This window comes from Oncorhynchus keta, chromosome 14 (assembly GCF_023373465.1).
Source record: "Oncorhynchus keta strain PuntledgeMale-10-30-2019 chromosome 14, Oket_V2, whole genome shotgun sequence".
Lineage (NCBI taxonomy): Eukaryota > Metazoa > Chordata > Actinopteri > Salmoniformes > Salmonidae > Oncorhynchus > Oncorhynchus keta.
Genome location: NC_068434.1, coordinates 21,062,406 through 21,350,763, shown reverse-complemented (window position 1 = coordinate 21,350,763; position 288,358 = coordinate 21,062,406). Strand labels below are relative to the sequence as shown.

The following is a 288,358-nucleotide window of genomic DNA, read 5'->3' as shown; positions in this document are numbered from 1 at the left end:
AACCAACCGTATACGACGCTCAATCGCTACGTTTTTGTAGTGTGTAGCAGGCTTAAGCAAGCCTTGCTCTGCCTGCCCCCTGGGTCTGTCTTACATTCACATTTGAGTCATTTAGCAGACGCTCCAGAGAGACTTACAGTTAATGCATTCATCTGACGGTGGCTAGCAATGCCAACCACATCTCAAGTTAAATAAAGGTTAAATAAAAATGTCCTAGTAACATTTTCCTCAATAAAGTAGCTATCAGCAAAGTCAGTGCTAGCAAGAAAGGGCATTTTTTTTTAAAGGTAAGTACAACGGTAGGGTGTGAGTTGTTTGAGGTTTTTACCTGCCAGTGCTGGCCATACACAAGGATGTGTTTTTTAGCTATGTCTGCTCGGTCCCATGCCAGAGCTGTACTGAGCTGTTCCCCAGGAGACGCCTTGGTGCCTGTCAATCATCACAGCATCTGTGGGTCCAATCTTAACCAGACATCAGCCCTGCATAACTTTTATAGATCATGCATAGATCTATAGGTCATTTGTGTGAAAACTCTGATTTCAAGTTAGGATTCAGCCCAGAGAACACATAGAACAGACAGGACTGGGTCATTCCAGTGACTGACACAGGCATAAAGGCCAGGAGGAGCGATACCTTTCAGTGTGGCCGTCAAAATGGCACAGTCTGCCTCCTGTTGATCCTCAGATTCCGAATCAAAGATTGTGATCTGTGTTTTATAAAGATAGAAATGGGCGAGGATGGGATGGGTTTCCCAGGTTAAAGCCTAGTCCTGGATTAAAAATCATTCTCAAATGAGAATCTCAATTGAGAGTACATTTTAGTCAATGCCCGGGAACCCGGTCCACAGTCACGTTACTCACAGACTGTCTGTAGTCCATACACTCCATCAGAAGGTTGTAGAGCTGGCTGGCGTCTGCTCTCTCCAGACCAAACATGCCCCCTATCCTCAGCAGGAAGTCCTCCTGGATGTCTGTGTCCAGCTGCCTGTAAACAGTACCAACACAGTAAACATATACTGGTACATATACCAGTAAAGTAAGACATAGGCTAACAACCACCTGGGTCCCTTTGGCTCAACCACATGCTAAGATCTGAGCTCTGGTTAGCATGCTGCGTCATACACCTTCATCCACTCTCATTTCTCAATTGGCATGTTTTGGCCCCAAAATACGGCCTGTGTTATGCCTCTGGACACCAACAGTATACCTCAGCCCATTTTTCTGACCAGGGAAAACTCTGAGTCTCCCACTGGGTGAGGGCTCAGCAAACTTGATTTAAAACAGCAACATTTACGCCCCATGGCAAAATGTGCAGAATTGCAGGAAATTAACTAAAAACTTAAAACATATACAGTTGAAGTCGGGAGTGTACATACACGTTAGCCAAAGACATTTAAACTCCGTTTTTCACAATTCCTGACATTTAAACCTAGTAAAAATTCCCTGTCTTAGGTCAGTTAGGATCACCACTTTATTTTAAGCATGTGAAATGTCAGAATAATTGGTAGAGAGAATGATTTATTTCATATTTTATTTCTTTCATCACATTCCCGGTTAGAAGTTCACATACACTCAATTAGTATTTGGTAGCATTGCCTTTACATTGTTTAACTTGCGTACCAACGTATCAGGTAGCCTTCCACAAGCTTCCCACAATAAGTTGGGTGGATTTTGGCTCATTCCTTCTGACTGAGCTGGTGTAACGGAGTCAGGTTTGAAGGCCTTCTTGCTCGCACACGCTTTTGCAGTTCTGCCCACAAATATCTATAGGATAGAGGTCAGGTCTTTGTGATGGCCACTCCAATAACTTGACTTTGTTGTCCTTAAGCCATTTTGCCACAACATTGGAAGTATGCTTAGGGTCATTGTCCATTTGGAAGACCCATTTGTGACCAAGCTTTAACTTCCTGGCTGATGTCTTGAGATGTTGCTTCAATATATCCACATCATTTTCCTCCCGCATGATGCCAGCTATTTTGTGAAGTGCACCAGTCCCTCCTGCAGCAAAGCACCCCCACAACATGATGCTGCCACCCCCGTGCTTCACAGATGGGATGGTGTTCTTCGGCTTGCAAGCCTCCCTCTTTTTCCACCAAACATAATGATGATCATTATGGCCAAACAGTTATATTTTGTTTCATCAGACCAGAGGACATTTCTCCAAAAAGTATGATCTTGGTCCCCATATGCAGTTGCAAACCGTAGTCTGGCTTTTTTATGTCGGTTTTGGAGCAATGGCTTCTTCCTTGCTGAGCGGCCTTTTAGGTTATGCCGATATAGGACTTGTTTTACTGTGGATATACAGTGGGGCAAAAAAGTATTTAGTCAGCCACCAATTGTGCAAGTTCTCCCAATTAAAAAGATGAGAGAGGCCTGTAATTTTCATCATAGGTACACTTCAACTATGACAGACAAAATGAGAAAAAAAATCCAGAAAATCACATTGTAGGATTTTTTATGAATTTATTTGCAAATTATGGTGGAAAATAAGTATTTGGTCACCTACAAAAGTTTATCTCAATACTTTGCTATATACCCTTTGTTGGCAATGACAGAGGTCAAATGTTTTCTGTAAGTCTTCACAAGGTTTTCACACACTGTTGCTGGTATTTTCGCCCATTCCTCCATGCAGATCTCCTCTAGAGCAGTGATGTTTTGGGGCTGTTGCTGGGCAACACAGACTTTCAACTCCCTCCAAAGATTTTCTATGGGGTTGAGATCTGGAGACTGGCTAAGCAACTCCAGGACCTTGAAATGCTTCTTACGAAACCACTCCTTCGTTGCCCGGGCGGTGTGTTTGGGATCATTGTCATGCTGAAAGACCCAGCCACGTTTCATCTTCAATGCCCTTGCTGATGGAAGGAGGTTTTCACTCAAAATCACACGATACATGGCCACATTCATTCTGTCCTTTACACGGATCAGTCGTCCTAGTCCCTTTGCAGAAAAACAGCCCCAAAGCATGATGTTTCCACCCCCATGCTTCACAGTGGGTATGGTGTTCTTTGGATGCAACTCAGCATTCTTTGTCCTCCAAACACGACGAGTTTAATTTTTACCAAAAAGTTATATTTTGGTTTCATCTGACCATATTACATTCTCCCAATCTTCTTCTGGATCATCCAAATGCTCTCTAGCAAACTTCAGACGGGCCTGGACATGTACTGGCTCAAGCAGGAGGAAACGTCTGGCACTGCAGGATTTGAGTCCCTGGCGGCGTAGTGTGTTACTGATGGTAGGCTTTGTTACTTTGGTCCCAGCTCTCTGCAGGTCATTCACTAGGTCCCCCCGTGTGGTTCTGGGATTTTTGCTCACCGTTCTTGTGATCATTTTGACCCCACGGGGTGAGATCTTGTGTGGAGCCCCAGATCGAGGGAGATTATCAGTGGTCTTGTATGTCTTCCATTTCCTAATCATTGCTCCCACAGTTGATTTCTTCAAACCAAGCTGATTACCTATTGCAGATTCAGTCTTCCCAGCCTGGTGCAGGTCTACAATTTTGTTTCTGGTGTCCTTTGACAGATCTTTGGTCTTGGCCATAGTGGAGTTTGGAGTGTGACTGTTTGAGGTTGTGGAAAGGTGTCTTTTAACGAGTAACGAGTGGAGGACAGATGAGCCTCTTGAAGAAGAAGTTACAGGTCTGTGAGAGCCAGATATCTTGCTTGTTTGTAAGTGACCAAATACTTATTTTCCACCATAATTTGCAAATAAATTCATTAAAAATCATACAATTTTTCATTTTGTCTGTCATAGTTGAAGTGTACCCATGATGAAAATTACAGGCCTCTCTCATATTTATAAGTGGGAGAACTTGCACAATTGGTGGCTGACTAAATACTTTTTTGCCACACTGTAGATACTTTAGTACCTGTTTCCTCCAGCATCTTCACAAGGTCCTTTGCTGTTGTTCTGGGATTGATTTGCACTTTTCTCACCAAAGTAAGTTAGCGGTATGACGGCTGCGTGGTCCCATGGTGTTTATACTTGCGTACTATTGTTTGTACAGATAAATGTGGTACCTACAGGCGTTTGGAAATTGCTCCCAAGGATGAACCAGACTTGTGCAGGTCTACAATTTTATTTCTGAGGTCTTGGCTGATTTCTTTTGATTTTCCCAAGCAAAGAGGTACTGAGTTTGAAGGTAGGTTTTGAAATACATCCACAGGTACACCTCCAATTGACTCAAATTGAACACCAAAGACATGAACACCAAAGTCTTAAAGGCGTAAAAGCCATTATATGCATGACTACAGCGGCACTCCACACCTGTCAATAGCAGTCTGTTTGTGTAAGAATGCCAGCAGGTCAGCTGCCCGACCTGATCCCTCGAAGACAAACACAGGCACGGGGGGCACACTGCTCACATACTCCAGCACCATGGACACAATGTCAGGGCCGCCCTCCACCACCACACACACCACTGGCACACCCTGGTTAAACCCTACCAGAAAGGGAAACATCACACAAAGACATATTGTTACACACGTGTATTACAATACTCTCTCTCACACACACACTGCGATGCAATCTCTCTCTCTCTTTCTCACACCCATTCACATACACACACTCTCTCTTTCACACACACACACACACACACACACTCACGAGGGTGGATCTTCTGCAGTTGAATGTGCCTCTCCAGCTTCCTCCTCAGTCCCAGCTGGCAGCCATGTTTTCCCAGAGTTCCATCGTCCACTAACAGGAAGTGGGAGTGCAGGCCGTTCAGACACACCCTCTTACTCAAGGGGTTTCCCAGAGGCTGGTAGGGCCTGAGCACCTGGGTCAGGTATCAGAACACAGGTCAGAGAGCAGGCCAGAGAGAAAGCAGAAGAGGATATGAGATAGGCCAAGCGGGAAAGTGAGAGCACATGGCAGCTCAAGAAACATAAAAGGTGACATTTTCATGGCGCAAATTAGTACAGTTCTGTGCAAAAAAATCCTGCAAACCTTATTATAATGTGACAGCGTGATTTAATTAGAAACTTTCCTTAAAAGCAATGATATCTTTACAGAGAACAACACTCACATCTCTCCCTATAAGGTCACTGTGATTGTCAATTACACCCCAGGGCGTGACCCCTACAGCGTTCCTCTTCCTGAGGTCATGGGTGCCATATGTTTTCACAGCCTCCCCTACGTACCGGGACACACCTAGGAGGGGCAGATTCTCAGTCCACTAACAGTGCCTTTGGAAAGTATTCAGAACCCTTGACTTTTTCCACATTTTTTTACGTTACAGCCTTATTCTAAAATTGATTAAATATTTTTTTCCCTCATCAGTCTACATAAAATACCCCATAATCACAAAGCAAAAGAAGGTTTTTAGATTTTTTTTGCTAATTTATAAAACATAAAAAACTTAAATATCACATTTACATAAGTATTCAGACCCTTTACTCAGTACTTTGTTGAAGCACCTTTGGCAGTGATTGCGGCATTGATTACTCTTGGGTATGACGCTACAAGTAAGTATTCGGGCCCCTTTGAACTTTGCGACCTTTTGCCACATTTCAGGCTTCAAACATAAAGATATAAAACTGTATTTTTTTGTGAAGAATCAACAACAAGTGGGACACAATCATGAAGTGGAACGACATTTATTGGATATTTCAAACTTTTTTAACAAATCAAAAACTGAAAAATTGGGCGTGCAAAATTATTCAGCCCCTTTTACTTTCAGTGCAGCAAACTCTCTCCAGAAGTTCAGTGAGGATCTCTGAATGATCCAATGTTGACCTAAATGACTAATGATGATAAATACAATCCACCTGTGTGTAATCAAGTCTCTGTATAAATGCACCTGCACTGTGATAGTCTCAGAGGCCCGTTAAAAGTGCAGAGAGCATCATGAAGAACAAGGAACACACCAGGCAGGTCCGAGATACTGTTGTGAAGAAGTTTAAAGCCGGATTTGGATACAAAAAGATTTCCCAAGCTTTAAACATCCCAAGGAGCACTGTGCAAGCGATAATATTGAAATGGAAGGAGTATCAGACCACTGCAAATCTACCAAGACCTGGCCGTCCCTCTAAACTTTCAGCTCATACAAGGAGAAGACTGATCAGAGATGCAGCCAAGAGGCCCATGATCACTCTGGATGAACTGCAGAGATCTACAGCTGAGGTGGGAGACTATGTCCAAGGGACAACAATCAGTCGTATATTGCACAAATCTGGCCTTTATGGAAGAGTGGCAAGAGGAAAGCCATTTCTTAAAGATATCCATAAAAAGTGTGGTTTAAAGTTTGCCACAAGCCACCTGGGAGACACACCAAACATGTGGAAGAAGGTGCTCTGGTCAGATGAAACCAAAATTGAACTTTTTGGCAACAATGCAAAACGTTATGTTTGGCGTAAAAGCAACACAGCTCATCACCCTGAACACACCATCCCCACTGTCAAACATGGTGGTGGCAGCATCATGGTTTGGGCCTGCTTTTCTTCAGCCGGGACAGGGAAGATGGTTAAAATTGATGGGAAGATGGATGGAGCCAAATACAGGACCATTCTGGAAGAAAACCTGATGGAGTCTGCAAAAGACCTGAGACTGGGACGGAGATTTGTCTTCCAACAAGACAATGATCCAAAACATAAAGCAAAATCTACAATGGGATGGTTCAAAAATAAACATATCCAGGTGTTAGAATGGCCAAGTCAAAGTCCAGACCTGAATCCAATCGAGAATCTGTGGAAAGAACTGAAAACTGCTGTTCACAAATGCTCTCCATCCAACCTCACTGAGCTCGAGCTGTTTTGCAAGGAGGAATGGGAAAAAATTTCAGTCTCTCGCTGTGCAAAACTTATAGAGACATACCCCAAGCGACTTACAGCTGTAATCACAGCAAAAGGTGGCGCTACAAAGTATTAACTTAAGGGGGCTGAGTAATTTTGCACGCCCAATTTTTCAGTTTTTGATTTGTTAAAAAAGTTTGAAATATCCAATAAATGTCGTTCCACTTCATGATTGTGTCCCACTTGTTGTTGATTCTTCACAAAAAAATACAGTTTTATATCTTTATGTTTGAAGCCTGAAATGTGGCAAAAGGTTGCAAAGTTCAAGGGGGCCGAATACTTTCGCAAGGCACTGTATTTGGGGAGTTCCTCCCATTATTCTCTGCAGATCCTCTTAAGCTCTGTCAGGTTGGATGGGAAGCGTTACTGCTCAGGTATTTTCAGGTCTCTCCAGAGATGTTTGATCAGGTTCAAGTCCGGGCTCTGGCTGGGCCACTCAAGGTCATTCAGAGACTTATCCCGAAGGCCCCCATTTGATGTCTTGGCTGTGTGCTTAGGGTCATGGTCCTGTTGGAAGGTGAACCTTTGACGCTCGGTCTGAGGACCTGAGAGCTGTAGAGCAGGTTTTCATCTAGGATCTCTCTGTACTTTTCTCCGTTCATCTTTGCCTCAATCTTGACTAGTCTCCCAGTCCCTGCCGCTGAAAGATCCCCACAGCATGATGCTGCCACCATCATGCTTCACGGCCAAGAGTTCAATCTTGGTTTCATCAGACCAGAGAATCTTGTTTCTTATGGTCTGAGAGTCTTTAGGTGCCTTTTGGCAAACTCCAAGCGAACTGTCATATGCCTTTTACTGAGGAGTGGCTCCTGTCTGGCCACTCTACCATAAAGGCCTGATTGGTGGAGTGCTGCAGAGAAGGTTGTCCTTATGGAAGTTTCTCCCATCTCCACAGAAGAGCTCTGTCAGAGTGACCATTGGTTTCTTGGTCACCTCTTTGACCAAGGCCCTTCTCCCCCGATTGCTCAGTTTGGCCAGGTGGCCAGGTCTAGGAAGAGTCTTGGTGGTTCCAAACATCTTCCATTTAAGAATGATGGAGGCCACTGTGTTCTTGGGGACCTTCAATGCTGCAGAAATGTTTTGGTACCCTTCCCCAGACCTGTGCCTCGACACAATCCTGTCTCGGAATTCTACGGACAATTCCTTCGACCTCAAGGCTTGATTTTTGCTCTGACATGCACTGTCAAATGTGGGACCTTATATGGACAGATGTGTGCCTTTCCAATCACGTCCAATCAATTGAATTTACCACAGGTGGACTCCAATCCAGTTGAAAACATCTCAAGGATGATCAATGGAAACAGGATGCACCTGACCTCAATTTCGAGTCTCATAGCAAAGCGTCTGAACACTTATGTAAATATATATATTTATATATTTTTTTATTTTCACCAAAATGTTTTCGCTTTGTCATTATGGGGTATTGTGTGTATTGTTTTTTTTTTATTTAATCCATTTTAGAATAAGGCTGTAACATTACAAAATGTGGAACAAGGCATATATTATTATTATTATTATTATTATTATTATTAAGGCGTCTGAATTAGAGGTCGACCGATTAATCAGAATGACCGATTAATTAGGGCCGATTTCAAGTTTTCATAACAATCGAAAATCCTTTATTTATCTTTTATTTAACTAGGCAAGTCAGTTAAGAACATGGTATTATTTTCAATGACGGCCTCGGAATGGTGGGTTAACTGCCTTGTTCAGGGGCAGAACGACAGATTTTTACCTTGTCAGCTCGGGGATTCAATCTTGCAACCTTACAGTTAACAAGTCCAACGCTCTAACCACCTGATTACATTGCACTCCACAGGAGACTGCCTGTTACGCGAATGCAGTAAGAAGCCAAGGTAAGTTGCTAGCTAGCATTAAACTTATTTTATAAAAAACAATCAATCAATCATAATCACTAGTTAACTAAACATGGTTGATTATATTACTAGTTTACCTAGCGTGTTCTGCGTTGCATATAATCGATGCGGTGTGTATTCGCGAAAAAGGACTGTCTTGCTCCAATGTGTACCTAACCATAAACATGCTTATGCTAAAAGAAATCCAGGTTAGCAGGCAATATTAACTTAACATGTTTCATTTTATTTGAGGCTAAATTGATTTTATTGATGTATTATATTAAGTTAAAATAAGTGTTCATTTAGTATTGTTGTAATTGTCATTATTACAAAGACTTTTTTTTTCTTTTTTTTCCCCCGGCCGATTAATCGGTATCGGCTTTTTTGGTCCTCCAATAATCTGTATCGGTGTTGAAAAATCATAATCAGTCAACCACTAGTCTGAATACTTTCCAAAGCCACTGTATATACATACAAACACATATAAACTGATCTACAACACATATAAACAAGTACATGTAATACACACCACACACACAGTATAATACATGTAAAATGAGCCCAAAATCACACACATATGCTGACATCCACACGTGCTTACTGTCTTAATTAAAAGCCAATCGCAAATTCATCAGCATTATTTCACACACATACCTGTGTTGATGCCGTCTGTGAGTATCCAGGCTCCAGTGCTTTGGGCTGCTGTGATCAGGCCTTTGCTGAAGGCCTGTCTAACCCTGAGAGGGAGGGGGAAGTTCTCTGTCCCCCCATGAACCGTCAGCAGTAGTTTAGGCCGTTCCATCTGCCATTCACTCCGCATCAGCTGCAGCAGAGCCTCAGCCTTGGCATCGACCGCAACACGAACATACTGAACGGTCAACACATAAAGCATGGTCAGGTCAAACACATTAATATGAGATAACAGCTTGTCCTAGTTGGCATCCTATTTGGCATTACACTGAACTTGGCATATTGCCCATTCACACAGTTTGACACACAAACACCATGTTTTTGTTACTCTGAGTTTCAGACGTCCAAAACCGTTCCTAACAAGCTTCTAAATGGTAAATACAAGTGGGAAACTCAGGTAGCATCATTGTACCCCTTGTTTCCCAGTTGGATATTTCTGAGTTCCGACTAGCACATGAATGCAGCAATAGCTACAGACCTTGGCATGGCAGTTACGTCCAGCACTGTCCTGGAAGTCAATGGTTCCATAGGCATCAGTGGCACTGGTTTGTGTGTGGCACTCCACTGACCACTCCTCTTGCTGCCCTGTCCCAGGCCCAGGCCAGCTGAACATGGAAGGGCCAGTCTCCAGCAAGGTGTGCTCCCCTACCAGACGTCCACAGCAGCATCTGGGGGTTAGGGGTAGGGAGGCAAAACTCAAACCTTTCTGGTTGTTAAACATTAGCACAAAAATGCATTGTAGTTCCTATAAATGTCGTCATAGTATACACTGAGTATACCAAACATTAAGAACACCTTCCTAATATTGAGTTGCACCCTCTTCCTCAATTTGTCGGGGCATGGACTGTACAAGATGTTGAAAGTATTCCATAAGGATGCTGACCCATGTGGTCTCCAATGCTTCCCACAGTTGTGTCAAGTTGGCTGGATGTCCTTTTGGTGGTGGACCATTGTTGATACACATGAGAAACTGTTGAGCGTGAAAAACCCAACAGCGTTTCAGTTCTTGACACAAACCGGTACGCTTGGCACGTACTACCATACCCAGTTCAATTAAAAATAATTCACCCTCTGAATGGCACACATACACAATCCATGTCTCAATTGTCTCAAAGCTTTACATTATTTTGTTAACCTGTCCTCCCCTTGATCTACAATAATTAACAAGTGACATCAATAAGGGATCATAGCCTTCACCTGGTCAGTCTGTCGTACTCAGTGTATATGGAATTACTTTCTGTAAGTGTACTTTTACACTAAAATGGACAATCTCACTCTAAAAGCACACACACACGGCAAAGTCATACCTTATTAGGTTTTGGCATACTTGACACATTGGAAAACATCTGCAACAAACAGGAAATGATACATCAGCAACATAACCGCTTTTACTAGAAAAGTTAGCATTACCAAAAGTTTGCATTTCTGCCTACCACTGTAAATATCATAATTCCAGCACTACTGTCCATTATCATGAGATTTTGACACTGCTCAGCAAATACCAATTCCAGCTCACCTGTGTAGGTCTCGACATGCTGGGATGAATTTACCACATGCTCTCTTGCAGAAGGTATCTTCAATCCAAGATCTCCGTGACTGGAACACAACACACAACAAATGAACACAATGCTTTCTGAGGGAGGAATACCATGACAGCCATGATACTATTAAAATGTCTAACTAACGTTTTGAGAAGAACTTGTGAGAGACATCAATGCTGTGCTATCAGGCTAACAGAAGCTACCTAATGCTGTATCCGACTATAAGAACAAATCGAACATAACAGTCTGTTCATTTCTGGAGACTGAGAGAAAACCGAGACCAATGTCATTGGACTGTAGCCCAGCTCTCTCCACCACTCAACATCACAGTGAGCCTTCGTCATGTTACTCCACATTCGTCAGAGCCTCGGTCATGTATTTCCTGAAAGGCTCTTGCTCAACATTGGCCCAGCTCAAAATAGAAACATACACGCATCCCTTTCCTGTGATTATCTAACATGATTCAGACCTTGAGTGTTGTTGAGTATTGTGTGCATGTGTATTTTACATCCTCCTCTGTGTACATTGACTTCAATGCAAAACCTAGGAGGCTCATGGTTCTCACCCCCATAGATTTACACAGTAATTCTGACAACTTCCAGAGGACATCCTCCAATCTATCACAGCTCTTGCAGCATGAACTGACATGTCCACCCAATCAAAGGATCAGAGAGTGAATATAGTACTGAAAGCATAAGCTATACCTAGCTGGCACTGCAGTGCATAACATGTGGTGAATAGTTGACTCATAGAGAAAGACAATTGAATAGTTTTCAAACACTTATTTAAAAATGAAGGAGAAGCAAATGAGAGAGCTATATGTCCTTGTATTTTTTTTTTAACTTTCACTTATTTAGCAAATACATCTAGATAGTTTAGCCTACTCAAACACCTGGCTCAGAGAGGGATCCTATGTTAGCTAGCTGGCTATCCAACACTGGAACTATTCCAAGGTAAGCTTTTGGTTTTATTCATTTATTGCCACCGGGGCCCGCCAGTGTAACTGCTAAACTGCTTTCTGACTGTGCACTGTATTGCATGATTGTAGCGGGTTTACTAACCCTTTCTATTAGCTATGTTGACTATGACGTTAGCTAATATGGTGACAACAACGTATGCTGTGTGTAGAGATTAGCAGATATGATATGAAGGTTTGGCTTGGAAAGCTGATGTGTTGTGCAAAAGCGACGGACAAATGTGAAAGGAGAGCGCATAGATGCGAGAAGGAATTATACAACTAGTAAAGTGATCATGCTGTTAGTATGTGTCTGATCAGGGGTGTATTCATTCCACCGAATGAATTCAGATAAACATACGTGAATTCGTCCCGTAGAAACTCTAGTTTTACAATGGTTGGACTGATTACACCCTAGATCAGCTAGATGCAGGCAGGTGTGAAGGCGTTATTGAATGTGTCACTCTGTCTCACCTTGATTACAAAAAAAAGTATCTTGAGCCGTGCACCTACGTTGTAAGCTTTCATTCATAGGCTAGGTTGTAGCAACCTCATGATGGGTATAGAGAAAATTAGAGTATCATGTAGCAGCCTAAACCTATTGATGTTACTTTGAGCTGGGTGAATGATGACAGTCATCTAATATTCTGTAATAGAAATAAGGCCATGCTCATTAAAAAAAATGTAACGCCCTCCATCATCTTAAATGGCACTGACCGCCACTGGTGTGTGTGTGTGTGTGAAAGAGAGAGATTTACCTTCATTTAAACTAGGCAAGTCAGTTTACAATGACGGCCTAGGAACAGTGGGTTAACTGCCTTGTTCAGGGGCAGAACGACAGATTTTTACCTTGTCAGCTCGGGGATTCGATCTGGCAACATTTCGGTTACTGGCCCAACACTCTAACCACTAGGCTACCTGCCGCCCCCCCAAAATATATAAATTCATCCTGGTCATCTCAACAAGCTCGTAATTTACACACCAAACAAGCTTTAGGCTTTTGTTTGCACACCCCACATTTGTGGGTTAGTGACAAATGTTCTCATATGTAAACTTTGATTTCAGGTTTTTCAATAAAAATTAAAAATGCACTCAAAATGTATCTTTTGGGACTATCTTGAAAACTTGATTGCTGACGTGCAACACATTTTAGGACTGTATAAACAGTGGATTAATGAAACAAATACAAAATTTGTCTCAGGTTCTGTGCACTGTACAAACAAATGCAACGTTTGGACACCACATTGACAAGAATAGCAAGGAAGCGAGAACATTGTTTTCTAGAAACACATGGTGACAACGGCAAAAATAGAACAGATTTGAATCACAACTGTGTCACAATAGATATGAGATGCCCACTATAAATTAACTTAGCCTTAGTTCACGCCGACTTGACTTTATTTTAAGTTTATATAAGAAGCACTTGTATTATTATATAATGAAGTGAGACAGATGACTAAAAAAAAGTTAAATATCTTTGCAATCAGTCATTTCAGTTAGGCTACAATTTTTCAATGTCATACCACTAATACTCATAGAAACTTGCTAATGAACTGCCTTCAGTATGAGAAGCCATATAGATAATATAAAGACAACTTATCCAAACTTACCATTGTAGAAGCTGCATTCATATAGGCACACAAATGATCATAACATAGGTCCATACGTATACTTAACACAGGTATCCGATACAGTAATTAAACTCATGGGTCATTCAGCTCCCCTGCTCTCTCATTGGCTGATCATTGTTAGAGACAGGCTTTAACCAGGCCTTGGTCCAAGGGTCAGTCATTCCTTCTCAAAGGCTTTGAAGATCTCATGCTTTCCTCCACCATAAACACACTGGGAGAATCTCAATTGGATTGCTCTATTCCTTGCGTCCTCTCATCGCCTCCTTTTGGAAAAGGTCAAAGTTAGTTGAGTAGAGAAAACATATGTGCTTGTATGAAATGACTCTCCTGTCCCACTAGCATGTCATCAGGAAAGTTACGTTTACAGAGGAAGATCCCCAAAATACATGTGTGTAGTGGTCAAAAGAAATGTAGCTAGTTATGCTACATATTTTATATATAAAAGGATAAGTTGCGTATCGTTTCTAAATGTGGGCATGCTATTATTCTACATGAGAAAATAATGGCTGATTCAAAGGGGATGTGGCAGATTTCAAAACTCTTCGCGGTAGATTTCGCAATTGAAAAAAGACTAAGATTTGGAACTCCTGTTCTCCATTTACCACTTCACTAAGAGTTGGTGCTGCTGCATACAGCTCGTGCTCATCATAACCACCAATCAAATGCTTTTAAATCCCTAATGGGGGGGTGAAAGTGCACTTTGGGACAATGTTATGGCCTCTAGAAAAGCCCAGGGCAACCCTGTTTGGTCAAAGAACATGGCTGTCAGAGTGTAGTAAACATGTGTGCCATCGATCACACTTCACCCAACACCCATGGAATGAGTTGTGGTCTGCTGCACTCCATTCTTTAAGGGAGTGCAGCACCCACCCATTGGTCATTTCAACAATAAACAGTATACATAATAATAGTTTTATTGTACAACGCGATAACTGTAGAGACCAACACAGACCTCAAACTTGCCTTGTGTTACCTACAGTGCCTTCAGAAAGGATTCATACCACTTGACTTAACAAAAACAAATTGTGTTGCAGCCTAAATTCAAAATGGACAAAAAGAAGAAAAATCCCCCTCACCTCTCTACACAAAATACTCTGCAATGACAAAGTGAAAAAATACCTCAAAGAATGTACTGGTACTGTATACAACATGTTGAGCGGCAGTTTACAGACTGAAGAGCAGACTTGTAAACAGAGTAACGACTTCCGTATGTTTGCCTTAACATAGACATTCATTGATTAATACATCAATTCTTTCATCAATAAATCCATCTATTTGGAATGCAATTTAAAGTAAGAATCCAACAGCTAGCTATGACCAACAGCAAGCCCAGCTAGAGGAAAAGCATAGTTTAGGTTTAGTTCAACTAAAATAGTCCATTCACTTTGAAAAACCATCAAAGTAGCCAGGGTGGGTTAATGTACCAACAACTAGCTGCATACAACACACATTTAATCACAATACAATATACTGTAGGGTACATGAAGATTAAAAAAGGAGCACTGAATGCCATTTAATGACGCTATGTCAATGATTTATCTCCTAAAAGTAATAAAACAATTAGTGTTCAGTGTATAAAAGCTCTTACAAATACCGGTCCCCAGGGGCGGACTGGCATTTGACACATCGGCCTATTATCCAAGGCCCCCCCACCAGCCCACTTTTTCCTTGAGGCCCCCATTATAAGCCAAGTAATGATCATTTTGCAAACAAAAAAAAGTAACTAGTTAGACAGGCCCAGTGGACCAAAAATGGACCAACCCATCTGGCATTTGTCTCAAATGCCAGATGGCCAGTTCTCCCCTGCCGGTCCCGACTGGTGGAAATCATTTTACTCTGGTTTCATGCTGTAAGCCATATAGATATAGTTGTATTTCCATGGTAATGACACTGTAGCCCTGGTATGTATAGTGCATTCGTAAAGTATTCAGACCCCTTTACTTTTCCCATTTTGTTACGTTACAGCCTTATTCTAAAATTAACACAATACCTCATAATGACAAAGCGAAAACAGGTTAAGAAATTCTTGCAAATTTAAAAGTCTAACAGAAAAACCTTATTTACATAAGTATTCAGACGCTTTGCTATGAGACTCGAAATTAAGCTCGGGTGCATCCTATTTCATTGATGATCCTTGAGATGTTTCTACAACTTGACTGGAGTCTACCTGTGGTAAATTCAATTGATTCAACATGATTTGGAAAGGCACACCTGTTGGTCCCACAGTTGACAGTGCACGTCAGAGCAAAAACCAAGCCATGAGGTCAAAGGAATTATCCGTAGAGCTCTTAGACAGGATTATGTCGAGGCACAGATCTGGGGACGGTACCAAAAACATTCTGCAGCATTGAAGGTCCCCAAGAACAGTGGAAGACGTTTGAAACCACCAAGACTAATTCCTAGAGCTGGCCACCCGGCCAAACGGAGAGAAGTCCGGGGATAAGGGTCTTGGTCAAGTAGGTGAACAAGAACCCGATGGTCACTCGGACAGAGCTCCTCTGTCGAGATCGGAGAACCTTCCAGAAGGACAACCATATCAGTCAGCAGCACTCCACCAATCAGGCCTTTATGATAGAGTGGCCCAACAGAAGCCACTCTTCAGTAAAAGGCACAACAGCCCGCTTGGTGTATTCAAAAAGGCACCTAAAGGACTCTCAAACCATGAGAAACAAGAATCTCTGCTCTGATGAAACCAATATTGAACTCTTTGTCCTGAATGCCAAGCCTCACATCTGGAGGAAACTTGGCATCATCTCTACAGTGAAGCATGGTGGTGGCAGCATCATGCTGTGGGGATATTTTTAATTGACAGGGAGTCTAGTCAGGATCGAGGGAAAGATTAACAGAGCAAAGTACAAAGATCCTTGATGAAAACCTGCTCCAGAGTGCTCAGGACCTGACTGGGGTGAAGGTTCACCTTCCAACAGGACAATGACCCTAAGTGCACAACCAAGACAACGCAGGAATGGCCTCGGGACAAGTCTCTGAATGTTCTTGAGTGGCCCAGCTAGAGCCCGGACTTGAACCCGATCAACCATCTCCGGAGAGACCTGAAAATAGCCGCTGTGACAATCCCCATCCACCCTGACAGAGCTTAAGAGGATCTGCAGAGAAGAATGGGAGAAACTCCCCAAATACAGGGGTGCCATGATTGTAGTGGCATACTCGAGGCTCTAACCACGGGCAAAGGTGCTTCAAGAAAGTACTGAGTAAGGGGTCTAAATACTTATGTAAATATGATTTCAGTTTATTTATCATAAATTTACAAAAAAAAGTTTTTGCTTTGTTATTATGGGTATTGTGTGTAGATTGAAAAGGGGGGGGGGGTTATTTAATCCATTTTAGAATAAGGCTGTAACATAACAACATTTGGAAAAAACCAAGGGGTCTGAATACCTTCCAAATGCACTGTACATACAGCTTTATCCTTGTGTTCAAAGCAGGTACAATAACCATGTAGCCAGATTTCAGAGTTAGTGTCTCAGGCCAGGTGAAAGAGCGAAAATGTTGCAGTTTTAAAGCTAATTTCCTGCAAATCTACAAATTGTGTCATGGGGCAGAGCTGTTTTGTTGTTGCAGCTTTAAAGATAATATGCTGCAATTTTGCGATGAGCCAGAGGTAATGTTGCGGCTTTAAAGCTTAAATTACAGTGCATTCATGTCAAAACAAAAATTTGGGGGAATAGTATGGAGTTGACAAATTGATTATTTGTGGAGTACTGTGGATACCAATATCCCTGTGAGCCTCCCAGGCCCATGTTGCCCAGGGTTAAGAACATCAATTGTAGATGAATAACATTACACTGTATTACACACTTTAAACTTATTCCACAGATCCTTTGGCTAAAAGCAATTTAATATGGTTTTTGTAATATTAATTTTATAACATTTAAGGTTAAAATTTAATATTCAGTATATATTTTGAGATCTGGCCAGGTGTCCACGTACACGACTTTGAGAACCCCATGGTCTACACAGTATAGATCTAAAGCTATGGCTCTGATGGGCAGTGTGTCTGGTTGGAGGAGCTATAGGACAGGCTCCTTGTAATGGCTGGAATATAATATATGGAATGGTATCAGACACATGTAAAGCACGTTTGACTCCGTTCCATTAATTCTATTCAAGCCATGGGACAAAGACAGTCCTCCTATAGCTTCTCCCACCAGCCTCCACTGGTGGCCACCTCTCATAAGAGTTCCATGGTGGGCAGACCTTCATGAATTGAAATTTATGACTCCATGGCTTCACAGGATAATTCTTTGGCAGGGGGTTCTCCATTTGATCCAGAGAGGTTTCCATTCTGAAGGAGTGAAATGTCCAGCTCGGGTAGAGGGACCCTCCAGTACTGGAATGAGTTGAAAGTGCATAGGTCATTGCCATCATCATCTTTGTGTGTGACCTAGAGGTGAAAGGAAGAGGGAGAGCGTTTAATAAATAACAGAAAATAAACAAGAAACTGTTGTAGTGGTGACTTAAGAACTTAGTGACATGGTTTGAAAGGAAGAATGGGTACTGAAAAAATACAACGTGCAACATCTTGTGGACACCTCAAGTATTGCGCTCAATGGATGTTGATTACAACAATTTAAACCTTGTGCAGTTTGTTCCAGTATACACTTTCTAGGCAGCAGTAAAATATATATACTTACAATCCTTGGAGCATCGTATCTTGTGACAGTGTTATCTCGTGCACGTTTCTTAGAGGTCACCGTTGAGCAACCAGAGTCCGCAGATGCACTCTCTCGGATACTTCCAGAATTATTTACCAGCACACTCGGTGGTGCACTGACCCGATGTTCACTATTTGACAGCTTGCGCGGTTTAAGTGTTTCTTGATGTTCCTCCTGATCTTCGAAATAATACGATCTCTTTTTGCAGCGTCTCCCCAACAAAGCGAGCAGAGATGGCGGACTCACGCACCCGGCTGCAGCCATGCTTTCTAACTGCGTATCAAATTTGTCAAATGGACGAAAACATGATCTTTTAACAGGCGTGTCGTGGAACAAAACGTCTTCAGCTCGCCTTTTCGTCATGAGTACAAGCGTGGAATCTTTCAAGCATCAACAACAGGTAACAATGTTTTGACTGAGCCGCGCACCACTTACTGTGTAAATTACACACACGCGGTCTGGCCAATGAGAGTGGTTGTCACTTGTTTAACACAGTCATAAACCCCGCCTATATCTACAATTTAAAATCTGACTTTAAAACTAACCTTAACCACACTGCTAACTGTATATTAACACAAACGCACGTTTGTTTTCATGAAATGTTACGATACAGACCATTTTGACTTTGTAGCTGTCTTATCTTGTGGAAACCAATGAGAGGATGTATCCTGTTCCCGCCCACCACTATCAACGCTCTTCTCCGCACCAACAGGGTTAGTGCGTTCATACCTTAAACCTTATTTTTAGTATGTGTCCTACTCCCATCAAACGCAACTCTGGACCTCGGAGCCAGTTCCACTGTATTTTTCTCCCTCATTGTTCCCCTCTAATCAGGGACTGGTTTAGACATTGGATGCCAGGTGGGTGAAATTTAGTTATCAGGTAGAACAGAAAACCAGCTGTCTTCACTCGGACCTCTGTAGGGTAACAGTTGAATACCCCTACCCTAAACATTTTACATTTCAATTGGGTAAGGACGTCCCAAGGCATCCAGCTAGAAAATATAGCGCCACCTACCGTTTCAAGTTTGTCACGTGCACAAGTACAGTGAAATGTATTTTTTGCTTGAGCTTTCCCAACAACGCATTAATAAATATCAGTAGGAATATATTTATTTTAAAAAGTCAAGTAGAACCAAAACACACAATAAATATAAATAATATGAACATGAAAGTAAATAAGCTACACAAAGGATCAGTTCCAGGGTCAGTGCCAAGAGCATATTTACAATGTGCAGGGATACTGGAGTGGTAGGTGTATATATAGGGACAAGGTGAGTAGGCATCAGGATATATGATAAACAGAGTAGCAGCAGCATATATGATGATTGTATGTGTAGTCAGTATGAGTGTGTGTGTAAGCAAATGTGATTTCCGGGCCTTCCTTTCACACCACCTGATAGAGGCCCTGTTGCTTGAGAAAGCATTATGGAGATGGCCAAATAAAAATCAAATCAAAATGTATTTGTCACATACACATGGTTAGCAGATGTTAATGCAAGTGTAGCGAAATGCTTGTGCTTCTAGTTCCGACAATGCAGTAATAACCAACAAGTAATCTAACTAACAATTCCAAAACTACTGTCTTATACACAGTGTAAGGGGATAAACAATATGTACATAAGGATATATGAATGGGTGATGGTACAGAGCAGCATAGGCAAGATACAGTAGATGGTATCGAGTACAGTATATACATATGAGATGAGTATGTAAACAAAGTGGCATAGTTAAAGTGGCTAGTGATACATGTATTACATAAGGATGCAGTCGATGATATAGAGTACAGTATATACGTATGCATATGAGATGAATAATGTAGGGTAAGTAACATTATATAAGGTAGCATTGTTTAAAGTGGCTAGTGATATATTTACATAATTTCCCATCAATTCCCATTATTAAAGTGGCTGGAGTTGAGTCAGTGTCAGTGTCAGTGTGTTGGCAGCAGCCACTCAATGTTAGTGGTGGCTGTTTAACAGTCTGATGGCCTTGAGATAGAAGCTGTTTTTCAGTCTCTCGGTCCCAGCTTTGATGCACCTGTACTGACCTCGCCTTCTGGATGATAGCTGGGTGAACAGGCAGTGGCTCGGGTGGTTGATGTCCTTGATGATCTTTATGGCCTTCCTGTAACATCGGGTGGTGTAGGTGTCCTGGAGGGCAGGTAGTTTGCCCCCGGTGATGCGTTGTGCAGACCTCACTACCCTCTGGAGAGCCTTACGGTTGAGGGCGGCGCAGTTGCCGTACCAGGCGGTGATACAGCCCGCCAGGATGCTCTCGATTGTGCATCTGTAGAAGTTTGTGAGTGCTTTTGGTGACAAGCCGAATTTCTTCAGCCTCCTGAGGTTGAAGAGGCGCTACTGCGCCTTCTTCACGATGCTGTCTATGTGAGTGGACCAATTCAGTTTGTCTGTGATGTGTACGCCAAGGAACTTAAAACTTGCCACCCTCTCCACTACTGTTCCATCGATGTGGATAGGGGGGTGTTCCCTCTGCTGTTTCCTGAAGTCCACAATCATAGTTTTTTTGACGTTGAGTGGGAGGTTGTTTTCCTGACACCACACTCCGAGGGCCCTCACCTCCTCCCTGTAGGCCGTCTCGTCGTTGTTGGTAATCAAGCCTACCACTGTTGTGGTAGGAGAGGGCTCAGAACGCACCCTTGTGGGGCCCCAGTGTTGAGGATCAGCGGGGTGGAGATGTTGTTGCCTACCCTCACCACCTGGGGGCCGCCCGTCAGGAAGTCCAGTACCCAGTTGCACAGGGCGGGGTCGAGACCCAGGGTCTCGAGCTTGATGACGAGCTTAGAGGGTACTATGGTGTTGAATGCCGAGCTGTAGTCGATGAACAGCATTCTCACATAGGTATTCCTCTTGTCCAGATGGGTTAGGGCAGTGTGCAGTGTGGTTGAGATTGCATCGTCTGTGGACCTATTTGGGCGGTAAGCAAATTGGAGTGGGTCTAGGGTGTCAGGTAGGGTGGAGGTGATATGGTCCTTGACTAGTCTCTCAAAGCACTTCATGATGACGGAAGTGAGTGCTACGGGGCGGTAGTCGTTTACCTCAGTTACCTTAGCTTTCTTGGGAACAGGAACAATGGTGTCCCTCTTGAAGCATGTGGGAACAGCAGACTGGTATAGGGATTGATTGAATATGTCCGTAAACACACCGGCCAGCTGGTCTGCGCATGCTCTGAGGGTGCGGCTGGGGATGCCGTCTGGGCCTGCAGCCATGCGAGGGTTAACACGTTTAAATGTCTTACTCACCTCGGCTGCAGTGAAGGAGAGACCGCATGTTTTCGTTGCAGGCCGTGTCAGTGGCACTGTATTGTCCTCGAAGCGGGCAAAAAAGTGATTTAGTCTGCCTGGGAGCAAGACATCCTGGTCCGTGACTGGGGTGGATTTCTTCTTGTAGTCCGTGATTGACTGTAGACCCTGCCACATGCCTCTTGTGTCTGAGCCGTTGAATTGAGATTCTACTTTGTCTCTGTACTGACGCTTAGCTTGTTTGATAGCCTTGCGGAGGGAATAGCTGCACTGTGTTCCACTGGATGTCATAAGGTGAATGCACCAATTTGTAAGTCGCTCTGGATAAGAGCGTCTGCTAAATGACTTAAATGTAAATGTTTGTATTCGGTCATGTTACCAGACACCTTGCCCTGATTAAAAGCAGTGGTTCGCGCTTTCAGTTTCACGCGAATGCTGCCATCAATCCACGGTTTCTGGTTAGGGAATGTTTTAATCGTTGCTATGGGAACGACATCTTCAACGCACGTTCTAATGAACTCGCACACCGAATCAGCGTATTCGTCAATATTGTTATCTGACGCAATACGAAACATATCCCAGTCCACGTGATGGAAGCAGTCTTGGAGTGTGGAGTCAGCTTGGTCGGACCAGCGTTGGACAGACCTCAGCGTGGGAGCCTCTTGTTTTAGTTTCTGTCTGTAGGCAGGGATAGGGATAGGGCATTCAATTGATTAGGACAGTCCTTCATATACATGGCCATTGGGACAATCATTGTCAGTGAATAATTCAATGTGTGCACTGACTGGATCTCCCGTTAATTATATACGACTATGGAATCTCCTTTTCATGTACTGTGTACATATTTTATTGATATGATAAAGGATTCACCACTGATGTTTATCTTCTGTAACTTCTCGATCTACCTGGCTGTATAGTCTGCAGACAGTAACTGACAAAGGGGAATTGTTGTAGAATAATTACATTGATCATAGTTGGTCATAATGCTTCAAATTATTTCTGTCTGTAACTGCAAACAGAGGGAATATAGGATATTCATTCTAAATAGATCTCCTTGGTCAAATAAAGTTGAATTGAATCATGAACAATACCATTCAAAATTAGACTAAAATGTAAATTCCATTTTTTTCTTAAAATTGTGTTTTCCTTTATTATTACGTGAGGCAGTAGCTAGATCCAGTTTGTAATGCTGAAATTCAAATCATATAATTAGTTTAAAACAACTTTGTCCGACCCTCAGTATTACCAACTCCAGCAACGGACTTTTCCCAGTGAGGAAAATACTATAAATAGCCAGAGTTGGTCACTGTATTTTACAAAATAAATACATTGGGAAGCTGTAGAGGCGGGTCTAACACGCATGCAACCACATCAGGTCAGCATGGAGACATGACCTTACATCTAACTGAAGACAAACAGTCCAAGGGCTGAATGATTTAGTCATATCAGTCCATTATAGGTTTCCGTCTCAAATCTCAAAGGCTTGGACGTAAGGTGATCGGGGAGTTCCGGCAATGAGATATAGAAAATAAGCACATTTAAAGCAAACCTTTCCATTGTCTTGTGTTTGTCTTCTTACTCTTAAAAAAAAAAAATACTTAAAAAAAAAATGCTCTCGACGGCAGCCAATCGGTTGTTGCGCTGTAATGTCACGTCAGACTGCCACAGATCTCTCGTCGTGGCAACGCTTCCAGTCTGTCATACAGGTACTTCAGCATGGACTGATCATTCTTAGTGTAGGTGGTGGGGACAGACTCTCTCCACCTGCAGTGAAAGACAGTGTTTCTCAATATGCATACTACTGTGCTTCACACTGTCATGCTCCGAGTGCATTCTCCGAAGACGTCCTCTTGAGTACGTTCTTGTGAGGAGTGTGGAGGATTCATAAAACATTACATTTGAGAAGCAATCGCCCCGACTGTATTACCTCACCTCCCCATTCACTGAACCATCTTCCAGCCAGAACAATGCCAACAATAGACAAAACAAGATATACACAAAGCAAATGTTTTATTTCAGAATTATCAGCTAGATATGTTAATCATAATAATCTAGCTAGCCAGCTAGATAAACAGGCAAAAATGACCTAAAACTAAATGTTATGCAAGATAGATGTACATTTTTCGTGGGTAGCTACCAATTCTTTGTGGCTAGCTAGTTATCCCTATTGACTTACCCATTCACTGAACTACCTTCCAGACAGGACAATGGCAATAGAGACGAAACAAGATATACATAATGCAACCAGTTTACTTCATGTAATAATGTAGCTAACCAGGGCCTCCCGAGTGGGTAGTGGTCTAAGGCACTGCATCCCAGTGGCTGTACCGCTAGAGATTCTGAGTTCGAGTCTAGGCTCTGTCGATGCCGGCCACGACCGGGATACCCATTGGGTGGCGCACAATTGGCCCAGCGTCGTCCAGGTTAGTGGAGGGTTTGGCCGGCAGGTGTGTCCTTGTCCCATCGCCCACTAGCGACTCCTGTGGCGGGCTGGGCGCAGTTCACGCTGACATGGTAGCCAGGTGCGCTGTGTTTCCCTTCGACACATTTGTGCAGCTGGCTTCCGGGTTAATTGGGCACTGTGTCAAGAAGCAGTGCGGCTTGGTTGGGTTGTGTTTCAGAGGACGCACGGCTTTTGACCAACGCCTTTCCTGAGTCTCGCGGGAGTTGCCGCGATGAGACAATTGGATATCACGAATACGGGGTAAATATATATATATTTTTTAAATATAGCTAACCAGAGTTTAACAGCAAAATGACCTAAAACTAATATTATGTCAATTATTTGTGGGTAGCTAGTTAACAATTCTTCGTGGCCCTTTCGTTATCCCTTTTGACTTATGGGATTGCAATCTACAGTACGTAGGCAGGTAAACATGCCAAAATGAACACAACATGTATTTATTCATGTATCAAAATAAAATATTGTAGTCAGGCAACATATGATGTGAATAGGCAACATTTTATTCCGAAGTCGGAATGTATTTTCTCTTGCTTCATCTCAAATAATGACCAGCCATTGATTTCAATACATTTTGCGTCATTTTTGACGTGGTTGCGTGTTATTTCTTCGCATACTTTCCGTTGAAGCTTGCATCGGTGCATGCTTCAAAATATATACAAATGGAGTACGCTTTTGAGAACTGCTCTCCGTTCTCCATTTCGTATACTTTGATTTGGACTCATACTCCAACCCTCCTGTGCTCGGAGCACGGTAGTATGCATTTTGAGAAACACCCAGGTGTTTTAGGCCCACGGAGGATTGTCAAAACAACGTTAACTGAATTTTTTTTATTCTTTACTGTAAACTATAGTAGTAGTTCATTGTATTCCTCCGATCTGTACACCTGTGTTATACATTTTTTGTGGTTGCTTTACCTCCAAATGGAATCCATATTTTAAAATGGCCACCCTGACGTCCTCGTAGCTGAGCTCGTTGGCCATGTTCTCAAAGTGGTACAGCAGCGGGCCTAGAGGAAAGGGAGGAATTTCAGCTTTGGTAAAAGTATACACACAGTATACGACTCACTACCAGTAAGTTAAAATGGCAACTGCACCAAAAATGCGTAGAATAAAAGGGAACGTCTTTCACTGGTCAGTAAGGTGGTCTGTTGAACCAATCGTCACTCACCAAGATTGATCCATGCGCCTCCAGATTTGAGAAAGTTCCAGATGGTCTCCACATAGTCGATGACATTGTGCGCCGTGTTGATGAAGAAGCAGGTAGCCACACAGTCCCAGTGTCTGAGAGCGAAGACCACAATGATACTCGTTTCACCACATTCTATCATTGTTAATACAAACCAACACAGGTTATACAAATAATTTATGTGTCTAGTGTAGAGTGCTCACTTTCACCACTGACTACTCCCAATATGTGGACAATTGACATAACCTGAGAGACACAAGGGCCAGGGCCCATATTCACAGGGCCTGTGTCTAAGAGCAGGAGTCCTGATCTAGGCTCAGTTTAGCCTTTTAGATTCTGAATAAAACAGGGGACCTGATCCTAAATCAGCACTCCAACTCTGAGATGCTTTGTGTATAAAGGCCCTGATCACTTAATGCTCTTGTTGATCTTTCAGACAGCCTGTGTGGGGCTCACCACTCACTAGGCTCTGTGAAGACCTCCTGGAAGTCATCGGCCACCATGGAGAAGTCAGAGTTTGGAGGCAGGCTCTGGGGGTTGACGCCAGATGACCTCTTGTTGTTGCTGAACTGGTGGATCCACAGGTACAGGGTCATGGAGTTTACCTTTTCACACCTCAAGAAGGAGGAAGGACAGAACAGAGGAAAGTTAGATAAGCTGAACAACAGTAGTGTGAGAAAATTATCACCAACAATAAATATTTTTTTCCAAAGAGGATTGCATGGGGCTAATTTGATATGCTAGGCAATTGATTTGGCCCAACTCAATCATTAAATGACACATGGTGCAACATATGTAAGGACTGAATTATTGCATTATATGCTAGGCTTAAATGAGGGATGAGGGTGTGTGTTACCTGTTGAGGACAAAGTTGGAGGAGAAGAACATGAAGAAGCTCCATGCGTTATTATATTTGGCAGGCGTAGCCCTTGGCAGGCGGAGCCCAGATGAGCGATTTCCCATGCCAAGTGACCAAGCCCTGCCCCCGGAACCAGCACACTCACCTTAGACACATCACTACAGAAACAACCATGCCATCACTGACAGAATACACACAATTCAGAATACAAAAATCACACAACTGAGTTAGATTTCAAGACTGTGTGACTCACCACTTATTGCTTGGAAAGAGTCTCTGGATCTCTTTGATGAAGGGCAGGTAGCAGGAGTCTCTCAGCCTGGCCCGCCTCACTCCAGTCACGCACAAACTGCTTAATGGTGGATTTGAGCTTGTCTATGTCGAACATGGAGGACGTACGCACCTTCCTCAGGTCATCTTGGGCAGAAAGACAGATTCACTTTAACTCCTCCAATGCATCCAATGATGAAAGGATCATGGCAGAAAATTAATCTAAGATCTATACTAAATATAATTTCCACTAATACAATAATTTGTGAATTTTGTGCTGTGCTTTATAATAGAATAGAAAAACACCTGCAAAATATAAAACGCAACATGTAAAGTGTTGGTCCCATGTTTCATGAGCTGAAATAAAAGATCCAAGAAAGAGCTTATTTCTCTCAACTTGTTTACATCCCTGATAGTGAGCATTTCTCCTTTGCCAAAATAATACATATCCAGAAGCTGAAAAAAACAGCATGATCATTACACAGGTGCACCTTGTGCCGGGGACAATAAAAGGCCTCTCTAAAACGTGCAGTTTTGTCACAACACAATGCAACAGATGTCTCAAGTAGTTGAGGGACCGTGCAATTGTCATGCTGACTGCAGGAATGTCCACCAGAGCTGTTTCCAGAGAATTGAATGCTTATTTCTCTACCATAAGCCATTTAGAGAATTTGGAAGTACGTCTAACCGGCCTCACCACCTCAAATGGGGTGTATGGCGTCGTGTGGGCAAGCGGTTTGCTGATGTCAACGTTGTGAACAGAGTGCCCCATTGAATGAACACAATTGCATTTTATCGATGGCACTTTGAATGCAGACATGGTCCTGAGGCCCATTTTGTTTAAGGTGTCTGTGACCAACAGATGCATAGATTAGGGCCTAATTTATTTATTTCAATTGACTGATTTCCTTATATGAACTGGAATTGTTGAATTTTTCAGTATACTTGTACTATGTTTTTATTGCACTGCACATCAAGATGCAGCCTACTACTTCTCCAACCGCGAGGAAGAGGATGACTAACAGGGTGGTTACACCAGAAGTTACCTTGTAGTAAGGAATCTTTGATATCTTTTGAACAGCATGCAAAACAGCTAACTTGTTGTTTGCCTATCCAGCAGTGTTCAAAGCTAGTAAGTCAGACTCTCCCTCCTCCGATTGAGTCGCACTGATAATTTGCGTAGTTGTAATTTTCTCAACTTTGTCTGCCTTCTAGTTACCAGTGATTAAATCGTTGAATGTCTCCTTATTTCCTCCTTTCATTAAATGATTGCCTTTCAGTAGTTTGATTGCTAGAAGTAGCCTAGTGTCTAATGTAACCAAAGTTAGCAGCCTAGTGTCTAATGTAACTGAGGTGTAGGAGAAGGCATGTGTGACCTTTCTGACCCTTCAGCTTACCTCTTCGCCACACTTCTCAAACATGTGGACACAGTCGAGCATGATGGCATGCAGCGCCTCCTGGTTGTGGTCCACACTGCGCCGGATACGGGCCAGGTTGGGCAGGACCCTGGGCAGCGGCAGCTGATGATGATGCTCCTGAAGACTCCGGAACTGACTCGATTCACCCGTTCCTGAACATGCATCCTGAGATTAAGTGGATAGGAGGGACAGGAGATGGGGATAAAGGGAGTCCAGAAAAGCATAAGGGAAATAGAAATCTAGCCTTTTCATAGCCTTTTTGAATTATGAAAACACTCAATTCAATATGCAGAATTCTTAAAATGACTTGACACAAAGATCCACAAAACACTTTCTTTTCTAAGCATCTTCTACTTGGTGAACGTGGTTGTATAGGTTAGGCATAACCTTGTTTGTAAATAACATGAGCAACCGTATTGAAATGTAAATGTTTGTCTTTCTGTCAGCCAGGAATTTAGCCCATATTGTTTTAGTATCCTCTTTTATCTTTGTTATTTTCTAGAGCTAGCTAGCTCCACTTCCTTTGCTTCTGTGCTAGTTAGCTGCTAGCTAATAGATAAACAGAGGTGGTGGTCAGCTATAGGAGGTAAAAATGGTTTTATATTGGAAATGTGGTTCTTTCGCCAATAGCTATTGAACCAAGCATGCCACGACTATGAAAATTCTATATTCAAAATCGGGTGGATGGACAAAAATTAACTTTTTGTGTGTGCGTGCGCATTTATCTATCTATACAGTGCATTTGGAAAGTATTCAAACCCCTGGACTTTTTCCACATTGTTATTACAGGCTGACCACACCGCAAGCTAACTAGCTAAATTGCCATAAATGTTGAATGCTCTCCGACCTGTCCCCAAATTAATGTAATTGGTTGAGAGTTTGTTTTGATATTTTAATCTGCGTGTCATGATCGCGTTTGGTGTACGGGGACAAAATAAATGTATGCACAATAGCACATGCGCACAACCAGTTTGGGTTCCGTGTTATTCTAAAATTGATTAAATTGTCCCCCCCACCACCAATCTACACACAAAGCCCCACAATAACAAAGCAAAAACAGGTTAGAAATGTTTTCAAATTGACTCAGTACTTTGTTGAACCACCTTTGGCAGTGATTACAGCCTTGAGTCTTCTTGGGTATGACACTAAAAGCCTGGCACACGTGTATTTGGAGAATTTCTCCCATTCTTCTCTGCAGATCCTCTCAAGCTCTGTCAGGTTTAATGGGGAACGTCGCCGCACAGCTATTTTCAGAGATATTTGATCGGGTTCAAGTCCGGGCCCTGACTGGGCCACTCAGAGACTTGTCCCGAAGCAACTCCTGCGTTGTCTTGGCTGTTTGCTTAGGGTCGCTGTCCTGTTGGAAGGTGAACCTTAGCCCCAGTCTGAGGTCCTGAGTGCTCTGGAGCAGGTTTTCATCAAGGATCTCTGTACTTTGCTCCGTTCATCTTTCCCTCAATCCTGACTAGTCGCCCAGGCCCTGCCGCTGAAAAACATTCCTTCGGCATGATGCTGCCACCACCATGCTTCACCGTAGGGATGGTGCCAGGTTTACTCAGGACATGACGCTTGGCATTCAGGACTAAAAGTTCAATCTTGGTTTCATCAGACCAGAGAATCTTTTTTCTCATGCTCAGATTCTTTTAGGTGCCTTTTGGCAAACTCCAAGCAGGCTGTCATGTGCCTTTTACTGAGGAGTGGCCTCCGTCAGGCAACTCTAATATAAAGACCTAATTGGTGGAGTGCTGCAGTGATGGTTGTCCTTATGGAAGGTTCAGAGCGATCACCACGTTCTTGGTCACCTCCTTGACCAAGGCCCTTCTTCCCCGATTGCACACTTTGGCCGGGCAGCCAGCTCTAGGAAGAGTCTTGGTGGTTCCAAACTTCTTCCATTTAAGAATGATGGAGGCCACAGTTTTCTTGGGGACCTTCAATGCTGCAGACATTTTTTGGTACGCTTCCCCAGACCTGTGCCTCAACACAATCCTGTCTCGGAGCTCTACGGACAATTCCTTCAACCTCAAGGCTTGGTTTTTGCTCTGACATGCACTGTCAACTGTGGGACTTTATATAGACAGGTGTGTGCCTTTCCAAATCATGTCCAAACAATTGCATTCACCAAATGTGGACTCCAATCCAGTAGTAAAAACATCTCAAGGATGATCCATGGAAAAAGGATGCACCTGAGCTCAATTTCGACTCTCATAGCAAAGGGTCTGAATATATTTTTAATTTTTAATACATTTGCAAGAATTTCTAAAAAACCTGTTTTCACTTTGTCATTATGGGGTATTGTGTGCAGATTGAGGACTTTAAAAAAATGTATTTAATCAATTTTAGAATAAGGCTGTAACAAAATGTGGAAAATATTAAGGGGTCTGAATACTTTCCAAATGCACCATATATCTCATTGAGTGGAACACGTTCTCTTTCAGTGCCAGTAATATGGGAAGGAAAGGGAGATATTGTTATTAGATTTGGTGTAGTAATGGTGTTGAAAAGCCAAGCTTAAATTAACTGCTGCTAAAATCTTCAGGGGATGTAGTATTTAATTATGTATTTATTTTTCTAGAATTTACACCTTCCCTGTCTCTGGTCCACACTCCTGTACAGTTGGTGGAGGTAATGCACCTTAACGTTTGTTGCAAACCAACATAAAATCCCCAGAAGAAGCTAAATCCATTGATCATTCTTGAAAGTATGCCTAGAATATACCTATAACATATCTACCGAATATTCAATATAAAACACATTTCACCTCGGTTTGGTACCTATAGGAACATTAGCCAAAACAGACCGCAATATAAATACAGGAATCGATTTTAGCTAGCAATGCATCATCATTAGCTAGTCATCTCTTTTCTAAAAACTTCATACAAAACCTTATCAAATACAGTAACGTAGTCTGTGACATTACTCCATTAAACTAGCCAGACACAGTCTGGGTCAAAGGACTTTGTTATGGATTAACTCGCGCGCTAACAACCATACATATAACGTTAGTACTGCTGTTTTGAAGCAGTCCGTACCAGTAGTATCAAAACGCACCAATCCCTTTCCAAAAGTGTTGCCTTTCGAGTATTGTCTACTCTTCTGTTGTACATTTAATCCTTTCTCTCTAAAAAAAAAAATATGCTTCTGCTTGCTCTCCATAAGTAGCCTGCTCCTGCTTCCTTCCGCCATGTCCGTATGTAGCAACCTACTCAGGCCCATCCAATAGAACAATGGAGTGAGCCAGGAAAAGTAATCAACATTTAATCTGGCTGGCAAGCAAATTAAAGTATATTGGTTAAAACTTCTTAGGGATAGCCCCCTTGTTTTCAATTTTCACCTAAATGACATAACCAAATCTAACTGCCTGTAGCTCAGGCCCTGAAGCAAGGATATTTATTATTATTTTTATTCCACCTTTATTTAACCAGGTAGGCCAGTTGAGAACAAGTTCTCATTTACAACTGCGACCTGGCCAAGATAAAGCAAAGCAGTTCGACACATACAACAACACAGAGTTACACATGGAATAAACAAACATACAGTCAATAATACAGAAGGTAAAGTAATAAATAGGCCATGGTGGCGAAGTAATTACAACATACCAATTAAATGCTGAAGTGATAGGTGTGCAGAAAATGAATGCAAGTAGAGATACTGAGGTGCAAAGGAGCAAGATAAATAAATAAATACAGTATGGGGATGACATAGTTGGATGGGCTGTTTACAGATGGGCTATGTACAGGTGCAGTGATCTGTGATCTGCTCTGACAGCTGGTGCTTAAAGCTAGTGAGGGGGATATGAGTCTCGAGCTTCAGTGATTTTTGTAGTTCGTTCCAGTCATTGGCAGCAGAGAACTGGAAGGAAAGGCGGCCAAAGGAGGAATTGGCTTTGAGGTGACCAGTGAGATATACCTGCTGGAGCGCGTGCTACGGGTGGGTGCTGCTATGGTGACCAGTGAGCTGACATAAGGGGGGGCTTTACCTAGCAAAGACTTGTAGATGACCTGGAGCCAGTGGGTTTGGCAACAAATATGAAGCGAGGGCCAGCCAGCGAGAACGTAAAGGTTGCAGTGGTGGGTAGTATATGGGGCTTTGGTGACAAAACTGATGGCACTGTGATAGACTGCATCCAATTTGTTGAGTAGAGTGTTGGAGGCTATTTTGTAGATGACATCGCTGAAGTCGAGGATCGGTAGGATGGTCAGTTTTTTTTTGGTTGTTTTTTTTGTGAATTTTACCCCCTTTTTCTCCCCAATTTCGTGGTATCCAATTGTTAGTAGCTACTATCTTGTCTCGTCGCTACAACTCCCATACGGGCTTGGGAGAGACGAAGGTTGAAAGTCATGCGTCCTCCGATACACAACCCAACCAAGCCAACCAAAACACTGTGCGCGATGAAACAAGGATATCCCTACCGGCCAAACCCTCCCTAACCCGGACAACGCTATGCCAATTGTGCGTTGCCCCTCGGACCTCCCGGTCGCGGCCGGATACGACAGAGCCTGGGCGCGAACCCAGAGTGGCACAGCTGTGCGCTGCTCTGGTGGCACAGCTGGCGCTGCAGTACAGCGCACTTGACCACTGCGCCACCCGGGAGGCCACGATGGTCAGTTTTACGAGGGCATGTTTAGCAGCATGAGTGAAGGATACTTTGTTGCGAAATAGGAAGCCGATTCTAAATTTAATTTTGGATTGGAGATGTTTAATGTGAGTCTGAAAGGAGAGTTTACAGTCTAACCAGACACCTAGGTATTTGTAGTTGTCCACATATTCTAAGTCAGAACCGTCCAGAGTAGTGATGCTGGACAGGCGAGCAGGTGCGGGCAGCGATCGGTTGAAGAGCATGCATTTGGTTTTACTTGCATTTAAGAGCAGTTGGAGGCCACTGAAGGAGAGTTGTATGGCATTGAAGCTCATCTGGAGGTTAGTTAACACAGTGTCCAAAGAAGGGCCAGAAGTATACAGAATGGTGTCGTCTGCGTAGAGGTGGATCAGAGAATCACCAGCAGCAAGAGCGGCATCATTGATGTATACAGAGAAGAGAGTCGGCCCGAGAATTGAACCCTGTGGCACGCCCATAGAGTCTGCCAGATGTCCGGACAACAGGCCCATCCGATTTGACACACTGAACTCTATCATAGAAGTAGTTGGTGAACCAGGCGAGGCAGTCATTTGAGAAACCAAGGCTGTTGAGTCTGCCAATAAGAATGTGGTGATTGACGGAGTCGAAAGCCTTGGCCAGGTTGATGAATACGGCTGCACAGTAATGTCTCTTATCAATGGCAGTTATGATATCGTTTAGGACCTTGAGCGTGGCTGAGGTGCACCCATGACCAGCTCTGAAACCTTCTTCACAACAATTGAACCACTCTCCATGAAGTTATTGATGATCCGATAAATGGTTGATTAGGTGCAATCTTACTGGCAGCAATATCCTTGCCTGTGAAGCCCTTTTTTGTGCAAAGCAATGATGACGGCACGTGTTTTCTTGCAGGTAACCATGGTTGATAGAGGAAGAACAATGATTCCAAGCACCACCCTCCTTTTGAAGCTTCCAGTCTGTTATTCAAACTCAATCAGCATGACAGTGTGATCTCCAGCCTTGTCCTCGTCAACACTCACACCTGTGTTAGCGAGAGAATCACTGACATGATGTCAGTTGGTCCTTTTGTGGCAGGGCTGAAATGTAGTGGAAATGTTTTTGGGGATTCAGTTCATTTGCATGGCAAAGAGGGACTTCACTCTTCATAACATTCTGGAGTATATGCAAATTACCGTCATGCAAACTGGGGCAGCAGACTGTGAAAATTAATATTTGTGTCATTCTCTAAACTTTTGCCCACGACTGTACACCCCTAATGAAATAGTGAAGTATTGTTACCTTCTAGGATCTCTGAGGAATAGATACGAATGTGATTTGACTCACTGAAACAACGTTTAGAGTGAGATTTTCACAGTTTAATTTCTTTGCAAATTGAACAACTGCAAATACAAAATCGATTGTGCATGTTATATGTACTTTTTTAAGACATGAAAAGGGATTTTAGCTAACAAAACGACACTTCATGTTATCTCTGGGACCCTTTGGATGATAAATCAGAGCAAGATTTCAGAATGTAAGTACACATTTCACCTTCAGAGGTGAATTTATCAAACCTATCGCCGTCAAAAACAGTTTTGGTGTTAGGAGCTCTCCTCAAACAATAGTATGGCATTTTTTTGCAGTAATAGCTACTGTAAATTGGACAGTGCAGTTATATTAACAAGAATTTAAGATTTCAGCCGATATAAGACACTTCTACCGACATTTGTTGTTCAAATCTGGGATCTTGACATAACATGCTGAATGATTTACAACTGTCCCGTTGATGGGACGCCAATCCTTAATCCCAACAAACGTTCCTCAGAACTTTAGAGAATGTTCTCTTACGAGTCTAGTTAGGTCATTAACTAACATTTTCATAACAATGTTCCTGTGACGTGCAAGGAATTTTTCCAGAACACAGTTACCATGTTCTCAGAACTTAAGATATTAATGGTCTAGACACATTTCATGGGAACATTTCAAGAAAATGAATGTGTCCAGTTTTCTGTGGGTAACGAGAATATTCCATGAACGTCCCACCAAACATGCACAGAACATGGTTACCATGTTCTCCGAATATATTATATTAATGTTCTAGACACATTTCATGGGAACGTTGCAAGAACATGTATGTGTCCAAATTCTGTAACGTGCTTTATTAGGCATAGAACCAAAAGATAAGAAGACTGGCAGCAAATGGTGATATGTATTTAATAGTTGTACAAATATCCAGCAAAGTGAATACAGAGGATTTATACACTTGTTAGCTTTGGGTTCCCAGGCTAGATTGACCCAGAAGAGTTTGGATGGGTTTGCTTACTGGTTTCCTAACAGCAGCACTTAGATTTCAATTTGCGATAATAGACCACATGTTTTCTGCAGCACAGGTTTTACATAGCACCGGTTTTATTTGTTGGCTGGGTTGATAATCTTGCCCATGAAGAGAATATTCTTGGTCTCCCGGTCCATGACAAAGACCATGAATGGATGGTCGAACTTCAAGACATGGGTGTGTCGGGAGGAGAGGGGCATAAGGACCACACCTGTGGCAGCTGCTGTGGTTGCTCCAGCCTCATCCACGTCCAAGGAGGCTTGTTGCACCACCTGAAAACAACCACACAATGCAGTCTGATGTACAGTACATAGGCCTCACATGGTTCACATATAATATGTTCTAGGGCAGTGATTCTCCCAGGACACCCTGGGAAGCCAGATAGAGCTTTCAGGGGTTCCTTGAAAAAGCAGGGATAAAACTACCAATTGAAAGTGACCACAACATTAAGGCTGTCATTACATGGTTGTGCTTGAGAGGTTAGTGCATTGCTGTTACTGTATTGCTGTTGTTTCCCTGTATATTTATGTCTTTATGAATCACTGAGAGTGAATGAGTTCCCCACCTCTGAGACAGCCACCTTCAGTTCCTCTGATATTCCACTGAAGTCAGCTCGATCACTGAATATGTCCGGCATTCCGATTCCACTCAGAATGTCCTTGAGGGAGTATGTTGTGGTGATGGACAACTTGGGAACATATACATGATATTCCCTAAAGACAAACATGGACAGGAAGAAGGTTTTACTTGCAATGATTGTGATACGTAGTTATTTTACCCACCCACCGTTTATTAGTTCTATGAGAGTGGTGCTTAATGATTGAGACAGGTCATACCTGGCTTTCTTCCACCTGTGCCACTTGGTGATGTGGTTGAGGCATATGACCTCGTCCAGACTAGCGAGTCCCTTCTCGGGTAGCACCAACATCATGGACACTGAGTCGTTGTAGGGGAGATGCAGGATACTGGTGGAGATCTCCTGGTCGTAGTAGACGGAGAACCTCTTCATCATACTCATCATCTGGACCGGAACAGTGGTGTTTTCATCCACATGAAATGTGTCCTCCTTTGTGTCTGCAGGGTTAAATGGAATCTCCCATTTTCCTTGAGAATTAGAAAATCGTAAAACATTTCAGTGTGTCATGTGATGAGTAAAAGTTACCAGACCAAAAGTGGTTTTCTGAGGGGGAGACCCAGCAAGAGATACAGCCAAAAGGTACAATGGTATCAATAACACCAACAATATCCAGAGACAAAAAAGGAATTGATTCCACAAGATCTGTATCCATCAAAGAAGTGAACTCTACTTCATTTCAAGGACCCTATTTCATGTTTGTATTATTGTTTGTCTAAAAGTTTGCAATATCCTCTTACCTTTGAAGTAAATGTAGCTGAGGAGGTACATGACAGTGGTTGGGTCCAGATCTTTGACTAACTTATCTATCTTGCCTTTAGTCTTGTCCCCCACGTATGTATTGATTGTATCGATGGCCTTAGCAGTGTTGGTGAAGTCCACTGTGACACCCTCAGAAAGGTAGAAACGCTTCAAGTCCTCAAGGAACTCGGGGTGTGGTGTAAAGTTGTTTTGCATGAAAAGTGCACTTCCTACGGTCAGGTTCACACCTATTTTCTGGTTGAGCTGTGTGAGGATGGTCTGGAAGGCCTGGTCCACCTGTTCTTGGATCAGTAGGCTACTGTTGAAGCCCAGAACAGTGAAAAGCTGCTGGTGGGTTTGACCCTTGGCCCCCACAGACAGAGCGGCCAGGGCCAGGGACACACTCAGCGGGGAGAAGAACACGTTCTTGCCCTGGTTGTCAGGCTGAGCCACCAGCTGATTATACAGGCTGCAAGCAAACTCCAAGTTTCCTTGGATCACTGGTTTAGTGCTGTTGTCACTGGGCTCATGATGATGATGATGATGATGATGCCCATGGTCGCGCCTGTCACCATGGTCGCGCCTGTCACCATGGTCATGGTTGCGCCCGTGACCGTGGTCGGGCCTGTCACCATGGTCGTGGTCGGGCCTGTCACCATGGTCATGGTCGCGCCCGTGACCACGCCTGTCACCATGTTCGCTGTCACGCCTGTCACTATAGTCATGGTCACCACCATGGTCGCGACTGTGACCGTGGTGGCGGTCACCTCCGTTACCTTTGTGACCTCTGACCTCTCCCGGGCAGAGAACTCCCATAACGATCCACAAACACAGGGCTGTCCTCATCTTAGCAACTATCAAAGTAAAACATGTATCATTAGTCAATCAATTTGGTGTCAATTCCACAATTAATGTCACTATCTGGAAGATGTACCGCTATTCAGAGGTCATTTCAATAATGATATAGGCTAAACCTATTGAATCTGGGAAGACAACTTGGTAAAACTTTCTGGCCAGTGACACATATACACACACACACATGTATAAATGTGTATATATACACACACGTATGTGTATATGTATGTATGTGTGTATAAATACATAGATACATATAAATATACACACACATATATATATATATATACACACATACACATATACACACATACACATACACATATACACACATACACATATATATATATACACACACACACACACACACACACACACACACACACACACACACACACACACACATGTTTATATATTTATACACACATACAGACATACAGACATATACACACACATATGTATATACATAAGTATATGTATGTGTATGTATGTATGTGTGTGTAAATATATAAACATACGTATGTATGTATGTATGTATGTATGTATGTATGTATGTATGTATGTATGTATATAAATATATATATATGTGTGTGTGTGTGTGTGTGTGTGTGTGTGTGTGTGTGTGTGTGTGTGTGTGTGTGTGTGTGTGTGTGTTTGTACAGTTGAAGTCAGAAGTCTACATACACCTTAGCCAAATACATTTTAAACTCAGTTTTTCACAATTCCATTTCACAATTTAATCCTCGTTAAAATTCCCTGTCTAAAGGTCAGTTAGGATCACCACTTTATTTTAATAATGTAAAATGTCAGAATAATAGTAGAGATAATTATTTATTTCAGCTTTTATTTATTTCATCACATTCCCAGTGGGTTAGAAGTTTACATACTAATTGAGTGCATTTAGTAGTATTGCCTTTAAATTGTTTAACTTGGGTCAAACGTATCAGGTAGCGTTCCACAAGCTTCCCACAATAAGTTGGGTGAATTTTGGCCCATTCCTCCTGACAGAGCTGGTGTAACTCAGTCAGGTTTGTTGATCGGATCAAGGCACAGGATGCATAATGTTCCACATGTTTAATAAAGAAACTCACCAAAACAATACAGAACAATAACGAAACGTGAAGTAATGGATTGCTCACAGGCACTACACAAAAACAAACATTATCCCATCACCCACATGTGGAAAAATGCAATTTAAGTATGATCCCCAATTAGAGACAACGATTACCAGCTACCTCTAATTGGGAATCATACACAAACCCCAACATAGAAAATTAAACCTAGAACCCCACATACAAATAATAAACTAGACTAAAACCCATAGTCACGCCCTGATCTACTCTACCATCAAAAATATACCGCAAAACCTGAAACAAAAAGGGAGGGTTAGGGGGTGGGGGGGGTCTAGTGTCGTTGGCAGCTCTGGTGCGGGGTGAAGTACCCGCTCATCCTGCGGATCCAGCCATGGACCCAGGCCTGGACCTAGGCGCAGGGGAAAGCTCCCACCATGGAGCGGGACTGGACGCTGTGCCTGGACTTGGCACCAACGCTGAAGAAGACTCTGGCCTTGGAGCTGAACTGGACGCCGTGCTTAGACTGGGCATCGGACTGGGCATCGGTGCAGGAGAAGGCTCCGGCCATGGAGCTGGAGGTCCCGGACCGTGGACCGTCCCAGGAGGTCCCGGACCGTGGACCGTCCCAGGAGGTCCCGGACCGTGGACCGTCCCAGGAGGTCCCGGACCGTGCCAGGAGGTCCCAGACCGTGGACCGTCCCAGGAGGTCCCGGACCGTGGACCGTCCCAGGAGGTCCCGGACCGTTAAATGTCGCCAGAGGCTCTGGACTGGGAACTGTCGACGGAGGCTCTGGACTGGGAACTCGCCGGAAGCTCTGGACTGGGAACTCGCCGGAAGCTCTGGACTGGGGATCATTGCCGGAAACTCTGGACTGGGGATGGTTGCAGGAGAACCGTCTCAGGAGGTTCCGGACCGTGGACCATCGCAGGAAGCCTGCTGCGTGGGGCCGTCACTGGTGCCTGACTGGGAAAGTGCACTTGAGGGAGAGTGCGAGGAGCAGGCACAGGACATACTGGGCTGTGAAGGCACTGGAGACCTGATGCGTATAGCCGGCATCAGTTGTTCCGGAACTTTAACACACTTCTCAGGACATCAATTGTTCTGGAACTTTAACACACTTCGCACGGCAAGTGCGAGGAGCTGGCACAGGACGCACTGGGCTGTGAAGGCGCACTGGGTTTCTTTGGCCTTCCTCCCTGACTTTGTCGCTGTCCCTCCTTCGCTGCTTCCGCCTGCTTCCATGGCAGGCTCTTGTCTCCTGCAATTATTTCTTCCCAAGTCCAGGATATTCTCTCCCTGATCTCCCCCAAAGACCAGGATGCCATCTCCTCCCGAGCATGCTGCTTGGTCCCGTTGTGATGGGATATTCTGTCACGTTGTTCGTAATAATGATGATCGGACCAAGGCGCAGCGTGCATAGAGTTCCACTCACCAAAACAATACAGAACAATAACAAAACATGAAGTAATGGAGTGCTCACAGGCACTACACAAAAACAAACATTATCCCATCACCCACATGTGGAAAAATGCAACTTAAGTATGATCCCCAATTAGAGACAACGATTACCAGCTACCTCTAATTGGGAATCATACACAAACCCCAACATAGAAAATTAAACCTAGAACCCCACATACAAATAATAAACTAGACTAAAACCCATAGTCACGCCCTGATCTACTCTACCATCAAAAATATACCGCAAAACCTGAAACAAAAAGGGAGGGTTAGGGGGTGGGGGGGGTCTAGTGTCGTTGGCAGCTCTGGTGCGGGGCGAAGTACCTGCTCATCCTGCGGATCCAGCCATGGACCCAGGCCTGGACCTAGACGCAGGGGAAAGCTCCCACCATGGAGCGGGACTGGACGCTGTGCCTGGACTTGGCACCAACGCTGAAGAAGACTCTGGCCTTGGAGCTGAACTGGACGCCGTGCTTAGACTGGGCATCGGACTGGGCATCGGTGCAGGGGAAGGCTCCGGCCATGGAGCTGGAGGTCCCGGACCGTGGACCGTCCCAGGAGGTCCCGGACCGTGGACCGTCCCAGGAGGTCCCGGACCGTGGACCGTCCCAGGAGGTCCCGGACCGTGGACCGTCCCAGGAGGTCCCGGACCGTTAAATGTCGCCAGAGGCTCTGGACTGGGAACTGTCGCCGGAAGCTCTGGACTGGGAACTCGCCGGAAGCTCTGGACTGGGGATCATTGCCGGAAACTCTGGACTGGGGATGGTTGCAGGAGGACCGTCTCAGGAGGTTCCGGACCGTGGACCATCGCAGGAAGCCTGCTGCGTGGGGCCGGCACTGGTGCCTGACTGGGAAAGTGCACTTGAGGGAGAGTGCGAGGAGCAGGCACAGGACATACTGGGCTGTGAAGGCACTGGAGACCTGATGCGTATAGCCGGCATCAGTTGTTCCGGAACTTTAACACACTTCTCAGGACATCAATTGTTCTGGAACTTTAACACACTTCGCACGGCAAGTGCGAGGAGCTGGCACAGGACGCACTGGGTTTCTTTGGCCTTCCTCCCTGACTTTGTCGCTGTCCTTCCTTCGCTGCTTCCGCCTGCTTCCATGGCAGGCTCTTGTCTCCTGCAATTATTTCTTCCCAAGTCCAGGATATTCTCTCCCTGATCTCCCCCAAAGACCAGGATGCCATCTCCTCCCGAGCATGCTGCTTGGTCCCGTTGTGATGGGATATTCTGTCACGTTGTTCGTAATAATGATGATCGGACCAAGGCTCAGCGTGCATAGAGTTCCACTCACCAAAACAATACAGAACAATAACAAAACATGAAGTAATGGAGTGCTCACAGGCACTACACAAAAACAAACATTATCCCATCACCCACATGTGAAAAATGCAACTTAAGTATGATCCCCAATTAGAGACAACGATTACCAGCTGCGTCTCATTGGGAATCATACACAAACCCCAACATAGAAAATTAAACCTAGAACCACACATAGAAATAATAAACTAGACTAAAAACCCCTAGTCACGCCCTGACCTACACTACCATCAAAAATATAGGCTTTCCATTGTCAGGAAGTGACAACCAGACCCTCCTGCAGCAAAGCACCCCCATGCTTCACGGTTGGGATGGTGTTCTTCGGCTTGCAAGCCTCCGCCTTTTCCCTCCAAACATAACAATGATCATTATGGCCAAACGGTTCTATTTTTTCAGCAGACCAGAGGACATTTCTCCAAAAAGTATGAGCTTTGTCCCAATGTGCAGTTGCAAACCGTAGTCTTGCTTTTTTATGGCGGTTTTGGAGGTGGCTTCTTCCTTGCTGAGCGGCCTTTCAGGTTATGTCGATAAAGGACTTGTTTTACTGTGGATATAGATACTTTTGTACCTATTTCCCCCTGCATATTCACAAGGTCCTTTGCTGTTGTTCTGGGATTGATTTGCACTTTTCTCACCAAAGTATGTTAATCTCTCGGAGACAGAACGCGTCTCCTTCCTGATTTGTATGACGGCTGCGTGGTCCCATGGTGTTTATACTTGAGTACTGTTGTTTGAACAGATTAACGTGGTACCTTCAGGTGTTTGGAAATTGCTCCCAAGGATGAACCAGACTTGTGGAGGTTTACAATGGTTTTTCCGAGATCTTGGCTGATTTCTTTTGATTTTGCCATGATGTCAAGAAAAGAGGCACTGAGTTTGAAGGTAGGCCTTGAAATACATCCACAGGTACACCTCCAATTGACTCAAATGATGTCAAGAAGAGATTTAACAATGCTGCTGTGAAGTGTTAAATTATAAATTTAGCCTTAATATGTTTTTGGGAAGGGCCGGTTTCCCGCTAGCGATGGAACTCAATATTACGAGTAGGGTTGCAAAGGGAGGGTATATTACTGGAAGCTTTACCAGTAAACTACCATATTTTTGGTATATTTCAATAATTTTATGTACTGTAATCTATCACAAGACATTTATGGCCCTTTTAGTCCTGCAGGTTATCACAAGTGTATTGAATTATCTCTGGCCTTATCACATGTAAAATATATGAAATAATGAAATATGATGATTTTAAAATAAAAATACATAATGACAAAGCTGTAAACATTATCCTAAACCATAAACTTAGTGAATACCATTGGTGTTTAATGAGGGTATCAGCATGAAATATCCTTTTTTTTATTTTTGTGGGCATGAAACTGGTGACAGTTGTGAAAAGAGTCAATAGTTGGACAAGTTGCAGAGGGAATTTAAAATAATGCCATTATTGATTAAATGCTTTTTTCATTAATTAAGCTATTTTCTCTTGAACCATAAGGTTCAATTCAATAGAATCTATTAGAAACTCATGGACAATACGGACAGAGATATAAAAAATGAATACTAAATATGAATACATTTTTTAAAAGTTATTCAAGTATAATTTAACAAAATTACTGAAGATTCCGGTGACTTTGTTAAATTACCGGTAGCTTTGCAACCCTACTTACGGGTGTTTTACTGATGTATCTTTCCTACAACGGCTGATGATCCCAAAACACCACGCAGCGACAACATTCACCAAGTGCATCATTGGAGCATGTGTCTACAGTGAATTCGGATTTTGTTACATTACAGCCTTATTCTAAAATTGATGAAATTCAATTTCTCCTCATCAATTTACACACAATACCCCATAATGACAAAGTGAAAACAGGTTTTTAGAAATGTTATTACAAATAAAAAAGATACCTTATTTACATAAGTTTTCAGACCCTTTGCTTTGAGACAAAAAGAAAATGGAGCTCCGGTACATCCTGTTTCCATTGATCATCCTTGAGATGTTTCTACAACTTGATAGGAGTCCACCTGGGGTAAATTCAATTGATTGGACATGATTTGGAAAGGCACACACCTGTCTGTATAAGGTCCCACAGTTGACAGTGCATGTCAGAGCAATAACCAAGCCATGAGGTCGAAGGAATTGTCCGTAGAGCTTCAAGACAGGATGGTGTTGAGGCACAGATATGGGGAAAGGTACCAAAACATTTGATGTAGCATTGAAGGTCCCCAAGAACACAGTGGCCCCCATCATTAAATGGAAGAAGTTTGAAACCACCAAGACTCTTCCTAGAGCTGGCCGCCCTTCCAAAGTGAGTAATTGGGGGAGTAGGGCCTTGGTCAGGGAGGTTACCAAGACCCCGATGGTCCCTCTGACAGAGCTCTAGAGTTCCTCTGTGGAGATGGGAGAACCTTCCAGAAGGACAACCATCTCTGCAGCACTCCACCAATCAGGCCTTTATTGTAGAGTGGGCCCTTTATTGTAGAGTGGGCAGACGGAAGTCAGTCCAGTAAAAGGCACATGACAGCCAGCTTGGAGTTTGCCAAAAGGCACCTAAAGGACTCTCAGACCCTGAGAAACAAGATTATCTGGTCTGATGAAACCAAGATTGAACTCTTCTGCCTGAATGCCAAGTGTCGCAATTGGAAAAAACCTGGCACCATCCCTACAGTGAAGCATGGTGGTGGCAGCATCATGCTGTGGGTATGGTTTTCAGAGGCAGGGACTGGGAAACTAGTCAGGATTGAGGGAAAGATGAACGGAGCAAAGTACAGAGATCTTTGATGAAAACCTGCTCCAATTCGCTCAGGACTTCAGAATGGGGCGAAGGTTCACCTTCCAACAGGACAACAACCCTAAGCACACAACCAAGATAATGCAGGAGCGGCTTCGGGTCAAGTCTCTGAATGTCCTTGAGTGGCCAAGCCAGAGCCCAGAGTTGAACCCGTTCGAACATTCCTGGTGACACTCCCCATCCAACCTGACAGAATTTTAGAGAATCTGCAGAGAAGAACGGGAGAAACTCCCCAAATACAGGTTTGCTAAGCTTGTAACATCATACCCAAGAAGACTTGAGGCTGTAATAACTGCCAAAGGTGCTTCAACGAAGTACTGAGTTAAGGTTCTGAATGCTTATGTAAATGTGCTATTTCACTTTTTTATTTGTAATAAATTTGCAAAAATATATAAAACCTGTTTTTTCTTTGTCATTATGGGGTATTGTGTGTAGATTGATGAGGGGAAAAACGATTTAATCAATTTTAAAATAAGGCTGTAACGTAACAAAATGTGGAAAAAGTCAAGGGGTCTGAATACTTTCCAAATACTTTTCTATACTGATAGAATTGAAAGATAATCATCTAAATTATTTGTATCCTTCACTTGTTTGTAACAATTGCGAACATATTGGCTACTTTTGTATTTGTCGTCAACTTCATTCTGAAATCGGCAGTCACAGAGAGACAGATAAGCATTGTGATTCTATATTTAGCGGAGATCTTCTGTGTATAAAGTGACACAGAAGGGCAAAAAAAGCTGTTCTATGAGTGCTCTGAGGCAGGCAGTAAATAACAAGCTTTTTCAGGTGCAACTTTAGTAACGATAGTTTTGGGAAACAGCACGAAGATTTAACAATGCTCCTACAAAGGTTCTAATGATGAGCTTAGCCATAAGATGCTTTTGGGAAACCGGGCCCAGAGCTATAGAGCCAGTTCACATTTCCCAGTGTAGAGATAGATAGCAGTAGAGTAGCCTACTCACCCTTCCAGACAGCAGCTTTGGCTTCTTAATTTGGACCAAATTCCCTTTATATACTGTGTGTGGTTCATTTGGGATTGATCAGGGGTTGAACTTTGACATGTTTGTTTGGTACTGGCAAAGCCCCCATATTTAAAGAATGTAATCATTACCTGCTTAGGGGAGTGCTGAGCACACATTTTTTTCATTTAGGATTGGCACAGGACACGACAACTAAAACTTTAAAAACGATATTGGAAATTTTGGAAATGCAACTATGGACATGGGACATTGTGAAAATACATGTTGGATGATAACAGAGAAAATGATAGAGCTATATGTTGTTGTTCTGTTTAGTTATTTTATAAAACTCTGCAATTGATGTCTATTGTGCATTTGGTGGTCTGCATGGTTAAACGTATGTCTGGTACATTATAATGTGTAACAATGCAATAGTGAGCTCCTACTTCATTGGCACGCCAAACCACACTTGAACAACCATTAATCAATTCATTATCGTGAAGCACCACAGGCTGAAATTACATTTTTTGCATTAACGTACATTTTTATATTTTGGGGTATTTCAGCCCTTTAATATTAGTACTTTCAAAAAGCTAAATAAAAAAAGTAAACCTTAATGTAAATGTTTATCATACTACCGTCATAAAAAAAATACTGAATTTTAACCACATTCAAATGGACATAAATGCATAATTTCTAAACTCACTACATGTAATCATACATAATTTAAAAGCCCATTTCATAGATAATGTTACAAACTATACTATAAGTTGTACCTTTGAAGAGACCGTGATTGGGTCTAAATATGCTAAATTCATTGTACTTCTCTTTAATTGCCATTTCCCGAAAGTCAGACGCTAACTCATTTTTCTCAGATTCAGAAACATCTGCATTCACCACATGGTGTGTGGTTATCCTTAGATATATTCTCCAGACTTTGATTCTAGATGATGTTTTTTTTTTAAATATGCACCAATTCTATCTATTTTACAGATAGAAAGAAGTTTAAAAATATATATCCACAATCTGCTCTATGCAAGTTGGGTACTGGAGTGTTGTAACAAAATTGCCTCATTTACATATTGTATTAAAATATTTCAGAAAAGTTAATATTGGAGTCTATATTCAACTGGTAAAAGAATTGTGAAAATACCATATTAGGGTGTGGTGCCTCGCCTTAATGAACTGCCTTGCACTACTCAGGAACATGCATCATACTGTACTGTCCACAAAATGTTTTAATACTGCAGTATAACAGACAAAAACACAGTATTAGCGGTAGTCAAAAGAGCAGCTTCCAAAATGCACTGTCTGCACTGCTTATAGAGTTTGTGGCCAATTTCACTGCACATTATTAACAGTCAGTGTTACATCACTATGTTTCCCCGAGGTGGACGAGAATATGGCAAGGTTTCTAGAATATTCATTTGAGACAAATGTAAACTAAAAACACATTTTGCCAAGAGTTGGGGCCAGGGTAGCATGCAATACCTTCACAAAAGTAATTATTTTATTAAACATTTATACTTTTTTTACTGTTCATCTCAAACTTGCAATTGAACTTCACTGCATTGTATCTTCCCATATCAGTATTATCATTCTGTTATGTTTGTATTCTGTGGTATCCAGCACGGGTCCAACAGAGCTACTGGCTTTTTAAAGGTCCAATGTTTTTATCTCAATATCAAATAATTTCTGTGTAACAATTAAGTACCTTACTGTGATTATTTTAAATTAAAATGGTAAAAAATAAACTAAATAGTTTCTTAGCAGATAGCAATTTCTCAAGCAAGAATTAAGCTAGGACTGTCTGGGAGTAGTCAGAGTGGGGAGGGGGAAACTGAAAACTAGCTGTTATTGGCAGAGAGGTTTGGAATTCTCTTTCTTATTGGTCTATAAAACTAATTTACTGCTGGGCTTGTAACGCCAGGGTAGTGGGTTCGATTCCCGGGACCACCCATACGTAGAATGTATGCACACATGACTGTAAGTCGCTTTGGATAAAAGCGTCTGCTAAATGGCATATATTATTATTATTATTATATTATCTCACTAGGTAGGCCAAAAATCCATCCCACCAAAATAGGCTGAAATTTAAGGCAGTCTTTTGAAACACCTCTTCCACTAAAAGGGCATTATCATAATTGTCACAATTTCAGTATTATTCCAACCTCATACTGTGAAAATACAGTAGACAGGTAGCTGCCAAAATAAAGGAAACACCAACATAAAAATGTCTTATTAGGGCTTTGGGCCACCACAAGCCAGAACAGATTTAATGCACATTGGCATAGAATCTACTGTGTGGAACACTATTGGAGGGATGTGACACAATTCTTCCACAAGAAATTCCATAATTTGTTTTGTTGATCGCGGTGGCGCCGCTCCAGAATCTCCCATAAGTGTTCAATTGGGTTGAGATCTGGTGACTGAGACGGCCATGGCATGTGGTTTACATCGTTTTCATGCTCACCAAACCATCCAGTGACCACTCGTGACCTGTGGATGGGGGCATTGTCAACCTATGGGGGCATAGACATGGTAACCAAAATAATGGCCTGCCCAGCATTTTTATACATGACACCAAGCATGATGGAATGTTAATTGCTTAATTAACTCAAGAACCACACCTGTGTGGAAGCACCTGCTTTCACACTACATGACCAAAAGTATGTGGACACCTGCTCATCGAACATCTCATTCCAAAATCATGGGCATTAATATGGAGTTGGTCCTCCCTTTGCTGCTATAACATCCTCCACTCTTTTGGGAAGGCATTGCTGCAGGGACTTGCTTTCACTAATGCTCTTGTGGCTGAATGAGGTCAGGCACTGATGTTGGGGGAATAGGCCTGGCTCACAGTCAGCGTTCCAATTAATTCCAAAGTTGTTTGATGAGGTTGAGGTCAGGGCTCTGTGCAGGCCAGTCAAGTTCTTCCCCACTGATCTTGAAAAACCATTTCTGTATGGACCTCGCTATATGCATGGGGGCATTGTCATGCTGAAACAGGAAAGGGCCTTCACCAAACTATTGCCACAAAGTTGGAAGCACAGAATCGTCTAGTGTCATTTCACTTCACTGGAAATAACTACCTAACCCGAACCATGAAAAACATCCCCAGACGATTATTCCTTATCTACCAAACTTTGCAGTTGGCAGATTGTGATCATTACTCCAGAGAGAGTCCAATGGTGGCTAGGTTTACACCGCTCCAGCCAGCACTTGGCATTGCGCATTGTAATCTTAGGCTTGTGTGCGGCTGCTCGGCCGATGGAAACCCAATTTATGAAGCTCCCAATGAACCGTTATTGTGCTGACGTTGCTTCCAGAGACCGTTTGGAACTCGGTAGAAAGTGTTGCAACCGAGGACAGACTATTTTGACACGTTTCAGCACTCAGCAGTCCCATTCTGTGAGCTTTTGTAGCCTACCACTTTGCGGCTGTGTCTTCGTTGCTCCTAGACGTTTCTACTTCACAATAGGAACACTTACCGGGGCAGCTCTAGCTGACTTGTTGGAAAGGTGCCACCCTATGACAGTGCCACATTGAAAATCACTGAGCTGGTCAGTAAGGCCATTCTACTGCCAATGTTTGTCTATGGAGATTGCATGGCTGTATGCTCGATTTTATATACCTGTCAGTAACGGGTGAGGCTGAAATAGCCGAATCCACTAATTTGAAGTGGTGACTGCACTGGGCGTTTAAACTATTATAATGAATGTTTTTCTGGAGTAAATTGTCCCAGGGGCTGAACATGACGTTTGTTTGGTACTGGCAAGCCACCATATTTGAACAGTGTAATCATTAACTGCTAAGGACCACAACATTGTTCATTTAGAATTGACACAAACACAACGAATGTTAAAACTATATTGTAAATGCAACAACCGACATGGGACATTGTTGGATAATAACTCACAGCAAATGATAGAGCAATATTACACAGTAAGTGTTGCAGGTTATATGTTGTTCTGTTTAGTTATTTTATAGAACTGTGTAATTCATGTCCATTGTACATTTGGTGGTCTGCATGGATAAACATATGTCTGGTACATTATAATGTGCAACAATGCAAAAGTGAGCTACTACTTCACTGGCACACTTAAGAGCCAAACCACACTTCAGCAACCTTTTTAGTAAATTAATTAAATGCGATGCACAACTCTGGAACATACATCATATCTTCCACCACATCTTTGAATACTGCAGTGTAACAGACAAATACAACGTATTAGCATTAGTCAAAAGAGCAGATTCCAAAATGCACAGTATGCACTGCTTATAGACCTTGCACTCCAACTATGTACATAACTGTTATAGACTTAACAAAAACATCTGCTGCAGACTGAAGATAAATTCTTGTTAAGGTCAAGGTCCTCAAGTGTAAAAATCAAATGCATTAAAAAAAATGGGTGTTCTGCAGTGCGTGTATATATATACACAGTATATATATAACAGTTTGATTTCACAGAAGTGTGATTGACTTGGAGTTACATTGTGTTGTTTAAGTGTTCCCTTTATTTTTTTGAGCAGTGTATATATATATATATATATATATATATATATATATATATATATATATATATATATATATATATATCCTTTATTTTATTGTTTTAAATAAAGGGAACACTTCTTGCGTCGAGCCATCCCGGATCCGGGATCGTGAATACAGCCTCAAGCTCATTTCCATAACGCAACGTTAACTATTCATGAAAATCGCAAATGAAATGAAATTAATCTATTTGCTCTCAAGCTTAGCCTTTTGTTAACAACACTGTCATCTCAGATTTTCAAAATATGCTTCTCAACCATAGCAAACTAGCATTTAGCATTTAGCGTTAGCATTAGCAGGCAACATTTTCTCAAAAACATTCAATAAATCATTTACCTTTGAAGAACTTCGGATGTTTTCAATGAGGAGACTCTGTTAGATAGCAAATGTTCAGTTTTCCTGAAAGATTAGTTGTGCAGGAGAAATCGGTCCGTTTTCTGCGTCATGTTTGGCTACCAAAAAAAACGAAAATTCATTCATCGAAACGCCAAACTTTCAAATCAAATCAAATTTTATTTGTCACATACACATGGTTAGCAGATGTTAATGCGAGTGTGTAGCGAAATGCTTGTGCTTCTAGTTCCGACAATGCAGTGATAACCAACAAGTAATCTAACTAACAATTCCAAAACTACTGTCTTATACACAGTGTAAGGGGATAAAGAATATGTACATAAGGATATATGAATGAGTGATGGTACAGAGCAGCATACAGTAGATGGTATCGAGTACAGTATATACATATGAGATGAGTATGTAGACAAAGTAAACAAAGTGGCATAGTTAAAGTGGCTAGTGATACATGTATTACATAAGGATGCAGTCGATGATGTAGAGCAGGGGTGTCAAAGTCAAATGGACGGAGGGCCAAATAAAAAATGTAGCTACAAGCCGAGGGCCGGACTGTTCGAATGTTCATTGAAAAATGTTTAAATGACGCATATAGTCTAGTGAACCTAATTGAACCTACTGAAAACCTAACAAATATATTCCAATATGATCAGATAAATAAAGCAATATTTTCTTATGGCTCTGTCAGTAATCTTTAATTTTCAACAGACACAAAAGACAAATTTCCTTTATATAAAAATCCCCATAACATGAACATTAAATGAAAGAAACCGGTATTCAAGGCACCATCAGTAGCCTATATTTTCTATTTTAGCAAAAGTGGGCTAAATTTACTTCAAAGAAAAAAACAATAATAGCAATTTTCTATCATCCACTCAACTGAAATATTTTTAAAATATAATTGGATTGAAATACAATAAAATAAAGTGCAAAAATCTATTAATCAAAAACAACACTTTGTTTAAGGAGAAGTAACATGCAGTGAAAACAAATATTAAACTTTAACTTTTAAACTTGAACTGAGTAAAAACTCTAAATATGTGATTGCACAGTAATGTTCACTTGTTTGAGGTTGAGGGTGATACTTGGTGGTGTCCCATCTTTTCCACAAGTTCATCAATGTTCGGGGTAAGGCTCTGAGCTGAGGAAATCCTCAGAATTGAGTGGAGGTGTTCAGCAGTAAGTCGACTTCTGTGTGATGTTTTGTTCAAGTTCATCAAAGAAAACAGTTGTTCACACAGGTATGTGCTGCCAAACATAGACAACGTTTGAGCAGCCTGGATGCGCAGCTGGGGCATTGTGTCGGGAGGAAACGGGCGAACTCCGCAGCACCCACTGCCGCATATTTTGCCCTCAGTGCATCATTGCATTGGAGGTCAATCAACTCCATTTGGAGGTTTGGTGGTGAGCTTTCCACATCAACAGCAAATGGGTTACCGAGCAGTTCCAACCTGCTTTTTGTGCTTCAAAGTCAGCAAATCGGCGTCGAAAGTCAGCGGCAAGCATACCTATTTTATCAGCCAACTGTGCGCTCGGGAACGCACTGGTAGAGAGCTTCTCTTTCATGGTCTGGCAGCTGGGAAAGTGGCTCAAATTCTCTTTCCGCATCTGCGTCTCCCACAGAGTCAGTTTGGTTTTAAATGCCTTCACTGTACTGTACATATCAGAGATGACACGATCCCGACCCTGCAGCTGCAAGTTCATTGCATTCAGATGACTCGTAATGTCACACAGAAAAGCCATTTCACACAGAAACATTTCGTCTCGGAGTTGTGTTGTGTCTTTCCCTTTGCTGTCCAAGAACAGACAAATCTCCTCACGAAGCTCGAAACATCTTTGAAGCACCTTTCCCTGGCTTAGCCATCGCACCTCTGTGTGATAAGGCAAATCACCATGCTCCGTTTCTAACTCCGTCAGAAATGCCTTGAACTGGCGGTGATTCAAACCTTTGGCTCTGATAAAGTTAACTGTGCGCGTGATGATGCTCATTACATGCTCCATTTTCAAGGCTTTACCGCACAACGCTTCCTGGTGTATGATACAATGATAAGCTGTCAGCTCACCTGTCGCGTTTTCCTCTTGCATCTTTTCCCGTATCTTCGCCACCAGTCCGCTCCTGTGTCCACACATCGCAGGTGCTCCGTCGGTTGTCAAACCCACGAGTTTTTCCCAAGGCAGCTCCATCTCATTTACACATCTTGACACCTCTTCATACAAATCATGCCCCGTAGTTGTGCCATGCATAGGACGTAAAGCCAAAAACTCCTCTGTCACGCTTAGGCTGGAGTCCACTCCGCGGATGAAAATTGACAACTGGGCAATGTCAGAAATGTCGGTGCTCTCATCCACAGCCAAGGAATATGCAATGAAATCTTTTCCCTTTTTCACAAGCTGCTCTTTTAGATTGATGGACAACTGGTCTACTCTCTCGGCAATGGTGTTTCTGCTCAGACTCACATTTAAAAAGAGTTGCCTTTTTTCTGGGCAAACTTCGTCACAAACTTTAATCATGCAGTTTTTGATGAAATCCCCTCCGTAAATGGCCGGGCTGATTTAGCGATCTCTTCTGCCAAAATAAAACTGGCCTTGACAGCAGCCTGGCCTTGTGATTTGGCTTTTTTGAACAGAGCCTGTCGAGATTTGAGGCCTCGTTTTAATTCCTCTGCCTTTTGTAGCCTTTGTTCCATGTCCATATTCTTGTTTTTGTCCGCGTGTTTCGTTTCATAATGTCGTCTCAGATTATACTCTTTCAGTACCGCCACACTTTCTCCACACAGAAGACACACAGGTTTTCCAGCTACCTCCGTGAACAAATACTCCGACTCCCACCTTGTTTGAAACCCCGGTTCTCAGTGTCCACCTTCCGTTTTGCCATTTTTGATGGGTATCTGAAAGTTAATTTTACTGTGATGCTGACAACTGCTGTGCCAATAAATATTGAAATGAAGCAGCCTACTGCTCGGTGCGTCACCGTTGCATTGTGGGAAATGTAGTATTGGTGCGTGTAAAAGATCTGCGGGCTGCCGGCTTGCTGCGGTCTGCGGGCCGGTTCTAATAATAAATCAAGATCATCCCAGGGGCCGTAAAAAACCTTCTCGCGGGCCGGATGTGGCCCGCGGGCCTTGACTCTGACATATGTGATGTAGGGTATGTAACATTATATTAGGTAGCATTGTTTAAAGTGGCTAGTGATATATTTTACATAATTTCCCATCAATTCCCATTATTAAAGTGGCTGGAGTTGGGTCAGTGTCAATGACAGTGTGTTGGCAGCAGCCACTCAATGTTAGTGGTGGCTGTTTAACAGTCTGATGGCCTTACATTTACATTTACATTTAAGTCATTTAGCAGACGCTCTTATCCAGAGCGACTTACAAATTGGTGCATTCACCTTATGACATCCAGTGGAACAGCCACTTTACAATAGTGCATCTAAATCTTTTAAGGGGGGGGGGGGTGAGAAGGATTACTTTATCCTATCCTAGGTATTCCTTAAAGAGGTGGGGTTTCAGGTGTCTCCGGAAGGTGGTGATTGACTCCGCTGTCCTGGCGTCGTGAGGGAGTGTGTTCCACCATTGGGGAGCCAGAGCAGCGAACAGTTTTGACTGGGCTGAGCGGGAACTGTACTTCCTCAGTGGTAGGGAGGCGAGCAGGCCAGAGGTGGATGAACGCAGTGCCCTTGTTTGGGTGTAGGGCCTGATCAGAGCCTGGAGGTACTGAGGTGCCGTTCCCCTCACAGCTCCGTAGGCAAGCACCATGGTCTTGTAGTGGATGCGAGCTTCAACTGGAAGCCAGTGGAGAGAGCGGAGGAGCGGGGTGACGTGAGAGAACTTGGGAAGGTTGAACACCAGACGGGCTGCGGCGTTCTGGATGAGTTGTAGGGGTTTAATGGCACAGGCAGGGAGCCCAGCCAACAGCGAGTTGCAGTAATCCAGACGGAAGATGACAAGTGCCTGGATTAGGACCTGCGCCGCTTCCTGTGTGAGGCAGGGTCGTACTCTGCGGATGTTGTAGAGCATGAACCTACAGGAACGGGCCACCGCCTTGATGTTAGTTGAGAACGACAGGGTGTTGTCCAGGATCACGCCAAGGTTCTTAGCGCTCTGGGAGGAGGACACAATGGAGTTGTCAACCGTGATGGCGAGATCATGGAACGGGCAGTCCTTCCCCGGGAGGAAGAGCAGCTCCGTCTTGCCGAGGTTCAGCTTGAGGTGGTGATCCGTCATCCACACTGATATGTCTGCCAGACATGCAGAGATGCGATTCGCCACCTGGTCATCAGAAGGGGGAAAGGAGAAGATTAATTGTGTGTCGTCTGCATAGCAATGATAGGAGAGACCATGTGAGGTTATGACAGAGCCAAGTGACTTGGTGTATAGCGAGAATAGGAGAGGGCCTAGAACAGAGCCCTGGGGACACCAGTGGTGAGAGCGCGTGGTGAGGAGACAGATTCTCGCCACGCCACCTGGTAGGAGCGACCTGTCAGGTAGGACGCAATCCAAGCGTGGGCCGCGCCAGAGATGCCCAACTCGGAGAGGGTGGAGAGGAGGATCTGATGGTTCACAGTATCGAAGGCAGCCGATAGGTCTAGAAGGATGAGAGCAGAGGAGAGAGAGTTAGCTTTAGCAGTGCGGAGCGCCTCCGTGATACAGAGAAGAGCAGTCTCAGTTGAATGACTAGTCTTGAAACCTGACTGATTTGGATCAAGAAGGTCATTCTGAGAGAGATAGCGGGAGAGCTGGCCAAGGACGGCACGTTCAAGAGTTTTGGAGAGAAAAGAAAGAAGGGATACTGGTCTGTAGTTGTTGACATCGGAGGGATCGAGTGTAGGTTTTTTCAGAAGGGGTGCAACTCTCGCTCTCTTGAAGACGGAAGGGACGTAGCCAGCGGTCAGGGATGAGTTGATGAGCGAGGTGAGGTAAGGGAGAAGGTCTCCGGAAATGGTCTGGAGAAGAGAGGAGGGGATAGGGTCGAGCGGGCAGGTTGTTGGGCGGCCGGCCGTCACAAGACGCGAGATTTCATTTGAGGCGTCCGTCGAAGTGGGCAGGTGTACCAGGCACGATGGTCTTGATGAAGAAGGGCTGCTGTCCGTGGCTCTCCTCGTAGCCACCCACAATGCTGAAACCCCAGCTCTCCTGATTGGTCTTCAGCAACACGATATTACGGCACTTGAGATAGAAGCTGTTTTTCAGTCTCTCGGTCCCAGCTTTGATGCACCTGTACTGACCTCCATAATATCGACTGAAACATGGTAAACATTGTTTAGAATCAATCCTCAAGGTGTTTTTCACATATCTCTTCATGATATATCATTCCTGGAAGTCTCCTCTCTGTCTCAATCACATGGATGAATGCGAACAGCTTGGAGATTACGCAACAATTTCAACAAAGGACACTGGGCGGACCCCTGGTAAATGTAGTCTCTTATGGCCAATCTTCCAATGATATGCCTACAAATACGTCACAATGCTGCAGACAACTTGGAGAAACGATAGAAAGGGCAGGCTAATTCGTGGCGCTTTCACAGCCATATAAGGAGACAATGAAAAACAGAGCCTCAAAAATCCTGCTCATTTCCTGTTTGAAGTTGCATCTTGGTTTCGCCTGTAAGATCAGTTCTGGGGCACCCACAGATAACATCTTTGCAGTTTTGTCCATTTAGGAAGCAACACTGATTGACAATAAATTTCACATGCTGTTGTGCAAATGGAATAGACAACCGGTGGAAATTATAGGCAATTAGCAAGACACCCTCAAGTAACTGAGTCAGGTTTGTAGGCCTCCTTGCTCGCACATGCTTTTTCAGTTCTGCCCGCAAATGTTTTACCTATTTACGACCAAGCTTTAACTTCCTGACTAATGTCTTGAGATGTTGCTTCAATATATCCACATAATTTTCCTCCATCATGATGCCATCTATTTTGTGAAGTGGACCAGTCCCTCCTGCAGCAAAACACCCACGCTTCACTGTTGGGATGGTGTTCTTCAGCTTGCAAGCGTCCCCCCTTTTCCTCCAAACATAACGATGGTCATTATGGCCAAACGGTTCTATTTTTGTTTCATCAGACCAGAGGACATTTCTCCAAAAGGTATGATCTTTGTCCCCATGTGCAGTTGCATACCGTAGTCTGGCTATCTTTATGGCTGTTTGGATCAGTGGCTTCTTCCTTGCTGAGAGGACTTTCAGGTTATGTTGCTATAGGACTTGTTTTACTGTGGATATAGATACTTTTGTACCTGTTTCTTCCAGCATCTTCACAATGTCCTTTGCTGTTGTTCTGGGATTGATTTGCACTTTTCGCACCAAAGTACATTAATCTCTCGGAGACAGAACGCATCTCCTTCCTGAGCAATATGACAGCTGCGTGGTCCCATGATGCTTATACTTGCGTACTATTGTTTGTACAGATGAACGTGGTACCTTCAGGTGTTTGGAAATTGCTCCCAAGGATGAACCAGACTTGTGGAGGTCTGCAATTATTTTTTTCTGAGGTCTTGACTGATTTCCCCATGATGTCAAGCAAAGTTTGAAGGTAGTGAGTTCGAAGGTAGGCCTTGAAATACATCCACAGGTACACCTCCAATTGACTCAAATGATGTCAATTAGCCCATCAGAAGCTTCTAAAGCCATGACAACTGGCTGATGACACTATTATTTTCTTAAGAGACAAAGACCAGGTCGCACATGCCCATAACAACATACAGGAACTCAAGTCCTTTTGTTCACCTGACCTAGAATTCCTTACAATCAAATGCCGACCGCATCATCTACCAAGAGAATTCTCATAATCACAGTCGTGTATATCCCCCCCCCCCCAAGCAGACACATCGACGGCCCTGAAAGAACTTCATATGACTCTATGAAAACTGGAAACCACATATCCTGAGGCTGCATTTATTGGAGCTGGGGATTTTAACAAGGCTCCCTAAATTTTATCAGCATATCGAATGCGTGACCCGGGCTGGCAAAACCCTGCATCATTGTTATTCTAACTTCCACGACGCATGTAAAGCCCTCCCCCGCCCTCCTTTCGGAAAATCTGACTACGACTCCATTTTGTTGCTCCCAGCCTATAGACAGAAACTAAAACAGGAAGCGCCCGCGCTCAGGTCTGTTCAACGCTGGTCCGACCAATCGGATTCCACGCTTCAAGATTGCTTCGATCACGTGGACTGGGATATGTTCCTCATAGCGTCGGGCAATAACATTGATGAATACGCTAATTCGGTGAGCGAGTTTATTAGCAAGTGCATCGGTGATGTTGTACCCACAGTGTCTATTAAAACATTCCCCAACCAGAAACCGTGGATTGATGGCAGCATTCGTGCAAAACTGAAAGTGTGAACCACTGCTTTTAATCAGGGCAAGGTGACCGGATACATGACCGAATACAAACAGTGTAGCTATTCCCTCCGCAAGGGAATCAAACAAGCTAAGCGTTAGTATAGAGGCAAAGTGGAGTATCATTGAACGGCTCAGACACGAGAGGTACGTGGCAGGGTCTTACAATCAATCGGACTACAAAAGGAAAACCCGCCCCGTCGCGGACCACGAAGTCTTGCTCCCAGACAAATTCAACTTCTTTGCTCAGTTTGAGGACAATACAGCATCCCTAGCCGCATCCTCAGAGCATGCTCAGACCAGCTGGCTTGTATGTTTACGGACATATTCAATCATTCCCTATCCCAGTCTGCTGTTTCCACATGCTTCAAGAGGGCCACCATTGTTCCTGTTCCCAAGAAAGCGAAGGTAACGGAGCTAAATTACTATCGCTCTGTAAGCACTCACTTCCGTCATCATGAAGTGCTTTGAGAGACTAGTCAAGGACCATATCACCGAGACCCACTCCAATTTGCTTACCGCCCCAATAGGTCCACAGACGACGCAATCGCAATCACACTGCCCTAACCCATCTGGACAAGAGGAATACCTATTAACAGAATTCTACCAGACAACAGCTCAGCATTTAACACCATAGTACCCTCCAAACTCGTAATTAAGCTCGAGACCCTGGGTCTCGACCCCGCCCTGTGCAACTGGGTCCCGGACTTCCTGAAGGGCTGCCCCCAGGTGGTGGGGGTAGGTACCAACATCTCCACCCTGCTGATCCTCAACACTGGGGCCCCACAAGTGTGCGTTCTCCTGTACTCCCTGTTCACCCATGACTGCGTGGCCATGCACGCCTCCAAATCAATCATCAAGTTCGCAGACGACATTACAGTGGTAGGCTTGATTACCAACAACGACTAGAAGGTCTACAGGGAGGAGGTGAGGGCCATCGGAATGTGATGTCTGGAAAATAACCTCACACTCAATGTCAACAAAACAAAGGAGATGATCGTGGACTTCAGGAAACAGCAGAGGGAGCAGCCACGTCGACGAGACAGTAGTGGAGAAGGTGGAAAGTTAAGTTCCTCGACATACTGTTCACGGACAAACTGAAATGGTCCACCCACACAGACAGCGCGATGAAGAAGGCGGAGCAGCACCTCTTCAACCTCTGAAGAAATTTGGCTTGTCACCAAAAACACTCAAACTTTTACAGATGCACAATCGAGAGCATCCTGTCGGGCTGTATCACCGCCTGGTACAGCAACTGCTCCGACCACAACCGTAAGGCTCTCCAGAGGGTAGTGAGGTCTGCACAATGCATCACCGGTGGCAAACTACCTGCCCTCCCTCCAGGACACCTACACCACCCGATGTCACAGGAAGGCCATAAAGATCATCAAGGACAACAACCACCCGAGCCACTACCTGTTCACCCCGCTATCATCTAGAAGGCGAGGTCAGTACATGTCCATCCAAGCGGGGACAGAGACTGAAAAACAGCTTCTCAAGGCCATCTGACTGTTATTAAACATTCAACATTGAGTGGCTGCTGCCAACATACTGACTTCTCTAACCACTTTAATAATGAAAATAATTTATGTAATAAATGCATCACTAGCCACTTTAAACAATGCCACTTAATATAATGTTTACATACCCTACTCATCTCATATGTATATACTGTACTCTATACCATCTACTGCATCTTGCCTATGCTGTTCGGCCATCGCTCATCCATATATTTTTATGTACATATTCTTATTAATTCCTTTACACTTGTGTGTAAAAGGTAGTTGTGAAATTGTTAGGTTAGATTACTCGTTAGCTATTACTGCATTGTCGGAAACTAGAAGCATAAGCATTTCGCGACACTCGCATTAACATCTGCTAACCATGTGTATGTAACAAATAAAATTGGATTTGAATTGTGATTTGAAGTGGTGATAACATAAATGGCCCAATAACCAAAATAAAAAGGGGTTTCAATAAACAAACATGTCCGTTTCCAAAATAATATTCTATATACAAAATTATTAGATAAACGTTTTTATTGCATAGTTTTGACAGGACAGACAAAGCAGTTAAACAAAAATAAAAATCAATCAACAATGATGAAAACATCTTTATGAAAGACATCAGATCAGGTGACTCATTCACATACACTTGCAATCACATGAATATCTGTAGACAAACTCAATATTTACGGCTTCATTAGGCACTTTGAGACTTATCTTTTAACAATGGCGCAGCGGTCGGTGACGAACAACAACAGAGGAATAGAAAGGAAATTGAGAAAATGCAGTGGCACTTTCCAAATACCCAGGGAAGAGAAGATATATGTTGAAGGAAATGTTTTGAACAGCACACCTAATATTACCATATTCCATGAGTGATGGCATGATTGTTGACAGTAAATGTTCACATTTGACAATGCAGAAAATGCATTGACAGACCATTATTGCATATGCATTACGACTCCATTAAGTTACTTTCAGCATGACGTTAAGTGTAAACAAACAAAGCAGAGGAAAGTATGTCAATAGCCTAATTCCAGTATCGTGCGAGCCATTGTTTACTAGCGCCAGAGATAAATAAACCCAGAGACTCACCACGTGGTCACTTCCTGCCACACCTGCAATGTAAGTTCAGACCACCTTTAATGTGAGAGGCTTATTGGTCTTCAACCTCTCTGATTTAGCAATCACAGACTCACCCGGAGATGCAGCAAGTGGAACCCTCGATCGTCTAAATTATAAAGACAACGTCGGTCTCTCCCTTCTCGACCCCATCGCCTCACCAAGGCCCTAAGGTTTTAAAAATTCCATGTTCCCATCACATTATGAAATATATTACTTTTGTTTACCATTCTATGAACAGATGTTAGGATAAAATGTGTAAACATTGGAATCTATCCCCCCCACCAAGCTATTTATGTCCCACACACTGCAACCCCCAAAACCCATGAGACAGCCCACTCCGAAGATGGCAATCAGTCAGAGTCTTCATCGTCAAGGTACTCATCAGCATTGCTGTGTGTACGTGTGATATCTGTAATAAAACAAAATAGGAAGGAAGAGCTGAGGCCAGTAACACTTCTGGGAGATTCAATTACAGTGCCTTGCGAAAGTATTCGGCCCCCTTGAACTTTGCGACCTTTTGCCACATTTCAGGCTTCAAACATAAAGATATAAAACTGTATTTTTTGTGAAGAATCAACAACAAGTGGGACACAATCATGAAGTGGAACGACATTTATTGGATATTTCAAACTTTTTTAACAAATCAAAAACTGAAAAATTGGGCGTGCAAAATTATTCAGCCCCTTTACTTTCAGTGCAGCAAACTCTCTCCAGAAGTTCAGTGAGGATCTCTGAATGATCCAATGTTGACCTAAATGACTAATGATGATAAATACAATCCACCTGTGTGTAATCAAGTCTCTGTATAAATGCACCTGCACTGTGATAGTCTCAGAGGTCCGTTAAAAGCGCAGAGAGCATCATGAAGAACAAGGAACACACCAGGCAGGTCCGAGATACTGTTGTGAAGAAGTTTAAAGCCGGATTTGGATACAAAAAGATTTCCCAAGCTTTAAACATCCCAAGGAGCACTCTGCAAGCGATAATATTGAAATGGAAGGAGTATCAGACCACTGCAAATCTACCAAGAACTGGCCGTCATTCTAAACTTTCAGCTCATACAAGGATAAGACTGATCAGAGATGCAGCCAAAGGCCCATGATCACTCTGGATGAACTGCAGAGATCTACAGCTGAGGTGGGAGACTCTGTCCATAGGACAACAATCAGTCGTATATTGCACAAATCTGGCCTTTATGGAAGAGTGGCAAGAAAAAAGCAATTTCTTAAAGATATCCATAAAAAGTGTTGTTTAAAGTTTGCCACAAGCCACCTGGGAGACACACCAAACATGTGGAAGAAGGTGCTCTGGTCAGATGAAACCAAAATTGAACTTTTTGGCAACAATGCAAAACGTTATGTTTGGCGTAAAAGCAACACAGCTCATCACCCTGAACATACCATCCCCACTGTCAAACATGGTGGTGGCAGCATCATGGTTTGGGCCTGCTTTTCTTCAGCAGGGACAGGGAAGATGGTTAAAATTGATGGGAAGATGGATGGAGCCAAATACAGGACCATTCTGGAAGAAAACCTGATGGAGTCTGCAAAAGACCTGAGACTGGGACGGAGATTTGTCTTCCAACAAGACAATGATCCAAAACATAAAGCAAAATCTACAATGGAATGGTTCAAAAATAAACATATCCAGGTGTTAGAATGGCCAAGTCAAAGTCCAGACCTGAATCCAATCGAGAATCTGTGGAAAGAACTGAAAACTGCTGTTCACAAATGCTCTCCATCCAACCTCACTGAGCTCGAGCTGTTTTGCAAGGAGGTTTTGGAAAAAAATTCAGTCTCTCGATGTGCAAAACTGATAGAGACATACCCCAAGCGACTTACAGCTGTAATCGCAGCAAAAGGTGGCGCTACAAAGTATTAACTTAAGGGGGCTGAATAATTTTGCACGCCCAATTTTTCAGTTTTTGATTTGTTAAAAAAGTTTGAAATATCCAATAAATGTCGTTCCACTTCATGATTGTGTCCCACTTGTTGTTGATTCTTCACAAAAAAATACAGTTTTATATCTTTATGTTTGAAGCCTGAAATGTGGCAAAAGGTCGCAAAGTTCAAGGGGGCCGAATACTTTCGCAAGGCACTGTACATTTAATGGAATTAAAACATTTCCTCTCATGACCCCAAAGTACAACTATGTTCCAGTGTGGACTGGACAGTTCTTTATTGGGGGTTCCTCGCTTTGGCATCTTGCATTCTTAGTAGTGTTACTGAAATACAGTGCATTTGGAAAGTATTCAGACCCTTTCTCCACATTTTGCTACTGCCTTATTCTAAAATAAAATAAAGCATTTTCCTCATCAATCTACACACAATGCCCCAGCGAAAACAGGTTTAGAAATGTTTGCTAATAAAACAAATACCTTATTTGCATAAGTATTCAGACCATTTGCTATGAGACAATTGAGCTCAGGTGCATCCTGTTTCCATTGATCATCCTTGAGATGTTTCTACAACTTGATTGGAATCCACCTGCAGTAAATTCAATTGATTGGACATGATTTGGAAAGGCAAACACCTGTCTATGTAAGGTCCCACAGTTGACAGTACATGTCAGACCAAAACCCCAAAAACCAAGCCATAAGGTTGAAGGAATTGTCCATACAGCTCAGAGACAGGCTTGTGTCAGGGCACAGTTTTGTGGAAAGAACATGTTTGCAGCATTGAAGGTCCCCAAAAACACAGTGGGCTCAGTCATTATTAAATGAAAAGAAGTTTGGAACCATCAAGATTCTTCCTAGAGATGGCCAAACTGAGCAATCGGGAGAAGGGGCTTGGTCAGAGAGGTGACCAAGAACCCAATGGTCACTCTGACAGAGCTCCAGAGCTCCTCTGTGGAGATCAGAGAACCTTCCAGAAGGACAACCATCTCTGCAGCCCTCCACCAATCAGGCCTTTATGGTAGAGAAGAAGCCAATCCTTAGTAAAAAGGCACATGATAGTCTGCTTGGAGTTTGCATTAGGTGCCTTTTGGCACTCAGACCATGAGAAACAATTCTCTGGTCTAATGAAACCAAGATTGAACTCTTTGGCATGAATGCCAAACGTCACATATGGAGGAAACTTGGCATCATCCCTACGGTGAAGCATGATGGTGTCAGCATCATGGTGTTAGGGTGGTTTTCAGCAGCAGGGACTGGGAGACTAGTCAGGATCGAGAGGAAGATGAACGAAGCAAGGTACAGAGATCCTTGATGAAAACCTACTCCAGTGCTCAGGACTGGGGCAAAGGTTCACCTTCCAACAGGACAACGACCCTAAACACTCAGCCAAGACAACGCGGGAGTGGCTTTGGGACAGGTCTCTGAATTTCCTTCAGTGGCCCAGCCATCTCTGGAGACCTGAAAATAGCTGTGCAGCGACGCTCCCCATCCAACTTGTCAGAGTTTGAGGATCTGCAGAGAATAGGAGAAACTCCAAGCTTGTAGCGTCATACCCAAGAAGACTGTGGGCGGCAGGTAAGCCTAGTGTTGGGCCAGTAACCAAAAGGTTGCTAGATCGAATCCCAGAGCTGACAAGGTAAAAACAAGGCAGTTAACCCACTGTTCATAGGCAGTCATTGTAAATAAGAATTTGTTCTTAAAAGGACTTGCCTAGTTAAATAAAAAGGTAAAATAAAATAAGACTAGAGGCTGTAATTGCTGCCAAAAGTACTTCAACAAAGTACTGAGCAAAGGGTCTGAACACTTATGTAAATGTAAAAACAATGTTTTTGCTTTGTCATTGTGGGGTATGTGTAGATTGAGGGGGGAAAAAAAACATTTTAATCAGTTTTAGAATAAGGCTGTAACTTAATCTGGAAAAGGTCAGGGGGTCTGAATACTTTCCGAATGCATCCTATGTATGTACAGTACCAGTCAAAAGTTTGGACACACCTATTCGTTCAAGGGTTTTTCTTTTTTACATTGTAGAATAATAATGAATTTAATTATGCTCTCTCTAATTCTCTCTTTCTCTCTCTCAGAGGACCTGAGTCCTAGGACCATGCCTCAGGACTACCTGGCATGATGACTCCTTGCTGTCCCCAGTCCACCTGGCCGTGCTGCTGCTCCAGTTTCAACTGTTCTGCCTGCGGCTATGGAATCCTGACCTGTTCACTGAACGTGCTACCTGTCCCAGACCTGCTGTTTTCAACTCTCTAGAGAGACACTCGCTGACATTTACTCCTGAGGTGCTGACTTGCTGCACCCTCGACAACTACTGTGATTATTATTATTTGACCATCCTGGTCATTTATGAACATTTTAACATCTTGGCCATGTCTGTTATAATCTCCACCCGGCACAGCCAGAAGAGGACTGGCGACCCCTCATAGCCTGGTTCCTCTCTAGGTTTCTTCCTAGGTTTTGGCCTTTCTAGGGAGTTTTTCCTAGCCACGTGCTTCTACACCTGCATTGCTTGCTGTTTGGAGTTTTAGGCTGGGTTTCAGTACAGCACTTTATCAGTTATCAGCTGATGTACGAAGGGCTATATAAATACATTTGATTTGATTTAGTGAAGACATCTAAACTATGAAATAATACATATGGAAACATGTGGTAACCAAAAAAGTGTATATTTGAGATTCTTCAAAGTAACCACCCTTTGCCTGGATGATAGCTTTGCACACTCGTGGCATTCTCAACCAGCTTCATGAGGTAGTCACCTGGAATGCATTTCAATTAACAGGTGTGCCGTATATTAAAAGTTAATTTGTGGAATTTCTTTCCTGAATGCATTTGAGCCAATCAGTTGTGTTGTTACAAAGTAGGGGTAGTATACAGAAGATAGCCCTATTTGGTAAAAGACCAAGGATCGGAGTAAAATCCAGACCTTGCCTCGTAACAAGTTATGTCCAGAGAACTTGCCCTAAAAGGTGGAAATGCCCATTTCTGACCAAAGAGTATAAAACATGTGAGTTAAGAATTATGACTAGGTGACCACGAGCTGCAGCCAAGGTCCAATTAGTTGTAACCCCAAAACGCAACACCAGGTTGAAGACAAAGGAACCTTTTAACAATCTATGCTACGGATGAGTAGCTGTGTCTAAGAAGGTGAATTCAAGCAGGACCACCCGGTTATTCTCTCCAAGGAATCGTGTGTCTACACTGCTTTCATTCCCACGCTGGAACCACCTATATGGCTGATTAGCCATCCTCAGAAAACCCCTCTTTCAGAACAAGGGCGAGGAAACGGATCACTAAGACAAAGGACACTGACATCTTGAGGACAGCGTTACACCCGGTAACCAAAGAAGTGCCGTCAGAGGAGAAGGCAAACCTGGTCCACAAAGAGACACCCCATCGGAGACAGACACGTAATTACATCATTATATTCTGACCCATAAGAGCAGCAGTTTGGGGCAAGGTTAGGTTTAAAATAAGCAAAGTTTACAAAATGTACCCAAGTTTGCTTTTCTTTCTCTTTTGAAATCCCCATTTTGTGTAACTCATATTGCGTTGGCCCACTAGGGACCCGTTTCATTGTACTAAGTTCTAATCAATAGTCTAGACTGTATGTGTATCATTTTAGCTTCTAGTAAATTAATAATCATCTCAGTTGGTGTGGTACAAAGTTATTTAGTGGGACTCGGGTTAGTGCAGATTGACAGATTATGTGACGATCAGAATGCGACAGAGGAAATTAATTAGCAACTGTTGTAAAATCGATATTCTGATAGATAATTAGTTAATTTGGGAAATAGAAACTCAAAGCCAAACTATCCCATGATGCCCCAGATTACTGAGTTAATAATTACCCGATTTAATTTAATCACGTAATTATAAACAGTTAATCATTTCATGAAAAGCAGTCGTCACATCAATCAATACAACATCACAACAGTGGTTCCCACCATGAAGAATGGAGGTGGTGTGATGGAGCTTTGCTGGTGACACTGTCTGATTTATTTAGAATTCAAGGCACACTTATCCAGCATGGCTACCACAGCATTCTGCAGCGATACACCATCCCATCTGGTTTGCGCTGAGTGAGACTATCTTTCGTTTTCAACAGGACAATGACCCAACAACTCCAGGCTGTGTAAGGGCTATTTGACCAAGAAGGAGAGTGATGGAGTGCTGGATCAGATGACCTGGCCTCTACAATCACCCAATGATTTTCAGATGATTTGGGATTAGATGGACCACAGAGAGTGAAGGAAAAGTAGCCAACAAATGCTCAGCATATGTGGGAACTCCTTCAAGACTGTTGGAAAAGCATTCCTGGTGAAGCTGGTTGAGAGAATGCCAAGAGTGTGCAAAGCTGTCATCAAGGCAGCTTTGGCTACTTTGAAGCATCTCAAATATATTTAGATTTGTTTAACACTTTTTGGTTACTACATGATTCCATGTGTGTTATTTTATCATTTTGATGTCTTCACTATTATTCAACAACGTGGAAAAAAGTACAAATAAATTAAAACCCTTGAATGAGTAGGTGTGTCAAAACTTTCGACTGGTAGTGTATATACAAATTCTCTAAATGAGAAATGCTTATTAACTTTTTATGGCTGCAGGGGCAGTATTGAGTAGCTTGGATGAAAATGTGCCCATTGTAAACGGCCAGCTCCTCAGTCGCTAATATATGCATATTATTATTAGTATTGGATAGAAAACACTAAAGTTTACAAAACTGTCAAAATATTGTCTGTGAGTATAACAGAACTGATATTGCAGGCGAAACCCTAAGGAAAATCAAAACAGGAAGTGGCTTCTATTTTGAAAACTCCATGTTCCATAGCCTCCCTTTGCTGGATTTAAAGGGATATGAAACAGATTCCTTTTCCTATTGCTTCCTCAAAGTGTCAACAGTCTTCAGACATAGTTTCAGGCTTTTATTTTGAAAAATTAGCCAGAACGATAACATCGCGTCAACTGGTCACATGAGTTTTGCTCGCGCAACAGAGTTTGGATAGGTATTGCTTTTCCCTCTCCTACTGTGAAACAAATTTGCAGTTGATATATTATCAATGAGATATTTTAAAAACAACCTGAGGATTGATTATCAACGTTTGACATGTTTCTGTGGACATTATGGAAACTATTTGGAATTTGTCTGCGTTGTCGTGACCGCTCTTTCCTGTGGATTTCTGAACATATCGCACCAAACAAACAGAGGTATTTTCGATATAAAAATAATCTTTATGGAACAAAAGGAACATTGTTGTGTAACTGGGAGTCTCGTGAGTGAAAACATCCGAAGATCAAAGGTAAACGATTCATTTGATTGCTTTTCTTATATTTGTGACCAAGCAACCTGATGCTAAGTGTACGTAATGTTTTGTAGTGCGATCAATAAACTTACACAAATGCTTGGATTGCTTTCGCTGTGAAGCATAATTTCAAAATCTGACATGACAGGTGGATTAACAAAAGGCTAAGCGGTGTTTTCCTATATTGCACTTGTGATTTCATGAATATAAATATTTTTAGTAATATTTATTGTATGTAACGCTATGCAATTCAGCGGTTGTTGATGACATTTATCCCATTAGTGGGATTGCAGCCAAAACAAGTTTGACAGTCAATGAACTTGATCAGTCGACTGTGAAAATAAGGGTCAGTTTTCCGGAAACAGATTAAGCCTCGTCCTGGACTAAGAAGCATGTGCAATAGAGATTCTCCATTGAAAGTGCTTTTGAGTTATGGGACTAGGGCTTTTGTCTGTGTCCGGGAAACCGACCAAAGATTGCGTAAGGCAATCTTCTGGCCTAAATGACTCACTGCCTCCTTGTTTCCTCTTAATGAGAGAGGCGCACTGGGCATTGGTGGCCATCTCCAGAGCCAGCTTCTTCTCATTGTTCTTAATATCCATCCTGGCATCTGAAACAAAGACAGAAATAAACAAAGATAAAAGATGAGAAACACACAAATAACCAGACATGCTCATACCAGGGTTGTGGTCAATTTGAAATGGAAGTCAGTCAATTCCGGAAGTAAACAAAAAAAAATGCCACAATTATTTGAGTTGTCAATCAATTGAAAAGGTATGAGTGTCATTTTAATTTTTAAAATTCATATCATTTCCTGAATTGACCAACTTCTATGTGAATTTACCCCAACCCTGGCTCATACACACAGAGATAGGAAATTAAACTGGTTAGAGCACAAAAAAAGGTAACTTGAAACAGAAAGATGGACTCACTCTTATTCAGTAACATCTCTACTATGTCCGAGTATCCCTTCCAGGCGGCAGCATGCAATGCAGTGTCTCCCAGTTTATTCTGCAGGAGAACAAAACAGCCCACATGTTAATCAAAGACCATACCCACATCGTAGCATAATTATCATTATATATGGTCATAAAATGATTGCTCAATAGAGAATCTCCATAGAAACACTTTTTTAAAAAGGGGCCTCCTGAGTGGCGCAGTGGCCTAAAGGCACTGCATCGCAGTGCTTGCTGTGCCACCTAGAGATTCTGGGTTCGAGTCCAGGCTCTGTCGCAGCCAGCCTCGACCGGGAGACCCATGGGGCGGTGCACAATTGGCCCAGCGTCTTCCGGGATAGGGGAGGGTTTGGCCGGCAGGGATATCCTTGTCCCAATGCGCACCAGCAACTCCTGTGGCGGGCCGGGCACAGTGCACACTGACGCGGTTGCCAGGTGCACTTTGTTTCCTCCGACACATTGGTGCGGCTGGCTTCTTGGCTAAATGGGCATTGTGTCAAGAAGCAGAGCGGCTTGGTTGGGTTGTGTTTCGAAGGACGCATGGCTCTCGACTTTCGCCTCTCCCAAGTCCGTACAAAATTGGGGAGAAAAAAGCGGTGGAAATACAACAGCAAAAAAAAAAAAACACTTTAAAGTTCAGAACTAAACTTAATCTGGTCCTAGATTTAAATGTGATACTTCATCATGATAATGTTCTTGTCACGAGAGATAAACTAATGCTTTTAAAACAATTACCTGCACTCCAGATCGCCAAATAAGCCAATAGATGTTATCGGCATACTTGTCTAGAACACAGCCATCTGTCCATGTAATCATGACAAAGTATATATTTTGTTCAAATGTCCTCAAAGTGTTCTGTTAGATTAATATCCTTTGTTCTTTCAACTAGCATGGCGCAAAATAGTTTCTCTTCTCTCATCACCCTGCTTGCAGTGCCCTTGCCCGTTGCCATATCAACCAGACTCACACAGCTTTGACCTAGAAATGCGATCTCAACTGGGTTGAACATGGAGTCATTGTAGGCTACCTCCTAAATTGATAGTGCAGTTTGTTTCAGGGCCTTTCCAACTACCTAATTACTTCAAATGCTGATATTGACTTTCGCAGTATAGTGTGTAGCTAAGTTTAACTAGCTACCGAGCTAGCTAGCCAGCCACCTACCTAGCCTTTCTAAAGAGCATTCTATTGTGGGGTTTGTAGTCAACTTGAGCGCCACAGATTTCCACAACAACTTCCTAATTTATTATAACGACAAAATGCAAACATTTTTCACAACATATTGTTCTCACATATTTGCATTATTTAACAATGTAAATCGTAGGAATTTTAGGTTGAGTGGATGATTCCTTTAAGAGCCTAAATAGAGCCTAGCGCGTTTAGACTAAATATGCTATCAATTGCATACAACCAATCAGGCTTTAAAAACACTATCAATGTTGGCCAGCAGGTAGCCAAGCGGATAAGAGCATTGGACCAGAAACTGAAAACGAACTAAACAACTTCTTTGCTCACTTTGAGGACAATACAGTGCCACTGACACGGGCCCGCAGGTTTTGGTAACGGGCCTCCTTCACCGCAGCCAAAGTGAGTAAAACATTTAAACGTGTTAAACCCTCGCAAGGCTGCCGGCCCAGACGGCATCCCTAGCTGCATCCTCAGAGCATGTGCAGACCAGCTGGCTGGTGTGTTTACGGACATAATCAATCCCTATCCCAGTCTGCTGTTCCCACATGCTTCAAGAGAGCCACCATTGTTCTTGTTCTCAAGAAAGCTAAGGTAACGGAGCTAAATGATCGCACTGTAGCACTCACTTCAGTCATCATGAAGTGCTTTGAGAGACTAATCAAGGATCATATCACCTCCACCCTACCTGACACCCTGGGTCTCGATCCCACCCTGTGTAACTGGGTCCTGGACTTCCTGATGGGATGCCCCCAGGTGGTGAGGGTAGGAAACAACATCTCCACCACGCTGATCTTCAACACTGGGGCTCCACAAGGGTGCATTCTCCTGTACTCCCTGTTCACCCATGACTGCGTGGCCATGCACGCCTCCAACTCAATAATGAAGTTTGCAGACGACATTACAGTGGTAGGCTTGATTACCAACAACGACGAGAAGGCCTACAGGGAGGAGGTGAGGGCCCTCGGAGTGTGCCGCCAGGAAAATAACCTCACACTCAAAGTCAACAAAACAAAGGAGATGATCGTGGACTTCAGGAAACAGCAGAGGGAACACCCCCCTATCCACATCGACAGGACAGTAGTGAAGGTAGAAAGTTTTAAGTTCCTCGGCGTACACATCACAGACAAACTGAAATGGTCCACACAGACAGCGTGATGAAGAAGGCACAACAGCGCCTCTTCAACCTCAGGAGGCTGAAGAAATTTGGCTTGTCACCAAAACACTCAAACTTTTACAGATGTACAATCGAGAGCATCACCGCCTGGTATGGCAACTGCTCCACCCACAACCATAAGGCTCTCCAGAGGGTAGTGAGGTCTGCACAACGCATCACCGGGGGCAAACTACCTGCCCTCCAGCACACCTACACCACCCGATGTCACAGGAAGGCCAAAAAGATCATTAAAGACAACAACCACCCGAGCCACTGCCTGTTCACCCCGCTATCATCCAGAATGCGAGGTCAGTACAGGTGCATCAAAGCTGGGACCAAGAGACAGCTTCTATCTCAAGGCCATCAGACTGTTAATCACTAACATCAAGTTGCTGCTGCCAACATACTGACTAAAATCTCTAGCCACTTTAATAATTAAAAATTGGATGTAATAAATGTATCACTAGCCACTTTAAACAATGCCACTTTATAGAATGTTTACATACCCTGCATTACTCATCTCATATGTATATACTGTACTCTATACCATCTACTGCATCTTGCCTATGCCGTTCGGCCATCGCTCAGCAATATATTTATATGTACATATTCTTATTCATTCCTTTACACTTGTGTGTAAAAGGTAGTTGTGAAATTGTTTGATATTACTGCATGGTCAGAACTAGAAGCACAAGCATTTCGCTACACTCGCATTAACATCTGCTAACCATGTGTATGTGACCAATAGAATTTGATTTGAAAAGTTGCTGTTTGGAATACCCGAGCCGACTAGGTGAAGAAAAAACAAGTTGTTATGACATTGAGCTAGGTACGTAACCTGAATTGCTCCTGCGAGTCATTCTGGATAAGAACATCTGCTAAATAACTGAAACCATATTTGTTTGAAACAGCCTTTTACAAAATGTTACTGTTCTTCTCACCTGCTGGTTCAACTCCACGTTAGACTGCCCCAGCAAGATCTCCACCACATCTGTCACAAAAATGACAACACAACATTGACATACATCTCACTGCAGTGTGTATGTGTGTGTGGGCTGACATGCATTTGCCCTGTCATTCAAGAAAAAATCTGAGTGTGTGATTTCGTTGAGGCACGTGTCTGTACATTCTGTATACAGTCAATGAGAGTAGTGGTATGTGTGTCGTAGATGATCTGTTACCTTTGTGTCCTCCATGACATCCCCAGTAGAGGGCAGTATTCCCAGCTTTGTCCAGTCCATTAATTCCCACTTTGTTCTCCAGACACTCCCTCAGCCAACTCAGATTCCCTGCGTCACACAAACAAGCAATAATGCAAACACACACACCCCCCCCCGCTCCCCCCCAAAGCTAGAGTATACCATTCATATTCATACAGGTTACAGAAAGTGTAGAGCAAACAAACAATCAATATGAAGAAAAATGTATAGTTTGTTAGGACAATTCCATAGTTTAAGATGATTGGTGGTGCAGTGCATGGGGAAAGAGTGAGTGACGCAGCAGGCTTCTTTTGGTCCCTCACCTCGTTTAGCTGCTTCATGCATTGGGTTGTCAATGGACTCCGCCTGCTCGGCCACTGTAGGTTGAGGAAGTCAGATCAGAATGGGATTTCAACAGAGCACCATGCTTCTATGGAAGCCGTAAGGAGATGGAGCTATTAAAAGAGAAACTTCACAATTTTTCAACTTCATATTTATCATCTCCAGCACCACCAACATACAGTATGAGAAAATTGTGCATTTCTATGTTTTGTAGTAAAAATTACAGATGAAGATTGGTGTGTGTATCGGGTGATTTTGACCAATATTGAGTAGACATTGCCTTCCAATTGGCTGATGTCATTGGAAACACTTCTTTAACTAAACTCAGCAAAAAAAGAAACGTCCTCACTGTCAACTGCATTTATTTTCAGCAAACTTAACATGTGTAAATAGTTGTATGAACATAAGATTCAACAACAGACAAACTGAACAAGTTCCACAGACATGTAACTAAACAGAAATGGAATAATGCGTCCCTGAACAAAGCGGGGGCCAAAATCAAAAGTAAGTCAGTACCTGGTGTGGCCACCAGCTGCATTAAGTATTGCAGCGCTCTCCTCATCATGGAATGCACCAGATTTGCCAGTTCTTGCTGCGAGATGTTACCCCACTCTTCCACCAAGGCACCTGCAAATTCCCAGACATTTCTGGGGGGGAATGGCCCTAGCCCTCACCCTCAGATCCAACAGGTCCCAGACGTGCTCAATGGGATTGAGATCCGGGCTCTTCGCTGGCCATGGCAGAACACTGACATTCCTGTCATGCCCCTTTGCAGCATCCCTAAGGCACGTTCACGCAGATGAGCAGGGACCCTGGGCATCTTTCTTTTGGTGTTTTTCAGAGTCAGTAGAAAGGCCTCCTTAGTGTCCTAAATTTTCACAACTGTGACCTTAATTGCCTACCATCTGTAAGCTGTTAGTGTCTTAACGACCGTTCCACAGGTGCATGTTCATTACTTGTTTATGGTTCATTGAACAAGTATGGGAAACAATGTTTAAACCCTTTACAATATAGATCTGTGAAGTTATTTTGATTTTTACTAATTATCTTTGAAAGACAGGGTCCTGAAAAAGGGAGGTTTCTTTTTTTTTTGCTGAGTTTAATATATAGAAAAGCGCCATTTTCACATATGTTGATGTTGGAGTGGTGCTGGAGATCATGAATACTTTTTTTGGTTGCCCGAGAGATTAAAGGTTAAAGTAGCACTGGCTATTTTTTACCCACACACACACAGGTATATCTCACTTGCCCTATTGGGAAGCCACAGAACAGGCTCAACTTGCGTGACTGCGCAGGCCACTTACCTCAGGGTAACCCTTAAATGTCAATCCCTGCATGCCACTTGCAATAACATCACATGGAGTGTTATGGTTTAGTTACTCACCATAATTGCTTGGGATGAGGCCATTCCTTCCCCTACAGGTCCCCTTCCACCAATTGCTGTCACTCTAAGGATGATAGACAGGCAGCGAGAGCCAGTGGAAATGAATTATTGCAGCAAGTATCTCTGATGGTGAGAGAAAAGACCGACAGAGAGAAAGAAAAAAAGAACAGGATACAGGAAAGACAAGAGAGAAATTGGGAGATGGATGAAGAGTAAAGAAAACAGAACAAAACAGAGAGAGGGCATCAGAGACAGAAAGAAGAAATTATACTAGGGACTAAAAGAGAGAAAGGGAGAAAAGTGGACAAGAGGAGGGAAAGGGATGTTAACAGTAACTGACCGTATCAGAGATATACAAGATGTCTCCTTCTTCAAAGTAGAGCTCATCTGGCTGAAAAGAAAAAAATCAAAACAAACACAAACTTTAATTTGGATTGATGTGAGGTGGAGTGGAGGGACGAGACCAACCTATAGGACAAGAAACACTCACTGTTCGAGGGTCAAAGGTGAACATGGCTCGGAACACCTTGACCTGGCCTATGAGAGAACAGAGAGGGAAACGGGCATTAGTGTGAATGTATATAACTGTGCAGTGCATCAAACGTTGCCTGTTCATTGTTGGCTATACAGCACAAAATGAACCCTGGGACCAAACTATCACAAACATTCAATCAAATTAAAAAGTTTGTTGCATACACATGTTTGTTTCTACATTGAACAAAAATATAAAAAAAGCAACATGCAACAATTTCAAAGATTTTACAGTTACAATTCATAAGGAAAGTCAATTGAAATAAATGAATTAAAGGGAAAGGGGGATACATAGTCAGTTGTACAACAACGCATTCAACAGTCTTCTGCATTTAACCCCTCTGAATCAGAGGTGTGGAAGGCTGCCTTAAACATTAGGCCCTAATGTATGGATAAGCACATCACTGGGAATACAGATATGCATCGGTTGGTCACAGATACTTGAAAAGAAAAGTAGGGTCGTGGATCAGAAAACCAGTCAGCATCTGGGTGTGACCACCATTTGCCACATGCAGCAAGACATCTCCTTCGCATAGAGTTGATCAGGCTGTTGATTGTGGCCTGTGGAATGTTGTCCCACTCCTCTTAAAAATCTGGATATTGGCATGAACTGGAACACAATGTCTTACACGTTGACCCAGAGCATCCCAAACATGCTCAATGGGTGACATGTCTAGTGAGTATGCAGGCCAAGGAACACCTGTCAGGTGGATGGATTATGTTGGCAAATGATAAATGCTCACTAACAGGGATATAAACTAATTTGGGCACAAAATTAAAGAAATAAGCTTTTTGTGCATAGAACATTTCTTGGTAATTTTATTTCAGCTCATGAAACATGGGACCAACACTTTACATGTAGCGTGTATATGTTTGTTCAATGTAGCTCCAGCAGTGCAGTAAATAACAGTACAACACTAATACACAAATAAATCACCCAAAAAAACAATAAATAAATAAATGAACAAGCAATGTCAGAGTCCAGTATGACATTTTTTTTAAGGTATGGACAGTATTTATATGGATGAGCTATGCCAATAATAGTATTTAAATATAAAGCAAGTAAACAATTAGCTACATTTTCAGATCAAATTTCATCAAAATAATGTTGCAGGAATGCTAATCTTAGCGGTTTCTAACTACAAAAAAATGTCATTATTCAACAACAGATGTTCTATCAGATCCATCCTCAGTGAACAGACATTGGCCCTCGTCCATACACCCAAGGCTACAAGATCGGAGGGCCTCTGAAGAAATACTGTACTGCCTTGTCTCAATCCCAGGGGTTGAATGTGACCAGAGTGGTGTTGAGAGAAAGCTAAACTAGTTGATAGGCACAGAGAAACCAGGGTTGTGTACATTAGGCACAAAACTGGGTGTTACAGGGAGGGGCTCAATACCTGTAGGTCTACTTGTCCAATAAGAAAACAAAAAAAGGCTGTGAATGGGAATCAGTTGGCTACTCGAAAACACTGGGGTATGCAAGCCTTGAGAGATTTCCTCTTTACATACACCCTAACTGAGCCACATACTACTCCAGTGTTCCAGTGAGTCAGTGCAGTTTAGTTAATAGACAAACCCTGCTCTGTTCTGTGACTGTGGTCCTACATGCCCCATCCCCTCTGTGAAAACTCTGGGGCCTGTACTGACTAGCTCACCCGCACCACTCTTAGCTAGAGGTCTTTATGGATCCACCTGTACCCGAATAACCGATCCAGGACCTGAGCGGATCCAGAATTCTAAATCATGTCAAAGATCTCAGTTGGATCTAATATAATTGTCACGGGTATGTGCAATTTTAATTAACTTGTCCAGAAGGTCCCATGGATTTCCCGAACGCAACTGCTACAGTAGAGAAAGAGAGAGAAATTGTATAATTGATGCTGCTGCTCTTGCTTTTCATGAGAGTGTAGCATGCTCTGAATACAATATGTGTAGACCTTATGGTGAAATGCTTACTTACAAGCCCTTAACCAACAGTGCAGTTCAGGAAAGAGTTAAGAAAATATTTACTAAATAAACTAAAAGTAAAAAGTTACAAAAAGTTACAAAATAAAAATAAATGGAATAGCACCATTCTGCACTAACTAATTTTTATTCAGACATTTGGAACACCACAAATTATTAACATTTGAAACTATATAAATATAGAAAATACACAAAAATAACTCAGAAATATCAAAAAGTAGTAACAAAGACTAATAGAAACAGGTTGTAGTATAGATACAAATAAAAAAAGATAATTGAATTATTACACTATTACCCTATTGTTAACAAAAACACACAACTAAATTGCACAAATTGAATAACACTTAAAGAGAACCTGATTATTACACTATTACACTTCAAACAAGAAACTAAATTGCACAAACAATTGCATTACTAATTGCATTAGTACTGTACAAAGTTAGAGGTGCGCTATTTGATTCCCCCGCTCCACCCACCTCCGGCGTCCAGTGGAGTCCTAAGGTCAACCTAGCCCCGCTCCATCTCGTACTTCTAAGAGGGAAACCTTATCAGGCAATAGCCTGCCTAACTCACAAACTAGAATCAGGGCGCCCACTCCAAGGTTAATTGACCCACAGTCCCACACCGTGACATATCATTGACGTGATGTGCAAATGAGCAATAGAAAACCGATCTCGCAATTGTCACCATTCCGATTTTTTTGGGGTGCAGGCACCCAGTTCCTCCCATACACAAATTCACCACTGCTACCAGATTTCACCAGCTACTCGAAATGGGGAAGTCACATTAGTTCGCTTGTAAATTCAGACCATCACGGCCACATACTTGCACATAACGATCGACAACAACCACGATAAGAAGAGTGCAGACACTGACATTTGAAATGGCCAATTATTCAATGAGAACTGGTCCAGCATATTTGCTAGCAAACGTTTGCTGACAAGCTGGGTCGCACACCCTCTGAATGTGCCAGAGCGAAGAATAACTGAGGAATTTACGAATGCTCAACACCCTTCAATGTCAGGTGTAAGTAAACATCGGCGAAAAGGCGTAATTAAATTGTTGCCAGCAGAACAGTTACAGTCACCAATGATCTGGATAACATGAAAACAGCCTAACCAGCTCTGATAGTTAGGACGAGCAAAGTTGTCAGTGAGGTGTTCTCTCATATGTCTGGAAGTAGCAAGCCAACGTTAGCCAGTTAGCTTGCGTGCTTGACTTCCGCTGTGAGGTCAGAACGCTCGGATCAACCTACTCCTCGGCCAGAGCGTCCAGTCAGTGTACGTTCCGCGAGCGAAACGCTCCAAATTTACGAACAGACAATCTGAATATACGAATGCCCAGAGCACACTCCAGATTGAATTTACGAACACACCCTATGTGTTTTAGGTTTCACTTGCTTGATGGGGCGGAAGACTAGTTATCTAATGTTAGTTACTTATCATAAAATACTTACCTGGTTTGGCTGGCTTGGGAGGCGGTTTGGACATCTTCAGACTTTTAAACCGTAGCTACGCCTTCTCTTATTCTGAAAACGTTGCTTATTGTCCAAAAATAAAATAGGCAGTTTCTTACTTCCAATGAGGAAGTACTGACAGAACCAGCTAGGCGGAAAACTAGCAACGCGCATGCCTCCATACTTTGTCCTTCTTCTTCGGAGTTTAACGGCGGTTGGCATCCAAAATGTAGTATTACCGCCCCCAACTGGACTATAATATAAATCCATCATACTTTGAGATACAAAATGGGAAAAATAAAAATAAATAAAACACTTTTCCATCTAACCCTACACTAATTAAAAACCCACTACCCCATTCCCACTACTTTGACCCTGTCTACTCTTGCACCATGCCAACGGCCTGGGAGGACTGGACACCGCCACTCAACACATCCAGTAACTCTTTTGAAGTCAGATCTCGTATACACAAATACTTCTCTGCAGCTGCCACCAGAACATATATTTTCTGTGATTTACGTTCCATTTCTGCGGTACATTTTATAACCATTGCTATTGTAACACACTGCTTCCCTATGTATATAGACATGGAACACTGGTCACTTTATTAATGTTTACATACTGTTTTTCTAATTTCATATGTACATACTGCATTATAGTAAAGGCCATCCTGTTCAACTATTGCTGTATATATACTATTCTATCCTATGTGGTCTACAGATATACAAAATATTCTATCCACGTAACATCTATACATCCCAACACACACGTGTGTGTGTGCGTGCGTGAGTGCGTGTTGTATAGTGCATTTGGGCTGCCGAGTGGCGCAGCGGTCTAAGTTTGCCTCAGTGCAAGAGGTGTCACTTACTGTCCCTGGTTCAAATCCAGGGTGTATCACATTCGGCTGTGATTGGGAGTCCCATAGGGCGCCGCACAATTTGCCAAGCTTTGTCTGGGTTTGGCCGGGATAGGCCGTCATTGTAAATAACATTTTTTTTCTTCACTGACTTGCCTAGTTAAATAACATTTACATTTGGAAAGTATTCAGACCACTTGACATTTTCCACATTTTGTATCATTACAGCCTTATTCTAAAATGTATTAAATAAATAAAACAATTGTCAATCGACACACAATACCCCATAATGACAAATCGAAAACAAGTCTTTAGAAACATTAGCAAATGTAAAAAAAAATAAAAACAGAAATACATAAGTATTCAGACCCTTTGCTATGAGACTCGAAATTAAGCTCAGGTGCATCCTGTTTCCATTGATCATCCTTTAGATGTTTCTACAACTTGATTGGAGTCCACCTGTGGTTAATTGAATTGATTGGACATGATTTGGAAAAGCAAACGCATGTCTATATAAGGACAGTGCATGGCAGAGCAAAAACTAAAGCATGAGGTCAAAGGAATTGTTCATGGAGCTCCGAGACAGGATTGTGTCGAGGTACAGATCTGGGGATGGGTACCAAAACATTTCTGCAGCGTTGAAGGTTCCCAAGAACACAGTGGCCTCTGTCATTCTTAAATGGAAACGGTTTGGAACCACCAATACTCTTCTTAGAGCTGGCCGCCAAACTGAACAATCGGGGGAGAAGTGCCTTGGTCAGGGAGGTGACCAAGAACCCGATGGTCACTCTGACAGCACTCCAGAGTTCCTAGGGAGGTGGGAGAACCTTCCAGAAGGACAACCATCTCTGCAGCCCACCACCAATCAGGCCTTTATGGTAGAGTGGCCATACAGAAGCCACTCCTCAGTAAAAGGCACATGACAGCCCACTTGAAGTTTACCAAAAGGTACCTAAATGACTCTGACCATGAGAAACAAGATTATCTGGTCACATGAAACCAAGACAGAATTATTTGGCCTGAATGCCAAGCGTCACGTCTGGAGGAAACTTGGCACCATCCCTACAGTGAAATGTGGTGGTGGCAGCATGATGATGTGGGGATGATTTTCAGCGGCAGGGACTGGGAGTCTAGTCAGGATCGAGGGAAAGATGAACGGAGCAAAATACACAGAGATCCTTGATGAAAACCTGCTCTAGAGAGAACAGGACCTCAGTCTGGGGAGAAGGTTCAACTTCCAACAGGAAAACAACCCTAAGCACACAGCCAAGACAGCGCATGAGTGGCTTCGGGACAAGTCTCTGAATGTTCTTGAGTGGCCCAACCAGAGCCTGGTCTTGAACCTGGTAGAACATCTCTGGAGAGACCTGGAAATTGCTGAGCAATGACGCTCCCCATTCAACCTGACAGAGCTTGAGAGGATCTGTAGAGTAGAATGGAAGAAACTCCCCAAATATAGGTTTACCAAGCTTGTAGCGTCATACCCAAGATGACTTGAGGCTGTAATTGCTGCCAAAGATGCTAAAACAAAGTACTGAGTGACGGGTCTGTATACTTATGTAAATGTGATATTTCAGTTTTATATATATATATATATATATATATATATATATATACATATATATACAGTATATACACTGCTCAAAAAAATTAAGTGAACACTAAAATAACACATCCTAGATCTGAATGAATGGAATATTCTTATTAAATACTTTTTTCTTTACATAGCTGAATGTGCTGACAACAAAATCACACAAAAATTATCAATGGAAATCAAATTTATCAACCCATGGAGGTCTGGATTTGGAGTCACACTCAAAATTAAAGTGGAAAACCACACTACAGGCTGATCCAACTTTGATGTTATGTCCTTAAAACAAGTCAAAATGAGGCTCAGTAGTGTGTGTGGCCTCCAAGTGCCTGTATGACCTCCCTACAACGCCTGGGCATGCTCCTGATGAGGTGGCGGATGGTCTCCTGAGGGATCTCCCAGACCTGGACTAAAGCATCCGCCAACTCCTGGACAGTCTGTGGTGCAATGTGGCGTTGGTGGATGGAGCGAGACATGATGTCCCAGATGTGCTCAATTGGACTCAGGTCTGGGGAACGGGCGGTCCACAGCATCAATGCCTTCCTCTTGCAGGAACTGCTGACACACTCCAGCCACATGAGGTCTAGCATTGTCTTGCATTAGGAGGAACCCAGGGCCAACCGCACCAGCATATGGTCTCACAAGGGGTCTGAGGATCTCATCTCGGTACCTAATGACAGTCCGGCTACCTCTGGCGAGCACATGGAGGGCTGTGCGGCCCCCCAAAAAATGCCAAACCACACCATGACTGACCCACCGCCAAACCGGTCATGCTGGAGGATGTTGCAGGCAGCAGAACGTTCTCCACGGCGTCTACAGACTCTGTCACGTCTGTCACATGTGCTCAGTGTGAACCTGCTTTCATCTGTGAAGAGCACAGGGTGCCAGTGGCGAATTTGCCAATCTTGGTGTTCTCTGGCAAATGCCAAACGTCCTGCACGGTGTTGGGCTGTAAGCACAACCCCCACCTGTGGACGTCAGGCCCTCATACCACCCTCATGGAGTCTGTTTCTGATCGTTTGGGCAGACACATGCACATTTGTGGCCTGCTGGAGGTCATTTTGCAGGGCTCTGGCAGTGCTCCTCCTGCTCCTCCTTGCACAAAGGCGGAGGTAGCGGTCCTGCTGCTGGGTTGTTGCCCTCCTATGGCCTCCTCCACGTCTCCTGATGTACTGGCCTGTCTCCTGGTAGCGCCTCCATGCTCTGGACACTACCCTGACAGACATGGCAAACCTTTTTGCCACAGTTCGCATTGATGTCCCATCCTGGATGAGCTGCACTACCTGAGCCACTTGTGTGGGTTGTAGACTCCGTCTCATGCTACCACTAGAGTGAAAGCACCACCAGCATTCAGAAGTGACCAAAACATCAGCCAGGAAGCATAGGAACTGAGAAGTGGTCTGTGGTCACCACCTGCAGAACCACTCCTTTATTGGGGGTGTCTTGCTAATTGCCTATAATTTCCACCTGTTGTCTATTCCATTTGCACAACAGCATGTGAAATTTATTGTCAATCAGTGTTGCTTCCTAAGTGGACAGTCTGATTTCACAGAAGTGTGATTGACTTGGAGTTACATTGTGTTGTTTAAGTGTTCCCTTTATGTTTTTGAGCAGTGTATTATACACATTTGCAAAAATATCTAACCGATTTTTGCTTTTTCATTATGGGGTATTGATGAGGGGGGAAAACTACTTAAACCCTTTTAGAATAAGGCTGTAATGTAACAAAATGTGGAAAAAGTCAAGAGGTCTGAATACTTTCCAAATGCACTGTATATACACTATATGCACACTACACTGATACTCACAAAACCCACCACACACACACACACACACACACACACACACACACACACACACACACACACACACACACACTGCTGCTACTCTGTTCATTATTGTTATTGTTATTATCTATTCTGATACCTAGTCACTTTACCCTGCCTTTGTGTACACGTCTACCTCGTACCCCAGGGCATTGATCTGGCATTGGTACTCCCTGTATATACTGTAGCTTCATTCTTGTGTATTTTATTCTTCTTGTGTTACTATTTATATATAATATTTTTTACTGGATCGCTGATTTGATTTCACTTTTGTATAGTTTTTAGCCAGTAGTTCTGAATATAGAGCTCACGAGCCAAAAGTGGTCTCATAAAATTGTGTACTACGTCACATATGTGCAGATATGTGCACCACGTCATTGCTCTCTGTCGCACTCTGCTGTGTGTTCGCATCTTTCTAGCTTTCACTCAAATGGCAAGGGGCTGATGCACATTGGTTGGAACTCGAATTGCTATGGGGCTGGCCCACATGGGAAAATTTTAGAGAAAATGGCGCTGCACAGTTCCATAAAACAGTCGCTTTCAAACTAGGGATTTCGTGGCTAATTGAGGTTAAACAGTAATTCTGCTCATAGATTATGCATGTATGAACTAAATATTGACACATCCAGCCCAAAATGGGAGGTTTAAAAATATATACTAGTTGCCAAAGTTCTGGAGCATGTGTTTAATGACCATAGTAATAAATGCCATGAAGCCAACCTTACTAGCGTTAACGCAAGTCTATGGTAATAGCATGCTAACTGTTACCAAAGACCTCAAGTCATTGCGCTAACGCTAGTTACAGAGATACAAAAATCAATGAGTTCATCTGGCTCTGGGGAACTTCATCTCGAGTTCATCCGGCTCTGGGGAACTTAATCTCGAGTTCATCTGACTCTGGGGAACTTAATCTCAGTTACCCAGAAGAGAAATTCTCACACGTTTGTAACTTCACATGCAGAATCTGACCATGAGAGAGAAGTAAATAAAGCAATTCATTGCCAAACCCCCGAAGTATCCTTTTAAGGCTGCATTAACACAGGCAACCCAATTCTGATATTTTTCCACTAATTTGACTTTTGACCAATCAGATCATGTCTTTTGCCAGTAATTGGTCAAAAGATCAGAATTAGGCTGCCCGTGTAAACAGTCGAAGTAGCAGACATCTATGGATCTGGGGAGATCCTCCAAATAAATACATAAATCACCCAACAAGTCAAATGCTTCCAGTCTCATACTTGAACATCCAAGAAGCAAAGGACTAGATCCTGGAGTTTTTCCTGAACAGGTTTCAGACAGAAATCCTGGTAGTAATTATGTCTCACTTTGGTAAAGTAACAAGCTCACATACCTGTATGTTATGCTTTGCCATGCAATGTTAACACTCTCCAACTGTGCGATCGCAACATTTCTAGATTGTGGTACAATTAAATATTGATAAAGGGTCGTGAGCTAATAACAACTGTATTCCATCCCACAAAATGCACTTGCTTCAGCTGCCTGAAAGTATTTATAGTTTCAAATGTTATGCTAACGTGGAACTCAAGCTGAATGTGTTAAAACAAACAAAAACATTATTACTAAGTAGAACACAGGCCAACAACTGAATCAAGAACTTGGTGAGTAACATCTTTATTCAAAAAGGTGAATGAAATCCAACCCAGCTCCTCAATTACATGACAACTCCATGGTCTCTTCCAGAGCACGTAACTGAACACAAACAGTGGTCGTACCACATCATATGGTCTATACAAAACAGAAAAAGAAAAGAAACACTAAAAACAGGATCTACAGGCCCCCGTACTCTATTTTCAATTGGCAGCATAGGTAATTAAATGTTAAGAGCATCTGGTCAGAGGACCTAAAACTACACACCATTTCACATTGCCCAGGACAGACTTGGGACTGTAGACACACTGACACTACACAGTAAAGACGGTGGAGCTGTCATCATACAGTCCCTGAAAAAAAACAAAAGAACCACAATGGGGATAGGGAGAAGAGGGGGTAGCTATGGTACTGTACAAACTGCCATACTGTCCCTTCACAAAAAGGAATCAAACCAGGTTAAAACAGGAAACGTGTACAAGGAATTAATCCCTCTCATCCATACAAACGTGAAGACAAGCCATTGCCACATTCATTAATTCTACAGTATTCATACACAATGCATGCCATTTACAATTGAGGCAAATCCACAATATATGCAATGGGATACAGAAATCTATGAAAGCCATCATTTGTTTATTCCAAATTGTCACATTCTGATCAACAACAAAAAAGTCTTATTCCCCCACCTTCATATTGCATTTTAAACTTGTTTAATATTTTTTTTGTAAGAACCCAAACAAGAAAGGCACTGAGTGTTGGATGTCTGTCAAATTTCCCAGCGGTTCCTTTAAGCCCTAAAAAATGAAAAGTAAAGTTCGCTGGTCGGCTCACTGTCAGGCTCTCTTTAGTCCTTCATACTGACTGAGGAAATCTGTGGGGAGACAGGAACAATAACAGAATGTTAATGCCAATCCAGACCTTATGCATTCAAATGCAGTGTTTAGGGAGATTAAACAAGTCGTCACCCATAGAGATCTATCCCTCAATGGCCACCTCAGCTGCCATCTGTCCATTCAGCACTGCCTCTGTTGGGATATCCTAAAAGAACAAGAAGAGTTTAGAACAGAGAGTGGTTGATTTGAAATACTTAAAGACTGATCACAATTGGTTGGGAGAGTTCAATACACTATAGGTTCCTACCTTGGGGGCGGCGAGCTGCGTGTGACACTGCAGTTCTGAGATAACAGGGTGGGGGGCAGATAAATCTCCAGAGATGACGTCAAGGACCGTCTTCTCATCTATGGCATCCTTTTTAGCCTCGATTTCCATCTGGGCTCCAATTTCCTCTTTAGCCTGTGAAAGGAAACGCAGACAGTCAATGTTGTTGAGCGCACCACTAAGTTTCAAGTTGTCACGTGCACAAGTACAGTGAAGTGCCTTTCTTGCAAGCTCTTTCCCAACAATGCTTCTTACCCCATGTGAATGCTGGCTTTGTGTATATGTACTGACGTGTAACTGATAGATGCACACACATTACATGTTTTTAAATGTATGTAAATTGTGTTACGTTCCCCAGTTTCTGTGTTGTTGTGGGTTTGTATGTGTCTATGTGTGTATTTCAGGAAATAGCTTCCTGAAGTCCTAAGCAGCTGATTGGTCGGTCCCATCGATAATTGGAGCTCTGACCCCGCCCTCTCGTCAAAGGATACAGCTGTCTTCAATTAGACTCCTTCTGCAGCTTAAAAGCCAGAGTTCCTTTGTTAGGAAGAAAGAGCTTCTGGGTATGCCTCAGTATTGTTTGTTGCTCAGGGAGAGCGTCTTTGATATTCTGTGTTGGTTGTTGCTCAGACACTTGTTGTGAAGTATTTTGTAGCCGGTTCTGCGGAGGCATGTTTATGTCAAAAGGACTGTTTTGACTATTGTAATTGTTTGTATTAATCTGTTTAATTTGTTCCCAAGGGAGAAGGGGAAGGCACCTTGGGAGTGCTTAGGCAAGAGGCCAGCGGGCATACATATACTCGTAGTATGTACTGTCTATGCACACTAGGTAAGACCTGGGCGGATTACCCCCTGTATTTTGGTTAGCATGCCAGGTGGCGTTAAAAATAGATAAGTTGTGGGTAGGAGAGGGGGCTCTAACTTTTACTTTCTTTGCTTTGGTTCAGTCCAGACCCTTTGACCCAGAATTACCGTGTGAAGGAATAAATTCCCTGTTAACGGTGTAATTCTCTGCCTTTGTCATCCTTACCTGCACCTGCAATCCCATACCTCTCTCACTCCATGGAGTTGAGTGTTGCAGGGTGTTGCGTTCCCTCCCAAGAGGCGTGTGTAACAATTGTAAAGTATTTTTTTGTCAAATGTATTTCTCGTTGTCGGACCCCAGTAAGACTAGCTGTCGCTAGTGGGGATCCTAATTAATCAATACCAGAGTAGTAAAAAATAAACCAGTAGTCCCACTACAGTACTTGGCATGCCCAATGCAATGAAACGAGCTGGAGCAGCCCACAACCAAGGGAATGAACAGAATGTAAAAAGGAAGACCACAAGGAGAGAGGCGAGGGAGGATCGATCCACAGATGGCAGAGAGAAACCCATGAGAGAGGAAGAACCCCTGGAATGCCACATTTCAAAATGTGCGAGAGCATTTAAAATGAGAAGTTATGAAAGGATATCCTTCACCCAAGTGTTTGATTATGTTAAGGTTATTATATAGCAAGGTGATTGAGTAAAGAGTTGGTTGAATTCAAAATTAGTGAGTGGATGAGAAGTGTAGGTTATTATGATTCAACTGACCAGCAGGTCCTCCGAGCAGGGCCGGTAATTGGGTGGAAGTACATCGTCTCTCACCCTCATCTCTGTCACCTCTTTCTCCTCACACTCTGGCTCCTGAGACCAATCAGACAACAGGGTTACAGGAGTGTGTTTTGTGTGTCACAAAGCATCTCTGCATAGAGAAATGTAGGAGACTCACGTCAATTACTTTATCAGCTGTGACAGGGGCGGGCTCAGTGACTAGAGTGATGTCGTTCAGCAACTCCGATAGGGCGTCAAGTGAATCCGTTGAGACTGCGGACACCTGAACAGAGATGACATGCAGTCGGACTTGAGGAAGGGGACATCAGCAGGTGGTCATACTGTATGATTAAAGGTGTGCCAAAACAACATGTGACCACATCTGCATGCACACCAATATCCTCTTATTATTCTTGATACTCAATTATTCTGTGTTTTAGTTTACGCATATAAGCAGCATATCCTGTTTACAATAACACGAAAAAGCTTGTATCCCGGTTATGCGAAACCCCGAAAAGAAGCCTGGGATATGTTTCTTTCTGACAGGATACTGTGGCATGTAAACATCTTATCCCTTTTACAGTTTTTCACTGTCTCCGCAGGGACTGTTTCACATATGGATTTTTGTGATGTTTTCATCTGATTGTCAAACAAATCATTTAAAAAGAGTATATTATAGCTGTGTAGTTCGATCCTCCATAACAATTTATTTTGCTGATACAACAGTATAGCCACTGGCTTATGCTACTTTCACCCCTAATTTGGATACTTTTCTGCCTTTAATTTCCAAACTTTGGTAGGCCATTTGTCAACTATAGTTAGATACATGCAGCTTCTCTTCTTGTCATAACTTGTTGCTCAGAAGACTAAAGTAGTGTTCACCAGAATGAATGCACTAGTAATCTACAGTAGTTAACACCAGTAAAGTTGTCTATTTTGTTTAGGTAGCTGAGAAAATGATTAAACACGTTTCTGATAAGACTTCAGTTCGTCTTGGGTGCATATTTTGTGGTTGAAATACTGTCTGCTTGCATAAGTGTCAAAGATAATGCAAATGCACGTGTAACTTGTTTTCTTAGGAGATGCTGAAAGAAATCACATTACTCCACTCCTGTTCCTACAAAAAAAAATGTTTACATTTTACTGTAAGAAATGCTTAATTCTGCAGGAGTTAAAATGATATTACTCTACATGTGAGAGGTTATAGAACTACTGTCAGTGTCCAGATTTCAGTTACTATTCCATTTAACCCATATGAATTTAAAATGAGGAATATTCAGTTTATTCATGGAAACCGGGATATTTGTGAGCGGGATATCAAAGGTGCATGTAAACAGCTTATCCTGAACAAGACTAAGCGGGATACAGTGTCTTATCCTGAACAAGACATTAAGCGGGATACAGTGGCTTATCCTGAACGAGATCTTAAGCGGGATACAGTGGCTTGCTGTATTCACCCCCCTTTGGCGTTCTTCATATTTTGTTCCCTTACAACCTGGAATTAAAAATAGATTTTTTGGGGGGGTTGTATCATTTGATTTACACAACATGCCTACCACTTTGAAGATGCAAAATATTTTGTGAAACAAGAAGACAAAAACAAAACAGAACTTGAGCGTGCATAACTATTCACCCCCCCAAAGTCAATACTTTGTAGAGCCACCTTATGCAGCAATTACAGCTGCAAGTCTCTTGGGGTAGGTCTCTATTAGCTTGGCACATCTAGCCACTGGAACTGTTGGACATTCTTCAAGGCAAAACTGCTCCAGCTCCTTCAAGTTGGATGGGTTCCGCTGGTGTACAGCAATCTTTAAGTCATACCACATATTCTCAATTGGATTGAGGTCTGGGCTTTGACTAGGCCATTCCAAGACATTTAAATGTTTCCCCTTAAACCACGCAAGTGATGCTTTAGCAATATGCTTTGGGTCATTGTCCTGCTAGAAGATGAACCTCCGTCCCAACTTAAATCTCTAGAAGACAAACAGGTTCCCCTCAAGAAATTCCCTGTTTTTAGCGCCATCCATCATTCCTTCAATTCTGACCAGCTTTCCAGTCCCTGCCGGTGGAAAAACATCCCCACAGCATGATGCTTCCACCACCATGCTTCACTGAGGGGATGGTGTTCTGGGGTGATGAGAGGTGTTGGTTTTGTGCCAGACATCACATTTTCCTTGATGGCCAAAAAGCTCAATTTTAGTCTCATCTGACCAGAGTACCTTCTTCCATATGTTTGGGGAGTCTCCCAAATCCCGTTTGATGAACACCAAACATGTTTGCTTATTTCTAACTTTAAGCAATGGATTTTTTCTGGCCATTCTTCCATAAAGCCCAGCTTTGTAGAGTGTACGGCTTAAAATAGTCTTATGGACAGATACTCCAATCTCCGCTGTGGAACTTTGCAGCTCCTTCAGGGTTATCTTTGGTCTATTTGTTGCCTCTCTGATTAATGCCCTCCTTGCCTGGTTTGTGAGTTTTGGTGGGGGGCCCTCTCTTGGCAGGTTTGTTGTGGTGCCATATTCTTTCCATTTTTTAATAATGGATTTAATGGTGCTCTGTGGGACGTTCAACGTTTGGGATATTTTTTTATAACCCAATCCTGATCTGTACTTCTCCACAACTTTGTCCCTGACCTGTTTGGAGAGCTCCTTGGTCTTCATGGTGCCGCTTGCCTGGTGATGCCCCTTGCTTAGTGGTGTTGCAGACTCTGGGGCCCTTCAGAACAGGTGTGTGTGTATATATACTGAGATCATGTGACACTTAGATTGCACACATGTGGACATTATTTAACTAATTATGGAATTTCTGAAGGCAATTGGTTGCACCAGATCTTATTTAGGGGCTTCTTAGCAAAGGGGGTGAATACAAATGCACGCATCGCTTTTCTATTTTTTATCAAGTTTTTTATCACATTTTTTGAAACAAGTAATTTTTTTCATTTCACTTCACCAATTTGGACTATTTTGTATATGTCCATTACATGAAATCCAACAAAAAAATCCATTAAAAATTACAGTTTGTAATGCAACAAAATAAGAAAAACTCCAAGGGGGATGAATACTTATGCAAGGCACTGTATGTGCTACTATCTGGAATAATGTGCACACCTAAATGTGGTCATTGTGTGTATGTGTCAAGAGTGGGTATGATTGGAGCGCGAGTTTCACCTGTTCAGCCATGGCTGCTTCCACAACGGGAACAGATTCTGTGATGGCAAAGTCAGCCATTGTGTTGATGACAGGGTCTACTGAGGCCTGGAGAGAATAGACAGTTATGAGCCCAATGTTCAGATATACAAATTCCAACTTCATTTCCATTTAAACTTTCTTACTTAGAAAAGCGAAAGGACTGAGAATGCCATATCTTGGTCAGTCTTACCTCTACGAGGAGCTCTGCTGGAGCGACCTCGGCTACGGGGGCTTCTTCAATCGGTGCTTCCACGGGCTTCCACAGCTTTTCTGGGATCATTTCTGTCTCCTGGGAGGTGAGAGGTTGGGGCACGTGTCAGTTTAACACCAAAGGAAAAATTAGGTGACAATCTACCATTGCTTCCTGGGTCCTGTTTGTATGAAGCAAACAGAAGTGTGAAGTGCTCCAGCGATCCTTCCTAATAGGAACGATCACTAGCTCAAAAGCCCAGCCTGCGTTGAACTGATACAAAAGCTTTGAAAATTCATCTAGATAATATGTCCCATGCGCTCCCTCTCCGGCCTCTAGGTCAACAGGCTGCTCATTATGGCACACACCTGTCACCTTCACTCGCCTGGACTCCCTCACTTCCTTGATTACCTGCCCTATATATGTCACTCCCTTTGGTTCCATCCGCAGGTGTCATTGTTTCTGTTTCCTGTCTGTGCTTCTTGTTTTGTATTATGTTCCATTTAATTTTTTTACCTTTATTTAACGAGGCAAGTCAGTTAAGAACAAATTCTTATTTTCAATGACAGCCTAGGCACAGTGGGTTAAGTGCCTTGTTCAGGGGCAGAAAGACAGATTTTTACCTTGTCAGCTCGGGGATTCGATCTTGCAACCTTACAGTTAATGCTCACCTTCGATGGCCACTGGCATGCTGGAAAAGTGTGCTCTTCACAGATGAATCCCAGTTTCAACTGTACTGGACAGATCTGTACACAATTCCTGGAAGCTGAAAACGGCTCAGTTCTTCCATGGCCTGCATACTTACCAGACAAGTCACCCATTGAGCATGTGGGATGAACTGGATCGACGTGTACAACAGCGTGTTCCAGTTCCCGCCAATATCCAGCAACATTCCACAGGCCACAATCAACAGCCTGAGCAACTCTATGTGAAGGAGTTGTGTCGTGCTGCATGAGGCAAATTGTGGTCACACCAGATACTGATACTGGTTCTGATCCATGACCCTACCTTTTTTCCAATGTATCTGTGACCAACAGATGCATATCTGTATCCCCAGTCATGTGAAATCCATAGATTAGGGCCTGATGAATTATGAACTGTAACTCAGTAAATTCTTTGAAATTGTTGCATGTTGCGTTTATATTTTTGTTCAATGTAGTGAGAAATTAGCTTACCACTGGAACCTCTTCAGGTGCCTCTGTCATAACAGTCTCATGCTGAAAAGAGGAGAAATTACAAGAAAAAAAATTAAAGAAAAAAAATGATCAGATGCTTTCTGAATGCTGTTGAAGAGAAAAGGGAAGGAACAGAGCAAACCACACACTACATGCACATTCACACAAGACAACATCACGTAACAGAACACAAAGGGCTTGAGTTGAGTTTTCAGAGGCAGAGAGATGTAGCACCTCTTCTACATCAATATCCTCAGGAATGGCTCCAGCTTTGACGATAGGACTGTCTCCGTCTTTGATTCCCGACAGTTCAAGTTCAGCTTCTCCAACTGGGGCAGCTTCGGCCTTGACCATGGGATCGGGCTCTGGTTCTTCCTCTACTACTGCCTCTACTTTCGCTTGGACCTCGTCAACTATTTCAGCCTCCACTTCAGCCTCGAGCCACGGCTCATCATGAGTCTAAACATGCAGTGGAACACCGTCAAACGCCACACCATGCAAGGGCAGTATGGCTGATATACACACAGTAGGCTACTACTGAAACACCTTAGATTCACTGCAGATTCTACCTTGCACCTGAGCCCGGTTTCCCGATAGCGATGGAACTTAGGCTTGCGAGTGTTTTAACGATGCATCTTTCTTATAATGGCTGAAGATGCGTTTCCCAAAACACCCCTCAGAGAGAGCGGTCGCTAAGTGCATCGTTTGAGCATGTGTCAATACTGATAGGAACAAAAGAGAGCGCTGCTCTCAGATCAGCTTTCTCTATTCAAATCTTACCATAACATTATAATTATTTCACACTACAGATGACTGATCACCCCCTAGAACAATATTACCACCTACGGGTGTAAATATTGAGGTGAATAATTCTAATGCTTACCCAATAAAATCCATTATTTCATCATTGCGCACATTAGGCAACACATGAAATATATTGAGAAATTAAAGACAGTAGTCTAGAAGTAGCTAAATAGAACTCAACAGAGATGGATAAACCCTGTGATTGTATGTTTAGTGGAGATCTTCTGTGTAAAGTGACATGGGAGGGGGGGAAAAGCACCCTACGATGCACTTAGCTGTTCTACGAGTGGTCTGAGGCAGGCGTTAAATTACTAACGTTTTCAAGTGCAACATTAATAACGATGGTTTTGGGAAACCGGGCCCAGTATCACTTGGACAAAAATGGCATGCACTATATTATTTTCATATTGCACAGTGACAGACTAGCGACAAAGGTAATATTTTACCTGTGCGATCTCTGTGGTAATGGCTACGGAGTTTGAGACCTGAACATGAACAGGGACAACAAGGAATTAGTATACATATTTATAAAATAAAGAGTATTGTTCATGGTCCAACTTAATGCAGAAGGAGAGGTAGTTGTTTCACTGGTAGTGAAAAGGTGGGAGGAAGTTGTCATACTAGTAGGAACACCTTTTTTAAAATTATATATTTTTTTAAATGGTATTTTAGGGGGTGGATCCGCTTTAATAATGCAAATATATTGTGGCTTCTGTCAATGCAATTGTCTGCCTAATTTACAATCCCCCATATATATTTGTACTTTATTATTTTCCCCTAACCCTACCACCCCTCCCCTAATTGGACTAAGCTAATGGATTCTACTTCCAGCTTTACATACTATATACATTTTACAGACAGTATATTATACATTAGTTATTTTTGTTTGTTTTTAGTCTCATGCTTCAGCTACCCTCAACCCCTCCCATCTATCTCTGAACACCATCCAGTTTACATTTTGTATTTGCCATATACAGTGCATTCGGAAAGTATTCAGACCCCTTGACTTTTTCCACATTTTACGTTACATCTTTATTCTAAAATATATTAAATCAGTCAGTTTTCATCGTCAAGGTACTCATCGGCATTGCTGTGTGTACGTGTGATATCTGTAATAAAACAAAATAGGAAGGAAGAGCTGAGGCCAGTAACACTTCTGGGAGATTCAATTACATTTAATGGAATTAAAACATTTCCTCTCAAAGTACAACTATGTTCCAGTGTGGACTGGACAGTTCTTTATTGGGGGTTCCTCGCTTTGGCATCTTGCATTCTTAGTAGTGTTACTGAAATACAGTGCATTTGGAAAGTATTCAGACCCTTTCTCCACATTTTGTAACTATTCTAAAATAAAATAAAGCATTTTCCTCATCAATCTACACACAATGGCCCATAATGACTAAGCAAAAACAGGTTTAGAAATGTTTGCTAAAGTATTCAGAACCTTTGATATGAGACAAAAAAAATGAGCTCAGGTGCATCCTGTTTCCATTGATCATCCTTGAGATGTTTCTACAACTTGATTGGAGTCCACCTGCAGTTAATTCAATTGACTGAACATGATTTGGAAAGGCACACACCTGTCTATATAAGGTCCCACAGTTGACAGTGCATGTCAGAGCAAAAACCAAGCCATGAGGTCGAAGGAAAGGTCTGTAGAGCTCCGAGACAGGATTGTGTCGAGGCACAGATATGGGGACAGGTACCAAAAAATGTCTGCAGAATTGAAGGTCTCCAAAAACACAGTGGCCTCCATCCTTCTTAAATGGAAGAAGTCTGGAATCACCAAGACTCTTCCTAGAGCTGGCCGCCCGGACAAACTGAGCAATCGGGGGAGAAGAGCCTTGGTCAGGTAGGTGACCAAGAACCCGATGGTCCCTCTGACAGAGCTCCAGAGTTCCTCTGTGGAGATCAGAGAACCTTCCAGAAGGACAACCATCTCTGCAGCACTCCACCAATCAGGCCTTTATGATAGTGTGGGCAGACAGAAGCCACTCCTCAATAAAAGGTACATGACAGCCCACCTTGAGTTTGCCAAAAGGCAACTAAAGACTCTCAGACTATGAGAAACAAGATTCTCTAGTCTGATGAAACGAAGATTGAACTCTTTGTCCTGAATGCCAAGCATCACGTCTGGAGGAAACATGGCACCATCCCTATGGTGAAGCATGGTGGTGGCAGCATGCTGTGGGGATGTTTTTCAGCAGCAGGGACTGGGTGAGTAGTAAAGATGAACAAAGCAACGTACAGAGAGATCCTTGGTGAAAACCTGCTCCAGAGTGCTCAGGACTTCAGACTGGGGCAAAGAGATTAATCTTCCAGCAGGACAACAACCCTAAATACACATCCAAGACAATGCAGGAGTGGCTTCAGGACAAGTCTCTGAATGTTCTTGAGTGGCCCAGCCAGAGCCCGGACTTGAACCTGATTGAACATCTCTGGAGAGACCTGAAAATAGCTGTGTAGCGACGCACCCCATCCAACCTGACAGAGCTTGGGAGGATCTGCAGAGAAGAATGGGAGAAACTCCCCAAATATAGGTTGTCAATCTTATACCCAAGAAGACTCAAGGCTGTAATCGCTGCCAAAGGTGCATCAACAAAGTACTGAGTAAAGGGTCTGAAAACTGATGTAAATGTGGAAAAAGTGAAGTGGCCTAAATACTTTCTGAATTTTTCAACTGTGCTGTGATGTTTCACAAAAGTTATGAACCTTTCTATTCTCATACGGTAGTTTAGAGATTGTCAATTAAAGATAAACCATTTTGCTATGAGTATTATTATATTATTGATCGATTGACTATTACTTTGCAGATCACCTAGCAGTGCTATTTGCAGAATTAACTCCAGGTAAATGTTGCAGTTCTTCAGCAATTCCTGAACCTGCAACCAAAAAACAAGTTACATATGGACCGTACCAAATCAAAAGTATCTATTGATTCTGTGTCTTCGCAGAAAAATCTGCAAAGCTATAACATTGTATTGGTTGCAAGAATTTGGTATAATAATTAACATTTTGCATCTGGCGTCGTTTTGTGTATCAGTTCATAAACCAAGTGTGATGGAATCGGTACATCGAAAATCTCTTCCCAACTATTTTGCGATCTGTATGTCACATCTGTAAATGTTTTGGTCCTTACATAAAACTGGTATACTTATTTTTTTTTATAACAATTTTCTTTATCCAATGTTGGTCTTTAATACAGGGCTAACAGACAAGTTCCTTACTTGCCTCTTCCATTTTTGCGGTAATGCTGCAATAAGCTGGTTGTAATTTTGGATAGAGCTGACATTTCCATGTATTTTTGTTAGCTGCATGTAGGAACACCTCTCTGTAGACAGGCTTGTTCTTTGTTCAGACCCTGCTGCTCAACCAGAGCCATGTTTGAGCAACAGCAGATGACTTGTGGGAGAATTTCGGGGTGCCCGGGGGCTCCATGACTGGTTCAGCGAGTTGAGGAACAGAGTTCAGTGAGTTGATTGGAGGGGGGGTCAGGGGGGGTTACCTTAAATTCAGCAAGAGCTGACACAGGGGCCTCAGGAATGGGTATGGCCTGGAAGAAGTAGAGAGAAAGGAGTCGTTATGAATATACATTTCGCTGACTGCTATAGTCAAATGGATATAAAGTTAAACTGATATTGGAGTGGCAGAGTAGAAGTCATCCGGTTTGGAACATCAAGTTAGGATTAAGCAATTCATATTTAAATTCTGTATTAAATAATTAATACAACTACATGATGGAATTTTATTTTAGAAACAGTGGTGGGTGGGTTGATGGTGCCCAATTGTTATGTTTTTCACCCATGTGTAAAAAATGCAAGGTTTTGCTAAATATACTTTCAGAGATCATAAACCTTTCCTTAGAAAATACACTAGGAGTACACTGCACACACACCTCCCTCAGTGCTGGCTTTGTGTCGACTACATAGGAGTCTGTGTGTGGGGGGGTATGGAACACGAAGTGACGTTAGAGCCAATTACATAATGCCAGAGATCTGCCACGCCCCCCTCCTATGTCCCTCTCTCCATGGCAGGCAGAGAAAAAATAACAAATATCTATTGATAGCTCAAGATGGAGGTTACGAGAAAACCATCTTTGCCCTCACCCCCTCCCCTCCGCCAAGCCTTTGTCTTCTGTGCCACATGGTCCATCTCTCCACCTCGGTGCGTAATTCACAGCATGCACACTTGGTACTGAACACACACTGTGCTATCAGGTGTGTTGACCAATACTGACACTGTCTACAGCACATCATTTGTGCAGAGATTGTAAATAATTTACCATTTCTGGGACTGGAGCATACCATCCTACATAAAGTATATATGCTACTTTACAAATGACACGAACCAGGCCAGAAAAAAGCCTGTCTAAAACGGGTACCCTATTGGAGGGAGATAGATCACACTAATCACACGACCTCCACATTGACGAAACCTCAGAACATGGTCAAACACCGAAATTATACAAACTGCAGATAGAACACCTCTGTTCAAATGGGCAGTTATGTTTTTATTTTATTTAATCTTTATTTAACTAGGCAAGTCACTTAACAACAAATTCTTATTTACAATGACGGGCCTACCAAAAGGCCTCCTGCTGGGACGGGCTGGGATTAAAAAATATATATAGAGTAATATTAATATATATATAAATATAGGACAAAACACACATTACAACGAGACAACACTACATAAAGAGCGACCTAAGATAACAACATAGCATGGCAGCAACACATGACAACACAGAACGGTAGCAGCACAACATGACAACAACATGATAGCAACACAAAACATGATAAAAATATTATTGGGAACAGACAACAGCACAAAGGGCAAGAAGGTAGAGACAACAATACATCACGCAAAGCAGCCACAACTGTCAGTAAGAGTGTCCATGATTGAGTCTATGAATGAAGAGATTGAGATAAAACTGTCCAGTTTGAGTGTTCGTTGCAGCTCGTTCCAGTCGCTAGCTGCAGCGAACTGAAAAGAGGAGCATCCCAGGGATGTGTGTGCTTTGGGGACCTTTAACAGAAAAAGTAATCAGCATTTTTCTAGCACGTTATGTTACTAAGACAAGGGGTCTAAAAGTGATCCGTTGAAGGGACCATAACTATACTGAACAAGCGCGTAGTCTATAGCTCCAGGTAACTAAATATATAGCTCGGGTAGAGCTGTGTAGAGGGATGGAGAGACTGTGGGCTACAGGCCTTCCACTGGCAGCCTATATTCACATAGCCACAGCCGCTACTACCATCCATAGCTGTTGTGGAACACTGTGTACCAAACTAGTCTGATCGCAGCTCTGTCTCGCCAAAATGTACAAAACTGATCCTAGTGCAGCCCTTTCTATCAGACAGACCACAATTTAACCCATTCAGAGCACATTATGGACATAATGTTCCTAGTACACACCCCATTCCTCCTCCTCCTTCCTAGCAGCCAAGTTCCTGTTTTTGCTGTAGAAGCTAGGGAACAATATACCCACAATGTAAAAAATGAACAATGACATTTACTACAGAAATCCTGACAGAGCTAAATGGCACTCCAATTCCAATGGAGGGGAACTTTTAGAGAACAAAATAGAGAAATTATTCAGCACATATAGGAGAGCTAGCCTCGTGTTATATTCTGGAGAAGCTTCCTATATGGTAAATGCTTCCACATGTGGGAGAGAGAGAGATGGGTGAAGTGGATAAAAAAATGGTCACCTTTCATAGCAAATGCCTAGTTTCAGTCAGCCCAGGAAGGCAGGCACTAGAAAGGTGGGGGACATCATGCAGAGGCACTAGGTGACAACAGGTGCCAGACAGAAAGTGCACCTCTATAGGGGCCCCATAAGTGGGCACACAAGAGGGGAAGAGCAGGAAAGAGGAAGAGCCAAGAGAGAAAGCTGCCTGGTACAAAATGTTTGGCCTCAGATGCCCCGTCGTCCCCATCCAGGATCACCTGTGTCTCTACGGTGACGTCCAGTAGGGGTGTGGAGTCTAGGGGCCTTGGCCCCCTCAGCCAGCTGAATATGAGCCCCATCGTGAAGAAACCGCAACCGACTGACTGACCAGAGCCACCAACTGTCAAGCCTTTCTCTACCAGCACCAACGGTTTATGGATTTGGGCAAGTGCAGTGTCTCAGTGCTCCTATGTTTAGAGTACAAGAATGTGCAAATCTTACCAACTAAATAAAACTATCCTGATACCGAGTGTGTATAACACACCCTCTATGTGTGTGCTTGAGTCCAAAGTACTTTTATGAAAGCGTGTGTGTATGTGTGTGTATGTGTGTAAAGGTGAAATATATATATTTTTTAAATGTGTGTGTGTGTGTGTGTCTAAGGCGTTTCTGGCATGTCTACGGTGAGCGCAGCAGCATAGGGCTGAGGAAAAGAGGGCTAGGTGGGCGGGGATCCAAGGGCTGAACACCGCCTGGGCCCTCAGAGCCTGCAAGGGGAGTGAGGGGCTGGTACTTTACTGTGGAGCTCTATCGGCTGACCGTGAGTCCATTATCATATATAACCACCCCCTTATCCCTCGCTACACACTCACATACATGTGAGAGCACATGTCAGCACACACGTCATAGCTACAGCATCGGAGGAACTTTGGAAAATATTGCAACTGAACTAATGCCAGTCATGCGTCGGGGAAAGTGTTAGCTAACCTGGTTCATTAGAAAACCTTAAAACAGCTTTAGAGGAAAGTAATCTCATGTTATTAAGTTACTCTTACCATACATTTTCTGGAAAACACAAGTGAAATCAGTTTTAGAACAGACAAATCCATCCAAGATAAAATACAGTAGACAAGGTTAATGTATAATGACTGCAACAGGGGCCCTGCCCACACTCCTGGACATGTACAGCCTCTGTTAAATAGAACATACTGTTCTCCTACTGCCCCCCCATCTCATTTCCATGGAAAGCAACCAAGGCAACCATTTTGCACAGCAAAGCAACCAGGGAACCATTTTGCACAGCAAAGCAACCAGGGATCCATTTTGCACAGCAAAGCTACCAGGGAACCATTTTGCACAGCAAAGATAGAACTTTACTCAAGTGTTGGGTGCTGGTTTAATGTTAAGTACAGAAACTGTCACTTGTGAAAAGACATTTTAAAAAATCAGTCCATGCCCAACATGTCCGAAACCACCTGAACCCATATCTTCCCCATTCCCAAACAAATTCAAAATAGAAGAGCGGGTCCTTACCTCAGTTACTGGCTCAGTTTCTGGAATTATGCTTTCTTCAACTTCCTGCCCTGCTGCAGTTTCTTCTGTAGGGGGCTCAACAGGAGCTTCTGCTTCTACGACTGGGACTTCTTCTGGGGCCTCGACTGGGACTTCTTCTGGGGCCTCGACTGGGACTTCTTCTGGGGCCTCGACTGGGACTTCTTCTGGGGCCTTGACTGGGACTTCTTCTGGGGCCTCGACTGGGACTTCTTCTGGGGCCTCGACTGGGACTTCTTCTGGGGCCTCGACTGGGACTTCTTCTGGGGCCTCGACTGGGACTTCTTCTGGGGCCTCGACTGGAACTTCTTCTGGGGCCTCGACTGGGACTTCTTCTGGAACTTCTTCTGGGGTCTCGACTTCAACCTCCACTGGAGCTTCGACTGGGGTCTCAACTTCAATCTCAGCTGCTACCACTTCAGGCTCTACCACCGTCACCACAGCCTCAGGTACTTTGACTGGGGCCGGTGGCTGTACGAGTGGGACCTTTACTACTATAGTGGGGGGAATAAGGGGGTGACAATTGGATATTTCAGGGGGCTTTACGACTGGTACCTTTACTACTGGAGGGGGTGAGAGAAGGGGGGGACAATTTAATATTTCAAGGGGGGGTGCCACGGCAGCCACTCCTGGGGTTCCTTTGCCTGCGCCAGTAGAATGCTGCTCCTCAAGGACTCTCCTCTGGGCCTGCTGCTCAACACAAAGACAGAGAGAGAAGTGTGTCTGGTGAACTTTACTATGAATCCCTCTACTTTGATTAAACAGTGAGAGATAGAGAAAAAAATATGAGGAGAGGTTGCTGAAGGTAATCCAGCCAGAGGGCTGTTTGTTATTGAATTACTTGTCTAGTTTGGAGTTAAGGGGAGAGGGTCTATTCTAGTCGATGAAATACCAGGAATACCAAACTAGTACCAACATGTTTTCCCAGAGAGGACAGAGGACTTAACCTTTGGGCTATGGTGCCAATCAATGCGGCGGAGAGGGTGGTGGGGGGGGGGGGCAAAACGGGTTAGATAATGGTGCTAAATTGTCTGACTCCGAGTGATTCTGACACGTCAAGTCAGGCGGGACCGAAACCCGCGAGTCAGCAGGGCTAGGGATGGGGCCCCGCAGGGCAGACTGAACTAATCACATCAATCTTATTATAATCATGTTATAATCACACCCTATGCCTCGTTAGCTGCGAGAGAGGCCCGGCCAGCCAGCAGAGTTTACAGAGACGCCAAGCGCATAAACTCATTGAGTGTACATAAAAAAACAGCTCTGCCTTTTGGTCTGTCAGTCAAAACAACACCTCCCACCCCTTCGCACTGGTACGATTTAGGGTTGAGCCAGTCAATAGGAGTAGTCTTAAAACCATTTACCAGACATCGTCATCCTTTGGAAAGAAACTAGAGAGACTTGTTTGAAGGGGCAGGGGAGCACATGTAAAAAGCACAAGTTAAGAAAAGCACTGAAGCAGAACTGATTGCATTGCAATCAGCAAGAGAGTCCCCTGCTGTCTTGTTTTTGTTTAAAAAGATCTTTATTGAAGTTTCACATTTTAATTTTACTATCAAATCATTCACATAAATACACATCAACAACAATACATTTAATTACATAACATGATACAATTACATAATTACATAACATGATACAGATTACAGTGTGCATGGAAGTTATATATATGTGCACCTCCATAGATATCTTGGGCATGCAAAGGTGATAAGGATTTGGGATATGTTTTTATCTGGGCTTCTGTGACAGGTTTCAAAGATTGTACAGGTTAGGGGGGTGCTTAGGAGAACTCCAATCTCACCATACTGAGAAGTATTTGCAAGGAATCTTAAGTGTAGTGCATGTACAATGTTAACTGACTTACAGCAGACCTATGATAGAGCCTTGGATAACATCTAAATAATTGGTAGAATATACATTGTAATTAATTGATGTTAATAGAAGAACAGACCTTGCTAGATGGTAACACTGGAGAAATGTGTCCCTTTGTTGCATAAGGTGATCTTTGTATAAATGGAGGGGCACATGTTCTAAGATGGAAAACACATTTAACTTCTCTGGCCCTCCCTTCAACACCCCCCCCCCCTCTTTATGAAGGAAAGGCTCTGCCGCCCTCCACCCAAGCCCCAGGTCCAGAGTGTGCAAAGCATCTTGCAAGATATGTGCTTGTGTAAAATAGTAAATTATTGCCATTCCACCTCTGAATATACAATTAAGATGTTTTACTAATAGTTAAATGCTATAACTCCGCTCACGACAATTCAATGAATAGCTGACAGTTTATGCCCAATGACGAACCAAGCAATTGCAACCACAAACTTTGAGCGCAACCACTGCATATGAGCGCAATTTCCGCCGATGTTGCGTGCTTATGATAAACCGTTCATTCAATTGACAAAATATACGAACCAGCATGACCACGTCACTGATTGTTTATAACAATTTATAGATAACCTACTTGGCCGAGAAGCATACCCAGCGAGATCAAACTTTATGCACGGCCCTTATCAAACATTGCCAACAGCGCGCTGTGTTACCGCGCCGCATAGAGGGGAACGGAAAGCCAGCAAGGAGAGGAACCGCGAGCCACATCCAATGGATTGGAAGGGATGCATTGGAAATTATGTTAGGCATGTATGACGGACATATTGGCAGTGGTTTCTTCACATGCATCCACTCGGCTTAAAAATGCATGACTGAAGTAATTTAGGTTTGAAAAACAATTTAGTTAGCGTACAAGGAGGTTTGTTCATCCATGGTACCGATCCTTCATCCATTCCATACACACACATAGTAATCGAAGTGCATTGAACATTTCATCCATTGAAATTGCATATTTTTAATGGATGAAATGTTCAATGGCCTCCAATTACCTGAGTGGATGAAAACATGGAGCGCAAATTAATTCCAAACATCGCAGGTGATCAAAGCCTAATTCAGTGGTTCCCAACCTATTTCGGTTACTGTACCACCAACTGAAGTTTGCCCAGAGTACCCATGAAGGACTCCTCATGTGCATTTTAACAGTTGGCCTAAAGTCCCATGAGTCTTCTCAATTACCCCCCGTTGATAGGCCAAGTACCCCCAGGTCCTAGTACCCCTATTTGGGAACCACTGGCCTCATTAGCTACAACACCGAGAAAATGAACGAGCCCAGGTGGTCCGCACTTACCACCCTTCTCATGCGGCGCTTGTTCTTCTTCCTCTTGCTGGGCATGTTCGGGTTTTGAGTTCACGCAAGAAAGAACTATAAACTTTGATTTCTGTCCTCCCCGGGGATGGAGGAGAATAAAAAATGTGCCGAAAAACAGGAGAATTGACCCGGTTTGATAACCAGATGTTACTGATGGACGGAACAATGTGGATGTTTTTAAAGCCCTTGTTGTTGTTTTTTTTCATCTCTGCCTGGACCTATCGGGGAGGGAGATTGTGGAGGGGGCGTTGACGATAGAGGGGTGTGTGTGCCCCTTGGTTGATTAGCATCGAGGGCTTGCCTTGCCCACAAACTGGCGTTGTTTTCTGAAGTTATGCAACTCCATCGTTTTGGACGGGTTCAGAAAACGTACCCAGCCCCCTTTTCGAGTTCGAATGGATTGATTCTGTTTGAATTTTGAAATTGTGACCAAATGTTGTCTCACTCACGGTTGGCTTAGTCTTCCTCACGTTGTGTCCTATTTATGCGTCTCTGTTTAGAAAATGTGTAAACTACTGCTCATGACAGGATTTTAGCTCCGGAGAAATAGAGTAGGCATATCTTGTGAAGTGTGTTTGTCTCCGAGTTCAGTAATGAAAATCGATTGCAATAATCTGAGCAGCATCATAGATGAGCATGCGTGCGTTATGTTATCCGTGCTCCACCTCCGCGCGCTTCAGTAACCCAGCGCGCTAGAGTGGTTTCGTGGCTGTAGCACATTTAGAGTTCGATTCATACCCAATAATCTAAAACAATTCAGGAATTTAAAACAAATAACACTTTGTTTGTCATAGACGGACAATATTAATATGAGATGAAAGGCGAGTTCCTAATGATTTCAGAAAGCAAAGCTAGAGCTATATGTGAGGTTCACAACGATGGGGGCAGACGTTTTGATCAAGGGAGACCTTTAGAAAATATGCACATTTTCTAACACTAAATATACAAATACGTATTTTACAGTTAAGGAAGGTGAAATCTTATAGTTAGTCGTTTTATAAATAGATATTTAGAAAAAAATATAAGTGATTTCAAGTCTTATTCAGTTTTGTTGAATAGGAAATACATATCAAATATTTCATATTTTTATCATATTTGTACTGTGTACCTGAGCTTGTTTCCTCAAAAGTGACTGCACCTCAGTCATTTATTTTTTTCAATGACCAGAAATGTGAGATTTGAACATTTCTTGGAGTATGCAACATTACTAGTTATTGTTTATGATAAATAATTACTTTATGTAGATTTTGAAAATTACATTTAGTTACATTCAAGAGGTTAAAGAGTGCATGGTGGGTGGAGGAATTGACCAACAAATCTATGGGATATAACAGCCTATAGCCTAATTTTGTCTGTCAAACAGGTAGGCCTACCTCTTATTTCTTAAATAGGCACCAACACAAAGTCCTCTTGTTAGTAAAGTCGAAATTAAAATGAAGACAGTTTAAATTAATTATGCCCACTCAAATGTACTTACTTTCAGCACCATGACCTGTCCATTTCTGATTGATCTGCTTCAAGTTTCAGTACCACAATGCAAGTTACTTGAATCTGGCTTATTGTGAGGTCAATAACTCTGATAAATACATAATGGGCAAGAACCATATTGTTTTGAATCAAATTAATTATAGTAGTAGCAAGCTACTGGTCCTCCTCATCTTAGCGCTCTCCTTCTCAAAGTGAACAGAACATAGGCTATAGGTTAGTCCATGTGTAAGATCAAAAATTATTTTCCGAAGAAGCGTTTGCCTCTCCTCCTGAACTGCCACTATAGGTTTACACAGCACAGCATTGGTTATGCAGCAGCACACAAAAAAGGTTTTGATCAGCAAGAGCGGAGCAGGCCGGGGCCCAGGGTTGGAATAGCCATTGCAGTGTGTAATGCAGTGTAGTTTAATTTACATCATCCCAGCAGATCTCAGAAATATAATATTAAATATAATAACAAAAATAAAGTGTAGCTATTCCCTCCGCAAGGCAATCAAACAAGCTAAGCGTCAGTATAGAGACAAAGTAGAGTAGCAATTCAACGGCTCAGACACGAGGGGCATGCGGCAGGGTCTACAGTCAATCACGGACTACAAAAGGAAAACCAGCCCAGTCGAGGACCACAATGTCTTGCTTCCAGACAAACTAAACAACTTCTTTACTCGCTTTGAGGACAACACCGTGCCACTGACACGGCCCACTACCAAAACCTGCTGGCTCTCCTTCACTGCAGCCAATGTAAGTAAAACATTTAAATGTGTTAAACCTCCCAAGGCTGCCAGTCCAGACGGTCTCCCCAGCCGCGTCCTCAGAGCATGCGCAGACCAACTGGTTGGTGTGTTTACGGACATATTCAATCAATCCCTATCCTAGTCTGCTGTTCCCACATGCCTCAAGAGGGCCACACCATTGTTCCTGTTCCCAAGAACGCAAAGGTAACTGAGCTAAATGACTATTGCCCCGTAGCACTCACTTGCGTCATCATGAAGTGCTTTGAGAGACTAGTCAAGGACCATATCACCTCCACCCTACCTGACACCCTAGACCCACTCCAATTTGCTTACCGCCCCAATAGGTCCACAGACAACGCAATCGCAACCACACTGCACACTGCCCTAACCCATCTGGACAAGAGGAATACCTATGTAAGAATGCTGTTCTACAGCTCAGCATTTAACACCATAGTACCCTCCAAACTCGTCGTTAAGCTCGAGACCCAGCCCTGTGCAACTGGGTCCCGGACTTCCTGACGGGCCGGCCCCTGGTGGTGAGGGTAGGTAACATCTCCACCCTGCTGATCCTCAACACTGGGGCCCCACATGTTCCTTTGCTGTTGTTCTGGGATTGATTTGCACTTTTCACACCAAAGTATGTTCATCTCTAGGAGACAGAATGTGTCTCCTTCCTGAGCGGTATGACGGCTGCGTGGTCTAATGGTGTTTATACTTGCGTACTATTGTTTGTACAGATGAACGTGGTACCTTCAGGCATTTGGAAATTGCTCCCAAGGATGAACCAGACTTGTGGAGGTCTTGGCTGATTTCTTTTGATTTTCCCATGATGTCAAGCAAAGAGGCACTGAGTTTGAAGGTAGGCCTTGAAATACATCCACAGGTACACCTTCAATTGACTCAAATTATGTAAATTAGCCAGAAGCTTCTAAAGCCATGACATAATTTTCTGGAATTTTCCAAGCTGTTTAAAGGCACAGTCAATTTAGTGTATGTAAACTTCTGACCCACTGGAATTGTGATACAGTGAATTATAAAGTGAAATAATCTGTCTGTAAACAATTGTTGGATAAATTACTTGTGTCATGCACAAAGTAGATGTCCTAACCAACTTGCCAAAACCATAGTTTGTTAAGAAATTTGTGGAGTGGTTGAAAAACAAGTTTTAATGACTCCAACCTAAGTGTATGTAAACTTACGACTTCAACTGTAGGTCCTGGATGGCAGGAAGCTTGGCCCCAGTGATGTACTGGGCCATATCCACTGCCCTCTGTTGCGCCTCAGTTGCCATACCAACCGGTGATGCAACCAATCAGGATGCTCTCAATGGTGCAGCTGTGTAACTTTTTGAAGACCTGGGGACCTATGTCAAATCTTTTCAGTCTCGCGAGGGGGAAAGGTGTTGTCGTGCCCTCTTCACAACGGTCTCGGTGTGTTTGATCTGTGGATCTGTTGGGGCGGTTTGCGAATTGGAGTGAGTCTGGGTTGATGGTCTGGAGTGTCAGGGATGATGGTGTTGATATGAGCCTTGACCAGCCTTTTAAAGCATTTCATGGCTACAGATGTGAGTGCTACCGAGCGATAGTCATCTAGACAGGTTACCTTGGTATTCTTGTGCACAGGTACTATGGGGGTCTGCTTGGAACATGTAGGTATTACAGACTGGGTAAGGGAGAGGTTGAAAATGTCAGTGAAGACACTTGCCAGCTGGTCAGCGCATGCTCCGAGTACGCGTCTTTGTAATCCGTCTGGTCCTGCGGCCGTGTGAATGTTAACTTGTTTAAAGGTCTTACTCACATCGGCTATGGAGAGCGTGATCACAGTCTTCCGAAACAGTTGGTGCTCTCATGCAAGGTTCAGGGTTACTTGAGCATAGACCTATTTAGCTCATCTGGTAGGCTCGTGTCACTGGACATCTCGCAGCTGGGTTTCTCTTTGCAATCCATGATAGTTTGCAATCCCTATCACATCCAATGAGTATCAGAACCAGTGTAGTAGGATTCGAGCTTGGTCCTGTATTGACACTTTGCCTGTTTGATGGTTTGTCAGAGGGTGTAGGAGGATTTATTATGAGAGTCCAGATTAGTGTCTCTCTACCTGAAAGTGGCAGCCCTTTAGCTCAGAGCGGATGTTGCCTGTAATCCATGCCTTCTGGTTGGGATATGTACGTACGGTCACTGTGGGGACGAAGTCGTCGATGCACTCGTTAAGGAATCCGGTGACTTATGTGGTAAATTCCTCAATACCATCGGATTAATCGTGTTGGAACATATTCCAGTCTTTGCTAGCGAAACAATCCTGAAGCTTAGCATCTGCTTCATTGGACCTCTTCCGTTTTAAGCGCATCATCGGTACTTCCTGTTTTTGCTTGTAAGCAGGAATCAGGAGGATAGAGTATTGGTCAGATTTGCCAAATGGAGGGCAAGGGTAAGCTTTGTATGCGTCTCTGTGTGTGAAGTAAAGGTGATCTATAGTTTTTTCACCTCTAGTTGCACATGTGACATGCTGGTAGAAATTAGGTAAAGTATTCCAGGTGAAGCTGGTTGAGAGAATGCCAAGAGTGTGCAAAGCTGTCATCAAGGCAAAGGGTGTCTACTTTGAAAAATCTACTACATGATTCCATGTGTTATTTCATAGTTTTGATTTCTTCACTATTATTCTACAATGTAGAAAATAGTGAAAATAAAGATAAACCTTTGAATGAGTAGGTGTGTCCAAACTTTTGACTGGTACTGTATATTTTCCATGTCCTTGTTCAGCCAAGCCTCTGAGAAACATAGGATATTGCAGTTCTTTAGATTACGTTGATAGGATAGTCTCGAGCGGAGCTCATCAAATTTATTCTCCAGTGATTGCACGATCACCAATAGAACAGAGTGTAGGGGCTGTTTATCTACTCTCCGACTAGTCTCTTCAGGGAATCCTACACGCCGGGCTCTATAGCGCCTCCTTCTCTGAGTGTCAGGGATTTCGGCCTGGTCCGGGTTAATCAATATGTCCTTTGCCTCTGACTCATTGAAGTAGAAGTCCTCATCCAAATCAATGTTAGTGATAGCTGTTAAGATCAGTAAAACAAATACACAACATAGCACAATTGGTCAAGAGCCTGTAAAACAGCTGCTATTCCCTCCAGCACAATTTTTGTGAATATGTGGTGTTATGTTCAATAGTGTATCTGTGTAATATGGTAGTTATGAGGTTGTGGTATAACGTGTTGGAATTGTTTGACAGTCAATGCATGGGCAGGAAAATATTCACACTTTCATGATTGAAATCACAAACAGGGGTGAAGTATGTGGTGTACATGGCTGTGTGTGCACAAACTAACCTATACATATCAGTGGAGGCTGGTGGGCGGAGCAATAGGAAGACGGGCTCATTGTAATGGCTGGACTGGAATAGGTGGAATGAAGTGAAACGTGGTTTATGTGTTTGATGCCATTCCATTTATGATATTCCAGCCATTACAATGAGCCCAACCTCCTATAGTTCCTCCCACCAGCCTCCACTGATACATATACAGTAAGTATGTACATGTGTACCACAGGAGGTTGGTGGCACCTTAAATTGGGTAGAATGGGCTTGTGTTAATGACTGGAGTAGAATAAGTGGTATGGTATCAAATACATCAAACACATGGTTTCCAGGTATTTGATGCCATTCCATTATTATGAGCCGTTCTCCCCTCAGCAGCCTACTGAGATGTGTACATACAGGACTAACCTAAATACATATTTACACATATCTAAAACTCGCTCAGTCTTATTTGTACTGTGAATGCATGTACACACAAAGATCCATATCCGGTACATGCAAAAGGACAATTTTAGACCCACATGCAGAAGCATGCATTCTCCCTAAGCCACACTATAAGGAAGTAGATACACACGTGTGCAGCTGCACACAGAATGCCAAAGTGGTTATCATGTTCTCCATTAACCATGTTATCTCCCACAGCCTGTACTCTATCCCAATGTGGGAACAGACTGTTTAAAGCCTCAACCGCCTATAGGCCCAGCAGAGAGAACGAGAACGAGAGAGAGAGAGAGAGAGAAGAGAGAGAGAAAAAATAGATAAAATTTGTGATTGTGAGTGTGTCTCTGCACTAAGGGACATAGCAATTGAGGAATACATCCTGGGTTGGTGTCAGGGTGGTGGACTTCCGACCCAGTAGGGACCTGGGGTGAGATATCAATCTCTACTATTATGTTTTCCTCTCTCTCCCACACACAATCCCTCATACAAGCACATATTTAGTCACACATAGGCATACACAAAATATGCACAATATACTTTACATACACATTTTCCCAACCAAAAGAAAAACTCTGGCTGCCCAAACTTGATCTCCCACACTCTGCCATTGCCCCTATATAGTATCTCCTATAGCTATATTCCCCCACCCCCTAGTCTCCATGCACGTGAGCAGACTCCAATGGGCTGTTAACCAGCCAGTGTGGGATTACATAACAAGTGGAAAAACTGGAAAGTGAAAAGCACTTACACTGCATTCGAGTGACTTCCTCCGCCCCTCGACATTTTCACACACAACAGACTATGGTTCAAATCGTGCTTGTGCTTGAGCCTGCCTGGAGTGCCAGGTGGACAGGGGTTCTATTCATCCACTAAGCCTGACAGCACTAGTTGTGCCTGATTGAGCCTAAGTTTCAAATACTGTTTGAACCCTCAACCCAGGTCTGGCATGGGAAATTCCATGGTAACAGTGATGCTGAAACTCAGATTTTTCACTTTAAAATGTACAGTATAGAGCCCCGAAGTGGATGTGTCATAATACCCATTAAACCTAGCGGTCGAACAGGGAAATGGTTCCAATTGTTTTTCCACCATTCATTTTTCCCATATGGGATTTTAGAAACACTTAAAATAAGGGCTGCGTTTTGTGTAGGCTTACCCTGTTGTTTCATTTTGACAACTATGTAAATCTCTCTCGGACAAGGTGACTTTTATGAATATAATGAATCAATTAATCAATGCCTGAAAGCCAATCAGCTCTTTGTTTATTATTTTCTTTGTAAAAATACCTTTTTTCCTTGTGCGTGTGTGGGGGGAATTAGTGGTTAGGTTTAGGGGTTAGGAGTTAGGTTTAGGGATTAGGTTCGGTGTTAAGGAATATAGGATTTTGAATGGAAATAAATTTGAGGTCCCCGCGAGGATAGAAGAACAAAAACGTGTGTGTGCGCACGCATCTCAGTCTGCATATCTCAACAGTTGCTCCACATAGCAGTAAAACGGGTATGCCAGGTTGTAGCAGAGAGGAACAGAAGAAGTACTAATTCTTATCTAAAGGTACTAGCACAGTCTTCAGGAGAGCAGAAATTCACCACAAATAGCAACTTCTACAAAGCACTCTACTACAGGTGACTATCAAGGCATAACTTGTTAGATATAACCCACTGAGCACAAGATGTTGAAAGGACGTATTAACCAAAATATATATCTTCAACGTCTTGTGCTCAGTGGGTTATGTCTAACAAGTTGTCTTCAACTCATCAGCCTTCAATGTAGTACACAAATAACATTCTCAAACACACATTAAAATAATGGCCATAATTAGCATATAGTCTGTGTGTATGGGGGGTGAATAGAAGAATCTAGGAGATGTTTCCTATGACAAGCTGTGGTCTTTGGTCACCAAATATAGAGTGCGCTCTGGCTAGTCTGTCAGGAATGTCAATGTCTGGTTCCAGTTTTACTGGCCAAAACTACCTATAGGGCCACCATAAGTGGCTCATGGCAGGTTAATTGGGGAGGACGAGCTCATAGTAATGTCTGAAACTAAATAAATGGAATGGTATCAAACACATCAAACACCTGGTTTCCATGTGTTTAATACCATTCCATTCACTCCATTCCATAATTTGTTATTAGCCGTCCTCACCTCACTAGTCTCCTGTGAATTCTACATATGCCATGGACAGTCTCAAAGACTGTGAAATTAAACTGATTACAAGGAGTAACAAGATAGAGGAACACAATGGGGAGCTGACTGCTCAGTAGGACACAGGATGGGTACAGTAAACAGGAGAGGGGGCAGATATGGTCTGTTAGAAGTGCTGTTTAGTATGAAAATACAAGGAGTGAGAAGAGCCTGTGCCATATGTGTGTGATGTGGTTAGTTAGCATGTCTTCTCTATATTCCTGTCCTGACCCAAACCTCTGCTCATATCATCAATACAATCACCGACATACCTGACTCTCTTCACCTCCCTTTCCCTGCCAGGCTACAACCCACTCACCATGAACCTACCACACCAGTGATAATAATCAGAGGTGTCACAGGGGAATGGGCCCCCAACGATTTGTCCTGTAAAAATAAAAACAGATTAATTTATAGATTTTTGTTGTTTCTCTGTAATACTACTTGCCAGCTAGCAATTTTATGAAGTTTGCTTTAGCTAGCCCAGATAGTTTCCCAATCTCCCAACCTCATAACTAGCTACAAAGAAGCCTTTTCAGGTTATCAACCAAGTTAGAGTAGCTAGCTTGTCTAACTATCTTAGCTAGCATGTGTGCTGGCAATGTTGGTATACATTAGAAAAGCAAGCAACTACTAAATGTACTGAATAAGACTCACATTCCTTTCCATCTTTTACACAGATTTTAGCAGAGATTCAAAAAAGAGTATTTAGCAACTTTAAAAAAAATAATAACTACCAGTCAGAAGGATACAGACAGCTCAAGAAGTATGCTTAGATATGCAGAAAAGACAGACTTTTTTAAACATAAGGATTATGGTTCTAGATTGCAGGAAAAAGCTGTTTCGGGTGTTTGAAAGCACAATTCTCCCCCCCAAAAAACAGCCATCCTTGTGGATTTTTTTTGCCCCTTCAGTTTTTTGGGGTGCATGACACCCCCGATAAAAATGCAGCAGTACATCTGTTGGCCTGTCACTCAATCCCCCCCTAAAGGGATCAGCAAATGCTGTGACCAGTGATCAGTCAACAGTAAGCATGAAGACACACATTCACATGTGCTCTCTCTTCCCTCCCTCACCACTTTTTCTGTCTGTCCTTCATTCCTCTTTTTAAGTCAGTCCCCCAGGCATGTTGCTGGAGCTTATTTCCGCCATGCCAAAGTCCCAGATGTGGTGGTCAGATCAACATACCGTAAGCAAGCTGCAGCAGTTTAGTCCCAGGGGCTAGGATTGGGGATGGAGGTGGCGTGAGAGAGCGAGGTGGTAGATGGTGAAAGGAAACAGGAGTTTTTCATTGGAGTGCTTTTGGCCTCAATAGCCTGCCTCCTTGATCTGTGTGCAAATGTGTGCAAACTGCATAAGGAAGACCTTGAAAAAGCCTAACTTGGCAAACTTGTTTAATTAAAATGGTGAATAGCATCATTAGGTATAATGTGAGCTTTCTGTGTTCTATCAACATGAACCTAGAATGCACACTGAGTTCCCTAATCTCTTGGTCAACTGTAAAGTCAAACTATTATGCTTAGCATATTATTTTCTCAGTTGGACTGTAGGGGTGGCAGGTAGCCTAGCGTTTAAGAGCATTGGGCCAGTAACCAGGTTACTGTTTTGAATCCCTGAGCAGTTCTGCCATTGAGCATGGCAGTTAACCCCCAACAATTACACCCTGGAAGCCGTGGACGTTGATTAAGGCTAGAACCCCCCCCCCATACTGAAAATGTAATCTTAAATCAATGATTTACAACCAGATTTAGACAAATACAATGGACATCTGTTGCCCTAAGAGTTGTGCAAAGTTGGTATAATATTATTCAAAATGATTCACAGCTGTAATGGATGCCAAAGGTGATCTCACCAATGCTGAGGTGGGAAGACACACGCAATCAAGAAATTATATACATTTTTCTTTCACTGTGAAAATGTGGATAAGGTTGTGTAGATCTGTAGAATAATAAATAAATAAAATAATGTAGCAAAATGTGAGGACTGTACACTGAGTAGAAATACACAAATGGAGAAGGCTACAGTACGACAGAGTACTGTACTAATTTCAACAGTAAGATCGCTCCCTGGTGCATTGCTTGTGTCATGACACCTAATTCACCATCTAAACTTCACTTACTCACTCATAAAGAAAACTGCATGACAAAAGTAATACATTTCTTCAAAACTTAACTTCCTCTAAATCCTTTCTCGGTAACCTCTATTTAGTACTACTGGCCTCTAGTCCCTCGTCACACACCAGTTGCTATCACACATTCAGACTCTGTCTAAAAGACGAGCACAGGAGAGATGTGTGAACTATATTCTGGGCAATTCTATGACATTTGCTGCCCTTCCTGAGCAAGTGAGATATACTGAGGTGTTCCCCTCAAAGAACTGAAAAACATAGAATCCTTGTATGAAGAGGAAAATAGCCTCTTTCATTATATCATTTTACATGATGGTGAGCCTGCCATGTAGACAATATGGTACCTTATCTTGTCATCTTTTGAATTGTGTGTTGTATTATCAGTCCAATGATAAGTATTATAGACATCCTTTTAGAGTTTAATACACTACAGTAGAAGTTGGGGTTGGACTGGACACTCCTAAGGTTTTCTCATGTTGGTTTGTAAGGGATCAGGGAAAGGAAGAGGTGGAAAGAGGCAGCCACACTGCAATACATGACCCTGACAGCAATGATACATGAAGACTGCCTGTGTCATGATGCCATTTTTCTGGAAGGAAACAGCTGTGGCCTCAGCAGGCCCTGTTTCATCAGTTAATAAAATACCCTCTTGCTTGCTAGAGACACTAAATCAACAGATTATCTGCGTGTGAAAAGCACACCTATTCAATTTGAATGGACAACATACCATGTACAGTGGGGCAAAAAAGTATTTAGTCAGCCACCAATTGTGCAAGTTCTCCCACTTAAAAAGATGAGAGAGGCCTGTAATTTTCATCTTAGGTACACTTCAAATATGACAGACAAAATTCGAAAGAAAATCCAGAAAATCACATTGTAGGATTTTTAATGAATTTATTTGCAAATTGTGGTGGAAAATAAGTATTTGGTCACCTACAAACAAGCAAGATTTCTGGCTCTCACAGACCTGTAACTTCTTCTTTAAGAGGCTCCTCTGTCCTCCACCTGTACAAATGGCACCTGTTTGAACTTGTTATCAGTATAAAAGACACCTGTCCACAACCTCAAACAGTCACACTCCAAACTCCACTATGGCCAAGACCAAAGAGCTGTCAAAGGACACCAGAAACAAAATTGTAGACCTGCACCAGGCTGGGAAGACTGAATCTGCAATAGGTAAGCAGCTTGGTTTGAAGAAATCAACTGTGGGAGCAATTATTATGAAATGGAAGACATACAAGACCCTGATAATCTCCCTCGATCTGGGGCTCCACGCAAGATCTCACCCTGTGGGGTCAAAATGATCACAAGAATGGGGAGCAAAAATCCCAGAACCACACGGGGGGACCTAGTGAATGACCTGCAGAGAGCTGGGACCAAAGTAACAAAGCCTACCATCAGTAACACACTACGCCGCCAGGGACTCAAATCCTGCAGTGCCAGACGTGTCCCCCTGCTTAAGCCAGTACATGTCCAGGCCCGTCTGAAGTGTGCTAGAGAGCATTTGGATGACCCAGAAGAAGATTGGGAGAATGTCATATGGTCAGATGAAACCAAAATATAACTTTTTGGTAAAAACTCAACTCGTCGTGTTTGGAGGACAAAGAGTTGCATCCAGAGAACACCATACCTATTGTGAAGCATGGGGTGGAAACATCATGCTTTGGGGCTGTTTTTCTGCAAAGGGACCGATCCGTGTAAAGGACAGAATGAATGGGGCCATGTATCGTGAGATTTTGAGTGAAAACCTCCTTCCATCAGCAAGGGCATTGAAGATGAAACGTGGCTGGGTCTTTCAGCATGACAATGATCCCAAACACACCGCCCTGGCAACGAAGGAGTGGCTTCGTAAGAAGCATTTCAAGGTCCTGGAGTGGCCAAGCCAGTCTCCAGAACTCAACCCCATAGAAAATCTTTGGAGGGAGTGGAAAGTCCATGTTGCCCAGCAACAGCCCCAAAACGTCACTGCTCTAGAGGAGATCTGCATGGAGGAATGGGCCAAAATACCAGCAACAGTGTGTGAAAACCTTGTGAAGACTTACAGACAACGTTTGACCTCTGTCCTTGCCAACAAAGGGTATATAACAAAGTATTGAGATAAACTTTTGTTATTACATTTACATTACATTTAAGTCATTTAGCAGACGCTCTTATCCAGAGCGACTTACAAATTGGTGCATTCACCTTATGACATCCAGTAGAACAGTCACTTTACAATAGTGCATCTAACTCTTAAAGGGGGGTGAGAAGGATTACTTATCCTATCCTAGGTATTCCTTAAAGAGGTGGGGTTTCAGGTGTCTCCGGAAGGTGGTGATTGACTCCGCTGTCCTGGCGTCGTGAGGGAGTTTGTTCCACCATTGGGGGGCCAGAGCAGCGAACAGTTTTGACTGGGCTGAGCGGGAACTGTACTTCCTCAGTGGTAGGGAGGCGAGCAGGCCAGAGGTGGATGAACGCAGTGCCCTTGTTTGGGTGTAGGGCCTGATCAGAGCCTGGAGGTACTGAGGTGCCATTCCCCTCACAGCTCCGTAGGCAAGCACCATGGTCTTGTAGCGGATGCGAGCTTCAACTGGAAGCCAGTGGAGAGAGCGGAGGAGCGGGGTGACGTGAGAGAACTTGGGAAGGTTGAACACCAGACGGGCTGCGACGTTCTGGATGAGTTGTAGGGGTTTAATGGCACAGGCAGGGAGCCCAGCCAACAGCGAGTTGCAGTAATCCAGACGGGAGATGACAAGTGCCTGGATTAGGACCTGCGCCGCTTCCTGTGTGAGGCAGGGTCGTACTCTGCGGATGTTGTAGAGCATGAACCTACAGGAACGGGCCACCGCCTTGATGTTAGTTGAGAACGACAGGGTGTTGTCCAGGATCACGCCAAGGTTCTTAGCGCTCTGGGAGGAGGACACAATGGAGTTGTCAACCGTGATGGCGAGATCATGGAACGGGCAGTCCTTCCCCGGGAGGAAGAGCAGCTCCGTCTTGCCGAGGTTCAGCTTGAGGTGGTGATCCGTCATCCACACTGATATGTCTGCCAGACATGCAGAGATGCGATTCGCCACCTGGTCATCAGAAGGGGGGAAAGGAGAAGATTAATTGTGTGTCGTCTGCATAGCAATGATAGGAGAGACCATGTGAGGTTATGACAGAGCCAAGTGACTTGGTGTATAGCGAGAATAGGAGAGGGCCTAGAACAGAGCCCTGGGGGACACCAGTGGTGAGAGCGCGTGGTGAGGAGACAAAATACTTATTTTCCACCATAATTTGCAAATAAATTCATTAAAAGTCCTACAATGGATTTTTTTTCTCATTTTGTCTGTTAATAGTTGAAGTGTACTGTACCTATGATGAAAATTACAGGCCTCTCATCTTTTTAAGTGGGAGAACATGCACAATTGGTGGCTGACTAAATACTTTTTTTGCCCCCACTGTATTTGATTACACGTGTTATTGTCTGTGGGTATTTTTACATTTTACTTTCTGCTCCAGAGAGATTTGGGTTAAGTGCCTTGCTCAAGGGCACTGACAGATTTTTCACCTAGTTGGCTCGGGGATTCAAACCAGTGACCTTTCAGTTACTGGCCCAGTGCTCTAAACCACTAAGCTACCTGATACATATAAAGCCATACAGCATTGTCTTTACGACATGGGTTTCCTACTTCTGGTGTGTGAGGAGGCATAAACTGAGAGCATTTCTAAAAACAGCTCACACTAACATTCCAGGTTAACGATGTAGCTACAAGTTAAGGCACAAGAATATATAGGCTCAACTTTAAGTATTGATCTTTGAGGCAATATACGTGATCTGGTCAAATGTCTCTGTGCCACAACCTTTAACAGATCAGTGAAGGTAGTGCACAACACACAAAAAAACGGGTGTGAGATTCAGTGTTGTAGTCTTAAAACCGCTTTTGATAGTCTCTGTCTTGTCTCGGGATCGGACACCGATCAACTCCGTCTTGACTAAATCTCAAAACAATATGTTCATTGATTTATAATCTGTGATTGCAGACTGCGGATGGCCAGAAGACATTTTGACAAAATTGGGGTTGGAAAATAACTTTTTAGAATCCCCAAATATTTATTGGTTTGGAATTTGTCTTGGTCTCGACCCTTCCATTCTTGGTCTAGAATCGTAGTCGAAAAAGGTGGTCTAGACTAGACCTAAACTACACGTAATCCTTTCGTTGGGTAAGGGCAGACTCAACTGCACAACAGTGAAAATGAATAATGATGGCGGGATTATTTATGTTTCTTCAAATTAGTTTTATTACCCAGAACAATTAACACTTTCTTCAACAAAGAATAGGCCTAATGCGCATCTCACCACTTGCATTGATTTTTTTCACGCACCCCATACAATAGAATACAATTTTGTACAACTGATTAGGTGTTTTTTCATACTCAATTCTGTATGGATCTCGTGTACAATTTTGACAGATTGAAATTTGAGCTGACGTGCTTTACGGGAAAATGGGACAATTCTTTCTCACGACAAAGCTTTTCTCATCCCTGTATTGAGATACGATTTCTGAGTCACATTTTGCGCTGGCTCCACAGTGTCCTAATCTAAACAGGAAGCCTGTCCGACCCCAGTGCAGCTGTAAACAACAGTAAAGTTGGAATCTATTCTGGCTATCGTTTCGCCAACTCTCTCTCAATTTCAGTCATAAATATTTACAATCTGTTGGATTACACTATTCATAACGCTGCGGCTCTCTAAATAGCAACATGGCTCAGGAATTCGTTACGGCCAGAATTAAAGGGGACAAAGTAGTCGTGTTTCTAAAACCGTCATGCCCATATTGCGTAATGGCAAAATATGTTTGGATTCAAATCTGGACACTTGGAATTCATCGACATCACTGGACGAGATGATATGAATGAAATCCAGGATTACCTACATTTTGGTTAAGAATTTTGGTTAAGAACATATTCTTATTTTCAATGACGCCCTGGGAACAGTGGGTTAACTGCCTGTTCAGGGGCAGAACGACAGATTTGTACCTTGTCAGCTCGGGGGTTTGAACTCACAACCCTCACAACCTTCCGGTTACCAACGCTCTAACCACTAGGCTACGGCTGCCGCCTAAATAAAATGACAGGTGAACGAACCGTGAGTGAATGCATTTTTGTTTCGCTTTGTTATCCAGCCATTTCTAGACTTTTACTAGTCTGTTTTTAACTCTTGTACCAACCAACAGTCCCCCCTCTCATACTTTAATTTTAGTCTTGCTACTGTCAGTCACAGTGACTCGGCAAATGAGCCATGTTCAGAAAGGCGGGCAGGAGTTGCGCAAACGCGGTTTGAAGCGCGCCTAACGCCGCGTGCACACAGACTGCATCATTACATTGCTGTACGGTAAATGTTAAGTAGTCTTCGCAATTTATGTACTGCATCAGAACAAAAGTAATCATTAGAAACTTATTCGGTGGCTTATCTATTTACGTGTCTGATACCGCACAGAAAAGCAACGCACAAACTGGACGAATCCAAAACACTGTGCTAGTCTGCATACTCTGCCAGGTGAGTTGCAGTGGTGCGGATTGCCTCCCATTGAAATGAATGGGAATCCACCGGAAAGCATACACACGACACAATCGTGTGCACAAACCTTAAATCCATTCATTTCAGTGGGCTACTGTAGCCCCCCACTGATTTCCCATTGAATTGTCAGCAAAACAGTACATTAGGGAAATTAAAACAATCTGATACTTTGCAATGTTGATACCATCATGATCAAATTCCTACATTAATTGAAAAATATATTAATCCTTATAATCCATATGAATGTGTGTGTGTGTGTGTGAAGGTGCCACGGGTGTTCGTCGGTAAGAAGTGTGTTGGTGGGGGCAGTGACGTTAAAGCGCTGGATAAGAGTGGGAAACTGGAGGGAATGCTTAAATCAATCGGATCGCTGCAATGATCTTCAGGTACTGCGATGAACAACATTTCACACTATTCTGTGCAAGGCTTCTTCTTGATACTGTTACTGTGTAGGGTATCAGTGCTAGCTCACCTGTTTTTCCACACAACCTCTCATCTCTCTGTCCTTCTCTGTGCTGGCCACAGACAGCTGTGAATATCTGCACCACCTGGAAAACCCCTTGCCTTCGTTCTGTCTGCTGAACTGAGACCAAACATTGTGTGTCATCTATAGCTCCGATGTTTGTCACCGTCTATCTTCATGACTGTAGGCCTGTCTCGGTTTCTCCAGTAATGTTTACATCCAAACATCTTTAAATCACTTAACCACTATCTTTTGTATAAAATAAAAGACACAAATGTTAACTAGTTCTGCTTTTGTTCTTGAAGACGTTTGCTGTATAGACGCAGACATTACAAGTCAAACAAAACTGAAGAAATATAGGAAGACTGCACCTGTAGAAAAACAGAAAATCTTTAAACACATATTTAAGTGTGTACAAATTTGAAAACTTGGAAAAGATAGAGATTGAGCTCAGTTAGTGCACTGGAGGATACGAAAGGATAACCCAGAGATTACACTTTGAGCTGGTGATAGGGAAGTACTTAGTCCGCTGTGTGCCTGCACCACCCGTTTACTATTCCACGGTGCTAACGAAAGACACATTTAGTATAACTAGGGGTTTCCCCCCAACCAAAATGGCCCAAATCCTTACACTTTCCTGCTCGTCACCTTCTCAAGTAATTTCTTTGTCTTGGGTTGGGCCTTATTTATAGTGGCCCTGTATCTCTCTGTCTGGTAGAAGTCAGAGTCAATGGTGTCCGGCGAGTCATTAAATGTGACATACACATCCCTGTTGACCTCTGTGACCTGGTGAATCCTCTGTTTGACCCCTTTGGAGCGCCAGGTGGGTTTAGGAGGTGTAGCCGAGGGGTTCACCGCCTGGTACAGCCCCTCGCCTTCCGCCAGCGTGATCTTGTACTTGTGCCACGGACACACGATGCACATCCGGCCATCAAAATCCTGGGCACATCAGAGAAACAAACAAACAGAAAAACACAAAAGATTGTTTAGCTATGAGAATGAGCTGTAGGAATGAGAGAGAAGAGTGGGGCTCTTCTCAACTGTCTGTCCTAGCTCCCTTTTCAAAATGCAATGGAGAAGATCCCTCCCGTCTGACACTTTCCTCCACTGCGTTTTGATGAGGCAAGGAATTGAGGAGAGACAATGGAGAAATAACCTGGGATTCCTGGTAAAGCACAGGATTCATGAGGACAGTGTGGAACAAGTAGTAGGTCAAAGAGAAATCAGACGACTGACCTCGATATCTCCCTCCTGCAGTGGTCCACCGGTATCTGGCAAGATAAGACAGTACAACACCACTGGAATTCAGTGTCAGGGATAGATAGTATAGTCTATTCATAGACGCTAACATCTAACAACCTACATCACTATACTGAGAGCATGTCTGTTTCTAAAAGGACGTATTTGGGTGTTTTTGGAGCTTGTTCATGTGTTTTGCGTGCCCTGATACCACACAAAGAGCAATGAAGTGAATAGCGGCCGAGGTAAGTTTCTCAAAAACAAGCCAAATGACAAAAAAGAAAATGTCTTGACCCTTCTTTCTACAATATTCTATTTACATTTTTAAAAATGATTTAATTCAGACATTTTTAATATCACAATAAATAATAATTGAAAAAAAAAAGTTAAAATTACAACACACTTTTATAGGGCTAGGGTTCCCACACCGCCATATTTTCTTGTTACTGCGCTTGTTTACGGAGAACAGAGTCGACTACCTAAACTAATTAGCTATCGCCGAACACCTGTGTGTAGGCTAAATGGAAGACGGACACCACAAACATGTTGTCACAGGAAAATACTGTTGGCTGCAAATGTTAAAACTGTATATTTTGCATTTCTGAAATATTTTTTTTGTGATATGAAAGTAGAGGGTTTTATGTTTCTAGAACCGTACCGCACCGCAATTGAGAATCGATTCATGTTTAAATGGAGTATCTGGCTGTTTTGGCTACCTGAGCCAATTCACCTCTAAACAGAACATGTAAGGTCCTTGGACTATAGTAAGGTCAGGCAGGCTCCTTTACTCAATTATTGGGCGAATCCTAATAATGACTTTATTGTGCTGCTTTTAAAGGTCAACTGATATACTGTCCATCGTAAAACATGGGGAATTTTGGTTTGGAGGAGTGGAATTTTCTAGCCCCAATCTATTCCTTTTCCCAACCAGGGGTGTAGTACTGCCGGAGTGCGGGGGAGCGGCGCTCCCTCACTTTTTTCAATATGAGAATACACACAGCTGGTAAAACTATTTCTGGAAAATGTATTCGGATAAATTCTAAATAATTTCTATTTAATTACCACTAAAATGAAAAACAATAGAAAGACAAACCAAATAAATATGTATAGCAGCCTAGGGGTACATGGTGGTTTCTTCCTTGTCTCCTCTGGCGGTGGTAAGAATGATGAAGAACTATAAGCTACATGTGTGTGTAACCGATGTGAAATGGCTAGCTAGTTAGCAGGGTACGCTCTAATAGCGTTTCAATCAGTGACGTCACTCGCTCTGAGACCTTGAAGTAGTTGTTCCCCTTGCTCGGCAACGGCCGTGGCTTTTGTGGAACGATGGGTAACGATGCTTCGTGGGAGGAAGTTGTTGATGTGTGAGCCCAGGTAAGGGAGAGGAGAGGGACGGAAGCTATACTGTTACATGTGCACTGCAGAGGCCCATTGGAGGCTTGACCACTCTGGCCAATCAGAATGGCCAAAGTGGGCGACACAGTCCTGCCGAGGACACCCAAACCAGAGGGGTCACCATAAAGCCCAAGGTGCCTGACCCTCTCAAGAAGATGCTGTACCCCTGCTTGGGATATTTAGCCTGCATGGGCTATTGGTTGAGACGAGGGTTGCACATTTGAGGGAAAATTCAGAGGTGGAAACTTTCCGTGGGAATATATGGGAATTAATATTAATACAATTTAAATGTAGATGTTGTTTGCATTGGATATATTTACCATATCATATGGAGACAGAAACAAACCTTTTACCTTATCATAAGTAGACAATTACAAATGATTAAATCCTTCCAATAGAAATGAAAAAAAAAAACATGTAGTTATGAATTTAACTTTAATTCAATTAATTGACTCTTCACATGGGATGATTTCGCTGAACAACAAAAGGGAATATTGAATGATCCCCAATAATCCATCGCATCTCCCAAAAACATTTTCAACATACATCTGTAAAATTCTGAAACTAAAGCTTTGTTTGTATCCTCTCAGGCTTCCATGTCTTCTCCCTGGACCTCCTCAATGTCCACCTCTTGAACATCAGACTCTGATGCCTCATCTTCACTGTCACTTTCCAACCTTGTTGAGGATGGCTCATTGTCAGGCTCAAAAAGACTCAAATTTGCCTGGATGGCAACCAATTTTTCAAACCTTGTATTGGTCAGCCTGTTGCGTGCTTTGGTGTGTGTGTTCCCGAACAAGGACCAGATGCGCTCTGAGGCGGCTGATGTTGGTGGAATTTGGAGGACGATGGAGGCAACGGGAAAGAGCCTCAGATCCACAAAGTCCCCTCCACCAGGTGGCTGATGAGATATGTTGGCACGACTGCTATATTGCATCTCCATCCCAAAGCTCTTGCTTGGAAGTGTACTTCGCCAGACTGTCAAGAACCTTGCCCTCATCCAGGCCAAGGTGGCGAGACACGGATGCTCTTGCCAGCATACTTGGGGTCCAACATGTACACTGCGGTGTGTATGGGATTCAAGCAGAAGTCTTCACACTTTTTGATGTATTTCAGAACTGCAGTTTCATCTGCTTGGAGCAACAGTGAAGTGGGCAGGGCAGTATGGATTTCTTCTCTTACATCTGCAAGCAGAGTCTGAACATCAGACAGGATGGCATTGTCTCCCTCAATCCTTGCAATGGCTACTGCTATAGGTTTCAGGAGTTTCAGGCTGCTTACCACGCTCTCCAAAAATACATCATCCAGGAGGATCCTCTTGATGGGGCTGTCCATATCACCAGACTGTGATTGGCCATTTCTTGGAGAGACTCCTACTGTCAAACATGACAACACCACCCCAACGGGTGTTGCTGGGCTTCTTCAATGTGGTGCTATTATTCTTCTCACTTTGTTTGCAGCTATATGACCCACATACCTAATAATTTCCTTGGTTCTCTTGTATCCATTGTTTTCAGTGCCATGATGTCGTTGAGGAGCAGATTCAATGCATGAGCAGCACAGCCAATGGGTGTGACGTGAGGGTAGGACTCCTCCACTTTTGACCAAGCAGCCTTCATGTTCGCAGCATTGTCTGTCACCAGTGCAAATACCTTCTGTGGTCCAAGGTCATTGATGACTGCCTTCAGCTCATCTGCAATGTAGAGACCGGTAGGTCTGTTGTCCCTCGTTTCTGTGCTCTTGTAGAATACTGGTTGAGGGGTGGAGATGATGTAGTTAATTATTCCTTGCCCATGAACATTCGACCAACCATCAGAGATTATTGCAATACAGTCTACTTACTCTATGATTTGCTTGACCTACACGAACTCTGTTGAACTCTGCATCCAGCAAATTAGTAGATAAAGCATGTCTGGTTGGAGGGGTGTATGTTGGGAAAAGAACATTCAGAAATCTCTTCCAATACACATTGCCTGTGAGCATCGGAGGTGAGCTAGTGGCATACACAGCTCGAGCAAGACATTCATCAGCATTTCTCTGACTACGTTCCTCCATTGATTAAAAACAAACTTCTGATTCCAGGAGGACCACGAGCTGTTGTTATCAATAAGGTGTCTGATTCATAATTTCACCTCAAATAGAAGTAGAGGGACTTTTGTCAGAGGTTGCCTGTTGTGAGCGCTGAGGGATCTTTATGCAGAAGTTAGAGCAAAGCTGAATCAATGTTTTGCAAGATCACATAATGAATTGCATAAGAAAACCTAATATACAGTAATACCATAGCATAGTAGGCCTATAACGTTACTGTTACACCTAAAACACCTCATTTCAAACTATATTTTAGGATGGATAGCTGAAGAGTCACATTTTTTTTCTCATGTGCCAAAACTCAACAGAACGCACCACTTGGCAAGATGTATGTTTGTATTATAACAAAATGGAAGAAAGGCTATTAGTTTGTTAACACCATCTGCTCTAGTTTGCTCATGAAACAGTAATTCAAGGAGACCTAAATGCATATTACCATGAAACTAATTGAGAACAATCAAATGATTGGCAGGGAGATGCAGTTTGGATGTTTCACTGGTAAAATATGAAGAATTATCATTCACCATTGACAGTGATGATGGCCTATTTTGAAATGAGGTAGCCTATGCCTAACTTGGTATTTGAGGATATTAAAAATATAACATTTTCTTTAGACAACATGTGTGGGCATAGGCAGATGTTGCAATTGGAGGATGCATTTATGCATATTCTATAATCATAGGCTATTCAATTGGCTACATCTGTTGGTACAAACTTTGACTTAGGAAACTACGACATCATGAAAAAAAACATGTGTCGCTCTCTCACCCAGAAAATAAATACACAACTATCCCCAAAATCCATTTTGCACACACCCATGACCCGATCCTTACGGTAGCAGCGCATGTCCATGGCGTGGAGCTTGCCCTGGTGGCACAGAACCAGCACGTCCCTCCCGCCCACCAGCTTGGTGACACGTTTGGCCTGGACAACGTCTTCTTTCCTCCCGATGAAGTGGGAGGATGGAGGTGGCGATGAAGAGGAGGATGTAGGGGATGTCTGCTCTTCCTCAGAGAACATATTGACAACTTCCAAATGTAGATGCACTCCTGGGAGAGAGAGATAAACATTTAGTAGTTTGTGTGTATGTGTGTATGTTTTAACATCAAGGTTTAAACTAAAGGGGTGGCAGGTATCCTAGTGGTTAGGGCGTTGGACTAGTAACCAAAAGGCTGCAAGATCGAATCCCTGAGCTAAAAATCTGTCATTCTGTCCCTGATCAAGGCAGTTAACCCACTGTTCCTAGGCCATCATTGAAAACAAGAATTGGTTCTTAACTGACTTGCCTAGTTAAATAAAGATTTCAAAAAATATATAAAGATCACTGTAATCTCACATTTTTTAAGCACAACCATGCATCTAATCTCTCATAGACAGATTCACATATAAATGACTAAAGTACAATTTTCGCGAGAATTTTACTTATGGGTAACCGATTAGCATTCATCAAGCACTCTGGCAGGCTCCACAATTTGTGTTGCATGTTAAGCCTTGTTCACGTTACCCATAAGCACATTATGTTCTGGCGGATGGAATGCATTTCAATGACCATGTCAATGCCCCCTTGCGGTTGAAGGCTCCGGATCTCCGAGAGTCTCCTCCATCTTGCATTACAAACACTACACTCAGGTTTGCCAGGGCAAGCTAAAAAAAAATATATCCCAATGGCTTCTCAAAACAGCACACAAGGCTTGAAAACTAGCCCAAAACCTTTTTTTGTAGCAAGAGAACCAATAAACCATTTTCCGCAAAGTTATTGAGTGAATTAAGAAGGAATATCGGCGTACATATTTGCATATCTTGTGACGACTATCTGAATTCCTGGAAAAGAGTATGACATTTTATCTCAGCATGTATACAGATGATCCCTTCTTCCTGTTTTTGTTTGCTGGAAATGTTTATACTGGAAACTTATCAAAACAAACTGTGTAACCTAGCATTTATAGCAGCTAAGAAATGCATTGCAATTAATTGAAAGGTTGATTATCCTGTCAAATGGATGGCGGAAATATCAAGTTATGTATCACTAGATTTAATTTATTACAAGATTATGGGTAAACTGTGCAACTTTTATAAGGTCGGGGTGCCTTATATGGAATACCCTACTGTATGACAAAAGAGGTCTGTACTGACAAACATTACATTTTTTTAGTCGAGCAGTCGCAAATAGTTTTTAAAAAAAATGAATGGCACATAAGACACCTGTATGATTTGCACCTGTCTCAGTGGACTAATCCAATGAAGAGGCTGCAGGGATGTCACAGTCCAAGAATTTGGGGATTGTGGCTTAGATGCAAAACGCATGTCTCTCTCCAGAATGCAGATTCCCTAGGCCGTCATTGAAAATAAGAATTTGTTCATAACAGACTTGCCTAGTTAAATAACGGTAAAATATATATTGGAGTTGTGCACGTTCTCAGAGATAAATAGAAGACGCATCATGCATATTACCCATTTTAGCATGGGCTTCCATCGCTTTAAAATAGTCAACTGGCAATGAAGAAGAACATTTACTACTTTAAAATGGCGTCTATGCCCATGCTGTCATAGACACTAATGGCACACATCTCTATTGCCACGTTCATGTGCTAGTCGGAACTAGGAAACTCTGACTTGCTAACTGGTTGTTGTTATACACATGCCAGGGTTTCCATTAGCCGGTAAAATAAAAGCCTATAAATAAAATCAGCAAAAAAATATATAAAAAGGCTGTAAATGAAAGTGGTGCCAATTGCCCTGGAGAAGGAAAAAAATCCAATAGTGAAAAAATGCTTCTTAGCCTATTCATTGATAGAAATACATTTGACTAGTCATGCTTATCAGTCTATAAGTTAATTTGCATAATTTGGCGTAATTAAATTGGTGCGTGTGTACAGTATATTTGTTATGTATCTGGTCACACACAGGTGTACAGCATACAGAGACTGACTGGAAAATCTGTCACAGTGCAAGAACTGCTCGTGGTGCTTTCAAGACAACTGGGAATTCAGAAAAATGGAGGTCAAATCATGACGTCAGTGATCTTCAGATTCGAAAGTCGGACCTCAAGAAAGAGGCCTGAGTTCCCAAGTTGGAATTCCTAGTTGGATGACAGTTCAAAGCGATTTTTATCAGTCGGAGCTAGTTTTTTCCCCAGGTTCCAGTTGTCTTGAACAGACTGAAGTCGGAAGTCGTAGATTTCCCATTTGTTTTGAATGCGGCATCAAACGGCAACGGGAGGCAGGCTTCATCAACTCGCCCCACACCACTTAGCAATTAGCTGGAGGCAGTATGCGTTTTGAAAACATATAGCCTACTTAATTGTTTGAAACCTGAACGTTTTAATACATATGAGTCACGGCTTACCTTGCTTCAAAGTAGCCTATTCTCGATTTCTAACTGGATATTTTCATCTCTGTCACATGAAACCACTCACATGTGCATGTGCGCTTATCGACTGTGCAGCAAAAGCATGCTCGAGTGGCAGAGTCGATTTCCGCGCTTATAAACCCAGGTTCGTTTACACTACTTCCTCTTTTCGAAGAGCTTGCGACTCTACGTCTTACAGGAACGCGCTCACCGGCCAAGCACACGCACTATCGTGGATGCAAGGTCCGATCACTTCTGACACCAGTGTAATGAAACAGCAGGGATCTGGCCTCAAACCCTCGACCTTCGAGCCCGAGGTCCGGAGCTATCGACTGTCCCGCAAAAGCATGCTCGAGCGGCAGAGTCGATTTCCGCGCTTTTTAACCCAGGGTCGTTACAATACATGTGATTTGTCATTCTGAACACCTTAGGTCGACGCCCTAATCAGGTTAAGCACCCAATGTTTGTGACATTTCTCAAATGTCCGGTAAATTAAATGTTCCCGGTCAAATTGTCTGGCGCCACATTTCATATTGGAAATTCTGACACGTGCCGCGTTCAACCTGTTAGCAAGTTGGATATTTCTGAGTTTCCTAGTTCCAGCTAGCACATAAACGCGGCAGTATGGCCTGTTCACGCGCGTATCTGCCCTATCATTGGCTAGAATGGTCCCACCTGATCTCGTCTCCTATCTTTGAGCGCATGTATTTCCATTGTTAGAGCGGCTACTTGAATATATTGTCAATATTTATTTATAATTTTTTTATTTTACCTTTATTTAACCAGGCAAGTCAGAACACATTCTTATTTTCAATGACGGCCTGGGAACAGTGGGTTAACTGCCTGTTCAGGGGCAGAACGACAGATTTGTACCTTGTCAGCTCGGGGGTTTGAACTCGCAACCTTCCGGTTACTAGTCCGGCTACGCTGCCGCCCCAAAATATAATAGACAATCTTTGTTCTGACTGAGCCGCTGGCGCGTCAATGTTTGGTGTTACATTTAATAGTATCCCAATGGAAACATGTTTTATTATGTTTCATACCGCGCTGTAATTGTATAACCTGAATCAGTCACGTGTTTTTCATATTTCCAAAATGCCATCAATCTAATGGCATTACCACAAATTCCCAGTTCTGTGTTTTTTTTAAGGCTGTCATTGTATTGATAATACAAAAATTAAAATATTTAAATTACGCGATTGACCACGGCTATGTCCCTTTTCTACACAGTCTCTCTCCTGTCCTCCTTTTGTCAAATCTGACCACGACTTCCGGTATGGACTAAAAATTGGTCTACTTTGAAAACCTGCTGATGACGGTCAGGCAGTGAGCAGGTTGTTGCTGAGTGATTGGATGGGGGGGCGGAGGTGTGTGTGTGTTGAGAGAGCGCTACAGCTATTGGCTGAGTCACGTAAGCGAGAGAGCAGCATGCACGCACGTCGTGACAACTTTTTAACCAGTTGTAAGATAGGCTATTTAGGCTGCGTTTCAAATAAAACACACACTCTCGTCCACTTACCCTGCCTTATGTCATTGGGGAATCCTCGCCGGCATATCTGTCTTCGGTCCAAACAAGGGAAGTTTACAACGTAAGCCCCTCAGCCCTAGTTTTAATGGAGTTTGCGAGTATACAATTATGTTCACTTCGGGGCCTGAAACGCCCCATAGTTCAATTCGCGATGATTGTACATCCGCTAAGAAAAGTCAAATCGTAAAACCTCAACGTCAATATGGAGTCAACATACATTTTCTATGTAAAAACGAATGTAAATCAGTTAGAAATTGTGCTACTAATGAACAAACACGTCTCGTAAAAGTAATGATGTTTTATTTTGCGTAATTTTTGGAAATTGTAGAAAGAAACAATGTTTCCTCCAGAAGTTCCAGCTAGGCAGGTTAACGTTAGTTAGCTAATGCAGTTGTTAGCTATCATACAGTAGGTATATAATTATGTAATGACTGAAACAGCAGGGAGCAGGTCTCGAACCCTCGACTTTCGAAGCCCGTGGTCCGGCACGCTATCGACTGTGCCGCAAAGCATGGTCGTGTGGCAGGGTCGTTACACTTATATAGTTAATATAAGTAGACATGCAATCATAATTGACTGTAGCGCATATAAGGCAAGGGCGGTCCATTTAAAAATCATTCCTTCCTCGCCCCTTTAAAAAAAAAATGTATTTTTTATTAACAACAAATCAATACAGGAAGTACATGAGGGAGCACAAGTATATATGGATAATATACAATGGACAATTGAGCTAGCGGGTACAATATCACATTACACAAGGACCTTAAGGGACATACATACACTTATAATTCTAACAGCTTTTTTGTTAGTAGAGTATTTAATTGTCTTAAAATACAGTTCAATTTATTTTTGTAAGGTAAGAAAATGTGTTTCTTTGTTTGTAAATGTACATTTGTGAATATGAAATTTGGCCAAAAGAATAATGAAATTAATTACATAAATGTTTCAGCTTATTTCTATCGTAGGTAAAGAATCCAAGCAGTACATCACTCCACAATAGTGTAAGATCTTCATAAATGTGTTCAATTATAAATCTGCCAATGTCTTGACACAGTTTTCTTACATGAATACAATGCCAAAAAAAGATGCAACACTGTTTCTGGGTGGTCATTACAAAAGGAGCAATTTGAGTTGATGTTTTCCTTAAACTTCTTCATATAGTGGTTGGCAGGAAAATATTTATGAATAATTTCAAAGGAAACTTCCTTAATTTTGTTAACAAGTAGGCATGTGTGTGGCAACATCCAAACTTTTTCCCAACATCCTCCCTCGCCCCTTGCCCTGCAAGTGTATACTCGTCAGACGTCATGATATATCAATACAAGTGTCACTTAATTTTGAGGGCTGAGGGGATTGGGTGTGTCTTTTAAGTGTTTGGAATGCATCCTTAGATTGTTCTTATAGACATGCCTATTTCCAACACTTTTTCCATAAAACATGAATACGCTAGAACTGATGCACATCAAGAAATAATGGAGATAAATAACTGGAAAACTAGTTTGGGTGCACAAGAGCGCATTATATCAATTTGCTAGGAGGTGTTTTGAACTGCATTCTAATGTTGACTTTGCTTAATTAAGAAAACGGTATCAAGCAAAGTGGACATTTGAAATGGAAGTTATGGAACTCCCTTGCGTGGTTCTTTTTATGGGATAAAAGTCCTCGATGAAACTGACATTAAATGTGGAGAATGGTACATTTGCCTCTGTTGGCCATCAAGTAGCCTATTGATTTATATTCCATTGTAGGCTACCATTTGATACAATACATATTGTAATGACCTGGATAGATCATAAATGAACAAATGTCCATACCGAGGATTGAGTTTACGAATTCTCGGTTTATTAACCCAATTCAACACAGGCTACTGTTTGGCCGTAGCTCACGCCAAAAAAAACAAGGATAACAGTATAAAACAACCGTGACCATCTCTTGTTAAGACAAAACGTAAGAGAGAGAGAACAATGGCTAAGCATTGTCTTAAACTTGCGGTGCTCCACCCCCCTGCCAACCCCCTCCCCCTTGCTGTTCCACCCACCACAAGGATGCCCGGCACCGGAACATCCCAGGCATTCCCGTGGTTGGCAGATAGCAGGTTGACTGGCATGTCGGACCCCGCGTACACTAGGTAGTGGTAAATCCAACACAACAAACGAACAGCATAACTCATGACACACAGCTGTCTGTGTGGGTCGGTACACAACCCCCTCACCACAAAGTCCCTCATCCTAGAGGGAACAAACAAAGTCTCTGAAGCGACTCGGATCTATTTTACAATAGTTATATTTTTGTTTGTTTTTAGTCCTTCCTCTATTTCTGATGTCCATCCAGTTTGATTTATATTTGTAACTGTGCTATTTCACAATTTCTGAATCTATATACATTTTACAGACCCCGTACGTTTTACATTGGTAATCTTATTAGTCCCACCATCCACTTTGGATTTCTATTTGCCATATATTTTTCAACTGTGCTGTGATGCTTCACAAAAGTACTGAACCATTCCATTCTCATAGCTTCTACAGATTGTAAAATAAAAATGTTTTTTTGCTAAAATAATTATTATATTATTGATTGGTTGACTATGGCTTTTCAAAACACCCAATTTTGCTATCTGCAGCTCTAGTTCTAGGCAAATGTTGCAATTCTTCAGCCATTCCTGGACCAGTGACCAAAAACAAGCTACATAATGACAAATACCAAAATAAATGATCTAATGACTCTGCCTCTTCACAGCTAAATCTGTAGAGATGGGAAGATTGTATCCCCCATATATATAACATTCTATTGGTTGCAAGAATTTTGTATAGTAATTTAAATAGAAAAATTCGATGTTTTGAATCCGGTGTTTTGCGTATCAATTCATAAACCATAAGGAATGGAGACATCACAAATCTCTTCCCAACTATTTTGCAATTTATATGGCACAACTGTCAGTTTTTTGGTCCTTAAATTAAATTGGTATATGTTTTTATTTATCACACTTTTCTTTAACCATTTATGTTCTTTAATGCAGGGCCAGCACACACGTTCCTTACTTTTTCCCCTTCTGGTTGCCTCTTCCATTTTTGTGGTAATGCTGCAATTAGGTGGTTGTAATTTTGGGTAGAGCAGACATTTCCATGCGTGACATAACTCCACCAGTCCTATTTATGATATCATTCACTAAAATTATACCTTTTTTAAGCATTTCTCGGAAAAAAATGTTTTTTTTAAAAAATCAATTAGTACATTTGAGTTTAACCACAATAATTGTTGTATTATTTGTTCTTTATTTTCAGGTCGATTAAACTGAAATTGCAACCAACTTTCTAAGACTTGTGTAAAAAAAATCATGATATTTTGGAAATTATTTCCTTTTCAACAACCGAAAGTGAGCAGTTGTAATCTGAATAAAGGGAAAAGGGCCGTTCTTGAACATGGGGTGAGACGTTCCTACCAATTTACTAGAGAACCAGTTTGGATTTAAGTACAACTTTTGTATGACTGATGCCTTTAGTGAGAGGTCTAATGCTTTAATATTTAATAACTTCTGCCCTCCGAATTCATATTCGTTATATAAATAGGCCCTTGTAATTTTGTCTGGCTTGCCATTCCAAATCAAATTGAATATTTTTTGTTAATATAATTTCAAAAGCAGGTCACTAAGGTGTAGGCAAAACCATAAGCAAATAGCTAAACTGTGATATGACTAAAGACTTAATCAGGGTGATTTTTCCACAAATAGACAGGTATTTTCCTCTCCATGGTTGCAAGATCTTAATCTATTTTTGCTAACTTTCTATAAACATTTATTGGAGAAAGATAATTTCTTTCTTTTGCGATGTGTATACAGAGTATGTCCACATCTCCATCAGACCATTTAATTGGTAAACTACAGGATAATGTAAAATACGCATTTTTTTTAGAGATCCAATACGTAATATAGTATCAGCATGATGTTTCCACCCCCATGCTTCACAGTAGGTATGGTGTTCTTTGGATGCAACTCAGCATTCTTTGTCCTCCAAACATGATGAGTTGAGTTTTTACCAAAAAGTTATATTTTGGTTTCATCTGACCATATGACATTCTCCAAATCTACTTCTGGATCATCCAAATGCTCTCTAGCAAACTTCAGACGGTCCTGGACATGTACTGGCTTAAGCAGGGGGACACATCTGGCACTGCAAGATTTGAGTCCCTAGTGGCGTAGTGTGTTACTGATGGTAGGCTTTGTTACTTTGGTCCCAGCTCTCTGCAGGTCATTCACTAGGTCCCCCCGTGTGGTTCTGGGATTTTTGCTCACCGTTCTTGTGATCATTTTGACCCCACGGGGTGAGATCTTGCGTGGAGCCCCAGATCGAGGGAGATTATCAGGGTCTTCTTGTATGTCTTCCATTTCATAATAATTGCTCCCACAGTTGATTTCTTCAAACCAAGCTGCTTACCTATTGCAGATTCAGTCTTCCCAGCCTGGTGCAGGTCTACAATTTTGTTTCTGGTGTCCTTTGACAGCTCTTTGGTCTTGGCCATAGTGGAGTTTGGAGTGTGACTGTTTGAGGTTGTGGACAGGTGTCTTTTATACTGATAACAAGTTCAAATGGGCAGAAATGGGGAGATTTTATTGACCATCGTCATGTCCTAGATGATGGAGGTCAAATGTACCCCTTTTCCCTGAAACACCCACAACACGATCCCCCGTATTGACCATATTCCCAAGCATCTCCATGCAGTCAGACTTTTGATAATAATAATATACCCCCTCTCTGAATGTCCGAGTGTGACCCACTCCCCATGGGTTACTGCAGCTAGTGTTGCCAGCACTGCCACTGCCTGGGTGGGGGCACCCCACTGGAATCCCCACCGGCTAGGTACAAGGTCGTCAAGATTCTAATTAGCAGCTTTGAAAATTTCCTTGTATATTATGCTCTCCCTTTAGGGGGCTTTGGCTTTGCAGAACCAACCCTGCCAAGCAGGCTCAGAATCTGGAGGGGGCAGTGCTGCTCTAGGTCTCTGACCGCATTCTGGCTGCATACAGACCGCTTACAGCAGGCCCATAAAACTGTTAGGGACTTCTTAGTATCTGGGTCATTCAGGTGGGTGTCTAGGGTATAGGGTTGTGAACCGTTCCATCAATATAGGATTATAAAGAAATAAATTAGATCATTTATTTAAAAAATGTAGTTTATTTTAAAACACTGTTCCACCATGATAGGACAATAAATAAGATGTATAATTCATTATAAAGAGTATATCCATCATCTGAACAACATTGAAAGCTCTCTCACACCCCCGCTCACAACAATACATTGGTTCTGGGATATGCAACCATTACCTTTCTCACTCAACGCCACACTTTCCCAAACATAAAAAAAGCACACACCACACCATCCACACATACCGTGCCTATTGTTTACTGAGTTTTGATCTTCACCATGTTGAATTAGTGCTTTTGTGTTCCAATTAGTTATATTTCAAGATATATGGAAAAGCTATATTTTTTGTTGTATTATTACAATCCATAACCGGGCTAGAATTGTGTTTCATTATTTTACTCATCTATAATCAAATTTCAAATGTATTTATAAAGCCCTTCTTACATCAACTGATATCTCAAAGTGCTGTACAGAAACCCAGCCTAAAACTCCAAACAGCAAGCAATGCAGGTGTAGAAGCACGTGGCTAGGAAAAACTCCCTAGAAAGGCCAGAACCTAGGAAGAAACCTAGAGAGGAACCAGGCTATGAGGGGTGGCCAGTCCTCTTCTGGCTGTGCCGGGTGGAGATTATAACAGAACATGGCCAAGATGTTCATAGGTGACCAGCAGGGTCAAATAATAATAATCACAGTGGATGTCGAGGGTGCAACAGGTCAGCACCTCAGGAGTAAATGTCAGTTGGCTTTCATAGCCGATCATTCAGAGTATCTCTACCGCTCCTGTTGTCTCTAGAGAGTTGAAAACAGCAGGCCTGGGACAGGTAGCACATCCGGTGAACAGGTCAGGATTCCATAGCCGCAGGCAGAACAGTTGAAATTGGAGCAGCAGCACTGCCAGTTGGACTGGGGACAGCAAGGAGTCATCAGGCCAGATAGTCCTGAGGCATGGTCATAGGGCTCAGGTCCTCTGAGAGAGAGAAAGAAATAAAGAAAGAGAGAGAGAGTTAGAGAAAGCATACTTACATTCACACAGGACACCAGATAAGAAATACTCCAGATATAACAGACTGGTCCTAGCCCCCCGACACATAAACTTCTGCAGCATTAATACTGGAGGCTGAGACAGGAAGAACTTTGTCATTTTTAAAATAGCCATGGAGTAGTCTTTGTCTCTGAACAACTGGTTATCAATATATAGTTTATTGATGACATCCGAAGTGCTGTAAGGAGGAACTCTCTAACTACAGATTCAGGAACTTCTCCTTCTTTCTCTTGGATACCTGTAAGTACCAGATTCTCTCTCATGGATCTAGTCTGTATGTCAAGTAAGGCTTCTCTCCCCTTCTTCCCCGGGTGTGCACGTCATAGTTCCTCTTCTGCCTCACACCTGCATTCACCAGCTGCTCTCTGGCAAAGGCGTGGGATGTCTCAAGGCTGTCCGGGGGAACAGGAGGGCTATCCTGGGGCTGAACAAACGCCATCTCTGCAGGGGTGCGGATCTCTCTCCTCAGCATGAGGAGGGCAGGCATGTAGGTGGTGGAGTCTTGGACAGCGGAGCGTCATGCCATGAGGACTATGGGCAGGTGCTTGTTGCAGTAACGCTGGTGCATTTTTATGGTGAAAATGATCTCCCCCCCAAACTTGAAACTCATGCGCTGCTTATGTATGCCAGTTAGGCTCTACACCCCTTGTAAAGTGGATTTGGCCACTTTAAAAAATACAGACCCATGGGCTAGGCTACATGAGGTTGTGCAACTATGATTTGAAAAAGTCACAACAACAAAAAAGGCGTTGTTTCTTATACTGGGCATCATTTACAAGTGATAATATATAATTCACAAGTGATAGGCTAATATTAGACTATTCTAGATTTAATCTGGTCTTTGGTATTTTTTTTAGGATCCCCATTAGCTGGGGTCCACACAACATGAAACATGACATAATACAGAACATTAATAGACAAGAACAGCTCAAGGAGAGAACTACATCAATTTATAAAAGGAACACGTAGTCTACATATCAATACATACACACAAACTATCTAGGTCAAATAGGAGAGAAGCGTTGTGTCGTGACACCACCCAATGTCACAGGAAGGCCATAAAGATCACCAAGGACAACAACCACCACTGCCTGTTCACGCCGCTATCATCCAGAAGGCGAGGTCAGTACAGGTGCATCAGAGCTGGGACCGAGAGACTGAAAAACAGCTTCTATCTCAAGGTCATCAGACTGTTAAACAGCCACCACTAACATTGAGTGGCTGCTGCCAACATACTGACTCAACTCCAGCCACTTTAATAATGAAATTGCCGTAAAAAATGTATCACTAGTCACCTTCAACAATGCCACTTAATATAATGTTTGCCTACCCTACATTACTCATTTCATATGTATATACTGTACTCGATACCATCTACTGCATCTTGCCTATGCCGTTCTGTACCATCACTCATTCATATATCTTTATGTACATATTCTTTATCCCTTTACACTTGTGTGTATAAGGTAGTAGTTGTGTAATTGTTCGGTTAGTTTACTCGTTGGTTATTTCTGCATTGTCGGAACTAGAAGCACAAGCATTCACTGCCGCTGACTGCATAGCGCTACAGAGGGTGGTACACTCAGCTGAACGTACCATTGGGTGCACACTGCCTACCCTCCATGACACCTACACAACCAGGTTTCACAGGAAGACCAAGAAGATCATCAGTGACCTCAGCCACCCAAGCCACAGCCTGTACACCCCACTTCCATCACTCAGTCCCGGAAGTATAGGAGCATCATGGCAAAAACTGCCATATTGACCAATAGCTTCTACCCCCAGATCATCAGGCTGCTGAATAGCCACCACTAGTCAGCTACCTGCTCCCGCTATAGACAATCCTCCCTCCCTGCACCCCCTATGGACATTTTGGACGTCCCTACTCCATTGAAGTTCACATTTCAAATGTTTAAGTTTATGGTAGGGTTTAGGGTAGAGACGTCCCGAGGATCTCGAATAGCACAGGCTAAACTAGCTCGCTAGCTGAACTATGCTAGTTTTCATCCTCATTGCCAAATTTCATGAATATTGCACCCTAAGCTTCAATATAAACATGAAAAGTATGTATTGTTTTGTTGAATAGTAATTACTAGTTTGATATCTGTCGTAAGATGACAGTGGCGAAGGATATCATTGTTACTTAACGAGGATCCAAGTTCAGTTTTAAGATCCACTAGCGTCATTGGCGTAGGTTTAGCTGGACATTTCTGACTGGTAATGGAACTGTGACAATGGGCAGCCTCTCCCGCTTGGCTTGACGGGATATGTAGTGATTAATCCAACATAGCCAGATACAGTGCATTTGGAAAGTATTCGGCCCCCTTCACTTTTACCACATTTTTTTATGTTACATTTTGTTACGCCTTTATTCGAAAATGGATTCATATGTTTTTTTCTGCCATCAATCTACACGCATAATGAAACAGGTTTTAAGACATTTATTTAAAAAAAAACTGAAATATCACATTTACATAAGTATTCACACCCTTTACTCTGTAATTTGCTGAAGCACCTTTGGCAGTGATTACAGCCAATAGTTATAGTTGAAGTCGGAAGTTTACATACACTTAGGTTGGAGTCATTAAAACTCGTTTTTCAACCACTTCGCCAATTTCTTGTTAACATACTATAGTTTTGGCAAGTCGGTTAGGACATCTACTTTGTGCATGACACAAGTAATTTTTCCAACAATTGTTTACAGACAGATTATTTCACTTTATAATTCACTGTATCACAATTCCAGTGGGTCAGAAGTTTACATACACTAAGTTGACTGTGCCTTTAAACAGCTTGGAAAATTCCAGAAAATTATGTCATGGCTTTAGAATCTTCTGATAGGCTAATTGACGTCATTTAAGTCAATTGGAGGTGTACCTGTGAATGTATTTCAAGGCCTACCTTCAAACTCAGTGCCTCTTTGCTTGACATCATGGGAAAATCAAAAGAAATCAGCCAAGACCACAGATTTGTTTTTGAGACCTCCACAAGTCTGGTTCATCCTTGGGAGCAATTTCCAAACGCCTGAAGGTACCACGTTCTTCCATACAAACAATAATATGCAAGCATAAACACCATGGGACCATGCAGCCATCATACCGCTCAGGAGGAGAAGTGTTCTGTCTCCTAGAGATGAACATTCTTTGGTGTGAGAAGTACAAAATCAATCCCAGAACAACAGCAAAGGACCTTGTGAAGATGCTGGAGGAAATGGGTACAAAAAATCTATATTTCCACAGCAAAACAAGTCCTATATCGACATAACCTGAAAGGCCGCTCAGCAAGGAAGAAGCCACTGCTCCAGAACCGCCGTAAAAAAGCCAGACTACGGTTTGCAACTGCACATGGGGACAAAGATCATACTTTTTGGAGAAATGTCCTCTGGTCTGATGAAACAAAAATAGAACTGTTTGGCCATAATGACCATCGTTATGTTTGGAGGAAAAAGGGGGAGGCATGCAAGCCGAAGAACACCATCCCAACCGTGAAGCACAAGGGTGGCAGCATCATGTTGTGAGGGTGCTTTGCTGCAGGAGGGACTGGTGCACTTCACAAAATAGATGGCATCATGAGGCAAGAAAATTATGTAGACATATTGAAGCATCATCTCCAGACATCAGTCAGGAAGTTAAAGCTTGGTCGCAAATGTGTCTTCCAAATGGACAATGACCCCAAGCACACTTCCAAAGTTGTGGCAAAATGGCTTAAGGACAACAAAGTCAAGATATTGGGGTGGCCATCACAAGCCCTGACCTCAATCAAATAGAAAGTTTGTGGGCAGAACTGAAAAAGCTTGTGCAAGCAAGGAGGCCTACAAACCTGAGTCAGTTACACCAGCTTGGTCAGGAGGAATGGGCCAAAATTCACCCAACTTATTGTGGGAAGCTTGTAGAAGGCTACCTGAAACGTTTGACCCAAGTTAAATAATTTAAAGGCAATTCTACCAAATACTAATTGAGTGTATGTAAACTTCTGACCCACTGGGAATGTGATGAAAGAAATAAAAGCTTAAATAAATCATTCTCTCTACTATTATTCTGACATTTCACATTCTTAAAATAAAGTAGTGATCCTAACTGACCTAAGACAGGGAATTTTTACTTGGATAAATGTCAGGAATTGTGAAAAACTGAGTTTAATGTATTTGGCTAAGGTGTATGTAAACTTCTGACTTCAACTGTATATTTCAGCAATAAGGCCAGAGGGGTGTGGTATATGGCCAGTATACCACGGCTAAGGGCTCTTCTTATGCACGACGCAATGTGGAGTGCCTGTATATACAGCCCTTAGCCATGGTATATATCACAAACCCCCAAGATGCCTTATTGCTATTATAAACTGGTTCAATGTAATTAGAACAGTAAAAAGTATTTTTTTTCCATTCCTGTGGTATACGGTCTGATATACCACGGCTGTCAGCCAATCAGCATTCAGGGCTCAACCCACCCATTTTAAAATTAATTATATTATCTAATTCCCAATCCCTATAACTAATCGTAATCCAAACTATTTAAAATCGTTATATTTACATGAACATCCACCTTGTCAAAGTATCACTGATATGCCTGCCAGTCCTTTTTGAACACACACTTTCAATCAGTGTGCTATTTGGTTCTTGTTTTGTTTTCCCATCTAATACTGTATGCAAAAAAGGGTCATTCATTATAATGTGCTTTTTATTTAATAATTTACACTCCATTTACATTAAGATGGGTGTGCATTTCATTCAGCTTGTTAGGATTTCCACATTTGAATCATGGTCATATGATTTTACTTTTATTTGTTTGATTGATAGCTGACAATTTGTTAATTTAAGAGACTATACATGGACTGCAGTTTGTAGTTTGATTTAAATCTAGCTTGTTTCATTCAAATCTTTCCAACCATCCTAAGTTAGTTCCTGTATATAATAACGATAAAATGTATTTTGCTATAGGGACAGATAGAATTAAAACATTGACACAATGAGTTATAAAGAGATACATTGCACTGACATGCTTTCGCTTGTTCTAATTTACAGCATCAGTCACTAGATGGCTGTGAATTATAAGAAAATAAACATTGTTATCTATAGTTTGACAACTGAAAGTTTTTAGCAGTGGCAGAGCTGATCCCATTCAAATAAGCAAAACAAAGAGACATCCTCGGCTGAAACATATGCAAATCACCTGAAGTGTGTGTGTGCGCTATTAGGCAGTATATCTGTTTAGCGAGGTTACTCCACTCACATACAGGGAACGATTTGAGACACACTTCAGGGAGGTAGACACAATCCATGTGTAAGTTTTTTTCAAATATATTCAATTCAGATGTACAGTTATTTCTAATGTTGACATACCAAACTTTGCAGTTCTATTAGGATATTGCTCATATTTTAATATCGATTCAATATGTGAATAGTAACTGCTCAACTGTATCTAATGTATTGTTTTATGATAATTAATTGTATTGTTATGACATTACGTTATTTATTGAATGAGGCATGCAGTTTCATATTTGGCTCAGAATTTAAATTAATTGTGAACGTGCATGCCATGAAAGATGGCAGAATTCAGATATAATGTCATTGTTTTAGCACTAGCCACTGAGTTGAACTACCTACCGTGTGTGATATGGTTCAATGTGCCAATAAATCATCACAATCTCCTTTTTTTGTTTTATCAATTGCCTAAAAGAGCCCAAAAGATAAAATTGGGATCATGTATCCTCTGCTAATAACTTTTTTTTAAAGAGCCACGGAGAACAATGTACAATACGGCAGACTTAATAAAATAAGATTTATATTTTTTTGCATACATTTTTTTTGTACAATTTTTTTTCTTCTCCAAACAATATAAACACACACAGACAAAATACATCTGACAGACACATACAAACATAAACGACATCATCCCTGCCCAGACCCACGTTCCCACCACCTCCATCTCTAGCTCCTGCAAGATTCTATTCCACATGACTTTATGTCGCTCCCACCCTTTCAGTAATCAAATAATATTGCATTTGATTCTTCCACCGTCCCAACGATGGAGGATCACTTGATTTCAATTTTTTAAGCAAAAGTATTTTTCAAAATAATTGACGATAAAAGTAATATGCAGATAGACAGAATAAAATAAAACATTTCTGACAGCCAACTTTATAACTCCGCCTATAACTTTTGTACTTTATAGCACTCCCAGAAGGTATTAATCATTGAGTCACTGTTAGTTTTACACTTAATAACTTCTTGCGACTCTCAAACCCGGATCCGGGAGCGTAATCATCGCCTGAAACTAATTAGCATAACGCAACGGACATAAATATCCCTAGAAAATATTCCTATTCATGAAAATCACAAATTAAATATATTGAGACACAGCTTAGCCTTTTGTTAATCACACGGTCATCTCAGATTTTCAAAATATGCTTTACTGCCAGCGCTAGACAAGCATTTGTGTAAGTTTATCATAGCCTAGCATAGCATTATGCCGTGCTAGCAGCAGGCAACATTTTCACGAAAATAAGAAAAGCAATCAAATTAAATAATTTACCTTTGAAGAACTTTGGATGTTTTCACTCACGAGACTCCCAGTTAGATAGCAAATGTTCATTTTTTCCAAAAATATTATTTTTGTAGGCGAAATAGCTCTGTTTGTTCTTCACGTTTGGCTGAGAAATCGGCCGGAAAATGCGGTCACTACAACACTGAACTTTTTTCCAAATTAGCTCCATAATATCGACAGAAACATGGCAAACGTTGTTTAGAATCAATCCTCAAGGTGTTTTTCACATTTATTAGATAATATATCCACCGGGACAATTGGTTTCTCATTAGAAGCGATTGGAATAATGGCTACCTCTGTACTTTACGCAAGATTTTCTGCGGGAGCCATCATGTGACCACTTGCTCAATGTGGTCCCTTACGGCTATTCTTCAACATAAATGCGTAAAAATACGTCACAATGCTGTAGACACCTTGGGGAATACGTAGAAAGCGTAAGCTCATTCGTAGCCCATTCACAGCCATTGAAGGAGTCATTGGCATGCAGCGCTTTCAAAATATGGGGCACTTCCTGATTGGATTTTTATCTGGGTTTCGCCTGTAACATCAGTTCTGTTGCACTCACAGACAATATCTTTGCAGTTTTGGAAACGTTAGAGTGTTTTCTATCCAAATCTGTCAATTATATGCATAGTTGAGCATATTTTCGTGACAAAATATCCCTTTTAAAACAGAAACGTTTTTTATCCAAAAATGAAATTATACCGCCCCCAGAGTTTCGACATGACTCTGCCTTTGTGTTGTAAAATTTGTGAATTTTGTCTCTTGTATAATAAATTCTGTACATTAGGTTATACTGGATTAACTGTACATTTTCGTTAACTGTAATTTCATTAGTTATGTTCCAACACTCCCTCCAGCTTGTTCTAATATTAGTTATTTTTAGGTCTTGGTTCCAAAGTTTACATTTCTTTCTAAGATATTCTGTTGGATAGGCCTTCTGCAAGGCTTTGTATATCTTACCAATGATATGAGTATCCTTTTCTGACTCAAATAGAATTCCCTCAACATTGCTCTGATTTGAGACCGCCATCTTTATGCATCTCTGCTATTGCTTCAGTAGAGAACATAAACACACACCCCCATTCACCTCCTCTCTCGTCCACAGACATCCATGGAAGCACTCTTCAAGAAGGGGTATTCCTTCACTCTCCCTCCCAACACCTCTCTCCCCTTCAAGCCCATCTTCGAGTGTTTAGATTCAAGAACTGCAATGGTGCTCTTTTCCGTGATCTCCCTGATCAACTTCCTCCTCATGGTCCCCCTCAACACCTGGGTCATGTGGCTCGGAACCAGGCCGGGAGTTCCCATGACAACACCAACAACAACGAAAACAATCGAGATCTTCACCTGTAACCTGGCTGCAATGGAGATAGGCCACAGCTTCATAATCACTTGCTTCTCTATTAGCTACTACCTGAATGTGGATGCATTGATAATCATCTCCATAATGAGTGATAGCCTTGTCACGTGTGGTAGACCTTTGTTCCATTGCTGTACCTGCCTGGAGCGTTACCTGGCCGTGGTCCACCCTGTGGCCTACCTGAGGCCCAGAGCCCCCCGGTACAGGTGGGCCCTGACTGGGGTTATCTGGCTCGTTTCCCTGGGCTGGGTGAGGGTGATGGTATGGTGTTTTCCATTTTATCCCACCAAACTTTCTTTTTGGCTTGTTCCTACCCCCTTTAATGTTCATGTGTTTCTGTAGCCTGGCCGTTCTTTGGGTTCTGATTCGTCCAGGGCCGGGGGAAGGGGGCGGGGACAAGAAGCAGAGGGAACAATTGAAGCAGAGGGCTTTCAGAACCATCATGGTCATCTTGGCGACGCTGGTGGTCAGTTTCGGGTCGTCTCTTATTGTGTCGGTGGTGAAGGATGTGATCCCCTATGACAATGGGTGCATAGCTCTCGTAGTGACCTTCCTGTTTTTTTCCCCCAGTTCTGCTGTTCAACCTCTTCTTTTCTTACACAAGGTCGGGAAACTGCATTGCCTTTAAAACCCTATGTCTAGCGTAATGTTTCCCAACTCCAGTCGAGTACCCCCAACAGCAAACATTCTTGTTGTAGCATCTGAAAAACCCACCTGATTCAACTCATTGAGGGCTCGATGATTAGTTAAATCAGGAGTTTTTGTTCGGGGCTAAAACACAAATTAGTGCTGTTGGGTGGACTGGAGTTGGGAAACACTCACCTTGGGAATGATATTCTGTACATCGGTGGATTAGCAACCCGTTGGCCTGGCCCTGTAAAGGTTTTGTATAGCACATGCGCAGAGCATTACATGGATATTTAGAAAACAGGCCCCCTGGGGTCAGGGCAAACAGGATGCTAAAGCCTCAGGGCTTGTTTGACATTGCAGCTGACACTGTAGGCAGCTGCCCACTGACTAATATCATGGAAAGTGCTGGTGTTCTTTATGTTTTGCACACTCGGTGTATACCAACAACCACAAAATGTAAATCCACTAAGACGGACTCTAATTGACTTCCTAATGCAGGCATGCATCAAGGGAGGGTGCAAATTGAGAGGAGACAATAGTTTGAATTCTGTTGGAGTTGATGTCTGTCACCAATTGGTAAGAAATTGGCACCTCAGATTCCATCTGGTCCTAGTCATGTCCAACATCACAATGTATTTTTTATGGTCTGTGTGCAGTAGCGCTTTCTGCCCACATGCTTGTTGGTCGTTTTTGGAGGAATGTGATTGTCCCATATTTATTTGTCCTATTTATGTCTTTGCAGAAGCCCATTTCAAACACTTTACTTTCATAAAATAATATACAAACACCATCCTTTGTCACTTGAATGATCTTCCTCTGTAAGGAATGTTTATATCCGATATGATTTTACAATAACACATGTTTAATTTTGGACTGAGCTTTCTTTTTCTTAAATGTTTTATGTACGAAAACAAAAAAAAACATCACACACAGGTGTTAGGCAACCGGTCATCAGGTTATTGTTTCAGTCTCAGGTGTTTGCTTATTTGAATGGGATCAGCTGCTAAAAACGTTCAGTTTACAAACTATATTGTAGATAACAATAGTTTATTTTCTTATCATTCACAGCCATCTAGACTGATGCCGTAAATTAGAACAAGCTAAAGCATGAGTGCAATGTACAGTGCATTCGGAAAGTATTCAGACCCCTTGACTTTTTCCACATTTTGTTATGTTACAGCGTTATTCTAAAATTGATTAAATTAATTTTTGTTCCTCATCAATCTATACACAATAATGACAATGCGAAAACAGGTTTTTAGAAATGTTTGCTAATTTATCAAAATAAAAACATATACCTTATTCACATAAGTATTCAGACCCTTCGCTATGATAATCGAAATTGAGCTCAGGTGAATCCTGTTTCCATTGATCATCCTTGAGCTGTTTCTACAACTTGATTGGAGTCCACCTGTGGTAAATTCAATTGATTGGACATGATTTGGAAAGGCACACACCTGTCTATATAAGGTCCCACAGTTTACAATGCATGTCAGAGCAAAAACCAAGCCATGAGGTTGAAGGAATTGTCCGTAGAGCTCCATGACAGGATTGTGTTGAGGCACAGATCTGGGGAAGGGTACCAAAACATTTCTGCAGCATTGAAGGACCCCAAGAACACAGTGGCCTCATCATTCTTAAATGGAAGAAGTTTGGAACCACCAAGGCTCTTCATAGAGCTGGCTACCTGGCCAAAATGAGCAATCGGGGGAGAAGGGCCTTGGTCAGGGAGGTGACCAAGAACCTGATGGTCACTCTGACAGAGCTTCAGAGTTCCTCTGTAGAGATGGGAGAGTCTTCCAGAAGGACAACCGTCACTGCAGAACTCCACCAATCAGGCCTTTATGGTAGAGTGGCCAGACGGAAGCCACTCAGCAAAAGGCACATGACAGCTCGCTTGGAGTTTGCCAAAAGCCACCCAGACTCTCAGACCATGAGAAACAAGATTATCTGGTCTGATGAAACCAAGATTGAACTCTTTGGCCTGAATGCGAAGCGTGACATCTGGAGGAAACCTGGCACCATCACTACGGTGAAGAATGGTGGTGGCAGCATCATGCTGTGGGGAGGTTTTTCAGGGACTGGGAGACTAGTCAGGATCGAGGGAAAGATGAACGGAGCAAAGTAGAGAGAGATCCTTGATGAAAACCTGCTCCAGAGCACTCAAGACCCCAGACTGGGGGCGAAGGTTCACCTTCCAACAGGACAACGACCCTAAGCACACAGCCAAGACAACGCAGGATTGGCTTCGGGACAAGTATTTGCATTGTCATTATGGGGAATTGTGTATAGATTGATGAGGGGAAAAAACAATTTAATCAATTTTAGAATAAGGCTGTAACGTAACAAAATGTGGAAAAAGTCAAGAGGTCTGAATACTTTCCGAATGCACTGTATCTCTTTATAACTCATTGCATCAATGTTTTAATTGTGTAACAAAATATATTTTATCAGTATTATATACAGAAACTAGTCTGAGGGGTGGAACTCAAACCACACAGTCCAGTCTATAGTTTCTTAAATGAACAAATGGTCAGCTTTCAATCAAACAAATAAAAGTATTATCATATGACTATGATTCAAATCATGAAAAACCCAATAGTTGAATAAAATAGACACCTCTCTTAATGTAATTGGAGTATTAAGTCATTTAAATAAAAAAATATATATAATATTTCATTCAAACAGTCTGTTTTATTTAAATAGTGGGACTTTAGTTTGAAACCTGTCACATCCCTAACCTGTCAATGAACCCTAACCCGCCCAAGTAACGAGATAACAAAACGCTCAAGTTTAAGTCCCACTGTTGAAATGAAACCGGCTGTGCTTGAATGGAAGCTTTAACCATCCACACAGAGAAAATGTTGAACCTATACCATTACCATTTCCATCTTAAAACTATTTTCTTAGAATATACTGTATGTACATACAGTACATTCGCTCAGAGCTTTGCGGAGTTACTTGGCGAGAAGTACCTCTATGCAAATGCTTGTGACAGCTCTCGGCTATGAAAACTGTCATCTGTAACAAAACAAAGGGCACTATGGTAGATGGCATCCAAAGGTTTAAGAGTAGTAGCAGCTGCACCTTGATAAATAATATCACCATAATCCCCTACATCTTTACCAATGAGTGGGAGCTGCTGCGACTCAACACCTCCATTCGTCATCGCTCAAGTATTGGGAGCGATGAATTGTAGCCACATTCAAAGTAGCTGAAAGTGTGCAAGCCTGGATGGCTGTATGGCCCATAGAAATAGAATGCCAGTCCACCCATTGTGCTACCACTGACTCGACTGGACACACCCTTTCTAATCATTCTATTTCTATGGTGTGTCCACCGATGCCGCTAACCTAGTCAAGACAGGTCATTTCCATCTACCTGAAGCTAGTCAGCAGTCATCCCATAGTGGAACATGCCACAGACATGGACGACCCACAGGGCAAGTCCAAGATCATGGATGTAGCTGCAAATTCAATCTCAAAAGCCTCCAACCAACTTCAGGTCCTTGTGGGTGATGTTTTAATCCAAAGTAGCAAGGCCATGTAGTTAATGCTATCAGCCTGAAGCCCTCTACAGATGTGTCCTCTACCAGTGATTGCTTTAGAATCGCATTTGCAGCCAAGCAGAGGGTAAAAGGAAGGGCTACTTCTCATCATTCTGAAGAGATATGCGAGGGGAAAAATAAAAAGCATGTAAGTATAATGCTTATACCTTGTTGCCCTGTTATACAGTTGATACTGTTTATATCTTTCTTTCTATTCAGGCCCATGTGGCATTCAAGAGAGGATGTAAGGCAGAAGGTTAAGAGCCTCACCTCACCCCATAACACACAGGGATATCAGTAGTGGGAGGCTCTCAATGCTGCCAACACTTGTGAGACTAGGTTGCCTCTGCACCCACCAATTTTACCATCAGTAAACTTTGAGGGGCATTTCATTTGAATGCATTTTGTTTTTCTTTGAAACCCCAATTCATATCAAACCAGTGGATTATTAATGGTCAAAAGTAACCTCACTTTGCAATAGCTTTGACAACATTTCCAGTGCCCTCTATTTATTTGTGCAACAAACAACCCAAAGATAAAGCCTTATACTCACAAAAGAAAGCCTCTTATCTATGGTGAACATCCATTACAAGAAAAAATTCATGATACATGTTAAGGCAGACCAAGGAAAACAAAAACAATGAGAATGTTATACTTAAACACTTAATAGCTGAAAGACACCAATGGCCGAATCAAAGCCAACCTGCTTTGGCAATGTTTATGCAATATATTTGTTTACCTAGTATGCTTAGGCCTACATGCTAATGCGTGAATACTGCCCAGTGGGTTTGGTTGAATCGAGCCCCAAGTCTCTACACTATCCTTGAAATTAATTATCTAATAAATTAGCATTAATGGTTATGTAGCACTCCACTTGTTGCCAAACTGAATGCTTTTCTATTTATTGATTACTTATCTGGGGTCAATGGGCCTGTGACTAGAACTGGGGAGAGGATCTCTTTCTCAACAAAACATCATGAATCTCATTGACTCTGGAAGCCCTTATGGACTATCAGACTCAAAATAAAAAAAATCCAAGCCTTTAAGTGACATTCAGTTAACGTTTCCCTCAAAATCTCTTGGTCATCAGACCTGTGTTCAAATACTATTCGAAATCTACAATTAGTTAGCTTTGCCAGTCTGGGATGTCCGGTAGGTGAGGTTTGCACTTTTGTGACATTTGAAATGATTTCAAATAGTATGGGAACCTAGGTCTGTTGCACATACACATGTAGAGGAGGTAGGTGACACAGACACCCCAAACTAAAGCTGTAACAAAGTGTTATGGAATGGCCAACACTTCCTATGGTGATCCAGCATTCATTGCCTGTTTATCTGGGTAAAGTGAGATGTTTTCATCAAACCTTGAATGGGAGATTATAGACTACAGCAAATACAAACAAACAGATCAAATGTTCTTGAAACAGCAGTGATCCCTGCTGTTTTCTGTGCAGAGCATTCTCATGGCTTCACCGCTCTGTGTGTGTGTGTGGGGGTCTGCTTGTCTCATTTATCCCTGGTGTTCAAGTCCCCCAAAGAAAGATAGGGAAGTTACAAATCAGTCTCCACGGAAATTACCAGTCCAGTCTCCATGGAAATTATCCAGCGCTGGTACGGTACCAATACTCGGGAGCATCTTCTGTTTGAGAGCTCAAATGACATCAGGTGTATGAGAGTTTGGAGCAGAGATTGCTTCTCTGCTGTCTCTGGTTGGAGAGATGCATGCTGAGATGCATCCACTCAAAGAGATGCTTGTTGGTAGTGAGTGCCCAACCCTTCCTTTCTGTTAGCGATCTTTGATTGAGTAGATTACTTAGATAAAAATGGGGAACCTACCAAAAATGGCAAAATAAGTGTCCTTTTTGTGTTCAGATTCCTGTCAGGGCAATACAGAAAATTAGTTTATTTTTATTAAAGGGTCTTCATTTTGTTGACTGTGTGAGACAGAGTAAGAGAGGGGTATGTTCATTGAGTGCATCTTACCACTCTTGTTACACAGCTTAAGAACAAATTTGAGTTCATTTAAATTGGTTTTACATCTGAATAGGATTTGGTTTTACACTATATAGTTTAAAAGGAATTAAATTAGTTTGTAAGAGGAATGTGTACGTGAACCCTGGGAGGGATAGAACCCTGGGAGGGATAGAGACCAGTGTTGCCGACTTGAAGTCGCTATATTTAGAGAGCTCAGACCCCCACAGCGACTTTTTTCAAAGAACCTAGCGTCAAACTACTTTTCAGGCTGCCTTTGGGGAGTTTTGATACCATTTAGCGACTTTTCCCACAAACAAGATTGGGAATAGCTGCCTATGCAACAGAAGTCACAGCAGGTGCACACACAGGCAGAGAAGCACAAGGGGAAGGGGTGTGCGGCAGGAAAAGGGGCGAATTTCGGGGACCGCAGCAATGCAAATTGGAGCCGTGAAGTTGTGGCGGCAACTGCAAAATGTAATCTAGCGACAAATAAAGCAGCCAATTGCAATTCTCACAAAATGTTTTTTGCAACACTGGTAGTCAGCATACGTGCCAAATTCGTGTCATCAAAAGGCATGCAATTCTGTTTAATTGTTTAATAAGGACCCATCAAATAGTTGAAAGAGAAACAACCATTTTGGTTTATATCACTTTGTGATATAATTGACCACAAGTAAAGTTGCATAAACTAACCCACTGATTATGCCTCATGAATGTCAATGAGGGAGATAAATTAGAAAAACAAAAAATGCCATCATAAAACAAATAAATCTGATCCCCATACAGATGTTAAAATTATGCATTTGGCCATGTTTGACAGAGATTGAAACAAATCTCAAGGTAAAGTAAGTGCCAAGGAGACGCCTTCAAGAAGGGATGGAGCCAGCAAGAGTGTGTGTGTGCGCACGTGGGAAGGAATCAGAAAGTAAGGACAGAACAGGACAAGGCTGCAGCGGAGTCCTCGGTAGGAAGGGTGTGGGAAGGAGCAAGATAAACAACGAGAGGAGAAGGAAGGTCATGACTCTTCGTTGCCCGAGTCTTCCTCGTCATTGAAGCCACCCTCTCCTGCCATCTGGCCCACTGCCTCTGCATCATCGTCATCGTCGTCCTCCTCCTCGATGTCATCATCGTAGAGGTCATCGTAGAGCAGGTCCGAGCTGCTGTCGTGGGAAGGCACTTTGGTCTGGATGCAGTACTCTGCCAGCGTAGTAGGCACCTTCACGCCGTCCTGCTCCGCCTCCACTTTAGTGGACACGACCTGCTTCCTGAGAGAGATAGACAGCGAGAGAGAAATAGAGAGGGAGAGAGCACAACAGACAGAAGAGTGAAAAGTTCCAGATATAAAAATGAAGTGAATGATTGCACCGAATTTTCACATTTAGGTGCATGTGTATAAACGAGCATGATGTTGTTTGTCATTTTGTGTTTAAAAGAAAGTGAATTCTAAGAACCTGATGATCTCGGCATACTCTTTGTCCTTGCCCTTGCTGTCTCTCCACTTGCGGAACATAACAGAGGCATCGACATTGGCCGGGGAGAAGGTGTTGGGCTCATTCAACAGAGAGATCACACTCAGTAGGATGGTCCTGAACATACAGACAAATACATATACAAATGTCCAGAGAGTTGGGGGTGTGTTCAGTTGATGAAACATTTTGCAATGTTTTAGAACAATATGTCCAGCATCACACCGCACAACTGCCCTCTGAGCCACCATCATTACAATGTTCCTCAACAGGTTGTTCAGAACAGTACCCTGTCTGTTCACTTAAATGTTTGCTAGGTTTACTTCATCCTGAATGCAGCCCAGGTGTTTTACCTGACATTCTGGGTGGGATTCCATCTCTCAGAGGGCAGCTCTCCGCTCCGGGGGTCGTCAACAGGGGGGTGAAGGATGGAGATGCACACGTCCCCATTCTGTAGACAAGCAACATGTTACACTCCACAGCAATTGCAACAACTGGCCATAAATTCATATAATCACACAAAAGCAAGACACACAAACACAGCGGGGGTCAGTGTGCTGCTAACAGCTTAGCTTCCTCCACTGTCCGACTGCCCCATACTGGGCTTGAACCAGTGATCCTCTGTTTCGCAACACACGTTACCGCCCTATTTGACAATGTTCCAACAGGCTGAGCCACCCAAAAGGTACCAAGCTAGTTGTGGAATGAGCTGACGATCCATCCTTAACTCTTACACAAACATACAATGTGGTACACCTCACCTCATATATGTTGGGGTGCCACATCTTCGTGAGGAAACGGAATGTAGGTGGACAATAAGGGTAGTCAACTGGAAACTTAATGTGTGCCTGGAAATGAGAGAAAATCAGTGATGTGTGAGGGCAGGAATACCTTGACATTTCAGAAAGTGTGTTGAAACCCACTGGTGTATTTTGGCCTGGGTGACAGATAACAACTCAGTTGTAACATAACAAACAAAGGAGTATTTTTCGATGGTCATTAAAGTGGTACGCCAAGTTTGTCAAACATTGCTCTCTAGGCCGGGGTATGCTCTCACGCAGCTCAATAATGAAGTAGAGGTGCCTAAACGTTACTTCTTAGTCCAAGGACCTTACATGTTATGTTTAAAGGGTGAATTGGCTCTGGAAGCCAAAGCAACCAACTACTCCCATCTAAATGTGAATTGATTCTCAATTGCGGTGCAGTACGGTTCTAGAAACATAAATCACATAAACATAAAATCACACACTTACTTTACATTGTTTTAACACAGTTGCAACCGACAGTATTTTTCAGTGACAACACATTTGTGTCGTCTGTCTTCCGTTTACACCATAAATTGTGGTTTACACAAAGGTGTTCGGTGACACATATAGCTGATTAGCACAGGTAGTCCACTCTGTCTTCGGTAAACAAGCACTGTAACATGGAAATATGGCTGTGTGAGAACCATAACCCTATAAAAGTTGTGAATCAATTTAACCTTATGTTTTTAGAAAATTATACTGAAAAAAATATAAATATAATAATGTACTTGTAAAAAAAACATTGCACTCAAGCACATCCAGTTCTGCCCTCAATTGTTGTCATTAGAAGACACTGAGTCTGAACTGTAGATGGTAAATTATTTATTGGGAAATCAAACTTGAAGCTGATCCAGCATTTATAGAAATGTTTCATGAGCTGAAATAAAAGATCCCAGAAATGTTCAATATGCACAAAAAGCTTATTTCTCTCAAATGTTGTGCACAAATTTGTTTACATCCCTGTAAGTGAGCATTTCTCATTTGCCAAGACAATCCATCCACCTGACAGGTGTGGCATATCAAGAAGCTGATTAAACAGCATGATCATTACACAGGTGCACCTTGTGCTGGGGACAATAAAAGGCCACTCTAAAAATGTGCAATTGTCATCACACATCATAATGCCACAGATGTCTCAAGTTTTGAGGGAGCATGAAATTGTCATGCTGACTGCAGGAATGTCCACCAGTGTTGTTGCCAGATAATTTAATATTGATTTCTCTACCATGAGCCACCTCCAACTTTGTTTTAGAGAATTTGGCAGAATGTCCAACTGGCCCCACCGCAAACCATGTGTAACCACGCCAGCCCAGGACCTCCATATCTGTCTTCATCACCTGCGGGATCGTCTGAGACCAGTCACCCGGACAGCTGATGACACTGTTGGTTTGCACAACCAAATAATTTCACAAACTGTCAGAAACCGTCACAGGGAATCTCATTTGCATGCTCATCGTCCTCACCAGGGTCTTAACCTGACTGCAGTTTGCGGTCGTAACTGACTTCAGTGGGCAAATGCTCCATTTTGATGGCCACCGGCACGCTGGAGAAGTGTGCTCTTCAGAGAATAATCCCAGTTTCAGATGGTTGACAGCATGTATGGCATTGTGTGGGCGAGCGGTTTCACATTGTGAACAGTGGCCCATGGTGGCAGTGGGGTTATGGTATGAACAGGCATATGCTATGGGCAACGAACACAATTACATTTTATCGATGGCAATTTCAATGCACAGAGATACTGTGACGAGATCCTGAGGGTCCATTGTCGTGCTATTCATTCGCCGTCATCATCTCATGTTTCAGCCTGACAATCCATGGCCCCATGTTGCAAGGCTGCACACAATTCCTGGAAGCTGAAAATGTCCCACTTCTTCCATGGCCTGCAAACTCACCAGACATGTCATCACCCATTGAGCATGCATGTTCCAGTTCCCACCAATATCCAGCAACTTCGTACAGCCATTGAAGAGGAGTGGGACAACAGATGTGTTGCACTGCATTAGGCAAATGGTGGTCACACCAGATACTGACTGGTTGTCTGATCCACACCCCTAATTTTATTTCAGGTACTGTATCTGTGACCAACAGATGCATATCGGTATTCCGATTCATGTGAAATCCATAGATTAAGAGGGCCTAATGAATTTATTTTCCATTGAATAATTCAGTAAAATCTTTAAAATTGTTGCATGTTGCATTTATATTTTTGTTCAGTGTATTTCTCGCCGATATGAAATACAAGGTCCTTATGTTTCCAAAACCGTACTGCAAGCAAGCGTCGCAGCTCTTAGCAAAACTCGCCCCTACAGAAGGAACCTTCCTTCACAGACTCTTATATGTAATGTAATGGTTTGAGTCATGATTAAGGGCTAGCACTCACGGTGGCCAGTCAAACACTGATTGTCTACATATAAATATAACAACAAAAAGTGTGTTGTGTTAGGCTATGCTAAAAGTACTGTTTGGATTCTTGTTGTTTTATGTCTATACTATAAGACTAGAGTTAGCCCGGATCAGGTGAATTGCCCATAGACAAGACAGACTAAATCAGCGATTCTCAGCTGGTGGGTCGTGACCCAAATTTGGGTCAAGGGAGGTTTTGAATGGGTCATAGGTGTCTGAGTAAAAATGAACTATTAATATTTTTTTATAAATTATTTGATGTGAAAAAAATACTTGTCTGAATTTAACATAAACCAGGTAGAAGTGTGAATAAATTATAATGAATGTACAGTTTTAAAATAATTTAATCTCTGAACAATTTTTCTTCAATCACAGTACTTTCAATATAGAGCTATTTGCAGTGCTATTTTGGCTGATTTTGTGGTCTCAAACCAGTGAGTTTATAAACATTCATGTAATTGAAACATTTAATATCAATACAGCATAAAAAATAGTTTTCCTGATTGTATTTTGGCAATTATTTTTCTCGGGTCGCAACTGAGACAACCTGGTTCAATTTGGGTCCTGAGGCAAAACCAGTTGAGACTAAATTATCCCTCACCTTGAAGTATCCCCCCTCGTAAAGTGTGTTGGGGGGTCCAAATATGGCCACCTCCCAGTTGTACAAGTCTGACTCTTCTACTGGGGTGATGCGGAAACCCTCCACTGGTTCCTCTTGGAGAGACTTCAGTTCAAGCATCAGTGCCTTATGAGAGCTTGGCATCTGCTGCTGCGCCATGGTGACACAAGAGTAATGAAGTGTCAAAACCGGACGACCCCGTTTGCTCTCGCTCTTTGGCAGTTTTCTCAATAGCCAGTCAAATAAAACAGGACCAATTCAAATTGCTCGTCCCAACAGCTGGTAGTCATATAAATGTATGCAAGCATTAACCTCCACGTCTTGATGGTAGGTGGCAAGCACGAGCTATCCACCTAACGGTGCAGCCTGCTCTAAACAAGTCGGGAGCATTAACTAGCGACAAAACTTCTGCTGGCAGTGTTGACAGTTCATTGGATAATGAAGAAGCTACTATTGGTAGAGACTAAAATATTTATATACAGTTTTATGACACGCCAAATGTTTTATCGCTGCATATTCCTCGATCTGTGCATCTGTTATTGTTTTATTCTGGGGGTGGTCAGGTTTTACAAATGACCTTCTGTCCCCACCTTCAAAATATAGCTAGCGTCTTTGATATCCAACCATTTATAACTTGTTTCATAATGTTATGAAAAGTACAATTAGATGACAAACGGTGTTTCTGTTTTTCCTGTGTCATTCGTTCGTTCTAAGTCGATCTGTCAAGACTCGGCAGATCCTGCGGGTTGTTTTGACATTTGTTTGTTTGAGAGCTCGCTAGCTGCTCCACGAGTCTCAAACTCTACCAACGTTCATGATTCGTTTTTTGTTGTTGTTGTGTAATCATATGACCAGCAATATCTCTTTACAATAACTACAGCGTTATAAATTAATCCACATTTGTGTAGGAACTTCCTTCTCTCTTAAATTCCAACTTTTGCTTCCTGGAGATTTCACTGCGCTTGCTGCCTCGCGCACTTACGTCGTAGCGTAGGCAACACCTTGCACTTACGTTTTACGTGGAAAAACTACGTAAAAAAATATAGCTAGGGTATTTGGCATCCAACCATTTTAACTTGTTTCATAATGTTATAATGAAAAGTAGAATTAGATGATAAACGGTGTTTATACTGTTTTTCCTGTGTCATTCGTCCGTTCTCTGTAGATCTGTCAAGACTCTTTGCAGGTCCAACGAGTTGTTCTCAGCCTCTTGTTTGTGTTCGGGAGGATAGCTTTTCTCCGAATCCCACGACCCTTACAAAACAAAATCGCCGAGTGCAGTATAATTAAGCAATAATGCCCGAGGGGGTGTGGTATGGACGATATACCACGGCTAAATGATGTTCTTAAGCACTACGCAACGCATGGTGGTAGTAGACCGCCCTTAGTCTGGTATATTGTCCATATATCACAAGCCTTATTCTATTATAATGCTGTCACCACCCAGAAGGCGAGGTCAGTACAGGTGCATCAAAGCTCAGACCAAGAGACTGAAAAACAGCTTCTATCTCAAGGCCATCAGACTGTTAAATAGCCATCACTAGCACAGAGAGGCCACTGCCTACATACAGACTTGAAATCATTGGCTACTTTAATAAATGGAACACTAGTCACTTTAATAATGGCACTTTAATAATCTTTACATATCTTGCATCACTCATCTCATGTATATTCTGTATTCTATACTATTTATTGCATCTTAGCCTATGCGCTCTGACATTGCTCATCCATATATTTATATATTCTTATTCCATCACTTTACTTAGATTTGTGTGTATTAGGTATTTGTTGTGGAATTGTTAGATATTACTTGTTAGATATTGCTGCACTGTTGGAACTAGAAGCACAAACATTTCGCTACACTCGCAATAACATCTGCTAACCATGTGTATGTGACCAATGCATTTGATTTGAACTGATTACCAATGTAATTAGAGCAGTAAAAATAAATGTTTTGTCATACCCATGGTATACATAAGGTCTGATATACCACGGCTTTCAGCAAATCAGCATTCAGGGCTCGAACCACCAAATGTATAACTGTAGTTAGAGTGCATTATAACTGCAGTATGCTGCAAATACTGTGTCCAAAATAAAATGTTTTTACTGCAGTAATTTTGCAGTGTAACTGCATTTACAGTGCAGTATAACTGCAGTTCAACTACAGTATACTGCAGTTATTCTGCAATTACTGCGTCCAAAATACAGCAGTCGGCTGCAGTTACTGCACTTTTACTACAGTTTCAAAAGTGCAATCTTTTTTTGTAAGGGGTTGTGCTCGCTCCGAGTCTCAAACTCTACCAATGTTTATGATTAGTTTTAAAGTTCTCCTATGACCAGCAAAATGTCTTTAAAATAATTATACTGTTATACATTAATCCATATTTGTGTAGGAGCTTCATTTTCTCTCTTTCGTTCCTCACTTTGCTTTGCTTCAGGCAAAAAAGTTTTTTTTTTAAACACTCAATTAGACCATGGCCATTTCAAGCTTATCTTTCTAGAAAATAAAAAGTTATTTCAGAATATTTAGGCATGTTAGCTGGCTAACTCAGTGATCCTGCTGTGTGGTATATCCCTCTGAAAGACTGAGGATTATCCCACTGCTGCCAACCAATATAGTGATAGAAGGGTGGGGCTTGACTGTATCATTGGATCCAGTAGTACATTTGTTTTTTCAAGAAAATCATACATGGGCTGTTCAAAATATATAGCATCACAAAGCCACCTTACATTAAATCTGTGCAGCGTTTAATGTAAACTCGTGGTATCAGGCGGCTTTGCACGGCTACAATACATAGGCCAGTTCTAAAACATAAGTAGATTGTGGGATGACTAGGTGCATACACACACCTTGTGTTGTGACCAATAACACAGTGACCCGATAAGCTCAATCCAAACCAATGGATGTCTTTTGATTCATATTTGTATACCTAGTGGTTACAGCAAAGTGAGTTTAGTAGGCTAGTGTTATTAATCACAGGGAGGCTAAACTTTTCCCCCTCTATCTAGACCATGTGTCAAACTAATTTCACAGAGGGAGGAGTGTCTGTGGGTTATCAAATCAAAGTTTATTTGTCACACGCTGAATACAACAGGTGGACCTTTCAGTGAAATGCTTTACTTACAGGCTCTAACCAATAGTGCAAAAAAAGGTATTAGGTTGTCACGCCCTGACATATCTCTGTTTTCTTTATATTTTGGTTAGGTCAGGGTGTGACTAGGGTGGGTACGCTAGTTTTTGTATTGTCTAGGGGTTTTGTAGGTCTAGGTGATTTGTTTTGTCGATGGTGACCTGATATGGTTCCCAATCAGAGGCAGCTGTTTAGCGTTTTCTCTGATTGGGGATCATATTTAGGTAGCCATTTCCCTTGGGTGTTTGTGGGATCTTGTCTATGTGTAGTTGTTTGTCAGCACTTGTTCGTATAGCGTCACGCTTTGGTCATTCTTTAAATAAGAATGTATGTATACCACGCTGCGCCTTGGTCCGATCCTTATAACGAACATGACATAGGTGAACAATAGGTAAGTAAAGAAATAAAGACAGTGAAAACAGTAGTGAGGCTACATACAGACATCAGTCAGGCTGATTTGAGGTAGTATGTTGATGTGGTTAAAGTGACTATGCATATATGATGAACAGAGTAGTGTAAAGAGGTGTTGGCGGGTGGTGGGACACAATGCAGATAGCCCGGTTAGCAAATGTGCGGGAGCACTGGTTGGTCAGGCCAATTGAGGTAGTATGTACATATGTACATGAATGTATAGTTAAAGTGACTGTATATGATAAACAGAGTAGTGCACAATGCAAATAGTCTGGGTAGCCATTTGATTACCTGTTCAGGAGTCTTGTGGCTTGGGGGTAAAAACTGTTGAGAAGCCTTTTTGTCCTAGACTTGGCACTCTGGTACCACTTGCCATGCAGTAGTAGAGAGAACAGGCTATGGCTGGGGTCTTTGACAATTTTTAGGGCCTTCCTCTGACACCGGCTGGTGTAGAGGTCCTGGATGGCAGGCAGCTTAGCCCCAGTGATGTACTGGGCCGTAAACACTACCTTCTGGAGTGCCTTGCGGTCGGAGGCCAAGCAATTGCCGTACCAGGAAGTGATGCAACCACATGCTCTCAATGTTGTGTGTAAATTACTCCACTCTTGTAATTGATTGAGGAATTAAGATCACTAATTAGTAAGGAACACCTGTTTGTATAGGTCTTAATTGAAAGGGAAAAACTTAAAACTTGCAGACATTCGTCCCTCTGTAGAATGAGTTTGACACTCCTGATCTAGACTCTCTAGATATAGATGATCACTTCCAACACAGGCCGGAGAAACCGTGGGGATTCTCCCACTGCTGCCACCAATGCACTAGCGATTGAAGGGAAATAGTTGTGGAGCTTGAACCTGGGATTCTGCAGTTAAAGGGCAAACACACACTACAAAAAGGGGTAGCAATAACTTTTTTTTAAATCACTGAACATTCCAACATAAAATCATTTAATTCAGTATATTGTTACATATCAAAATTATTGAACTACTTGAATGTAATGTAAAATGCCCATTTTTTTTTTTATGTCAAAATGATTGCCCATGGATTTCACTTGCAAATTCAAGCCCATTTTTTTTTCCCCCTCCTGACGTTCAAGCCCTGGTAGCTCGTATAGTAGTTAGTCCTCTGCGTTGTGGCTGCAGCGTCCCTGGTTCGACGCCGGGTCATGGCATTAAGATACAATGTCACAGCAAAATAGTACTTTTTTTAACCTCTTAACCTCGTGTCTTTGAAATCAACTTTGGCTTCCCAACAAACAAACAAACCTGAGGTAACTGACATCTATAGCCTTTGGCACACCAGCTAACAAGCTACATATGGTAGCATTCATAATTATTGCACGAAGAACAGCAGATAAAACGAAAGGAGCTCAGCCACCAACCATGTGAGTGCGGTGCTGTGTGTACATGGAATGGTTCCATATGGGACTGTAACTGATCTGGATGCTGAATGTATTCTGTACATTCAGTATAGACTCCTTTCCAGTACCGGACACACTGACATAAAGCACAAATGCGCGTTGACTCTTGGCTGCAGTAAGAAAGCCATTGCCATCTGCGCCCATTCAACAGCCTAGATTGACCTTTGTATTACTTCTAAACAAAATATTTTTTTTTTTTTTGGGGGGTTCTGGGGGGTTCTGTCATGTATACATATATTCATACACATAGCTCATAGCTCATATCAAGCACATATACAGTGCCCAGTGCCTATATATATATATATATATATACACACAGTGCCTTGCGAAAGTATTCGGCCCCCTTGAACTTTGCGACCATATATATATATATATATATACACACACACAAACACCATTTTTTTCCTGAATTCAGTACCATTGTGCAAGGCTGTGGAGTAGTTCAATGGACCTTATCCAACCTCATATATATATATATATATATATATATATATATGAGGTTGGATATATTTCCTCTTATAAATTATGAACAACACTGAATGTAATTAAGAATCCTAGCTTACTGAGACATTATAGTTGTTCCTTAATTGTTATCATTGACACTTTGTTCCGTCCGAGGTCAGTGGCACCAACTTCCTGACAGTCTCTCGGGGGTGGTAAGGTAGAGTCTGTGGCAGATCAGGGTGACAGGTTCCAGCTCACAGCTGCAGTCAGACGTCATGAGCTCGTCCTGAAATGAGGACATTCTGTTTCTTAGATTGCATTCCTAAACATTACTTCCTATGTTGGTGAGATGCATTCCTCTTAAGAACTTTTGAAATGACTCCATATTTTTACCATAACAACCGAGTGAACAGGGTTATGGTAAACTAGAAACAATTCAAAGTTATTTTTGCAGGAATACAGTATAGTGTGCACAATACAATGAAATAAGATGACTACAGTATATTAAGTACAGTAGTTTCCATAGAAGCAAAGAGTCAGTTCAGTTTTCATCAACAGTCTTATAGCTTGGAGGAAGAAACTGTCTTTGCTACAATTGATTCTCTGATACAATTTGCAAGATGCTAAAAGAGCCAGATGTCATAGTTTCCAATTTGGATGTAAGGCCTACCTCTAACGTCAACAACTGTCAAGATTGTTGTACTGGCTTTGACAGTCAGGGTCACCTTGTCTCTTCCACTCCCATTGTAGGCCCACCGGGACACATGGGACGAACTTCCCTGACTAAGACAGACATACACAAACTTGTTGTAGAACAGATTTGAAACTACACCATCGGGGGGATATTTCATTGCACAAGTTGTTAGAACTCCAAATCAACTCTGTGCTTGGCATGACAGATTTTGCCACATTTACCTTATCGCTGCAGGGAATTATAACTTTTAAAGAAAGTGAACTGTATGTATTAATCCATGATTTTGTTACTACTTGGTTAGACTACTGCAATGCTCTACTTTCCAGCTACCCGGATAAAGCACTAAATACATTTCAGTTAGTGCTAAATACGGCTGCTAGAATCCTGACTAGAACCAAAAAACGTGATCATATTATTCCAGTGCTAGCCTCCTTACACTGGCTTCCTGTCAAGGCAAGGGCTGATTTCAAGGTTTTACTGCAGACCTACAAAGCATTACATGGGCTTGCTCCTACCCATCTTTCCGATTTAGTCCTGCCGTACATGCCTACACGTACGTTAGTCAAAAGATGCCTCCTAATTGCCTCCTAATTGTCCCTAAAATTTCCAAGCAAACAGCTGGAGGCAGGGCTTTCTCCTATAGAGCTCCATTTTTATGGAATGGTCTGCCTACCCATGTGCGAGACGCAGACTCTGTCTCAACCTTTAAGTCTTTACTGAAGACTCATCTGTTCAGTGGGTCATATGATTGAGTGTAGTCTGCCCCATGAGTGTGAAGGTTAACGGAAAGGCTCTGGAGCAACGAACCACCCTTGATGTCTCTGCCTAGCCGGTTTCCCTCTCTGCCTCTAACCCTATTACAGGGGCTGAGTTACTGGCTTACTGGTGCTCTTCCATCCCGTCCATAGGAGGGGTGCGTCACTTGAGTGGGTTGGGTCATTGATGTGATCATCCTGTCTGGGTTGGCACCCCCCCTTGGGTTGTGCCGTGGCAGATCTTTGTGGGCTATACTCTGCCTTGTCTCAGGATGGTAAGTTGGTGGTTGAAGATATCCCTCTAGTGGTGTGGGGGCTGTGCTTTGGCAAAGTGGGTGGGGTTATATCCTGCCTGTTTGGCCCTGTCCGGGGTATCATCGGATGGGGCCACAGTGTCTCCTGACCCCTCCTGTCTCAGCCTCTAGTATTTATGCTGCAGTAGTTTGTGTCGGGGGGCTTGGGTCAGTCTGTTATATCTGGTGTCCTGTGAATTTAAGTATGCTCTCTCTAATTCTCTCTTTCTTTCTCGGAGGACCTGAGCCCTAGGACCATGCCTCATGACTACCTGGCATGATGACTCCTTGCTGTCCACCTGGCCGTGCAGCTGCTCCAGTTTAAACTGTTCTGCCTGCGGCTATGGAACCCTGACTTGTTCACCGGACGTGCTACCTGTCCCAGACCTGCTGTTTTCAACTCTCTAGAGACAGCAGGAGCGGTAGAGATACTCTTAATGATCGGCTATGAAAAGCCAACTGACATTTACTCCTGAGGTGCTGACTTCTTGCACCCTCGACAACTACTGTGATTATATTATTTGACCATGCTGGTCATTTATGAACATTTGAGTATCTTGGCCATGTTCTGTTATAATCTCCACCCGGCACAGCCAAAAGAGGACTGGCCACCCCTCATGGCCTGGTTCCTCTCTAGGTTTCTTCCTAGATTTTGGCCTTTTCTAGGGAGTTTTACCTAGCCACCGTGCATCTACACCTGCATCGCCTGCTGTTTGGGGTTTTAGGCTGGGTTTCTGTACAGCACTTTGAGATATCAGCTGATGTAAGAAGGGCTATATAAATAAATCTGATTTGATATGTACATGATCAACATTTTGGACTGGGAAGCAATATTTTTAAGCCAGAAGTTGACCGGTTTGTTGACATAACATAAAATGCATGTGTACAGTGTTGGGAGTGCTGTGTGTTCTCACATCACAGGTGGCACAGGAATATTTATCTGAGCCACAATCCCCACAGTGCCATAGCTCCGCCTCAAACTCATATATACACGCATACACGCATACACGCATACACGCATACACGCATACACGCATACACATATATATATATATATACTGCAGATGGTGTTGGGTGGAGGACATTCCAGCTCCACTGCAGGTGTGTTTTTTTTTTTTTCCCCACCTTAATTTAATTTAACCAGGTAAGGTAGTTTAGAATAAGTTCCCATTTACAACTGTGACCTGGCCAAGATAAAGCAAAGCGGTGCGACACACAGTTACACATGGAATAAACAAACATGCAGTCAATAATACAATAAAAAAAGTGTATATATACAGTGTGCAAATTATTTAGGATAAGGGAGTTAAAGGCAATAAATAGGCTGTAGTGGAGAAATATTACAATTTGGCAATTAAGCACTGGAGTGATAAATGTGCAGAAGATGAGTGTGCAAGTTGGGATACTGGGATGCAAAATAAGTTAAATAACAGTATGGGGGATGAGGTAGTTGGATGGGCTATTTACAGGTGCAGTGATCTGAGCTTCTCTGACAGCTGCTGCTTAAAGTGAATGAGGGAGATATGAGTTTCCAGCTTCAGTGGAATTTTTTTATTTTTTTGTGTGTGATTGGTTCCAGTCATTGGCAGCAGAGAACTGGCAAGAAAGGTGGCCAAAGGAGGAATTGGCTTTGGGGTTGACCACTGAAATATACCTGCTGGAGCACGTGCTACTATGGTGACCAGTGAGCTTTACCTAGCAAAGACTTATAGATGACCTGGAGCCAGTGGGTTTGGCGACGAATAAGAAGTGAGGTCCAGCCAACGGGAGCATACAGGTCGCAGTGGTGGGTAGTATATGGGGCTTTGGTGACAAAACGGATGGCACTGTGATAGACTGGATCCAATTTTCTGAATAGAGTGTTGGAGACTATTTTGTAAATGACATCGCTGAGGTCAAGGATTGGTAGGATAGTCAGTTTTATGAGGGTATGTTTGGCAGCATGAGTGAAGGATGCTTTGTTTCGAAATAAGCTGATTCTAGATTTAATTTTGGATTGGAGATTCTTAATGTGAGTCTGGAAGGAGAGTTTACAGTCTAACCAGACACCTAGGTAGTTGTTCACATATTCTAAGTCAGAACCGTCCAGAGTAGTGATGCTGGACAGGTGAGCAGGTGCGGGCAACGATCGGTTGAAGAGCATGCATTTAGTTTTACTTGCATTTAAGAGCAGTTGGAGGCCACGGAAGGAAAGTTGTATGGCATTGAAGCTCGTTTGGAAGTTAGTTAACCAAAGAAGGGCTAGAAGTATACAAAATGGTGTCGTCTGCGTAGAGGTGGATCATAGAATCACCAGCAGCAAGAGCGACATCATTGATGTATACAGAGAAAAGAGTCGGCCCGAGAATTGAGCCCTGTGGCTCCCCCATAGAGACTGCCAGAGGTCCGGACAACAGGCCCTCCAGTTTGACACACTGAACTCTGTCTTAGAAGTAGTTGGTGAACCATGCGAGGCAGTCATTTGAGAAACCAAAGTTGTTGAGTCTGCCGATAAGAATGTGGTGATTGACAGTTGAAAGCCTTGGCCAGGTTGATGAATACAGCTGCACAGTATTGTCTCTTATCGATGGCGGTTATGATAACGTTCAGGACCTTGAGCGTGGCTGAGGTGCAGCCATGACCAGCTCGGAAACCAGATTGCATAGCGGAGAAGGTATGGTGTGATTTCAAATGGTCGGTGATCTGTTTGTTAACTTGGCTTTCGAAGACCTTTAGAAAGGCAGGGTTTGATAAATATAGGTCTGTAGCAGTTTGAGTCTAGAGTGTCTCTCCCTTTGAAGAGGGGGATGACCGCGGCAGGTTTCTAATCTTTGGGGATCTCAGACGATAAGAGAGGTTGAACAGGCTAGTAATAGGGGTTGCAACAATTTTGGCAGATCATTTTAGAAAGACAAGGTCCAGATTGTCTAGCCGGGCTGATTTGTAGTGTGGAGTAGCTCCCTCAACCCCTTCCAGGCCCCAACATCCTCTGCCTTTCTTTTTTTTTATGCTGGTGGAGGAGGTGCATCATTGCAGTTGGGCACAATTTCTGCTGCAGAGGGAACCGGTTTCGTTCTCCGAGTACTCCCTAGACCTAGAGACGAGTGACAATTGTTACTGAGTGAATTATCCTGGCTAAATTAAGTTGAACAGAGCAACTTTCTCACCGATCCAAGTTGATGGCAGGGGTGTGCTGTCAGGTCTCTGTAAACCAGCATGGCTTTTTTGCTTCGAAAAGAAAAACAAGCAATAACAACTAAGTTTGATTTATCCTGAAAAATTATATTTTTTATTTGACCTTTTATTTAACTAGGCAAGTCAGTTAAGAACAAATTCTTATTTTCAATGATGGCCTAGGAACAGTGGGTTAACTGCCTTGTTCAGGGGCAGAACGACAGATCTGTACCTTGTCACATGGGGTGTTTGAACTTGCAACCTTCCAGTTACTAGTACAATGCTCTAACCACTAGGCTAAATGAAGATATATTAATTACATACATCAATACATAATTACATTAATATTATCTGATACATAGGACATGATTATCTACTGTATCATAATGCATGACGAGTGGAGTTACTTTGCTTACATTCAATTATTTTCTTATAGGGAATCTATAGACAGTTATGGGTAGGAAGTTGTGCTTCGAATGGACATTAAGTAGTCTGAAATGCCTCCTGAGACAGGTGATGACACATGCTTCAACAAGCACGGGACAGGAAGATTTTGGGCATCTTGGCTAATGGATGATTATTGCTGGAATTGTTATCATGTACCATCTGATACTTGCCAAGCCCAGTGGTTTTCAACCTTTTTTGATAATTGAAGGCCCAATCACATCGTGCTCTGCCCATAGTGCCCAAAAAGTACCCCCTCATATACATTTTAAATGTAGGCATATCCTATGACATTAGTCTTTCTAAGTACCCACTTTGGATATGTAAGCATTGGCTTGAGAGAGTTTAAATCCATGTGAGAAAGTGTACTAGTGCACATTTATGGAGATTAAAGACAGAGACAGGAGAGGCAGCCTAGCACCGAAACAGGAAATGACACCATGCCATGGTTGCAGGGAAATTTAAGCCGAAATAACTGCAAATGCAAAATTGTAAATCCTTTTAAATGTTTTATATATTCAGATCGAATTGCACTCAAGAACTGTTCTTCGCTACTGTGGGTCATATTAGCGGGCTATCCCGGGTTAAAAACACTTTTTAAAATCCATTACATTGGCTTTGTAAATCAGTTTAAAAAATAATGCGATTATGTACCTTTGACGAAGGGAAAGGATGTCAGAAGATTTTCTAGTTTTAGTTACAGCACAATAAAAATGTTTACCGCCACCAACGTAATACTTACATTTTTTTATTAACCATTATTTAACTAGGCAAGTCAGTCAAGAACAAATTATTATTTATAATGAGGTGCCGCCCTATGGGACTCCCAATCACGGTCGGTTGTGATACAGCCTGTAATCGAACCAGGGTGTCTGCTGTGACGTCTCAAGCACTGAGATACAGTGCCTTAGACCGCTGTGCCACTCAGGAGCAAAATTACTATATGAAACTGACCGATTTGAACCTTCTGACAAACTAGTGGGTCAGGCGGCACCCCACTCACTGTCTGATTCATATCGCGTGATTTCTGATGATTGTTCTCGATTATATCGACTGATTCTGTATGGGGTTAATTCTATCTGACTGCGCGTTCCCGGGGGAGAGGGAGCAAGCACGTACACAAGAGCAGAGTGCGTAAAACCATCTGTTCTGCTAGACGTGTTGTGAGTGGCTGGTTCAGTTATTTAGGGTTGAACAACTGTACAGTGGGTCACGTGACGGCATCTGCTGCTGGCTGAGCGAAGCGTGTTAAGCAGGTAAAGAAATAAAAAGGTTTGTTATGATAACATAAGCGAAAAATACAGTTCGTGCATTTGTTTGATTGACTTAAGTAATACTATTCGCGAAGAGACAGACCGGGCCATCATTTGACGTTACCAGTTAGCCACTTAAGCGACGACGAGGTGCGGATGGAGCTAGGAGATTCTAGCCCTGCGGTAGCAATTGCATTGTGCGAACGTTTTCAAATGCTAGAAAGATTTGCTAGCATGCTATCAGCTAACCCACGGGTCAAGTAGCTAGCTAACTACTGACTAGCGAGCCATGTTCACACGCTTCTTGCTAGCTAATCGTTTCGCGTACGCCACAGTACTTTACAAGTTGTACATAGTAAACGTTAGTACATTTTATTAGCTAATTTAACATAAGAGGACCTGTGTGTCACTAATGTTTCTGCTCCAATGGGAGCGACCAGTAGCTTAACTAGCTACTTAGTAGCTAGCCGGTTACACAAAGAGTTTCGTCCAACATTGTTTATTTTTGTCGAAAGTGATCTGCTATAGCGTCGTAAGCATGCTTATCTATGTGGCGTTATGGGGTTAATACCTAAAACATCTGGATATTTAACGTTCAAGAAATTAGTACATTTGGGCTTTGTCCAGGCTCAATTTGTATATTTGAACAAATACTTACTTTTTCTTGGCAATATTTTAGCTAACTAATGTTAGCAAGTCAACGTTGGTCATCCTCTTTGACGGTTGAATCATCGAATTAAACAAACTCTGAAACTATACTTTTGGGACGCACTGATTGTTGGAAATAGTTAACGTAACGTTAATCCTGCTCAGAAATATTTTAGTAAGATTCATTTTCGTTCAATAACGAGGACGCTCGTCTGAATTGGCTAGCTAACTACCGTAGCCTAATTTACTAGCTAATTTAACAGTAGTTACTATAATCATCTAGTTTGTTCGTGTTCCCACCCGATTAGAGAACGCAGCTGTCACTAACTAATAATGGCATCTGTTTAATGTTAGCGAGACGAGTGCTAACAAGCCAGCTACGCACAATCATTATTACATTAATCAGTTGGTTTTTCAGCTAACTACCGAGGCAATCTACTACAGCCACTTGCCAGTCCGGTAGTGGGGCCTAATTTAGCTAACTAACGTTCATGTTCTAACTTCACGGGCACATGAATCGTTTTTTGCAACCCCAAATGGCTGCCCATGATTGGACTTGGCGCTGTGGTTTGCACAAGGCCCTCGCTAGAACTTTCAAAAATAGTTGACTAAGCTACACTTAGCGTCATTCACAGCCATACCAAACTACTTGGCCATGTCAATACAGAGCAACATAATTGTCCTGTTTTTATAAGTAGTCAATACTCAAAGGTGCCATTTAATAAACTTGAGGTTATGATGTTCTAACCTTAGTCAGATGTATGTGTGACGCTTGTTTGACCTGTACATCGAGCTATGTTTGTGAAACTGTTTTTGACTGTGCATGAGCGATGTAAGCTGACACCAGAACAGCCTCCCCCTGGTTTTGATGTCTAAATTTAAACATGAGGGGTAATGGATGGGGTTAGTCAAACATGGAAAAGTTAACAAAAGCAAGACTCCGTACTGTATACACTACAGAGATCCAAGGCTTGTCTAGCAGGTTGAAATGATTGATGTCCCTTTCACTGATTGATGATGTCCCCCCTCATCTGTTTCAGATTTTTCTATTTTGTACATACATTGTTTTGTATATACTGTATATGATGACTTCAGTGGTCAGCAATCCAGCTCGAGGAACTCGGGACAGAGCGCTGCCCACTACCACACAAACTACACACCCACAGAAACAGATACAAGTGAGTTTCATACATGTACAGGGTGAACCTTTGGTTCTCATGTTATTCCTGCCATTACACAAACCAACAATAGAGTTGACATGTGTGTAACTGCCCTCTTTGAATGCAGGCCACAGCAGAACAGATTCGGCTTGCCCAGATGATCTATGACAAAAATGATGCTGACTTTGAGGATAAGGTCAAACAGGTGAGTACAGTGTGAAACAAGTTGTGAAAATGTGGAGAATTTATGTAGCCTAATATGTGTGATTTAAGTTCAGTACCAATGCACACTAGCCCCATGTGCTTGTGTCAATAAAGCTGAGATGTTGTGCACACGTGCTGATTGTGTTCCCACAGCTGATTGAGGTGACTGGGAAGACCCAAGATGAGTGCATGGTGGCCCTCCATGACTGCAATGAGGATGTCAACAGAGCCATCAATTTCCTGCTGGAAAGCACCTCTGACACAGTGAGGGTCCCCGAACGACGCTCACCTTCACCCTTGCTCTGACTCATCCAGTGTCACTAACTCTCATTAAAGGCGTAATCTGTAGTTCCAACGACAACAGAGCGGCCTCCCAGCTACTGTTTTGGTAAACAGCTGAGTGATGAGGCTGAAGAAATGTAGCCACTATCAAATTCATAGTCTGACTTATGGATTGACCACCCATTAAATAAAAATGATCGTTTTTTAACCATGCTTTGTGGCAAGTGTTTTTACATTTTTACACAAAGGTGTAAAACACTGTTGTATTTTGGCTTCTGGCGGGATGCAAGCTAATGTGGCATTTTAAGTTATATTCTTTAAGAATCCATGAGTATACATCAATTTAAAGAAAAATTGATAATTGATAGCCCCTTCAACCACTTGACTATTCAGTACCAAGTTTACATCAATATATTCTCATAACCAAATCTAGTACCCATTTTCCAAGTTTGCTTATTTAGTGTTGAGTGTCTTCATGTTTGCAATAAGGTATTTTTGTCTGTCAGACCACCTGGGAGACAGTTGGGAAAAAGGTGCGAGGGAAGGAGGGGGGTCCCTTGGAGATGAAGGACAACCGAGAGAAGAGAGGAGATCGCGAGGCAAGCCGGAGCCGCGGAGTCTCCAACAGGAGGGGCCGTGGAGCCAACCGCAGCAGAGAGGGTGAGGGGGAACACACCCAAGGGGGAGATATGATAGGAAGTGTGTTACATAAATCATATCTCTTTGTTTTTGCTAGTGTGTTGATTTATACGTAATTGTTTCTCCCTTTGCCTCTCCTTTTCAGTTCGGCCAGAAGAGAATGTGTTTGAAATGTGTTCTGGGGATAAAGTTGCCGACCGTGGTCGCAGGGGGAGGGGCGTTGCTGGCAGAGGTAAATGCTACTATGAAAATGATGTACACTACATAGCCAAAAGTAGGTGGACACCTGCTCGTCAAACATCTCATTCCAAAATCTTAGCCATTAATATGGAGTTGGTCCCTCTTTGCTGCCATAACAGCCTCCACTCTTCTGGGAAGGCTTTCCACTAGATGTTGGAACATTCCTGCGGGGACTTGCTTCTATTCAGCCATGAGAGCTTGAGTGAGCTCATACACTGATGTTGGGCGACTAGTCCTGGCTCTCAGTCGGAGTTCCAATTCATCCCAAAGGTGTTTGATGGGGTTGAGGTCAGGGCTCTGCAGGCCAGTCAAGTTCTTCCACACTGATCTCAAACCATTTCTGTATACACCTTTCTTTGTGCATGGGGGCATTGTCATGCTGAAACGGGAAAGGGTATTCCCTGAACTGTTGCCACAAAGTTGAAGCCCAGAATCATCTAGAATGTCATTGTATGCTGTGCATTAAGATTTCCCTTCACTGGAACTAAGGGGCCTTTCCCAAACCATTATTCCTCCTCCACCAAACTTTACAGTTGTCCCTATGCGTTGGGGCAGGTAGCTTTCACCTGGCATCCACCAAACCCACATTTTTCCGTTGGACTGTGCGATGGTGAAGCGTGATTTCATCACTCCACAGGATGCTTTTCCACTGCTCCAGAGTCCAATGGTGACAAGCTTTACACCAATCCAGCCAAATGCTGCGCATGGTGATCGTAAGGTTCTGTATGGCTGCTTGGCCATAGAAACCTATTTCATGATGCTCCCGTCAAACGGTTCTTGTGCTGACGTTGCTTCGAGGCAGTTTGGAACTCAGTAGTGAGTGTTGCAACCAAGGACGCAATGTTTACGTGCTTCAGCACTCGGCGGTCCTGTTCCTTTGAGTTTGTGGGACCTATTATTTTCCAGATCAGCTGTTTCTCCTAGATATTTCCACTTAGCAATAACAGCACTTACAGTTGACCGGGGCAGCTCTAGCCGGGCAGAAATTTAACAAACCGACTTGGAAAGGTGGCATCCTATGACGGTCCCAGGCCATTCTACTGCCATTGTGTCTGTGGAGATGGCATGGCTGTGTGCGTCGATTTTACACACCTGTCTGCAACTTGTATGGCTGAAATAGCCGAATCCACTAATTTGAAGGGTGTGTACACATACTTTTGGCCATGTCGTGTATCTGAATTCTATAGCTCTGATATTAAGTGTTGATTATTTGATAAATCCATTGCATCGAGAGTGCTACAGTTTGCAGATACATATTTTTTTCTAAGTGCTCTGTTCTGTCTGCACCTTGTCAAATCTGTTGTTTTTTTGCCCATTATACTACATTACTGGTACTGGCCAACCTGAACTAATGTCCCACTGAGCCTTGTTGTACCTTGCCACACCCTGTCCCACAAGATTCCACTTTTCCATGCTATACAACAGCCTTTACATTACGGTGATCCTCCCCAAAATGGCATATAAAGTGGGTGTCTAGTTGATGGGGGTTGGTTGGCAATGTGTCCATTTGTGTCACCCAGCAATTCTTGTAAGTGCCATTGTATATTTACATTTAAGTCATTTAGCAGACGCTCTTATCCAGAGCGACTTACAAATTGGTGCATTCACCTTATGACATCCAGTAGAATAATCACTTTACAATAGTGCATCTAAATCTTAAAGGGGGGTGAGAAGGATTACTTATCCTGTCCTAGGTATTCCTTAAAGAGGTGGGGTTTCAGGTGTCTCCGGAAGGTGGTGATTGACTCCGCTGTCCTGGCGTCGTGAGGGAGTTTGTTCCACCATTGGGGGGCCAGAGCAGCGAGGTACTGAGGTGCCGTTCCCCTCACAGCTCCGTAGGCAAGCACCATGGTCTTGTAGCGGATGCGAGCTTCAACTGGAAGCCAGTGGAGAGAGCGGAGGAGCGGGGTGACGTGAGAGACCTTGGGAAGGTTGAACACCAGACGGGCTGCGGCGTTCTGGATGAGTTGTAGGGGTTTAATGGCACAGGCCGGGAGCCCAGCCAACAGCGAGTTGCAGTAGTCCAGACGGGAGATGACAAGTGCCTGGATTAGGACCTGCGCCGCTTCCTGTGTGAGGCAGGGTCGTACTCTGCGGATGTTGTAGAGCATGAACCTACAGGAACGGGCCACCGCCTTGATGTTAGTTGAGAACGACAGGGTGTTGTCCAGGATCACGCCAAGGTTCTTAGCGCTCTGGGAGGAGGACACAATGGAGTTGTCAACCGTGATGGCGAGATCATGGAACGGGCAGTCCTTCCCGGGAGGAAGAGCAGCTCCGTCTTGCCGAGGTTCAGCTTGAGGTGGTGATCCGTCATCCACACTGATATGTCTGCCAGACATGCAGAGATGCGATTCGCCACCTGGTCATCAGAAGGGGGAAAGGAGAAGATTACTTGTGTGTCGTCTGCATAGCAATGATAGGAGAGACCATGTGAGGTTATGACAGAGCCAAGTGACTTGGTGTATAGCGAGAATAGGAGAGGGCCTAGAACAGAGCCCTGGGGGACACCAGTGGTGAGAGCGCGTGGTGAGGAGACAGATTCTCGCCACGCCACCTGTAGGAGCGACCTGTCAGGTAGGACGCAATCCAAGCGTGGGCCGCGCCGGAGATGCCCAACTCGGAGAGGGTGGAGAGGAGGATCTGATGGTTCACAGTATCGAAGGCAGCCGATAGGTCTAGAAGGATGAGAGCAGAGGAGAGAGAGTTAGCTTTAGCGGTGCGGAGCGCCTCCGTGATACAGAGAAGAGCCGTCTCAGTTGAATGACTAGTCTTGAAACCTGACTGATTTGGATCAAGAAGGTCATTCAGAGAGAGATAGCGGGAGAGCTGGCCAAGGACGGCACGTTCAAGAGTTTTGGAGAGAAAAGAAAGAAGGGATACTGGTCTGTAGTTGTTGACATCGGAGGGATCGAGTGTAGGTTTTTTCAGAAGGGGTGCAACTCTCGCTCTCTTGAGGACGGAAGGGACGTAGCCAGCGGTCAGGGATGAGTTGATGAGCGGGGTGAGGTAAGGGAGAAGGTCTCAGGAAATGGTCTGGAGAAGAGAGGAGGGGATAGGGTCAAGCGGGCAGGTTGTTGGGCGGCCGGCCGTCACAAGACGCGAGATTTCATCTGGAGAGAGAGGGGAGAAAGAGGTCAGAGCACAGGGTAGGGCAGTGTGAGCAGAACCAGCGGTGCCGTTTGACTTAGCAAACAAGGATCGGATGTCGTCGACCTTCTTTTCAAAATGGTTGACGAAGTCATCTGCAGAGGGGGGGGGGATTCAGGAGTGAGGAGAAGGTGGCAAAGAGCTTCCTAGGGTTAGAGGCAGATGCTTGGAATTAAGAGTGGTAGAAAATGGCTTTAGCAGCAGAGACAGAGGAGGAAAATGTAGAGAGGAGGGACTGAAAGGATGCCAGGTCCGCAGGGAGGCGAGTTTTCCTCCATTTCCGCTCAGCTGCCCGGAGCCCTGTTCTGTGAGCTCGCAATGAGTCGTCGAGCCACGGGGCAGGAGGGGAGGACCGCGCCGGCCTGAAGGATAGGGGACATAGAGAGTCAAAGGATGCAGAAAGGGAGGAGAGGAGGGTTGAGGAGGCAGAATCAGGAGATAGGTTGGAGAAGGTATGAGCAGAGGGAAGAGATGATAGGATGGAAGAGGAGAGAGTAGCGGGGGAGAGAGAGCGAAGTTTGGGACGGCGCGATACCATCCGAGTAGGGGCAGTGTGGGAGGTGTTAGATGAGAGCGAGAGGGAAAAGGATACAAGGTAGTGGTCGGAGACTTGGAGGGAGTTGCAATGAGGTTAGTGGAAGAACAGCATCTAGTAAAGATGAGGTTGAGCGTATTGCCTGCCTTGTGAGTAGGGGGAAGGTGAGAGGGTGAGGTCAAAAGAGGAGAGGAGTGGAAAGAAGGAGGCAGAGAGGAATGAGTCAAAGGTAGACGTGGGGAGGTTAAAGTCGCCCAGCACTGTGAGAGGTGAGCCGTCCTCAGGAAAGGAGCTTATCAAGGTATCAAGCTCATTGATGAACTCTCCGAGGGAACCTGGAGGGCGATAAATGATAAGGATGTTAATCTTGAAAGGGCTGGTAACTGTGACAGCATGGAATTCAAAGGAGGCGATAGACAGATGGGTGAGGGGAGAAAGAGAGAATGACCACTTGGGAGAGATGAGGATCCCGGTGCCACCACACCGCTGACCAGAAGCTCTCGGGGTGTGCGAGAACACGTGGGCGGACGAAGAGAGAGCAGTAGGAGTAGCAGTGTTGTCTGTGGTGATCCATGTTTCAGTCAGTGCCAAGAAGTCGAGGGACTGGAGGGAGGCATAGGCTGAGATGAACTCTGCCTTGTTGGCCGCAGATCGGCAGTTCCAGAGGCTACCGGAGACCTGGAACTCCACGTGGGTCGTGCGCGCTGGGACCACCAGATTAGGGTGGCCGTGGCCACGCGGCGTGGAGCGTTCGTATGGTCTGTGCAGAGAGGAGAGAACAGGGATAGACAGACACATAGTTGACAGGCTACAGAAGAGGCTATGCTAATGCAAAGGAGATTGGAATGACAAGTGGACTACACGTCTCGAACTTTCTCAGAAAGTTAAGCTTACGTAGCAAGAATCTTATTGACTAAAATGATTAAAATGATACAGTACTGCTGAAGTAGGCTAGCTGGCAGTAGCTGCGTTGTTGACACTACACTAATCAAGTCGTTCCGTTGAGTGTAATAGTTTCTGCAGTGCTGCTATTCGGGGGCTAGCTGGCTAGCTAGCAGTGTTGTTTACATTTACATTTAAGTCATTTAGCAGACGCTCTTATCCAGAGCGACTTACAAATTGGTGCATTACCTTATGACATCCAGTGGAACAGCCACTTTACAATAGTGCATCTAAATCTTTTAGGGGGGGGTGAGAAGGATTACTTATCCTATCCTAGGTATTCCTTAAAGAGGTGGGGTTTACGTTACGTTGCGTTAAAAGAACGACAATAGCTGGCTAGCTAACCTAGAAAATCGCTCTAGACTACACAATTATCTTTGATACAAAGACGGCTATGTAGCTAGCTATGTAGCTAGCTACGATCAAACAAATCAAACCGTTGTACTGTAATGAAATGAGATGAAAATGTGATACTACCTGTGAGTGCGACCGGGTTGTTGAGTTCAGTTCAGTAGACGTTGGCTAGCTGTTAGCTGTTAGCTGTTGGCTAGCTAGCAGAGTCTCCTACGTTAAGGACGACAAATAGCTGGCTAGCTAACCTCGGTAAATTAAGATAATCACTCCAAGACTACACACTCTAAACTACACAATTATCTTGGATACAAAGACAGCTATGTAGCTAGCTAACACTAAACTAATCAAGTCGTTGAGTGTAATAGTACTACAGTGCTGCTAATCTGTGGGCGTTTGCTAGCTGGCTAGCTGCTGGGCGAATAGCAGTGAAGGCTACGTTAGGGCGACGAAATACGATAATTATGCAATTATCTCTGATACAAGGACGGCTATGTAGCTAGCTAAGAAGAAATTGCTAAGATTAGACAAATCAACCGTTGTACTATAATGAAATGTAATGAAAAAGTTATACTACCTGCGGAGCGAAGTGCGATGCGACCGCTCGCTCCAACCCGGAAGTTCACACGCTATCTTCAAAGTATTCCTACCCTTTAACTTATTTCACATTTTGTTACAGCCTGAATATAAAATGATATCTAATTTCTCACCCATCTACACACAATACCCCATAATAACAGTGAAAGCATGTTTCTAGAGATGTTAGCTATTTATGCATTTCATTTTCAATAAATTTCCTAATTTACTTAAGTATTCACACTCCTGAGTCAATACTTTATATAAGCACCGTGGGTGGTGATAACAGCATTGAGTTGTGCAGGGCTGATATACATACCAAAGACATCTGGATTTGGGGATTTTTCTCTCATTCTTGCTTGCAGATTTTCTCAAGCGCTGTTAAGTTAGATGGGGAGTGGTGGTGAAAAGCAATCTGCAAGTTTTTCCACAGACTGGCTGGGTCACTCAAGGACTTTCACATTCTTGTTCTGAAGCCATTCCAGCATGGCTTTATGCTTAGGGTCATTTTCCTTTTGGAATGTAAATCTTAGCCTCAGTGTCGTTTGCACTCTGAAGCAGGTTCTCAAGGATTTGACTGTATTTGGCTCCATTCATTGTTCACTTTATGCTTATCAGTCTTCCAATCCCTGCTGCTGAAAAGCATCCCCATGCATGATGCTGCCGCCACCATGCTTCACGGTAGGGATGGTGTTAGACGGGGGATGAGCTGTGCCTGGTTTTCTCCAGACGTAGTACTTTGCGTTCAGGCCAAAGCGTTCAATTTTGGTTTCATCTGACAAACTTTACCCGTATGTCTTTCACATGCCTTTTTTCAAACTTCAGGCATGCTGTAGTGTCACTTTCTCTGGAGTGACTTCCATCTGGCCACTATAGACTGTGTTCCTTCTGGCAGATTCTCCCATCTCAGCCAAGGAACTCTCTAGTTCTGTCAGTGCTTCTTGCCCAGTTGCTCAGTTTAGTTGGACTACCAGCTCTAGGCTGAGTCTGGGTAGCTCCATATTTTTTTCAATTTCTCAAGGATGGAGACTACTTCGCTCTAGGAAATTTTCAACACTATAGAAATGGTTTTATACCCTTCCCCAGATATTTGCCTCATCACAATTCTATCTCTGGGATCTAGAGACGGTTCCTTAGACTTCATGGTATAGTTTCTGCTCTGGCATGCGCTGTCAACTGTGGGACCATTATATAGACGTGCGTTTCTTTCCAAATCATGTCCAAACAATTGATTTGGCCACAGATGGACTCCATGTTGTAGTGACATTGGAAATAAGTTAGATGCACCTGAGCTCAATTTGGGGTGTCATAGCAAAGGGGTTTGAATTAATATGTAAATTATAATTTTATTTTCAATGCATTTACAACATGAACAGGTTTTCACTTTGTCTTTATGTGGTGTGTGTAGATGGGTGAGAAATATATATTAAATCCATTTTGTATTCGGGCTGTAACACAATGTGGAATAAGTCATGAGGTATGAATACTTTCTGAATGCACTACTGTCCTGCAGCTGCTATAGAACGGGGAGGGGGGAGGGTGGACAAGCCAGGGAGGTTGTTTTGTTTGGGGTAAAGTCAGACCGGCATGCAGAGTGAGGGAGTGGAGTCAGGAGTGCCAGTGATGGCAGTTGCTGTCTGTAAATGTATTTATCATATGTCCTAAGCTGTCTAGGCTAAGCCAATCCTCGTATACTGATCCAAGACCTGTCAAATGTTGTCAGCCTGAAATCCAAACCCTGATTTCTGATAAGCAAGTAGTGTCAGGTGTTCAGTCTGTTCAAAATTCTTTACCAGTCTACATGTGTAACTGACTCATAGCAGCATGCCCAACATACTGTACCATGCCCCCTTCTAACCTGTTTTGAAGCAACACATATCAGACATTTGTGCTGAAAACATGTCTGTTTTGAAACACAGGCATTAGGTGTAATTTAATGGACTGGTTTGTGTCTTGCAGCAGAGGTCAGACGTAGTGTTTCTGTGTGTCTTTAGGGTTGGGGGGTCGCGGAAGGGGAAGAGCAGCTGGTGGTAACATGTTCTCCTCTCAGGGGATGGGGTGAGTTGAAGATCCACACTGGAGATCTCCTGCTGTTTGTTTATTCAGCTGTGTGTATCTAATTTATTGGTCACATACACATGGTTAGCAGATGTTAATGCGAGTGTAGTGAAATGCTTGTGCTTCTAGTTCCGACAGTGCAGTAATATCTAACAAGTGTGTGTAGATGTGGCTGTTTCACTGTATCATAGTGTTGCTTAATAATGATTACAAGCACATAGATTAACCCCTAACCCTCTCCCCACCTAAGGATCTTCAACCCCGCCGACTACAACGCTAACTCTAGCGGGTCTCGCCAGGAAACTTGGGAAGCAGAGGGGAATGAAGGTGGAGATGGTATAGGTGAGTAGGGTTGGGCAGTATCTGAATTTTCATACCGTTTCTGTACAACTCCGGGGTATACGGTATTACTGAATGTCTACACGGGGTGCTATTTAAAAATAAGAAACTCAAAACATTTTAGGCTAAAGGGATCTTGATCCTGGAGGGGATTAAATGTCTCCGCTGTAACCAATAAGCTTGATCTTGACATTCTATACAGTCAAATTGGTTTGTCTGAGTTCTGAAATGTAGCCCACTCCTTTTCGAGGTGTAGGTTTTAGAGCTTTAAAGCATGGTTGTAGTAGGATAGTCCTGGACACAGTTGGAGCAGTGCGGTTTGGCCTCAAACAGGACCGTGTTCATTAGGCACCAAAAAGGAAGAAACCCGATTTTAAAACTGGAAACTTTTGTTTTCCTTTGATACATTATAGTGTTTACTCTGTGTGCCCCTAATGAACACAACTCTGATTGTGCTGCTGACTGAGCTCTGTCGGACAGAGGGGTATCCCCCCCAGGCATGAGGACTAACTCACGTACCCCTACTGTCCCCTACCATCATAGGAGGAACATGGAGAGGCAACTTGGAAGACTGGGCTGCAGAAGACTGGAATGAGGATGTGAGTGATGGTTGCCACATTCGACTTTATATTACAGTGGCTACACAAGCACACACGCATAACAAAGGTTCTCTTCCTGATATTCTGTTTTTATCAACAGCTGTCTGAAACCAAAGTGTTCACTGCTTCTGCTCCTGCGAACCACATCACATCTGGACACAAGTATGGGCTCACAGGAACGCACACTTAACCCCATGAAATACTCTCATATCTCTGTCGTCTTTCCCCGAGTCTTACAGCACGAATTCTCACAAATAACTGTAAAATGGCTTTGGGTTTGAATGCGAAGGTTTCATAGTAATGATATGAGTTGTGGGTATATGTAATCATTTCTCTGTATCTGCTTGTAAAATAATGGCGACGATGGTTACGAGCACATAGCTGAACCCGTTGTGTGCAATACCTCAATCTCTGAATCTCCTTTCGTCCAGTTACTTTATTTTTTCCATTGCATTCACTCTGCTCAACTGCTCATGGAGAGAGCAATATATAAATGCGAGGTATTATACATAAATAGAAGTGATATTTCATTTTGGCAAAGAAGCTGTATCAGGGTACAACACTAAACTATCCTTTCAGTGTCCCATCGTAAATGTACTGGTCGTCCTCTTTCCTCTCCAGTGTGGACATGGGCTCGCTGCTGCCCAAGACGGGCGGTGTGGAGGCGGATCTGGGTGGCATGGAGCCCCCTGCCCCTGTGTGCGTGGGGGGCCAGAGTCTGGTGTTCACCAACTCTCACCACAACTGCGCTCGCCCCGCCACACACAGCTATGCCAGTGCTGCCTCTGGCACTAGCTATACCCACGGTGCCCTGGTGAGGCAGCCAGCCACACACACACACTTCCTTTTCATGGTTATACATATCTGTACAGGCTTTCACACAGGCACACTATCAACTGTCTTGCTCTGTCTGTTAGTCCTCAGTCCTTGGCTCTGGATTTGGGGCTCTGAGTGGGCCCAAGCCGAACCTGGGTGAGGTTAGGATACCAGAGCAGCTCAACGGGCCCCAGCTCACCCCGCGGACCCATCAGCAGCTGGTCACCGCGGGCAACAGCAGTGTCGCCAAAGAATCCGGTCCACCTGCAGTTCAAGCCTCCGCCCCCATTTCTGCCAGTGAAACCAAGGCCCCGAGAGTGGAGAAGGGCCCTGTTCTAACCTCTCACTGTAAGACACATATGGGTGCTATCATATGGAAAAGTTTCAGAGAGGTGTGGGTACATGTCATTGTTTGTCTGTATCGACTTGTCGAATAGGAGGAGATAATGATGGTTACAAGCACATAGCTGAATATTCATGTGTGGACTACCTCAATGACTGAATCTCCTTCCATCCTCAAATTGCATTCTTTCCCCAATACATTATCACTCTGTTCAACCTCTCATTCTACCCCCCCCCAAAAGTCAAATATATGGTGACAGTGGGGGGGACGACTCATGGTACATGCAGATTTGAGGAGTCAGATCTGTATTTACTGGACTGCTAATGCCACCATTAACTCTTCTCTCGGTCTTCTCCAGTGGATCTAAAGATGCAGCCGGAGCCGTCCTCTGTCCTCGGCCAGCTGGCCCGGCGGCAGCAGCAGGCCCAGCATAGCTCCCTTCCCCAGGCAGAGCCTCTGTCTCTTCCCCCCCAGGTTCCTACTCCCCCAGGCCACTACGATGCCGGGCCCCTGCCTCCCAGAGACGGACACTCCCTGGACCATCAGGCTCCCATGGCTGAACCCCCACAGAGGCAGATCAAGACCCAGAGACGCAGAGTACCTCCTCCCTCAAAGGTTAGGAAACGTGTGGAAGTAGAGGTTGCCTGCTCACTCAGACGGTACATAACAATTAGTGTTTGTTTTTCAACCATTTGTAAACATATCTAAAAGTACTGTAGGTAAGTGCAACTTTGTACACATTTGGTCTGAAATGTCTTCGAGCCTGTGACTGAGTGTAATTTATGCATTAAACTTTGTAAATAGTTTGTCCCTCTCATCCTCTTTCCTAATCCCTCTTGCTTGGTCTCCTCAGATCCCCTCATCTGCGGTGGAGATGCCAGGCTCAGCAGATGTGTCTGGTCTTAACGTGCAGTTTGGGGCCCTGGACTTTGACTCAGAGCCCAGTGTGAATGATATGGGCCACCAGGCTGAGCCTGCCAGGGAGCTGGCCCCCACAGCTGTACCCCAGCCCCAAAGCAGCTTGTTTTCCAAACCTGGACCAGTCAGGTATTTATTTACTGCATTTTCTTAGTATCACTGTGTTGTATAGGGGTAGAGGCCATGGTGAACTTGCTTTACACTAACTCGTCCCTTTACGTTGTGGTTGCAGTGAGCCCCTTGGCAGCTTGTCATCCATGCAGCCGTCGATATCAGACCCCAGTTTCCCGTCTCTGGGTTTGCCCAGTGCCACACCATCCCCCTCCCTGGGTCTCCCCAGCGCCGCCCCGCCCTCCACCTCAGCTAGCAGAGTGGACAACGGCCCTGTGCAGCGCATGCCCCCCCACCTGGGCTACCCCCAGAGCAAAGACTCCCCCGCCGCCCCTCTCACTGTGAGTCACCAACACTGGATTTGTCAGGTGTGGTCAGACACTCTCTCGATTAAGACTACTCCTCCTGTCTCTCATAAATATGGAGATGATGGTTACAAGCACATGTCTGACTCTTACTATGTGGAATACCTCAATGACTGAATCTCCTATGATCAATGGACACTTAAGACCCTCAGGCATTATTTAAGATTACTGGAGCTCTACTTTATCAGCACTGTATAGTGAAATCAAGATGGCCGACTGAGAATGTCAATGTCTTTCACAGAATGGCTATGGTGGCGTGAGGACACAGGGCCCTGAGGACTGTAAGTACTCAGGACAATTTGTGATTGACGAAAGTGTTATTTCATGGTGAAGTCCAGCATGCTTGCTTATCTGTTTCTTCTCTTTCAGCGATGTCGTTGGCTTCTCGAACCCCTAAGCCCCAATCACCTCCCATGAGCAGTGACAGTGGCCCCGTCCACCATGTTCCCTCCCCAGCCCCCACACCTTCCTACTCTGCCCCTCTGCCATCTGTCAGCAGGTAAGCTCATCACTCCCCTCCCCCCAGTAATTCTCATAATGGAGATGATTGATGGTTACAAGCACATAGATGAATCTTAATATGTGGACTACCTCAATGACTGAATCTCCCATCTACTGTATTGACTGACAAAATAATAAAGTCCTTGTTGTAATGAGTTGGTTTAAACTTAGACTCATCTGATGATTTGGTAACGTTACCTGTTTTCTCTGCCACGGTTTCCCCAGTCATGTGACCAGTACATACTCGTCAGGATCTGCCCTCTCCACTAGCTCCTCCCTTACGGTCAGCACAGTGTCTTCTTTTGGGGTTAATGTAAATCACGTCCAAAACTGATCTAAAATAATCGCTGAAAATGTGAAGAGTAAAAATGCTACCAAAAAACTAAACTGCTTTCTGTCCAACCCTCCCACCCGCCGCCCTACAGATGACCAGTGAGGAGAACAGTAGTCTCCACGCCTTCTCTTCCTCATCTGGCCCTTCCATCAATGCTGCGGTTAGCAGCTCCAATGGCATGATGCATGTCCCCGGAGCACCTGGTCTATCCGCCAATGGCAACACCACCCTCTCAGCTGTCGGACGCACTGCCCAACCCTTGCTGAACACCACATCTGGTGAGCTCAGGAGAACCATGCTGTCACACACAGGTTTTTTTTGTCACTTAACGGTCCTACTCTCTGCTGTCTATTATTTGACTGTAGACCTGTGTAATTTTGACTCCCCGCTCTCTCATTCTTGTTCCACAGGCAAAGCCCCCCCTAACTTGGCCCAAGGACTGCCCCCTCTGCTGGCTAATCAGTACATTATGGGCCCTGGAGGCCTGCTCCCTGCATACCCGGTAACGATGCTAAACCTCTTTTTCTCTTGCATGCTCTTGTTCTTTGTTTCCATGAATTCCCATCCATTTCTCTTTACCAGTCTTGTTTTCCCCAAGTCTTTCTCTCACTGGCCTGCCATCGCACCGTTTCTCTCGCTCTCTTCCCTTTCATACCTTTCGGTTCTTGGTTGAATATGTGTATTATTTCGGTTGACCTGTTTCATTTGGTCATTGTACCTCTCTAAAGCAGATCTATGGATATGAGGACCTACAGATGCTGCAGTCTCGTCTGCCTATGGTGAGTAACTTTTCACACATGTACTACGCCGATGAAGAGCAATGCAGCACACATTTGTTTGCCCAGACAGACTCTTGCACGGTCTCTGGTTTAGATGACCCAAACAAAAATAAATGTTAATGATTAATATTGCATATCTGTGTCCCTGTCATAACATCGAGATGGTTACAAGCACATGGCTGAATCCTAATATGTGGATTACCTCAATGACTGTTGAATCTGTTTGGCTTCTCCTGGTGTCTTTCTCTGTAGGACTACTATGGAGTTGCATTCCCTGGTACAACCGCAACCATGCCTGGCAGAGATGGGCTAGCCAACAATCCATACTCAGGTAATGCTTGTTCCACATTCATTTACAAATTCACTATATTCGGTGGCCTGAACCAGATCTTGGGTGCACACCATAATATGGAGATGATGGTTACAAGCACATAGCTGAATCTTAATTTGTGGACTACCTCAATGACTGAATCTCCATATCCTCTGACTAACAGTATAATTAAAGCTTGATTTACTTCTGGGGGGGGTGGCGGTGGCTGAATTGAAAGGGACTAGCTAATTCAGCTCCTCCCAACTCTCACACAGTGCCTTCAGAAAGTGTTCATACACTTTGGCTTATTCCACATTTTGTTGTTACAGCCTGAATACAAAATGGATTAAGTTTATCGATAATCCATCTACACGCAACACCACGTGATGACAGTGAAAACATGTTTTGCTAATTTATTGAAAATGAAATGCAGAAATATCTTATTGAAATAAGTATTCACACCCCTGAGGTAATAGTTTGTCGAATCACCTTGGACGGCATTTACAGCTTTGAGTTGTCTTGGGTATGTCGATGAGCCTTGCACACCTGGATTTTTTTTTTTTTAAGAGCAATCAAGTCTTTCCACAGATTTTCAATGCGATTCAAGTCTGAGCTTTGGCTGGGTCACTCAAGGACTTTCTTGTTCTGAAGCCATTCCAGCATTGCTTTTGTTCATTGGCCTGTTGGAATGCAAATCTTCACCCCAGTCTAAGGTTGTTTGCACTCTAAAGTGGGTTCTCAACCAAGATTTGCTTGTATTTGGCTCTATTCGTTGTTCCCTCTATCGTTATCAGTCTCCCAGTCCCTGCTACTGAAAAGCATCCCCATAGCATGATGCTGCCGCCACCATGCTTCACGGTAGGGGTGATAAGCTGAGCCTGGTTTTCTCTAGACATAACTCTTTGGCCTGAATGCAAAGTTGGTCATGTGCTCTTTCTCAGGAGTGGCGTCCATCTGGCCATTCGCCCATAAAGACTTACGGTTGTTTCTCATCTCAGCCAAGGAACTTTGTAGTTCTGACAGTGGTCATTGGGTTCTTGGTCACCTCCCTGACCAATGTCCTTTTTGCCCGGGTGCTCAGTTTGGTCGGACGACCAGCTCCAGGCAGTCTGAGTACTTCAATATAATATTTTTTCCAATTTCCTAATATTGGAGATCACTGGGCAATTGGAAACTTTCAACACTAGAAATGGTTTTATACCCGTCTCCAGGTATATGCCTAAATTTGGAGTGTCATAGCAAAGGGGTGTGAGTACTTATGGAAGTTGCATTTCTATATTTAATTTTCAATATATTTGCTAACATTTCTAAAAACATGTTTTCACTGTCATTATGGGGGGATACTTTTGATTTGTTTTGAGTGCACGTTGTAACACAAAATGTTGAGTAAGTCAAGGGGTATAAATACTCTCTCATTCCCTCTCATGCATTTGCCTGTTCTCAGAGGGGGAATTCTGACTGAGGGGGTTAACCTCTCAGGGATATCGGGACGGTAGCACCCCGCCAGTGAAAGAGCAGTGCGCCAAATTCAAAACAATTAAAATCTCATAATTAAAATTCCTCAAGCATTTTAAAGATACAATTCTCGTCAATCCAGCCACAGTGTCTGATTTCAAAAAGGCTTTACAGCGAAAGCACCACACACGATTGTTAGTTCACCAAGTCACAGAAAAACACAGCCATTTTTCCCGCCAAAGAGAGGAGTCACACAAAGTAGAAATATAGATCATATGATCACTGGAGACTAGAGGTCGACCATTTATGATTTTCCAATATTGGAGGACCAAACAAAGCCAATACCGACTAATTGGCCAATTCATATTTATTTGTAATGATGACAATTACAACAATAATGAATGAACACTTACCTTAATAGAATACATCAATAAAATCTATTTAGCCTCAAATAAATAATGAAACATGTTCAAATTGATTTAAATAATGCAAAACAAAGTGTTGGAGAAGAAAGGAAAAGTACAATATGTGTCATGTAAAAAAAACTAACGTTTAAGTTCCTTGCTCAGAACATGAGAACATATGAAAGAAAGCTGGTCGTTCCTTTTAACATGAGTCTTCAATATTCCCAGGTAAGAAGTTGTAGTTGTTATAGGAATTATAGGACGATTTCTCTCTCTACCATTTGTATTTCATTAGCTTTGACTAATGGATGTTCTTATAGGCACAATAGTATTGCCAGTGTAACAGTATAGCTTCCGTTCCTCTCCTCGTTCCTACCTGGGCTCGAACCAGGGTTACATCGAAAACGGCCACCCACGAAGCATCGTTACCCATCGCTCCACAAATGCCGCGGCCCTTGCAGAGCAAGGGGAACAACTACTTCAAGGTCTGAGCGAGTGACGTTTGAAACGCTAACTAGCTAGCCATTTTACATCGTTACACCAGCCTAATCTTGGGAGTTGATAGGCTTGAAGTCATAAAGAACTCGATGCTTGAAGAACAACGAAGAGCTGCTGGCAAATGCACGAAAGTGCTGTTTGAATGACAAGGTAAAAATCTGTTGTTCTGCCCCTGAACAAGGCAGTTAACCCACCGTTCCTAGGCAGTCATTGAAAATAAGAATGTTTTCTTAACTGACTTGCCTAGTTAAATAAAGGTTTTAAAAAATATATATATATTTTTTAATCAGCCACAATCGGTGTCCAAAATACCGATTGTTATGAAAACTTGGAATCGGCAGTAATTAATCGGTCGACCTCTACTGGAGACTGTGAAACCAGTCATATGGCAGCAAACTGAAGCATGCCAACATATCACCTTTTCCACAGTGAAGTTGAAGTGCTGGCCTTGTAACTTGGGATATAATTGAGGTCTAAATTATAGGCTTCTGTAGCCATGCGCAAATAACCGTGTAAAGGCAAACCTACAGAGTCAATTTATTTTTGATTTCTATGTTTTAATTACACTGAACAAAAATATGAATGCAACTTCAAATATTTTACTGATTTACATATGGAAATCAGTCAATTGAAATAAATCAATTAGGAAACTATGGGTTTCACATGACTGGGAGTAAAGATATGCATCTGTTGGGTATTGAATTAAAGCTTTTAAAAAGCTTTTAGGCGAAAGCATGAGAAGCTATTATCTGATAGCATGTAACACCCCAAAAGACTCGCAGGGGACGTAAACAAAATAATTAGCATAGTCGTCGCTACACAAACCGCACAAATAAAATATAAAACATTCATTACCTTTGACCATCTTCTTTGTTGGCACTCCTAGATGTCCCATAATCACTATTGGGTATTTTTTTCTCGATTAAATCGGTCCATATATAGCCTAGATATCGATCTATGAAGACTGTGATAAACGGAAAAAAATAGCGTTTCATAACGTAACGTCATTTTTTAAAATTCAAAAAGTCGATGATAAACTTTCACAAAACACTTCTAAATACTTTTTTAATGCAACTTTAGATATTAGTACACGCTAATAAGCGATAAAATTAATCAGGAGGCGATGTCAATTCTATAGGTGTCCGTCTCGAAAAAATGTCTGGAGAGAGCTCGACCAAAACATCCGGTCGGAGACCGGAGGGAATCGATTCCCTTGATTCGGTTAGACCAAGAATCAAAGCTGAATCAAATGACAAGACTCTAGACAACGTGTGGAAGCTGTAGGCACTGCAACCTCGGCCTCATTTAATTCGGTTCACTTTGAACAATTCCTGGAAGTAGCGCAAGGATATTTATTTCCATTTTCAGTGATCAGATTTTCCTGCACTTTTCGATGAAACGCACGTTCTGTTATAGTCACAGCCGTGATTTAACCAGTTTTATAAACGTCTGAGTGTTTTCTATCCACACATACTAATCATATGCATATACTATATTCCTGGCCTGAGTAGCAGGGCGCTGAAATGTTGCGCGATTTTTAACAGAATGTTCGAAAAAGTAGTGTCGACTTAACAGGTTAAACACATGTACAAATCCCTTTTCAACTCCGTGTGTTGTGGAAAGGCAAACACTAGTCGTTTCACACTAACGTTAGTGAACCAAATATGGGAATTCAGTGGCCTCTAGTGCCAGTAGTTCACTCGCATTTGCTAGTGAAAGAAATTAAATGCAAATACGAAAAAATAACTGGTCGCATTTGTGCGAGTGTGATATCCATTTAATTATGCATCCCATTTAGTTGTATTTTCCACCTAACATTACGAGCATTTCGCAACCCGGTAGACTAACTGTAATTATGATCCATGTCACAAGTGAAGCTACTGTATCTCATTGGGGAAAAGGGCAGATAGGGTCTCACAAATCTGTGTGGGCAGTACAAAATAAAATCTCTCTGAAGTAATTGCAGCATTGGATGCATTTTGTGATTCAAAGAAATTAATCAATTGAGTTTTTTTTTTCATGCGAAGTCGGGGCCAAGATGAGAGTTTAGACATATCTCACTGAATTGAGGACTCTAGTGGCCACCTGCAACTTTGGCGTAATCAGACTCTTATCAGGGACAGGATTGTGTGTGACACGTGTGACACATGTGACCCACACTTAGAGAGCACTTACTCAGAGACGGATCTCAGTTTAGAGAAATGCATACAGATTGGAAGAGCTGCAGAACTGTCCAGACCGAGAGCTCAAGTCATACAAGTGTAGGGCCCTGTAGCAGTGCATGCAGTAACACAGAGAGGGAGAGGAGACCCTACAGAGGGACAGAGCATGATACTGTGGACGGACACATGAGAGAAAAAAGGAAAAATGCCCTGCAAATGGACAAAAATGTAAATCATGTGGAAAAAAACAATCGCTGCTCTACAGTTTGCGAAAGTGCAGGGACCAGCAAGAGAAACAGTCCTGGCAATGGAAAATGCGTCAGCTGACTCGGTGGTGAGGATGTTCTGTGCATCACACTAGGGGCAAAGTCAGAGTGCATCAACGTGGTGCAGGAGAACCATAGACTCCAATGCAGCTCTCTTTGCAACCATGCTGGTCAACAAAAAGTCAGTCAGATTTCAGCTAGATTGTGGTGCTAGGTGTAATGTTATCCCTGCAAACCTCAAAAGCCAGTCACCTATATAACAAGAGTACTCTGAAACCACTGGGGAAGTGCACACTTAAAATGATCAATCCACACATAAAGAAAACATACCGAGTTGAGTTCATCATAGTCAACGAGAATGTGCACAGGCCCATTCTAGGCAGTAAGGCTATCCAGGCAATTTAGTTAATTACTGCACAGCATCACAACATCCTGGCCATCAAGAAAACAGGATCCTGGACTAAAGAGCAAATTAAACAGGAGTACTGTGATGTATTACAGGGAGATGGATGTTTACCTGGCAAACTGAAGCTGGAAGTGGATGAGTGAGTGGAGCCCGTCCAGCTGCCAGTAGCACTATATAAACACTCAGAGGAGCTCAGTGTTCTAGAGAAAAGGATGATAAAAGCAGTTGAAAAAAGCACAGATTGGATTAGCAGCCTGATCGTAGTGAAGAAACCGTCTGGAAAACTAAGTGCATTGATCCGAAACCTCTCAAGGCGTTCGAGGAGCCATTACCCAGACGTACCGCCAGATCTGAATAGAGCACGCGTGTTCTCCGTTTGTGATGTAAAAAATGGATTTTGGCATGTTGAACTGGAAGCTGGATTCCTCCATCTCACCACGTTCTCTACACCCATGGGACGCTACAGGTGGCTGCGCATGCCAATGGAAATCATTCCAGCCCCAGATATCTTTCAGAGGAAGTTGAACCAGGCAATGGAAGGACTTCCAGGAGTCAAAATCATTGCAGATGACATCTTGATTGTGGGAGTAGGAGTGATGAATGATGAAGCGGTGACTCTGGACCATGACAAAAACCTTAAAATGCGCCTGGACAGATGCAGGAAGCTCAATATGAAGCTGCAGCTCCGGCTGAAGGAAGTGCCCTACATTGGCCGCCTGCTAACATCAGAGGGGTTGAAAGTGGACACAGGAGAAGTGACAGCCATCAAACAGATGCCTAGGCCTACAGATGTGCAGGGGGTGCAGCGCTTCCTGGGCATGGTAAACTACCTAGCCAAGTTCTGCAGCCACGCAGCTCTGCGAGCCACTGCGATAGCTAACACATAAGGACTCACTGTGGGAGTGGTCAGAGACATGAGCAGGCTTTCAATAAAATCAGGGATACCATTTACACACACCTGTGCTGAAATACTACAACCCAACAGAGCAGCTTGTACTACAGTGTGATGCTTCAGTGGGTTAGGAGCAGCCTTGATGCAGGGAGAACAACCAATAGCAAACGCCAGCAGAGCCCTGACAGAGACTGAAAAGGGGTATGCACTGATGGAGAAGGAGCTGCTTTCAGTTGTGTTTGGCATGGAGAGGTTCCACCAATTCACATGTGGAAGTGCAGTCAGATCACAAGCCTTGAGCATCATGACAAAGCCTCTCCTCAGCGCACCAAAAAGACTACAAAGTATGCTCATGAGACTCAAACTACGAGGTCAGTCTCCGATACGTTCCGGGAAAATATGTGGTGCTGGCCGACACCCTGAGCAGGGCATACCTCACAGAACAAGACAAGAGGCCCTGTGGAGGTCAAATAGGAACCTTTACATAGGCTTTAAACACTTGACTTTTTTAGCGAACAGCTGTCATTCTCTTTGCGTTAGCCTACTTAAGCTTTGTGTAGCCAATACTCCAATTTGCTGTGCGCTTCTGGTAATCTTAAAAAGTTGGACAGGGTTGTCAGTTCTGCAAACTGCAGTCAGGTCAAGACCCTGGTGAGGACGCAGATGAGCTTCCCCCAACTTGAGACGTCTGTGGCATTATGTTGTGTGACAATTGCACATTTTAGTGGCCTTTTATGGTCTCCAGCACAAAGTGCACCAGTGTAATGATCATACTGTTTAATCAGCTTCTTGATATGCCACACTTGTCAGGTGGATGTATTATCTTGGCAACAGAGAAATGCTCACGAACAGGGATGTCAATAAATTGGTCACAAAATTTTAGAGATGCTTTTTGTGCGTCTCTTATTTCCGCTCATGAAACCAACATGTTGCATTTGTTTTTGTACAGTATACATGCCCAGACTTATCACTTTTTAACATTTGTATTGTGTTAAATATTAGCCACTGTCAGTTATACCCACATTTAACTGTTACTGACGTTAGTGTTAGTTTACCTTTCTTTCCTCTGTCACGTTCGTGTTGTTGTTCCTGAGGATCGCTAGTAATAGTAGATCATATTAGACAAACGTATTACTAGTTATTTGGGACGTGTAGCCTATTTGAATCATTATGGACCGCAGACTATATGTAGCAATTTAAACATGGCACATGACTACTGGACCGTTGTCATCAGTTCCATGAATAATTATTTGTGAAGATTTTTAGGACTATTGTTCAATGTCTTTTGTACGCTCCTCCCCTTCCCGACATTTCATGGTTTGAACAATTGACTATGGCAACTTTCAGGATGAATTAAACCACTATTTTTGATTTACCAATGTATTTAGTGCATAAAGGCTCTCCAAACCTGTTTATTATTCATAAATACTTTCCTAACCCTAAATAATACACTATCAGGTTTTTTATTGACCAATTGGTGCAGAAAGAAACATGGGTATATGTACATGGCCTTCTGTTATTTATGCTTAATATTTTGACCCTAATATTCTGAACTCCATATATTCTATTGAGTCTGAATTCTAATTAAAGGCACACCAAATTTAAAGGGATGGATTTAGATAAATGTACAAACCCTACTGAGTGAACTCGACAAGAGGTCCTATTAGCCAGCAAGTGGGAGTTTTCAGCAATTGAATTATGTATTAAGCAGCGCAGGGGAGCTACACCTGCAAAGCCCGTTACGCACCTTCATAAGGCAAGTCTGAATACCAACTACTGAGAAGTTGGTCGGAAAAGCATTAAAGTATGAATCGGACCCATATTGATCACCATCTCCCCTCTCTTTTAGGTGAAGCGACCAAGTTTGGCAGAGGGGACTCGTCTTCCCCAGCTCCCCCCAACAGCCTGTCTCAAGGCCCCTCTGCTCAGCCCCAGCAGCCCCCCCAGGCTCAGAGCCAAGGTCTGGGACAGAGCCAGGCCCAGCAGAACCAGGCCTTCCTCAATCCACCTCTGCCACCAGGCTACGGCTACACCGGCCTTCCTTACTACGCCGGCATGCCCGGGGTGCCCAGCGCCTTCCAGTACGGCCCCACCGTTTTTGTGCCTCCGGCCTCGGCCAAGCAGCCCAACATGGGCTTGGGGAACCCCTCCAGCCAGTACCACCCACAGCATCAGCCTAGCTACGGCCAGCACGCGTATGGAACAGGTGTGTGTGTGTCAGTGAGTGAGCGAGAGAGTGAACTGAAATCACAGACCGTGTGGCTGAGAGGGAGAGTTCTTGCTTAGCGAGCATGGCCCCACCCCCTTGCCGGATATAGTCGCTGTTCACATGCTATTCTAGCCAGTTGCCTTATTGCTTCTCTCTCGGTTCTTCTTTTCCCCCGTACCCCTTCCTCTGCTGTCCTTTTTACTCTCCCCATCCACTTTACTCGTTCCTCCTGGTCCTCTTCCATTCCTCCTCTCTCAGCTTTTGACGACCTGTCTCAGGGCCACGCGGGGGAGTACAGTAAGGGAGGGTACGGAGGCTCTGCCCAGTCACAGGCCAAATCAGCTGGCAGCGGCCCAGGGAAAGGTACACTCACTGAACTCAGCTGCCCCAGGACGAACCCCCCTTCCCCGCCCCTTTCTCCTCCCCACCCCCTTCACTTGTTATCAGCAGTGAGATATATATATTACACACACACACAGTGGGGCAAAAAAAGTATTGTCAGCCACCAATTGTGCAAGTTCTCCCACTTAAAAATATGAGAGAGGCCTGTAATTTTCATCATAGGTACACTTCAACTATGACCGACAATGAGAAACAAATCCAGAAAATCACATTGTAGGCTTTTTAATGAATTTATTTGCAAATAATGGTGGAAAATAAGTATTTGGTCACCTACAAACAAGCAAGATTTCTGACTCTCACAGACCTGTGACTTCTTTAAGAGGCTCCTCTGTCCTCCACTTGTTACCTGTATTAATGGCACCTGTTTGAACTTGTTATCAGTATAAGACACCTGTCCACAACTTCAAACAGTCGCACTCCAAAATCCACTATGGCCAAGACCAAAGAGCTGTCAAAGGACACCAGAAACAAAATTGTAGACCTGCACCAGGCTGGGAAGACTGAATCTGCAATAGGTAAGCAGCTTGGTTTGAATAAATCAACTGTGGGAGCAATTATTAGGAAATGGAAGACATACAAGACCACTAATCTCCCTCGATCTGGGCTCCACGCAAGATCTCACCCCGTGGGGTCAAAATGATCACAAGAACGGTGAGCGCAAATCCCAGAACCACACGGGGGACCTAGTGAATGACCTGCAGAGAGCTGGGACCAAAGTAACACAGCCTACCATCAGTAACACACTACGCCGGACTGGGACTCAAATCCTGCAGTGCCAGACGTGTCCCCCTGCTTAAGCCAGTACATGTCCAGGCCCGTCTGAAGTTTGCTAGAGAGCATTTGGATGATCCAGAAGAAGGTTGGGAGAATATCATATGGTCAGATGAAACCAAAATATAACTTTTTGGTAAAAACTCAACTCGTTGTGTTTGGAGGACAAAGAATGCTGAGTTGCATCCAAAGAACACCATACCTACTGTGAAGCATGGGGGTGGAAACATCATGCTTTGGGGCTGTTTTTCTGCAAAGGGACCAGGACGACTGATCCGTGTAAAGGAAAGAACGAATGGGGCCATGTATTGTGAGATTTTGCGTGAAAACCTCCCATCAGCAAAGGGCATTGACGATGAAACGTGGCTGGGTCTTTCAGCATGACAATGATCCCAAACACACCGCCCGGCAACGGAGTGGCTTTGTAAGAAGCATTAAGGTCCTTGAGTGGCCTAGCCAGTCTCCAGATCTCAACCCCATAGAAAATCTTTGGAGGGAGTTGAAAGTCCGTGTTGCCCATCAACAGACCCAAAACATCACTGCTCTCGAGGAGATCTGCATGGAGGAATGGGCCAAAATACCAGCAACAGTGTGTGAAAAGACTTACAGAAAACGTTTGACCTCTGTCGTTGCCAACAAAGGGTATATAACAAAGTATTGAGAAACTTTTGTTATTGACCAAATACTTATTTTCCACCATAATTTGCAAATAAATTCATTAAAAATCCTACAATGTGATTTTCTGGATTTTTTTCTTGTTTTGTCTGTCATAGTTGAAGTGTACCTATGATGAAAAATCCAGCCCTCATCTTTTTAATTGGGAGAACTTGCACAATTGGTGGCTGACTAAATACTTTTTTGCCCCACTGTGTGTGTGTGTGTGTGTGTGTGTGTGTATAGCTCCAAAAAATAAAGGGAACACTAAAATAAGACATCCTATATCTGAACCACTAGGCAGCGTAGCCTAGTGGTTAGAGCGTTGGACTAGTAACCGGAAGGTTGCGAGTTCAAACCCCCGAGCTGACAAGGTACAAATCTGTTGTTCTGCCCCTGAACAGGCAGTTAACCCACTGTTCCCAGGCCGTCATTGAAAATAATAATATGTTCTTAACTGACTTGCCTGGTTAAATAAAGGTAAAAATATAAAAATGAATGAAATATTCTTATTAAATACTTTTTTCTTTACATAGTTGAATATGCTGACAAAATCACATGATCAATGGAAATTAAATTTATCAACCCATGGAGGTCTGGATTTGGAGTCACACTCAAAATTAAAGTGGAAAACGACACTACAGGCTGATTCAACTTTGATGTAATGTCCTTAAAACAAGTCAAAATGAGGCTCAGTAGTGTGTGTGGCCTCCACGTGCCTGTATGACCTCCCTACAACGCCTGGGCATGCTCCTGATGAGGTGGTGGATGGTCTCCTGAGAGATCTCCTCCCCGACCTGGACTAAAGCATCCGCCAACTCCTGGACAGTCTGGTGCAACGTGGCGTTGGTGGATGGAGCGAGACATGATGTCCCAGATGTGCTCAATTTTATTCAGGTCAGGGGAACTGGCGGGCCAGTCCATAGCATCAATGCCTTCCTCTTGCAGGAACTGCTGACACACTCCAGCCTCATGAGGTCGAGCATTGTCTTGCATTCGGAGGAACCTAGGGCCAACCACACCAGCAAGGGGGTCTGAGGATCTCATCTCAGTACCTAATGGCAGTCGGGCTACCTCTGGCGAGCACATGGAAATGCCACCCCACACCATGACTGACCCACCGCCAAACCGGTCATGCTGGAGGATGTTGCAGGCAGCAGAACGTTCTCCACAGCGTCTCCAGACTGTCACCTCTGTCACATGTGCTCAGTGTGAACCTGCTTTCATCTGTGAAGAGCACAGGGCGCCAGTGGCGAATTTGCCAATCTTGGTGTTCTCTGGCAAATGCCAAACGTCCTGCACGGTGTTGAGCTGTAAGCACAACCCCCCACCTGTGGACGTCGGACCCTCATACCACCTTCATGGAGTCTGTTTCTGACCGTTTGAGCAGACACATGCACATTTGTGGCCTGCTGGAGGTCATTTTGCAGGGCTTTGGCAGTGCTCCTCCTGCTCCTCCTTGCACAAAGGCAGAGGTAGCAGTCCTGCTGCTGGGTTGTTGCCACCCTACGGCCTCCTCCACGTCTCCTGATGTACTGGCCTGTCTCCTGGTAGCGCCTCCATGCTCTGGACACTATGCTGACAGACACAGCAAACATTCTTGCCACATCTCGCATTGATGTGCCATCCTGGATGAGCTGCACTACCTGAGCCACTTGTGTGGGTTATAGACTCTGTCTCATGCTACCACTAGTGTGAAAGCACCGCCCGCATTCAAAAGTGACCAAAACATCAGCCAGGAAGCATAGGAAGTGGTCTGTGGTCCCCACCTGCAGAACCACTCCGTTATTGGGGGTGTCTTGCTAAATGTCTATAAAATCCACCTGTTGACTTGCATTTGAACAACAGCATGTGAAATTTAGTGTCAAACAATGTGGCTTCCTAAGTGGGTAGTTTGATTTCACAGAAGTGTGATTGACTTGGAGTTGTTGTTTAAGTGTTCCCTTTATTTTTTTGAGCAGTGTATATACTACTGTTCTGAAACACCCCCCTCACTACTAACTAAGAAATACTCCCTCAGTCACTACTAACTCTTGAAATGGTCAACTCACACCGTGCCGCCTCGCGGGGGCAAACTGACATGTTTGTTTCCTCTCGCTCACAGCTCCAGGTTTGTCTAGCTCAGGCAGCAGTGGAGGGGTGCCCGATATTGGTGCTTCAATGTACAGCAAGACACAGGTGAGCTCATTAACATTCTGTGTACTGTGTCCTATGCTGAAGTCAGTCAACACCTGGTTTATAGTTGTTGCTGTTAGTGTTGTCGCGATACCAGGAAGCAAGGGAAACAACATGAAGCAGATTTCATTTCTTGAGGGAAAACTATCCAGATTTTGGGGAAAAAACAGCCTTATGTTGTCACCCAGAGTCACGTGTTTAATTTCCAAGCTATATTTTACAAAAGTAGGTTTTAAAAGATCATAGTTTAGTCTGTTTCATGTTTTCTTTTTTGCCACAGAAAATGGTGTCGGTGTATCGTGACATCACTAGTTGCTGTATAGTTTTAGAGTTTCAGCCAATGATGTGTATACAAATCATTGGTTTCAGTCATGTCTGAGAATAAGCGGCTTTAATTGATACGGCTGGTTGGATTTATTGATGTTAAGGAGCCAGACCACCTCAGTTCCACAGGATTGAAATATGAATGAGGATAAATTCAGGATAGTACCTCTTATGCTCAGATATTACACAATATAATGGTCCTCTCCACACTCTGTTCACTGTCCCCAACCCCAGTCTTTTGATAAGCAGGGCTTCCACGCGGGAACGCCCCCTCCCTTCAGCCTGCCATCTGCGCTGGGGGGCACGGGCCCTCTGAACCCCGGGGGTGCCCCCGGTTACGCCCCGCCACCCTTCCTCCACATTCTGCCTGCCCACCAACAGCCACACTCCCAGTTGCTACACCACCACCTCACCCAAGACGGACAGGTAACAGCCCTTGCAGTTGATCAACACCATACACTTAACATTCTCCTCCTGTTGTTGATCAACACCATACACTTAACATTCTCCTCCTGTTGTTGATCAACACCATACACTTAACATTCTCCTCCTGTTGTTGATCAACACCATACACTTAACATTCTCCTCCTGTTGTTGATCAACACCATACACTTAACATTCTCCTCCTGTTGTTGATCAACACCATACACTTAACATTCTCCTCCTGTTGTTGATCAACACCATACACTTAACATTCTCCTCCTGTTGTTGATCAACACCATAGACATACATGGACTTAGTGTCGGAGCTGAACTGCAGTGGTGAATGACTTCCGCCGGATTGCAAAGGTTTTAATGGTCTGTCAAGATAGGGCTGAGTATATAAATAAAAAGTGGAGATGGGGTTCTGGGATGGGTTCCAATGAGTTTTGACTAGGAAGTGCCGTTTCTGTATATTCCCATTTTGCTCAAACAACTTTTCTACCCTCTAGTAAATACCCCTCTCCCTAGTTTGACTCAATAGCAAATAATTGACTGTAGGGTGTGTGTGTGTGCATTGTCTCTCCCTGTAGGGTGTTCCGGGTCAGCGCAATCAGTCCAGCAGCATGCAGCAGAAGAGCCAGGGCAGTAAGTCCAGTTATGGAAGCCCTTACTGGGCCAACTGAAGGGTACCCCTGGGGAGTCTATCCTGGCCCCCCATACTAAAGGCTGTGTGTGTGTCCCTTCTCCAATTCCCCCATTCATTTCTTTCTCTTTTCCTTTTTCAAAATTGGTTGTACATGTAAGATATTTATGTATGTATTTATATATATATATACTGTATATGTAATAGTAGAACATGAAATGTGGTTGCTGCATTTTATTTTTGAAAGACATTTTTGTTTACTTTTTCAAAGCTGCAGGAAGACATTACAAAAATACATCTGAGAACTCCTATAGAGGAAAATGGAAAAGGAGAGAGCTTTAGCACTGAGCGAAATGAGGACCTCAGATGGGGGGTTTCCACATTAACAAATTTCATTTGTCTCCTTTTTTTTTTTTATACACAACTTTTGAGTTATCCAGCTTATCTCCTCCATTTTCACCTTTTTAAAACTTCAGCCGTAGGTCCTCCCTCCTTTTACTCAGTTTTCTGTTTCTGATTGGGTGGCTCTGGCAAGGGGGGGCTGCCTCTGTGCCTTCCGCTCCATCGATATGCCTCAAAGACCTGCCCATTAAAATTGTATATTTTAATTTCATTTTAACCGTTTCCATCTGAATAAAAGTTCTGAGCAGTAATCATCTTGCCCAAGTTCATTCTTGTCATTTAGTTTGAGGTACTGATTGTGAGGGCAGACTGGACTTAGATGTTGTGATTGAATGTGTGATTTGTTGTTGACCCTGAACTGACCAGGGCTACCGCACACCACCTTCGTACTTGAGCGCCATCCATACCGCTGACCCAGAAAAGCAGAGATGCTTTTCGGCCACTTGTTTAGGTGAGATTCTGGCTAGCGGAGTAGAACACTTGAAAAATAAAAGGATATCCTCACTCTAGGAGCTCAGATGCAATTTAATAAACGCTTCGACAGATTAAGACCGCATGTCTCTAATCGTTGGTTATTAAATTATTCCATCTGCGCTCCCAGAGTGAGAGGCTCTTTTTCTATTGCACAATGGCTAACTTGGCAAGCAATTTTAATTTGGAATTGGTTATTCATTCACAATACTTATCAGAAACCTTAGCAAAATCTCTGGAAATGCTGAAGTTATACCAGTTTCAGCTATCTCAAATTCCTATTGAAAGAATGGCCCAAACTGTATAAGCGAATGTAACTGAACCAAAATATAAATGCATCATGTGAAGTGTTGGTCCCATGTTAAATGAGCTGGGGAGGAAATAACATTTCTAAAATTGTGCACAAATTTGTTAACATCCATGTTAGTTAGCGTTTCTCCTTTGCCAAGACAATACATTCACCTGACAGGTGTGGTATATTAATAAACTGAATAAACAGCATAATCATTACTCAGGTGCACCTTGTGCATGGGACAAAAGGCCACTTGAAATGTGAAGTTTTGTCACAACAGAATGCCATGGATGTCTCAAGTTTTGAGGGAGCGTGCAATTGGCGTGCTGACTGCAAGAATGTCCACCAGCTATTGCCAGAGAATTTAATGTTAATTTCTCTACCATAAGTTGCGTCCAACCGGCCTCAAACTGCAGACCACCCATAACCACATCTGGCTTCTTTACCTGCAGGATCGTAGGGATATTGAGTATGTCTGTAATAAAGCCCCTTTTTTTTTCTCTGATTGGCTGGGACTATGCCCTCCAAGGCCCACCCATGGCTGCACCCCTGCCATCATGTGACTTCCATAGATTAGGGTCTAATGAATTTATTTAAATTGAATGATATCCTTATGAACTGTGACCCAGTAAAATTGTAGAAATTGTTGCATTTTATATTTTTGTTCAGTACGTATATATATTATACACAAAGCCAGTAACATTATAGAACATTAATAATACATTGGATTGTAGGCTGTTATAAATTGTGCAAGCATATGCCTATATATTCTCTCCTGCTGTTGCAGACTCACTAGTTTCTGTCTAGTGGTTTGTTCATGACATATGGCAGCTCAGCATGAGAGCAACGCGCACAGGGCTATTGAGCACCACTCATGATGGGAATACACAGGTGGTGCACTGCATAGGCTTTTAACAGCAGAATCCTCCCCAAAACTCACAGCAACAAATGCCCTCGCCGTTATGTTATTCACCACTGGAGGGCGTACCCAGTCCTGGGGTTAGGACAACCAGTCCAAGGCTTGTGTTCTATAAAATGTGCTCTTGAACACTTCTAGTCAGTAAGCATTTAGATTGGTAAGACTAGAGGAAGTTTACACCTGATAGTCACCATACTCTATTTAAAATTGCTCAACAAAATTCTAATGCTACTGCTAATCTTTTTTTAATGATTCAAATGGAAAAGTGGAGCTTTTATATGATATTACACCTTTGGAGGTAACATTCAAGCCATGTAAGATTGGCTGCTGTTGGATATACCCATTGAATTCACTTAATAATGCCTTACTAAATGTATAACTGTCTTACCCTATACCCTAATTATGTGTAGGCACAGATTGTGTTCTCTGAGCTACGTAATAGACATTTTTGACCCCCAATAATATTGTGTCCCACAGAATAGAGCTCTGTATTCCAACGAAATGAGACCGGACAAGGAGGGTGAGTGGCTTGGTCCATTGTGCTCAACTGCAGAAGTATACACAGCACTTGGGTCAGAGGTCAAAGTGAAGTTGAATAGGTCAAATCTCCCTCTCTGGAAGGCCACCCATGGAAAGAGTGGGGAAGGTGGTGAAAGGAAAAACAAAGGTCCGGCTCGAGAGTTTTAACGTGAGAAGGACAGTTTGAATAGTCCTTAAAAATCCACGACTGGTTATCGCCATCCCTGATTTGACTCTATCATTATGAATTAGTATAACCTTGGCCACTTGTAAATTAACTCATGCTTTTGGTTTCCAGCAGGGTTCTGCTTCTCTATCCTGATCCACAACCAGTGTTGTGGAAGCTACTCTGAAATCTTGGTTTACCCATTACTTTACACTGAAAGAAGTTAAGCTACACTAAAGCTACATTGAAAAAGTAGTTCACTCCTGCACATCCAAGCTACTGACACTCAACGTCAACTAAACTAAGGAGATGATTGTGTACTTCAGGAAACAGCAGAGGGAACACCCCCCTATCCACATCGATGGAACAGTAGTGGAGAGGGTAGTAAGTTTTAAGTTCCTCGGTGTACACATCACAGACAAACTGAATTGGTCCACCCACACAGACAGCATTGTGAAGAAGGCGCAGCAGCACCTCTTCAACCTCAGGAGGCTGAAGAAATTTGGCTTGTCACCAAAAGCACTCACAAACTTCTACAAATGCACAATCGAGAGCATCCTGTCGGGCTGTATCACCGCCTGGTACGGCAACTGCTCCGCCCACAACCGTAAGGCTCTCCAGAGGGTAGTGAGGTCTGCACAACGCATCACCGGGGGCAAACTACCTGCCCTCCAGGACACCTACACCACCCGATGTCACAGAAAGGCCATAAAGATCATCAAGGACAACAACCACCCGAGCCACTGCCTGTTCACCCCGCTATCATCCAGAAGGCGAGGTCAGTACAGGTGCATCAAAGCTGGGACCGAGAGACTGAAAAACAGCTTCTATCTCAAGGCCAGTGGCTGCTGCCAACACACTGACTCAACTCCTGCCACTTTAATAATGGGAAATGATGTAAAATATATCACTAGCCACTTTAAACAATGCTACCTAATATAATGTTTACATACCCTACATTATTCATCTCATATGTATACGTCTATACTGTACTCTATCATCTACTGCATCCTTATGTTATACATGTATCACTAGCCACTTTGTTTACATACTCATCTCATATGTATATACTGCACTCAATACCATCTACTGTATCTTGCCTATGCCGCTCTGTACCATCACTCGTTCATATATCTTTATGTACATATTCTTTATCCCCTTACACTTGTGTCTATAAGGTAGTAGTTTTGGAATTGTTAGCTAGATTACTTGTTGGTTATTACTGCATTGTCGGAACTAGAAGCACAAGCATTTCGCTACACGCGCATTAACATGTGTATGTGACATAAAATTTGATTTGATGCTACTGTACATCTGGAAAAATGATCATATCTGAAATGTCACAGACTACATATTGTAAGAACAGATCACTCTGGAGTCAGGTGTTAATGGCAATTTAGCCTACTAAACACAAAAACAATGTTTCAAATGAGAATTAGGCAGGTCTGATTATGAAAAATAAAAGGAAATTATTGCCTATTTCCCCCAATATTAAAAAATATATATATATTTTTATAAAAAAATGTGTGTAGTTCCCATAGTTAGCTACACCACTACATGGCAAAAAAAAGTGGTTAACAACTGAAAACACTACCTAGATCTGAATTTAGTTCAACTACCACCAAGCAACTACCAAATGTAATTGAATTACTGGTTGAACTACATGTAGTTCACTACTCCACAAACACTGTCCAAGACCATCCTGACTGCTGCACTCTTTTTTTTACTATATCAATCAGTCACTGAATCTGTGTAGCAAAATAGAATCTAAGCTCGCAAGATCAGGATGGTCATAGCAGGCTACTGCTTCTCAGGAATGAATCTCTCTGGTGCTGTATGCTGCTATAGTACGAGGACTAGTGTGTAATGTGTTATGCCATAGATAGTCCCTGTATAGAAGCTACTTTATATAATTGGCCCTCGCCAGAGGCGTCACCCACCTATTTATTTTTGAAGGGGCACTTTTTTTTATCTTCCACCATATCGTCAATATTTTCCACATACAGGTGGATAAAACTGAGGAGGCCTTTTCACTACAGGGAAATCCCCATAATGGGGTCCCACTAAAGACCCCCAAGCCCCATAATGTGCAGATAATATATTTATGTTATATAGGCTGTTATAAGTCTGTTGCCTCATACTTGATGTTTCTATCCAGCTCGTGTTACACAATGGCTCAAAATAGGCTAATAGTGGCTGCGCAATGGTGGATGTCTTAAGCTCGATCTCTAATATTTCAATGAACTCGAGCAGGAATGTACGCAGGAATGCTGATGTTTGTTGTCACTCGTTACTGCTCTTTCAGATGCTTTCGACAAAGATGTTTTGTGGGGGTTCACTTGATTCACTCCCAAATATTGGGGCTGTCACATGGGATTTAGCCCCCCGGCAGTGAGGTCACACAGTGAATGGAGGGCTTGCTTGCTCGTGAGCTGGGTAGTTGATTTCGTTCTCAAATCATTGCCTGTTTTTCCTCCATTCAATGCTTTAAATTACAAGCCTGTCCTTCTGCTGAATGCTTGCAGTCACAGGGTGTTTTGGTTTCTTTCATCTCATTTTGGAGGACCGTGAGATATTATTGTCCCCTGCTTGTTGTTAGATTTGACAGTGGTGTCCATTCACTGAGAAATTGGATGCAATTAAAGAAATTATGCTGATTCGCTACTTGTGTTCGAGGCAGAATAGAGTTTTTGCTGTGTGTGCAGTCAGAGATATGTAGCTTATATAATGATTGGATACTCATGTCTCCGCCCTAACAATATGAGTCGGGAAGGCAAGCGACAAGCTTAGGTCCAAAATAAGACTGTAGAAATACTTTGGGCTTATTTTGGACAGATTTGCTTCTTCCTCTCTGGCACTGTCCCTGGCTTGCTATGGAGTTACTCTGGGCAACTGCTATGAAAACAAAAACCTAGCAATCACAAGGGATTTTCATGTAGCCTTTTAAGCTAAAATAAGCCCAGCCCAGTGCGCAAAATGTTGTTTTCCCTATTTGTGAAACTATAACTAGGTTTCCATATTTAGCGCGTAAAGTAGTCTACATGTCGGATAAAACATGTCAAGACAGGCCTGATTGAAACAGCTAATTTGTTGGTAAACTTTCCAAATGTTGACATAACTAAATATGCTACACAAAGTGGGCACATAAGGAACTCATCATCAAGCTTTGATTATTTGAATCAGCTATGTAGTGCTATGGCAAAAACCAAGCCGCGCACCCAGGGGGGGCCCCAGGACCGAGTTTGGGAAACACTGCCCTAATCTCATCATGTAGGCCATACCGACACTGTTTCTGCAAGCTGTTGGCTGGAGCGCACGTGTCAATACCAGTTGGCACATTCGCTACATAATGCCACATTTACAACATTTATCTTTAGAGTATAAAATGCAATGGAAACCCATTTACAGTGACTTCAGAAAGTATTCACACCCCTTGACTTTTTCCACATTTGGTTGTGTTACAAGTTGGGAGTTAATTGTCATTTCTTTGTCAACGATCTACACAAAATACTCTGGAAAGTCATTGGAACAACAAATCTAACATTTGCAACAACAACAAAAAGATTCATAATAATAAATAAACAAATATATATTGATTACATAAGGTTATTTTCCTGCTGAAAGCTGAATTTGTCTGTTGGAAAGCAGACTAAACCAGGTTTTCCTCTAGGATTTTGCCTGTGCATAGCTCTATTCCATTTCTTGTCATCTTAAAAAAAAACTCCCTACTCATTGCCGATTACAAGCACACACATAACATGATGGTGCCACCACCATACTTGAAAATATGAAGAGTGGCACTCAGTGATGTGTTGTGTTGGATTTTCCCCAAACATAACACTGTATTCAAGACATAAATGTAATTTCTTTGCCACATTTCTTTTGCAGTTTTACTTTTGTGCCTTATTGCAAATAGGTTGTTTTGGAATATGTTTAGTCTGTACAGGCTTCCTTCATTACACTCTGTCATTTAGTAACTACAATGTTGTTGAGTTTTCTCCTATCACATCTATTAAACTCTAACTGTTTTAAAGTCATCATTAGCCTCATGTTGAAAGCCCTGAGCGGTTTCCTGCCTCTCTGGCAGCTGAGCTAGGAAGGACGTCTGCATCTTTGTAGTGACTGGGTGTATTGATAGACCAACCAAAGTGTAATTAATAACTTCACCATGATCAAAGGGATATTCAATGTCTGTTTGTTTTATTTTTACCCATCTACCAATTGATGCCCTACTTTACGAGGCATTGGAGAACCTCCCTGGTCTTTGTGGTTGAATCTGTGTCTGAAATTCAATGCTCGACTCAGGGACCTTACAGCTAATTGTATGTGTGGGGTACGGAGATGAGGTAGTCATAAAAAAATCATGTTACACACAATTATTGGGCGGCAGATGGCCTAGTGGTTAGAGCGTTGGGCCAGTAACCAAAAGGTTGCTGGATCGAATCCCAGAGCTGACAAGGTAAAATGACAAGGTAAAAATCTGTCGTTCTGCCCCTGGACAAGGCAGTTTAACGTCTGTTCCTCAGTAGACCGTCATTGTAAATAAGAATTTGTTTTTAACTGACTTGCCTGGTGTAATATATATATATTTTAAATATTTGTACACAGAGACCATACAACTTACTATGTGACTTGACATTTTTACTCCTGAACTTATTTAGGATTGCCTGACTCAAGACATTTCACCTTTTCATTATTTATTAATTTGTAGAAATGTCTAAAAACATAATTCCACTTTGACATTTTGGGGTATTGTGTATAGACCAGTGACACAACATCTGAATTGAATCCATTTTAAATTTAGGCTGTAACAAACAACACGTGGAACAAGTTAAGGAGTGTGAATACTTTCTGAAGGCACTGTGACTTGTATTTTTCGATTCGGTACATGGGAATTTAACTGCAAAAGTTTGTTCCACGTGCACTGTGTCATCACGCACAGCCTTTTATCTGCAACAAGCCAATTTGATAGAAACACATCTCTGATGTGAAAATGTATTAAGATTTTAGAATCTTCACATAAATCTGTTGCCAATTATATGGAAACCTAGCTACTGTTGCAATAATAACGGAAATAATTTGTAAGAAATGTAAATAAGCCTAGTTAGGCCTATAAAGTAACAAAGTCTGTAACGTTGTTCCAAATCACACTAACCTCGCCTGACACTATTGTGTTATACATTCTTAATAGATAACAATATAGTAGGCCTAATCAAACGGGCTAACACTGTCTCTGTGAGAAATACAGTGCATTCAGGAAGTATTCAGACCCCTTGACTTTTCCCACATTTTGTTACGTTACAGCCTTATTATAAAATGCATTAAATCATTTTTTTCCCCCTCATCAATCTAAACACAATACAATATAATGACAAAACAATAACAGGTTTTTAGAAATGTGTACAAAATAAAATACTTAAATATTACATTTACATAAGTATTCATACCCTTTACTCAGTACTTTGTTGAAGCACCTTTGGCAGCGATTACAGCCTCGAGTCTTAGGTATGACGCTACAAGCTAGACAGACGTGTATTTGAGGAGTTTCTCCCATTCTTCTCTGCCGATCCTCTCAAGCTCTGTCAGGTTGGATTGGGAGCGTCGCTGCACAGCTATTTTTAGGTCTCTCCAGAGATGTTAGATCAGGTTCAAGTCCGGGCTCTGGCTGGGCCACTCAAGGACATTGAGAAGTGTCCATAATTCACTCCTGTGTTGTCTTGGCTGTGTGCTTAGGGTCGTTGTCCTGTTGGAAGGTGAACCTTGGCCCCAGTCTGATGTCATGAGCAGGTTTTCATCAAGGATCTCTCTGTACTTTGCTCCGTTCATCTTTCCCTCAAGCCTGACTCGTCTCCCAGTCCCTGCCGCTGAAAAATATCCCCACAGCATGATGCTGCCACCACCATGCTTCACTGTAGGGATGGTTTCCAGACGTGACGCTTTGCATTCAGGCCAAAGAGCTCAATCTTGGTTTCATCAGACCAGAGAATCTTCTTTCTCATGGTCTGAGAGTCCTTTTGGCAAACTCCAAGTGGCTATCTGTTTTACTGAGGAGTGGCTTCCGTCTGGCCACTCTACCATAAAGGCCTGCTTAGTGGAGTGCTGCAGAGATGGTTGTCCTTCTGGAAGATTATCCCATCTCCACAGAGGAACTCTGAAGCTCTGTCAGCGTGACAATCAGGTTCTTGGTCACCTCCCCGACCAATGACCTTCTCCCCCGATTTCTCAGTTTGGTTGGTCGGCCAGCTCTAGGAAGAGTCTTAGTGGTTCAAAACTTCTTCCATTTAAGAATGATGAGGCCACTGTGTTCTTGGGGTCCTTCAATGCTGCAGAAATATTTTGGTATCCTTCCCCAGATCTGTGCCTCAACACAATCCTGTCTCGGAACTCTACGAACAATTCCTTCAACCTCATGGCTTGGTTTTTGCTCTGACATGCACTGTCAACTCTGGGACCTTATATAGACAGGTGTGTGCCTTTCCAAATCATGTCCAATATATTTAATTTACTGCAGGTGGACTCCAATAAAGTTACAAAAACCTCTCAAGGATGATCAATAGAAACAGGTTGCACCTGAGCTCAATTTCAAGTCGCATACAAAGGGTCTGAATACTTGTGAATACTTATGTAAATAAGGTATTTATGATTTTTTTAAATGAATTTGCAAAAAAAATGTGAAAAGTCAAGGGCTCTGAATATTTTCCGAATGCACTGTATCTGAGACCAGTTTGAGATATTTTGCAGTGTGGCTTTAAGACCCAGCGGAGTGCAGGCAGCCCAGCCGGCGGATTATGCTGCATTGATAATCAACTGGGAAGGTGGTAATTATCATACCCGACTGGGCACAATCTTTTGAACGCCTATCCAACTCGCAATTACAAGTGGGAAACTCGTCTATCATCCCTGAGCTCCCACTTTTCCCACAGTCAGACCTCTGACGTCACCTACAATGGAAATGACCTCGATAACAGCATTTACGGCAGTTAAATGTAGCAACTAAACCTTAGTTATATAGATATATTAACATGGTTTTTTAACACTATAGTTTGTTTAAACGCATAATAGCGACACTTTAGTTCATGGTTGACGCATTTTGTTGGCTATTAGCCAATCGGCGTTTCTCAATGAGTTCAAAGCACGTTAATGCATCCAACTGGTATTTACAACTTCAAATTCGGTATTTACCACCTTCCCACTTTGTTATAAACGCAGCATCAGTTGTTTCTACTACGAATTGTCGCTAGTTATTTGGTGGGAGGCGCTGTAGCCATTTCGCCACTTTAAAGAGAGAAGGAGAACCAACATCCGAGTTCTGGGGAAAATAAATTATCCCAAAGCACTGCATTCAGACGAACTACCCCCACCGCGGCGAAGGAGCACGACTGAACGCAAACTTCGAACTCTCCATGCAGAGCACGCGGAGAGCAGACCAGGACCATCTAACGGGCTTTTGAGACATTTTTCGGTTTCCGTTGTTTCCTTTATTTGCGGTGGATGTTGATCGAACAGTTTATGAGAATCTTGCTTGCTCTGCGGTGAGAAGAGAAGTTTGGCTGTTTTCCTAGTCGGAGGGAGACGCGGGAGGTTCGGGGAAAAAGTGGGGGAAGATGGTTTGGAACGCCGCTTTGAGAAGAGGCTTGATGTGCGTTCTGGCGCTCTGGCTCGGTTTTATGTCTGCCCCTTGCAAAGCTCGGATTTACACTAACCATTGGGCTGTACGGATAAACGGGGGACCTGTGTTCGCTGATCGGATAGCAGACAAATATGGTTATAAAAATATGGGACAGGTATGTTTTAAATTGTTCCTCTTATCTTTTCGTTCCTTTTACATTTTTATACGAAAGAGTTTCACAGTCAAATCCTGCACAGCATTGGTGTTTTTTCTTTGATAAATTAAAAGACTTACTTTGTTTTTGAACGGTGGTGTTTTGTTGTCAGTCCAATTGAAGTTCACACGTCATAGTCACCCGGGCCCACACTGGATAGTCCACATCCCGGGCCAGCCTGAACACGCTACCTCTACTCTAAATAATGTGCCTTGAACCCAGGATAGTCTTTCTGGCGTGTGTGTGGCTGGGATCAGCCTGGCACACACGGGATTGACTATGACATGAACAAAACGAGAGAGAGGGGGCAGGGGTGCAGTGATTAGGCTCCGCACCGGTGGGACAACAGGTGCCCCACAGTTCCGCAGAGCAGTTTTATTGGGCTGTTAGGAGTGGAGAATTTTACCAACAGTTTAATGTCTCGTATTTCATGGCTCAGACCAATATGGGCCTCTTAAACTTAGAATCCTTAGTTGCTGTATACATTTTGGATGTATTAATTATTTACAGTTCCAGTCAAGTTTGGACAGCTACTCATTCAAGGGTTTTTAACGAAATAACACATGGAATCATGTAGTAACCAAATAAATAGTTTAAAAAAAAATCAAAATATATATATTAGAGCCTTCTTTTGCCTTGACAGCTTTGCACACTCTTTGCATTCTCCGAACCAGTTTCACCTGGAATGCTTTTCCAACAGTTTTGAAGGACTTCCCACATATATGTTGAGCATTTGTTGGTTGCTTTTCCTTCACTCTGCAGTCCAACTCGTCCCAAACCATGTCAATTGGGTTGAGGTCTGGTGATTGTGGATGCCAGGTCATCTGATGCAGCGCTCCATCACTCTCCTTGTTGGTCAAATAGCCCATATACAGCCTGGAGGTGTGTTGAGTCATTGTCCTGTTGAAAAACAAATGATAGTCCCACTAAGTGCAAACCATATGGTATGGTGTGTCACTGCAGAATGCTGTGGTATCAATGCTGGTTACGTGTGCCTTGAAATCAAATAAATCACTGACAGTGTCACCAGCAAAACACCATCACACCTCCTCCATGCTTCACTGTGGGACCCACACATGCGGAGATCGTCCATTCACCTACTCTGCATCTCAAAGACACGGCGGTTGGAACCAAAAATCTCGTCACAACACAAATGATTGGCTCGAACACATTAAGAAGGAAAGAAATTCCACAAATGAACCTTTTTGTATTCTTATTTCACCTTTATTTAACCAGCTAGGCCAGTTGAGAACAAGTTCCCGTTTACAACTGCGACCTGGCCAAGATAAAGCAAAGCAGTTTGACAAAAACAACACAGTTACACATAAACAAACAGTCAGTAACACAAAATAAAAATAGAAAAATCTATGTACAGTGTGTGAAAATGTAGGGAGGTAGGCAATAAATAGGCTCTAGAGGTGAAAATAATTACAATTTAGCATTACTACTGGAATGATAGATGTGCAGATGATGATGTGCAAGTAGAGATACTGGGGTGCAAGAGGGTAAGTAATAATATGTGGATGAGGTACTCGGGTGTACTATTTACAGATTGGCTGTGTACAGTGATCGGTAAGCTGCTCTGACCGCTGATGCTTAAAGTTAAAGGGAGATATAAGGCTTCTTAGATTTTTGCAATTCGTTCCAGTCATTGGCAGCAGAGAACTGGAAGGAAAGGCAGCCAAAGGAAGTGTTGGCTTTGGGGATGACCAGTGCAATATACCTGCTGGAGCGTGTGCTACGGGTGGGTGTTGCTATGGTGACCAGTGAGCTGCTAGGTAAAGCACTGCCTTATCTCAAAGACTTATAGATGACCTGGAAACAGTGTGTTTGGCGACGGATATGCAGTGAGGGCCAGCCAACGAGAGCATGCAGGTCGCAGTGGCGGGTAGTATATGGGGCTTTGGTGATAAAACCGATGGCACTGTGATAGACTACATCCAGTTTGCTGAGTAGAGTGTTGGGGGCTATTTTGTAAATGGCATCGCTGAGGTCAAGGATCTGTAGGATAGTCAGGTTTACGAGGGTATGTTTGGCAGCATGGGTGAAGGAGGCTTTGTTGCGAAATAGAAAGCCGATTCTAGATTATTTTTGGATTGGAGATGCTTAATGTGAGTCTGGAAGGAGAGTTTACAGTCTAGCCAGACACCTAGGTATTTGTAGTTGTCCACATATTCTAGAAAATAGTAAAAATAAAGAAAATACCCTTGAATGAGTAGGTGTCAACTTTTGACTGGTGTGTGTGTATATATATATATATATATATCTCTCTCTATCCATTTGTTTACTGAAAAATATAACTTAAAAGCCTCATGAGTTTAGTTAAACTGTTGTACCACATCGGAACCCAACATATATACATTGTTTTCCTCAAATGTTTGTAAATATCAAATGTAAACACATGGTATAGCTTCAAAACATGGTTAATACTAGAGGTCGACCGATTAATCGGAATGGCCGATTTAATTAGGGCCGATTTCAAGTTTTCATAACAATCTGAAATCAATAGTTTTGGACACCGATTTGGCCGGTTTAAAAATATAAAAAATAAAAAAAACATTTTAACACCTTTTATTTAATCTTTATTTTACTAGGCAAGTCAGTTAAGAACACATTCTTATTTTCAATGACGGCCTAGGAACAGTGGGTTAACTGCCTGTTCAGGGGCAGAACGACAGATTTGTACCGTGTCAGCTCGGGGGTTTGAACTTGCAACCTTCCGGTTACTAGTCCAACTCTCTAACCACTAGCCTGCCGCCCCATAAAAAACAATCATAATCACTAGTTATAACTAACTACACATGGTTGATAATATTAAAGTTTATCTAGCTTGTCCTGCATTGCATATAATCGATATGGTGCGTAACGTTGCTCCAATGTGTACCTAACCAAAAACATCAATGCCTTTCTTAAAATCAATACACAGAAGTATATATTTTTAAACCTGCATATTTAGCTAAAAGAAACCAGGTTAGCAGTCAATATTAACCAGGTGAAAATGTGTCACTTCTCTTGCGTTCATTGCACGCAGAGTCAGTGTATATGCAACAGTTTGGGCTGCCTAATTTGCCAGAATTTTACGTAATTATGACATAACATTGAAGGTTGTGCAATGTAACAGGAATATTTAGACTTATGGATGCCACCCGTTAGATGAAATACGGAACGGTTCCGTATTTCACTGAAAGAATAAACGTCTTGTTTTCGAGATGATAGTTTCCGGATTCTACCATATTAATGACCTAAGGCTCGTATTTCTGTGTGTTATCATGTTTTAACTAAGTCTATGATTTAATAGAGCAGTCTGACTGAGTGATGGTAGGCAGCAGCAGGCTCGTAAGCATTCATTCAAACAGCACTTTCGTGCATTTGCCAGCAGCTGTTTATGACTTCAAGCCTATCAACTCCCGAGATTAGGCTGGTTTAACCGATGTGAAATGGCTAGCTAGTTAGCGGGTTGTGCACTAATAGCGTTTCAAATGTCACTCACTCTGAGACTTGGAGTAGTTGTTCCCCTTGCTCTGCATGGGTAACGCTGCTTTGAGGGTGGCTGTTGTCATTGTGTTCCTGGTTCGAGCCCAGGTTGGAGCGAGGAGAGGGATGGAAGCTATACTGTTACACTGGCAATACTAAAGTTCCTATAAGAACATCCAATAGTCAAAGTTAATGAAATACAAATGGTATAGAGAGAAATAGTCCTATAATTCCTATAATAACTACAACCTAAAACATCTTACCTGGGAATATTGAAGACTCATGTTAAAAGGAACCACCAGCTTTCTCATGTTCTGAGCAAGGAACTTAAACTTTAGCTTTCTTACATGGCACATGTTGCACTTTTACTTCTCCAACCCTTTGTTTTTGCATTATTTGAACCAAATTTAACATGTTTCATTATTTATTAAATGGATTTTATTGATGTATTAAGTTAAAATAAGTGTTCATTCAGTATTGTTTGTAATTTGTCATTGTTACAAATAAATAAATTATAAAAATCGTCTGATTAATCGGTATCGGCTTTTTTTGGTCCTCCAATAATCGGTATCGGCATTGAAAAATCATAATCGGTCGACCTCTAGTTAACTATACATTTGATATCCTGCATGGTCAGTCCTTGCATCCATACCGCTGTCTGCATTTGAGTGGTTACATTTCTTCAGCCCAATCCTTAGCTTTTTAGCAAAACGGGCAGGGACAGCACTTTGTTTCAATTAAGGATTCTAGCTTTAACGCATACTTTAACCAAATGAGCTGCAAGATTAATATTTTAATAACCTTATAAAATTACAAGCGGCTGAGATTATAAATGGCCACAGTAAAGGAAGGATGGAAAGCATGCATTGACGTTGCCAAGGGTTTGATAATGTGAATTGCTCTGAAAGTATCAATCCATTCTGCATATCTGTTATGGTGTGTGCCTGTTGATGTCATTCCTAAGTAACGTCTATTGTCACCACCAACCCTCCCCACTCCAATCCATAACTGCTGTCAGGTACAACACTGGAAACCAAATGCAATAGCCAAGAGGAGATATGGGCACACTTGCTGGATTTAATTGTGATGTCATTTTGTTCAACAATTCTCCTTGTAATCAGAGAGGCCCATGCAAGTTCAGAGTAGGCAACATTTGGTTGCTTAGCGACACACATTTAAGAGGGTGGTCTATATGGGAGAAATATCTAGCAATGACAAAACCAGGCAATCCAAAGCGCTCTCTCTCCACAGAGAAGGCAATACTACATATTCTGACAGGTGGAAAATTGCTGTTGTGGACTAGGATAATCACAGGGACATCCTGCCCTCACACCTACCGCACCTCTTCTCCATAATTATATGGTGCCCATATACCAACCAGCCCTCCTTTATAGAACTGAGAGTCTTATACCCCCCCATTCCCCTTTCAATTTTACCGTATGCTTCCCAGTCGAAACAGTTAGTGCATATTTTGTGATGTTTTAGGTGTTAGGCATCGTTTGGGAGGAGTTTTTCGGCACAACATTTTTGTCTTGAGGCAAGCCAAAGTTTGCCCTTTGACCAGTGATTGGTCACCAGTAGGGATTCTTCAAGGAAGTGTTTGTCATTCAACAGGAGACATTGTTTTCATGCACATTTTTGTTTTAACTTGAAATACTGCACTGAACATCTTAGATGTAAAATTAAATGGTTCTTGATTTATCTGAGATGAATTCAGACTCTTGGCTACGGTGTCTCAAGGTGGACAAATGGTACTATTGCAGCTTTTTTCTTGTTTTTCAAGTGAAGGTCTTTTAAAGCTCCAGCCGACCCAAAGTATGTTGATGCCTTAAAGCTCTGAAAGACGCTCCCAGGCGGCAATATTGCACCAGTCTCCTAACCTGAACTTTGACACTAATGCCTTTAAGTGCACTGTCACATTCTCGCTCTCTCACTCATGGGGACCCCACACATTCAGGTCTTGAGAACATTGAGGTACTACTGGCTCTGAATATTAAGATTGCACAAAAAAGGCATACATGTGTATGAAATAAATAAAGTTCTTGACACTCTAAGTTCCCATGATTATAATTTTTCTCAGGATGAAAGTAGGTTGTTTTATTTAGGGACATTCATGCGATAATGAAGTTGAGGAAGACCTTTATTTATCCAGGTAAGACCCATTGAGGTTAAAAACCTATTTTGCGAGGGCGACTTGGCAAAACAGAGAAATGGCTGCGTGTACGTAAATACTGTTGTGGACACATGCAAAGAGATTGTCAGAGAAAAACAACGGTAGGGGAGAAGGGGATGTGAACAGAGTGGGTGACTGAGGAGGACAGTGTCATTCAGTTGACAGGGATAGAGATATGAAAACATACAATGATACAGAAACACACAGATGGATGGAGAGGGAGTAAGGCAGTTGGTAGATAATTTCACTTGCAACGCTAGGGTTGTGGGTTTGATTCCCATGGAATGGTACGAACATTATATTTTAGCTAGATGGTTAAAGCTAGCTAACAAGTGTGTTAGGGTGATTTCCATGTTAAAGGACCCATGAGCACCTACGTGAAGTTCGTAGGAGCACATCAAATTGGGTGTCAAATGACAGCCAAGAGTCTCTTTTTGGGAAATTAAGGCATAGATACATTTTTCAACCATTTTCCATCTTCTAAATTAGGCATAAGTAATGGATTTAACTTCTGGTCAAACAGATGGAAAAGGGATTTTTGAAAACATCTACCAGAAAGCATTTAAAGGGTATTAGAAATAAACAATTTTGACGTAAAGATCCCTGCCAACCAATATCAATGCTTAAATTGAGTTTTGGGGAAATTATTTGCCTATTGTATGTTTAAAGGAACATTGCCTTGTAAATCCGTTACCAAAAACCTACATTTTCTAATGGAGGGTAATTTTAAGTTAATTGAATTAACAAATAAAGGTAGACCTACCAATTAGTTAGTGTTTTTATTGAAGTATATTTTTGTTTATGAATTACTAAGTGATTTAAAACTCAGTAACATATTTACTACTCAGTACCGGACTTACTGCATTGGCTACAATACAAAATAATAGTAGTCACTAACCACAGTTGCTTCACCTGCTTACTGTCCTCCCTTCATGTTCAGCTCATAACTGTTTTCTGTCATTCGGAATTGGGTCAATTCGCCCTGGCCTTGGTTTCAACGTCCACAGACGTCATTTTTTGGGACGGTGTGAACCGGGTCTTGATTTCAGCATACACAGTTTATTAAATAATGTAATTTCTGCAATCTTTCTGCAGGCATCTTTTGTGAAACATTGTTGTGAGTTACCTGAAAGGATATAGGGGCTTGATACAGTCCCTTGGGTAGCTCCTCTAAAGCCCTGGGTCAATGGGAAGGGTATATGACACCTGGCAGCCATTGCTGTTTGATAATCTGCCTCTGAATTATTAAAGTTAATCACACTTCGCCTGCCTCATGTCTGTCTGTCTTTCTTATTTTGAAGGTTTGTGGTTCACAGGTTACATTGTTTAATTCCTCTGTCTGACTGGGTTGACGTTTGAATGCAACCAGTGTTTTTACTGTAGACTGATCGTGGTGTGTTTTTTTTTTTCCGGTAGATTGGCGACCTGAAGGACCATTATCACTTCTTTCACAGCAGGACCATCAAAAGGTCAACTCTCTCCAGTCGCGGTGGCCACAGCTTCCTCTCGATGGAGTCCAAGGTAAGCCTCGCCTCACCGTGCTGGCGGGCCACCCCACCAGGTCATCGACACACGCCTGCATTATTGATGAGTCACAGAACACCACCCTTGGTCTCGCCCTGATGATGCGTACATTACAGGGCACAACTGTAGTTCAGTACACAGATGGAAAGTCTACCAGCCATAGCACTGCTGAACATAGTTGTCATTCAATGAGAGATCTTTGATGAATTATGTATTATATACTGTTGCTGGATATTTTGGCCCTTTTCAACTTTGACTCTGTTTATTACACAAGACTCCCCTTGGGGCAGGAGGCAGTTTGCCATTGATACACCAGTGTTCTTCTCTTTTCCTCTTTCTCCCTTCTTCCCCTGAAGTTTCTCTCCTGTGTGAAGGGTTGACAGGGATGATGTCATCTGGGTCTGGGAGTCTTTCGGCTCCCATCACTATTGTACAGGGATCAGTGTCATATCATTACCATTCTGATGCCAGTATCATTTCACTGCTGTTTTCGGGCTGCTCTTTATCATGGATGCACTGGGGTCAGTCCGTGGAGCCGGTTATAGAAATAATCACGTTGTTATGCTTAGTTGTCTAATGACAGTCATCTGTATGTGTGTGAGTCAGTTGGGTGTAGCGGACACACCTTGTGTGTGTGCGATCTACCTGTTGGCACGCAGGTCTCCATGGTGACAAGGCAGTGATAATGGCTTTATGGCTTGCTGACGCACCGCCTTGCGCATGTGGGACACGGTCGAAGGTCATGGCTGTCAGTAAGTTACCAGCCCAAGGTCGTCGGCTTGGAGAGCGGGTGTGTGACTAACCTCACCCGAGTGAGTGTCTGGAAATGGGGCCAAATGTCAAAGTACACTGAACAAAAATGTGAAATGTAAAGTTTTTTGTTTCATGAGCTGAAATAAAACATCCCAGCAATTTGATTAAACTGACTAAGCAGTATGATCATTACAAAGGTGCACCTTGTGCTGGGGACAATAACAGGCCACTCTAAAATGTGCAGTTTTGTCACACAACACAATGCCACAGATGTCTCAAGTTGAGGGAGAATGCAATTGGCATGCTGACTGCAGGAATTTCCACCAGAGCTGTTGCCAGGTAATTTTATGTTAATTTCTCTACCATATGCTGCCTCCAACGTTTTTAGACAATTTGGCACCATGTCCAAATGGCCTCACAACTGCGGACCACGTGTAACCATACCAGCCCAGGACCTCCACATCTGGCTTCTTCACCTGCGGAATTGTCTGAGACCAGCCACCTGGAGAGCTGATGAAACTGTGGGTTTGCACAACTGAATGATTTCTGCTGAAACTGTCTGAAACCGTCTCTCTGGGAAGCTCATTTGCATGCTCGTTGTCCTCACCAGAATTTTGACCTGACTGCAGTTAAGCGTCATAACTGACTTCAGTGGACAAATGCTCACCCTCGATGGCCACTGGCACATTGGAGAATAGTGTTTTTCATGGAGGAATCTGTTTCAACTAGAGGAACGACTAATCGGCATGGCTGATTTAATCAGGGCCGATTTCAAGTTTTCATAACAATCGGTAATCTGCCTTTTTGGATGCTGATTACATTGCAAACCATAAGGAAACTACGTGGCAGGCTTGACCACTTGTTACGCAAGTGCAGCGTCAAAAGGACTTTGTGGCTGCAATGAGCCAGGGTAAGTTGCTAGCTAGCATTAAACGTATCTTTATAAAAAAACAATCAATCAATCACTAGTTAACTACACATGGTGGTTGATATTACTAGGTTAACTAGCTTGTCCTGCGTTGCATATAATCAATGCGGTGCCTGTTAATTTATCATTGAGTCACAGTCTAATTCAACTTCGTCAAACGGGTGATGATTTGTGGCGGCAGGGTAGCCTAGTGGTTAGAGCGTTGGACTAGTAACCGAAAGGTTGTAAGTTCAAATCCCCGAGCTGACAAGATCTGTCGTTCTGCCCCTGAACAGGCAGTTAACCCACTGTTCCTAGGCCGTCATTGAAAATAAGAATTTGTTCTTCACTGACTTGCCTAGTAAAATAAAGGTAAAATAACAAATTTAACAGAAGCGCATTTGTGAAAAAAGCACGTTCGTTGCCTAACATCAATAACTTTTTTAATCAGTACACAGAAGTTATTTTTTTTTGTTAACCTGCATATTTAGTTAAAAGAAATTCATGTTAGCAAGCAATATTAACTAGGGAAATTGTCACTTCTTCTTTTGCGTTCAGTGCAAGCAGAGTCAGGGTATATGCAACAGTTTGGGCCGCCTGGCTCATAGCGAACTGTGTTTCTTACTAACAAGGACCGTAATTTATTTGACAGAAGTTTACATAATTATGACATAACATTGAAGGTTGTGCATTGTAACAGCAATATTTAGACTGAGGGTTACCACCCGTTCGACAAAATACAGAATGCTTCCGTATTTCACTGAAAGAATAAACGTTTTGTTTTCGAAATGATAGTTTCCGGATTTGACCATATTAATGACCTAATGCTCGTATTTCTGTGTGTTTATTATATGATAAGTCTGATTTGATAGGGCAGTCTGACTGAGCGGTGGTAGCAGCAGCAGGCTTTTGTAAGCATTCATTCAAACAGCACTTTACTGTGTTTGCGAGCAGCTCTTAGCAATGCTTGATGCACAGCACTGTTTGACTTCAAGCCGATCAACTCCCGAGATTAGGCTGGCAATACTAAAGTCCCATAAGAACATACAATAGGCAAAGGTATATGAAATACAAATGATATAAAGAGAAATAGTCAACACGTCATAATTCCTGTAATAACTACAACCTAAAACTTCTTAATTAACTGGGAATATTGAACCACCAGCTTTCATATGTTCTGAGCAAGGAACTTAAACGTTAGCTTTTTTACATGGCACATATTGAACTTGTACTTTCTTCTCCAACACTGTTTTTGCATTATTTAAACCAAATTGAACACGTTTCATTATTTACTTGAGACTAAATAGATTTTATTTCTGTATTATATTAAGTTAAAATAAAAGGGTTCATTCAGAATTACAAATATACAAATATATTACAAATATATTTTTAAAAAGTCTGATTTGTAATTGGTATCGGCTGTTTTTGGTCATCATAATCGGCCGACCTCTAGTTTAAACTGTATTGGGCAGATGACTGTGTGTATGGCGCCATGTGGGCGAGCGGTTTACTGATGTCAACGTTGTGAACAGAGTGCCCCATGGTGGGGTTATGGTATGGGCAGGCATAAACTACCGACAATGAACACAATTGCACAATTGAAATTTGAATGCACAGAGATACCGTGACGATCCTGAGGTCCATTGTCATGCCATTCAACCATCGCCATCATGTTTCAGCATGATAATGCACGGCCCCATGTTGCAAAGATCTGTACTCAATTCCTTAAAACTGATAATGTTCCAGTTCTTCCATGGCCTGCATACTCACCAGACAAGTCACCCACTGAGCTTGTTCGGGATGCTATGGATCAACGTGTACGACAGCGCGTTCCAGTCCCGCCAATATCCAGCAACTTCGCACAGCCATTGAAGAGGAGTGGGACAACATTCCACAGGCCACAATCAACAGCCTGACCAACTCTCTGCGAAGGAGATGTATTGTGCTGCATGAGGCAAATGGTGGTCACATCAGATACTGAGTGTTTTGATGATCCATGCCCCTACCCTTTTTTTGTTTTGAAAGGTATCTGTGACCAACAGATGCATGTCTGTATTTCCAGTCATGTGCAATCCATAGATTAGGGCATAATTTGTTCATTTCAATTCACTAATTTCCTTATATGAACGATAATTTAGTAAAATCTTTGAAAATGTTGCGTCTTTTTGTTCAGTGTAATCACTGATTATAACAGATTTGGATAGGTATAGGCAAGGACGCCCATCACTTTGCTTCTATCTATACGTTCATGTCAGATCAGTGATCCCATCAAGGAAGGAAGCATTTCTAAAGTGCCATTTCAGCTGACTCTTCTAAAGTATAGCTGGATTTTTTTGGGATCCTGGTTGCCCTTGGTTACAGACCAAGTCAGCAAGAGAGAGCCACCTCCAAATCCTTAAGAAGGGGGAATGCAGAAGCAGTTGTATTTCAGGAGTCCAATTCACCATCTGGAGAGGGAGGATCCGTCTTCTCTCCGTCTCAGTGGACTCTCAGGTCAGTGGTGGAACTAATGGAGGACTGGCTGCCGGCGGTCGGACTTCCTGTCTAGGTGACGGTCTGAGGACTGCCGCATTAGGCTTACCGCTTATCATCCGTTACACAAACACACATGGACATTGGGTGGGCAGACAGACAGGGAGCTCTAGACAGACACACACGCGTATAATGATGGCTCTGCTGTTCTGAGCTTAATGAGGTGTGTAAATGGTTGCTTTGAAACTGATGACAGACTTGGTGAAATGAGCAGAGACTTGTCTGCTCTGTCTTCACATGATCATTGCCATCCATCATTGTTACAAATGTTTTATTTTTTGACTTAATTACATTCTGGCTTATGAAATCTTTCTCCCTCAGTCCTCCCCCACCCCTTCTTTCTGCCTGTTTTTCCTCATTCTATCCCCCCTTTTATAACACCCTTTTCTCTCCTCTATCTCTCAATCACACTCTCTCTTTCTTCCAGTGTTTTTTCTGTGTCCATCCCTCATCTCTTTTCCCTCCTCTGCTCTCTGGAGAAACTGACAGATTGTTTTAGTAGGTCGTACTTCACTCTGATAGGATTTTTTTTCTTTCACTCCCTCTTTCTTTTTAGCTTTGTATGAATGTTAAAGTCGATTACCTCCATCTCTGGTTTGTTATTGTTTTACCTGAATGATTTGGCTACCTTGGGTAAAAGTGAAAGGCAGCAGTCGTTACAAAAATAATCCTACCCAACATTCCCAAATTTCTGAGATGAGCATACCAAGGAATTCCTTGAAACGAATCCATTAGGTTTGAGATATTGATTGTGACCTGAGCAATTTGTATGCGTGTTCACATAGTGGGGCAAAAAAAGTATTTAGTCAGCCATCAATTGTGCAAGCACTCCCACTTAAAAAGATGAGGCCTGTAATTTTCATCATAGGTACACTTCAACTATGACAGACAAAACGAGAAAAAAAATCCAGGATTTTTAGGATTTTTTATGAATTTATTTGCAAATTATGGTGGAAAATAAGTATTTGGTCACCTACAAACAAGCAAGATTTCTGGCTCTCACAGACCTGTAACTTCTTCTTTAAGAGGCTCCTCAGTCCTCCACTCGTTACCTGTATTAATGGAACCTTTTTGAACTTGTTATCAGTATAAAAGACACAACCTCAGACACACTCCAAACTCCACTATGGCCAAGACCAAAGAGCTGTCAAAGGACACCAGAAACAAAATTGTAGACCTGCACCAGGCTGGGAAGACTGAATCTGCAATAGGTAAGCAGCTTGGCTTGAGTAAATCAATAATAAAGCAATTATTAGGAAATGGAAGACATACAAGACCCTGATAATCTCCCTCGATCTGGGGCTCCACGCAAGATCTCACCCCGTGGGGTCAAAATGATCACAAGAACGGTGAGCGCAAATCCCAGAACCACACAGGGGGACCTAGTGAATGACCTGCAGAGAGCTGGGACCAAAGTAACAAACACTTACCATCAGTAACACACTACGCCGCCAGGGACTCAAATCCTGCAGTGCCAGATGTGTCCCCCTGCTTAAGCCAGTACATGTCCAGGCCCGTCTGAAGTTTGCTAGAGACCATTTGGATGATCCAGAAGATTGGGAGAATGTCATATGGTCAGATGAAACCAAAATAGAACTTTTGGGTAAAAACTTGACTCGTCGTGTTTGGAGGACAAAGAATGCTGAGTTGCATCCAAATAACACCATACCTACTGTGAAGCATGGGGGTGGAAACATCATGCTTTGGGGCGGTTTTTCTGCAAAGGGACCAGGACGACTGATCCGTGTAAAGGAAAGAATGAATGGGGCCATGTATGGTGAGATTTTGAGTGAACCTCCCATCAGCAAGGGCATTGAAGATGAAATGTGGCTGGGTCTTTCAGCATGACAATGATCCCAAACACACCGCCCGGGCAACGAAGGAGTGGCTTCGTAAGAAGCATTTCAAGGTCCTGGAGTGGCCAAGCCAGTCTCCAGATCTCAACCCCATAGAAAATCTTTGGAGGAAGTTGCCCAGCAACAGCCCCAAAACATCACTGCTCTAGAGGAGATCTGCATGGAGGAATGTGCCAAAATACCAGCAACAGTGTGTGAAAACCTTGTGAACACTTACAGAAAACATTTGACCTCTGTCATTGCCAACAAAGGGTCTATAACAAAGTATGGAGAAACTTTTGTTATTGACCAAATACTTATTTTTTTCACCATAATTTGCAAATTCATTAAATCCTACAATGTGATTTTCAGTATTTTTTTTCTCATTTTGTCTGTCATAGTTGAAGTGTACCTAATGACAATTACAGGCCTCATCTTTTTAATTGTGAGAACTTGCACAATTGGTGGCTGACTAAATACTTTTTTGCCCCACTAAATTTTTTGGGGTCAGTGTTTTATTTTGTGTACTTATCCACAAATATCCCTCCATCTTCCATTGGGCAAGTTAGTTTTGCATGACCTGGTGCCCCGGGTGGGTGGAGATTCCACCGCCTATTTAAAACTAACTCACCCATTGTCCACTCTGAACATGCTTGCCCAACAACCCTGCGTATTCATGTTCAAACATTTGATATGTTTTGATGCTTTTTTTCTTCACTGTGCAATGGTGTGACCTCTGCTATAGGTGGAGTGGATTCAGCAGCAGGTGGTAAAAAGGCGGATCAAGAGGGATTACAAGGCGGCCCCTCCCCTGCTCACCAGCCCCTCTCAGACCAGCCCCGCCCAGTCCATATTCTTCAATGATGCCAAGTGGAGCAGTATGTGGTACATAGTGAGTATGTGGACCACACCCTAGCTCTCAGGGTCAAGGGTCACCAGACCTACTTAATGGAGGTCTCCATATATGGGGCGGGGCAGTGTGTGCATGCACCTTGGTTGTAGTGTGCCTAAGCGTGTCGTGCCTCAAAGGCAAATGTCTCTGACTTTTCAAACATCTTCCTGAGATTTCAAATGACATTGAGAGGAATGTATATCGCTAAATATATAGTGCATAGAATTTAAAAAGATATTGCCGGATATTATTAATTCTAATCAGAAAGCTTTTTTACATGGACGGTACATTGGAGGTAATATAAGACAAATACTGGAAACAAAAACACTATGAAAAATCTGGGAAACCAGGCCTGCTATTCATTGCTGACTTTCAATAGGCTTTTGATAAAGTACGACTGGAGTTTTTATATATAAATGCCTGGAACATTTCAATTTTGAAGAATCTCATAAAACGGGTTAAAGTCATGTATAGTAACCCTAAGTGTAAAATAGTAAATAATGGCTACTTCTCAAAGTATTAAACTGTCAAGAGGATTAAAACAAGGTTGTCCACTATCAGCATATCTATTTATTATGGCCATCTAAATGTTAGCTATTCAAATCAGATCCAACAATAATAACGATAAGGGCTTAAAAAGAAAGGTGTTGTACGCTGATTACTGTTTTCTATTTAAATCCACAATTTGGATCCTTCCACAGCTTCAGAGGATCTAGATACTTTAACTAACCTATCTGGATTACAACCAAATTATAAGTGTACAATATTGGATCACTAAAAAATGAAACTTTTACATTACCATGTAGTTTACCAATAAAATGGTGTGATGTGGATATACTCGGTATACATATCCATAAATAAATAAATGCTCTCCAATAATGTTAATAAAGTTATCAAAAATGGACAAGATTGTGTTACCATGGAAAGGAAAATACCTGTCTATTTGTGGAAAAAAATCACCCTGATTAACTCTTTCGTCATGTCGCAGTTCACCTATTTGCTTATGGATTTGCCTATAGTCGTGGCCAAAAGTTTTGAGAATGACATATTAATTTCCACAAAGTTTGCTGCTTCAGTGTCTTTAGATATTTTTATCAGATGTTACTATGGAATACTGAAGTATAATTACAAGCATTTCATAAGTGTTAAAGGCTTATATTGAAAATTACATGAAGATGATGCAAAGAGTCAACACTTGCAGTTTTGACCCTTCTTTTTCAAGACCTTTGCAATCCGACCTGGCATGCTGTCAATTACCTTCTGGGCCACATCCTGACTGATGGCAGCCCATTCTTGCATAATCAATGCTTGGAGTTTGTCAAATTTGTGGGGTTTTGTTTGTCCACCCGCCTCTTGAGGATTGAGGTTCTAAATGGGATTAAGGTCTGGGGAGTTTCCTGGCCATGGACCCAAAATATCAATATTTTGTTCCCCGAGCCACTTGGGTATCACTTTTGCCGTATGGCAAGGTGCTCCATCATGCTGGAAAAGGCATTGTTCATCACCAAACTGTTCCTGGATGGTTGGGAGGAGTTGCTCTCGGAGAATGTGTTGTATGTAAAGAACATATTCTTTATTCATGGCTGTGTTCTTAGGCAAAATTGTGATTGAGCCCACTCTACCACATGGAAATGGACAAATTCTAATGGTAGCACTCACCTTGTCTTCTCCTGACAAGCGTTTTTCTGGATGCCCCAAACAATCAGAAAGGGGATTCATCAGGGAAAATTACTTTACCCCAGTCCTCAGCAGTCCAATCCCTGTACCTTTAGCAAAATATCAGTCTGTCCCTGATGTTTTTCCTGGAGAGAAGTGGCTTCTTTGCTGCCCTTCTTGACACCAGGCCATCCTCCAAAAGTCATCACCTCACTGTGTGTGCAGATGCACTCACACCTGCCTGCTGCCATTCCTGAGCAAGCTCTGTACTGGTGGTGCCCCGATGCCACAGCTGAATCAACTTTAAGAGACGGTCCTGGCGCTTTCTGGACTTTCTTGGGTGCCCTGAAGCCTTCACAACAATTGAACCGCTCTCCTTGAACTTCTTGATGATCCGATAAATGGTTGATTTAGGTGCAATCTTACTGGCAGCAATATCCTTGCCTGTGAAGCCCTTTTTGTGCAAAGCAATGATGACTGCACGTGTTTCCTTGCAGGTAACCATGGTTGACAGAGGAACAATGATTCCAAGCACCCCCCCCCTTTTTGAAGCTTCCAGTCTGTTATTCGAACTCAATCAGCATGACAGAGTGATCTCCAGCCTTGTCCTCGCCTGTGTAGGCAGAGTAGCAAAGAAAAAGCCATATCTCAGACTAGCCAATAAAATATTAAGATGGGCAAAAGAACACAGACACTGGACAGAGGAACTCTGCCTACAAGGCCAGCATCCAGGAGTCGCCTATTCACTGATGACGTTGAGACTGGTGTTTTGCAGTCTCTACTTAATGAAGCTGCCAGTTGAGGACTTGAGGCATCTGTTTCTCAAACTAGACACTCTAATGTACTTGTCCTCTTGCTCAGTTGTGCACTGGGGCCTCCCAATCCTTTCTATTCTGGTTAGGGCAAGTTTGCTCTGTTCTGTAAAGGGAGTGGTACAGTGTTGTATGAGATCTTCAGTTTTACTGGACAAAAATGTGCTTTTATTTCAAAAACAAGAATTTCTAAGTGACCCCAAGCTTTTGAAATGTAGTGTAGTTTTCTTTGCATATATATCTGCAATATTTAAGCTGATCTGACATTGAGAGGATTTTAAATGCCCACAGCAGTGTCAAATGACTCCGTTCAGACTGCACAAGATATGTAGCTCTACACCGAAAGAATACTACACTCGCTTGTTTGTGGCTGCTAGTCACATCCACGTACAAATCATTACTCCCCTTCCATTTTGTGTGTGAGTGCGCTATTTGTAAGCTCTCTGGTCTTTTGCTCTTCTTCTGGGTTCTGTCAATGGTTAACTTGGCAATGATAACACCAATACTTTGACCTTAGTTCTTATCAGTCCAGTGTTTTTGGACAGAGGATAGAGCTTGGACTTTGTCATAAATATTCAATCATGAGTGTTTACTGTTTTAGGCAGTACTTGTTTAGTACTTTTTGTCCATGTTCCTGTCCATTGGCATTTGTTAACCTGGGCATTAGCCTACAACTGACTTTCTCCTGCCATCTTTGGACCTGCTTGACAGCTGTTAAAATGCTTTGTTTATTTTCTCATTGGGCTATTCACTGATGATCTAGAATGATTTGATAGGTTAAAGCAAGAACCCCACTTCATATCTTTCACCAACCCAGACATGTTAGATCAGTGATTACTTTAAGGAACGGAGGGTAGAAAGCTGCATTTGAAAAGGACTCAAGCAGGGCCTATATATATGTGATCACACTTTTGCCACAACACAGATGTCTCACTGTTCCAGAACTGTAATTACCACTTAAGTGGCTTGCTAGTTTTATTTCAGCGCTATTCCAGTAACGTGTGTGTGTGTGTGTGTGTGTGTGTGTGTGTGTGTGTGTGTGTGTGTGTGTGTGTGTGTGTGTGTGTGTGTGTGTGTGTGTGTGTGTGTGTGTGTGTGTGTGTGTGTGTGTGTGTGTGTGTGTGTGTGTGTGTGTGTGTGTGTGTGTGTGTGTGTGTGCCAGCACTGTAACGATGACATCCATAACTGCCAGTCGGACATGAACATAGTGGGGGCATGGAAGAGGGGCTACACAGGGAAGGACGTGGTGATCACCATCCTAGACGACGGCATCGAGAGGAACCACCCCGACCTCATTCAGAACTACGTGAGTGTGGGTGCGTTTTGGAATGGGGTATGTGTGTTGTAGTAGGAGTGTGTGTGGCGTGTTCAGCCATTGGAGGATTTATGCTGCTCGGCCATAAGACCATGATGGTGAAGGCTTTTCCCTCTGTTTCCAGGACAACCAGGCCAGTTATGATGTCAACGGGAACGACATGGACCCCATGCCCCGTTATGATGCCAGCAACGAGAATAAGTAAGATACCAGGTCACAGCATCACGTGTGTGTGTGTGTGTGTGTGTGTGCGTGTGTGTGTGTGTGTGTGGCTCTTCTCTGCCTGGGAGCCCTGTGTCCTGTGCCAGTTTGGCTGTCAGTGGTTTTGGACGTTCTAGCCCAAATGCCTTGGCAAACGCTCAGTACTCTGTGGTAGTTTGTTTTCTTAAAGAGACAGGAGGTTAACTAGCCCACTGCTTTAGACGGATCATGGTCTGCTCTCTCCCTCGCTCTCTCACTTTGCCCTTCCCTCTCTCTTTTTCTCTCTCTTTCTTTCCACCTCTCCCTCTGAGTGGGGCTCGTTGACAAGTCTGTCACAATAATGGGTACGTTCCAATGTCCATACTAGCATACTGCTTAGAATGCATGGCCCAACTCATTACTTTATTCTAGGTAGTATGCTGCTAGCGAGGCTATTGGAACACAGCCATTGGTGTGTTTTTGCTAGCTACCTAAAGCCTACACACTGCATGCATTTTCAGACAGACTTGTATCTTTCCATCGTCCCAACTTTTCTTGGAGGACATATTCTAAGTGATCATATAAACATTGAGGGAACACCGTTTATGATAGGTTCTATGAAAGCTTCCCCACACTGTTGATACACTTGCTATGTCCCTATTCAATACGTTTGGTTAGAGACACAAGTGTGGTGGTAGGTGATTCAATTTCTCGGCTCTAGCTTTATGACATGGTACTGATTTTAAGCGGGAGGACTTGCCACTTCTGATCCAGACCAAACAAAGACACCAGAATGGTTTGGATACACTCCCCTCTACCGACTCAGTCCCTCTCTCTAAACCAGCAGTTTCTCAGCTGTTCAAAGTAAACAGACAATAACCTTGCATCCACTGTGTTTTTGTTACCTATTCTGGGTGTGTGTGTTTCTAGAGGAGAACAAGCTGTTCTTTCTGCTTATGAGGAACACATCTGCTGGTGAATTTGGCCATTTCCATGTGGTAGAATCTCTGCTGTAATGTAAAACTCCACTTCCATGAGCTAAACAAAGGATTGACCTCCAGGATTGATCCAGACAGTGTGTTATTCACATCGCCCTTTACTCATCGCACAGATGGTCTGGTTCAGACTGACTTGGAGCAGGCATGGCATGAAGATGGGCTGAGAGCAGACAGCAACACACACATATGTAGAGGAGACTCAGGAAGACTATGGCGCTGTGTGAAGCCAAACAGGACTGAAGGATTTGAATGTTGGCTCAACAAACTGTCCATACGGCTGCCATAAGTGTAGAGGTTTCAGCCAGGTGATGGAATACACTACAGTAGAACCTTTAGGCTAGCGAGGGCGTGTGTGTGTTTGAGCATGGAATTCTGTGTGCGCACCCTGCCTGCCAATGTGTAGATGCTGGGTTGCCATGACAGCGGTCAGTGGTGACTCTTGGCCGCTTGTTCCAGATGTTCTCGGCAGGAGGGCTGGTCGTGCCGAGCGCGAGAATGTCTTTTGACTCTTCCTCCTCTCCTAAAACCCACTCTTGTTTGTTTGCGCTCATCACTAACCGGGCCACTTGTTGACGCGGCTACAGTCTGGCAGAATGTTGCCCTTGCTTGTTGAGGGCTCGGAAACATACAAATCATTGTCTCTTTCACATTGTGAAAATATTTGAGGGCTGTATGTATCCCAGTTCAGCTGCTGCTGCCTCTGAATCGAGGGTCACATCATTGGGCACCAAAGGGAAGAAGCCGTTTTAAATTGCGTGGCCTTATGAACAAGACCCAGCCCCTGCTACTGGCAATGTGTCGACCTGTTCCTCCAGCCCATAGCTTGAACTAAGTCGAACTCTACTCGCTTCTCCCCACTTCTTTTTCTTAAATATGCATGTTGTCAGATGGTATACCGACTGTTTGTGCATTCTTCAGTTTTTATTAATTGTTTTTATATTATTTTTTTACCCTTTTTTCTCTCCAATTTTCACGGGATCAAATTGGTAGTTAGTCCTGTCTCATCGCTGCAACTCCCGTACGGACTCAGGAGAGGCGACGGTCAAGAGCCGTGCGTCCTCCGAAACACAACCCAACCAAGCCGCACTGCTTCCTGACACAATTCCCGCTTAACCCGGAAGCCAGCCGCATCAATGTGTTGGAGGAAACACCATGCACCTGGCGACCGTGTCAGCGTGCACTGCAACAGGAGTCTTTAGAGCACAATGAGACAAGGACATTCCTGCTGGACAAACCCTCTCCTAACCCGGACGATGCTGGGCCAACAGTGCACCACCCGATGGGTCTCTTGGTCGCGGCCGGCTGCGACAGAGCCTGGACTCTAACCAGGATCTCTAGTGGCACAGCTGGTACTGAGATGCAGTGCTTTTGACCACTGCGCTACTCGGGAGGCCCCAGTAAATCTGTTTACATATTTGCGAGTTTGTTAATGTGTGAGAGATTTTAAATGTGTGTTTGTGTGTCCCTCCCTCTTTAGGCATGGAACTCGCTGTGCTGGGGAAGTGGCTGCATCTGCTAACAACTCCCATTGCACTGTGGGAATCGCCTACAACGCACGGATAGGGGGTGAGTGTTTCAATGTTATTTTAAATCTTATTCAACAGTGGTGAGTGTGTGAGGGCGTGGGTGTGTGTTCACTCTGTGTGTGTCTCTCAGGGGTGCGGATGCTGGACGGCGACGTGACGGACATGGTTGAGGCCAAGTCTCTGAGTCTGCAGCCGCAGCATATTGACATCTACAGTGCCAGCTGGGGTCCCGATGACGACGGCAAGACGGTGGATGGCCCCGCCTCTCTGGCCAGGCAAGCCTTCGAGAACGGTATCCGCATGGTGCGTCTCGCGCGCACACACTGTACGTTGTGTATACACACTCACACACGCGGCCAGTGTTATCAATGCTTCCTTCAAGACATTTGGATTAAAGAGCTGTGTCTAATTAGCATATTCATGCATGGTATCCATATTCATAAGTATGTTGTGGAGATGGCTCAAAGGAGGAGCTAAGCCTAGGGTTAAGTGGAGGGGAGTGGTGTTCACAAAGTCCACTTGTGGTGATGTCAGAACACCCTCTCCTTACTGATTCAGAAATGCTGCTGACATTTTGATTGTGGAGAAAGTAAAACAATGGTTAGAGTGGTGGGTTACATACATCTCTGTTTGGCATCGAAGCTGCAGAGGTCTATTGGGCTATTATGACGTGTGTGTGTGTGTGTGTGTGTGTGTGTGTGTGTGTGTGTGTGTGTGTGTGTGTGTGTGTGTGTGGGACATATTTTCCTATACTTGTGAGTACCAGAAGTCCTCACAAGAATAGTAAATTCAGAGAAATAAGAATATTTTTGCCAGTCCTCACTTGTCTATTTTCCCTAAAATGAGGACTTTAATGGGAATCACTTGTTGGTCCCCAAAAAGTCCTCAAGTATAGTAAGACATAGCTGTGTGTGACCTGCTTTCTTGGGCAAATGTTCTGTTTTTTTGTTTCTTTCCTGCCTCTCTTTTCTTTAAGAAGTCACCTCCCTTCCTGCGCTCTGTCCCTCTCCTACCTTCATAGCTGGTCCAAGCTGTCCGTCAGCGTTTTCTCCCGTCTGGTCCACTCTTCACTCAGAGGGGCTTCTCTCTCTTATCACTGGCTGACAGAGGCCTTTTGAAGTGCTACCCTTCACCTTTTATCCCCTCTGTGTGTGTGTGTGTGTTTGAGTGATAGTCAGAGCTCAGAGCGGTAGGCTTCCTCCCGTGTCCCTGCCAATCACACAGAGATGTTGACTTTTTTTAGGATCCCCATTAGCTGACGCCAATGGCGACCGCTTGTCTTACTTGCGTAACAAGAAAGACGTTACAGACAAATACTTTTTACATCCATTAACGTGTGTTATCAGTTACAGTTACATTTATCAGTTACACATACATGCCAGTACATAGACACAACAAGTAGGTTACATAAGAGAAACACTCAAAGAAATGGAACACAGCATTTTAGAATTCCCCCTTCACTGCTGCGTTCACTTGCTATTACCATTTCAGCATTCAGGTGGAGGGAGAACTTTATTTGTTGCCGGGTGCAGGAAGTCCCACCTCTGATCTAATTTATATTGATTTGATTTCCTGCCAGGGAAGGAAGGGGCGCGGCTCCATCTTTGTGTGGGCGTCAGGGAATGGCGGGCGGAGCCGGGACCACTGCTCCTGTGATGGCTACACCAACAGCATCTACACCATCTCCATCTCCAGCACCGCTGAGAGCGGACGCAAGCCCTGGTACTTGGAGGAGTGCTCCTCCACCCTCACCACCACCTACAGCAGCGGAGAAAACTATGACCGGAAGATAGTAAGTCTGTCTCTGAGGGGGCGGGATAAAGTGTATGTGGATGTTCCTCCACCCTCACCACTACCTACAGCAGCGGAGAAAACTATGACCGGAAGATAGTAAGTCTGTCTCTGAGGGGGCGGGATAAAGTGTATGTGGATGTTCCTCCACTCTTACCACAACATGCAACAGCAGAGTGAGGACAGAACTAGTGTGTGTGAGCGATAAAGTGCACTAGTGTGCTAATGCCGCTATGTTGTGTTATTTAGGCCGACTTGATGGCATACTGACATGTAACTAATTCCTGAGCTGGCAAAGCCAGAAACAGGCTTTAGTTGTAAAGCCTGTGACCTTTGAACCCAAGGCTGGGTGATAGAGGTCAGCGTGTTGGTCAAGCTGTGTCCTGGGCTGACCCCCCTGCCCAGGGTGCATTGGGACAGACAGTCGGACAGACAGTGACAGTTGGCCCTTTTGTCCCAGCTTGTCTGGCAGTGTCTTGTCACATTCCCCATAGAGGGTCAGAAGACTAAGCAGGGGGAGACTAAGATCCAGCCAGGCCTACGCTGCCATATAGACTCACACAGAACCATGACCCGTACTCAACACGTACAGTCACATGCGCACACACACCAAAACCCATTCAATCCAACCATACCAGGAGGCCCCTCAAGTCCCAGACCCACTCCAGGGCCCGTATTCATTAAGCATCTCAGAGTAGGAGTGCTGATCTAGGATCCGGTCCCCCGCTGTGCATATACCGTGCCTTCAGTAAGTATCCATACCCCTTGACTTATTACACTTTTTGGTTATGGTACAGCCTGAATTCAACATTGATTTAAATTGGATTTTACACACAATACCTCGTAATGATTTTTTTTCTCGCATTTATTGAAAATGAAATTCAGAAATATCTAATTTACATAAATATTCACATCCCTGAGTCAATACTTTGTAGAAGCACTTTTGGCAGCGACTACAGCTGTGAGTCTTTCTGGATAACTCTAGGAGCTTTCCACACCTGGATTGTGCAACATTTACCCATTATTCTTTTCAAAATTCATCAAGCTCAAATTATTTGTTTATCATTGCTAGACAGCCATTTTCAGGTTTTGCCATATATTTTTAAGTAGATTTAAGTCAAAACTATAACTTGGCCACTTGGGAACATTGAATGTTTTCTTGGTTAGCAACTCCAGTGTAGATTTGGCCGTGTGTTTTAGGTTATTGACCTGCTTGAAAGATTAATTAATCGGCCAGTGTTTGGTGGAAAGCAGACTGAACCAGGTTTTCCTCTAGGGTTTTGCCTGGGCTCAGCGCCATGCCATAAAAATAAAATTATCCTGAAAAGCTCTCCAGTCCTTAACGATTACAAGCATACCCATAACTTTATGCAGCCACCACTATGCTTGAAAATATGGAGAGTGTTCATTGGCTTTGCCCCAAACATAACACTTTGTATTTGGGACATAAATGTACTTTATTTTGCCACGTTTTAGAATATTTGTATTCTGTACAGGCTTCCTCCTTTTCACTCTTGTCAATTAGGTTAGTATTGTGGAGTAACTACAATGTTGATCCAATCTCAGTTTTCTATCATAGAGTTTAATGACTAACTGTTAGTCACCGTTGGCCTCATGTTGAAATCCCTGAGTGGTTTCCTTCTTCTCCGGCAACTGAGTTAGGAAGAACGCCTGTGTCTTTGTAATGATTGGGTGTATTGATACACCATCCCAAGTTTAACTTCACCATGCTCAAAGGGATATTCAATATCTTTATTTTATTTTAACCATCTTCCAATAGGTTCCCTTTGCGAGGTCTTGGAAAACTTCCCTGGTCTTTGGTTGAATCTGTGTTTGAAATTCACTGCTCGACCTTATATAATTGAATGTGTGGGGTACCGAGATGATGTAGTCATTCAAATAAATCCATGCAAATCATTATGACTTGATAAGCAGATGTTTACTCTTGAACTTATTTAGGCTTTCCATAACAAAGGTTTTGAATACTTATTGACTGAAAACATTTCAGCTTCTCATTTTTTACAGTTTTGAAAAACATACCCCATAATCCATAATGTCAAAGTGGAATTATTGTTTGTACTAGGCCAGTGACCCAAAAAATCTAAATTTAATCCATTTTGAATTCAGGCTGTAACACAACACAAAGTCAAGGGGTGTAAATACTTTCTGAAGACACTGTATACAACTAACTGCCAAAATAAAGGAAACACTTGAGCAAATGAGCGATACAACGTATATTGAAAGCAGGTGCTTCTACACCGGTGTTGTTCCTGAGTTAATTAAGCAATTATTATGTATAAAAATGCCCAGTTGCCCACAATTGTGGCCTATCCAGCTCTACAGTGACCTGTCAGTCAGCCAGGGATCCCTTTTGGATGATGGCTTTTATTTTGACTGACTGGATTTGGCACACAGCTTTTCTCTCCTGTCATTGAGGAACTAACCGAAGTCCTGCAATGGGAATATATATATTATTGTTTTTTCCCCCATCCCTTTGGTCCGCTTGGTTAGGAAATAATTTCCTAGGTACCTTTGGGAACAGCAGGTTTGTGTGTGCGTGTCAATTCTAGCAGGTTAGAGTATCAAAGATGGAATGTATGCAGTCTCAGGTGTGCCTCAAACTCACCCTGATCCACAGGATTTAACCCCCCTCCTTTCCATCCCTCCCTCCCTCTGTAGATCACTACAGATCTGCGTCAGCGCTGCACCGACAGCCACACAGGGACCTCTGCCTCTGCTCCTATGGCAGCTGGGATCATCGCGCTGGCCCTGGAGGCTAAGTAAGCTCCTTAACCTTAATGCAGGGATTCACACGACTGCAGTTAGTCAGTTTACTCAGCCAGTCAATCACATCGCTTTCCTGCATTATCACAGTCACACTGTTCTCTTTCTCCTGACTGTTTTGCCTTTCTTCACTTTCTCTTTCTGTCCTCTGCTGCCCCCTCCCCTCCCAGCACTGCTGATGGTATCAGTGGTTATCTGGTGAATGAAAGAGTGGAGTTGACTTTGATAAACATACCCGAGAGGAGCTGGGGCTGCCAGCAGGCCTGCTCTGTCATTTGAAATCCAGCTTATCTTTCCTCCCTCCGCCTCAGATTACGCCTGTATGTTTATACCATAATTACACTTCAGTCAGAACACCAGAGGAGACGCTCTGCTCACTGAGGAATTCAGCTGGGTTTGATGTCGGGTCTGTTGGGACCGAACGAGCTGTTGAAACAGTTTGTGTGTGCGCACTCTGGCAGCGTTCAAATGATGTTAGGATGCCTGTGCCATGGCCTAGTTAGGGCACCACGGCAATGATGATGAAACATTTCTAGGACTTGAATTATGGATGGAGTTGTGGAGTTAAACTATTGGTTTTGTTTGTCAATCTGTTTTTATGGATAGGTATTGGAGTTGGGACTCCCCTGCTTTCCCCCTCCAGAAGACCTCTCTCAGTCCTTATGGAATTGACATGGCTAGCTAGTTAGTGGTGCACGCTGGTAGCGTTTCAATTGGTGATGTTACTCGCTCTGAGTAGTTGTATCCCTTGCTCTGCAAGGGCCATGGCTTTTGTGGATCAATGGGTGATGAAGCTTTGAGGGTGACTGTTGTTGATGTGTTCAGAGGGTCCCTGGTTCGAGCCCAGGTTGGGGCAAAGAGTGGGAAGGAAGCAACACTTACACTATTACTGGCGCCCAGGCTTACAACTTCTGGTTTTCACTTGAATTCGTAAAAAAAAAAACAACTTTGAACAGAGTGAGTGTTGGACAGCGAGCGTAATGGCAGATGTCCGGACAGATGACTCCTGGGAAGGGAAACACATCCACATACTGTCCCACTAGTGTTCAAGAGTTTGTTGGCGTTGGGTAGTTGTGAAGGTTTTCCCCATTCCACAAAATATATATCCATGCAGAGTAGTACTTTTCTAGAATGTTCCGGAATGCTGTGCCCAGAGGATCAAGGAGAGATGAGAGACAGAGAAAAAAAAAATTAAGCATCTGGTCGGCATATGAGGGGATTCCTGGGAAACTTGGTGACCCACATATTGATTTTTGTTGTGTGTTTTTACATCAAAGGACACATGGCTACCATCTTGTAATGGTTTTACGTGAGATCAGACAGGGGAGGGAGATAGGTGGACAGGGGAGGGAGATAGGTGGACAGGGGAGGGAGATGGGTGGACATATCTGCTATATTTCGCCCTCTTCTCCCCTCTCGCGTTCTTTTTCTCACACACACATCCATTCACCTTTTAAATGTGTGTACACACACACACTGTGAAGTCCGTATATTTGGTCACCAATGTGTGTCTGTGGTGTTTTGTGATTTATCCCCCAGTCCTCTGTTGTCGTGGAGGGATGTTCAGCACATCATCGTGAAGACATCTCGAGCCGGCCACCTCAATGCCCCTGACTGGAAGACCAATGCCGCTGGATACAACGGTGCTTAACACAGCTTGCCTCCTCTCCTCCCTTCACCTCAGCTACTCCCCCCCCCTCTCTCTTTCTTTCATACCCCTGACTGTCCCAGTCACTCACCATAAAACATCCCACCGCCTGCCAACTACCTGTCAGGCATTCCATGTGGTGTACTTTGTTTCATGCATGTGTTTGTAGTGTGTGTGTGTGTGTATTAGAGGGAGAGAGTGTGTGTACACACATGCTTGAGAGAGTGTGTGCTTGAGGTTTGTGTGTGTTTGTAGTATGTGAATTGAGGGTCAGCCAGGCTGCAGTCCCAGTCTGTCTGGAGTTTTTCCAAATGGCTGTTTCAAAGAGCAATGGGAAATTGAGAGTGAGTGAGAGAAGGGGGGCATGTCACCCAGAGGGAAATGGAGAGGTTTAGAGAAAGGGTGACAGTGTAATGAAAGAGCGAATGAGGAAACAATATTTGATTGGCTGTGTTGATTGGGTTGACATTGATGTGATACTGTTTTTAATTGGTTGTTCTATGACATCAATAACTATAGACTCAGAGCCATATACAGTGACCATAGAACATTGCACAGTTTTAATTTGACATTTTTTCTTTTGTTTCAAATGAGTAAAAAAAAAAAGGTAAAAGTATCCACTCCTGTGTCAACTAGAATCCTATACTCTTTATCCATTCCTCTGGTTGGAATTACTCAAGCTCTGTCATAGGAAAGTCGGTGGATACTTATCGAATGAAAACATTTCAGGCTGTTACACATGTTAACTGTCTAGATTTTTTGGGGGGTGGGATGTTTACATCTGAATTCAATAACAACCCAGGTTGGAAGGCAACACATTTGTGGTAATTGTGGTGGATCCTTCCTACAGACACAGTATAGATATGTATATGGGTCGGTGTATGTATTGACTTGATGTTTTGAACGGTTCGGATTGCCTGATGAGTGGGCGTGTCTTGCAGTCAGCCACCTGTATGGCTTTGGTCTGATGGACGCGGAGGCTATGGTAAAGGAGGCGGAGCGATGGAAGCAGGTCCCCGCCCAGCACATCTGTGTGGAGAGTGCCGACCGCCAGATCAGGTACTACACAACCAATGACTCCCTAGTTTTCCTGTCCTTACCCAATCAACCAACCAATCAAATGTGATCTGTTCAAAGCTATTGACAAATACATTACAACACTATATTCAACAACAACCAAGGGTAGTGTTCATCAGGGCAAAAAGTTGTTTCACTCCATTTTGGAGAATATTTTCCCATTTCGTGCCTACTGACTCTCTCCCGGGGGGTGTGTTTTTGTCCAGAGGTTTTCATGTATGGGATTGTGCAAGCTCCTGCACACTGAGGGAAGCCAGCCAAGCATTCGTTTTGGAGGGTCTAACACACGCACGCGCACGCATACACACATCCCAGATGACTTACAGGCCCTTTCAATTTGATCTGCTTGTTTTTTTTTCTGTGCAGCTGGATGCTTAATCGGGCCCTTGTTGAACACATTGACGAGCCAATCACAGTTTAGTTTACTGGCTTTGAATGGAACCAATTAGCCTCTTGCTAGTTCCCCAGTCGATCTCCCTATCTATCAGCCCCATGATGGCCGGACGATAGGAATCTTATGGGAAGCATATGTTTGTGTTTTGAGGGAGTGTTTGTAGTATGTGAAGTGAGGCAGCACCGGGTGTGTTTTGGCAACACTGTGATTTTGCTCTGGAGCTGTCCTGCGGATGTCATCTTACAGCCGCTGGGCTCTGAGACACCCCTTGGCTGGCCTCTCCATTGCATTTGGTAATGTCTGGGCCTTCTCATCCTTGGAGTATTGGAGAGAACCATGAGATCTGTAGACTGCCAGGGAAGTCGTAATCTGGGTTTGTCTCGTCCTCCCCCGTCCCTGTCCCAAGCACACTTAAATGCAGATCTACACCTCAAACCACACACGTGCTAGCGTGGATTCTGGCATAGTGTTTGGGAGCCAGGCTGTGATATTACTCGTCCTGTCCCCTCTGCTCTCAAAAAAACATGGTTCAGAGTCATCAATAATCCATGATAGCTGGGTAGCACATGGCTTGCCTGTGTCTGTGGGTTCCAATTCCTCTCACACGTCAGATTTAGATTCTGATTGGGTGACTGCTCTGACACTGACACCTGATTTGGTTGCTTCCCTCTGCCTGCAGGACGATCCGCCCGGAGCATGTGGTGCGCTCTGTGTACAAGGCCACCGGCTGCATTGACAACTCCAACCACCATGTCATCTACCTGGAGCATGTGATCGTACGCATCACCATCACACACCCGCGCCGCGGTGACCTGTCAATCAACCTCACGTCCCCCTCGGGAACCAAGTCCCAGCTGCTTGGCAACAGGTGAACCTCCCCTTCAATTCTACTCTACTACGCTCGCTCTTACACTACGCACCAGGGTTTCTTCACTCCTGGAATGAAGGCTTGTGTTCCATCTCTGCACTAACACCCTTGTTTCGATGAATCATGAAGCCGTTAAATAGTTTAAGCAGATGTGTTGGTACTGGACCGGAAATAAGAAGAACCTGCACACCCCTGTGGCTCCCCAGGACCAGGATTGAAGAGCACTGGTCAACATGTTTCTACTACTGAGTCTCTACAGTTTGTGGTCTTGATTGTGGTTGAACCGTGTGCTTTCTCCCACGGTAGGAAATAGAAATGTGGTTGACTTGTGGTCTCCTCTAGGTTGTTTGACCACTCCATGGAGGGCTTTAAGAACTGGGAGTTCATGACCACTCACTGCTGGGGGGAGAAAGCGGCCGGGGACTGGATCCTGGAGATCCATGACTCCCCTTCGCAGCTCCGCAGCCAGAAAGTCCCAGGTACAGTAGACTAGAGAAGCCCTGTCTAAAGAAGCGACGGCTCCAGTGCAAAATATGCTTAAAGTGAACTATCCCCTTAAGGATACTCACCAACCAGAGTTATATTGTGTAGCAGTAAACCAATGATGTGTAATTGTTCACCCTTTCTCTTGTCCGTCTTTGCTGATGCTATGCTGGGCTGCATAACCCCCCAGGTAAGCTGAAGGAGTGGTCTCTGGTGCTATATGGCACCTCCATGCACCCGTACTCCTCCCTGCGCAGCGACAAGCCCCGTTCGGCCGAGCCCCCTGCAGACGAAGAATTCACTGAGGAGTACAATGGTGAGTGAGGAATATGACGGAGGGAGGGGAAGGAGAGACTAAAGAAAGAGGTGGAGGACAGAATACAGGAGTTCTCTCCCTACCACTCTCTGTTCCTTACCTCTCTGTTTGCTACCTTGTTACAGTGCATTTGGAAAGTATTCAGACCCCTTGACTTTATCCACATTTTGTTAATTTACAGCCTTATTCTAAAATTGATTAAAATGTTTTTTCCTCATCAATCTACACACAATACCCCATAATGACAAGCAAAAACAGGTTTTTAGAAATGTTTATAAAAATTATCACATTTACATAAGTATTAATACCCTTTACTCAGTACTTTGTTGAAGCACCTTTGGCAGCAATTATAGCCTCAAGTTGTCTTGGGTATGGTGCTACAATCTTGGCACACCTGTATTTGGGGAGTTTCTCCCATTTTTCTCTACAGATTCTCTCAAGCTCTGTCAGGTTTGATGGGGTGCGTTGCTGCACAGCTATTTTCAGGTCTTTCCAAAGATGTTCGATCGGGTTCAAGTCCTGGGTCTGGCTGGGCCACTCAAGAACATTCAGAGACTTGTCCCGATGCCACTCCTGCGTTGTCTTGGCTGTGTGCTTAGGGTCGTTGTCCTGTTAGAAGGTGAACCTTCGCCCCAGTCTGAAGTCCTGAGCGCTCTGAAGCAGGTTTTCATCGAGGATCTCTCTGTACTTTGTTCTGTTTATCTTTGCCTCAATCCTGACTAGTTTCCCAGTCCCTGCTGCTGAAAAACCTCTCCACAGCATGATGCTGCCACCACCATGCTCCACCGTAAGGATGGTGCCAGGTTTCCTCCAGACGTGATGCTTGGCATTCAGGCCAAAGAGTTCAATCTTGGTTTCATCAGACCAGAGAATCTTGTTTCTCATGGTCTTTAGGTGCCTTTTGGCAAACTCCATGTTGGCTGTCATGTGCCTTTTACCGAGGAGTGGCATTGGTCTGGCCACTACCATAAAGGCCTGATTGGTGGAGTGTTGCAGTGATGGTTGTCCTTCTGGAAGGTTCTCCCATCTCCACAGAGGGGCTCTGTCAGAGTGACCATTGGGTTCTTGGTCACCTCCCTGACCAAGGCCCTTCTCCCCCGATTGCTCAGTTTGGCTGGGCGGCCAGCTCTAGGAAGAGTCTGTGTTCTAGTCAATATCATCCTATTGCTGTACTGTATATATACTATTATGTATTCTACAGATAAAAAAAATTATATCCACATACTTTCCAAAATGTCTATACATCCCATCACATAGATAGATAGAGTTGAAGTCAGAAGTTTACATACACCTCAGCCAAATGCATTTAAACGCTGTTATCACAATTCCTGACATTTAATCCTAGTAAAAATTCCCTGTTTTAGGTCAGTTAGGATCACCACTTTATTTTAAGAATGTGAAATGTCAGAATAATAGTAGAGAAAATTATTTATTTCATCTTTTATTTCTTTCATCACATTCCCAGTGGGTCAGAAGTTTACATGGACTCAATTAGTGTTTGGTAGCATTGTCTGGTGTAACTGGGTCAGGTTTGTAGGCCTCCTTGCTCGCACATGCTTTTTCAGTTCGGCCCACAAATTTTCTATGGGTTTTGTTGTCAGGGCATTTTGATAGCCACTCCAATACCTTGTCTTTGTTGTCCTTAAGCCATTTTGCCACAACTTTGGAAGTATGCTTGGGGTCTTTGTCCATTTGAAAGACCCATTTGAAACCAAGCTTAAACTTCCTTGTCTCGAGATGCTGCTTCAATATATCCACATAATTTTCTTGCCTCATGATGCCATCTATTTTGTGTAGTGGACCAGTCCCTCCTGCAGCAAAGCACCCCCACAACATGATGCTGCCACCCCTGTGCTTCACGGTTGGGATGGTGTTCTTCGGCTTGCAAGCCTCCCCCTTTTTCCTCCAAACATAATGATGGTCATTGTGGCCATAAAGTTATATTTTTGTTTCATCAGACCAGAGGATATTTCTCCAAGAAGTACCATCTTTGTCCCCATGTGCAGTTGCCAACCGTAGTCAGGCTTTTTTATGGCGGTTTTGGAGCAGTGGCTTCTTTCTTGCTGAGCGGCCTTTCAGGTTATGTCGCTATAGAACTTGTTTTGCTGTGGATATAGATATTTTTGTACCCGTTTCCTCCAGTGTTTTCACAAGGTTCTTTGCTGTTGTTCTGGGATTGATTTGCATCAAAGTATGTTCATCTCTAGGAGACAGAACGGGTCTCCTTCCTGAGCCGTATGACGGCTGTGTGGCACCATGGTGTTTATGCTTGCATACTATTGTTTGTACAGATGAACGTGGTACTTTCAGGTGTTTGGAAATAGCTTCCAAGGATGAACCAGACTTGTGGAGGTCTACACTTATTTTTTTTCTTGAGGTCTTGGCTGATTTCTTTTGATTTTCCCATGATGTCAACTGAAGAGGTACGGAGTTTGAAGGTTGGCCTTGAAATACATCCACAGGTACACCTCCAATTGACTCAAATTATGTAAATTAGCCTAAAGCCATGACATACTTTTCTGGAATTTTCCAAGCTGATTAAAGACACAGTCAACTTAGTGTATGTAAACTTCTGACCCACTGGAATTGTGATACAGTGAAATAATTTGTCTAAACAATTGTTGGAAGAATTACTTGTGTCATGCAAAAAGTAGATGACCTAACTGACTTGCCAAAACTATAGTTTGTTAACAAGACATTTGTGTAGTGGTTGAAGAACGAGTTTTAATCACTCCAACCTAAGTGTATGTAAACTTCCGACTTCAACTTTAGACAGATATCTCAAACTTCTTCCATTTAAGAATGATGAATGCCAATGTTCTTGGTACCTTCAATGCTGCAGAATTAGTTTTTTGTTACCCTTCCCCAGATCAGTTTTCTCGCACAATTGCGTAACATATAGAAGTGTTGCGTAATATGGGCTCTCATGACGTGTTTGATTAGATTTTCAAATCACATTTGCATTGATGTCAGAGTGATTAGAGGGACAATGGAGTCTGAAGTACCAGGCAGTTAGCAAGTTTGGTAGGCTACTAATGACCATCAGCAGCATCAGTTTGGAGAAGCCTAATTACCGTGACTAAATGTTTGTAACTGGGACTGAATACTTTCCGATTGTACAGTGCCTCCTATGGTTACGATCTCGCACTACCTTGAACCAGTTTCCTTTTATAGCTCTAGCTCTCTCTGTAACTTCATTATCAGCAAAGTCCGTGCTAGTAGGAAAAGAGAAGTACACATTTTTTCTCTTTTTATTCTCCCCCTTTCTCTACCTCTGTGGGTTCCTCCTGCAGGGTTACAGTGAGCAGGCAGCTGATAGTCATTAGCCAGTGTGATCAGCCACAGCCATAATAGCAGAACATAAACACCCCCAACTTTTTGATGCTTGTTAGACATAACACACTCCTTCCTGCCTTCTGCACAATAGGAACACCTTTCACACACTCACTCACTCAAACAGACCTAGCAATAGGAGATTATTACACAAGACACTGAATACTTTCTACTTCTCTAACAGTAATGTGATTCGCTATAGTACACATCAGACACTGCACCATAACATCACACTACATGGTTGTTTCTTCAAAACTTAGAATTATGGGTTGGAATGCCAGTCAGCTCCCTTTAGTCGCACGCAGTTTTGTCTCATTCATAAAGTCAACTAACCTCCCCACCCCCTGTAGCATGGTGTATTACAGTACCCATAATGCTGTGTATAACATATCCTCTTCACCAGGGCTCTGTAACAGTGAGTGCAACGAGAATGGCTGTGAAGGCCCCGGACCTCACCAGTGCAACAACTGTCTCCACTACTTCCTCAAGTTCAAGAACAACACCAGGTTAGAATGTCAGTGTTCTGGCTGCCTAGTCATAGGCTGTGTTTACACAGGCAGCCCAATTCTGATTTTTTTTCCCCAGTTATTGGCAGAAGATCTGATTGGTCAAAGGACTGCAGTGTCAGGGACATTGCACTTCTCTAGTCTCACTCGTTTGCTCTGCTTGAAGTCGGTGGTGACCCGACCATTGCCACGCGGTGAGAACCATTCTTACGAGGCCATGATCCGTAGAGTAAGGCGTACCATAAACAAACAAATGTGTGTGTGTGTGTGAGAGGGGGTGGTTGACCTGTGTGAATGTGTTCAGTGGCAATCTAAGTCCACTATAATTGCCTATATCTGGTGCACATTACACAGTACACTAATAAACAAGAGGGGTGTGCAGGTGCCTCTGTCTTGTGTTGTAAAACCTTATCATTAGCCATCTTAAGAATACAATGTTTTTCCACTACTTTCAACCCCTGAGTGCTTAATGTAGCTGGAGTGGGGTTTGGGAGGGGTGGATGGGTGGTTGCAAAGGGGGGGTACTGACGCTAATGCTCATAATTATATCCCTATGTTTCTCTTTGATGACCTTGTCTAACGGGTGGGGGTGTGGTTGGAGGGGGAGGGGGCTCTGACATGGGAGAAGTTTTGGAGCACACGGTTTTACATTTCTTAAAAAACAGTGTGAGATCGAAGGGGCAGAGGCGGTTTATGAAGTTTTCTAACAGTTGTGCTTTAAAAGAAGGCACCTGTTCACCATACAGAAACGCACAAACACTCCCACGCTTATGCAGTCACACATCTGATACGCACAGAAACGCATGCTGTGTATAATTTTGGGCCATGAGCTTTGTTCGCTCCCATGGGGGGAGAGGGGTTGTTATTCTAGAATCTAGTGGATTTTGGTTTATCACCATGTTCAAACAGAGTCAGCGGTCAGAGTGCAAAAATGTAGTCTAGCATTCCGTTTCTTTCCTTTAGCCTGTTTCTGTATGCCGATAACATATTTCTGCTCTGTCTCTGTCCCATCCTTCTCCCTCTTTCTCCACGCCGCTGCAGGACGTGCGTGTCGGAGTGCCCATCCGGGTTTTTCCGCGACGACAGGAAACGCTGTAAGAAGTGTTCATCTCTGTGTGAGACTTGTGTTGGTAGCCGTAGTGACCAGTGCTCCACCTGCAGACCGGGCTTCCACCTTAACGAGGGCTCCAACAACTGTGTGGCCAGCTGTGTGGACAGCTTTTATCTGGACCACGGCAAGTCTCACACACACACACACACACACACACAAGGAATATTCTAATATGGGCCTTGATGTGCCTTGAAGGCAATTGGTTGATTTGTCACTGACTGGCTAGAAAACCAACCAATGATCTGGTGTCCCAGGTATGAAACCTTGAGGCATAGATTTGAACCTGCCCTCCCCTCCACCACCCTCAAACTCTGCATCTTTGGCCCCTATCTGACTGGACGTCTTCTTTCGAGTTACAGATTCCAACATGTGCAGAAGATGCAACGAGAACTGCAAGAAGTGCACCACGTCTAATATCTGCACAGAGTGCAAACCAGGGATGAGGTAAGCCAAACCCACCAAGCCAAACACTCTCCCTCTGAACCCGTCACCTCAAGCCCCCCACACACACACACTGCTGGTCTGTAGTAGTAGTTGCATCACTAAACGGTCCAGTGACATTTTCATGTCTCTGGAGTTTGATTATCACCGCCACCAAACACTTTGAAGTGCCTGCTGGAGGTCATTTTGCAGGGCTCTGGCAGTGCTCCTGTTGCTCCTCCTTGCACAAAGGCGGAGGTAGCGGTCCTGCTGCTGGGTTGTTGCCCTCCTACGGCCTCCTCCACGTCTCCTGATGAACTGGCCTGTCTCCTGGTAGCGCCTCCATGCTCTGGACACTACGCTGACAGACACGGCAAACCTTCTTGCCACAGCTCGCATTGATGTGCCATCCTGGATGAGCTGCACTACCTGAGCCACTTGTGTGGGTTGTAGACTCCGTCTCATGCTACCACTAGAGTGAAAGCACTGCCAGCATTCAAAAGTGACCAAAACATCAGCCAGGAAGCATAGGAACTGAGAAGTGGTCTGTGGTCCCCACCTGCAGAACCACTCCTTTATTGGGGGTGTCTTGCTAATTGCCTATAATTTCCACCTGTTGTCTATTTCATTTGCACAACAGCATGTGAAATTTATTGTCAATCAGTGTTGCTTCCTAAGTGGACAGTTTGATTTCACAGAAGTGTGATTGACTTGGAGTTACATTGTGTTGTTTAAGTATTCCCTTTATTTTTTTGAGCAGTGTGTGTATGATATATATAGAGATATAGAGATCTATATATATATATATACATCTATACATACATCTATACATACACACATATATACACATGGAGATGTTGCTATATACAGTGCCTTGCGAAAGTATTGGGCCCCCTTGAACTTTGCGACCTTTTGCCACAGTTCAGGCTTCAAACATAAAGATATAAAACTGTATTTTTTTGTGAAGAATCAACAAGTGGGACACAATCATGAAGTGGAACAACATTTATTGGATATTTCAAACTTTTTTAACAAATCAAAAACTGAAAAATTGGGCGTGCAAAATTATTCAGCCCCCTTAAGTTAATACTTTGTTGCGCCACCTTTTGCTGCGATTACAGCTGTAAGTCGCTTGGGGTATGTCTCTATCAGTTTTGCACATCGAGAGACTGAAACTTTTTCCCATTCCTCCTTGCAAAACAGCTCGAGCTCAGTGAGGTTGGATGGAGAGCATTTGTGAACAGCAGTTTTCAGTTCTTTCCACAGATTCTCGATTGGATTCAGGTCTGGACTTTGACTTGGCCATTCTAACACCTGGATATGTTTATTTTTGAACCATTCCATTGTAGATTTTGCTTTAATATTTTGGATCATTGTCTTGTTGGAAGACAAATCTCCGTCCCAGTCTAAGGTCTTTTGCAGACTCCATCAGGTTTTCTTCCAGAATGGTCCTGTATTTGGCTCCATCCATCTTCCCATCAATTTTAACCATCTTCCCTGTGCCTGCTGAAGAAAAGCAGGCCCAAACCATGACGCTGCCACCACCATGTTTGACAGTGGGGATGGTGTGTTCAGGGTGATGAGCTGTGTTGCTTTTACGCCAAACATAACGTTTTGCATTGTTGCCAAAAAGTTCCATTTTGGTTTAATCTGACCAGAGCACCTTCTTCCACATGTTTGGTGTGTCTCCCAGGTGGCTTGTGGCAAACTTTAAACAACACTTTTTATGGATATCTTTAAGAAATGGCTTTCTTCTTGCCACTCTTCCATAAAGGCCAGATTTGTGCAATATATGACTGATTGTTGTCCTATGGACAGAGTCTCCCACCTCAGCTGTAGATCTCTGCAGTTCATCCAGAGTGATCATGGGCCTCTTGGCTGCATCTCTGATTAGTCTTCTCCTTGTATGAGCTGAAAGTTTAGAGGGAAGGCCAGGTCTTGGTAGATTTGCAGTGGTCTGATACTCCTTCCATTTCAATATTATCGCTTGCACAGTGCTCCTTGGGATGTTTAAAGCTTGGGAAATCTTTTTGTATCCAAATCCTGCTTTAAACTTCTTCACAACAGTATCTCGGACCTGCCTGGTGTGTTCCTTGTTCTTCATGATGCTCTCTGCGCTTTTAACGGACCTCTGAGACTATCACAGTGCAGGTGCATTTATACGGAGACTTGATTACACACAGGTGGATTGTATTTATCATCATTAGTCATTTAGGTCAACATTGGATCATTCAGAGATCCTCACTGAACTTCTGGAGAGAGTTTGCTGCACTGAAAGTAAAGGGGCTGAATAATTTTGCACGCCCAATTTTTCAGTTTATGTTTTGTTAAAAAAAAGTTTGAAATATCCAATAAATGCCTTTCCACTTCATGATTGTGTCCCACTTGTTGTTGATTCTTCACAAAAAAAATACAGTTTTATATCTTTATGTTTGAAGCCTGAAATGTGGCAAAAGGTCGCAAAGTTCAAGGGGGCCGAATACTTTCGCACGGCACTGTATGTATGTATATACAGTGGGGCATAGGTACACTTCAACTATGACAGACAAAATGAGAAAAAAAATCCAGAAAATCACATGGTAGGATTTTTAATGAATTTATTTGCAAATTATGGTGGAAAATAAGTATTTGGTCAATAACAAAAGTTTATCTCAATACTTTGTCATTGCCAACAAAGGTCAAATGTTTTCTGTAAGTCTTCACAAGGTTTTCACACACTGTTGCTGGTATTTTGTCCCATTCCTCCATGCAGATCTCCTTTAGAGCAGTGATGTTTTGGGGCTGTTGCTGGGCAACACAGACTTTCAACTCCCTCCAAAGATTTTCTATGGGGTTGAGATCTGGAGACGAGCTAGGCCACTCCAGGACCTTGAAATGCTTCTTATGCTGATGGTAGGCTTTGTTACTTTGGTCCCAGCTCTCTGCAGGTCATTCATTAGGTCCCCCCGTGTGGTTCTGGGATTTTTGCTCACCGTTCTTGTGATCATTTTGACCACACGAGGTGAGAGCTTGCGTGGAGCCCCAGATCGAGGGTCTTGTATGTCTTCCATTTCCTAATAATTGCTCGCACAGTTGATTTCTTCAAACCAAGCTGCTTACCTATTGCAGATTCAGTCTTCCCAGCCTGGTGCAGGTCTACAATTTGGTCTTTGGTCTTGGCCATAGTGGAGTTTGGAGTGTGACTGGGGTTGTGGATAGGTGTCTTTTATACTGATAACAAGTTCAAACAGGTGCCATTAATACAGGTAACTTCTTAAAGAAGTTGTTACAGGTCTGTGATAGCCAGAAATCTTGCTTGTTTGTAGGTGACCAAATACTTATTTTCCACCATAATTTGCAAATAAATTCATTAAAAATCCTACAATGTGATTTTCTGGATTTTTCTCATTTTGTCTGTCATATTTGAAGTGTACCTATGATGAAAATTACAGGCCTCTCTCATATTTTTAAGTGGGAGAACTTGCACAATTGGTGGCTGACTAAATACTTTTTTTGCCCCACTGTATGCAACACACACACACACACACACACACACACACACACACACACACACACACACACACACACACACACACACACACAGTGCATTCGGAAGTATTCAGACCCCTTGACTTTTCACATTTTGTTACGTTACAGCCTTATTCTACACACTACCCCATAATGACAAAGCAAAAACAGGTTTTTAGAAATGTTTTCAGTTTGTCATTATGGTCTATTGTGTGTAGAATAAGGCTGCACATTTTGTTACATGTGAAAAGTCAAGGAGTCTGAATAGTTTCCTAATGCACTGTATATTCAGTTCCGAGGTGGACCAGATCCAACCCAGAATATGTCAGAGATGAGTGCGAATCGGATCCGAAAGATTAAAATTGCAGCTTTATTGCTGTGCATGCCAGCAGAATTGTTTTGACTTGTCTGGCAAGCAGGGAATTTTAATGTTTCACATGCATTTTCTGATGTTGGCCTATCTAAAATAGAGTTGATCTACACTACAGCTTAATATTTTCATAAATGCATCCCTGATTTTAAAATGTTGACACAAGGTGTGTGGCAAAGACGTTTTCGTTCTCCCACAGATTTGTGCACATTCATTTTGAGTTTTCCCTTTGTTAATCTTTATTTTTGATATATACTGAACAAAAATATGAACGCAACATATTGCAGTTCATAGAAGGAAATCCGTCAATTGAAATAAGTACATTAGGCCTTAATCTATGGATTTACATGACTGGGCTGGGGCGCAGCCATGGGTGTGCGTAGGAAGGCATAGGCCTGTCCCGCAGGTGAAGAAGCCAGATGTGGCGGGAAACTGGGCTGGGGCGCAGCCATGGGTGTGCGTAGGAAGGCATAGGCCTGTCCCGCAGGTGAAGAAGCCAGATGTGGCAGGAAACTGGGCTGGGGCGCAGTCATGGGTGTGCGTAGGAAGGCATAGGCCTGTCCCGCAGGTGAAGAAGCCAGATGTGGCGGGAAACTGGGCTGGGGCGCAGTCATGGGTGTGCGTAGGAAGGCATAGGCCTGTCCCGCCAGATGTGAAGGGAAACTGCCAGATGTGGGCATAGGCCTGTCCCGCAACTGGGCTGGGGTGCAGTCATGGGTGTGCGTAGGAAGGCATAGGCCTGTCCCGCAGGTGAAGAAGCCAGATGTGGCGGGAAACTGGGCTGGGGCGCAGCCATGGGTGTGCGTAGGAAGGCATAGGCCTGTCCCGCAGGTGAAGAAGCCAGATGTGGCGGGAAACTGGGCTGGGGCGCAGGCATGGGTGTGCGTAGGAAGGCATAGGCCTGTCCCGCAGGTGAAGAAGCCAGATGTGGCGGGAAACTGGGCTGGGGCGCAGACATGGGTGTGCGTAGGAAGGCATAGGCCTGTCCCGCAGGTGAAGAAGCCAGATGTGGCGGGAAACTGGGCTGGGGCGCAGCCATGGGTGTGCGTAGGAAGGCATAGGCCTGTCCCGCAGGTGAAGAAGCCAGATGTGGCGGAAAACTGGGCTGTCGTGGTTGTGGGGCCGGTTGGATATACTGCCAAACATTCTAAAATAATGTTGGGGGTTCTTATGGTAGTGAAATGAACATTAAATTACCTGGGGAAAAAACTCTGGTGGACATTCCTGCAGTCATCATGCCAATTGTACATTCGGCTTGAGACATCTTTGGCATTGTTGTGTGACACAACTTCACATTTTGGTGGCCTTTTATTGTCCCCAGCACAAGGTGCACCTGTGTGATATGTCACACCTGTCCGGTGGATGGATTGTCTTGACAAAGGACACAATTCTCACGAACATGGATGTAAAACAAATTTGTGCACAACATTTGAGAGAAGCTTTTTGTGTGTATGGAACATTTCTTGGATCTTTTATTTCAGCTCATGAAACATGGGACCAGCACTTTACATGTTGCGTTTTATATTTTTTGTTCCGTGTATTTTGCTTGAGCACGCATAGAAGTACCTGGCCTGTGCACAAGTGTAGGCCTATTAAAGTTCACATTTGTGGATGTCTAATGATAGTATTTCTGATTGTATTAACTCAACACCACTTATGAGCTGTGGAGCATCTCAAAATAAAATAATTGGCACCACGCACAGAGTATTTTACATTCATTTGCGAGTATTTCTTATTGCATTTGAAAAATCTTTCCAACACTCTCCTTCTCAATATGCTTAAGTAACCTCTTTGCCTCGGTGTGACATAGCAACATGTTGCTGATCCCATATCCCCAGTGGAAACATCATAAAATAGGCTGTCTGTTCCGAGCTCATTGGCACGGGAAACCACGAGGGCCCAGTTGAAACAATGTTGCAAGTTCGCTATAGCAAGAGATGAAGCCAGCGAAGGTGAGAGGCAGACGGGTGGAGGAGAGATTAATGCTTTAGACTGAACAAACTGCCATGTGTAGCACGTGATTTAGAGGTAATTTTTGTATTTTCATCAGGAAATATTATTCTAATATAATTTCGGCTCTGGTCGGTATTTCAGATATTTTCACACCGATTCGAGGTCAGTGAGCCGACATGGGATCCAAGGGTCAATTACAGAATTTTGGATCCGACCTGTTCGGATACCGGGTTGGATCTCGGGTTAGGATATATCCGTGAAGACCTCCTAGTTTAGAACCTTTAGTGCTGTTCTTTAAACATTTTATTTTTTCACACCTCTCCTCTGGGATCCCCAGCCGTTCCAAGTATTTGAACTATTCCACAGCTAGCACACCTGATTCGACTTGTTCACTAAACATCAAGCCCTTAAATTGGTGACTCAAGGTGAGCTAGTTCAGGGTTACAAAAAAATTGGGAAATGTCTGGGGAGGACATCTGAGGAGAGGTTTGAAAACCACTGGACAGTTTATGATTTTAATTTGATGTATGAAAAAAGGGACCGGTTGCCAGTGAAGTGTGTTGTGTACTAACGTGTGCCTTTTGTAATTCGGTGTATTGCTCTCCAGTCTTCAGGGGAATAAATGTCAAATGACCTGTGACCCTGGGACCTACTATAATGGCCACAGGAGGACCTGCGAGCTGTGCCACCGAGCGTGTGCCACCTGTGCAGGTAAAGCTCCCTTCATAAAGTAAAGATGGTCCCTCCCAGTCAGTTGGCCAAAGTAAAAATCGACATTTTGCCCAAAGTGAAGTTTGTGCACTGCTCACAGTCTCCCCCTGTCTGCAGGCACGGGGATGGAGGCGTGTAACAAGTGTGCAGAGGGCTACTTCTTGGAGGAGTGGCGCTGTGTGTCCGCCTGCAGCGTGGGATACTACATGTATGAGCAGACCTCGGACAAGGGCGACATCAACAAGTCCTGCAGGAAGTGAGTCTGCTTGACGCATACAAACTCCACACCTTACACTTCCTCTCTTCTACACCTCCTCCCTACAACCTGGCGTGTTTAGCCTGTCAAACTGCCTCAAACCGGACTATAATCTTCAAAATGGTTCCAACATCAGTCATATACCTACGGTCCCTTAAACCTACCTTTTTCCTCCTCTTTAATCTAACACTACTCGCTATGTAGTCTGGAGGATATCTGTGCGTTAGCCCTCCTGTTTGATGTACCAAAATCATAAAGTTGGAAAAAGGGACAAACACGCTTTGTGGAAAGTCATCCCTCTATCCAACTATGACCTAAACTATAGCTTTAACCCCCACCCCCCACCCCAGGTGTGACCACAGCTGCTATGCCTGCACAGGGCCCGGTGAGACAAACTGCAGCACCTGTGTGAATGGCTATAACCTGGAGGCAGGAGTGTGTGTGGTCAGCACCATCTGTAAAGATGGTGAGTACTAGAAACCCTCTTATATGTATTATAGATTTTTTTAAGGACCTCATTCTAGAAGTGTCTGCTCAGTCACTGCACAGGTAACAGCGGTTTTAAACTTTCTCAGTGCTCTTTCTCTTTTTGTCACCATCTTTGCTCATGCATTCACCCCTAACTAATCTATACCAATCTCTCTTTACATCTTGTCTAAATTACGCATGTTTAAAATTGGGCAACTTCTGTCTGATTCTGCAATGCCTTCCCCATATCTCACACTAGATGGAAGGTTGGTCTTGTGGCCTCATACTGTAACCTAGGATAGAAAATATCCATGCTCTTGATGGTATTCCATTGATATGGCTAACCTTTTCAGTCCTATCCTATAGGGCCCGTTTGTCTGTGAGATATGATGAAGGTTTTTGATGATCTGATTTGTCTTCAAATTGTCATCCCCAGTCTGTCCATGACCCACTGAGACCAATGGCTTTTTATTGACTACAAAACAAATGAATGACTTCTGCTTGTAGAAAATGGACTCTTAGTTTGAGTGCACAGCAAGTTAAAAAAAACATATTTCAAATTGAGGTTATGACAGACTGGCGATCCACTTTTTCTGTGAAAAGTCATCTCTGATGAAAAATGACAATGTTTTGACTTTTGAAATTGACCCTCTTTGAAATTGATTGACGTTTTTTCTCTTTTTCCCCAAATTTCTGTTTTACTTTCCGACATGGATCCAATCATTCCTGCTGGACTACAATCTTTCCCCTCCGATGAACATCACACCTCTGATGGATCAAAACCTAAACTCTTTCTGTCACCTGACCCCTCCTGACCAATCCACTTGGCTTTGTCCGCCTGTCCTGACCAATCCCATGGCTATGTCTGTTGTCCCCCCCCCCACACCCTACTTATCTCTTCTTCCTGGTATGTGGAAAGCAAATGAAGAATCTTGGGCAGAAGGCAGTTTCTGTGTGCTTGTAAAAAAGAACAATCTGTGCCAGAGAAAAGTTCTGCAGCAACTGTGCTGCAGAACATGTTCGCTAAAAGGGTGACGGGAGGTCCCGCAGGGAGCCGGGGGGAGGCACCCCTCTACCCAAGCCCACTCACTCAGTCACATAATTTATAAGAAAATCTGGGCCTCTTAAGGGACTGCGTCAGAGGTGTGAGGACAGAACTACAACAAACCTACCTTTTTTCTGTACTGGGACATGTGGTCAGGGCGACAGTAGCAACTGGGACTTACTACAAAAACAAAAACAAATAATGTGTGGGTATTTTGTGACCAAAGCATCCATGCCAAAATAATTGTACCATTTTCCAGTATAGGATGTGTAGCTTGCAGGAGGGACCTGCCAATCTGTGTTTACTTCAGTTTTTTGCTCCTCCTCAAGAGTAACGATGCGAAGATGAAAGCTGATGAACGTACCAACCCCCGGCTGTGTGTTTGTAAATAAATGTTCACTCAATAATGTGAAAACTGTCTGGGTTGCGTTTGCTATCTGCCAAGTGAGGATACACACACACACACACACACACAGCAGGATTGTGCAAACACTTGAATTGATAGGTGGGGAAAATCATGTCCCCATTCTAAATGCCGCAGGGAATCCATTGTGTGCCACAGGGAATCCTGACTGCTAAACTGTCATCTATTTTTCAGGTTGTGTGTGAGAGAGAAAGTATTACAGGTGCCCTTGACTCACTCATCATTCCACAGGCACTAAGATCAGATCTGTTTATCAAAGACCACATGAGATAAATCAGGGTCGTATCTTTTAGGCACAAAACATAAGAAAACTAACAGACAGGGATGACGACCTAGTCTCGCCCAATAAGAAACACTTATTTTCATTACAAAATGCTTTTAAGTTTTCGTTGCGTGAGACCATGGGGCCATTGCACTGACAAACAGCACTAGCAGGGCTTTATTCCACAACGTGGCATGGTTATGTCATTGCATTCGAGCAGAGGTGGTACTGTATCTTCTTGATCATCAAATAATTTTGATATGGTTGACGTTTTTTGGTGAACTTCATTTAAATGTTATTCTATCCTTGCTAGCTGCCACACATTCAAGACATGTCCATGACACTATAGCAAAGGGCGTGCATTTCATTAAGATTTGTGTTCATTTGGCTCCTCAATGGAAGAAAAGACTGTTACTTATTAATGTATTAAACCATTTTTCTGTTGCTTGCCCTGGTGAACACAACCCAGGTTGTAAGCACATCAGAGACTGAGAATCCAAGACAATGGTTGGTGCTGCAAAATTGGACCACAGTCTGTCTCTCTCTGTAACACGCAGGCCATGGGAGTCAACTTTGTAATGTTTGAATACCCTGTTCATGAAACCCATTATAGAATGAGTACTGAGGTGAATATGACACTGTATTCCAATAAAGAATGTGTCAAATTTAATTCTCAATGTGGGTTTATACCTTTTTGAACAATTACAGTATTACTGTAGTCGTGTTGTACTGTTGATTGTGGTTTAATTGAAATAAAGATTGATTGATCCTTTTGGTTAACAGAAACATATTCTTGGTCATTGTTGAAGATGACTTAGATTTGATTAGTGTCAGTAGTATGTTGATTTATATCATGTCTTGTCAGACCCCCCAACACACATTTTTATTGTAAACCAGTGTCGATGTTATACATATCAATGTTATTACTAATTCAAATGGTTCATCTGTTATTTTTTTTTTTTTTTCCTGATAAGCTCTGTTGGTCATTATGAACATCCTCATTGTCCCACACTGTTTATTTGGGTTGTGTTCATTAGGCAGAACATGGAAAAATAACGGATTGAAACAGGGAGAGACTTCCTGGACTTTTTCAATAAGAAATTCTCATATTTGTTTTCCGTTGCAAAAAGTTATGAAATGTTTTCTGTTGCGAGCCCTAATTAACACAACACTGGTTATGATAAACCTCCCAGTCTATTCCTCACCCAACATTGTTCCTGCAAGAATTTACAGAATGTATATAATAGTATTTGGTCATTTAGCAGATGTTTTTATCCAAAGAGACATACAGTTTGTAGTCTCACATTTAGTAATTCAAAGAATTCAACCCTTTTTGTTTCAATATGAACCCTTTTCTTTTACAGGTTAATATGTTTAAGTCTGGTCTCAGATCTGTGTCACATGTAGCGTGTATGCACGTGCACAACAGGAGGTCTGTGGCATCTTAATTGGGGAGGATGAACTCGTGGTAATATCTGGAGTGGAATTAGTGGAATGGTATCAAATATATTAAACACATGGTTTCCATCTGATGCCATTCCATTTACTCCATGACAGCCATTATGCGCGGTCCTCCCCTCAGCAGCCTCCACTGATGTGCACGCGTACAGTCAAAGTGTGATATTAGCAAGTGAAGGTTGGGAGAGAGAAGGGAGCAGATTTTAAGAATGGTACCAGATGGTATCCCCATTCACCACCACTGATACCTGCATTAAGATTGACAGTTTCTTCCACCACAACTACTAATCATTTTGCTGTTATTATTACTGCCGTTAGATTTGGTGATTGTAAGAAATGCAGTACTAATGGTCTTAATGAATGCAGTACTACTGGTCTTAATGAATGTAGTACCACTGGTCTTAATGAATGTAGTACCACTGGTCTTAATGAATGCAGTACTACTACTGGTCGTAATGAATGTAGTACTACTGGTCTTAATGAATGCAGTACTACTGGTCTTAATGAATGTAGTACTACTGGTCTTAATGAATGCAGTACTACTACTGGTCTTAATGAATGTAGTACTACTGGTCTTAATGAATGCAGTACTACTGGTCTTAATGAATGTAGTACTACTGGTCTTAATGAATGTAGTACTACTGGTCTTAATGAATGCAGTACTACTGGTCTTAATGAATGTAGTACTACTGGTCTTAATGAATGCAGTACTACTGGTCTTAATGAATGGAGTACTACTGGTCTTAATGAATGTAGTACTACTGGTCTTAATGACTGTAGTACTACTGGTCTTAATGAATGTAGTACCACTGGTCTTAATGAATGCAGTACTACTACTGGTCGTAATGAATGTAGTACTACTGGTCTTAATGAATGTAGTACTACTGGTCTTAATGAATGTAGTACTACTGGTCTTAATGACTGTAGTACTACTGGTCTTAATGAATGCAGTACTACTGGTCTTAATTAATGTAGTACTACTGGTCTTAATGAATGCAGTAATGTACAGTATACTTGTAGTGATTATGCATAGTGAACAAATACCATTGTAGCCCCAGTCAATATCCAACAAGTCTGGGTCTTGTTCACAAGCAAAACGTTATTGCGACAGATATCATTTTGTAAATAAAAATCTGTTTCTTATTGGACAAATTCAAGTAGTACTTGCTCGTTTTCAAGACATTTTCTTCATACTGGACTCGACCCTGTGTACAAACAGTTTGTTTTATTTCAAAACACTGATATTTGAATGGGCCTGGTTGACATGGTTCTGTTGCGCAAGGCAAGCTCAATCAAGCACCACTGGTATTTGAAAGAAAATGGATACTATTTGAACCCAGGGTAATGTTAATTAGGCACCAAATGGAAGAAAATGTACTGAAACAGGGAGAGAATACCTGACCACCAGAAACACTAATTTTGTTTTCTATTGCAAAACGTTTTGCTAAGGCATGCACTAATGCAGTATTTCCCAACTCCGGTCCTCGATTACCCCTAACCATACACATTTTTATTGTAGTCCCAGACAAGCACACCTGATTCAACTTGTCAACTGATCATCAAGCCCTCAAGCTGAATCAGGTACATATTGTCAGGGGCTACAACAGACAAATGTATACCGTTGGGAAACACTGCACTAATGAATACCAACCAGGTCTGGTATCCAGGGTCCATATCAGGCAGTGTAAAATGCTTTTCCTGCTGTCAGTTTGTCCTCAAGGTCAGCCAACTCCATCACTGCAACAACTCCGGCTCTCTCCAAGTGACACATTCTTTCCTCACTCTATTCTTTGAGCTGTTCTATTCAGAAGTCGTTTGTCTTTTGTCGAGTTTAGTTTCTCTCCCTGCGTTCTGTGTTTTGGGGAGAGGGGGGCTATTTGAATGGCGGCAGCCCAGGCTCGTCTGAATGGGAGCATCTGCCCGTTGTGTTGATAGCACAAAGAGATGCTTTTGTTTTGCCCGCGAAAACAATTTGGCTTTTCACAGAAAGCCAGAGCCCACAGTCAGCGACCTCGCACTGCTACCCTCGGAGGGCTGTGACACCCCCACCCTCTGTCAGTCATGTCCTAGTACATGTAGGTGGGGTGGGGGGTGTTGATAAAAATTATGGTGAGGGAGGGGGTAGGTAATGTTAATTCCTCAAATCTCTTTTCAATGCTGAAAAAAAACTCACCAGCAGAATCGTTAAGAGTTTTTTTTTAAAATCTGCATGAGAAGTAGTAGTAGTACTAGTAGTGTTGACCTCACCTGACCAAAAGAATGGTATCATTTGATATGCTGTCCTGGTGCCTATGTTGAAGGTGGCTTCAACTATGGTGGATGCATAACCAGGCCAGCGCAGTGCGGCTCGGCTCTGCTCAGCTCAGTAGTATGAAAAGGAAATTTATCAGGCCACTGATGTGGATTATGTGTCAGTTGTGTGAGACCTGAGTCCTAGTAGGGTTGTGTAAGTATATTCTCCCTCTGTTTTCAGGTGAGTACCTGAGCAGGCATGGGAAATGCCACCTGTGTTATGCCACCTGCTATAAGTGCGTAGGTCCTGAGAAGGAGGACTGCATAAGCTGCCCATCCAGTAGGTAAGACAGACATATAAGTGTATTAGAATGGGTTGTATTCAATAGTGCACATCGTCACAAAATGGCAACTAAAACAGAAAAAGGGTCTTGTATTGGACATGTTTAGACAGTCCCTCTACGTTTCAGTTTTCTTCTGTTAGGTGCCTTGTGAATACGACCCTGGAGCACCGTTTGATCCACTGAATGTCAGTGAGATTATATTTATCATCACAATGTTCTTTGATTAAACTTTGCTTTGGAAGTTCAGCCATGACTAATCTATCGTGGACAGGTTCGCATGTAAATGGGAAGTGACAATTTTCGCAATTATTTTACTTCTGGGTAACCGAGATTAAGCCACGACAAAACTAAATGAAATAAACATATTAATGAATGATGATCATGCCTTGTAGATACAAAATACTTTCCATGTCAATATTATTGAAATTCTATTCAAGGTAACCATTTACGGTAACTGTGTATATGATTTTAATCAAAAAATCTGATTTTATTTGTCAACATGCTTCATAAACAACAGGTGTGGACTAATAGTGTAATTCTTAGTTACGGGCACTTCCCAGCAATCCAGAGAGGAAGAAAATGGATAAATAATAGAAAAGTAAAACACGTAATAATAGATACACAATGAGTAACGATAACTATTATGCAGCATATATCACAATCTATAACCTCATCATAAATGTTATAGAGTGTTATTACAACCAGAATTATTCAAGCTTATTATGAATGAATGAAGAGATCGGATCACAGCTGTTAGAAAACATTAATTGGATGTATAACCTTTGCTGACTTTATGCCATTGCCTTATCAAGTCCAACTAACTCTTCCACTCTGGTTCTCCTTCAATCAAAACACTCCAAGTATTTATGGAACACCTTCATACTATTTATTACAATGAATACATTCATTAACCCTTTATAATGCTCTATGTAGCAGTAATGCCCTGTTTGCAGTGGTCTCGTAGATAATGTGTGTATATTGTCTATAGTGTACATTAATTATACATTAAATGTTAATTCTTAACATGCATTATGTTATACTGATGTAATAAAGTCATGAAAACCAGTGCACAAGCGATGTGTGTTCTCAACCATAAACCCCCCCAGGTATTTTGAAGATGGGCAGTGTGTAATCCGGTGCCAGGGGGGGCGCTATGCCATGGAGAGGCAGTGCCACCTGTGCCACCACACCTGCCAGGAGTGTGATGATGGAGGACCTGACAACTGCACAAGCTGTGACAAAGGTACAATCATCAGTTCTTAGTCATAATACAGCACCCACAACATCAATGGAGAACATGATATCGATGGTAATAGCTCTGTTTTTACAGTGTGTGACAGAAAGTATTATCTCTGTCAACACTGTAATACTGACTCTAGCCACACAAAGGGCTGACTGAAAGACACACATGCCAGACTGCATAGAGAGCAGATGAACACCAGATTTCTATGCAGCTGGCACCCTATTAATACGTGCACACAGACACATTCAATTAGTTAGAAATGTGCTTCCGTTTAAAACCAGTCTGTCTGGAATTTGAGGAGACAAAACAATAACTCCATGGCCCAGTGTCTATTTCATGTGCTTTCCAAAGATGTTCTCTTATATTCATAGTACCTCAGAACAGGGGTTCCCAAACTTTTTCACTCTTAGAGGAGGGGAGCTTCCGGCATTGGGGAACATCCGGAGCCCCCACTGCGCATGCGCCACAACTGTTTCTACAGGCACAAGCACTGTTCATGACACAAACTGTTTACACCCCTCTTGTTGGTGGAGAGAATTTAGCAGATTTAGAGCTTATTTTCTGCAATTCAACACGTCATTGGGTGCAAAGAAAATGTTCCGGTTTTAAAGGAGGTTTTCTTGCACTTCTATACATTTTGCCACGTTTATTCATGTGATATTTGAGTGACAAAAAAAATACAGCAATATATATGGGCTAAAAAAACAAAGAAATGGGCTATAAAAAATGTTAGCTGTCATGGGTTAGTTGATCTGGACATTTCTAGTTGGTAGAGCATAGCGCTTGTAACGCCAGGGTAGTGGGTTCGATTCAGGGTAGTGGGTTCGATTGTAACGCCAGGGTAGTGGGGTGCATAAAGGAAGTGGGATAAATCTTAGAAAGAGAAATGCTGAAGTAATTGAGAAAGATCCTTAATTTTCAACCTACTGCTGATTGGAATATATTAAAATCACTGTATTGGTCAATTGCACACAAGGTCCAACCAAAATTTCACTGCCGCTTTTAACCCTACATGTCCCGAGACCCCAGCAAAAATGAATTGATGTGAATGCTGTAAGTACAGAAATAGTTTTCTCACTGGGAAATATATATCTAACTAGTCAGTGACAACTGTGTGGAGTTTGTAAAAGCAACTATGAGAGTTTTTTATTATTTTTTTATTTTAAATGTTATATATACAGTACCAGTCAAAAGTTTGGACACACCTACTCAACCCTTGAATAAGTAGGTGTTTATATATTTGTTTACCCTCTTTTCCTCCCCAATTTTGATCTTGTCTCATCGCTGAAACTCCCCAACAGGCTCGAGTCATGTGTCCTACGAAACATGACCCGCTAAACCGTGCTTCTTAACAACCACCCACTTTACACGGAAGCCAGCCGCACCAATGTGCCGGAGGAAACACACTGCAGGCGCCCTGCCCGCCACAAGGAGTCGCTAGAGTGTGAGGAGCTAAGTGAAGTCCTCCGACCAAACCCTCCCCTAACCCGACGACGCTGGGCCAATTCTGTGCCGCCCCATGGGACTCCCGCTCAAGGCTGGTTGTGATACAGCCCGGGATCGAACCCAGGTCTGTAGTGACACCTCTAGCACTGCGATGCAGTGCCTTAAACTGCTGTTCCACTCGGGAGGCCTATGTGAGTTTATTACAGTGTTACATACACTATGTCCAGGGATGTACTATGATCTTCTATGTCGAAGAACCCCTTACATTATAATGACTGTTGTGTAGATTGTGAGTGTCGTAGAGCAAAACATGTCACATGAGCGTCTTCGTGAGAGTCTCAGCTTTAATAGTTTGTTACTCGAACCATTAGCACTCTAGAGATATTTTTGTTAAAAGACCGGGCCCGGGCTCCTTCAGGATTCGCACTTGTTTCACAAACACTGCTCTACTTCAGCCCCCATCCATGATACACAGACTAATGGTTGGTTTCTATGGATGCAGAATATATAGACAAATTCAATGGTGCAACCCAGGAGTCTGTAGCTCACAATGTTTAAAAGGGATTAGAAGTCCAAAACGCGCCGGCGTTACAAAAGACACATACATACAGTATAGAGGTTTTAGAGAGTTGCAGGGGGGTGCCACACTAGGCGCCCAGGGAGCTGTTTTAGGATGTACTGCTACGAAGCTGTGTATTTCCTGTCTGAATCATTTGAAGATAAAGGAAATGACAAGTTCAATGCAGCAACATTACGATCTTAGTAGGTCTTTGTCTGTTTCATCCATTGACTCACTGTCTGTGTGTTTGTACTGGTGTTTTTGCCAATGAAACTGACTGTGTCTGTCTCTCTGCCTGGCCAAGACAAGTTCCAGACAGACAGGTACCACTATAGAGGGGAGTGTCGTGACGTGTGTCCAGAGGGCTTCTTCCATTCCTGGCGGAAGCGGTGTGAAGTGTGCTCCGTCAACTGCACTGTGTGCACCGACGTCGACCGCTGCCTCCACTGCAGCCCCTCCCACTACCTCCGAGACGGACTGTGTGTCCCACTGGAGTGTGGCGAAGGTGAGACACCCCACCAAGTACACACAACTTGTTCTCTTCTCCCCCCCCCCCTTCCCATCTCCTTTTGTCCTCTGTGCTCTACCACACTACCATTTAAAAAAAAAAAAAATTAAGATTGAGTCTGAGACAGAGAATGTTTGAGAGGGAGACATGATTGAAAACTGCTAAAACGAGAGAGAGGGGAGGATGAAAATAAAGTTTTATCATATGTGTCAGACATGTCCAAACTGATCCCCTGCATGGCCCTGCAGCCTGCCACAGCTCACGCCTCAGAACACTTTGCATTTAACACCTTCCCCTCTCAGTGCTGCTGTAAAGCCGCCACACCCCAATCTCACCTCTGTCTCCCATCCAGCGATGGTAATAGATAGCATTGGTATGAATGTAACTGTGTCTGATAGTCCAATGAGTGTGTATGACTCCAATATCCAGACTAGCAAAGTTTAAAGCAATGTATTGAATGGCTGCTGTGGTGCCAGTGTTGATAGATCCATTAGTCTTTAATGTGTGTGATGTATGCATGATGTACCTATCCTACAGGTGAGGTGGAGGACCCAGAGTATGAGGATTGTCTGCCCTGTGAGGAGGGCTGTAAGAAATGTCTACAGAGTAAGTATACACTTGTCACGAAAAGTCCAAGACAATCTACTTTCGAACCCCACTACAGACTCCACTAGACTGCCTCAGATCCCCCCCAAGTCCTTCGACTAATACTTAGAAGTTTTACATTAATACTGATCATCTTAGATCCTTTCAGACTGCCAAAACCTTCTTATGGGAACCTGCTCATGTTCATTTCCTGTACCCTAACTGAACACCAGGTATGCATCATCAGCATTATTCTGTTTTGTTCAGTCAAATCTTAACAGGCCCACGCAAGATGTTATTCATCGTGGGCGGAATGTCTTTCCTCACCATCCCGCCTCCCCACTTCTGGTAATTATATTCCTCAGAATTAAAAGACAAGCAGCAGACTTTGAGATTATTGTTCCGGGAACGCGATGCCATCGGCTAAAATGTTGGAGATTAAGTGAGCAATCAGTGTGGCGCTAAAAACCAAGTGCATGTAGACCCCTTCAAGACCCCTTACAGCCTGACCAAGCATGATAAGACCCCTTACAGCCTGACAGAGCATGATAAGATCCCTTATAGCCTGACTGAACATGATAAGACCCCTTACAGCCTGACTGAACATGATAAGACCCCTTACAGCCTGACAGAGCATGATAAGACCCCTTATAGGCTGACAGAGCATGATAAGATCCCTTACAGCCTGACAGAGCATGATAAGACCCCTTATAGCCTGACAGAGCATGATAAGATCCCTTACAGCCTGACAGAGCATGATAAGATCCCTTACAGCCTGACAGAGCATGATAAGATCCCTTACAGCCTGACAGAGCATGATAAGATCCCTTACAGCCTGACAGAGCATGATAAGATCCCTTACAGCCTGACAGAGCATGATAAGATCCCTTACAGCCTGACAGAGCATGATAAGATCCCTTACAGCCTGACAGAGCATGATAAGACCCTTACAGCCTGACAGAGCATGATAAGATCCCTTACAGCCTGACAGAGCATGATAAGATCCCTTACAGCCTGACAGAGCATGATAAGACCCCTTATAGCCTGACAGAGCATGATAAGATCCCTTACAGCCTGACAGAGCATGATAAGATCCCTTACAGCCTGACAGAGCATGATAAGATCCCTTACAGCCTGACAGAGCATGATAAGATCCCTTACAGCCTGACAGAGCATGATAAGATCCCTTACAGCCTGACAGAGCATGATAAGATCCCTTACAGCCTGACAGAGCATGATAAGACCCCTTACAGCCTGACAGAGCATGATAAGACCCCTTACAGCCTGACAGAGCATGATAAGATCCCTTACAGCCTGACAGAGCATGATAAGATCCCTTACAGCCTGACAGATCATGATAAGATCCCTTACAGCCTGACAGAGCATGATAAGACCCCTTACAGCCTGACAGAGCATGATAAGACCCCTTATAGCCTGACAGAGCATGATAAGATCCCTTACAGCCTGACAGAGCATGATAAGATCCCTTACAGCCTGACAGAGCATGATAAGATCCCTTATAGCCTGACAGAGCATGATAAGATCCCTTACAGCCTGACAGAGCATGATAATATCCCTTACAGCCTGACAGAGCATGATAAGGTCCTGTATAGCTTGACAGGGCATGATAAGAGATAGCAGCAGCAGCCCCCTCCAAACTGTACGGATGCTGAGAGTAGGAGGGGGAGTGAAAGATCACCTCTCACGCTCTCTCTCTCTCTCTGTACTTAAATCTCCACACAATTTCTCTCCCCGATGTCTGTCACTAACTCCTTCCCTCAGGCCACAGTTGTCTTCATGACTTAAAAAACACTCCATACACCTCGTAGAGCAGAGCGCACAGTACTGTAGTCTATTTCTGTATTCTATTCCCAGCCCGCTCTGTAAGGGGCGATAGCACCTGAAACGGGAGTCACATAATGAAGTCTTTTGGGTCTCTTGTAAACTTCATCTCCCTTGTTCCCCAGAGGGATCGACTAACCAACCCCACAGAGACTTTGATTATGTAGCTTGTGTTTGTGTGACTTTTACTGAATGTGCCATATCACGTGTGTGTGGATGTGTGTCTGTGTGTATGCGTGTGTAATGTTTTGAAAAGCTGTGGAAGTTTTCATCTTGGCATGCCCCATGAATATTTATATGAGGTGTTTTTTCCCCTGATGTGAAATAGACAGGGCCTGAAGGCCTGATTTCCGGCTCTTTGCTCTCCTGTCTTTCTCTCTCTGTCTCTCCCCTCCGCTCTTTCTCTTAGTAATTGTTCTCGCAGGTAGAGGCTTGTGGGTGCTGGGAGGCCTAGGCTGGTCTAGCCTAGCCATGTAACTGCGTGGTGCTGCGCTGGGGGAAGAGTCTCCCAGGAATGCCCCATGGGGCACAGCTGAAGAATGAGCTTTTGTTGCTCCTGTCTTTCCCCCTGGGATGTTTTGGCTGCTGAGAGCTGAGGGGATGACAGGGATAGGCGTTTCCTGGACAACTCTGATGGTTTGGAGGGGAATTAGGTTGGATGGTTTTGGTTAGTGGTTGTCATTAATAGTCTTGATTAGGGTCAGTAAATATGACTGTACGCCCTGTTCTTACATTTCCCCATCTAGTCCTTTAAATTGCAACAGTCCTGAGACAGATGAACTCATAAAGGGGTCTCTGCTTTTATTGTGATATCTGTGGGTTGAGCTGGTTGTGATTGGTTTGACCTTGGTGAACTCCGCATATGAAATGTGGAAAGAATAGTTTGGATTGGATTAGGCTGCATTGATATGTTCAAGTGGATCCCATTCATCCCCACAGTGGGCAGATAGGTGTAGGAGTGGCGACAGCCTGGTCTGATGCTAGGCTGCCATCTGCTGGCATGAAAAGGGAACCTTTCAAATGATAGCTGTTGGTTATGTCTTAATCGTATGGAGTGGCTTCCTCTCTTCGTCTTCTTGCCTTCACATTCACTGATGTGAAAAACTGGACAGGTGAGAGCAAATTCACAGGAAGTTTCTTATCCACCATATTGCCTTTACCCGGCCTAATGTTTTTGGCTCAGTGCAGATTATGAAGAGAAGACTGATAGTGGAATCCACCACATTATTGAGATGCACCCAGTAACTGCCAGGGTGAGGAATGAGATGGACAGTGAACCTGACTTTTGGATGAATGATTGACACCAATCCTTTCCTCCATACAGAAAACCCCAAGCAATGTGTCACCTGTGCAAAGGAGTACTATCAGTAAGTTAATTTCTTGTTGAGTCATCTTTCTTACAGTTCCACTGCAGCCTGTAGAGATATTGTGCTCTCTGTCTTTGTGGAGGTTCGGGCCTGATTGCCACATGAGCTGCCCAGACAGGACCTACAGTGTTATTGATACCATGACATGTGCCAAGTGTGAAGACAGCCACTGTGCCAACTGTGATCAGTCCCAGTGCTACTGGTGTGAGGAGGGCTTCTATGTTTCAGGTAGGACCTTTCATTCAGTTGATATTTCAACTCTGGGTTGTGCCACTGAGTCAGTTGGTAAAACACACACTTTATGTCGTTGATTATTAAACGAGTGTGTGTGTCTCCAGACGGAGAGTGTGTGGAGCAGTGTAAGGAGCGTTTCTTTGTCGACGAGGAGAGTCAGGAATGCGAACCATGTCATCGTATGTGTCGGACGTGCGGAGGGCCCAACTATGATGACTGTGACTCATGTGAGGATGACTTCACTCTGAAGGACGGAGAGTGTGTGGACAACCACTCCGCTTCCTGCCCTGACAAACATTTCCTCAACAGTAAGGCCTCATCTGACCTTCATACTTACTTAACTAACATTTCATATAAGTTCAGGTGTGTGCAACTGGTGGGCCAAATCTGGTCCCTGCCAAGGTTGTCTAGTGCAATATAGTCTCACTATTTGAATAAATATTTGCTCAGGTCAGGGGGAATGTGAGCAGTGCCACTCCAGCTGTAAGACATGCGCAGGCTCTGGGAGGGAACAGTGTAACACCTGTGACACAGGTAAGAGTTGAGTACATGGTATTTAGTATCTGAGTGCTGTGTTCTCCTCTATCCTCGGCCTGGGGTAGTTGCCAGAGTTTGCTTGTGTAATTGATCTGCTTTCACCTGTTTTAGTCATTCTTAAGTCATCTTTACTGTAGTTTTATGGTGTGCTTCCATTGTGAAGGTGAAGCGTGACACTTTCCATTTAGAAAATACTAGACTTTATTGAAGAATAATCCAACCGTGGTGTATGGTGACACCTGCATGCTTGTCTGGCTCTGTAGAGCGCTTTCTGATGGCCCGCCAGGCGTGTGTGGCAAAGTGCCCGTCTGGTACTTTCGGCAATTCCACGTCGGGCCACTGTGACGACTGTCTGCCAGGCTGTGTTCTGTGTCGGGATGCCCATCAGTGCCAGAGGTGCCGGACTGGACACACACACCTCTACCTGCAGGGCGACCAGTGTGTTCCCGAGTGCCAGAGGTCAAATCTACTCATCAATCTTTCTCCATTTTTCCATCCCTTCCCCCTGAAACTGATCTGTGACTTTCACATATGCATATACACACACAGAACACTCTTACACACACGCTCCAACTAGAATGCTGTAGGTGTCTTTTTTGTTGTTGTAATCATGTCATCAGAATAGTTTTCTCCCCACTTGCAGTCATGTTCAGTTCCGTAAAACCCCCTTCACCTCTCCCCTCCTGTCCTATGTGCAGGGGTTACCCTAAGGGGGGCGAGTGCCAGCCCTGTGCACCAGAGTGTGCCTCCTGCCTGGGGAACGCCACCCACTGCCTGAGCTGTGAGACCCAGTACTTGCTCCTGGAGCACTCTTGCAGAGGGCACTGTCCCGAAGGGCACTACCCCAATGAGCGAGAGTGTCTACGCTGTCCACCCGACTGCATAGAGTGTAGCCAGGATGGCCTGTGTAAGGGTAAGGCTGCTGCACGGGGAGCAGAGGTGGAGGGGTCAGGGTAAAAGGGGGTGGCGGGGATGTCAGCCACAGTACGAAAATATCAACTTTCTTTCTAATCTCCTCTATTCAGCCATAAAAAATCATGACATTCAATATGGCGGCCATATTAAGTGTACCAATAGGAGTAATTTTATATCTGTGTTTAGCATTCTCTCTCTTCCTGTGTCTCTGCACCAGAGTGTGAGGAGTACTACTTCCTACATAAGGACCAGTGTGTAGATGACTGCCCAGAGGGCTTCTTCCCCAGCGAGGAGCAGAAGGAGTGTGTGCGTTGTCACACCGACTGCGCGTCGTGTGACGGGCCTGACTCAGACGACTGTGATATGTGCAGGCACCCCGCGGCCGTGCGCTACAACGGGGAGTGCCTGTCCCAGTGTCCCTCAGACACTTACCACAACGTAGCCACCTTCGAGTGCCAGGGTACTGGGATTATACACACAACTCATTTTACCATAATTGGATCGTCTCATGACCTACCATAGGAGGCATTTATTTTGTGAAGTGATAGTGCTGTGTCTAACAGATAGGCTGTGTCTAACGGATAGGCTGTGTCTAACGGATAGGCTGTGTCTAACGGATAGGCTGTGTCTAACGGATAGGCTGTGTCTAACGGATAGGCTGTGTCTAACGGATAGGCTGTGTCTAACGGATAGGCTGTGTCTAACGGATAGGCTGTGTCTAACGGATAGGCTGTGTCTAACGGATAGGCTGTGTCTAACAGATGTGACGTCTGTCTCTCAGACTGCGACAGGTCGTGTCACACCTGCTCAGGTCCCGAGCCCTCGTCCTGCCTCAGCTGTGGGCCCAACATGCGAAAGGACTCCAGTGGCCACTGTGTCTTCTATAGCCAGTGCTCACTGCGCTCCTACAAAGATGAGGAGGGTGACTGCCAGACCTGCCACCCCCTCTGCCACCGCTGCTCAGGGCCCACCAAGGAGCACTGTCTCAGCTGCAACCCGCAGACCTTCCTGCTCAGTGAGTCACCCGTCAGCACTGACTTCCAATTAATGAAAATGTCCAAGTAGTCTCTCCCTGTTTCTGTCTGTTTTCTTATGGTTTTGTTCGTAATGAACATGACTCAGTTGTTCTGTGATGATATGATGTGTGTTCTTCCTCTAACCGTGTTGCTTTTTCTGTGCTCGTCAGACAACACCTGTGTGAATGAGTGTCCGGTGGGTTTCTATGGTGATGGGGACGAGCGTGTGTGCGAGCGATGTCACTTCAGCTGTGTGTCGTGTGTGGGACGCCACAGTGTCCAGTGTGCAGCGTGTAAACCCAGCCTGTTCAAACATGGACGCAGCTGTGTCGAGACCTGTGGTGACAGGTAGGAGACGCACACACATTAGTGAAGTCTGAAGAGCCAATCATCACTTATAAGTTACAGCCAAGTTTAACCCTGGGTGCCAGTCTGTTTCTGATTTTTTTTGTGGGAAAAGGAGTTGGCAGGTGAGCAGAAACAGGCATCTTCACCGTTTGTGATGAACCGTCACAAGTTCTTTACGTCTCTCCCTTTCTGTAAGTCACTTCGGTAATACCATCACCTGGACTTGCGACCGGTGTGACCCGTCGTGTAGCAAGTGCAGGGGTAGGGGCAGTGGGGACTGCCTGAACTGCCGTGATGGGTACTTCTACCTGAAGCAGTCGGGCCAATGCCTCCAGACGTGCCCCACAAACTACTTCCCTGACACCAGAGCCAAAATCTGCCGCAAGTGCCACCCCACCTGCAAGACCTGCGAAGGTAAAGGCCAAATGGAACTCGCGCTCAACCTGCAATAAGGGAGAGACACAACCTAGAGACACAAGTAGCAAAGATCAACTCACTTTACTTGCATCACCTGAATAGCAATATCAACTGCTGCACTGGTTTGCATGGATATCACTTAAATCTAGTAAAAGCTCAGACTTGAAAGTTACTAGGATGTAGTGATGGTAATGTGAGCCAAGCAGCATTGACTTTGTTGAGTAGGAAGGTCATTTGATCGTCCAGAAAAGGTGGTGAGTATGTTGAATTTGTGGCACAGAATTCCTGTTTTTCACTAAATGTAGCATTACAAACGGTGTGCCATATTGAATGCTGTACTACTGACTTCTTAGTAAGTATGACAATGTTGAGTTCCTTCCTCTGTTCTCTGTTTGCAGATGAGGGAGCCCTGTTCTGTAAGTCGTGCTTCGAGGGCTTCAGGTTTTTTGGAGGGATATGTGACTCTCCCTGTCTTGTAGGACTTTACGCTGCTTCAGCTATTTGGGTAACTCCCTCTACGGCCTCCTTCTCCAGTTCTGGTGCTAAAAATTAGTAATTATCCCAATAACTGGGAATATTCAACATCCCAGTCTGATCATCTGTGCATGTATGTGTGTTTCTAGGGCTTGGATCCACAGTGTGAGAAGTGTGACCCGTCCTGTCTGGACTGTAAGGGTCCTGGTCAGTGGAACTGCACTGTGTGTCCAGCCAGCCAGCTCCTAGCTGACGACGGCCGCTGTCTGTCCTGTTGCGGCAACGAGACCAGACACGACGGCAGCCCCCTCCCCCGAGAGTGTTGTGACTGCCGGGCATCACAAAGTAAGCAAAGCCCCGCCCCTTTGCACTTTCCCATGGTTTATTTGACCATGTGAAAGCGAGCTACTGGTTAAATACCACAATGCAGGTTTGATTGAATTGGACTCTAGGTCTAAGCCATGCTGTATTGTGTGGTTGTATAACAAATGTGCTCTTGGCAAAAAAAATATATATTGCAAGTTACAACATAAATATCAAAGCACTATACTTTCTGTGGTGACTATTCACTGACCCCTAACCTTGACCCTTTACCTCCCACTGTGTCATCCCCAGTGGAGTGCGTCTTTGGGGTGAACTTTGTGTTCCTGGGCATCGAGGAGCTGCCAGAGGGGCATCTCAAGGTCTTCATTCTGGCCATCGTGCTCCTGGTGTCGGTCCTGGGTGCCACTGTCTTCCTGTTCCTCCACTTGCGCTCCAAAGCGGGTGCTGGTTTACCCCAGACGAAGGCCAATGGCTACAAGAAGCTGGGCGCCAATGGGGGCTGGGCTGGGTCAGACTTAGACCCCGCTTCCTCCATTGGCGACTACAGTGACCGCATCGTTGAGGATGACGAGGAGGAAGAAGATGACGATGATGAAGATATTGTGTATATGGGTCCGGATGGTACAGTGTATCGGAAGTTTAAGTATGGACTCCTGGAGGAAGACGAGGACATTGAGATGGATTATGACGACGAGAGCTATTCCTTCAGATAAAGAGGAATGTAAACACAACCAGAAACCCTCAGGCGTGCCCACTACTTTTATACAATATTTATTACCTTCTGTAGTAGTGACATATCCCAAGATGTTTACACACAAACACCTCTAAAATGTTTCCTGACCTCGATAGTGAAGATCTAAATATTTGGCACAGTAGTAGGGCTTAATATGAGGGTCTTTGAGGGAATTTCTTAAATAGTGCATTGTATTTTAGACTTACAGGTTGGTTTGACATTTTTGAGTTTTTATTTGGACTTCTAAGGGTTACTTTGTCATTTTAGTTCACTATTGAAGTCCAAGCACTTTGTAATCAATATTGCGAGACGAATGAGACAGAGGCTGATCGCATCACTGAGAGATTCATCCAGTTTCACTCATGCACTGCTAAAGGGACAGTAAGATAGAGGTGAAAATATTTTTATGTCACTTATTTTGATTATAGAATTGGAGCTCGTAAAAATACTTAATCTCCCTGAGTTTTTGGATCCCATGCATGTGAAAGAGTAGTGTTGATTTATAATAATCAGAAAGATAAATGTTCTCTTTGTTGAGGTGAATCAATGTTTACTTGAATAAAGTTGGAGTTACTGTGAGAATGTTTTCTGGAATTCTGCTGAGTCATTGTCATGAATGATTAACACACACAAAAATGTACTGAGGTATTTCAGTTGGGTCACTTCAACATAACACATGGGCTGTGGCTGAAAACTTTACTAGCTGTTAGAACCTTGCTTCATTCTCAGTAGTTGGTATTCAGACTTACCTTACGGGTAGGTATAACAGGCTTGGTTGCGTGTTGTATAAATGTCGTTCAACCACTGAAAACCCTCCCACTTGCTGGCCAACATATTTTCCTGTGAAGTTATTCAATAGGGTTTTCAATACATTTGTCTTAAAACATCCCTTTAAATACGGTGTAACTTAAATTAGAATTTTGTCCACAGACTAGAATCAATCAAGAAAGGGTTCAGTCAATAAAAGACACATTTTAACACCAACTGGTAGATTTAAAAAATGTATCTGATTTTGTAGATTATTTTGGCAAATTTTAGGGTTAGGAAAGTATGTATGAATCATAAAAAAAATAGTTTGGAGAGTCTTCCCATATGAAATATATTGATGAATTCTGAAAATTGCCACATTCAGTTCTTTAACCCATTGTAATGTTGGAAGATTAGTGTACATAGAATTATAATAGGGAGAATAGTGTACATTAGTAGGCTATACCCTTGTCTGTTACCTGCACTAACTATGGAACTGGGTGATGACACAGCCAAGCATTGTGCCATGTGTCAAGTTCAAACTGTTACGCCTTGGTCTGAGCTCCACTCCATAACCTCTTCTTAAAAATATTATCAACTGTTACTAATGATCCTCAGCAACAACAACATACTTGCCGTGACAACGTTTACAGAGGAAGAAAAGTAAGGTAAACGAAACAATGTAATTAAATAGAATGATAATGTAGGCTATTCCATTGTTGTCCATTTGTTTACTCCAATTAGGGAAGGGGTGGTAGGGTTAGGGGAAAATAATAAAATATACAAATGTAGACTATATACCAACTGAAGGGAACTTACAGTAAATTGGCAGTTGAATATGTTATTTGGCCTACTAACAGTCAATACTGATTGGGGTATTTAACATGATAGAAATAGGAAACAGAGAAAGTTGGGGTTACCTATAATTAAGACATTTGAGAGTGCCCACGCCTGCAAGTTAAAAGGCAGTACAATTGTTATTCTGCATAATGGCACAGCATATATACTTTAACGTGTGAAATATGGGAAAGTTGATATGCTAAATTGGTTGTCATGACTGGATTCACGTTTCCAGCGATTATAAGGTAAAATATATCTTAAACACGTGTCATTTATATTTACAATTCCTTTATCCAGACGGATTACTCATTTATCTAGCTCTTATCAATAGCACCTATCAATTTGTAAATTACAGTGCATGGAGAATGCTGTTATTTCTATCGAAAAAATGTATTCAATCTCCACCCACAACAATAAGCAGGTGAATAGCATGATTTTCTCATGCTGAAGTTCAAGGTCAGAATACACAGAGAGAAAAGTGCATAAAAGGGATTAACATTCCATTTATGCACACTTAACTCGGGTTGGAATCGGGCCAAAGTGCATTGGATGAGAAAATCCAGCCTCTCCCTGAGACCTCCTCCAAAGCGCTTTCAGAGGAATTGAGGAGACGAGGACTAAGAAAACAAGGATTTGATGGATAATAACAGACACAGCTTTGATACTTCTTGTCCCTTGTTATTGACAGAGTAGGCTATCCCAAACATACAGTGTGTTGTCTCATGGCCCTCTGAGGCCACATATGTAACCAGACATTTACTTGTGTTGTGATATTTTATGCATTTGAGGGAACCATATTCAATAACATTGTATGTAGTGTAATTCCTGGAAAGAAACTACTTGCAACAACCCAATTTCCAATGAAGCAGAAATGTCCTACCCCACCATAAAATATACAATAGCACTGAAAGCTGATTGAATGTGAACAATGAGAGGGTGAGACGAGACATGCATCTTTGTACGTTTAATAAGAAAAAGGGCTCTATTCCAGCCGCATCGCTTCAGATTTATAGATTGAATAGAGCCATACAACTTCAAGCAGGATCATACAGCAAGGTTCTGAAAATGAGCCCAACACACACAATGGGTCCCTGAACACAGACCCATGGTTAACTGTGATGACAAATATACACAGTTTCGCTTTCTCATATTTTTTTAATTCAAAACTATAACTCAGGACATGTTACTTCGTCAACAATTACAGCATTGCATGGTCTGATTTTGTTACATAGAAAAGAACTGTCAAATCTGTATGCCTTCACAGTTGAAATAACAAAGAATAGTTTGTACTGGAGGTCTGGAAAATCCAAGAGTTACTTGGAAAGAATTTGAATGATTTACAAGGAGGCCTATCCAGTTAAAACACATTTTGGGAACAATTAACATTCTGCCCATCACACACTTTATAAAGGAACAAACAAAAGCAGAATGCAAATGGAAGAACAAAAGTGGAGAAGAATCAGGTGACACTGGTTCATGACATTGTCTGATTCTACTAAGCAGTCTCAACTGAGCTAAATGTTTTCCTTGTTTAGTGATGAGATCATATGTTGGCTGAGAGTGGTGGTTCGGTGCCAAACTGGAGAGCAACCCTACAACACTATTACTACCAGATGCCATCGAGGAGTAGTTACCTAATCCAACACTAATGCATAGGCTACTTGATCAGAAATATGAGCCATGTTTTTGGATAGTTCAATGAGAGTTTCTAGCTACACTGATTTATAGAACATCTCTGACAGTACGTATATAAAGGGCACAACGATCAAAACACAGCTACAAAACGAGCTGCTTCATGGTCTGGGGAGGTTTGTATTGTTTATACAATTACCACAGAGTACACTGACCTCATTAACCAGACCTTGGCCTTCAGAGTAATGCCATTACAGGCTGAAAACTGGAGCTGGGAAAAACAGACACAAACAAAATGTCCCTTCTTGAGTTGTGTTTGCTTACTGTATGTTTTACTACAGTAGTATGGTGATAGCTAGCGTTACAAGATAAAAGTATACTGGTTTAATGGAATAACTGCTTATAATATCTTTACATGGTGGGATGCTAAGATAATACATGTAGTAGAAGCCATGTTTCACTAATCCTCTTCCCTGGTGCTTGTCCACAACAAACTGATGATAGGGAAAGTCAGATTAGTCAGACAATCTATATGTTGTATATGTTGGGCTGTGACGATATGTGTGCGAATGTGGTACTAAGGCACAGTACTGCCAACCAGTCAGGCGTATAGGTCCGGGGAACACAGTAATTAGTCCCCTCTTCTACAACTGGTGCTCCGAGTCACTATTCTAACCAGAAACCTTCCCTAAGGACTTTTAGGTGCTAGGCGAGATGCTTATCTCAGCCATTTGCATAGCGTTCAATATGACATTGTATCGATTTACATATGCATCTATCAACTGCTTACTACATACAGTACATTTTCTGCATGAAGGGGAATTTAAGGTCAGCTGCAATAAAAAGGCCAGGATATCTTTGAGAGGAATATAGTCTCTTATTTCCAGAGTCGGTCTACGAAAACAGTAATATATTATGAATAGCCATGTTTTTTCCTCTGCCAATATTAGACTCTTAAATACAGTACATCTCAAATCACATTAACTCAAATTATTTTTAACAACGAGGCTATTTACAGCAGCTATAAAGCTCTCAACACTCCTCTGTCCTCTGAGAAAATGACAAAGAAAAAAAAACATGCATCTGTAGAGAATGAGGCCTGGACTTACTCCTCTTGTACCATATCATTGCTCATCTCAGTGGAATTAGGGTCCAAACATGGTTAAGTCAGTAAAAACTACATTGTTGAAACTTTCAGACACTTAAGTGGGGCCATTTGGTTATTTTCTCCCTCACAAAACTTAAATAATATTTCCCTCATTTGTGGGGAGGTAAAATGCTGGATTTGACCAATGAGGAACTATACAAATGAAGGACATCGGAAAGCTGGAGCTACATTGGCATTTTCTCCAACCATGTAGCTCAAAATCTGAGGGGGTAGGGACAGAATAGAGAATAGATACTCTCATTCACAGATTTGGTCTACGAAAACAGTAATATATTATAAATACTAGCCCTACTGTACATCAAATAAAATAAAGCACTTGAATTCAGCAAAGTGTATAATGCAATTATTTAGCCTAGATTACATGCAATATACGTTGAGGACCTCTCTGCTTCAAGGCAGACATTTTTAATACATCTGAATATGAAAAGGATGAATAAACTTTGACGGCAAAGCTGAGACTAAACTCCAATTCTAAACCAATACAAAATGACCATTCATTTCTATTAGCAGTGGTTTGATGGTACAGGGCTTGTGACGAGAGACAATTTGTTCCCCCTCAAAACACAAAGATCACATTCACTTGCACATTATCTTGCATTAACTGGGTCGTGTTCATTAGGCATCAAACTTGTCCGACAAAGAAACTTGTTCTCCATTGGAAAAAGTTTGTAATGGTTTTTGGTATTGTGCCCTAATGAACAAGACCATGGTCTAAATGTAGCTTCAGATCAGATACAAAGATTTGATCCTCAAAACAAAATCTCTACAGAGGACTGAATAAGTAGCATATTGGCCATTGGTGTGGTAGTGATTACAGAGAGAAAGACAGAGCAGAGCAAAGACAAGAGAGCCCATTAGTTGTTCAGAAGTCAGTGGCCATTCATGATCTTGTTGGACGTTGTCATGGACGTGCTGGTGGTGGCTCTAAAGAAGTTGTCCTCTTTGAGTTTGAGGTGTTCTGGGAGCTCCAGGTTTCTCTTGGCCTCCTCAATGTCATGGTTGATTGCTGCTATGAGGGCATCTGAAAAAAACAGAGACAGGTGAGAATGTGTTGCCTTAGGTCTCTGAGGATTGCAGTGTGTACACGGATGGGGGAAAGTGTGTGTGTGTGTGTGTCAGAATGTGTGTGTGATATAGATATATACAATACCAGTCAAAAGTTTGGAAACCTACTCATTCAAGAATTTCTTTATTTTGACTATTTTCTACATTGTAGAATAATAGTGAAGACATAAAAACTATGAAATAACACATATGGAATCATGTAGTAACTAAAAAAAGTGTTAAATATATTTGGATTTGTTTGAGATTCTTCAAAGTAGCCACCCTTTGCCTTGACGACAGCTTTGCACACTCTTGACATTCTCTCAACCAGCTTCATGAGGTAGTCACCTAAAACGCATTTCAATTAAACAGGTGTGCCTTGTAAAAGTTCATTTGTGGAATTGCATTCCTTCTTAATGTGTTTGAGCCAAGCAGTTGTGGTAGGGTTGGTATACCGAAGCCCTATTTGGTAAAAGACCATGTCCATATTATGGCAAGAACTGCTCAAATAAGCAAAGAGAAACGACAGTCCATCATTACTTTAAGACAAAGGTCAGTCAATATGGAATATTTCAAGAACTTAGAAAGTTTCTTCAAGTGCAGTTGCAAAAACCATCAAGCACTGACTTGCCTAGTTAAATAAAGTTTAAATAAAAATAAAAGCACTATGATGAGTGGCTCTCATGAGGACCGCCACAGGGAGTGAAGAGTTAACTCTAATGAACATATCCTCTGCGGCAGAGGTACCAACCTCAAATTGCTGCCCAAATAAATGCTTCAGAGTTCAAGTAACAGACACATCTCAACATCAACTGTTCAGAGGAGACTGCGTGAATCAGGCCTTCATTGTTCGAATTGCTACAAAGAAACCACTACTAAAGGACACCAATAAGAAGACTTGCTAGGGTCAAGAAACATGAGTATTTGATGAGACAATTTTTGATTTTTGGTTCACAGAGTAGGTGAATGGATGATCTCCGCATGTGTGGTTCCCACCGTGAAACATGGAGGTGTGATGGTGTGGGGGTGCTTTGCTGGTGACACCGTCAGTGATTTATGTAGAATTCAAGGCACACTTAACCAGCATGGCTACCACCGCATTTTGCAGAGATATGCCATCTCATCTGGTTTACGCTTAGTGGGACTATCATTTGTTTTTCAACAGGACAATAACCCAACACACCTCCAGGCTGTGTAAACGCTATTTGACTAAGAAGAGTGAATGAGTGCTGCATCAGATGACCTGGCCTCCACAATCACCCGACCTCAACCCAATTGAGATGGATTGGGATGAGTTTGACCGCAGAGTGAAGGAAATAGAGCCAACAAGTGCTCAGTATATGTGGGAACTCCTTCAAGACTACTGGAAAAGCATTCCAGGTGACTACCTCACGAAGCTCGTTGAGAATGTCAAGAGTCTGCAAAGCTGTCATCAAGGCAAAGGGTGGCTACTTTGAAGAATCTCAAGTAACACTTGGTTACTACATGATTTAATGTGTTAATTCATAGTTTTGATGTCTCCACTATTATTCTACAATGTAGAAAACAGTAAAAATAAAGAAAAACCCTTGAATGAGGTGGTGTGTCCAAACTTTTGACTGGTACTGTATCTCACACACGTACACCAGTACTCACTCTTACCAAGCGAGTCATAGCTCCTCTCTGGACGGATGTAGCCCACCATGACTACACTGAGGATCTGTCCATAGAAATCTTCCTTAAATGTGTGTATCACATGAGTCTCCTGCAATAGACATCTGAATCAATAACCATCAGCACGCGACCACTACAAGTCCCAATAAACATACATACTAAGGAAAACAAAGCAGTCAACACTACCACCAAGTCTGATTCTCTTCAGAAATCAGTCTTCATATCCACCACAAAACACACTAACAATACAAGTCAAATAAGAATGTTTACACTAGGGTTGGGCAGGTATACAATCATTTTGAAATATCGGCGGTATGATAATAAATGACAACGTTTGCACTTTTTAAACAAATAACTGCAATCAATGTGTGCACTGGTTGAAAGATAAAGCTACTTTTTATTCCCCAACGCAGTGAGTGTCATCTTATGCCAATGTCCACAAACCTATGTATTGACAAAGGTTTTTGACAAGCCATAGTCACGGCACTACTAAAATGTCTATGACAGGGTCATCACTAGTTAACAAAACCACCGTCATAATTATGGCTAAACCCTGCTCATTTCTACAATATCTATTGAAAATGTATTTTAAACCTAACCAACACCACACTGTTAACCCTATGTCTAAACCCTAACCTTAAATTAGGTCTAAAAAGCTAGCCAATTTGGACTTTGTGGCTGTGTTAACTAGTGATGACCCTATGGCAATGTGTGTTGAGATGGGTATAACATATACCAGGATAATACCAGATAAGGTAGTATGACATCATACCGGATAATACCGTATAAGGTAGTATGGTATAAGGTAGCATGACAATCTGAATAGCACCCAACACCTTGTAGAGTCCATGCCAAAACTAATTGAGGCTGTTCTGAGGGCAAAAGGGGGTGAAACTCAATATTAGGAAGGTGTTCCTAATGTTTTGTATACCCAGTGTATATAGGCTTAAATAATTGTATATATACTATATGGGTGGGAAAGCTGCACTTGCCATGGATTTCTTGGTGTTTTTGTAGTAGGGGTTCCAGCCGATGCTCATCACCATCTTGTGGATGTCTCCGCTGCCCACACATGCCCAGCCATAGTAGATCCCTGTGCTGATGTCGCCAGGGAGGTGCTCCACCACAGAGTCTGGGAAGTTGGCTGATCAGAAGAGACATTAAAAGGACATTTAAGTCAATCAATCCGATGTGTCTGCAGTGAGTGTCCATTTGATCACTAACCCACTCAATAAAAAGGACAACAAAGGTATTTCCATGTTTGTCTGAAAAGGGTAAGGTTGACTTCACCAGCAATAGTCTTAACTTGACAGTATTCTTATTGACCAAGTAATCACATTCCATCAAATGCATTTCTGCCTGACCTTGTAAGGACGCTTTTATCATATTTCATGTTGGAAGCAGAATCCCTTTAGGCTTCCATGAATGACATTGAAAACGAAGCAACGTGTTAAGCCAAAACCTAACAGCTTTACTGGCTACGGTCACATACAAGAGAAACGGGTTAGCCTACCATCTAGAAGTCGACCGATGAATCGGAATGGCCGATTAATTAGGGCCGACTTCAAGTTTTCATAACAATCGGAAATCGGTATTTTCGGACACTGATTTTGCCTTTTTTTTTACACCTTTATTTAACTACGCAAGTCAGTTAAGAACACATTCTTATTGTCAATGACAGCCTAGGAACGGTGGGTTAACTGCCTTGTTCAGGGGCAGAACGACAGATTTTCTCCTTGTCAGCTCTGGGATTCAATCTTGCAACCTTACGGTTAACTAGATCAACGCTCTAACCACCTGCCTCTCATTGCACTCCACAAGGAGCCTGCCTGTTACGCAAATGCAGTAGAAGCCAAGGTAAGTTGCTAGCTAGCATTAAACTTATCTAATAAAAAACAATCAATCATAATCACTAGTTAAACTAGTAATATCCTAAACCATGTGTAGTTATCTAGCGTGTCCTGCGTTGCATATAATCGATGTAACGCTAGGGGGTGATTTAACAAAAGCGGAAAAGAAAAAAAAGCACAATTGTTGCACGACTGTACCTAACCACCAATGCCTTTCTTAAAATCAATACACAGAAGTATATATTTTTAAACCTGCATATTTAGCTAAAGGAAATCCAGGTTAGCAAGCAATATTAACCAGGTGAAATTGTGTCACTTCTCTTGCGTTCATTGCACGCAGAATCAGGGTATATGCAACAGTTTGGGCAGCCTGGCTCATTGCGACCTAATTTGCCAGAATTTTACATAATTATGACATAACATTGAAGGTTGTACAATGTAACAAGAATATTTAGACTTTGGGATGCCACCCGTTGGATAAAATACAGAACGGTTCCGCATTTCACTGAAATAAAATGTTTCGTTGTCGAAATTATAGTTTCCGGATTCGACCATATTAATGACCAAAGGCTCGTATTTCTGTGTTTTATTATAATTACGTCTATGATTTGATAGAGCAGTCTGAGCGATGGCAGGCAGCAGCAGGCTCGTAAGCATTCATTCAAACAGCACTTTTGTGCGTTTTGCAAGTAGCTCTTCGCAAGCACAGCGCTGTTTATGACTTCAAGCCTATCAGCCTAATGGCTGGTGTAAGCAATGTGAAATGGCTAGCTAGTTAGCGGGGTGCGAGCTAATAGCGTTTCAAATGTCACTGGCTCTGAGACTTGGAGTAGTTGTTCCTTTTGTTCTGCATGGGTAACGCTGCTTTGAGGGTGGCTGTTGTCGTGGAGTTCCTGGTTCGAGCCCAGGTAGGGGCTAGGAGAGGGACGGAAGCTATACTGTTACACTGGCAATACTAAAGTGCCTATAAGAACATCCAATAGTCAAAGGTATATGAAATACACATGGTATAGAGAGAAATAGTCCTATAAATACTATATTAACTACAACCTAAAACCTCTTACCTTGGAATATTGAAGTCTCATGTTAAAAGGAACCACCAGCTTTCATATGTTCTCATGTGAAGGTTTACCTTCAAACTTAGTGCTTCTTTGCTTGACATGGGAAAATCAAAACAAATAAGCCAAGACATCAGAAAAGAAAATTGTAGCCCTCCACAAGTTTGGAAATTGCTCCCAAGGATGAACCAAACACCTGAAGGTGCCACGTTTATCTGTACAAACAATAGTACGCAAGTATAAACACCATGAGACCACACAGCCGTCATACCGCTCAGGAAGGACACACGTTCTGTCTCCTAGAGATGAACGTACTTTGGTGCGAAAAGTGCCAATCTCAGAACAACAGCAAAGGACTAGGATTAAATGTCAGGAATTGTGAAAAACTGAGTTTAAATGTATTTGGCTAAAGTGTATGTAAACTTCCAACTTCAACTGTAAATTACTGCAGTTTAAGACCATCCATAGAACACACAGTACTATATGCCAGTGAAACTGAATATCATGCACTCAGAAATATAATTCCTCTGCCAGAGGTGGTAAACATAGGGGACATATATTTGCATGTTATCTTGTGAAGGCTGGCTGAATTCTGGCAAAGAGTATGTTATTTATCTCTGCATGTCTAGATTCTCCCTTGTTTTTGTTTGCTTGGGAATGTTGATAATGGAGACTTATCAGAAGATAGCTGCTAAAAAATGCATTGCCATTAATTGCAAGGTTGGTTATCCTCCCACAAATGCTACAATGGATGGCAGAAATGTCAAATTATGCATCACTAGATTTGATTTATTAAGGGTATACTGTGCAACTTTCATAAGGTCTGGGTGCCTTACATGAAATACTGTATGCCAAAAGGGGTCTATATTGAAAAGTTTTTTTTTTTAGGTTGCACAGTTACAAGTAGATTATTATTTTCATGGCACACGAGACACCAGTCTGATTTGTGCCCGTCTCATTGGACTAATCTATTGAGGAGGCCGGGAAATACCACGGTCCAAGAATATGGGGATTGTGACTCAGATACACAAGGCATGACTATGACTAGAATGCGCTGTCTCCCGCCATTTCGTTGGTATTTCATTGTGTGCATTGTTAGCTGTGTCTATCAATTCCCCATTACATACATCACCAGTGGTAGCCTACATTTAGCATTAATTCCCATTATTTCTCATCTGTACTGTTTGGTTATGGTAATTCATGTTAATGCATTATTACGGTAATTTACTGTCCTCATTGTCGGAGTGGACATGTGATTTGCAGAACTCAATCTATGCTACACTTGTGAGAAACAAGTTTTTGTTTATTTATTTGTCAATTAATATTCTCTCTTTTGTTTTTAACGCTCCTGTCAACTTAGTTCACTCTGTCTGTAACAGATTGTAGTTTTGGGAACAGAAAACTGTAATGAGATGTTTCATCTTTGAGTAAATTATCTTGTTCCATCTTCTCCCACTGCTGGCCACTAGGCTTCTGCTAACTACCATATTTGGTACCGAGTGGAAAAGCCAACTGAATGCTTCACATTTATACATCCGGTGAAATATCTCTCATTGTTCCATCTGTGGTATAACAGAGTGGAATAAGGTTTGTTGACTTCACCCTTTGCTAAAGTCCAAAAAAAAGGCATTGTTTAGGAGTGCAAAGGCGAATTGAGTTATAGCACACACGCACTTCACACAGTTGGCGTTCCATAACATGTGGTCCACACGGCTCACGTGGCAAAATAAATGTACACGTACGTGTTATTCAATCATTGCACCCACACTGCTCACGAGCGTCTGTGTTCTACTTGTGAAGCTCAACGCGCTGCAAGACCTGCCTCTCAAATCTCCTCATTGGTTTTTAGGAGCATATACCCACGTGGATGATTGAAAGATGAACTGAGGTCCACACTCCAGTCGGTTGTAGTAATGTTATGAAGTTGGTTGCCAACCTCCATATAAAAGTCCAAAGAAGAAAAGAGGCCTGAAGGAAGGAGATGACGAGACAAATTTGGTTTACCATTTTATCTGTGGATTAATTGTCAGAGTAGAGAACCGTGTGCATTTCAGGTAAAATAACAACCCAATGTTTATATCCCAGGACCAATTAGCTAGCAACAGCAAGCTAGCTAGCTAAATTGCCATAAATGTTTAATGCTTTTTGACCTGTCCCCAAATTAATATAATTGGTTCAGAGTTTGTTTTGATATTTCCACATTCGTTTCATGGTCGCGTCTGGTGTGGGTGAACAAAATCAATTTGTGCGCGATCTAGTCAGCATGTAACTTAAATATCCAAATATGTGCTACAAATCTTTGTTGTAACTATGGGTCAATCAACACAGCTTCAGTAGTTACCGTTTGTGGCTACAGTAAATAACGTAACGAGCAAATGTGCGTTGTACATATAACATGTCAAATATCTTTCGGGCAAGTCCACCACTAGCTAGTAAAACAACGTTATAACTTAGCTAGGTAGGGTAACTCGAGCATGGACTTCGGTTTCAACTTGCCCCGCGTTTAAGCTTCACATAACTTTTGTTTCTATTTTAGCGACTGGCCACGCACAAGAGCAGTGTGGTTACAATGATTGAATAACATAAGGACATTTATCGCTTTGCGAGCGGTGTGGTAAAAATGGCAGGCTAACTAACGTTAGCTAGCTAGTTATGTAACCGGTAGCTTGCGACACAGACATTGCAGCCAGCTAACGTTAGCCCGGCTGTCTAGCAAACGTTAACTACTGTTGGGAATCCTACTTCAGTCAAATCAAAAGGAAGCTAAAATACTAAATTAGCTAGATTCCTAGCTAAAAGTACTAACGTTAACTAGCACGTGATACATCGTAAACCAATGTTGGCTAACGCGTATGTTGCTAGCAGCAGCAGGTAAGCAGTTAGCTATCAAAAGTGTTAACGTTATGCCGGTGAAGCGTAACGTTAACACACAATCATAAACCAAACATTTAGTTAACTAACGACATGCCATCGAAGCATACCGTTAAGACAAACATTATCATTTTTTAATGTGGACGTTCGCTACGTCGTTACCTGTGGGAATCCCTAGTTCTTTGCTTCCTCGTCCGAATCCTCGAACGACTTCCCCTCGGGAGAAATACGGAAGACTCTTCATGTCTCCTTCTTTCCAGCTGGGGACGGCTTTCAGTTAACGTTAGTTAGCTAGCTAAAAGGTTAGCGGGCTGTATAACTAGTTGGCGAGCTACCTAGTCAAGCCTATAAAGTGTCTCTAAAAAAATATTTCTATACCGTTATCTAACAATACACACTGCCGAGAATGACCTCGAAAGACAGCTAGCGAGCTAACCACTGATAACTAGCAACATAGATGATTCCTACTCAGCGCAAGGACCACAGTTCGCCCTTTAATGCTGAACGCCGAAAATGACAGAACAGTTCTCTTATCTATGCTAAGTTAGCTTGATATACTTATCTTTACCCCCGTTTCCGCTTTGGCCAAGTACCTAGCTAGCCTACTTGAAGTTGTGATTGTGGTCGATTCTTCTTCTGGGGATTTTATATGGCGGTTGGCAACCAACTTTAAGGTGCATCACCGCCACCAACTGGACTGGAGTTTGGACAGGGAAGGAAACCAAGACTGTTCTCAGAGCAGGTCGGCGTTTTTTTTTACCAGGAAATTTTATTTTTAGTAGCAGGTGAGGAGAATTAACGTGGCAGGTTAAGATAATTGTCCTCGACGTGACTCAAACATACAGTATCTAGCTACAACCAGGTCTGCCCTGAGAATCAATCAAATTGAGTTATAAAGCCCTTTTTACATCAGCCTATGTCACAAAGTGCTATACAGAAACCCAGCCTAAAACCACAAACAGCAAGCAATGTAGAAGCAAGGTTTTCACTAATGCATTACTGCATTAGTTCGTGATGCTCTTCGTTTGGTGTGACGCAGACAGGGTTGCGTGAGTGGTGAAACAGAAGAGTCGTCGTCTGTTCTTTTGAGGTTGTTAATGAATTAAAACATACAATCAACCTTCAGTGAAGCCGCTCAATATTTACATTACATTCAGTCATCTAACAGACTCCCTCCAAGAGTGACCCACAGAAGCATCCAGGGTCAACGTCCTGCCCAAGGGCACGTCGACAGATCTCCCAACAAGTCGAAACAGGGAGCCGAACTATCGGACACTGGCCCACGCTCCCAACAGCCAGGCCACCAACCCTCGCAAGATCCCCTCACAGGACAACAAATATCAAAACAGCCAGCAAGGCCAACTGTACTTTAGATTAGGGGCGAAATGTTTGTTTTAGAAGGGGGGTGTCGGTTAAAAACTCCAGCCTACCCAACCTCTCGGAGGCATCCACATGGTCCTAAAGCCCCCCGGGTATCGTTTTTATATCATGTTCCAATGATAAAACTGGGGGAGACGTGTGTGTCTGTGTGTGTGCACGTGTGCTTTTGAATGCGAGGGTGTGTATATGCATGTGTATGTAACCGGTGCGAAATGGTTTGCGAGTTAATGGGGTGAGCGCTAATAGCGTTTCAATTAGTGACGTCATTTGCTCTGAGACCTTGAAGTAGTTGTTTCCCTTGCTCTGCGAGTGCCACGGCTTTTGTGGAGCCTTACTTTGTGGGATGCAGTTGTTGTGTTCAGAGGGTTCGAGCCCAGATTGGGGTGAGGAGAGGGACAGAAGCAACACTGTTACATGTACACACGTACAAGCACCTGTGCAGCCTCAGGCAAACAGGCATGGGATGTAACAGTGTCATTTAAACATACTTTTTTGTTTAGTTTATTTTGACTTTATTTTTTACTTTTAGCCTTGGCTGTCATTCTATGCCCCACCCAGCAACTCCACTCCCACTTGTTTCGAGTTCCACATCCCAAACCTCAGCCCACCCCCACCTATCTCTGTTGGTCACCCTATATGGATTTCTACACGCCATATATCTTTCATCTATGTTGTGATGTTAAACATACAGAACCAGTCAAAAGTTTGGACACACCTATTCATTCAAAGGTTTTTCTTTATTTGACTATTTTCTACACTGTATAATAATAGTCAAGACATCAAAACTATGAAATAACACATATGGAATCATGTTGTAACAAAAAAAGTGTTAAACAAATCAACATATATTTTAGATTCTTCAAAGTAGTCACCCTTTGCCTTGATGACAGCTTTGCACATTCCCTGGCATTCTCTCAACCAGCTTTACCTGGAATGTTTTTCCAACAGTCTTGAAGGAGTTCTCACATATGCTGAGCACTTGTTGGCTGCTTTTCCTTCACTCTGCCGTCCAACTCATCCCAAACCATTTCAATTGGTTTGGTCGGATGATTGTGGAGGACAGGTAATCTAATGCAGCACTCCAACACTCTCCTTCGTGGTCAAATAGCCCGTACACAGCCTTGAGGTGTGTTCGGTCATTGTCCTGTTGAAAAACAAATTATTGTCCAACTAAGCGCAAACCAGGTGGTATGGCGTATCGCTGCAAGTTACTGGAGTACTCACTGAGTTGTGAGGAAGAATACTTCCCCCTGGCCTTCTCGCTGGTTGTCCACCACAAGGTTGAGAACTTTGAGAGGCTGCTTAGAGCCATCTACGACCCCAAAACTTTTACTGCGTCCACGTGGATATAAAGGCCAAAGCGTCCTTCCTTGCTTCCATCAAAGCCATCACATCCTGCTTTGAAAATGTGTTCTTGGCCAGCCAGTCAGTGTCCAGGCTGACATCAACTGTATAAGTGATCTGTACAGGGCTAGTTTACACTGGAAGTATTTCATTAACCTCTGTGGCCAGGACTTCCCCATCAAGACCAACCTGGAGATGGTGCGCAGCCTGTCGCGCTGGAAGAAAGTGCATCAGGTTGTTGATGGCAAACTTCAAAGAACAGAGCAGAACAAAGCTCCTCCGCCCTTTGGTATACCCGTCTTGTCAGGTGGGGCATACATCGTGGTGAATAGGGGCTTTGTGCGTGCTGTGCTGGAGGACAGCAATGTGTTGGCTCTTATTCGTTGGGATAATGAGACTTGGAGTCCTGATGAGTTCCTGTGGGCCACCATCCAGAGGCTTCCTGGCGTGCCCGGCTCCATGCGCCCCAAGTTAGACATGACGGACATGCACGCCCTTTCCAGGCTGGTGAAGTGGCTGTGGTATAAAGGGGTATCTATGTTAAAGTAATGTGTGTATATGGGGCCGGAGACCTGCAGTGGATGCTGCAGCAGCACCACCTCTTTGCCAACAAGTTTGACACGGACCCCATTGCTATCAGATGTCTGGAGGAGCACCTTAAGCGTAAGGCCCTGGCAGAAATATACTAACGCAAATGACTTTGTGTGCTCAAAGTTTCTAACCTGTATTTGTGATCTCTGGGATCCAACTCAAATTTAACTTTTATGGCACCATCTCCGTCTCATCCATCTAAAGATCATCCTAGAAAGAGGTGGTTTTATTGGGATAAATAACCAAACTTATCAAACTTTTAAAATGTCCTGGTGATTTATGTCCTAATGATTATTTACATCAGTGGTCTTACCTTCATATTCCGATTGCTGATTTAATAACGAAACTGAAAGTACAGTGTGATTTGTAAATATGGAGGGGGTATTGATAGTTTTTTGACTGATAATAATATATTCAAGTTTATATTATCTTTCTCTCATACAGAAACTGTTGTGAAAAATCCAGTCCATGTTTTATTACCAATTGATGTTAGAATTCCAGTATTCCATATTATACTAAATAAATAGTTGCGCTACAGAGCTAGTGAACAACAATGTACAGTCGCTAATGAAATTCCTCACACCCCTTGCATGTCTTCACATGCTGCTGCCTTAAAATTCAATCTAAAAAAGGGACTAAATTGTATTGTTTCCCTATCTATCTACACAACCTATTTTACATTTTGAGTGAAAGAAAAGTTATAGAAAATGTTACAAGTTACTCCAAAATACAAATGGAGGATGTATTGATTGCATGTCTTCACACCCGAGTTAATACCTGGTGGAAGCACCTTTGGCAGCCATTACAGCTGTGAATCATTTTGAATAAGACAATGGACAATTTAGGAACACAACACAGAGACATTCTGGTGCGTCTTTGGCATAAAAATGTGTCTAATTGTTCTGCCGAAAAATGTACCTTTATCCCAGGGTTAGGTTTTCAGAAGACTGAGGCGGGTTTCCCTTGGCTTTGCTCCTTTACTTTTTATTTTGATCTCAAGTCCCTGCCGGTGACAAGCATACTCATAACATGATGCAGCCACCACAATACTTGTATCCCTACAACGTTTTAAGTAAAGTTTTACAAACAATATCAGACCATAAGACAGGGATCATCAACTAGATTCAGCTGCGGGTCGATTTTTTTGTTGTTGTTGAGAGGATGGTCGGGGGGCAAATCATTAGTAGACTGCAATTTGTCCGCAAGAATCCCAAACAGATATCATATTTCACTAAAACATAATAATTTCAAACCTTTCTTACATTTGTATTGATCACATGTATCATGCTTGGGAACAGATTTCTAAAATTAAAATCACTTGGAGCTGATTCTGGTTTTCACAGTCTTGTGTCCAACAATAATAATAATATATATTTTTTTCTCAGAAAACTTGGGGGGCCAAATAAAAGCACCCGAGGGCCAATCCCTGCCATAAGATAATATAACATAAAGAGGGACATTACAATACACTTGACCAACACTCACAGAGAAAGGACACAATGTAGACATCAGGGCTGAAGGTAACAGATATTTACTTTTACATATGTAAATGTCCAGTACGTGAATGCACAGTGGCCAACTTGAGTCACACAAACACACACACGCATGCACGCACTGCAAGTGTATGTACTTGTACAGTTGGGGGCATTCTAAAATGAACCTGTACTGCAGAGCAAGAAAAACAATGATAGAACTGCATTGTCAGAGGCATATTTGAGAAACCTATTTCATTACATGGGTTATTGGTAGATGATTGCTAATCAAATTGGAGCTTGCAGTCACCCTGCGAGTGTGTCACATTAATGATGTATCATTGCTACAACAAAATCATTTAGAAGAAGTACCTTTTTAATGCCCCTAACTGTACTGTATGTGGAGACAACCTTATGATCCTGGAAAATAACAGTAATTGAGTGTGTGACAGGTTCTAAACAATGGATTACATTTCGAAAACATGAATGTAAATGAAAACATGTTTGCTTACAAAAACTCTCATAATCCCCAATATGTCCCAAAATATGTGTTTAACACAGCCTGGATTCTTGCTGTGCCTATGTCTTGCATGGCAGAGTAATAAGGTATGGTAGAATAGCCTTTCCTCTTCACCACAGGTGTGTGCAGGCAGGAAGAGTGTGGTCTACTCTTGACCACAACGTCATATGGCCAAACGGGTAGCCTGTCATCAAGGAATGATCAAACACCAGAATGTATTCTTTTATCAACTCTGTGGGAAAGAGAAAGGCATAATGGAAAGACAGTATCTTCATTAAACTATAGTATGGGCATACTGTTTTGTACAAGTATGAGAATGTAGACCTACGATGAGAGATTTATAAATGTCTAGAGGGATATGTCATCATTGGTTATAAAGAGGGACTGTAAAAGGGATCAGAGATTGTGCCTTAAAGGAATAATATCCCTCGCATGCAAATTATTTAGTTATGTCCTTGTTCCTTGTTCCCATTCAGCTCTAAATCTGCCTATAATGTTTCATAACATTGACATTAGCGCTCGTCTCGTGAGCCAGACTCAAAGTATGACTGGCTGAGGGGATATTATATTAGTGCTCCAACCCGAGATGGAAAAGGTCTTTGACCAGAATACGGCTCAGAGCAAAACATATTATATTTGACTAATGGTTGTTGTCATCATACACAAATCTCATAACACAGATGCTTGGCGATTAATATGAAACAAACCAAAAAGTTCGGAACCCTATTATGCTCCTAATATCACCTTTTAATAGTGACAATGTTTTGATCCGTTGAGGATTGAAAACATTGTCACTTTTAAAAGCTTTTACACAACGACAGTGTGTTATTATGCAAATGCAATGTATCAGGTGCTGTGAAGTTTATAGTCAGTTCACAGGTTCCTAAACTAAGTGGTGGAACACCCTTCCATTCTCATTCCATGTGGGTGTATATGTCATTCTCACTCACTTGATAATGCTCTCAGGGATGTTCACATACTCCAATGGAATTATATCTTGTAGCTCCGCCAGGCTGTTCACATACTTTATCTTATTGCTGAACTACAGAGAGAGAGGGTGAGAGAAGGGTAGGGAGAGGGGGAGATGGGGCAGTGGTGAGAAAGGAGGAGAGGTGGCAGAGAATGGGGAGAGGGGCAAGACAAAGGCATGATAGTATAACTTTTTGTGACACTAAAGCTGACAGGTTGATGCATTTTTACTTGTTATAAGCATAAAGCTCAGACACACCGGTAGAATTGTCAAATGTTTACCTGTCAACAATACTTAGCACCTCAGTGTTGGCAGTCAATCTCTTTTGTGTTCAGCCTTGTTAAAATACTCCAAACCAGAAGGTGGCAGTAGCATTGTTTAGCAATACATATCTGTGCGTATTGCTTATAGTCTAGATTCCAAGCTATCTGCGCTAACGTTGCAATTTCGTAGAAAGCACTTGTTGATACAAGCCAGATGGCCACAGCTATATAACTACCTAGCAAGATGATGAAGAAATAATTTTATTCACTTTCCATAAACCATTACTGTCAGTGCGGATGGCATCCCTAAGTCTAAATATTGCTGTTACATTGCACAACATTCAATGTTATGTCATAATTATGTACAATTTTGGCAAATTAATTAAGGTCTTTGTTAGGAAGAAATGGTCTTCACATAGTTCACAACGAGCCGGGCGGCCCAAACTGCTGCATATACCCTGACTCTGCTTGCACGGAACGCAGGAGACGTGACACAATTTCTCTAGTTAAAAAAATATCATGTTAGCAGGCAATATTAACTAAATATGCAGGTTTAAAAATATATACTTGCGTATTAATTTTAAAGAAAGGCATTTATGTTTATGGTTAGGTACACATTGGTGCAACCTCAGTGCTTTTTTCGCGAATGCTCTTTTGTAAAATCATCACCCGATTGTTATGAAAACTTGAAATCGGCCCTAATTAAATCGGCCATTCCGATTAATCGGTCGACCTCTACTACTTTCCCATCACATCTGAAATCAGGGTTGAAGTTTAACACCCACACAGCAGTCAATACAAAGTGAAATCCATAAATAAACAAATACATATTTATAAATTGATAAAACATTCTAAATTGACAATGGGATACATGCCATGTAGGAACCTTGGAAGAACTTTGTCATATATGCAGGCATCAGTGAGCTGCTACTAACACACACACACACACACACACACACACACACACACGTACGCCCACACACACACATGGAGAGACCTCATGCAATGGGATTCAAATAAATGTAACTGATCTATTACTGGTCCTGCATCATAGAGAAACAATAGAACACCAACATGTCAAACACAGTCTCTCAAATACATACTTGTTAACACAGTCTCTCAAACACATACTTGTTAACACAGTCTCTCAAACACATACTTGTTAACACAGTCTCACAAACACATACTTGTTAACACCGTCTCACAAACACATACTTGTTAACACCGTCTCACAAACACATACTTGTTAACACAGTCTCACAAACACATACTTGTTAACACAGTCTCACAAACACATACTTGTTAACACAGTCTCACAAACACATACTTGTTAACACAGTCTCACAAACACATACTTGTTAACACAGTCTCACAAACACATACTTGTTAACACAGTCTCAAACACATACTTGTTAACACAGTCTCACAAACACATACTTGTTAACACAGTCTCACAAACACATACTTGTTAACACAGTCTCACAAACACATACTTGTTAACACAGTCTCAAACACATACTTGTTAACACAGTCTCACAAACACATACTTGTTAACACAGTCTCACAAACACATACTTGTTAACACAATCTCAAACACATACTTGTTAACACAGTCTCACAAACACATACTTGTTAACACAGTCTCAAACACATACTTGTTAACACAGTCTCAAACACATACTTGTTAACACAGTCTCAAACACATACTTGTTAACACAGTCTCACAAACACATACTTGTTAACACAGTCTCACAAACACATACTTGTTAACACAGTCTCACAAACACATACTTGTTAACATAGTCTCACAAACACATACTTGTTAACACAGTCTCAAAAACACATACTTGTTAACACAGTCTCACAAACACATACTTGTTAACACAGTCTCAAACACATACTTGTTAACACAGTCTCACAAACACATACTTGTTAACACAGTCTCTCAAACACATACTTGTTAACACAGTCTCAAACACATACTTGTTAACACAGTCTCACAAACACATACTTGTTAACACAGTCTCACAAACACATACTTGTTAACACAGTCTCACAAACACATACTTGTTAACATAGTTCCAAACACACAACTTGACTCTGGACCAACTTGCCACCATCACACATTTATCCTGTAGGATCTGTACTGCACTCCTGTGGTCATACATCATACTGCAGCTCAATGTCACAGCCACTCACCTCCCTTGCTAATCACCAGTCTATTCTAGTCTAGTCAATAAAGGTTCAAAAAGGTATTAGATATTGATCCACTAATGGAATTTTAATAACCTGGTCCTAGATCTGTTTGTGTGGTCTTGCCAACTCCTATGGTAATTGTCATGTCAAACTTGCCAACCAAGACAGCACAAACAGATCTGGGTCCGGGCTGGTAAAGAACTTACCTGGAGAGTAGAAAGTGGGCATAACCATCAGGAACATATGGGGTCTGCTCTTCAGTCTCCTAATGGGCATGGTCTTCAAGAAGATACTGAGCGTTGCCTGTGGGGTCATATGGCTCTTCTGGAGTGGACTTTACGTTCAGCCTCCCAGTGGGCCTGGCAGTCACTCTCATAATGGCTATACTCATCAGATTGGTCTTTGTCATTGCCTTCAGTATGGTAGTAGTAGGAAGTAGTAGTATGTCCTTCATTTTCATAATGTTGGCTGAGGCCAGCATCTCTCATATCTGCAGCATGGTTGTGGGTTTGGTAGTAGGCATGGCCTTCAGTCTCATGGAGGTTGTGTGTGGGGTGGTCAGCGTAGTCATATCCATACTGGGTGTCAGTTTTGTCGGCTTGGTCCTGACTCGCTGTCCACTGGTGATGAACACCAGGTTTGCTGGCTCCAAGAATGGGATGTAACATCTTCAAGTCTGGAGGTGGGGAAAATGACTAAATGGGTGACAAATACACAGCAAACACGTAATAATCACTGACTATCAGTCATTCTCAGTAATGTCCACTAAAGACTGCAAAATCTCAGTTTAGAAATCAGAGTTATATTCACACACACACACCTTGTGTGAGACAGAGGGGAGCTGACTCCATTAGCTGTGGTGGGGATACAGCTGTAATGAGACAGGTAATGCATATTTAATGAGGCGTAAACAGATTTATAAACACACACACACACACACAGTGCTGAGATCAAAGCCTTCCACAACACACACACACAAAGTGATCCCTTGTA

At 42.9% G+C, this 288,358-nt stretch overlaps 9 protein-coding genes, 3 long non-coding RNA genes, 1 other non-coding gene and 3 pseudogenes across 35 annotated transcripts in view; 6 read left to right on the top strand and 10 right to left on the bottom strand.

Annotated features, from left to right (window-relative positions):
• The window catches only part of LOC118392972 (transient receptor potential cation channel subfamily M member 6-like), a 51,286-nt gene extending 32,544 nt beyond the window's left edge, over window positions 1-18,742 (bottom strand). For 6 of the 7 annotated variants that reach the window (XR_004827473.2, XR_004827474.2, XM_035785046.2 and 3 more), the window contains exons 1-13: window positions 18,116-18,742; window positions 17,679-17,865; window positions 13,443-13,726; window positions 10,853-10,932; window positions 10,644-10,682; window positions 9,815-10,004; window positions 9,301-9,514; window positions 5,026-5,150; window positions 4,605-4,776; window positions 4,266-4,440; window positions 861-984; window positions 634-706; window positions 329-429 (exon numbers count right to left, since the gene is read on the bottom strand). Coding sequence is in view for 5 of the 7 variants with exons in the window: in XM_035785046.2 (XP_035640939.1) it covers window positions 329-429; window positions 634-706; window positions 861-984; window positions 4,266-4,440; window positions 4,605-4,776; window positions 5,026-5,150; window positions 9,301-9,514; window positions 9,815-10,004; window positions 10,644-10,682; window positions 10,853-10,932; window positions 13,443-13,496 (1,347 nt within the window). In the remaining 2 variants the exon portion in view is untranslated. Of the gene's footprint in view, window positions 1-328; window positions 430-633; window positions 707-860; window positions 985-4,265; window positions 4,441-4,604; window positions 4,777-5,025; window positions 5,151-9,300; window positions 9,515-9,814; window positions 10,005-10,643; window positions 10,683-10,852; window positions 10,933-11,021; window positions 11,429-13,442; window positions 13,727-17,678; window positions 17,866-18,115 lie in introns of those variants that run through there. The other variant, XM_035785050.2, reaches the window with a different exon arrangement.
• An 836-nt stretch (window positions 18,743-19,578) lies between these two features.
• On the bottom strand, window positions 19,579-33,368 carry LOC118394036 (carnosine N-methyltransferase-like; annotated as a pseudogene).
• Window positions 33,369-34,364: 996 nt separating this feature from the next.
• LOC118392971 (alpha-1-antitrypsin-like protein CM55-ST) lies at window positions 34,365-44,429 on the bottom strand. Its single transcript, XM_035785045.2, has 5 exons — window positions 44,346-44,429; window positions 35,879-36,733; window positions 35,341-35,608; window positions 35,070-35,217; window positions 34,365-34,776 (listed from the first exon to the last, which is right to left on the bottom strand). The coding sequence occupies exons 2-5, from the start codon at window positions 36,723-36,725 to the stop codon at window positions 34,579-34,581; spliced, it is 1,461 nt and encodes a 486-aa protein (XP_035640938.1). The 5' UTR covers window positions 36,726-36,733; window positions 44,346-44,429; the 3' UTR covers window positions 34,365-34,578.
• A 3,711-nt stretch (window positions 44,430-48,140) lies between these two features.
• Window positions 48,141-66,531, top strand: LOC127907233 (uncharacterized). Its single transcript, XR_008063862.1, has 2 exons — window positions 48,141-48,287; window positions 63,199-66,531. It is a non-coding gene; the product is annotated as an uncharacterized LOC127907233 (long non-coding RNA).
• LOC118392970 (osteoclast-stimulating factor 1-like) lies at window positions 58,612-76,772 on the bottom strand. The gene is made up of 10 exons (XM_035785044.2): window positions 76,601-76,772; window positions 73,136-73,182; window positions 72,986-73,036; window positions 72,646-72,709; window positions 71,243-71,296; window positions 70,902-71,009; window positions 70,662-70,711; window positions 67,359-67,437; window positions 66,938-67,036; window positions 58,612-59,629 (listed from the first exon to the last, which is right to left on the bottom strand). The coding sequence occupies exons 1-10, from the start codon at window positions 76,632-76,634 to the stop codon at window positions 59,571-59,573; spliced, it is 645 nt and encodes a 214-aa protein (XP_035640937.1). The 5' UTR covers window positions 76,635-76,772; the 3' UTR covers window positions 58,612-59,570.
• Window positions 76,773-82,489: 5,717 nt separating this feature from the next.
• On the bottom strand, window positions 82,490-101,174 carry LOC118392969 (fibrous sheath CABYR-binding protein-like). 5 transcript variants are annotated; one of them, XM_052461286.1, is made up of 14 exons: window positions 100,969-101,174; window positions 98,031-98,486; window positions 97,779-97,970; window positions 94,080-94,127; window positions 91,021-91,059; window positions 90,005-90,229; window positions 89,771-89,812; window positions 88,596-88,694; window positions 88,385-88,471; window positions 85,396-85,500; window positions 85,218-85,310; window positions 83,625-83,777; window positions 83,450-83,522; window positions 82,490-83,355 (listed from the first exon to the last, which is right to left on the bottom strand). In XM_052461286.1, exons 1-13 carry the CDS (start codon window positions 101,011-101,013, stop codon window positions 83,460-83,462), a joined length of 1,647 nt encoding a protein of 548 aa, XP_052317246.1. In that variant the 5' UTR covers window positions 101,014-101,174; the 3' UTR covers window positions 82,490-83,355; window positions 83,450-83,459. The 5 variants fall into 5 exon arrangements, with proteins under 5 accessions (XP_052317246.1, XP_052317248.1, XP_052317249.1 ...); XM_052461288.1 differs by having other exon boundaries at window positions 97,779-97,946; XM_052461289.1 differs by having other exon boundaries at window positions 97,779-97,922.
• Window positions 101,175-115,866: 14,692 nt separating this feature from the next.
• Window positions 115,867-117,560, top strand: LOC118392968 (glutaredoxin-1-like; annotated as a pseudogene).
• A 91-nt stretch (window positions 117,561-117,651) lies between these two features.
• LOC118392967 (Rieske domain-containing protein-like) lies at window positions 117,652-127,233 on the bottom strand. Of its 3 annotated transcripts, none has more exons than XM_035785041.2 (4): window positions 126,869-127,233; window positions 122,835-123,050; window positions 118,516-118,550; window positions 117,652-118,218 (listed from the first exon to the last, which is right to left on the bottom strand). In XM_035785041.2, exons 2-4 carry the CDS (start codon window positions 123,019-123,021, stop codon window positions 117,907-117,909), a joined length of 534 nt encoding a protein of 177 aa, XP_035640934.1. In that variant the 5' UTR covers window positions 123,022-123,050; window positions 126,869-127,233; the 3' UTR covers window positions 117,652-117,906. The 3 variants fall into 3 exon arrangements, with proteins under 3 accessions (XP_035640934.1, XP_035640935.1, XP_035640932.1); XM_035785042.2 differs by lacking the exon at window positions 126,869-127,233 and adding an exon at window positions 125,417-125,695; XM_035785039.2 differs by lacking the exon at window positions 126,869-127,233 and adding an exon at window positions 125,347-125,692.
• Window positions 127,234-145,627: 18,394 nt separating this feature from the next.
• On the bottom strand, window positions 145,628-153,502 carry LOC118392965 (ubiquitin-conjugating enzyme E2 R2-like). The gene is made up of 5 exons (XM_035785038.2): window positions 152,390-153,502; window positions 149,341-149,427; window positions 148,933-149,030; window positions 148,565-148,699; window positions 145,628-148,378 (listed from the first exon to the last, which is right to left on the bottom strand). The coding sequence occupies exons 1-5, from the start codon at window positions 152,564-152,566 to the stop codon at window positions 148,129-148,131; spliced, it is 747 nt and encodes a 248-aa protein (XP_035640931.1). The 5' UTR covers window positions 152,567-153,502; the 3' UTR covers window positions 145,628-148,128.
• A 4,347-nt stretch (window positions 153,503-157,849) lies between these two features.
• Window positions 157,850-205,198, bottom strand: LOC118392966 (uncharacterized). Its single transcript, XR_004827472.2, has 3 exons — window positions 204,961-205,198; window positions 158,484-158,596; window positions 157,850-158,099 (listed from the first exon to the last, which is right to left on the bottom strand). It is a non-coding gene; the product is annotated as an uncharacterized LOC118392966 (long non-coding RNA).
• LOC118392963 (ubiquitin-associated protein 2-like) lies at window positions 164,242-194,941 on the top strand. Of its 7 annotated transcripts, XM_035785036.2 has the most exons (28): window positions 164,242-164,408; window positions 166,094-166,231; window positions 166,341-166,418; window positions 166,571-166,681; window positions 167,206-167,359; window positions 167,484-167,570; window positions 175,127-175,190; window positions 175,441-175,532; window positions 176,073-176,128; window positions 176,229-176,290; window positions 176,750-176,942; window positions 177,046-177,292; window positions 177,646-177,902; window positions 178,141-178,334; window positions 178,438-178,684; window positions 178,923-178,962; window positions 179,051-179,180; window positions 179,408-179,465; window positions 179,608-179,794; window positions 179,927-180,018; window positions 180,245-180,295; window positions 180,548-180,626; window positions 188,538-188,894; window positions 189,156-189,260; window positions 192,829-192,902; window positions 193,458-193,649; window positions 193,948-194,020; window positions 194,236-194,385. In XM_035785036.2, exons 2-27 carry the CDS (start codon window positions 166,136-166,138, stop codon window positions 193,990-193,992), a joined length of 3,348 nt encoding a protein of 1,115 aa, XP_035640929.1. In that variant the 5' UTR covers window positions 164,242-164,408; window positions 166,094-166,135; the 3' UTR covers window positions 193,993-194,020; window positions 194,236-194,385. The 7 variants fall into 7 exon arrangements, with proteins under 7 accessions (XP_035640929.1, XP_035640928.1, XP_035640927.1 ...); XM_035785035.2 differs by lacking the exon at window positions 193,948-194,020 and having other exon boundaries at window positions 178,438-178,657; window positions 194,236-194,941; XM_035785034.2 differs by lacking the exon at window positions 193,948-194,020 and having other exon boundaries at window positions 180,248-180,295; window positions 194,236-194,941.
• LOC118394336 (small nucleolar RNA SNORD121A) lies at window positions 177,379-177,457 on the top strand. The gene has a single exon (XR_004827753.1). It is a non-coding gene; the product is annotated as a small nucleolar RNA SNORD121A (small nucleolar RNA).
• On the top strand, window positions 204,278-266,360 carry pcsk5b (proprotein convertase subtilisin/kexin type 5b). Of its 3 annotated transcripts, XM_035785028.2 has the most exons (37): window positions 204,278-204,841; window positions 211,944-212,048; window positions 218,824-218,970; window positions 222,601-222,744; window positions 222,878-222,954; window positions 225,409-225,497; window positions 225,588-225,760; window positions 227,037-227,249; window positions 229,928-230,028; window positions 231,572-231,675; window positions 232,622-232,739; window positions 233,831-234,019; window positions 234,362-234,498; window positions 234,693-234,818; window positions 238,555-238,657; window positions 239,699-239,892; window positions 240,128-240,212; window positions 246,626-246,729; window positions 246,847-246,985; window positions 247,336-247,451; window positions 253,116-253,218; window positions 254,325-254,461; window positions 256,771-256,971; window positions 257,512-257,580; window positions 260,726-260,768; window positions 260,851-260,996; window positions 261,107-261,310; window positions 261,453-261,536; window positions 261,803-261,998; window positions 262,238-262,452; window positions 262,672-262,914; window positions 263,236-263,469; window positions 263,641-263,818; window positions 264,015-264,232; window positions 264,634-264,740; window positions 264,859-265,054; window positions 265,325-266,360. In XM_035785028.2, the coding sequence occupies exons 1-37, from the start codon at window positions 204,662-204,664 to the stop codon at window positions 265,744-265,746; spliced, it is 5,640 nt and encodes a 1,879-aa protein (XP_035640921.2). In that variant the 5' UTR covers window positions 204,278-204,661; the 3' UTR covers window positions 265,747-266,360. The 3 variants fall into 3 exon arrangements, with proteins under 3 accessions (XP_035640921.2, XP_035640923.1, XP_035640922.1); XM_035785030.2 differs by lacking the exons at window positions 253,116-253,218; window positions 254,325-254,461; window positions 256,771-256,971; ... (12 more) ...; window positions 264,859-265,054; window positions 265,325-266,360 and adding an exon at window positions 248,382-249,956 and having other exon boundaries at window positions 204,289-204,841; XM_035785029.2 differs by lacking the exons at window positions 253,116-253,218; window positions 254,325-254,461; window positions 256,771-256,971; ... (12 more) ...; window positions 264,859-265,054; window positions 265,325-266,360 and adding an exon at window positions 248,373-249,956 and having other exon boundaries at window positions 204,290-204,841.
• Window positions 266,361-268,302: 1,942 nt separating this feature from the next.
• Window positions 268,303-279,982, bottom strand: rfk (riboflavin kinase). 3 transcript variants are annotated; one of them, XM_035785025.2, is made up of 4 exons: window positions 278,792-279,982; window positions 273,843-273,994; window positions 272,833-272,941; window positions 268,303-271,174 (listed from the first exon to the last, which is right to left on the bottom strand). In XM_035785025.2, exons 1-4 carry the CDS (start codon window positions 278,871-278,873, stop codon window positions 271,023-271,025), a joined length of 495 nt encoding a protein of 164 aa, XP_035640918.1. In that variant the 5' UTR covers window positions 278,874-279,982; the 3' UTR covers window positions 268,303-271,022. The 3 variants fall into 3 exon arrangements, with proteins under 3 accessions (XP_035640918.1, XP_035640919.1, XP_052317240.1); XM_035785026.2 differs by having other exon boundaries at window positions 272,839-272,941; window positions 278,792-279,966; XM_052461280.1 differs by lacking the exon at window positions 278,792-279,982 and adding an exon at window positions 277,622-278,766.
• A 1,131-nt stretch (window positions 279,983-281,113) lies between these two features.
• On the top strand, window positions 281,114-282,166 carry LOC118394035 (beta-1,3-galactosyl-O-glycosyl-glycoprotein beta-1,6-N-acetylglucosaminyltransferase-like; annotated as a pseudogene).
• A 1,293-nt stretch (window positions 282,167-283,459) lies between these two features.
• Window positions 283,460-285,619, bottom strand: LOC118394208 (uncharacterized). Its single transcript, XR_004827685.2, has 2 exons — window positions 284,887-285,619; window positions 283,460-284,168 (listed from the first exon to the last, which is right to left on the bottom strand). It is a non-coding gene; the product is annotated as an uncharacterized LOC118394208 (long non-coding RNA).
• Between the last annotated feature and the right edge of the window lie 2,739 nt (window positions 285,620-288,358).

What these genes read in the sequence shown, in the direction of transcription:
- LOC118392971 (XM_035785045.2), bottom strand. Translation starts at nt 36,725, where the DNA reads ATGAGGACAGCCCTGTGTTTGTGGATCGTTATGGGAGTTCTCTGCCCG. An exon ending in CAGCTACATTTACTTCAAAG is followed by an intron (nt 35,609 to 35,878) that starts GTAAGAGGATAT and finishes CTAATTCTCAAG; the next exon opens with GAAAATGGGAGATTCCATTT. An exon ending in TGAAGGTGGCTGTCTCAGAG is followed by an intron (nt 34,777 to 35,069) that starts GTGGGGAACTCA and finishes GGTTGTTTTCAG; the next exon opens with GTGGTGCAACAAGCCTCCTT.
- LOC118392970 (XM_035785044.2), bottom strand. Translation starts at nt 76,634, where the DNA reads ATGTCCAAACCGCCTCCCAAGCCAGCCAAACCAG. An exon ending in TCCCAAGCCAGCCAAACCAG is followed by an intron (nt 73,183 to 76,600) that starts GTAAGTATTTTA and finishes GTTCTCTCATAG; the next exon opens with GCCAGGTCAAGGTGTTCCGA. An exon ending in TCTTGTATATCTCTGATACG is followed by an intron (nt 72,710 to 72,985) that starts GTCAGTTACTGT and finishes TATCATCCTTAG; the next exon opens with AGTGACAGCAATTGGTGGAA.
- LOC118392969 (XM_052461284.1), bottom strand. Translation starts at nt 101,013, where the DNA reads ATGCCCAGCAAGAGGAAGAAGAACAAGCGCCGCATGAGAAGGGTG. An exon ending in CAGCAGAGCTCCTCGTAGAG is followed by an intron (nt 88,472 to 88,595) that starts GTAAGACTGACC and finishes TATTCTCTCCAG; the next exon opens with GCCTCAGTAGACCCTGTCAT. An exon ending in CAGCTGATAAAGTAATTGAC is followed by an intron (nt 85,311 to 85,395) that starts GTGAGTCTCCTA and finishes GATTGGTCTCAG; the next exon opens with GAGCCAGAGTGTGAGGAGAA.
- LOC118392967 (XM_035785041.2), bottom strand. Translation starts at nt 123,021, where the DNA reads ATGTTCTCTGAGGAAGAGCAGACATCCCCTACATCCTCCTCTTCATCG. An exon ending in CATGGACATGCGCTGCTACC is followed by an intron (nt 118,551 to 122,834) that starts GTAAGGATCGGG and finishes TTATCTTGCCAG; the next exon opens with ATACCGGTGGACCACTGCAG. An exon ending in TGCAGGAGGGAGATATCGAG is followed by an intron (nt 118,219 to 118,515) that starts GTCAGTCGTCTG and finishes TGATGTGCCCAG; the next exon opens with GATTTTGATGGCCGGATGTG.
- LOC118392965 (XM_035785038.2), bottom strand. Translation starts at nt 152,566, where the DNA reads ATGGCGCAGCAGCAGATGCCAAGCTCTCATAAGGCACTGATGCTTGAA. An exon ending in ACGAGGGGGGATACTTCAAG is followed by an intron (nt 149,428 to 152,389) that starts GTGAGGGATAAT and finishes TCTCATTTCCAG; the next exon opens with GCACACATTAAGTTTCCAGT. An exon ending in AATCCCACCCAGAATGTCAG is followed by an intron (nt 148,700 to 148,932) that starts GTAAAACACCTG and finishes CTGTATGTTCAG; the next exon opens with GACCATCCTACTGAGTGTGA.
- LOC118392963 (XM_035785031.2), top strand. Translation starts at nt 166,136, where the DNA reads ATGATGACTTCAGTGGTCAGCAATCCAGCTCGAGGAACTCGGGACAGA. An exon ending in GCCTGCTCCCTGCATACCCG is followed by an intron (nt 180,019 to 180,244) that starts GTAACGATGCTA and finishes ACCTCTCTAAAG; the next exon opens with CAGATCTATGGATATGAGGA. An exon ending in AGCCAACAATCCATACTCAG is followed by an intron (nt 180,627 to 188,537) that starts GTAATGCTTGTT and finishes CCTCTCTTTTAG; the next exon opens with GTGAAGCGACCAAGTTTGGC.
- pcsk5b (XM_035785028.2), top strand. Translation starts at nt 204,662, where the DNA reads ATGGTTTGGAACGCCGCTTTGAGAAGAGGCTTGATGTGCGTTCTGGCG. An exon ending in GTTATAAAAATATGGGACAG is followed by an intron (nt 204,842 to 211,943) that starts GTATGTTTTAAA and finishes TTTTTCCGGTAG; the next exon opens with ATTGGCGACCTGAAGGACCA. An exon ending in TCCTCTCGATGGAGTCCAAG is followed by an intron (nt 212,049 to 218,823) that starts GTAAGCCTCGCC and finishes CCTCTGCTATAG; the next exon opens with GTGGAGTGGATTCAGCAGCA.
- rfk (XM_035785025.2), bottom strand. Translation starts at nt 278,873, where the DNA reads ATGAAGAGTCTTCCGTATTTCTCCCGAGGGGAAGTCGTTCGAGGATTC. An exon ending in AAAACACCAAGAAATCCATG is followed by an intron (nt 272,942 to 273,842) that starts GCAAGTGCAGCT and finishes TGTCTATTGCAG; the next exon opens with GAGACTCATGTGATACACAC. An exon ending in CTATGACTCGCTTGGTAAGA is followed by an intron (nt 271,175 to 272,832) that starts GTGAGTACTGGT and finishes TGTTTTTTTCAG; the next exon opens with ATGCCCTCATAGCAGCAATC.